The sequence below is a fragment of the Colius striatus genome, chromosome W, assembly GCF_028858725.1.
Source record: "Colius striatus isolate bColStr4 chromosome W, bColStr4.1.hap1, whole genome shotgun sequence".
Classification (NCBI taxonomy): domain Eukaryota; kingdom Metazoa; phylum Chordata; class Aves; order Coliiformes; family Coliidae; genus Colius; species Colius striatus.
In genome coordinates this window covers 7,617,207-7,879,229 of record NC_084789.1, presented here as the reverse complement: position 1 = coordinate 7,879,229, position 262,023 = coordinate 7,617,207, and the positions used below count along the sequence as shown (strand labels likewise).

The 262,023-nt window shown below is 43.4% G+C and overlaps 1 protein-coding gene across 4 annotated transcripts; it reads left to right on the top strand.

Annotated features, from left to right (window-relative positions):
- The first annotated feature begins 20,041 nt into the window (after window positions 1–20,041).
- On the top strand, window positions 20,042–173,078 carry LOC133628493 (transcription factor RFX3-like). 4 transcript variants are annotated; one of them, XM_062016725.1, is made up of 17 exons: window positions 20,042–20,339; window positions 20,431–20,501; window positions 74,027–74,151; window positions 82,485–82,582; window positions 118,024–118,279; window positions 138,201–138,382; window positions 140,366–140,485; window positions 146,104–146,225; window positions 147,467–147,579; window positions 150,428–150,543; window positions 151,024–151,178; window positions 164,848–164,945; window positions 165,255–165,404; window positions 167,290–167,498; window positions 169,204–169,357; window positions 172,206–172,248; window positions 172,726–173,078. In XM_062016725.1, exons 3-17 carry the CDS (start codon window positions 74,035–74,037, stop codon window positions 172,962–172,964), a joined length of 2,172 nt encoding a protein of 723 aa, XP_061872709.1. In that variant the 5' UTR covers window positions 20,042–20,339; window positions 20,431–20,501; window positions 74,027–74,034; the 3' UTR covers window positions 172,965–173,078. The 4 variants fall into 4 exon arrangements, 3 of the variants coding, with proteins under 3 accessions (XP_061872709.1, XP_061872710.1, XP_061872708.1); XM_062016726.1 differs by adding an exon at window positions 130,609–130,683 and having other exon boundaries at window positions 20,042–20,501; XM_062016724.1 differs by having other exon boundaries at window positions 20,042–20,501.
- Window positions 173,079–262,023: the final 88,945 nt, after the last annotated feature.

Genomic DNA, 262,023 nt, shown 5'->3' with positions numbered 1-262,023 from the left:
GGCCACACTCTTCTTGATGCATCCCAGAATGCATTGGCCTTCTTGGCCACTGTTACTGCTACCGGAAACATCACCAGGCTGCCCGCATGGATCACTCAGCCCACCGACCGCTGAGGGGACAAGATCACTGCATACTCAGTATGGATGATGCTTTAGTCCAACTAATTGCTTGCGCCATGCGCTTTTATCTGCTAACACAAGCACCTCCTTTCACTCCACCCTGTGCCCGCCTCTTCTGAACCCTCCACCTCTTGCATTATAATCCAAGATCTTCCGGGCGCCTACAACAGGCCACATTGCTGGCTCATGTTTAGTTTATTATCTACAACTCCCAGGTCCCTCTCTGCAGAGCTGCTCTCCAGCAGGTCAATCCCCAGCCTGTACTGGCGCATGGGGCTGTTCCTCCCCAGGTGCGGACTCTGCACTTGTCCTTGTTGAACCTCATGAAGTTCCTCTCTGCCCAACTCTCAAGCAGGTCAAGATCTCGCTAAAAGGCAGTGCAGGCACAGAAGCACTACTACAGTAAAAAAGGGGGCAGGCTTTAATACATTCTGCAGAAACGCTAAGCAGATGTCAACTGAGCACACAGATTATTCCTAAATTATCTAAAAAAAATAGCTTAGAAACTTCCTCAGATTCTCCTACTTGACAAAAAGGCAAATTCCTCCACGTGATTATTTTCACAGGAGGTTTTAAGAAGCTTAGACCAATCTTCAGGTTGCTGCTGTGAAAAATAGATCCTGAACTGCCGATTAAGTGTTCTTTCTAGTCATTTGCAATTGGCCAAAGAAGTCTTCTTCAAAATAAATTTTAAATGACAATTTCGTGTATATTGAGATGAAGTAGATAGTGTTTACACTCCAAAATAAAATGTATTAACAAAAGAGTAACTGTAGGCTATCCCTGCAACTCAGAGATGTCTGACATACAATCCTTCCCAGCCTTGCCACATCCCACTACCTCAAGTAAACTGTGAAACATTAAACCATGTGGAAGCAAAGTAAAACAAGTAAAAGAAAGAACAGTGGATAGGAAACAATTCAGCAAAAAGTAACCACATTGAAGAGATTAATAAAGACTGAAACCAAATGCCAGCAAATACAGAAAACAATTATAAAATGTACATGAACAAACACAATCATCAGCAATAACAAAAAAACAAAGTAGGACTAAAACATAAATTGAAAAAGCAAAGAAAATGTTAACACAAGAAAAAGATTTAAAGACTGACATTTAGTTTAACTTCTTATCTAGAAACAAAATGAGCAAAATAATCCAAAGTTCTTTAGCTTCCCCCATTATCTGAATTCCAAATATCCCCTTAAAAATCTAGCATTTTGCCTTTCATTTCACAGGCTTGTATCTGTATGTTAGCTAACAGTAATTCTAAAAAGTGAATAATTATTTCCCTAATACAATATTACTTTATAGGTAGCTCAAAATTAGGTTTCATTCAAAAGGACCGATAATGTATAAAACAAAAAGGAATCACTGAAGATAAAAATAATCCTAGTTTGTGCCATATAAGTATGGGTGTAAGAGGCAACTAAACATTTCATCATAGCACTAAGAGAAACCAGAATAAAAGCAAGTAAAGCAATCATACAGGAAATACACATGGGATATATGTTAAGAATGAAAAAAAACCCACTGGCTAAGGGGTTGTGAAGAACAGATAGTCACACATTATGAATGTTTTTCTTTTAATTTTAAAAGAGGTTAAAACACACAATGAATATGTTCTGTCATTGTTTTTCTACATATCACTTTCATTAGGTAGCAGAAAGACATTATGTTGATAAGAAAGATAGTGTGTATGCTTTTGTAAGAAGAAGTGCACTTCCTAACACAGTATAAGCTAGGGTTAATAGACTATGAAACTATTTTAGAACATCTACTGAGATAATACTACTTGATACAGAAACTGAATGACACCAGGAAACTATTTGGATCAACAACATGGCATGATTGGACCACCTTAATTAAGAAAGCATACCCAGGTAGATGGTTCTTATTCCTATGGAACTAGATATTAAAAACTTCTTTAGCTCTTCAGAAACGAATGTGTTTCTAAGAAAGTAAGATAAACACACGGTGTCATGTGCTCTAAATATGCATAACTCCTTTGAGTTTATGGAAAACACTGGTTTCTATACTAGCAGGTTAAATTCTACAAGTTATTTGAGTTGAAGAATTCAAAAAGGCTCTGAATCAGTGCATGAAAAATACTACAATCAAATATCCCATGTAAAGCAAGTATGGTTTTAAAATAAAATTAAAATGTTAGTTGATGAGAACAGAAAGTTGGGAATTCAGAAGTACAGCCATAACATTAAACCTACAACATTAAACTGAACTTACAACCAGATAGCTTGGTTTATGGAACCAACAGCTAATTGCACGGAAGGATTTTATATACTACCAATTGGCCCTTCCATCTCTGCTATTAACTACTAATCACACCTTCAAGACAATTTTAAAGGATCTTTAATCCTCTGCTATGTAACCCACCGGCCTTCCCTATCGATATACAAGATACTTTAGAATATTACAAGTACTGCAGCATGTCAAATAACTTCCAATTAAAAAAAAAAAAAATCTTCATAATAAACAACCACAGGGCAATTTACATCATATTTTTCCCCTTTGGAAATTATGTCTCTTCCCATATTGTAAAATGGGAGGGAAGAAAAGGCTAAGGAACAGAAAGCGCTCGAGGCTTCTCCCTCTCCCCTCCCCTTCAATCAATAATGAAGCTCAAAAAGAGCAGTTCCAGCCCAGATACTGCAAGGAGGGAGAAGGTAAGGGGGGTAGAGGGGGAGGGGGGGGGAGGAGGAGGAGGAGGAGGAGGAGGAGGAGGAGGAGGAGGAGAAGAAGAAAGGGATAGAAAGGCGGGATTGCAAGATCGTACAGAACAGTTATATTCACCTGAACCGTGGAAAGCTCTGTTGTTCTTGATGGCGGTGGCTATTGTAAGTGATGATGAAGGAGATGGAAAGCTGCGGCAGAGCAATTGTTGATGAGTAACGGTCACCAGGACTACGGTGACTATGGCGCTTAATTCACAAGGCAACAGTTGCTATAACTCACAAAAGAGAGAGAGCAAGCGAGAGAGGAGGAAGCAGTGTCTCAGCCGAAGAGACCCGGAAGAGGCAGGGCCTTCTGTATGACGGGCAGCTGCTCTGGGCCGGAGAGGAGGGGGGTCTGTTTTCGCAAGGGGGAAAGAAAAGAAAAGAAGGTTGGGAGGGACGTATTAACTCCTCGTTAAAGGCGTGCGAGGGTGCACCCGGTCTCCAACAAAGTGGCAGGAGTATGGCAATGGACTATCCATGGATGTAAAATCACTCTACATCGGAGCGAGCAGAGAAAGAGAACCTGTAGCGGTGGCTGATTGTTCTAATGGATAATAACCGCCAGGCCGAAACCCGAGTGAGAGGGAGGAGAGAAGAGGGGGTGTGGTCACATCAGCATATCTGTTTCCCGTGGGCATCGTGCTCACCGATATCCTGACGTCACATCCTATTAGCGATTAAAGATTAAGGGGGGAGGGGGAATCTCTCTTCAGTGGTTTGCTTTGCTCTTCCACCGTCCTTGCTTCCTGCTACTTGGAGGCAATTTAGAGTAAACAGGAAGTTATGCGTTGTCCTCAGTGCTTGTTATCTTTTCCACTCCTTTTTCCATCGGAAAATAGCAGTGAAGAGCTGCTGATGGATATGGTATTTGTTAACTGCCGCCAATTAAAGTAGGTGAGATGGTGGCAGCAGCTGTACTGCTCTTATTGGCAAAGCTAAACATTTTCTGTAATGGCTGTATGTACTTGGCCTGCTGGACCGGACCAGCATGTGAGTTACCAGCTGACTTGTGCCAGCCTTTCCCTCCAGTGATGTTCCTCATAGACCCCTACCCTTCCCCACATATGCCTCTCCTTAGAATGCAACCTGCTTCACTTCTGTTTCTTCCATGAACACACGTCATTCTGCATGCTGCTACCAGGGCAATGCTCTTTAATTTCCTTTCCCCATCCTGTTTCCCCTTAATCTCCCATATCACCAGTGATTCTCTGCTCCTCTAGGGTCATGGGGCTACAAGGTGTTGAGGATGACTGCTTGTTTTAAGGATATAAGAGATGTTGTGTATTGGAGGCAATATACAATGTGAGAATTTTCACAGCATCATACCTATTTTTCTGCAATACATCCACATCTAATGGCCACAATGATCCCATGTATTTCTGTAACCCAAATACATACAAACTTGAAGCTCTTTTGCACCTTTTGTAACCTATGACATTACTGTATAGCTGTATGCAGCCCATTCTACCATCTACATAACCAGTAATATTTGGCTGTAATACATATATTACCCATAGTCAACATGGGTTCACAAAGGGAAAGTCCTGCTTAACCGACGTAATTTCCTTTTATGACAAGGCCACCCATTTAGCTGACCAAGGGAAGCCAGTAGAGCTTTTTTATTATTATTTTAGCAAAGCTTTTGATACAGTCTCTCACAGTATTTTTCTAGACAAAATGTCCAGCATACAGCTAGAAAAGTCCATAATACATTAAGGTGAACAATTGGCTGGTGGGTCGGGCTCAAAGAGTTACAGTAAATGGGGGTTCATCAGGCTGGTGGCCAGCCACCACTGGGGTTCCCTAGGGGTCAATTTTAGGGCCAGTGCACTTTAAGGCTTTTATAAATGATCTGGACGCAGGAATCAAATGTACATGAAGTAAGTTTGTTGATGATACAAAACTAGGAGGAGCTGTGGACTCCCTCAAGGGTAGAGAGGCCTTACAGAGAGATCTGGATAGACTAGGGAGCTGGGCAATCACCAGCCATATGAAACTTAATAAGAGCAAATGCCAGATTGTCCTCCTGGGATGGGGTAATCATGGTTATACATACAAATTGGGGAACGAAAGGCTGGAGAGCAGCCCCACGGAAAGAGATATGGGGGTTTTGGGTTGATGACAAGTTGAATATAAGTCAACAGTGTGCCCTGGCAGCCAAAAGGGCCAACCATGTCCTGGGGTGCATCCAGCACAGCATAGCTAGCCGGTTGAGGGAAGTGATTGTCCCACTCTGCGTTGCACTGGTGTGGCCCCACCCACTTCAAGTACTGTGTGCAGTTTTGGGTGTCTCAATATAAGAAGAATATCAGACTATTAGAGTGTGTCCAGAGGGAGGCAAGACCAAGATGGTGAAATGTCTCGAGGGCAAGACTTATGAGAAGCGGCTGAGGTCACTTGGCTTGTTCAGCTGTGTTGGGTTTGTGTGGAGCTCTTTCTGGTAACAGGGGAGGGGCTGCAGTGGTGGCCCCTGTAAGAAGTTGCTGGAAACTTCCCCAGCTCTAAGTTGGACCCACCTCTGGGGCCGAGCCAATTGGGCACCTCTGTGAACATTTTTTAAAGAGGGAGAAGCTGGAAGAGGAGGGTTGGAGGTGGCGGTGGAGTGGGGTGAGAAGTGACCATGAAGACCGCAAGGTCAGGGAGGGAAGAGAGGAAGAGGTGGGCTGGATCAGAGACTCCCCTGCATCCCATGGTGAGATTGCAGGCTGTCACCCTGCAACCCATGGAGAGCAGTGGTGGAGCTGAGATCTCCTGACAGCTCATGAAGGACCCTGTAGCAATGTACCTGAAGGAAAATGGACATGTGGCCCACCCAGACTTTGGTTATATGAAACCGTAAGCTGCATTAGGCTCAGACACAGGCCCCAGATGCAGGCTCAGACTTTAACTATATCAGACAGTGAACAGTGGGCCTGAAGAATAGTCAAGGACGAGTTGCTTATTAGAATGTAGATACGAAGGCAGCTGTGCGTGTGGGAAAGAAACTGTGTAAGCTTAGAATAGAAATTAGATAGAGAAGGAATTAGGTAAAAAAAAATGTAGAAACCGCTACTATCAAAATACTAACATAGTTAAGCTTAACAAATCATATTCTGCTATTAGGTGCATGAACAGAGCATGATAGACTGAGCTATCCAATCATAATAGAATACATCATGTATTTAAAAAAAGGAATAGCATGTATAATGTGATTGAATGCTAAAACGGCTTCTGCATTGATCATATTGGTCTGATGCGTGGTCCATGAATCCCGTCCCGCAAGGTGGTCCCTGCAGGACCCCACGCCAGAGAGTGGTTGTGCCCAGAGGAGGTCATGACTCTGTGGGAAGGTGGTTTTTCAGCAGAACGTGCCTGAAGTTCTGCTGGCCGTGGAGGAGACCCACTCTGGAGGAGTTTGTGAGGAGCTGCAGCCCTTGGGAAGGACTCACGCCAGAGAGATTCATTAAGGACTGTGTCCTGTGGGAGGGACCTCACATTGGAACAGGGGAAGAATGTGAGGAGTCCTCCTCATCTGAGGAGGAAGAAGCAGCAAACTATCTGTGAGGGACTGACCATAACCCCCATACCCTGCTGCCCTGCGCTGTTGATGGGGGGAGGAGGTATTGATATCAGAAGCAGGTAGCTGAGCTCAGGAAGAAGGGAGGGGTGGGGGGAAGGAGATCTTAAAGGGTTGGTTGTATTTTTTCTCATCATCCTGCTCTGTTTTTGCTTTCTATCTGTTCTGTTTCTAGTTGGTAGTGGATTAAACCAATCTTGTTTTCTTCCTTAAGTCAAGTAGTTGAGTCTGTTTTGCCTATAGCCATGGTCGGTGAGTGAGCCTTCCCTGTCCTTGTCTAAATCCACAAGGCCCTTGGTTATCTTCTCTCCTCTCATCTCACTGAGTCCTTTACTACCTCACTGTGGGGGGGGGGGGGGAGTGAGTGAGCAGCTGCCTGGTGCTTCATTGCTGGCTGGGCTTAAACCATAACATCAGCTTAGAGAAGAGAAGGCTGAGAGGAGACCTCATCACAGTCTACAACTTCCTCAAGGAGGGCAGCAGAGGGGGAGGTGCTGATCTCTCTCTGATGACCAGTGATAGGACACAACAAAATGGAATGAAGCTGCATCAGGGGAATTTCAGATTGGACATTAGGAAAAGGTTCTTCACTGAGAGGGTGGTTGATCACTGGAACAGGCACCCCAGGGAAGTTGTCACAGCACCAAGCCTGTCAGAGTTCAAGGAGCATCTGGACAACACTCTTAGTTATATGATTTAGTTTTATGTGGTTCTGCGAGGAGCGGGAAGTTGGACTCAATGATCCTTATGTCAACCAGCAGGGAATGGTCTTCCATTCAGCTGTTGACTGTCAGAATGAGCTGCATGTATTCTCTAACATAGCCATTCTCAAAATCAGGCTGCAGCAGTTTCACTGTCATTTGTTCACCATCCACAGAGGGCCGCAAAATTTATATCATAATGTCTAAAGTTGAAAAGGTTCTTAGCATTATTGCTGCTAAAAGCAAGACAGTCCTTTGAAGAAGGACTGTGAAGGAAGAAATCAAACCTCTTTCAGGCTTTGACAGAAATAAAATGAAATGGCCCAAGTTCTTTCCCTGACTCTACATATTTGTAGAATGTTTTAGAAACATCTTCAGCTGTTATAGGTAGGAGGATTGTAGCTACCAGCGTTACAAGGAAATTATCAAATCAGTTTAAAGTTGTAATCCTTTCTTCTATGTAGTTAATTTGCAAAGATATCCACCTAGATCCATAAAGGCCTAATAGGCCTATTAGAAATTAGAATAGGAAATTCTACTTCAAATAATTTCAAATATATAATTTTTTATCTCAAAATAAACTTTTAAAACTTCAATAATTCTCAAAAAAAAGGTATGTCTTAATTTTTTAATAGATCATTATTTTTTTCTGAATTTTACAGCAATTACTCATTGCTATTGCGGAAGTAGAAATGCTAAGGCCTGAGTGGGCCTCTTGACTCAGCTCTCATCCTGTCTCATGGGCCCGATGATTTGAACGCTCACCCTGTCTCCTGAAACGAGAATCACTGTGTAACCTCCATGATAAATCAGCCCCTGTGTTAAAGAAAGCAGACTCCAGACTGGCCTTGAGCAGTTCTGTGGCTTTATGTATATAACAGATATGAATAACTCACATCCTAATATCTGTCTTTTGCGTAGCATCTCCAAGTGTATAAAACTCGTATCCACTTTACTGTACGTAACGCTTACCTTAGGACTAAACCATGATAGAACTGTGCTCTATCCTTCTGAACACAGAACATGGGCACGAATGGTGTATGGGAAGTGGCAAACTGTAAATTTGGAGCCTTGCATTATTTGAAAGCAACGAGGACTCATTTGTGAAAATAGTACACTCGATGCCCAAGACAACTGCCTCGACACCGAGCAAAGCATCTGTCACTTTGAGATCCATCCGGATGCTAACCGGAAGACTGTACTTGTATGTATTGGCCAAGGTTGTGTGTGTTTAAGGACTGCTTGCACCTCTATAGAGTAATAGATAAGTTAATCATGGATAGTAAGAATCATTCTAATTTCTGTATTTGTAACTTTTTTGAGATTGTTGGGTGTGACTTTTCTTATTTGGCACCAGTCGTATCTGACCAACTGATAAAATCCAATTATACAACGCTTCACAAATTATCACCTGTACCTATTGGAATGAAACAATTACAGAAACATCGAGATTTGATCAAAATTTTAAACGAGGTCCAAGAAAATGGGAAAAAGACCCCGATAACAGTCCACTATGACGCCGGGGGAATAAACAGGGTACTGAAACGAGTAAAAGAAGACGCAAACAAGCATTGGTGGGACGTGCTGTTTGGATGGTCCCCTACTGCGACTGGCATCCTAAATAAGATGTGTCACCCCATTATAGTCCTTTTGATACTAGTTTCAGTTAGCTTTGTTTCCTCTGCTGTGCTGTTTATTTGGAATTGGAGAATGCAACGAGAACTAACAATTTTGTCTTCCATGTCTACTGCCCATGAAAATGCATTAAAAAGTAAATAAGTGAATTGTTTTCCAGAGGTAGAAATGCATTTGGCAAATGAATTTGCCCATATTAAAAGACAGGGGGGAATTGATGGGCAAAAGCAGACATACAGAAGGGAAAGGCCTGAGAAAGTTAGAAAGACACAATTCACTGTAAACTAACACCATGATAAGAAAACTCAGCTCATTGGAATCCGAACCGCTGGTTAGTAAAAGGCCTTGAAGACCCTGAATGCTGATAACTAAGAAACCGGTGTGCAGACAGCTGCAGATAAGAAGGACTTGGAATGTGGAAAACGGAATCGTTTGCATCCTTCTCTGTGGCATGGAAATCTACCAGAGACACTGTACAAGTGTAAGCTCGAAGAGGACTTATTGCAATACAAAGCGGGGATAGGTCATGAATATGTAGTAGGCGCTTATGCATCCCCCTACCTGTACCCTATAAGTAGCCCTTTGTTAGACAAATAGGGTGTGCCAGTTGGGCAGAATTATCTCCCTCGCACCCGCCGGCGCAATACATACCTGCTTTATAACCCTTAACCGTGTTATAGAGTTTGTTCCGCACGTCAATTGGCGAGCCAGCCAGGAGACCCTCTCTGCCCGGCTGCTGGACCGGGTGGGGTGTGGGACATTCTAGGCGCGCCACCGGACTGTTTCTCCGGAGAGTCTCCCATCCCCATCCGATCGCTGCAGGGGAAGAGACGGATCGGCCAGCGGACCAGGTATGTAAATTGGGGAAGCCTGCAGGGGTATAGGGGACGAGTCCGTAAGCCGTGTATGGGACGCCTCACGCTGTGACGAGGAGTAGTGGAGCTCACCAAGACCCTGTAAGTCGTAAGGGGGGGTATAAGCACCCCTTGCACCTGGTGAGGGAGTGATACTGCTCGCCCCTGGGGAATTAGCGAATTCGCTGGTATGGTAACTTGGGCGCTCCTCGCTGGGATAGCGGGAGCACTGTGTGTGGTAGCTATCATCGTATATATTTGCTGCAAAATTTCCGTACCGGTACCGTGCATATTTTAACATCGCTAAGAGCTCATTTTAAGCCTAACTTGTGTTGCGGAGTGCTTGTGTGTGAGTGTGTGGTAGCGTGAGACTCGCAGCATGACTGCGGAATTCTGATCCGCGTTTCCGTTCTCCCGAGAGGGAAGCAGCCGGAGACAAACGGAGCCGAGAGGTCGTTGTTGTATGTTGGAAATTTGTTCTGTGTTTTGTAAGTAGTTTGGTGTATGGCAGAGTGCTGGAGTTTGGTAGAAATCTAAAACTTTGGATTCCGGCGGGGAGAGAGCGGAGACGGGGGAAGAAGGCGCGCGGACGGGGAAAGACTCGAGCCGCCGACCTTCGGGTTGCCGGCCGGGTGCGCGGGCCCGTCGCGCCACCAGGTGCTTTCAAGCGCTACGCGAATAGAACTAGGCAGGACAGCCTGATCACTCTGAAAAGGGAGGGGCGTCGTGTTCCTCCGCAGACGGGGGGGGGGGGTCGGGTCAGGTTTCTGCAGATTGCGGGAACGGATCAGGTTTCGGTGTTGGGATTACTATAAGGCTTTGTTGTGTTATTCGGTTAAGCCTTAACACTTTATTGCCCTCAGTGCTTATAATCCCTGGACAGGAGTTGTTGTTGTCACTAGTTGTAGGTTGGTAAAAACGGTTTCTGTGGAAGTCAGAGAAAGGTAGGATCGGAGGTATAATGGGAGCAAAACCGAGAAAGGAATTTCCCCAAGCAAGCCCCCTAGGAAGCATATTGAGACACTGGAAGGAATTGGCTGGGGGTCCAGGGGAACAACAACAAGGGGTTGAATTTCTAGTGGATACTGGTGCTACGTTTTCGGTATTGAATCAAGCTTTGACGCCTGTAGATGGTGATTTTGTAACGGTAAAGAGAGCTACTGGCCAAAGTGAAAAGGCATATTTTCTCCAACCTTTAAAGTTTGAATTGGAAAACAATTGGGGATCCATAAGTTTCTTTATATGCCAAACTCCCCAAGCCACTATTGGGGTGGGATTTATTAGGAAAATTGGAAGCAGAAGTAAAATTTGGAAAAGATAGAATAGAAATTAAAGTGGGAGGTGACCACTTAATTGAACTTTTAAATTTAGCCCTGATAAGTCCCTCTGAAGAGATGAGAGTGCCAAAGGAGTGGTGAACCAGGCATTCCCTGGGGTATGGGCCACTGAAATGCCTGGCAAAGCAAAAACGGCCTTGCCCATAACAGTTAAAATTAAACCAGGAGCCAAAACGGTAAGAGTGAGACAATATCCCTTGAGGTTAGAGGATAGGAAAGGGATCTACCCAATCATAGAACGATTTTTGGGATATGGATTAGTAGTAGAATGCGAATCTGAATACAACACTCCCATATTACCAGTAAAGAAGCCGGATGGGAATTACAGAATAGTTCAGGACCTTAGGGTCATAAACAAAATAACTGAGGATTTATACCCTGTGGTGGCCAACCCATATACTTTGCTGACAAAACGGAAACCTGAATTGGCCTGGTTTACTGTACTGGATTTAAAGGATGCTTTCTTCTGCCTACCTTTGAGCCCTGAGAGACAACTGCTGTTTGCCTTTGAGTGGGAGAATCCAGAGACAGGGAGAAGGACACAACTTACATGGACTGTACTCCCACAGGGCTTTAAAAACAGCCCAACTCTCTTTGGCAACCAGCTGGCTAAAGACTTAGAGCAGTCTTTACTAACCAGCGGTTCGGATTCCAATGAGCTGAGTTTTCTTATCATGGTGTTAGTTTACAGTGAATTGGAAATCATGTAGGACAGCACTGAAACTGTAACCTGACCCATCTCCTTTGCCTCAGTAGTTGTCTTGTTAAGGGCAGGATCTTTTAAGTATCCCTAGAAGGGTTACAGCTCCCTAGGGGAGGAAAAAGTCAAAAATCACATATCTCCTTGGATCAGGGACTTCACAATTCACTGTAAACTAACACCATGATAAGAAAACTCAGCTCATTGGAATCCGAACCGCTGGTTAGTAAAGACTGCTCTAAGTCTTTAGCCAGCTGGTTGCCAAAGAGAGTTGGGCTGTTTTTAAAGCCCTGTGGGAGTACAGTCCATGTAAGTTGTGTCCTTCTCCCTGTCTCTGGATTCTCCCACTCAAAGGCAAACAGCAGTTGTCTCTCAGGGCTCAAAGGTAGGCAGAAGAAAGCATCCTTTAAATCCAGTACAGTAAACCAGGCCAATTCAGGTTTCCGTTTTGTCAGCAAAGTATATGGGTTGGCCACCACAGGGTATAAATCCTCAGTTATTTTGTTTATGACCCTAAGGTCCTGAACTATTCTGTAATTCCCATCCGGCTTCTTTACTGGTAATATGGGAGTGTTGTATTCAGATTCGCATTCTACTACTAATCCATATCCCAAAAATCGTTCTATGATTGGGTAGATCCCTTTCCTATCCTCTAACCTCAAGGGATATTGTCTCACTCTTACCGTTTTGGCTCCTGGTTTAATTTTAACTGTTATGGGCAAGGCCGTTTTTGCTTTGCCAGGCATTTCAGTGGCCCATACCCCAGGGAATGCCTGGTTCACCACTCCTTTGGCACTCTCATCTCTTCAGAGGGACTTATCAGGGCTAAATTTAAAAGTTCAATTAAGTGGTCACCTCCCACTTTAATTTCTATTCTATCTTTTCCAAATTTTACTTCTGCTTCCAATTTTCCTAATAAATCCCACCCCAATAGTGGCTTGGGGAGTTTGGCATATAAAGAAACTTATGGATCCCCAATTGTTTTCCAATTCAAACTTTAAAGGTTGGAGAAAATATGCCTTTTCACTTTGGCCAGTAGCTCTCTTTACCGTTACAAAATCACCATCTACAGGCGTCAAAGCTTGATTCAATACCGAAAACGTAGCACCAGTATCCACTAGAAATTCAACCCCTTGTTGTTGTTCCCCTGGACCCCCAGCCAATTCCTTCCAGTGTCTCAATATGCTTCCTAGGGGGCTTGCTTGGGGAAATTCCTTTCTCGGTTTTGCTCCCATTATACCTCCGATCCTACCTTTCTCTGACTTCCACAGAAACCGTTTTTACCAACCTACAACTAGTGACAACAACAACTCCTGTCCAGGGATTATAAGCACTGAGGGCAATAAAGTGTTAAGGCTTAACCGAATAACACAACAAAGCCTTATAGTAATCCCAACACCGAAACCTGATCCGTTCCCGCAATCTGCAGAAACCTGACCCGACCCCCCCCCCCCCGTCTGCGGAGGAACACGACGCCCCTCCCTTTTCAGAGTGATCAGGCTGTCCTGCCTAGTTCTATTCGCGTAGCGCTTGAAAGCACCTGGTGGCGCGACGGGCCCGCGCACCCGGCCGGCAACCCGAAGGTCGGCGGCTCGAGTCTTTCCCCGTCCGCGCGCCTTCTTCCCCCGTCTCCGCTCTCTCCCCGCCGGAATCCAAAGTTTTAGATTTCTACCAAACTCCAGCACTCTGCCATACACCAAACTACTTACAAAACACAGAACAAATTTCCAACATACAACAACGACCTCTCGGCTCCGTTTGTCTCCGGCTGCTTCCCTCTCGGGAGAACGGAAACGCGGATCAGAATTCCGCAGTCATGCTGCGAGTCTCACGCTACCACACACTCACACACAAGCACTCCGCAACACAAGTTAGGCTTAAAATGAGCTCTTAGCGATGTTAAAATATGCACGGTACCGGTACGGAAATTTTGCAGCAAATATATACGATGATAGCTACCACACACAGTGCTCCCGCTATCCCAGCGAGGAGCGCCCAAGTTACCATACCAGCGAATTCGCTAATTCCCCAGGGGCGAGCAGTATCACTCCCTCACCAGGTGCAAGGGGTGCTTATACCCCCCCTTACGACTTACAGGGTCTTGGTGAGCTCCACTACTCCTCGTCACAGCGTGAGGCGTCCCATACACGGCTTACGGACTCGTCCCCTATACCCCTGCAGGCTTCCCCAATTTACATACCTGGTCCGCTGGCCGATCCGTCTCTTCCCCTGCAGCGATCGGATGGGGATGGGAGACTCTCCGGAGAAACAGTCCGGTGGCGCGCCTAGAATGTCCCACACCCCACCCGGTCCAGCAGCCGGGCAGAGAGGGTCTCCTGGCTGGCTCGCCAATTGACGTGCGGAACAAACTCTATAACACGGTTAAGGGTTATAAAGCAGGTATGTATTGCGCCGGCGGGTGCGAGGGAGATAATTCTGCCCAACTGGCACACCCTATTTGTCTAACAAAGGGCTACTTATAGGGTACAGGTAGGGGGATGCATAAGCGCCTACTACATATTCATGACCTATCCCCGCTTTGTATTGCAATAAGTCCTCTTCGAGCTTACACTTGTACAGTGTCTCTGGTAGATTTCCATGCCACAGAGAAGGATGCAAACGATTCCGTTTTCCACATTCCAAGTCCTTCTTATCTGCAGCTGTCTGCACACCGGTTTCTTAGTTATCAGCATTCAGGGTCTTCAAGGCCTTTTACTAACCAGCGGTTCGGATTCCAATGAGCTGAGTTTTCTTATCATGGTGTTAGTTTACAGTGAATTGTGTCTTTCTAACTTTCTCAGGCCTTTCCCTTCTGTATGTCTGCTTTTGCCCATCAATTCCCCCCTGTCTTTTAATATGGGCAAATTCATTTGCCAAATGCATTTCTACCTCTGGAAAACAATTCACTTATTTACTTTTTAATGCATTTTCATGGGCAGTAGACATGGAAGACAAAATTGTTAGTTCTCGTTGCATTCTCCAATTCCAAATAAACAGCACAGCAGAGGAAACAAAGCTAACTGAAACTAGTATCAAAAGGACTATAATGGGGTGACACATCTTATTTAGGATGCCAGTCGCAGTAGGGGACCATCCAAACAGCACGTCCCACCAATGCTTGTTTGCGTCTTCTTTTACTCGTTTCAGTACCCTGTTTATTCCCCCGGCGTCATAGTGGACTGTTATCGGGGTCTTTTTCCCATTTTCTTGGACCTCGTTTAAAATTTTGATCAAATCTCGATGTTTCTGTAATTGTTTCATTCCAATAGGTACAGGTGATAATTTGTGAAGCGTTGTATAATTGGATTTTATCAGTTGGTCAGATACGACTGGTGCCAAATAAGAAAAGTCACACCCAACAATCTCAAAAAAGTTACAAATACAGAAATTAGAATGATTCTTACTATCCATGATTAACTTATCTATTACTCTATAGAGGTGCAAGCAGTCCTTAAACACACACAACCTTGGCCAATACATACAAGTACAGTCTTCCGGTTAGCATCCGGATGGATCTCAAAGTGACAGATGCTTTGCTCGGTGTCGAGGCAGTTGTCTTGGGCATCGAGTGTACTATTTTCACAAATGAGTCCTCGTTGCTTTCAAATAATGCAAGGCTCCAAATTTACAGTTTGCCACTTCCCATACACCATTCGTGCCCATGTTCTGTGTTCAGAAGGATAGAGCACAGTTCTATCATGGTTTAGTCCTAAGGTAAGCGTTACGTACAGTAAAGTGGATACGAGTTTTATACACTTGGAGATGCTACGCAAAAGACAGATATTAGGATGTGAGTTATTCATATCTGTTATATACATAAAGCCACAGAACTGCTCAAGGCCAGTCTGGAGTCTGCTTTCTTTAACACAGGGGCTGATTTATCATGGAGGTTACACAGTGATTCTCGTTTCAGGAGACAGGGTGAGCGTTCAAATCATCGGGCCCATGAGACAGGATGAGAGCTGAGTCAAGAGGCCCACTCAGGCCTTAGCATTTCTACTTCCGCAATAGCAATGAGTAATTGCTGTAAAATTCAGAAAAAAATAATGATCTATTAAAAAATTAAGACATACCTTTTTTTTGAGAATTATTGAAGTTTTAAAAGTTTATTTTGAGATAAAAAATTATATATTTGAAATTATTTGAAGTAGAATTTCCTATTCTAATTTCTAATAGGCCTATTAGGCCTTTATGGATCTAGGTGGATATCTTTGCAAATTAACTACATAGAAGAAAGGATTACAACTTTAAACTGATTTGATAATTTCCTTGTAACGCTGGTAGCTACAATCCTCCTACCTATAACAGCTGAAGATGTTTCTAAAACATTCTACAAATATGTAGAGTCAGGGAAAGAACTTGGGCCATTTCATTTTATTTCTGTCAAAGCCTGAAAGAGGTTTGATTTCTTCCTTCACAGTCCTTCTTCAAAGGACTGTCTTGCTTTTAGCAGCAATAATGCTAAGAACCTTTTCAACTTTAGACATTATGATATAAATTTTGCGGCCCTCTGTGGATGGTGAACAAATGACAGTGAAACTGCTGCAGCCTGATTTTGAGAATGGCTATGTTAGAGAATACATGCAGCTCATTCTGACAGTCAACAGCTGAATGGAAGACCATTCCCTGCTGGTTGACATAAGGATCATTGAGTCCAACTTCCCGCTCCTCGCAGAACCACATAAAACTAAATCATATAACTAAGAGTGTTGTCCAGATGCTCCTTGAACTCTGACAGGCTTGGTGCTGTGACAACTTCCCTGGGGTGCCTGTTCCAGTGATCAACCACCCTCTCAGTGAAGAACCTTTTCCTAATGTCCAATCTGAAATTCCCCTGATGCAGCTTCATTCCATTTTGTTGTGTCCTATCACTGGTCATCAGAGAGAGATCAGCACCTCCCCCTCTGCTGCCCTCCTTGAGGAAGTTGTAGACTGTGATGAGGTCTCCTCTCAGCCTTCTCTTCTCTAAGCTGATGTTATGGTTTAAGCCCAGCCAGCAATGAAGCACCAGGCAGCTGCTCACTCACTCCCCCCCCCCCCCCACAGTGAGGTAGTAAAGGACTCAGTGAGATGAGAGGAGAGAAGATAACCAAGGGCCTTGTGGATTTAGACAAGGACAGGGAAGGCTCACTCACCGACCATGGCTATAGGCAAAACAGACTCAACTACTTGACTTAAGGAAGAAAACAAGATTGGTTTAATCCACTACCAACTAGAAACAGAACAGATAGAAAGCAAAAACAGAGCAGGATGATGAGAAAAAATACAACCAACCCTTTAAGATCTCCTTCCCCCCACCCCTCCCTTCTTCCTGAGCTCAGCTACCTGCTTCTGATATCAATACCTCCTCCCCCCATCAACAGCGCAGGGCAGCAGGGTATGGGGGTTATGGTCAGTCCCTCACAGATAGTTTGCTGCTTCTTCCTCCTCAGATGAGGAGGACTCCTCACATTCTTCCCCTGTTCCAATGTGAGGTCCCTCCCACAGGACACAGTCCTTAATGAATCTCTCTGGCGTGAGTCCTTCCCAAGGGCTGCAGCTCCTCACAAACTCCTCCAGAGTGGGTCTCCTCCACGGCCAGCAGAACTTCAGGCACGTTCTGCTGAAAAACCACCTTCCCACAGAGTCATGACCTCCTCTGGGCACAACCACTCTCTGGCGTGGGGTCCTGCAGGGACCACCTTGCGGGACGGGATTCATGGACCACGCATCAGACCAATATGATCAATGCAGAAGCCGTTTTAGCATTCAATCACATTATACATGCTATTCCTTTTTTTAAATACATGATGTATTCTATTATGATTGGATAGCTCAGTCTATCATGCTCTGTTCATGCACCTAATAGCAGAATATGATTTGTTAAGCTTAACTATGTTAGTATTTTGATAGTAGCGGTTTCTACATTTTTTTTTACCTAATTCCTTCTCTATCTAATTTCTATTCTAAGCTTACACAGTTTCTTTCCCACACGCACAGCTGCCTTCGTATCTACATTCTAATAAGCAACTCGTCCTTGACTATTCTTCAGGCCCACTGTTCACTGTCTGATATAGTTAAAGTCTGAGCCTGCATCTGGGGCCTGTGTCTGAGCCTAATGCAGCTTACGGTTTCATATAACCAAAGTCTGGGTGGGCCACATGTCCATTTTCCTTCAGGTACATTGCTACAGGGTCCTTCATGAGCTGTCAGGAGATCTCAGCTCCACCACTGCTCTCCATGGGTTGCAGGGTGACAGCCTGCAATCTCACCATGGGATGCAGGGGAGTCTCTGATCCAGCCCACCTCTTCCTCTCTTCCCTCCCTGACCTTGCGGTCTTCATGGTCACTTCTCACCCCACTCCACCGCCACCTCCAACCCTCCTCTTCCAGCTTCTCCTCTTTAAAAAATGTTCACAGAGGTGCCCAATTGGCTCGGCCCCAGAGGTGGGTCCAACTTAGAGCTGGGGAAGTTTCCAGCAACTTCTTACAGGGGCCACCACTGCAGCCCCTCCCCTGTTACCAGAAAGAGCTCCACACAAACCCAACACAGCTGAACAAGCCAAGTGACCTCAGCCGCTTCTCATAAGTCTTGCCCTCGAGACATTTCACCATCTTGGTCTTGCCTCCCTCTGGACACACTCTAATAGTCTGATATTCTTCTTATATTGAGACACCCAAAACTGCACACAGTACTTGAAGTGGGTGGGGCCACACCAGTGCAACGCAGAGTGGGACAATCACTTCCCTCAACCGGCTAGCTATGCTGTGCTGGATGCACCCCAGGACATGGTTGGCCCTTTTGGCTGCCAGGGCACACTGTTGACTTATATTCAACTTGTCATCAACCCAAAACCCCCATATCTCTTTCCGTGGGGCTGCTCTCCAGCCTTTCGTTCCCCAATTTGTATGTATAACCATGATTACCCCATCCCAGGAGGACAATCTGGCATTTGCTCTTATTAAGTTTCATATGGCTGGTGATTGCCCAGCTCCCTAGTCTATCCAGATCTCTCTGTAAGGCCTCTCTACCCTTGAGGGAGTCCACAGCTCCTCCTAGTTTTGTATCATCAACAAACTTACTTCATGTACATTTGATTCCTGCGTCCAGATCATTTATAAAAGCCTTAAAGTGCACTGGCCCTAAAATTGACCCCTAGGGAACCCCAGTGGTGGCTGGCCACCAGCCTGATGAACCCCCATTTACTGTAACTCTTTGAGCCCGACCCACCAGCCAATTGTTCACCTTAATGTATTATGGACTTTTCTAGCTGTATGCTGGACATTTTGTCTAGAAAAATACTGTGAGAGACTGTATCAAAAGCTTTGCTAAAATAATAATAAAAAAGCTCTACTGGCTTCCCTTGGTCAGCTAAATGGGTGGCCTTGTCATAAAAGGAAATTACGTCGGTTAAGCAGGACTTTCCCTTTGTGAACCCATGTTGACTATGGGTAATATATGTATTACAGCCAAATATTACTGGTTATGTAGATGGTAGAATGGGCTGCATACAGCTATACAGTAATGTCATAGGTTACAAAAGGTGCAAAAGAGCTTCAAGTTTGTATGTATTTGGGTTACAGAAATACATGGGATCATTGTGGCCATTAGATGTGGATGTATTGCAGAAAAATAGGTATGATGCTGTGAAAATTCTCACATTGTATATTGCCTCCAATACACAACATCTCTTATATCCTTAAAACAAGCAGTCATCCTCAACACCTTGTAGCCCCATGACCCTAGAGGAGCAGAGAATCACTGGTGATATGGGAGATTAAGGGGAAACAGGATGGGGAAAGGAAATTAAAGAGCATTGCCCTGGTAGCAGCATGCAGAATGACGTGTGTTCATGGAAGAAACAGAAGTGAAGCAGGTTGCATTCTAAGGAGAGGCATATGTGGGGAAGGGTAGGGGTCTATGAGGAACATCACTGGAGGGAAAGGCTGGCACAAGTCAGCTGGTAACTCACATGCTGGTCCGGTCCAGCAGGCCAAGTACATACAGCCATTACAGAAAATGTTTAGCTTTGCCAATAAGAGCAGTACAGCTGCTGCCACCATCTCACCTACTTTAATTGGCGGCAGTTAACAAATACCATATCCATCAGCAGCTCTTCACTGCTATTTTCCGATGGAAAAAGGAGTGGAAAAGATAACAAGCACTGAGGACAACGCATAACTTCCTGTTTACTCTAAATTGCCTCCAAGTAGCAGGAAGCAAGGACGGTGGAAGAGCAAAGCAAACCACTGAAGAGAGATTCCCCCTCCCCCCTTAATCTTTAATCGCTAATAGGATGTGACGTCAGGATATCGGTGAGCACGATGCCCACGGGAAACAGATATGCTGATGTGACCACACCCCCTCTTCTCTCCTCCCTCTCACTCGGGTTTCGGCCTGGCGGTTATTATCCATTAGAACAATCAGCCACCGCTACAGGTTCTCTTTCTCTGCTCGCTCCGATGTAGAGTGATTTTACATCCATGGATAGTCCATTGCCATACTCCTGCCACTTTGTTGGAGACCGGGTGCACCCTCGCACGCCTTTAACGAGGAGTTAATACGTCCCTCCCAACCTTCTTTTCTTTTCTTTCCCCCTTGCGAAAACAGACCCCCCTCCTCTCCGGCCCAGAGCAGCTGCCCGTCATACAGAAGGCCCTGCCTCTTCCGGGTCTCTTCGGCTGAGACACTGCTTCCTCCTCTCTCGCTTGCTCTCTCTCTTTTGTGAGTTATAGCAACTGTTGCCTTGTGAATTAAGCGCCATAGTCACCGTAGTCCTGGTGACCGTTACTCATCAACAATTGCTCTGCCGCAGCTTTCCATCTCCTTCATCATCACTTACAATAGCCACCGCCATCAAGAACAACAGAGCTTTCCACGGTTCAGGTGAATATAACTGTTCTGTACGATCTTGCAATCCCGCCTTTCTATCCCTTTCTTCTTCTCCTCCTCCTCCTCCTCCTCCTCCTCCTCCTCCTCCTCCTCCTCCCCCCCCCTCCCCCTCTACCCCCTTACCTTCTCCCTCCTTGCAGTATCTGGGCTGGAACTGCTCTTTTTGAGCTTCATTATTGATTGAAGGGGAGGGGAGAGGGAGAAGCCTCGAGCGCTTTCTGTTCCTTAGCCTTTTCTTCCCTCCCATTTTACAATATGGGAAGAGACATAATTTCCAAAGGGGAAAAATATGATGTAAATTGCCCTGTGGTTGTTTATTATGAAGATTTTTTTTTTTTTTTAATTGGAAGTTATTTGACATGCTGCAGTACTTGTAATATTCTAAAGTATCTTGTATATCGATAGGGAAGGCCGGTGGGTTACATAGCAGAGGGATTAAAGATCCTTTAAAATTGTCTTGAAGGTGTGATTAGTAGTTAATAGCAGAGATGGAAGGGCCAATTGGTAGTATATAAAATCCTTCCGTGCAATTAGCTGTTGGTTCCATAAACCAAGCTATCTGGTTGTAAGTTCAGTTTAATGTTGTAGGTTTAATGTTATGGCTGTACTTCTGAATTCCCAACTTTCTGTTCTCATCAACTAACATTTTAATTTTATTTTAAAACCATACTTGCTTTACATGGGATATTTGATTGTAGTATTTTTCATGCACTGATTCAGAGCCTTTTTGAATTCTTCAACTCAAATAACTTGTAGAATTTAACCTGCTAGTATAGAAACCAGTGTTTTCCATAAACTCAAAGGAGTTATGCATATTTAGAGCACATGACACCGTGTGTTTATCTTACTTTCTTAGAAACACATTCGTTTCTGAAGAGCTAAAGAAGTTTTTAATATCTAGTTCCATAGGAATAAGAACCATCTACCTGGGTATGCTTTCTTAATTAAGGTGGTCCAATCATGCCATGTTGTTGATCCAAATAGTTTCCTGGTGTCATTCAGTTTCTGTATCAAGTAGTATTATCTCAGTAGATGTTCTAAAATAGTTTCATAGTCTATTAACCCTAGCTTATACTGTGTTAGGAAGTGCACTTCTTCTTACAAAAGCATACACACTATCTTTCTTATCAACATAATGTCTTTCTGCTACCTAATGAAAGTGATATGTAGAAAAACAATGACAGAACATATTCATTGTGTGTTTTAACCTCTTTTAAAATTAAAAGAAAAACATTCATAATGTGTGACTATCTGGTTCTTCACAACCCCTTAGCCAGTGGGTTTTTTTTCATTCTTAACATATATCCCATGTGTATTTCCTGTATGATTGCTTTACTTGCTTTTATTCTGGTTTCTCTTAGTGCTATGATGAAATGTTTAGTTGCCTCTTACACCCATACTTATATGGCACAAACTAGGATTATTTTTATCTTCAGTGATTCCTTTTTGTTTTATTACATTATCGGTCCTTTTGAATGAAACCTAATTTTGAGCTACCTATAAAGTAATATTGTATTAGGGAAATAATTATTCACTTTTTAGAATTACTGTTAGCTAACATACAGATACAAGCCTGTGAAATGAAAGGCAAAATGCTAGATTTTTAAGGGGATATTTGGAATTCAGATAATGGGGGAAGCTAAAGAACTTTGGATTATTTTGCTCATTTTGTTTCTAGATAAGAAGTTAAACTAAATGTCAGTCTTTAAATCTTTTTCTTGTGTTAACATTTTCTTTGCTTTTTCAATTTATGTTTTAGTCCTACTTTGTTTTTTTGTTATTGCTGATGATTGTGTTTGTTCATGTACATTTTATAATTGTTTTCTGTATTTGCTGGCATTTGGTTTCAGTCTTTATTAATCTCTTCAATGTGGTTACTTTTTGCTGAATTGTTTCCTATCCACTATTCTTTTCTTTTACTTGTTTTACTTTGCTTCCACATGGTTTAATGTTTCACAGTTTACTTGAGGTAGTGGGATGTGGCAAGGCTGGGAAGGATTGTATGTCAGACATCTCTGAGTTGCAGGGATAGCCTACAGTTACTCTTTTGTTAATACATTTTATTTTGGAGTGTAAACACTATCTACTTCATCTCAATATACACGAAATTGTCATTTAAAATTTATTTTGAAGAAGACTTCTTTGGCCAATTGCAAATGACTAGAAAGAACACTTAATCGGCAGTTCAGGATCTATTTTTCACAGCAGCAACCTGAAGATTGGTCTAAGCTTCTTAAAACCTCCTGTGAAAATAATCACGTGGAGGAATTTGCCTTTTTGTCAAGTAGGAGAATCTGAGGAAGTTTCTAAGCTATTTTTTTTAGATAATTTAGGAATAATCTGTGTGCTCAGTTGACATCTGCTTAGGTTTCTGCAGAATGTATTAAAGCCTGCCCCCTTTTTTACTGTAGTAGTGCTTCTGTGCCTGCACTGCCTTTTAGCGAGATCTTGACCTGCTTGAGAGTTGGGCAGAGAGGAACTTCATGAGGTTCAACAAGGACAAGTGCAGAGTCCGGCACCTGGGGAGGAACAGCCCCATGCGCCAGTACAGGCTGGGGATTGACCTGCTGGAGAGCAGCTCTGCAGAGAGGGACCTGGGAGTTGTAGATAATAAACTAAACATGAGCCAGCAATGTGGCCTGTTGTAGGCGCCCGGAAGATCTTGGATTATAATGCAAGAGGTGGAGGGTTCAGAAGAGGCGGGCACAGGGTGGAGTGAAAGGAGGTGCTTGTGTTAGCAGATAAAAGCGCATGGCGCAAGCAATTAGTTGGACTAAAGCATCATCCATACTGAGTATGCAGTGATCTTGTCCCCTCAGCGGTCGGTGGGCTGAGTGATCCATGCGGGCAGCCTGGTGATGTTTCCGGTAGCAGTAACAGTGGCCAAGAAGGCCAATGGCATTCTGGGATGCATCAAGAAGAGTGTGGCCAGCAAGTCGAGGGAGGTTCTCCTCCCCCTCTCCTCTGCCCTGATGAGACCTCATCTGGAGTACTGTGTCCAGTGTTGGGCTCCCCAGCTCAAGAGGGACAGGGAACTTCTGGAGACAGTCCAGCGCAGGGCCACCAAGATGATCAGAGGACAGGAGCATCTTTCTTATGGGGAAAGGCTGTGGGGTCTTGGACTGTTCAGCCTGGAGAAGAGGAGACTGATGGGGGACCTCATTAATACTTACAAATTTTTGAAAGGCGTGTGTCAAGAGGATGGGGCAACACTTTTTTCTGTAGTTTCCAGTGAAACGGCTAAGGGTAATGGAGAAAAGCTGGAACACAAAAAGTTCCTCTTAAACATAAGGAAAAACTTCTTTACTGGAAGGGTAAGGGAGCACTGGAAGAGGCTGCCCAGGGAAGTTGTGGAGTCTTCTTCTCTGGAGGTTTTCAAAACCCGCCTGGACGCATTCCTGTGTGACCTGATCTAGGTGGATCTGCTTGAGCAGGAGAGTTGGCCTAGGTGATCTTTAGAGGTCCCTTCCAACCCCTACCGTTCTATGGAAAGTGCAGGAGATCATAGAATGGTTTGGGTTGGAAGGGACCTGAAAGATCATCTAGTTCCAACCACCCTGCAGGGATACTTTCCACTAGACTAGGTTGCTCAAAGCCACATCCAACCTGGCCTTGAACACTTCCAGGGATGGGACATCCATGGCTTCTCTGGGTAACCTATTCCAGTGCCTCAGCCACCCTGATAAAGCAACTTCTCTTTATGTTTTGTCTTATCCTAATGTGGGGGGGGGAGGAAGTTTTGATTTTGCTTTAGAGAAGATACTGCAAACTTATGAGTTCTGGAGAAAAACCAAAGTACCAGTCAGAAAACAGTTCTCCTTCATGAATGCTCTTTTAGGAAGAAATTTGTTCCCCTCCCCCGGACTTCTTGCCTTCAAAACAGTCTTCATTTTATTACTCTTTTTTGAGATCCACGTAGAAAACCTCAACTAAGTAGTAGGAAATGTTTTGAGGTGCACAAACTGGTTATTGTATAGACTATCTCTCTTAGCCTTTCCAATAACTTTCAAGGCATCTTTTTATTCTTGTGTTCCTAAGGAAATAGTTTCTGTGATACTGCCCTCCATCTTATTTGAAAGAGGGGTGGGGGTTTCAAAAACACAGGTTTCATGGGAATAATTATATGAGGAAAGGTAAGACTAAATTTATGCTACTGTTGAAGAAAATGCAGTCAGTGCTCAGGTGTGTTATATTCCATTTGGCAATAGACATCTGGCCAAGCAGCAAGTATCCGCACCTTATACTCTGTTGTAATATGGGATATATTTAAAGAGCGAGAGGCATAAGCCAGATTTCTTACAGATGTCTTTAATCATACTACTATAGAACAACTTACAGGAGAAAAGCCGTGTTGTTCTCTTCTGTGTGTTGTTTCTTATCCCTTCTCCAGTGGATTCGCTAAAATGTTATTGAAAACACTGATCCTGTAGAGGTACTTGTAGAATTGTAGAATCATAGAATAGTTTTGGTTGGAAAAGATCTTTAAGATCGTCAAGTCCAACCACTGTCCTAACACTGCCAAGCCTTCCACTAAACCATCTCCCTAGAGATCTAATTTGGTTTGCAGCATCTTTATGATTGTGTTTGCCTGGTTTTACTCATTATTTTCAATTAAAAAAAAAAGTCTTAAAATCAACTTGCAAATCCATTGGGTGTATATAAATATAAAAAGTAAATATGAAGCATCATGCTGGCATTTTTAAGATGTTTTCTTAGGTGGTTAATTTATGGTCCAAAATATAGAGCTTGATATACTGTTCTTTGGGACAGTAAAATAAAGCATCTCTACAGAGCATGTTGTGCAGCTGTTTCAGCTGTTGTAATATTAACTTTGTGTTTTCTTGGTGTTTAGTATTTTTAATTGTCCTTCTAAATGACAAATCAGAGGAAAACTTTCTTGTTTGCTTTCAGTTAGAATACAGTGAAGCAAATTGGTCAGAAATGTATAAGGAGGCCTACAGGTTTATTAATGCTTCTTAACCTGAAAGCACCACATACCTTTTAGGTTGCTCAGCAACTGATGCCTGGCAGCAGTAGTAGATTGAATTTTGAAGAGCGACCATGGTGGATGTAATAATAAAGCAAGAGTACAAACAGTTGTCATGTTTTTCTTTTCATAATAAACTACTTTGAATTTAAGGAACTTTTTGTCCCTCAAAAATTAGAAGCCCCTTGTAAAACAAAAGCAATTCAGAATGCTTCTGGTACCAAAAGTAGTAAAGCTGTTTGTTTAGAATGAGAGTGGCTGTTGTGTGGGGTTGGTTTTTTTTGATTGGTTTATCTGTTTCTAATTTCCTTTTTTTTTTTTTTTTTTTCTTTTTAGCATAGTACTATGAGACAAGACAGAAAATAATGAATCATTAAATGGAGCAAAGTTAGACATATGATGCTTGCTTAAAGTGATTTGTAAATTTTAACTTCTCTTGTAAATTAATCCGTTCTAAGACTTCCTAAAAGTCACCAGCTAAACAGGTAAACAAATAAATGGTTTTGAAGGAATACAAATTATTTTACTTTGGGATATAAGTCAAACTAATGGATTTAGAAAGAGATCTCCCCTGAAGAGGTTATTCCATAACTGCCTGTTGTAGGGGTTTTTGTATCTACGTGAGTCATAGAATCATTTTGGTTGGAAAAGACCTTTAAGATCATCAAGTCCAAGCTTGCAGTATCAACTAATCTCACTTAGTCAATTTTTGTGTTTCAGTGTATACATGGTCAGTGGTTTATTATTTTGTTGTTGTTGTCTTCTCTTGGTTCAGCTAGCAAATAGTCTAACTAATATTATTTCCAACTTTTTTGGAGATGAATGTTGGATATAAAATCCTATATTGATAGTCATTTTCCCCATGTTTAGCAAATAAAATAAAAATAAAATCTTCTTGTAAAGATTTGTATAGAACTGGCTGATGGACAAATTTACTCTTTCATACCAGTCTGTCAGTGTTTTACCTTTTCAAATCCTTTGTGTTAAAGGTATGAAAAAGGTAGGAAATATGTAGGCAGGTAGGTGATGTGGAGATGGAATGAAACACAGGGATTATCTCACAAATAGTAAAATGCATTACTTAGTACAACTACATTCAAGCTGAAAATTTCTCACCTGGCTGACTTAATAACTAGAACACTGAGCTTTATTTAAAAAAAAAACCAAACCACTAGTAAAATCTGAATCTAAATTTGATTAATACCTCTGTTCATTTATTGTGTCTACTTTTAGAACAGTGTAGTTCAGCTAAAGGTCAAAAACGAAAATAAAAAGCCCAATTTAGTTCTTTGTGAAGTATTATATTTCATTAAAATAGCACTATTTTTCCTGAACAGCAGAGATCTGTCTAACAGTTTAATACATACAGTTTCAATTAATAAAAGCAGTAGTTCTACCTTCATAGCGTAGAACAAGAACGTTGTATGGCAATATAATCTACTTTAATGTTACTCGTTTGACTTGGGATGTTTTAGTGTTGCATTCTGAAAAAAAATCTTTGTTAAATGGGTCTCTTGAGTCAGACTATATGGATAGTACCTTCCAGCTCAAGTAGTCCGTTTCAGAATGTGTTCTTCTGTGACATCACTAACATTAGAATTCTCACTGCAAAGCATATTAGTAGGTGAATATAATCAGTAAAACAAATGCTTATATTGTAATAATACTATTTATGTGGCATGTTTTTCTAAACTGGGGACTTAAAAAGCAATTGAAAAGCATATTTTAAGCACATATTTAGGTTTTTCTATCTTTAGGGAAGTTGTTAAGCAAGAACTTAGTTTAAAGTATGCAAAGTCAGTTAATTTATGGAGAGTTAAACACTTTGTATGAACAACCTTCTGAATTAGTATGATTTTTGGTGGGAGATATAGGACAAAACATGGCTTTGAGATGGGACCCTTGCTCCTTGATTGAAGGTGCTCATCTGCAGGGCAGAGGTTTTTTTTCTTTTTCTCTCAATTGATCATGGATATCGTATATAGAATATATAATATATTGGGGCAGCACTTTTTTCTGTTATCTCCAGTGACAGGACAAGGGGTAATGGACATAAGCTGGAACACAAAAAGTTCCATATAAACATAAGGAAAAACCCCTTACTGTAAGGGTGACAGAGCACTGGAACAGGCTGCCCAGGGAGGGTGTTGAGTCTCCTTCTATGGAGATTTTCAAAATCTGCCTATACGCATTTGTGTGTGACCTGATCTAGGTGGATCTGCTTTAACAGGGGCAGTTGGACTAGATGATCTCTAGAGGTCCCTTCCGACCCCTATCATTCTACGATTCTATGGATATAGCTACAAGCTAAAGACCACTGCTGAGAACACAGAACAACTCAAATGAGGGAAATACACAGCATGATTCTAATGCTTTTGTGAATAGCAACAATAATTTATGATCATTTATACAATTAAAACCCAACAAGTTTAACAAAAAAAAAAAAAAGGAACAATATTGTAACTTGAAGGAAACTGGCTAAAGCTACATTTTTCCACTCTATAGAGTTTGTAAACTAACTTCTGGACTTGAAGCTTGCATTCAAATGATCACTCAGCCCACCGACCGCTGAGGGGACAAGATCACTGCATACTCAGTATGGATGATGCTTTAGTCCAACTAATTGCTTGCGCCATGCGCTTTTATCTGCTAACACAAGCACCTCCTTTCACTCCACCCTGTGCCCGCCTCTTCTGTACCCTCCACCTCTTGCATTATAACCCAAGATCTTCTGGGCGCCTACAACAGGCCACATTGCTGGCTCATGTTTAGTTTATTATCTACAACTCCCAGGTCCCTCTCTGCAGAGCTGCTCTCCAGCAGGTCAACCCCCAGCCTGTACTGGTGCATGGGGTTATTCCTCCCCAGGTGCCGGACTCTGCACTTGTCCTTGTTGAACCTCATGAGGGTTCCTCTCTGCCCAACTCTCAGGCCGGTCGAGGTCTTGCTGAATGGCAGCACAGCCTTCTGGTGAATCAGCCAGTCCTCCCAGTTTGGTGTCATCAGCGAACTTGCTGAGGGTACACTCTGTCCCCTCATCCAGGTCGTTGATGAAGATGTTGATCAAGACCGGCCCCAGAGCTGATCCCTGTGGAACTCCGCTGGCCACAAGCCTCCAACTCGATTCTGTGCCGTTGATCACCACCCTCTGGGTTCCGTCATTCAGGCAGTTCTCAATCCTCTCAATCCACCTCACCGTCCACTCATCCGATCCACACTGGCTGAGCTTTCTGATGAGGATGTTATGGGAGACGGTGTCAAAAGCCTTGCTGAAGCCAAGGTAGGTTACATCCACTGCTCTCCCCTCATCTAGGCAGCTGGATTATGCCCTCATAGAAGGCTATCAGGTTGGTCAAATGGGATTTCCCCTCGGTGAATCCATGTTGATTCCCCCTGATAACCATCTTTTCCTTCACATGTTTAGTGACTGCGTTCAGGATGAGTTGTTCCATCACCTTTCCAGGGATAGAGCTGAGACTGTGTGGTGGTTTAGCCCGGTGTCCACCAAGTCATAATATCACTCCCCCTCCTAAACTGATCAGGAGAGAGAAAGAAATTTAACCAACGGCTTGTGAGCGGAGATAAGGATGGAGAGCATCACGGGCAAAACAGACTCAACTCGGGGAGAAAAAGGTTTGATTTATTAAAGGAATAATAAGAGCAGGGAGATGAGAAATTAAACCGCGTCTTAAAACACCTCCCCCCACCCCTCCCTCTTCCTGGGCCGCCCCTTCCTTGCCCCCCAGCGGCGCAGGGGATGGGGGTTGCGGTCAGTTCATTACAGATGGACTTTGGCGCTGCTTCTTCTCAGAGGGAGGCCTCATCACACTTTGCACTGCTACAGTGTGGGGTCCCTTCCCCACAGGAGACAGTCCCTCACAAACTTCTCCAGCGTGGGTCCTTCCCATGGGCCTACAGTTCCTCACAAACTGCTCCGGCATGGGGCCTCCCACGGGGGCAGCTCCTCACACGCTGCCCCAACGTGGGTCATCCACAGGGAGAACAATCCTTCGGGTACCAACTGCTCCAGCACGAGTTCCCTCACAGGATCACAAGTCCTGAGAGCAAACCTGCTCTGGCGTGGGCTCCTCTCCATGGTCCTTGCTACAGGTCACAGGGGAGTCTTTCTTTCAGGGCCTAAGCTCCCTCCTCCCCCTCCTTCTCCACTGACCTAGGTGTCTGTGGAGATGTTTTCACGTTCTCACTCCCTGTTGTTGCTGCAGTTTTGCAGCTGTGCGACATCTTCTTCCATTTCTCAAATTCGTTATTCACAGCGGTGAATCGATCACTAATTGACTGGGCCTGTGTCAGATGTGGGGTCCAGCTTAGAACTGACTGGTCCTAACCCTATGAGCTACAGGCTCATATGAGCTACAAGCTTCTGACAAGTCTTTGTTTAAAGAAGCCACCCCTGTAGCCCCCCTGCTACCAAAAAACCTGGCCCAGGCAAAACCACTACAGGCTGGCAGGCCTGTAGTTTCCCGGGTTGTCCTTCTTGCCCTTTTTGAAGACTGGAGTGACATTGGCCTTTCCCCAGTCCTCGGGAACCTTGCCTGTCCTCCATGATTGTTCAAAAATGATGTAGTTGCTAAGCCGCTCTCCATCAGCCAGTTCCCTCAGCACTCTCAGATGCATCCCATCCAGATTCATTAACTTATGAGTGTTGAGCTTGGGCAACAAGTCTTTAACCTCTTCCTCTTCCACCCAGGGCAAGTCCTCTGTTGTCCAGGCCATCCTACTATCCTTGCTGGACTGGGCTTCCCGAGGGCCAACCTTGGCTGTAAAGACTGAAGCAAAGAAAGCATTCAGTACTTCGGCCTTCTCTGCATCCTCCGTCACCAGGACACCCTCTGTGTTCAGCAGCGGGCCCACATTCCCCCTAATCTTCCTTTTGCTGCTGACGTACCTAAAAAACCCCTTCTTAGTTTTGTTAACTTTCCTGGCTAGGTTTAATTCTAAAAGGGCTTTAGCTGTCCTGGTTGCACCCCTGCATGCTCTGGCAAAGTTCCCAAGAAATCAGGCCCTGTTCCCACCTCTCATAGATGGCTGCTTTCTCCCTGAGTTGTCCCAGAAGATCTTTGCTCATCCATGGAGGCCTCCTGCCTCCTTTTCCTGCTTTCCTACATGTGGGGACACACTGATACTGGGCTTCAAGGAAGTGGCGCTTAAAGATCAACCAGCTCTCTTGGGCACTTCTGCCATCTAGGATCATATCCCATGAGATCTGTCCAAGCAGGTCTTTGAAGAGGCCAAAGTCAGCTCGCCTGCTTTGTGTCCTGCCTCTTCCACACAGGATCTTGAACTCTATCATCTCATGGTTGCTGCAGCCGAGGTTGCCTCCAACCTTCACATCCCCAACCAGACCCTCCTTAATTGTTAGCACAAGGTCCATCAGCACACCCCTCCTCGTTGGTTCCTCAATCGCTTGTGACAGGAAGTTGTCATCTGTAGGAACCTCCTGGACTGTGTGTGCTTGGCTGTGTGGCTTTGCCAGCAAATATCGGGGAGGTTGAAGTCCCGCGTGAGAACCAGGGATTGTGACTGTGAGGCAGCTCTCAACTGTTCGTAAAAGGCCTCATCCACTTCCTCCTCCTGATCAGGTGGCCCGTAGCAAACTCCTACAAGAGTATCACCTACCTTACCCTGCCCCTTACTTTTCACCCACAAGCACTCCACATGCCCCTCATCCCCACCCAGGCAGAGCTCAATGCACATTCATTGCTCCCTCACATGGAGAGCAACTCCACCTCCTCACCTTGTTAGCCTGTCTTTCCTGAACAATCCATAGCCCTCCATGGCCGTGTTTCAGTCATGAGAGCTGTCCCACCACGTCTCTGTGACCGCAGTGAGGTCGTAGCCCCACATCCGCACCCACATCTCCAGTTCCTCCTGCTTATTCCAGGCTGCGTGCATTGGTGTAGAGGCAACGCAGGGGCTTACTCAAACACACAGGTTTCCCTGGACAGATGCAGGAGGATCCTCCCCGGTTTGGCTCTCCCTCAGGGTGGACAGTCTTCTGCATCTCAACACGGTGTGCGGATGAGGGGCACTTATCATTGCATTCCCTGCCCTGCCCTCTTTCCCTGCTAGAGAGGATAGCTTGTTCTATGTTACTTCTTTCCCTCCACCCCCCAAGTCCTTCAGTTTAAAGTTGGCTAGCCTATTCCCAAATATTCTAGTGCCCTTATGGGAGAGATGAATTCCATCCTGTCCTATCAAGTTATAGTCCCCAAAGAAGAATCAGTTGTCATAAAAACCGAAACCTTCCTGCCGGCACCAGCCTCTTAGCCAGGAGTTAACTTGGCTGATTTTTTTCATTGATGACTTCCCTTTTACCTCTGGTGGACAGGATGGAAGAGAAAATAACCTGTGCCCCCCTACCCTTCACTTGCTCCCCCAAGGTTTTAAAATCCTTTTTGATTCTGGAGATATCGTGTCTCATTACATCATGGAAGAGGAGTAGGGGATAGTAGCCCACGTCCCTGACGAGACGTGGCACTCTCTGAAGCCACATCATGGATCTTGGCTCCCGGCAGGCAGCACACCTCTCGTTACTCCTTGTGTGAACGACAGATGGGTCTCTCGGTGCCTCTTATCAATGAGTCACCCACAACGAGCACCTGTCGTTTCTTTTTATGGCACCCATTACCTGTTGCTGGTGGAGCAGCTGATGGTGAATTGTTTGCTGGGATTTCCCCTTCTGGAGCTTGCTCGTCTAAGTCCCCCGTCGCCACTGCCTCATACTTATTTGTAATTGGCACTCTGAAAGAGGGGTTATGAAGACGAGCCCTACTTTTTTATGTTACCAGGGTCCAAGGCGTATCGGATTCACTGGAGGCCTGTACCTGATTGTGGAAGCCTCTGTCGATCTCCACCTCCATCCCTCTGATACTACAGAGCTACTAACGGTTTCATGCAGCTCTTTCACCTGACGCTGGAGCTCTTGAACTTGAGGGCACCTATGACACGTACTTACCTCAGCAGCATAGGTCCCTAAACATCCTAGACACCCCCTGCTCTCCACCTGGACTGAAGCATCCTTGCTGACCGACTCTGGGTGGATGCATCGATCTTCACCAGGGTATTCTCCATCTGAGTCTTGGCTTTAGCCCTCAGGCGAGTGCCCACCATCTTGTTAGCTTGGGGCAGGAGCACTTCTCCAACTTGCGGCTCTATGTGGGCTGAGGGATCGTTCCTTGCCCATCCTCCCTGCTCGCCCTGCCTGTGCAAACTGCCATGCCACACCTGGGTGCCGCGCCACGTCCTGCTTGCCGCGCTCCCTGGAGAATGTTTAAATCCCCCACGGCTGCTGCGGCTCTGCCTCCACGCAAGACCGTCCCCGTCGCGAGAGCTGCCGGCTCCTGGTGGGTCTCCTCGCTTCTCCTTCACTCCCCGTGCTCCAGGAACCCCCGGATTACCTCAATTGGCCGCCCAGCTGCAAATAAACGAGCTTTGCCACCGCTGTGTGTCCCAACGATTAAAAAGGATGGGAAGAGAGATGGTAGTTAATGAGGATTTATTAGATACTGTAGGACGTGAGCATGATGTAAATGGTATGGAATAAAGGTTGGAGATTGTGCTGGTTTTGGCTGGGATAGAATTATTTTTCTTCATAGTGGATTGTATGGTGCTATGTTTTGGATTTGTGCCCAAAACAGTGTTCACAACACGCTGTTTCAGTTATGTTCAGCAATAACTTCCATGGTGTGAAGGCCTAATCTGCTTCTCACACTGTTCTGCCAGCGATTAGGCTGGGGATGGACAAGAAGTTGGGAGAGGACACCACCAGGCCAGCTGACCCCAACTGACCAAAGGGATATTCCATACCATATGACATCATACTCAGTAATAAAAGCTAGGGGAAAGGAGGAGGGAGGGGGTGACGTTCTGAATGATGAAGTAAATGTTCTGTGTGATGAAGCCCTGCTTTGCTTAACATCTGCCTGCTGATGGAAAGTAGTGAATGAATTCCTTGTTTTGCTTTGCTTGTGAGTGCAGCTTTTGCTTGACCTATTAAACTGTCATTAAACCTGGGAGTGAGTGAGCGGCTATTTGGTGCTTAGCTGCCTACTGGGATTAAACCACGACAGTACGTTTGAACTTATTTCAAAATAAGTAATATTTCGAAATTTAGATCAGACTACTGTTTTTAGTATCTTTGAGAACTTCACTTGTTGTAAAAATATAATGCATCGGGTAATCATAGAATGGTAGGGGTTGGAAGGCACCTCTAGAGACCATCTAGTCCAAGACCCTTCTAAAGTAGGTCCACCTAGATCGGGTTGCACAGGAACGCAAGTTTTGAAAACCTCTAGAGAAGGAGACTCCACAACCTGCCTGAGCAGCATCTTCCAGTGCTTTGTCATCCTTACAGTAAAGAAGATTTCCTTGTTTAAGTGGAGCTTTTTGTGTTTCAGCTTTTGTCCATTACCCCTAGTCCCATCACTGAAAAAAGTGTGACGTACACCTATTAAATACTCGTAAGTATTAATGTGATTCCCCCCTCAGTCTCCTCTTCTCCAGACTGAACAGTCCCAGATCCCACAGCCTTTCCTCATAAGAAAGATGCTCCAGTCCCCTGATCATCTTGATATATATAATCATATATATATATGATACATATACATTATGTATGTACATTAAGGTACACAATATAGCTCAAGTAGAACAGAAAGTTAGCTTTTTTTAAAAAGATCTACAATCAATACTCAATATAGAGGAAGTCCATACAGCTTCTTAGCTAGTGCATTTAGACTCTTCTCTTTCACCGTGTGAAATGCTGGAATAGAAGGAATACTGAAAACAAATAGCAAAGACTGTTGTGTACAGCTTAGAATACAGAGAAATGGAAATTACAACTAAACAAAGGCCTGTAACAGATCCAGCGCTAGTGACCTTTGGCTCTTGTAGTGGTTTTGTGTGGCCAGCTTTTGGTAGCGGGGGGCTACAGGGGTGGCTTCTTTAAACAAAGAGCTGCCAGAAGCTTCCCCTGTATCTGATAGGGCCAATGCCAGTGGGCCCTAAGATGGACCCGCTGCTGACCAAGGCCTGGCCGATTAGTGATTGAGGTAACGCCTCTGTGAATAACGTATCTGAGAAGGGGAAGAAGTTGCTGCGCAGCAGCAGAAGGGAGTGAGAATGTGAAAACAACATCTCCACAGACACCAAGGTCAGTGGAGAAGGAGGGGGAGGAGGTGCCTCAACACTGCAAGAGAGATTCCTCTGTGACCTGTGATGAAGATCATGGTGAGGCAGGCTGTCCCCCTGCAGTCCATGGAGGTCTGCGGTGGAGCAGAGATCCACTCGCAGACTGTGGAGGATCCCGTGCCAGGGCAGGTAGATGGCCCAAAGGAGGCTGTGACTCCGTGGGAAGTCCACACTGGAGCATGCTCCTGGCAGGACCTGGGAGTCCATGCAGAGAGGAGCCCATTCTGGAGCAAATTTGCTGTCAGGACTTGTGATCCTGTGGGGAATCCATTCTGGAGCAGTCTCTTCCTGAAGGACACTTTTCCACGTTGGGCCAGTGTGTGTGAAGAGCTGCCCCCGTGGGAAGGACCCATGCTGGAGCAGTTCATGAAGAACTATCTCCTATGGGAGGTACTCCCCACTGTAGCAGTGGGAAGTGTGAGGAGGCCTCCCCCTGAGAAGAAGCAGCGCCAAAGTCCACCTGTGATGAACTGTTTGTTAACCCCCATCCCCTATGCCGCTGGCAGGGGAGGAGGGAGAGTCCTGGGAAGAAGGAGGGGTGAGGGGAGGTGTTTTAAGATTCGGTTTTATTTCTCATTTTCCCTGCTCTATTTTGAGTGTTCATTAATAAATCAACCCATTTCTCCCCAAGTTGAGTGTATTTTGCCTGTGACGCTAATTGCTGAGTGATCTCCCCGTCCTTATCTCGACGTGTGAGCCTCTTGTTATATTTCTCTCTCCCTTGTCCAGTTTAGGACGGGGAGTGATAGGACGATTTGGTGGGTACCTGGCACCTAGCCAGGGCTAAACCTCCACAGCTCCACAGAGAAGCCACGAGAATGCCTCCAATGGGGAATGCCAGGCTGTATATTGAATTACTTTCTTCTTTTCATGTTGGCGTGTGTTTAACTTGGCACATTTTTTTGTGTTTTTAGAAAGCTTTGGGCCTTTGAAAATTTTCTAGCATTCTCTGGCTTCAGTTCTTTTTAAAAAAGGGGTGGGGTTTCAAAAAAGTGCATTCTTAAATGATTCCAGCAATTCAGCTTGGTAGGATTAAATCCAGCATCAGTTTTCATATTAAGTATTTGCACTTATTTCAAGTTAAAGGAAGTCCAACAAACCCAAGCAACAGAACAGTAGAGTTGCTGTGTACAGGATCAAAAACGAAACACGTTGACACATTTTGACAAAGCTTTCTTTTTGCCAACGTTCTCTCCGTCCCTACCCTAGATGACTGTTTGATGAATGCCTGGAGACTGGCTGTTTTCTTCTCCAACATACGTGTCTATGCACATACACATACTTAGCAGTCTTATGGAGAGAAAGATTTATAGCATTCATCCTGAACATCAGAATGGAATTTGAGTACGAGTGACAGGTCCCAGTTGCAGTCACGGTTGAAACAGAGATGTCGGATATTTCTAGTCTGCAACAATCATTTATCTGTAATACCAGAATGAGTTGAAAAAGCTTGATGGAAAACATCAAACCCTGTCTAGCCCACCGATGTGGGGAATCAAGCCATCGTTGAAAGGAGGGACTATATTACAAGAACCGCCATGCTGTATGCTCTTCACAGAATCACAGAATGGTAGGGGTTGGAAGGGACCTCTAGAGATCATCTAAGTCCAACCCCCCCTGCTAAAGCAGGTTCACCTAGATGAGGTCGTGCAGGAACGTGTCCAGGCAGGTTTTGAAAACCTCCAGAGAAGGAGACTCCACAACTTCCCTGGGCAACCTCTTCCAGTGCTCCCTCACCCTTACCGTAAAGGAGTTTTTCCTTCTGTTTAAGTGGAACATTTTGTGTTCCATCTTAGGCCTATTGCCCCTAGTCCTGTCACTGGAGACAGCAAATAAAAGTTCCTCCCTATCTTCTTAACATACATCTTTTAAATACTGTGGTAGTTTGAGCCTGGCTGGATGCCAGGTGCCCACCACACCGCTCTATCCCCCACCTCCTCAGCAAGCCAGGGAAGGGGAGAAAAATAAGATGGGAGTCCTGTGGGTTGAGATAAAAGCAGTTTAATAAAGAAGCAGCAAAGCCGCGTGCGCGGGCGGGAAGCAAAGCAAAAGCAGATAAAGCCGTTACTCTCTACTTCCCATCAGCGGCGATGTCCGGCCACCTCCTGAGAAGCAGGGCTTCGGTACGCGTAGCGGTTGCTTTTGGAAGGCCAGAAATGAATCTTGCCTCCCCTTCCTGCTCCTCTCCCCCAGTTTATATTACTGAGCTGACGTCATATGGTATGGAATATCTCCTTGGTCAGCCTGGGTCAGCTGTCCTGACCATGGTCCCTCCCAAGATCGTGCCCACCCACAGCTATTGGTGAAGGTGGGGGAAGGAATGCTGGAGGGACAGCCCTGATGCTGTGTGAGCAGTAGTCATAATATTGATATCCACAGTAAGCACAGCACTGCAAGAGCTGCTGTGGAAAATCACTACCATCCCCGACCCACTACAGTCTCCACCCCTTATTCCATACCATTTATGTCATGCTCAGACAAACTGTCTTAACAACCCATATACATTCTTATATACTCTCATTAACCAGTACCCCCACTCTTCAACAGACAAACATCATTCTTGTATTCCCTCTTGCATCTTGCATCAAACAAACAAACAACATTCTTATATCTTTCGTCCTCTGTAGATGTTCACTGGAGCAGGCCATAACTTCTGTCTTATCCATCAAGATGGGTATCCAGGCCAGGGGAAACAGTATGTTCAGTGTTGGGCACCAGCACCGTCTTGGTTTGTCCAGTTGTCCGGTTTTTCTTGCGAAGTTCATCTACAACAGATAACTCACATAACAGGTTCTTTTTCCCCCAAGGTTAAGTCTCCTTGAGGTACACATCGAGTTTCCCCATCCTTTCTCATCACCCACCAAGTACACCCAGGCCCCTGAGCAAAGACAATCCCACAAATGGGTTTGCCCTTTCCCATGGGAGGTGCAACCCATACTGCCTTCCCCAGCCATTTCCCTGCGTGCACTACAGGGACCTTATCTCCTCCCACAGTATGTAGTGGTTTTGTTTGGGCAGGACCAGGACGGTTAGTTGAACCTCTGCTGTTAACCAGCCAAGTGGCTTCTGCTAAATTTTTATCCCACTGCTTCCATGCCCCATTGCCCAGTGCTCTCAACATGGTCTTTAGTAATCCGTTATATCTTTCAATCTTTCCAGAGGCTTGTGCGTGATAGGGGATGTGGTATATCCACTCAATGCCATGTTTCTTTGCCCAGGAGTTTATGAGATTATTTAAAAAATTAGTTCCATTATCTGATTCAATTCTTTCTGGAGTGCCGTGCCACCACAAAACTTGCCTTTTAAGACCCAAGACAGTATTTCGGGCAGTGGCATGGTTTACAGGGCATGTTTCCAACCAACCGGTAGTTGCTTCCACCATGGTGAGTATATAACGCTTGCCTTGGTGTGTTCGTGGTAGCGGTCCAACATAGTCAATTTGCCAGGCCTCACCATATTGAAAACCCAGCCATCGGCCTCTGTTCCAGGGAGACTTGATTTGTGTGGCTCGCTTGATTGCAGCACGTTTCACATTCGTGGGTGACCTGTGTAATGGCTTCCATGGTCAAGTCCACCCCTCGATCACGAGCCCATCTATATGTTGCATCTCTTCCCAGATGTCCTGATGTTTCATGGGTCCATCGAGCTATAAATAGCTCACTTTTACGCTCCCAGTCTAGGTCTACCTGAGCTACTTCAATTTTGGCAGCTTTGTTTACCTGTTGGTTGTTCCATTGTTCTTCATTGGCACGGCTTTTTGGCACGTGAGCATCTACATGACGTACTTTCAGAGTCATGTTTTCCACCCGAGCAGCAATGTCTTGCCATAATGCAGCAGCCCAGATGGGTTTACCCTTGCGCTGCTAGTTGGTCTTCTTCCATTGCTGTAGCCATCCCCATAGAGCATTAGCCACCATCCAGGAGTCAGTATAAAGATAGAGTACTGGCCACTTCTCTCGTTCTGCAATCTTTAGAGCTAGTTGGATGGCTTTCAGTTCAGCAAACTGACTTGACTCGCCTTCTCCTTCAGTGGCCTCAACAACTCGTCGTGTGGGACTCCACACAGCAGCTTTCCACTTACGATGATTTCCTACCACGCGGCAGGATCCATCAGTAAACAAAGCATAATGCCTCTCATCTTCTGATAGTTCATTATATGGTGGTGCCTCTTGGGCACGAGCTACTTCCTCAGGCAATGCTCCAAAATCTCTGCCTTCTGGCCAGTCCATGATCTTTTCCAGGATTCCTGGGTGATTAGATTTCCCCAGCCGAGATCGTTGTGTAATCAGCGCCAGCCACTTACTCCATGTAGCACTGGTTTTCCCTTTGAACATCCAGTGTAACACAGGCAGACGTGGTGCCAAGAGGAGATGAGCTTCTGTGCCAATGACTTCTGAAGCAGCTCGAAGTCCCTCATATGCTGCTAGTATTTCTTTTTCAGTTGGGGTGTAGTGGGCTTCTGATCCTCGATATCCTCGGCTCCAAAACCCTAATGGTCGACCTCGGGTTTCTCCAGATGTTTTCTGCCAGAGGTGAGACCATGCTCTCCAGCGGCAGTGTAGAGGATGTTCTGCACATCTGGTCCTGTCCGGATGGGCCCAAGGGCGACTGCACGAGCTATTTCCTGTTTAATTTGTTGAAAAGCTTGTTGTTGCTCAAGGCCCCACTCAAAACAGTTCTTCTTTCTGGTTACTCTAAAGAGAGGGCTCACAAGCTGACTATAACCTGGGATATGCGTCCTCCAGAATCCCACAAGGCCCAGGAAAGCTTGTGTTTCTTTCTTATTAGTTGGTTGAGACATAGTCGCTATTTTGTTCACAACATCCATAGGCACATGCCGACGCCCATCTTGCCATTTTATGCCCCAAAACTGTCTCTCTTGTGCAGGTCCCTTTACTGTGTTTCTTTTTACAGCAAAACCAGCTTTTAGGAGAATCTGAATTATTCTTTTCCCTTTCTCAAACACTTCTTCTGCCTTGTTGCCCCATACAATTATGTCATCAATGTACTGTAAATGTACAGTAGGAGAGGGCAGAGGAGAGGGGGAGGAGAACCTCCCTCAACACACTGGACATACTCTTCTTGATGCATCCCAGGATGCCATTGGCCTTCTTGGCCACAAGGGCACAGTGCTGGCTCATGTTTAGTTTATTGTCAACCTGAACTCCCTGGTCCCTCTCTGCAGAGCTGCTCTCCGGCAGGTCAACCCCCAGTCTGTACTGGTGCATGGAGTTGTTCCTCCCGAGGTGCAGGACTCTGCACTTGCCCTTGTTGAACCTCATGAGGTTCCTCTCTGCCCAACTCTCAGGCTGGTTGAGATCCCGCTGAATGGCTCAGCGGGGCAGGGCATGGAAATTTCAGTCTTTTCCTGATGGCTTCTGCCGCTTGTCTCTCCTCAAGGCAGACAGAGTCCTCGCTGGTTCTCCCTGCTCCAGCACGGGGCCCCTCACGCTGGGGGACCTGCTGGGGGATGGGTCCTGCATGGATCCATCCGGCATGCATTCGTCCCTCCTGTGTGGGTCTGTGTGGCCCGCAGGCACTCCAGCATGGCCAGTGCCATGGCTGCCTCCCCACACAGTCTCCTGCCCATCCAGGCGCATTCAGCCATAGCTGCTGGTGGCTCTCAGTCCTATCATTGCCTTATGTGGGTTGCGTGGGTACCACCTGCATTCTCACCGTGGGTTGCAGAGGGGTCTCCAGTCTGACAGTCATCTTTCCTTCCTCCTTCTCTGGGGTCCACATGGTCACTTCCATCTTGTACCACTCCTCTATCTCTTCCAGCTGCAGATTTCCCTTCTTAAATAGTGATGGCAGAGGTGCCAGATTGGCCCAGCTGGGCTGGAGTTGAGTCCACCTCAGACCCTGGTGATGTTTCAAGAACTGCTAACTGGGACAGCACTGCAGCCTCCTCTTCCTGGTACCAATCAAAAATGTCTCCACATAAACCTGTGACTTAAGGGTAGGAGGAGGATATGAGAAATGTTGATTCTATATAATATAGAGGAATTATTTCCAAATATAGTCATTCTATGGTTTTGACTTCAAGCATTATCAAACAATGCAAGAAAAAAAGTTTTAAAATTCATTGTGAAAACATATTGGTTGTATCTTTTTTTTAGCACTGTGGCCTAGGTTTGTTGTGATATACTACACCTGTATTGCATTTTTAGTACAATTCACCTTTTCCCATTGTGGAGATTATGTCTCACTGTTCAATAGATAGAATTGTATCACCATGGAAAGGTAAATCCTAAATATAGTGCAAAAACATTATTTGGTATATTTTAACCCTATTTTCCTGTTCATATCCCTCCCTTATTTTTGGGATCTTTCTCATAAAAGCCTGCTTAAAAATACTTGCTTCCTCCTGTGGAAGACGGTTTTAAGAAGTTTAGAGGAATTAACTTGATTTTAGTTGTTTTCTGATCACAGAGAGGGATGGTGGACTGAGATGTACGCTTCCTAGTTAGAGAAGATGACAATTGCAGTACGTATTTGAGGGTTTGGATGAATGGGTCATAGAAGTTGCATGGCAGACATCCCTGACGTATTCAAACAATACTTTCGTTAAACTGGTTCTCATAATGAAATAGTCTTATCCCCCAGTGGCAGTTATAGAATATTAGTCAAAAAAAGCGCCCCAAACCAACAAAGTTCTGCACAACCATTAGAGGTTATAGCATGAAATACTTGAGGTTGATTTAGGTTTATTTCATAGAGTGGTTTGGGTTGGAAGGGACCTTTAAAGGTCATCTAGTCCAACCTTCCTGCAATGAGCATCTTCAACTAGATCAGATTGCTCAGAGCCTGGCCCAACCTGACCTTGAATGTTTCCAGGGATGGGGCATATACAACCTCTTCTGGGCAACCTGTTCCAGTGTTTCACCATCCTCATCGTAAACAAGTTCTTCCTTATGTCTAGTCTGAATCTACCCTCTTTTAGTTTAAAAACATTACCCCTTCTCCTGTTGCCACAGGCCCTGGTAAAAGCCTGTCCCCATCTCTCTTATAAGCCCCCTTTAAGTATTGAAAGAAAGAAGAAACATGTCAGCTGAAATGCCAAGAAATATGAGAGTCCTATTGGTATTCATGACCATTGTTTTCTGACCTATATCTGTGAAATCTCAAATACTATTGGAAATTGTTGTTGTTATTGATCTCTGAAATGTCACATCGATCTTTGTCCAAGCTCATTCTTATTCTGTTGCTCTCTGGCAGGTTCTCAAAAGCGCTTCTTGAACCAACTTTTTCCAGAGTTTTTCTTTTATCTATGTAACACTTGATTATATCATTACAATCAATACAATCTCTCTAAATAACCTTGGTGAAACATTTACTATCTTTACTAATGTATTGTGAGAGAACGTATTTTAAAAAAATACCTATTTTTCATTAATGATGGCTATGCTATTATATTTCAGTTCTCATATCAAGTTTTAGTAATTTAACCAAAGCAGTTCCCTTCCTTCTGTTCTTTTGTTCCAGATGCTTGATGATTGAATCCTTGATGTCAGTTACACAAATGTTGCATTTATTATCTCCATTTATTATCTCCATCCAGTTTTCCAGCCAGATTAGAGATAGTTCTTGGATTATCTGTAATTTTTCTGGCTTCTCAACAATAGTAATTCTTTACTCTCTATTATTTTTCATTCTATTCACCTCTTTACCTGATTTTATTTACTTAAAATCAGGAGTGGAGATTACAGGAATCTTTCCGAACCTTCTTTCCTCACCTCTTAGATTAGAGCTGTTAAGAATGTTAGACTAAATAATACAATGTTGTTTTTCACATCTTTGGTGAAAAGAGTCCACTCTCAATGAACTGATGGTAATGATCAAATGTCCTAGAAACTAGATCATAGAACCATTCCTGAAGCTATTAATTTACCAAGCTTTTGGCTTTCCTTTGTACAAATGAAAAAAATTCTGGGTTCACTTCTGTATCCACCTGTTAGCCTAGAACAGTGGCCTCCAAATTTTTGATCACACACTCCTATGAGTACAAAAGTTTTTGAGCATGCACCCCCACTATGCGTGTATTTATTTATTTAGAAATCATATAAATGTATTACTGTGCTAAAATATTATGTACAACATAAAACATACACAAAAAAGGATGAAAGATGACCAATATTTTTAAAATACTTTTATTTTATATATTAATGGTACAAAAAACCCTTTTTGTGCTTGCTAAAAAATATTATGAATTATTTTTAGTGAGAGCAATGTGATTGAATCTTCACTATTTTAAAAAAATCTTGGTTTAACACTTTGTGATACAGCAATTCAAGTTCTGTCTCTAAGATCAGTTTATGTCAATACTTGGTTTTAATGGCTGCCATAGCTGGAAAAGATGCCTCACAAAGATACATGGATCCATTCAAAATTGTGAAAAACTTTTATTATCGCCTGTAACATGCTCTTTATGGTTGAGAAAACTATATTAGGGTGGCTTGATCAATTTGACATTTCATTGTAAAAATTGTGTGTATATTTAAAAAGCTAATCGCATATGTTCTGAATAATCATAAGAAATCTTTTCAAAATCTAGAATACAGAAGAAAATGAATGTGCTTTTGTTCTGAGCTAATAAATAAAATAAATTCAAATCCAACATTTCTTGTAAGTTTTGGGTTTGGGTCAGGTTAAAAAATTCAAAATGCCTGAAATCTGAATCCGGTTTCAATATAGCTGATTGTGATTCAAGATCGGTAGAAATTTCAGGAGAAAAGATTATTTCACCAGGTGTTATCATATTAGAGACTTTTATCTTTGCATTATCTTCAAACTGCAGTCATCCTACAAATACATGCATCTGGGTTTACATACATACAGCAGAGAGTTTGGCTGCTCCCCAGGGTCAACCCACCATAGCCCTTTTTTGGTGCCTACTGTGGGGATCAAGTTAATGACAGTTTTAATCTGATCATGCTATAACTGTTGTAGTTGTTAATTGGCAGGCTTCTCTGCAGATGTAGTGGGTTTATGTGGCCAGGTTGTGGTACCAGGAGGCTGCAGGGGTGGCTTCTTTAAAAAAAAAAGAGCTGCTAGAATCATCTCCTGTATCTGATAGGGCCAGTGCCAGTTGGCTCTGAGATGGACCCGCTGCTGACTAAGGCTGAGCCAATTACCCCACATCAGGTTACTAAATCCAAACTAATATTAGATGAAGTAGCTGGAGCAACAGTGTATGTATTACTGAAAGATGATACTCCTGTTTTCCTCTTTTATCACAGACTGGCTTGTTGTGCTCTTTAGTCTGTGCTACAAACACATACACTGTATATATTTCTGCAAGATCAGTATGGCAATATTTAACTCTGTCTCCACTGTAACTAATTAATCTGCCATTTACGTTGATTCATTTTCTGGAATGATACATGGCACTGCAGCCTCTGGGGAAAAGCTTGTGTGTATACCAAGTCATGGTTGAGCTGTTTTGCAAACACGGAGGTGCTGAAATAAATTAAAACTGTTAATGGTCCTGGTTACACAGCTCAAAATATACAACTGTTTTTTTTTACAGCAATGGAGGATTTGACATAAGATGGGTATTCCGTATACTCCCACAGGATAGGCAATAGTCGAACGTGCACATGCTACATTGAAAACCCCGATTTTAGAACAAAGAAGGGGGAATTCTTTGGACACACCACATAATCAGCTAGCAATGGCTTTATATACTCTTAATTTTTTAAACATAAATAGTTTTGTCCTGACAGCTGTGCAACACCATTTCAGCACTACAACGGACTTTATTGCTAACTTGTGGGTTCTGTACAAGGATCCTGAAGGAGACTCAGCCTTGTAAAGAGACAGTAGATCTGTTGGTGTGGGGGAAGGGTATGCTTGTGTTTTATCGCTCACAGATCCTCAGTGGATACCAACAAGGAAAGTTAAGCCATATAATGAGCTGGAAGAATCAACCTTTCAACCCAAAAACACTGACGATACGGGAATCAATGCGCAGGCAACAGATTCCTAGGAACTCGGCAACTGTGCCTGTCACTTGGGGAAGTCTTGAAACAACTACAACAGAATGCAGAGAATACGATGGCATGGGTAGGAGCGATGCCAATGCTGGAAAATACCTTTTTCTTTTTTCTTTTTTCTTTTTTTTACCTATCTGGCCCTTATTTCAACCAACTCTGAAGTAAGCATAAGTTTGCTATTTTTATTTTGGCCAAAAGCAACTGGTCACATATATTGGGCACACGTCATCAACCCACCATTTTTGCCTTGGTGGGATCCCAAGATACCAGTAGCCAGTAATAACACACAGTAGACTGGAGGAGCTTGGCTTCCTCCTTGGGATGCAGAGAATCAGTCATATCATAGTATAACATTGTATGTGGAACCAATGATAGTACCATTGATCATGAGGTCACCATCTGTGCAACTCATCCTTATATTTTGTTGGCTAGAACTCGGGCACAATTAAGCAATAGTGTTGATCAATCTCAGATTACCATCACAGATAGAAATGCTGAGACCTGAGCAACAGACCCCGAACCAAAGTTGACCTATAGATTAACCTCCCAATCAAATGTTATATAAGTAGCTCATCATTAGTGAAATATGAATAAAGTTTCCAATTATTAGTGAAAGATATAGCTAAAATGTTTATAAGAATGTATTATTTGATGTGTCTATTTCTGTATGTACAGATTTTGGTGTTTGAGGCAGAGAAATCAGATGTTTAGCCTTGGTTGGTAGTACATGAAAAAGAACTAAATAGATAAGGAAACTCCCTTGGTTCCTCCTGGGGCCCTGGCCAAGTGATCACCAACTGACCAGAGGGCAAAGATTTTGAAATATCGCCAGAGAAGGAAGTAACACTGATGAGCAAAAGCAGACATACGGGGGGGAAAACCTAAGAAGTTAGGACTCGGTTCATTGTAAACTAACATCATAATAAGAAAAACTTAGCTCACTGGAATTCAAGTAAAGGCCTTGAAGACCCTGAATGCTGATAATGAAGGAGCTGGTGTGCAGACATTTACAGATAAGAAGAAGTTGGAATGTGGAAAAACAGAAGACTGGTTGCATCCTGCTCTGTAGCTTGGAAATCAACCAGGAGGCACTGCACAAGTACAAGCTCGAAGAGAACTCATTATAATACGAAGAAGGGATAGGTTATGAATATGTAGTAGGCGCTTATGCATACCCCTACTTGTATACTATAAGTAGCTGATTGTTAGACAATAGTGCGTTCAAGTTGGGCAGTTATCTCCCTCACACCCACCGGCGTAATACATACCTGCTTTATAACCCTTAACCGCGTTATAGAGTTTGTTCCGCATGTCAATTGGCGAGCCAGCCAGGAGAACCTCTCTGTCCAACTGCTTGGACTGGTTGGGTGTGGGACATTCTAGGCACGCCACTGGACTGTTTCTCCAGAGAGTCTCCCATCCCCATCCAATCGCTGTCGGGGAAAAGACAGACTGTTGGCCAGCAGAGCAGGTATGTAAATTGGGAATATCTACAGGAGGTACAGAGGATGAGTCTATAAGCCGTGATTGGGACACCTCATGTAGTGACGAGGGGTAGTAGAGCTTAACAAGACCCCATAAGTTGTAAGGGGGTTATAAATACCTCTTGCGTGTGGTGAGGGAGTGATACTGCTCACCCCTGGGAAATTAGCGAATTCGCTGGTATGATAACTTGGGACACTATGATTGGTGTGAGAATGATGACATCCTCAAACGAACTTGGACAAGTGTGCCTAGAGAGACTGAAGTGCTAGTTTAATTTGAACCTAACCAAACCAACCTTGGTCACATGCCTATGGCAAGGATCGGAAGGACAGGCACTGCACTATAAAGTCAAAATTGACCTAAGGCTAGAACCAAAGACCTTTGAAATCAGACCATATGTGATCAAAAATATAGGTCAACAACAAATGTTGTTCAACCCAGAATGGTCTCTTAAATGTGTTGAGATGCTGATGCAAATCAATGTTTCAGGTATTCAGCCAACATGCTCTCCCTTCCATTTTTTGAGAGCTGGACAACCTGGCTGCAAAAACAGGTGCCCTTTAGGGGTCGAACACAAAGAGACCTAACTGGCAGGGACACACCACATAGGGATGGGATTAGGGGTCCTAAATGAAATTGATTCAGAAATATTAATGGATAGATTGGCCACTGCAACTAGTGATCTGACAAGATTACAATAACCTTTGCAATATTCTCTATCAGCGTTAGGAACTAGCCAGTGGCTTTTATCAAAAGTGTTACCAAAGTGGGAAAAGGTGGAGGAGCAAGACCATGAATTGATAGTGAACACACTTGGTACGGTCCAAGCCAATGTTTCTTTGGCCCTCAGCTGTATACAGGCACAATTATGGATGCAATCGGTGGCCGCCTTAATTATATGAGAGGGTGGTGAAGGTACTTTCCCATCGAAATCCAGAAAGTGGTTTGGGACAGCGTCACCAACTTAGAGAAGGAGTTTCAATCCTGGTGGACTCTGGTGAATTTTACCTATGACCCCATCACTGATACTGCCACAGCCTTTGTGTTGACTATACGTAATGCTTCAATATATGTAATCCACTCCATTATTACATTAGGATTAAACCATGATAAAACTGCTCTATCCTTCCTAACACAGAACATGGGCATGAATGGTGCACGCTGTCCTGGTTTGACCCAGGATAGAGTTAATTCCCGTGAGGAACCAGGAAAGGGTACAGCCTGAACAGCTGACCCAGGCTGGCCAGCAGGTATTCGATACCATCCTAACATCATGCCCAGTATATGGGTGGAGGCTAGCCGGAAGAAGCTCTCTTCCGGGCTCGCGGGCTCTCGGTCGCCGGTCCGGAGCGGTCGCTTAGGTCGGGTCCCGGGTGGTGAGCAACTGCATCACTCACCAGGTTTCTTTGTAATATCCCCTTGTTTTTGTTATAGTTGATCCTCTTCCATTTTCCCCAGTAAATTGTTCTTATTTCAACTTACACAGACTCTTTTACTTTTTTTTCCTCCCTCTCCGATCCCCTCCGCGTTCCGTCGGGAGGGGGAGGGGGAGGAGTCGCATTTTTTTTTTCCCTTTGCTCCGGCTGGGAAAAAACACGACACATGGGAAGTGGCAAACTGTTCTCACGGTTTAGCAAGGAGCAGCTTTTGCTTGGTAACAGGGGGAGCGGGTTGCAGTGAAGAACCGGTAAAGAGTTTTTGGACATTCCCCCGGCTCCTGGGTTCACACCCACCTGCGGCACGGCTGGGCCAATCTGGCGCCTCTGCGATCACTATTTAGGGACGGGAATTTGGAGGTCCACGGTGGAGCAGAGATCCACCTGCAGCCCGTGGAGGACCCCACTCTGAGGAGGAGCTGGACTATATTTGTTGGCAGGACTTGTGACCCCTGCTGGAGCAGTTCATTCCTGAAGGACTGTTCTCATGGATGAGACCCACGTTGGAGCGGTTTGTGAGGAATTGTAGTTCCATGGGAAGGACCTGTATTGGAGAAGTTCATAGAGGATTATCTCCTGTGGGGGGGGGGGCACACTGTAGCAGTGGGAAGTGTGAGGAGTCCTCTCCCTGAGAGGAAGCAGTGGTAAAGACTATCAGTGATGAATTGACTGTAACCCCCATTCCCTGTTCTCATGCGCTGCTGAGGGGGAGGAGATAGAAACCTGGGAAGAAGAGAGGGGTTGGGAGAGGTGCTTTAAGATTCATTTTTTTATTTCTCATTTTCCTACTCTATTTTGATTGTTTGTTAATATATCAAACCATTTCTCCCCAAGTTCAGTCTGTTTTGCCGGTGACGCTAATTGCTGAGTGATCTCCCTGTCCTTATCTCGACTCGCGAGCACTTTGTTATATTTCTCTCTCCCCAGTCCAGTTTAGGAGGGGGAGTCATGGAACGACTTGATGGGCATCTGGTACCTAGCCAGGGTTTAACCACTACAGCAGAACATGGAGCTTGCTAGCTTTACTGTATAATGGAATCTAGGGCTTTTTAGTGACTGCTTTCAGCTACTTGCTGGTACTGCGCTGCAAGAAGCAAAAAAGACCTAAACTGTTCAGCAATAGCTAAAGGACCAGTGTATTATCAACACTGTTTTGGTCACAAATCCAAAACAAAGCCCCATACGAACTACTATGAAGAAAATCAATTCTGTCCTAGCCAAAACCAGTACATTCAGCTGTTAAATTTCCATCTTCCCTGATGTCAGTCTCTTCTTGCAAATTCATAGGAAGGTATTCCAGTTCTATAGTTTTAACAAATGGGTTCAAAACCTACTGAAACTCTTCATTTGGAAGATTTTTAACCTGGGTAGAAAATTATGTTTCCAAATTTTTAAAATGCATAAATATGAGAGTTTTTATGGGTGACACACTTTTTTTGTCAACAAGATCACATAATGATGGAAACATTACCAAACATCTGTTTTCAAAATAATCTCTGCATAACACAGGTTTCTTGTGAAAAGCTGTTACTTCCTCAGTCCTTGTTAAAGCATCACCTTTACCTTTAAAGGACAGATAGTGTGTTATTTTTTTAAAATATCTGCATAAGCAGTTAATAAGCAGCAAATATCTTTATGATAATTTATGTATATGCGGGCATGCATACATATATATATATATATTTATATAAGATTCAAAATAGTATCAGTACAATGCTCTCCAAACCAGCTTCCAGGAGTGAGGCCTTGAAATTGACAATGGGGCTAAGTCTCACTTTGAAGGTAACCTGTGTCATGGAGTCTGGAGTCAGCCAGGTGTCCCTTGTGAGCATCCAATAACTTCTCTAAGAGAACTTGTAGCAAAGTTTGTGTAGGGGGAGTTCTCAGAGAGGGAGGCTTCATTTTGAGTAAAAAGCAAGTAATTTTTATAATTGCTATATTGGGTTTTGTTTGGCAAGGTTTTGGTAGCAGGGGGTCCTACAGGGATGGCTTCTGTCAAAGGATGCCAGAAGCTTCCCTCATGTCTGACAGAGATAGTTCCAGCTGGCTTCAAGAGGGAGACTTGGGGGGCTTGGTGGACAGCAGGATGACCATGAGCCAGCAGTGTGCCCTCATGGCCAAGAAGACATCCTGGGATTTATTAGAAGAGCTGTGGTTAGTAGGTCAAGCAGAGTTCTCTTCCTCCTCTACTCTGCCCTTGTGAGACTACATCTGGAATATTGTGTCCAGTTCTGAGCCACTCACTTCAAGGAGGACAGGGAGCTGCTGGAGAGAGTTCAGCACAGGGCCACAAAGATGATTAAGGGCATCTCCCTTATGATGAAAGGCTGAGGGAGCTGGGGCTCTTTAGCTTGGAGAAGAGAGGATGGAGGGGTGACCTCATTAATGTTTACAAATATGTAAAAGGAAGGTGTCAGGAGGATGGAGCCAGGCACTTCTCAATGATATGCAATGATAGGACAAGGAGCAATGGGTATAAGCTGGAACACAAGAGATTCCAAAGAAATACAAGGAAGAATTTCTTCACTGTGAGAGTGATGGAGCACTGGAACGGGCTGCCCAGAGGGGTTGTTTAGTCTCCGTCTCTGGAGACATTCAAAACCCACCTGGACAAATTCCTGTGTGACCTACTCTAGGTGGTCCTGCTTTGTCAGGGAGGTTGGATTAGATGATCTTTCAAGGTTCCTTCCAACTCTTAAGATTCTGTGATTCTGTGAGACGCCACTGGCTAAAGCTGAGCCATCAGAGATATTAGTAGCACTGCTGTGATCATGTACTTGAGAAGGCGGAAAAACTGCTGAACAGTAGCAGCTGGGAGAGGAGTGAGAATATGTGAGAGAAGCAATCATGCAGACGCCAAGGTCAGGGAAGAAGGAGGAGGTGTCCAGGCACTGGAGCAGAGATTCCCTTTCAGCCCGTGGTGAAGACCATGGCGAAGCAGGCTGTCCCCCTGCAGCCCATGGAGGTATACAGTGGAGCAGATGTCCACCTGCAGCCCATGGAGGACCCCACGGTAGAGCAGGTGGATATGCCTCAGGGAGGCTGTGACCCCTTGGGGAGTGCATGCTGGAGCAGGACCTGTGGACCCATGGAGAGAGAGGAACCTACACTGGAGCAGGTTTTCTGGCAGGACTTGTTACCCCATGGGGGACTCATGCTGGAGCACTCTTCCTGAAGGACTGCACCCCATGGAAAGGACCTATGCTAGAGCAGTTCATGAAGAACCACAGCTCATGGGAAGGACCCATATTGGAGAGGTTTGTGGAGTATTGTATCCTGTGAGTGGGACCCCATGCTGGAGCAGGGGAAGTGTAAGGAGGAAGGAGAGGCAGAGACTAACTGTAATGAACTGACTGCAACCCCCATTCTCTATCCAGACTAAACAACCCCAGTTCTCTTAGCTGCTCCTCATAAGACTTTTTCTCTAGACCCTTCACCAGCTTTGTTGCCTTTCTCTGGACATGCTCCAGCACCTCAATGTTCCTATTGTAGTGAGCAGTCCAAAACTGAACACAGTGTTCAAGGTGCCACCTTGCCAGGACTGAGTACAGGGGGACAATCACTTCCTTCATCCTACTGGCCACATTATTTCTAATACAAGTCAGTATGCCATGGGTCTTCTTGGCCACCTGGGCACACTTCTGACTCATATTCAGCCAGCTATCAACAAACACCTCCAGGTCCTTTTCTGACAGATAGCTTTCCAGCCACTCTGCCCTAAGCCTGTAGCATTGCATGGGGTTGTTGTGGCCCAAGTGCAGGACCTGGAACTTGGCCTCATTGAACCTCATACAGTTGGCTTCAGCCCATCAATCCAGCCTGTCCAGATTCCTCTGAAGAACCGTCCTACCCTCAAGCAGATCTACACACCCACCCAACTTGGTGCGTGTGGTGGTTTGACCCTGACTGGATTCCAAGTGCCCACAACGCTATTCTATCACTCTCCTCCTCAGCAAGCCAGGGAGGGGAGTAAATAAGATGGAAGCCTCGTGGGTTGAGATAAAAGCAGATTAATTAAGAAATAGCAAAGCCACGTGTGTGAGAAGCAAAGATGTTACTCTCCACTTCCCATCAGCAGAGATGTCCTTCCACTTCCCGAGAAGCAGGGCTTCGATATGTGGAACGGTTGCTTTGGAAGGCAAAAGTGAATCACAAATGCCTCCTTCTTCTTACTTCTCTTCCCAAATTTATATTGCTTAGCCAATGTCAAATGGTATGGAATATCTCCTTGGTCAGCCTGGGACAACTGTCCAGGCTGTGACCCCTCCCAGGTTCATGTCCACTCACAGTCTACTGGTGAAGGTGGGGGAAGAAATGTTGGAGGGACAACCTTGAAGCTGTGCTAGCAGTAGCCAAAATATTGATGTGCTATCAATACATGTTTTTAGCTACCAACAGAAGGCACAGCACTACAAGGGCTACTGTGGAAAATCACCTCCACCCCAGACCCAATACATTTGTCTGCAAACTTATAAATGGTGCACTTGATCTCCTCATCCAGATCATTGATATTGAAAAGAACTGGCCCCAACACTGAGCCCCAGGGAACACCACTTGTCACCAGCTGCCAACTGGATTTAATTCCATTCATTACCACTCTGGGGTCATCCATCTAGCCAATTTTTTACCCATATGTCCTTCAAATTTGAATAGTTTTGGAGCAACAGCATGGAGGTGAATGATTACGCCTGTCACATAGGAACAGAAAGGTAAAACCTCATGGGTTGAGATAAGAACAATTTAATAGAACAATGCAAGGTGAGAATTAACAAACATAACAGTAATGAAAGAATATACAAAGTTAGGGGAATATACAAAGCTAGGGATGCACAAGGTAATGACTACTCAGAACTGGACACAGCAGCTCCCCAGATTGAAAATCAAGGTTTCCAAGAGAAACCACTGGGCATGACATCAGTATGGTATCAAATACCCATTGGCCAGCCTTGGTCAGCTGCCCTGTCTGTGCCCCTTCCTACCTTCCTGTAAAGGTAACCCTATCCCAGACAAATCCAGGATATTAGCTGTGCCCCATCCTAGCTCCTTGTAAAAATTAACCCTATCCCTGCCAAACCCAGGACACTTCTTGTCTGTCACTCTCCTCCTTCTCAGCCCTCACTCCTCCCATCCCTCTTGTCCCTCTCACTTTCTTGTCTCTTGGCTCTCACCCCTCACATTTCCCCCTCTCTTGGCCCTCTTGCTCCCTTCTCTCTGGGTACTCGCACTTCTCTTGGCTGTATGCTAATCTCTCTTGGCTTCTTGTTTCTTGTTGCACTCTCTCAATTCTTGCTCCCTGCTCTGGGGCTCTCACTCATGGTTCCTCACTTTCATCTCTTCTCTCTGCCACCCATTCCTCTCCCCTCCTCTCTCCTTGCTCTCTGCTCTTCTCAGTCCTTGCTCCTCTCATTCCCCTCTCTCAGCCCTTACTCTTTGCTCATGGACCTCAACCTCCGTCCTAGCTCTCTGCCCTTGGCAGAGCTGTCATTTCCTCTTGGCCATAGCTCCTCTCTTACGGCTCTGTGTTCTTCACTCTTGGCTGCTCACTCCTTTATCCTCTAACTTGGCTCTCACTCCTTGGCACTTAGTCATGTTTCCTTGCTCTTGGCTCTCCCTACACACCCAGTCTTCGTTTTCCTTTCTCACTCCTCACTTCACTTTGCTCCTCTCTTGGCTCTTGCCCTTGCTCCTTTGGTTCATCTTAGCTCATATCTCTCTTTTCTTGTGCCTCTCTTCTCTTCCCTCTCTCCCCTCCACTTGTCTCTTGCTCCTCTCTTCCCTTGGCTTGCCTTTCCCCTTGGCTCTTGCTCCTTGCTCTTCTCTCTTGGCCTTTGCTCTTGTCCCTCGCAGCTCTGCGTTCCACACTATTGTGGTTTGATGTAGCTAGCACAGAAGCATCACTATAGTCTCTCGCTCGGTGCCCCCCCTTCACCCTCACCCTCGTTAGGATGGTGGAGGCCCCAGCGAAATGGGAGGAAAAAAGATAACTAAGGTTGTTGTGGATTGAGACAAGGGCAGGGAGGGCTCACTGCCAATTACGGTTCCGGGCAAAACAGACTCCAGTACTCGAGTTAGAGAGGAAAGTAGGAAAGTTTATTCTAATACCTACAAGAAACAGAACAGAACAAAAAGCAAAAAGGGAGTAGGATGATGAGAAAATTACAACCAGCACTTTAAGATCTCCCTCCCCCATCCCTCCTTTCTTCCTGGGCCCAACTCACTGCTCCCAATAGATGGCCTCTGCCATCCTAACGAGGGTGGGGGTGGATGGGGGGCACCGAGCGAGAGACTGTCATGGTGCTTCTGTGCTAGCTGGGCCAAACCACGACACACACTCTCAGCCCTTTTTCCTCTCATTCCCCCTCTCTCTGCCCTCACTCCTCTGACACCCCTCTCTCACTCCCCACCACTTGGGCCCTCACTTCTTGCTCTTCTTGGTCCCCTCTCAGCCAGCGTTCTTTCCTCCTCTTGCTCTCCTCTTTCTCAGCCCTCACCGCTTGTTCTCTGTCTTGCCCTCTTGCTCCTTACTCCTCATGCACCCCTCTCAGCCCTCGCCCCTCTTGCTCTCCTCTCTCTTGGCCTGTGGTCCCATCATGCACACCTCTTGCTCCTTTTTCTCTCAGTCCCATCTCTTGCTTCTTCCTCCCTCAGCTCCTGCTTCCTTCTCTCTTGACCCTTGCTCCTTTCATACCCCCTTCTCTCTTGGCCCTCATGCCCCTCTCCTCTTGCTTCTCTCTGTCTTGACCCTCGCTCCTTTTGCTCATCTCTTTCTCAGCTCTCACACATTGCACTCCCCTCTTGCTCCAACCTTCAACTCTCACCCGTTTTGCTCTCCCCCTTTCTGGCTCTTGCTCCTGTCACTTCCCTCTCTCTTGCCCCACTCCAGCCTTTACTCCTCTCACTCTTCTCCCTCTTGCACCTCACCTCACTTCCCTTTAGCTCTACTCCCTCTCAGGTCTTGATCCTCTTGCTCTTCTATCTCATAGCCCTTGCTCTCCTCTCTCACTCCCCTCTCTATTGGTCTATTGGATCTAGTCTTGTTCCCCTCAGCCCTTGGTCACTTGGATCTCTTGCTCCTTGGTCTCATTGCATCAATCTCTTGCTTCTTTCTTTCTTGGTCCACACACCTCTTTCTGCCCTCTCTCTTGGCTCTCATACTTATTGCTTCATTCTTCCTTGCTCCTCGTTCATAGCACTCCTCTCAGCTGTTGCTTCTTGCTCCCCCTCTCTCGATCCTTGCATTTGCCTTTCTCTTGGCCCTTGCTTTTCTCACTTTCCTCTCACTTGGACTCCACTACTTTTGCTTTTCTCTTACCCCATGTTCTATCCTCCCTCTCAACCCTCATGACTCATGCTCGCCTCTCATCCCTTGCTCCTCTTGTCCCTTCCCCTTTTCCCCTCCTTGTTGCCCCCTCTGGGCTCTTCTCCTTGCTCCTGTCAAAGATGGTTATCAGGGGGACTCAACATGGATTCACCAAGGGAAAATCCTGGTTGACCAACCTGATAGCCTTCTATGAGGGTCTAACTGTCTAGCTAGATGAGGGGAGAGCAGTGGATGTCATCTACCTTGACTTCAGCAAGGCTTTTGACACTGTCTCCCAGAACATCCTCATCAGAAAGCTCAGACAGTGTGGATTGGATGAGTGGACGGTGAGGTGGATCGAGAACTGCCTGAATGACAAAGCCCAGAGGGTGGTGATCAATGGCACAGAATCGAGTTGGAGGCCTGTGGCCAGTGGGGTTCCACAGGGGACAGTTCTGGGGCCAGTCTTATTCAACATCTTTAATCAATGACCTGGATGAAGGGACTGAGGGTACCCTCAGCAAGTTCACTGATGACACCAAACTAGGAGGACTGGCTGATTCCCCAGAAGGCTATGCTGCCATTCAGCGGGATCTCAACCGGCTTGAGAGTTGGGCAGAGAGGAATCTCATGAGGTTCAACAAGGGCAAGTGCAGAGTCCTGCACCTGGGGAAGAACAACCCCATGCACCAGTACAGGATGAGAATTGACCTGCTGGAGAGCAGCAGAGAGGGACCGGGGAGTTCTGGTTGACAATAAACTAAACATAAGCCAGCACTGTGACCTTGTGTCCAAGAAGGCTAATGGTATCCTGGGATGCATCAAGAAGAATGTGGGCAGCAGGTCGAGGGAGGTTCTCCACCTCCTCTACTCTGCCCTGGTGAGGCCTCATCTGGAGTCCTGTGTCCAGTTCTGTGTTCTCCAGCTGGAATAGGGAACTTCTGGAGAGATTCCAGTGCAGGATTACAAAGATGATCAGGGGACTGATTCTGGTCCAAATTCCCACTTAGGACTTGTAACTGCTTAATTTTATAGACAGTACTCTGTGTACTGTTACACTTCCCTCTTCTGTGACAGGGTCGTCACTAGAACCTGATTGTCCAGATGCTTGGGACCTTCAAGGCTGGTAATAAGGGAAGAAGTTGTCCTGGTGCCCAGAAACTCTAAGGCTGAGAGGAAGGGGAAGAAGAAATCTGCCTGATCTGCAGGACCTTCAGGATCTGATGAGGGAAATGATGAGGACTGATATGTTACTAGCGTGATGACAGAGAATGACTGCTGTATAAAATGCCATTAGTAATGCTAGTCATATTATCACATTATTCTTCCCTTCAGCTTTTGCTGAGCATGATATCAAATAGTATGTGTCCTGGTTTTGACTAGGATGGAGTTAATTTTCTTCCTAGTAGCTGCTACAGGGCTATATTTTGGGTTTATGCTGAGGAGAATGTAGATAATACAGGGATGTTTTGGTTATTGCTGAGCAGTGCGAAGAAAAAAATTAACTCTATCCCAGCCAAAACCAGGACAATATGAAATATTCCTTTAGTCAGTTGGAGACAACTGTCCCAGCTCTTGTCCCCTCCCAACTTCTTAAACACTGCCAACTTGCTGTAGGGGCAGTATGAGAAACAGAAGGTCTTAACACTATTTTTATAGGCCAGTCATCCTCACCTTCATCCCTGGAAAGGCGATGGAATGGCTCCTTCTAGATTTCATCTCTAAGCACATGAAGGAAAAGAAGGTTATCAGGAGTAGTCAACATCGATTCACCAAGGGAAAATCATGCTTGACCAACCTGATAGCCTTCTACAATGGCATGAATGGCTGGCTGGATGAGGGGAGAACAGTAGATGTCATCTACCTTGAATTCAGCAAGGCCTTTGACACCATCTCACATTACATCCTTATAGGCAGTATGGATTGGATGAGTGGACAGTGAAGTGGATTGAGAACTGGCTGAATGACAGAGACCAGAGGGGGGTGATCAATGGCTCCAAGTGAAGGTGACGGAGCACCGGAACAGCCTGCCCAGAGAGATTGTGGAGTCTCCTTGTCTGGAGGTTTCCAAAACCTGCCTGGACAACTGTGCAACCTGATGTAGGTGGACCTGCTTTAGCAGGGGAGCTGGAGTAGATGATCTCTAGAGGTCCCTTCCAACCTCTACCATTCTGTGATTCTGTGGATGCATTCCTGTGTAACCTGATCGAGGTTAACCTGTTTTAGCAGGTGGTTGCACTAGATCATTTCTAGAGGTCCCTTGCAACTCCTACTGTTCTGTGATTCTTGAGCCTTTCTTCTCTCTGGGACTGTTTAGCCTGGAAGAGACTGAGGAGAGATCTCATTAATACTTTCAAGTATTTAAAAGGTGTATGTCAAGAGGATGCGGTGACACTTTTTTCTGTAGTGTCCAGTAATAGGACAAGTGGTAATGGACAAAAGCTGGAACACAAAAAGTTCCACTTAAACTGTTTAGTCTAGAAAAGAGGAGACTGAGGGGAGATCTTATTAACATTTACAAATATCTAAATGGTGGGTGTCAAGAGATTGGTACATCCTTTTTTTCTATTGTAGCTAGCAACAGGAAAAGGAGTAATGGGATGAAACTGGAACACAAAAAGTCCCACTTAAACATAAGAAAAAAACTATTTCACTGTGAGGGTGACAGAGCACTGGCACAGGCTGCCCAGAGGGGTTGTGGAGTCTATGTTGTAGTAGTGCAGGCAATATTCACTTGAAGACGTAGAGAGTCTAAGTAATGCACGTGCAGAGATGTACACAGGCAACGTAGCACAACCACCAGAGTTGACTCAAAGCCACCCTTCCTTTGCTAGCTACCTCCTTATATGCTGCTTCTGCCCATGAGATCACCCAGGGCCCAATTGATTAACTTGCAGCACCTGTTTCTGAAGTAGCATGCCAGCTGCATTAACTTATCCCTACCATCTTTATTCAAGCTGGCTGGTCCAAGCTACATTTGTGCCTACAATTCCCCCCTTTTTCTTTTTCGAACCAGCCAGCCTTTAGCAACACATTTCAAAATTAAAGGTACATGAAGAAAACAAAATATTTTTACCCATGGCCATGAGTTTACAACAAAAGGTCAATAACAGCTACATCGCTGAACAATACAATACAGAAATCCATAAAGTCAAAATAAACATAATCTGATATGTGTTGCTAGGAGTGACGCACACTGGCAGGAAGGGATGAGTTCTTGGTAGCTCCACTCATATTTCTTTTTCTGATGTAGTTCTGGACTTTTCTTCAGATCCTTTAGCATGCTGATCTGTGAGCATTATCTGTAAGATGGAAGTATCTCTTCAGCTGTAGAAAATACACCATTTTTGTTTTCAAGCTCCCAGTAGTCATCTTAAGTTCTTCAATTTTAATGCAATACAGATAGCTGGAGGAATTTACAGCAGCGTATGTAGTGCCACAGTTGCGAGGGTTTACATTTTAATAGAGTGATGGATTGAGGGTGGATCACTTGGTTCTTTCCTCAAGATTGGTTTTTTTTTTTTCCATTGGTCTTACAGTTAAGTCCTTTCTGTTGATGTGGCTTGATCCATTTTGCCGGAATCCATCAGGGACCCTGATCTGTAATGACACAAGCATAGCCTCTCCCCCACGTTAACAGATCTGCAGGTCCTTGCCACTCTCCAGTAGTGGGATTCTTATACCAAACTTTAGGTTTGTCAGTAAAATCCAAATCCCGACTCATTTGGGCAAAGTGTGTTAATGCCGGTGGTTCATTCCAGTTTGCCACAATTCTGAGATGATTCATTGTATAAAGCGCTTTCATTAGTCTGTCTTGAGGGCTTACCCCCCGCTTCCCCCGTTTTTTGTTTTTCTAGCAGGCCTTTTAAGGTTTGATGTGTACGTTCAATAATGGCTTGACCGGTGGAATTTCCTGGGATTCCAGTAGTATGTTCAACACCCCATAAGTTTAGAAACTTACGTGTTTTACTGGCTATGTATCCTGAGCCATTATCAATTTTTATCTCTCTTGGAACACCAAGGACTGCAAAGCAACTCCTCCACTGTCTTATGAAGTCTCGAGAACTGTCACTGGTGAAGGCTGTGGCCCAAACCATGGCTGAATAAGTATCAATAGTGACATGTATACGTTTAAATCGTCCAAAAGGAGCATAGACAGTGATATCTGATTGCCATATACCTAATGGTGCCAGACCCCTGGGATTGACTCCTACTCCTAGGCCGATTTGATTCTGGCATGCAGGGCACGTGGAAACAATACCCTGAGTGTCCAATATGGTCAGGTCAAACTGCTTCACCAGCATTTTCACACTTTGATGAAAAAGATCGTGTGATCTTCGGGCTTGAGAAAATTTGTCAATTATTGGCCCCGTAGGTATCAATAAAGGAGCTGCCACTATCTTGTCAACAATTTCATTGCCAACTGATAGGCCATCTTTTAAGCCCAAATGTCTTCATATATGTCCAATATAATAAGCGGTTTGACGTTCATTTATCTGATGCCAGAGCCGCAGAAATAAGTTATACAAATTCTGATTAGAGATTTCTTTCAACAACGCTCTCTCTAATCGAGTGACGGCATTGACCACATAGAGAGAATCAGAGATGATGTTTAATGGGACGTCTGGCCATTTCTCGAAAGTTTTAACTACAGCCATCAGTTCCAGCAGTTGAACTGAGCTGCCTGGGGAGTGAACAGTTAGATTTTGCCATTTTCCATTCTCCCACCAAACCACTCCTGCTTTGGCTTGGATCTTACTTGCGTCGGTAAAAACAGTCAGGCCTTTAACGGGTACTGCTGATCTCAACGGCCGGTCTTCCATTTGAAATTTAACAGAAAACAATTTATGGGCCGGATAATGATTATTTATAGCTCCTGGATATGACAATAAGGCCCACTGTAATTCATCAGATTGTTGCAGTGCCCAGTTCAAGAACTCATCTGCGAGAGGAACGAAAATGACGTCTGCCTCAATCCCTGCTATTTCCAGCAGACGTTTTCCGGTCTTAAATATTATTTTTGCAATTGCCTCTAGCCTCATGGTAATTGTTTTTTGCAAATTATATGGCAAAAATATCCACTCCAAGATCCTCAATGGGTCTTTCGCTACTGAATCCCATTGCATCAAGACTGCCATTACATGCTGGTTTTGACTTATCACAGCAATGTTAATTGACAGGTCAGGATCATATCAGTGACTGTAGTTATTGACTATCTTGTTTCCTATTTTTTCTATTGCTTGGATTTGCTGCTGAGACAGTTTTTGCACACTATCAACCTCTACTGAGCCCTTTAACAAAGGCATTAGTGGCGCAAGATCCTCATTCACGATACCACATATTGTTCGTACCCATTGGATATCACCTATTAGCTTTTGAACATCTGTTAAGTTAGCAATATCTGTTTTAATTGCCACCTTCTGAGGATAAATGCGTGCATCGGTGATGATATTACCTAATATTTCCAAGAGGCATGCATTTGTACCTTCAACCCGGAGATGCTTAACTGCCAGTTCACTTCTTGTAGAATGCGATGCTGGTCCAGGTCTTTTCCTGCAATCAAGATATCATGCATATAATGGTAAAATAAGACACGAGGGTATTTTTTGCGCAGAGGTGCCAGCACCCAGGCAACATAAGTTTGACAAATAGTTGGTGAGTTCTTCATTCCCTGAGGTAAAACAGTCCATTGGTATCGTTTTGCTGGCTCTTGTTTGTTAATAGATGGTACTGAAAAAGCAAACTTCTCACTGTCATCCTCATGTAGGGGAATTGTGAAAAAACAGTCCTTTCGGTCAATCACCAACAGGGGCCACTCTTTTGGAAGCATTGCAGGAGAGGGTAATCCTGGCTGTAAAGCACCCATGTCCTGCATCACTGCATTAACAGCTCTTAGATGGTGTAACAGCCTCCATTTCCCTGATTTTTTAGGGATAGTAAAAATTGGTGCATTCCATGGACTGGTGGATGGCTTAATATGACCTTTCTCTAATTGTTCATTTACTAATTCATGAATCTGGGTGAGCTTTTCTTTGCTTAGCGGCCATTGATCAATCCAAACTGGTTTATCTGTAAGCCAGGTTAACTTCAGGATTGGTTGCCCATCAATGGCCGCCATTAAAAATTTTCATTCGACAAACGAAAGCCCATTTGGCTTAAGGCGTCTCTACCTAAAAGCCAAACGGCAGTATTCATTACATAGGGCCTAATTTGCACACATCTATTCTCTTCACCCTGTATGCATACCGAAATTAGGTCTGTGCTAATTTTTGTCATCTGTATTCCTCCTACTCCAACAACAGGAGTGTCTAAATTCTCTAAAGGCCAGCTTTTTGGCCAATAGGATAATGGAACAATAGTAACATCTGCTCCCGTATCCAGTATTGTGTTGTACCCAACCATGTGTTCACCATTTGGCTGTTGGAATACAACCGTCTGAGCGGGCTTTCCCTGTGAAAGTGGCATTGCCAGTCTTACCTCAGGTACTCCAGTGGATCCAAAACCACCGTCTCGACGCTTACGACTTCCTGCGAAAGGAACTTTAGCTCTGAAAGGAACTAATTGAGCTATTTTAGTTCCTTTAGGTATATGAACTGGTGGCTGCCAAACTTTTACCATTATTCCAATGTTTCCTTCATAATCCGCATCAATAACACCAGGGAGCACAAAAATACCCTGTCGAGAGGCCGATGACCATCCTAAAAGCAAAGCACTTAATCCATAGCCAAGGGGTCTGTTAGCATTAGATGAGATAACTGTTACCTCCATGTCGTGGATGGTTACATCTACTGCTGTTTCCACATCCACTCCTGTGCTTCCTGCAGTGGCTGATCTGAGGCCATCCAGGCAGCTCTTGGTGTTGAAGGGTGTTTTTGTGTCATCGCGCTCGCCCTTTTTGCGCTTGTTAACCCATTTCCCTTAGGCATTGTATGTCTGGCCACTCGAGAACGGCACTCAGTGGCTCTATGGCCAAACTTGCCACATCTGTAACAATTGCCATGAAATCTGCCGTTGGACCCAGATGGCCTGGCGGAGCTGTTTGTCCATACCAATGGTCTGGACAGACATTGATTTTTCACGTGTCCTATTTTTCCACAATTAAAGCATTTTGGCCTCCGATTTCCTTTGTGAGGTTGAACTAAAGGTTTCAATGCTGTTGCCATAGCTTCAGCTAAATGTGCTGACGATACTACCCTACAGCAGGCTTCTATCATGTCGACCAAAGTTGCTGTCCACAGGAGAGCCTGCAGGATCTTTTTGCAGTCATGGTTAGCATTAGCAACTGCTAAGTGTAACCCTATTTCCACCTTTACTTCAGTTGACATGTTTGGTATACGATCCAGAGCTGCTCTTAGACGGTCTAAGAAGGTCATGAAAGGGTCATTAGGTTTCTGTATAATAGTTGTATATGAGGGAACTGGCACCCCCATGTCAGGAACAATCTTAAATGCTTGACGAGTCAGTGTCTGTGTTTGCTGCAAAATAGCTTAATGGGGTCGGGCTTGTACCTGAGGGTCAACAAACGGTCCTTTACCCAACATCATATCTGCTATGACGACTCGCCACGGATCTCCCTGTTGTAAGTCCATATTTTCTACTACTGCCAGATCAACTCTTTTTTCCCCATTCAGACTCCCATAGTAATACCTGAGTGGGCTTCAGGAAAGTTTCTGCTAGCTTCCAGCAGTCAAATGGAGTCATCAATCCACTGGTGAAAATATGATCCAATAACGTTTGAACGTATGGGTTGGACAAGACATATTGCATCACAGCTTTCTGGCCTTCCCTTACCAACTTCCAATCCAAAGGTGCCCATTGTCGTTTTCTTTGTGCTACTATTACTGGAAAGGCTTGTGGAATAAATTCTCCTTCGATTACCGCATCACGTATGAGGCCTCTCCATTTCTTAGCCAGATCATAGTCATCTAGCTGGGGGTCTCTGAGCACCTGTGGGGATGAAACTTTAATCTTTGGTTTGGTTAATTCATTAATTCGTTCCAACAGTTGATTAGCTGTTGCTTTTGGTTTTTCCATCAGTTCCTCCAAGTGGGCCAAAGTCTGTTTCATATCTTCTCCGTGTCGTATTAATTCTTCCTTTAATAATTGTCTTTGTTGATCTTCAACTTCACTAGATGTTGGGGGTGATGATGGAAGAGGAATGCACTCAGGGATTGATGAGCTCAGGGGCAATGGCAGATCCACATTGTCATTTGTAAAACGTACCTTTCGTTCTCTGCCAGGTACTCCTTCAGACATAGCAGAAGGATGGGATGGGGCAGGATGGTGAAGGGTGGGTGGGAGGGGAGGAGAAGCAATGCACGTATTCGGCTCCTGGAACGGTGCTCTAGGGGGTTCTGGGGGAGGTGGGCTCACATCCATGCTCTCCTCTTCTAGAGGTGGAGCCGAGGGTATTACGACATTATCCCCTCCGAAGAGTCTCTTAGTATTTTCTTCTAGAGGTGGAGCCGATGGTACTATAAAGTCACCACCTCCAAAGAACCTTTTAGCATCTACCGGGAACGCAGATGGTACAGCAGCTTCTGCTTTCCTGGCAGCAGCTACAGCACGCTCAGCTTCTAGCTGGTGTATAATGGATGATACCGATTTACACAAGCTGATAGCATCATTCAACATGTCTCCTAGGTTTTCCCAGTGTCCCTTTTCATATACTTCTTGGGGGGAAACAAAGAGACCTACTTCCTGTCCCCATCTTACAAGTCTTAGCAAATCCTCTCTTTCATAACTGAATCCTTTCTCAGCAAGGATATGCTGAAGGGTGTCAATAGGATTTTCCTCTTTGCTTATCATTTTTCCCATTATATCACTTTACTCAGATCACTTGCCTTTTCAAGCAGGAATCCAAGTGCTTTTCTGCCGAGGGTTCTTAATCCAACCAATTCGGCGTATCACATCGGGGTGACCAAATGTTGTAGTGGTGCAGGCAATATTCACTTGAAGACGTGGAGAGTCTAAGTAATGCACATGCAGAGATGTACAGGAGCAACATAGTACAACCAGCAGAGTTGACTCAAAGCCACCCTTCCTTTGCTAGCTACCTCCTTATATGCTGCTTCTGCCCATGAGATCACCCAGGGCCCAATTGATTAACTTGCAGCACCTGTTTCTGAAGTAGCATGCCAGCTGCATTAACTTATCCCTACCATCTTTATTCAAGCTGGCTGGTCCAAGCTACATCTGTGCCTACAAGTCTCCTTCCTTGGAGGTCTTCAAGACCCGCCTGGATATGTTCCTATGTGACCTGATCTAGGTGACCCTCCTTCTGCAGGGGGGTTGGACTAGATGATCTCTAAAGGTCTCTTCCAACCCCTACCATTCTAAAATTTTAAAAAAAAATCAGCAAAGCAAAACAACAAAAAAACTTGTTTACTGTAAGGGTGATGCAGCACTGGAAGAGGCTGTCCAGGGAGGTTATGGAGTTTCCTTCTCTGGAGGTTTTCAAAACCTGCCTGGACATGTTCCTTTGCAACCTCATCTAGGTGGATCTGCTTTAGCAAGGGGGTCGGACTAGATGATCTCTAAAGGTCTCTTCCAACCCCTACCATTCTGTGATTCTGTGAATTCCATAAGCAATTTTCTCTCTCATGTCTTGCAAGTAATTTCTCTTGTCATTCTATCGTATTTCCGTCATCTTTCCCACTTCTCAGTACTCTCCTTCTCACTCTATTTTGTTTATGCTCCATCTCTTTTCTTCCCCAGTCAGCTGAGACTTAATTTTTTTTTTTTTTATAATTATTTTGGCAGTATAAACTTGTCGTGCTTTAGGCCCAGTCAGGAACAAAGAACCATGAGCAGCCACTTGCTCACTCCTTCCCGTCCAAGCAGGAGGAGGAAAAGTAACTGAGGGCCTTTGGAAAATCCCTATGGACAGGGAAGGGTCACTTGCCACTTATAGTCCCAGGCAAAACAGACAAGACTACTTGACTTGGGGAAGAAAACAAAAATTAATTTAATCCACCAACAACCAAAAACATAACAAACAGAAAACAACCCAGAGTGGCATGATGATGAAGAGCACAACCAGCCCTTAAAAACCACCTTCCCCCTGCCCTTTCTCCCTTCCTGCACTCAGGCACCTGATTCCAGTATCTTTACCTCCTGCCCCCCTGAGTGGTGCAGCTGGGCAGGGAATAGGGATTTCAGTCAGTTATTCCCAATGACTTCTGCTGCTTGTCTCTCCTCAGGGCAGGAGGACTCCTCGCTGGTCCTCCCTGTTCCAGCATGGGGCCCCTCACATGCTGGGCAGTCCTGCATGGACTGCTCCAATGTACGTGTAGTGGGTTTGTGTGGTGAGGTTTTTATAGTGGGGGGGCTACAGGAGTGGCTTCTGTAAAAAAAAAATAGAACCAATGCCACTTGGCTCTGAGATGGACTCGCTGCTGAGCAAGGCCAAGACAATTAGCGATGGAGGTAACACCTCTGTGAATGATGTATTTGAGAAGTGGAAGAAGGTGCTGTGCAGATTCTAAACTGCAGCAGCAGCAGAAGAGAGTGAAAATGTGAGAACATTATCTTCACAGACACCAAGAAGGAGGGGGAGGAGGTGCCCAGGCAATGGAAGAAAGATTCCCCTGTGACCTGTTATGAAGGTCATGGTGAAGCAGGTTGTCCCCCTGCAGCCCATTGAGGACCATGGGGGAGCAGAGATCCACCTGCAGCCTGTGGAGGACTCAATGCCAGAGCAAGTGGATGCTCGAAGGAGACTGTAACCCCATGGGAAGCCCATGCTGGAGCAAGTTCCTGGCAGGATCGTAGAACCTGTGGAGACAGAAGCCCACACCAGACCAGGTTTGCTGACAGGACTTGTGACCCTGTGAGGGACTCACACTGGAGCAGTTAGTTCCTGAAGGACTGTTTTCCTGAGAGGAAGCAGCGACAAAGTCCCATCTGTAATGAATTGACCATAACCCCTATTTCCCACCCCCCTGCACCACTGAGGGGGAGGAGGTAGAAACCCAAGAAGAGAGGGATAGAGGGAGGTATTTTAAACATATTAAGGAGTTTGAGTTTCCTCAGATGTGACTGGCACAGAAACATAACCCTTCTTAAATGGAGTTGGCTAACCACTTCATCCACTGTTTGCCCCTTGCCTCCTTTCCAGGACATAACTGCCAATGAGTTGGCATAAGATGGTAGTGAACTTCATAGCCACATGCAGGGATGTGCACTATGGGTAACTGTATTATAAATCAACTCCAGCACAGCTAATTCCCATGATGCTTCTCTCCACGGTGGTCCACTTGTCTGGGTGACATGTAATATCTTCCTTGAAGGGGTACCTTTCCTTCACACCTGACAGAATTTTCCTTCAAAGGCTGAAGATTTGTGTCCTTCCAATTGCCTTGTCAATGCCTCCTTCCCTAGACAGGGACCCCAGGTGCTTGGTTTCCCAACCCTCTCGTTCCAGGCTACTGGCCCCATTATCCTAGCATGGGAGCAGCCAGGTGACAATGTGCTCCCCTGGATGACAGCTGAAATCCTTTCGCATATCTTGCAGCTTGCTCAGGGATAGGAATTGGGTGGTAACTGTCTCGTTCATGACTTCTGTCTCTTCCTCCTCTCATGATGGTCCTGCTTCTACTTCTTCCTCCTCCCCCTTTGTAATTGGAGTTTCTTCCCTTACTAAATGAGCTGACTTTTGCATCCAACATTTCTTCTTCTGTATAGGGGTGACTGATACTGGCACAGGTGGATTCTCTGATTCAGCTGCAGTACCTGCCACCAAGGTTAGAGTAGCCACAGTGCCTGTTGCTGGGGTTTGAGTGGCTACAGTGTGTGTCATTAGGGCTGGGGTAACTGCGGTGCTTGTCTGTCTATTTTTCTCCCCTTTCCCCTGAGAGTGCTGTTCAATATCAAGCAGTGTTTGGTAGATACTGGCCAGGGCCCAGCACAGTGCTGTCAGTTGTGCCTTTTTGGAATAGCCACAACATTTTCCTTTCAAATACTCTATCACTATATCAGGGTCATGTAGTTGTTCAGGGGTGAAGTTCCAAACCATTGGAGGTGAGAAATTCTCTAGATACCTGCCCATATTCTCCAACATGCCATTCCATCCATTACTATCCATCCTTAGGGCAGATCTTTGAGTGACACTCTTAACAAATTTTACAATCCTTAGCAAGATATGAAAGGGTATTCCAAATTCCATTAAGAGCGTTCCAAATCCTCAAAAGCTGTTGTAGTTAGCCAGAAGGAGAAAGGGGAGGTAAAAGCAAGGGAGAAAGTATCTCTCCCTACCCTCCCTATAGATTGGGTGAGATTACTAATCAATTCTGAGAGAAAAAGCCCAAGATAATATAAAACTGGGAGAACTGGCTGATGCAGCAGAAGGCTGTGCTGCCATTCAGCAAGATCTTGACTGGCCCGAGAGTTGAGCAGAGGAATCTCATGAGGTTCAACAAGGGCAAGTGCTGAGTCCTGCACCTGGGGAGGAACAACCCCATGCATCAATACAGACTGGGGGTTGACCTGCTGGAGACCAGCTCTGTGGAGAGAGACATGGGAGCCCTAAATAAACTAAACATGAGCCAGCAATGTGCCATTGTGGCCAAGAAAGCCAATGGCATCCTGGGACGTGAGCTGGTCCCAGCAAGGTTGTCTACAGTCCCTGTTAGCAGTGGGAGGTGGCCCAGGGGTGCTTTCTGACTCCTTTCCTCTTTCTACCTGAATTATTTAAAGAGGAGGTCTGTTTCCCTGCAGCTGGGGCCTCAGGGCACTGTCTATGTTAGTGAATTTGTATCTGAGGATTGATATAATTAGCAGAGCACTGAAACGTTGTGCAGCCAGTTGGGAAAATGAGAAACCTCATGGAGCAGGGTAACTTCTCTGGAAACTTTTGTGGTAGAGGGTTGCTGTCAAACATGGGAATGTGCTTGTAAAGGTCACGTGACTGATAGCTCTGAGCAACATCAGCAACACAAGCAAAGGAGATGTGAGGACTTCCTGAGGAGGAGAAAGCTCTCAAGGTGCTTATGTGAGGTTTCTCCTCTTTCCTTTGGCAAGTACAATGGAACAGGCTTTATGTAAAATGTGTGGCTTTTGAAAAAGTATATACACTATAAAATTCCTCTCTGCCTCCTCCAGGAGGCTTCTTACAGTACTCTGTACCAACAGATAAAGGCCTGTGAATTTTTCCTTCCTCACAGCGGCAAGGAGACATTTATGCTGCCTCTAAAGCCCATGTATCTTCCAGAGCAGAGGAAGAAGGAGGTGTTGATAGCATTGCACTTACCTCCTTTCTTAGAGACATGTTTCAAAATCAGTTCTCAGCAAGGATAGTTGTGCAGTTTGAACATTAATCTGAATGGGGACTTTCTGATCACGTTCGGTTCGATGTGGCACTGCTTTCAGTAATGGGATTTGTCTTTGCTAACTTTTTATAGGAGGCAAGAAATAAATAGGCATTGCAGAGTATGAAAGACACTGCCTCAGTCACGGTTGACCCAGTGACCAGAACCAGTAGATGTCTGTTGCCATGATTGGATTCAAGGGTAGATTAAGCTTTTTGACCCTTTACAGTGATATTATATATTAAGCTTTGTAATGTGCCAAATCCCAGCAGTTCTCTTGCCTCAAGGTACTGGGCTTCTGTAGAACTTCAGTAGAAAGAAAACCAAAAGCCATTCATAGTCTAACTTGTTCTTCAAAACAGCCTACTCAATTTTAACTGAAACTTGTAAAATCAGATTGGCTAGAGTTTGAATGTCAGCATGGAAAGCTGTTGTTTTGAACAGTGAGATCAGTGGCAGGCATTAGCAACAGAAGAGCTGAGGTCCTGGAATTGGAAAATGTCAGGACGCCCTGACCATTGGTGTCTAGTGTCATCTGCCGCCAGTTTTGCCAGACTAACCACTGTGAGTTCTTGTTTCTGAACATGCTCCCAGGTGGAAAATGCTATTGCTGTGTTTTTATGTTACCTGGCTTCACTCAGAAGGAGTGACAACTTAAACACCCTAGGAATGATCTCCTGGACTCTGTGGATAAATTGTGGATAAATTGGATAATTGATGGAGCCAGGCTCTTCTCAGTGATGTCCAATGACAGAGCAAGGGGCAACGGGTACAAGCTAGAACATAAGAGGTTCCAAAGAAACATAAGGAAAAACTTCACTTTGAGGGTGATGGAGCACTGGAATAGGCTGCCCAGATGGATTGTTGAGTCTCCTTCTCTGGAGACATTCAAAACCACCTGGACGAGTTCCTGTGTGAACTACTCTAGGTGATCCTTCTCTGGCGGGGGGTTGGACTAGATGATCTTTCGAGGTCCCTTCCAACCCTCAAGATTCTGTGATTCTGTGACTTAAGGAGTACTTATCCCAGGCACTAGTACAGGCTGCAGGCTGACTAGCTAGAAAGTAGCTTTGCATAGAAGGAAATGAAAATCCTGGGGGTCAAGAAGATGAAGATGAGTCCAGCAATGCATCCTTGTGGAAAAAAAACAAAACAAAACACAACAGTATCCCTGTCTGCATTAGGAAGAGCATTGTTAGGAGATTGAGGTAGATCCTTCCTCTATTCAGTGCTAGTGAGGTCACATCTAGAGTACCATATTCAGTTCTGGGCTCCCCAGTACAAGAGAAGTATGGACTTACTGGAGCAAATCCAGCAAAGGGCCACAAAGATGATTAAGGGCCTGGAGCATCTGTCATATGAGGAGATGCTGAGAGAGTTGAGACTATTTATCCCAGAGAAGGCTCAGGGAGGATCTTATAATTATATATAAATACCTGATGGGAGGGAGTGAAGATGAAGGAGCAAGACTCTTCTCAGCAGTGCTCATTGACAGGACGAGGCAATGAGTGCAAATGGGAAAAAAAAAGCAGGAAATTCCATCTGAATGCTCAAAGACACTTTTTTATTTTGAAGTCAGTCAAGGACTGTACCAGGTTGTCCATAGATGTTGTGGAGTATCTGTCCTTGGAGATATTAAGGACCCAAATGGACATGGCCCTCAGCAACTTGCTCTAGGTGACCTTGTTTTGAGCAAGGAGGTTGGACTAGATCTCAAGAGGTCCCTTCCAATCTAAACAATTCTGTGCAACATTGAGGAATTCTCTAATTCCTACTATGTATATGTCATCCTTGGTCTTCTTTCTGATACACTAAATAGGTTTTCTTTGTAAGAAAAGCTTTGTTCTTTCCTTCATTGTTGGACCATTTCTGTGCTCTATCCAGATTTTTATGATTATTCTTAAAAATGTCAGCACTCATGTACTTTTCTAGTGTGTGCCTCACTATTTTAATTGGGGTAAAATCCCTGTTTATAACTCCAGTGATTACATTAACACTTTCTGCTAAAGCAAGCTTACTTGAGTCACATTTTCACCATGACATTTAAAATGCTTTTCAGGGTCTTCTTTTCAGTTTGTAGCCTCTCATTCTGTCACCTGCTAGAGCTTTAACTTGGCATTTGTATATGAAGAATTTATAGTGCAACTCAGTAAACCAGAGGAAGGACAGCTTTGAAGAATGGGTAGTCATTTACCAGCTGATGGGAAGACTTTGACTTATTTCTGGTTTCTATGAGTTGTTCCTGAAGTCACATAAATAAGTGAGAAAAGTTTCTGTTCATTTACATTATTAAATGAGATATTTTGAATGCAAGTAAAGTAAGAATAAACTTTGAATATTTCAGTACATAAGGATTTAAACCATTTCAAGGAAGAAAACAAAGAAAGAAATTGCTTTCTGGTACTGCAAATTTTACCTATTGTGTTCTTACAGTGCATTTTATTCAGTGTATATTAGTTCTTTCTGAAAGCTGACAATATTGGAGATACTGTAATTTACTTGTGTTTACTAAAGAAATTACTCTTTTAGTTCTTTAGAATTGTGATGAGTTGGTATGAAATGTTTCCAGTGTTCAGTTTAATTGTAGTGATTATTTCAAGTCTTTTTGTGAAGGCTTGCTTAATTAAGAAGTAAACATTTATATGTGCAGCTTCTTGAATTAATTATTTTTGTGCATATAGGTAGCTTAAAGTGTGTTGTCTTAATATGGTATAAGGTTTTGAGTCTCCTCTCAAAATTTGACAATAGTTGCAGCTAACATTTACAAGTCACTCACTGCAATCAGCCTTCCAAGCTAAAGCCGACTGTCCCTGGGCAGTTGGTAGGGCGGCAGAACCTGCACTGAGGGTTTCGTTTTTCTCTAATTAGGCTACACGCAGCAAGTAGTCAAGTAGTGCTAGCCCCACCTCTCTTGCAAGGGAGGTGGGGTCAGCTGAGGGCGGAGCCGCAGCCACAATCGGGAGGAAGGGGCGGGGGGTTAGGGCGATTTAAACGCTTCAAGAGGGCAGGTTTGACCCCTGGCCATGGAGCAAACTCGAGCACAGGGGTGTGGTGGTGAGTCACCCCGGGGAGAGGAGTTGCTGTGAGCAGTTGGCAGTGCAGGCGGTTATGGTATCAACCCAGGTAAAACCTGTTTTTCAAAGAAATGTGGAGACCCAGACAGAGGTCCCATGTAACCATGCAGATGTCCAGGTCTCTGGCTGCAGGGCATGTTGGAACCTGGCACTCCTAAGGGATGACATAAAAGACTACAGCTGTGTTCAATGTGACCAGGTGAATTACCTGCTTAGTCTGGTGGTTGAACTGAAGGAGGAGGTGGAAAGGTTCAGGAGTATCAGGGAGTGTGAGAGAGAGATAGATTGGTGGACTGAGAATCTATGATCCCTGAGGTGTAAGCAACAAGGTGAGGCATCACAAGAAGTACAGGATCCCCTACCATCTTGTAGCCAAGTGAATAGAGGGGACCTAAGAATTAGAGGGGAACGAATACAGGTCCCTTCTCAGGGAGGCAGGTGAATCCCTTCCCTGCCTCCCCAGTTACCATTGTGTAACAGGTATGGGGCTTTGGAAGTTGAGGGCCAGGCAAAGGAAGATGAAGATGTAGGTCCACTTGAGGAGTTGCCCAGGGTGAGTCAGTCACCATCATGCCTTAAGGCTGCTTCAATTAAAAAAAAAAAAAAAAAAAAGAGGGTTTGAGTAGTAGATGATTCTCTTTTAAAGGGAACTGAAGGCCCCATATGTCAACTGGACCCATCCCACAGAGAGGTCTGCTGCCTCCCTGGGGCCCAGGTTAGAGATGTTATCAGGATCCTCCCTGGTCTGGTGCAGCCAGCTGACTACTACCTGCTGTTGGTAACGCAAGTTGGTACTGACGAGGTCACAGAGAGAAGTTCAAAGGCTATTAAAAAGGACTTCAGGGCACTGGGGAGAATGCTAGATGGCTTGGAAGCACTAATAGTGTTCTCCTCCATCCCTCTCATGGCAGGGAAGAATACTGAAGGAATAAGGAAAACCCACCTGATTAACAGGTGGCTCAGAGGTACCTGAGTACACAACTTCGTGGTTTTTGATCACAGTGAAATTTTCATGATGCCAGGTCTGGTAACAGATAGAGTTCATCTGTCTCAAAGAGGGAGAAGGATCCTTGCAAATGAATTAATGGGGCTTATAGAAAGGGCTTTAAACTAGTTTTGAAGGGGGAAGGGGATAAAACTGGGCCCACCAGAGCTGAGCTTAAGAGTGGCAAGCCAATGTCAGGGGTGAAACCTACATGATCGGCTTCCTTCTTGAAGATGCCTGTACACCAATGCACACAGCATGGGGAATAAACAGGAGGAGCTGGAAGTCTGTGTACAGGCAAGGGGCTATGATCTGGTGGCAGTTGCAGAGACATGGTGGGACAGCTCACATGACTGGAATGTGGTCATGGATGGTTATGTCCTTTTTAGGAAAGCCGGGCCAACAAGGTGAGGTGATGGAGTTGCTCTTTATGTAAGAGAGCAACTGGAATGTACTGAATTCTGTCCAAGTGAGGATGAGGGGCAAGTTGAGAGTTTGTGGGTTAGAATTAAGGGGCAGGCTAGCATGTGTGACACTGTTGTGGGTGTTTATTACAGGCAATGTGATCAGAATGGAAAGTTGATGAGGCCTTCTACAGGCAGCTGGTAGCAGCCTAAAATTATAGGCCCTGGTTCTCATGGGGGTTTTTAACTACCCAGACATTTTCTGGAAGGCCTACATGGGTAGCCACGTACAGTCCAGGAGGTTCCTTCTTGATGCAAATGGTGGATGTGCCAACTAGGAGAGAACTACTGGATCTTGTACTCAGAAACAAGCAGGGTCTGCTTGAAGTGGTGAAGGTTGAGAGTAGCCTTGGCTGCAGCGACCATGAGATGGTAAAGTTCAGGAACTTGTGCAGTAGGAACAGAATACCAAGAAGGATCATAACCCTGGACTTTAGCAGGGCAAACTTTGGCCTTTTCAAGCAATTGCTAGGGAACATCCCATGGGGCAGGGATGGTAAAGGGGCCCAAGATAGAGGAGACGGAGGGATGATCTCATTAATATTTACAAATACATAAAGGGCAGGTGTCAGGAGGATGGAGCCAGGTTATTCTCAGTGATGTGCAATGATAGGACAAGGGGCAGTGGGTACAAGCTAGAACATAAGAGGTTCCAAACAAACACAAGGGAAAACTTCACTGTGAGGGTGACAGAGCACTAGAATGGGCTGCCCAGATGAGTTCCTGTGTGACGTGCTTTAGGTGGTCCTGCTCTGGCAGGGGGTTGGACTAGATGATCTTTCAAGGTCCCTTCCAACCCTTAAGATTCTGTGAAGAGAAGAATCAGACCTGTGAATGGATTTTTTTCTAAAAGTTCTTTACCTCAAAGCAGTAAGTAGGCTTATGTGCATTTGGCTTCTGACTTGATGAATGTATTTGCTGTTACAAAGGAGACTGTAAACTGATAGAAAAAAAATAATGAAGTCCAAAGCTTATAGTATTCTCTTCCTTATAGTATTTCTCTTCTTTATGTTGCAAACTCTAAGTAGATCTTAGATTACACAAAACAATACTATATGACACGAATTTTCTAATATTTTAGGCCAAAGCAGCATTTGAAAAAAGGAATATTAAATGAAGTATCTCCATGTACTCATGTAATAGTATGTGAAAGGATCTTTAGCTAATCCCCAGATTGGATTTTGTGTGAATATTCTTCTTTTAAGATCTAAATAAGGATGTGACAAAAATCAAAGGAATTTGTGCTGAACTTTTAATTTTACATTTTAATTTTATTCAGAGACCACGATGCAGACATCAGAGACTGGGTCGGACACAGGTTCGACTGTGACTTTACAGGCATCTGTGGCTGGCCAGGCAGCAGTGCCCACACAGGTAGTACAGCAGGTACCGGTTCAGCAACAGGTAGGTGTCTGTTAATTTTGGGAAAACAAACAACCCTGGCAAGACAGAATGATGCATTTCAACAGATGTAGTGAAGAACTCATTTTGTACAAGACTGCAAAAGCAACTCTCTTTCATTGTTTTATTCAATTTTATTTTGCTGGAACTAAAAAAGCTACATAAGGAGACATGCAGTTTTCAGGATTTATTTCTTGAACATCTGGCAACCACCAGAAATACATATGCATGATTCTAAAAGTAGATTACTATGAAATGTGTCATAAAAAATTGCATTCATTTAAATTATGGAATGTTCACATTTATTCCTTTGAAAGATTGATAAGGAATATGGAGTTTTTGAAATAAATACAATATAGATGTAAAATACAAAAATAATGTCATTTTGTACTTCTAAGCTGGACTCCCTGCAGGTTCTTGTACAACCTGCCTGGACGAATTCCTGTGTGACCTACTCTAGGTGGTCCTGCTCTGGCAATGGGGTTGGACTAGATGATCTTTTGAGGTCCCTTTCAACCCTTAAGATTCTGTGATTCTGTGAACTGCAGAAAGGTATTCGAAGTAAAACCATATGTAATTTATAATTTGGATTTTCCAGAGGATTAAAAGGGCTTCTGAAGCAGCCAGCTCAGCACACGCTTCTGTGACACGATTAATCACCTATGCAGCTGCACCAACAGTAGAGAGAGTGGCGCACGAGGAGATTGAGGAGGGGAGTGGAGTTGGAAAACAGGAACTGAATGTGAAAAGCCATGACTTTTGTCCAAGACTCATTTAGTATGTGTAATTTAGCTTTTTTTAAAAAAATTATTTGTTCCAGTTGGAAGGGACCTACATTGACCATCTAGTCCAACTCTCTGACTACTTCAGGGCTGACCCAAAGCATATTGTTAAGGGCATTGTCCAAATACTGAGAGACATGGGGCATTAACCACCTCTCTAGGAAACCTGTTCCAGTGTTTGACCATCCTTTCAGCAAAGAAATGTTTCCTTATGTCTAGTATGAACCTCCTCCAATGCAGCTTTGAGCCTGTTTCCTAATATCTAGTATGAACTTCCCCTGATGTAGTTTTGAGCCATTCCCACTCATCCTGTCACAGGATATCAGGGAGGAGAGATCAGTACCTCCCTCTCCCCCTCCATTCAGCTGTCAGTGTTTTAGGTTCTTTGGGTGAAAAATGATATTGTTTTTCAATATAAGTTGGCTTTGCAGTTTCAAAATTAACAGTATTAAAACTGTGAATAGCTTGTTAAATGATGTAATTCTGTTTCTATACTAGTGATTCAGTTGTCTAAAGTAAAATTTCTAGCATTTTGTTAAGTTTAGTTTTAAAATTTAAGGTGATTAATTTTTCTGTATGTTCTTTGCAATGCTGTTTAACTGCCTCATACATTTCACTAATAATTTTTCCTGGTATATTGATGCAATTGATAATGTCTCATTAATATCACTTATATTAGAATGTACCTTGGAATACATTTGCTTTTTTTTTTTTAACCTCTGCCCCCTCACCCCCCTCAAAAACCAATATTTCAGCAAAACATTTAAGCATTGTGCATTTAACATGAATTAAAATGTTTACCTTTGTGTCCTTCATCCCTACTAAGTTAATAATTGTCTGAAATTACAGAATCACAAAATCACAGAATGATTGAGGTTGGAAGGGACCTCTGGAGGTCATCTAGTCCACACTCCCTCTGCTCAATCAGGGCCACCTAGAGCCAGTTTTCCAGGAAATGTCCAGATAGCTTTTGAATATCTCCAAGGAGGGAATTTCCTCATTATCTCTGGGTAACCTGCTCCAGTGCTCAGTCACTGTCACAGTAAAAAAGTATTTCCTGATGTTCAGCTGGAACATCTCGTGTTTCAGGTTGTGCCCATTGCTTCTTGTCCTGTTGCTGGGCACCACTGAAACAAGAACCTGACTCCGTCTTGTATACACTTTGTCTTCAGATATTTATATACATTGATGAGATTCCCCCTGAGCCTTCTCTAGGCTAAATAGTCCCACCTCTCTCAGCTGGGGAGCCCAGAACTGGACACAGGACTCCAGGTACACAGTACTTAACTGGTGCTGAATAAAGGGCAAAGAACACCTATCTGGACCTAATAACATATCAAGAGAGTTTCAAGGGGGGAGAGAATCCACAACCTCCCTGTGAAATCCATTCACACTCACAGTGAAAAAGTGTTTCCTGATCTTCAGATGGAACCTCCTGTGTTTCAGTTTGTGCCCATTTCATCTTGCACTTTCACTGGGCACCACTGAAAAGAGTCTGGCTCTGTTTTCTTTGCACCTTCCCTTCCAATATTTGTACACATAATGAGATTCCCCCCTGAACTTTGTGCCTAGTCTTTGAACTAGACTTTGTGCCACTGATCACCACTCTCTGGGCCTGGCCATTCAGCCAGGTTTCAGTCCACCTCACTATCTGGTCATCCAGCCCATATTTTAGTAGCCTCTCTATGAGGACCTTATGGGACTTTCTGGCCCTTCCTGAAGTCTAGGTAGTCTATCTACCAGGAGATATATCCACTGCTCTCCCCTAGTCTACCAGGCTGGTTATTTCATTGTAGAAGGTTTCTGTTTCATTTTGTAGAAGGTTATTAAGTTTGTCAAGCATGACTTTCCCTTGGTGAATCCATACTGACTAGTCCTGGTTATTTTCTAGTCATTCATGTGCCTGGAAATGGTTCCCAGGATTAGTTGCTCTATCACCTTACCAGGAATTGAGGTGAAGCTGACCAGCCTATAGCTCTCTGGGTCCTCCTTCTGGAAGACAGGAGTGATTTTTGCTTTCCTCCAGTCCTTGGGCACCTCTCCTAATCTCCATGATAATTCAAAGATTATTGAGAATGGTCTCCCAATGGCATCAGAGAACTCTCTCAGCACTCATAGCTGCATCCTATCAGGGCCCTTTAGGATAAGGTCTTCTTAATAGTATACTAACTTTGTAACTTTTTAAATGAAGCTTCTGTGATGCTTAGACTTAGTCAAGCTTTCTAGGACTCTTAGTGGATAACTCTTTTTTTAGCTTGGCTTAAAACTTTCCAAAACTAGAATTTATATCAGCATTGTCATAGTTTGACGACATCCATTTCTGGTAAGGGGGAAGGGGCTGTACAGATGGCTCTTATAAGAAATTGCTCAAAACTCCCCAGCTCTGAGCCAGACCTACTTCTGGGCCTGAGCCAATTAGACACCTCCACAATCACTTTTTAAAAAAGAAGGTGGAAGAGGAGGACTCTTCCTGTTCTTTCTTGCTCTGTCCTTCTTCTTTTCCAACTGGTGGTGGTGCAAGGAGTGGGAAGAGAGAGAAACGATCATGAGGACTCCAAGGTCAGTGAGGAAAGAGAGGAGGAGGTGTGCTGGAGCAGAGACTCCCCTGCATCCTGTGGAGAGGACTGGTGAAGCTGAGATTTGTTTGCATTTTGCTAAAGACCCCACATCAAGGGCAGAGACTCATTTTGCTGAAGAAGACCCCGAGCCAGGGGCAGTGGCTCATTTTGCTGAAGACTCCACATCAAGGGCAGAGACTCATTTTGCTAAAGAAGACCCCAAGCCAGGGGCAATGATTCTCTTCATTAAAGACCCTGTGCCAAGGGCAGTGATTATGGCCGGAGGAGGCCATGTCCTGTGAGAGGGACCCAATATTCACAGAAGCTGTGACTGTGGGGAAGAACCCACGCCAAAGCAGCTCATTAAAACTATGGCCAGAGGAGTCCATGTCCCGAGGGAGGGACCCTGTATCTGCAGAAACTGCAACCGTGGAGAAGAATCCACGCCAGAGAGATTCACCAAGGACTGTGTCCCATGTGAGGGACCCTCTATAGGCAGAAGCCGTAGCTGCTGGGAAGAATCCACACCAGAGAAGTTCGTTAAGGACTGTGTCCCGGGGGAGAGACCCCGTATAGGAGTAAGGAAAGAATGTGAGGAGTCGTCCTCATCTGAGAACAGAGAAACGGCAGAGCCCATCTGTAAGAGACTGACCATGTCCCCCATTCCCTGCCCCCCTGAGCCATTGAGGGGGGAGGAGGTAGAGATATCAAGAGCAGTGAGCTGGGCCCAGGAAGAAAGGAGGGATGAGGGAGGGAGATCTTAAAGTGCTGGTTGTAATTTTTCTCAATCATCCTGCTCCCTTTCTGCTTTTGTTCCATTCTGTTTCTTGTAGGCAGTAGAATAAACTTTCCTTACTTTCCTCTCTGAGTAGTGGAGCCTGTTTTGCCTGGAACCATAATTGGCAGTGAGCCCTCCCTGCCCTTGTCTTAATCCACAACGTTGGTTATCTTTTTTTCCTTCCATTTTGCTGGGGCCTCTGCCATCCTAACGAGGGTGGGGGATGGATGGGGGGCACTGAGCGAGAGACTGTCGTGGTGCTTCTGTGCTAGCTGGGCCAAACCATGACAAGCATATATTTTCATTAAGATATTACTTATATTTCATTGTTACTATTTCTAATAATTCAGTTTCACCAAATATTTCACCTGTATTTTGAGCTATTTTGTGATTATATTGGATTGTATTTTTTCTGTTGAGTCTTAGTTTGAAAGTAGAAGTCATGTAAGGTTTCAGAAAGAAAAGTTAAGGGATCAGCCTGGACAAGGAAGAGGAGTTTGCTGCAATATTTTGTATAGACTGAAGAGGTGATGCATATGTCATGAAAACCAACGCAGATGATTCTGCAGTGATTGAGACAGGATATGAAGGAGAAACTGTTTTACAGAGAAAAGGAGAGATGACGAAAGTATTGAGAAAACGTCAGGAATTTTAAAGGAAATGAATGTATAGGGTAAGGAAAAGAAAGAATTAATATATGAATCTCATATACTACTAGGAAGTGTGATGAATATGGGTAAGAGAGGTGTTTTTCCACTATAGGAAGAGAAAGAACTATCAAATATTAAAACAGTCTCTTTGGTGAAGAAAAATCATCTTTTCTCTGAAAAATTAATGATTTATATAACATCTTTGCTTAAATTTGAAATTTCAATTTTGTACATGGTCTTTAGGAGCAGACTACTTTAGGTAAAGATGAAAAATTCAGAAGAAATAAGTTATTTTTTTAAAATCCTATCCTGTAGTTATGAGGAAAAATAATTTCTCAATGTCTAAATTATTTTCTGCTAAAATAAATATTTTATTTGCACACTGATAATATAACTATGGTTTTCATGAAAGTCTGATATGATGCTCCAAATGAAGAAAACAAAAAATAAATGTCCTTAATTAATTAATTTTTAAAAAATGTCCTAACATTTTATTTGAGTGTAGTGGCAGTGGTTTCACAGGTGTTTTCAAGCAACACAGCAATTGACATTTTTGGCACCTTGAATGATGAAGGGAGAAATCATACATGTGCAAGTAAAAAGTATCAAAAGTGAAGCCAAAAGGAAGGAGTATAATGAAATGCCATTTAACATCCTGCAGAATTTGTCTTAAGCCTTGTGTTTCCTCAAATATAACTTTCCACTCATGTATTATTCCTATTTTAACATGCACTCTTAAGCACGAGGTAGAAAGCTTATAAGGATTTTAAATTCATCTCACTAACCTGATGGTTTGTGTCATGCAATATAGAAGAATTTGAAGAGTAAAATTTAAAATAAGTGTCTAATTGATTTTTAGAATGTATATCCATGCATCAAAAGTTACACAAAACAAATCTTCCTATTCAACATAGACTATGACCATTATCGAGAAATAATTGTATTATTAAACTGGACATACATACATTTGCTAAACAAAATTGGAGCTTAATGTAAAATCAGATTTAACATATGAAAAACAGCCATGAAATTATATTGGTCACTTATCTAAATATCAGCTTTACAGCATGTGCTGCTTTCCAAAAGTATTCCAGACTAATTAATGCATTAAGATGATTTTTTTTTCTCTGATAAGAGTTAGTTTTTCAAATTCAAATATTTTTCTGGCACTATACATGATTAGATTTTTTTCTTTAAATGGCACAGAATCGAGTTGGAGGCCTGTAGCCAGTGGAGTTCCACAGGGATCGGTTCTGAGGCCAGTCTTATTCAACATCTTCATCAACGACCTGGATGAGGGAACAGAATGTACCCTCAGCAGGTTCGCTGATGACACCAAACTGGGAGGACTGGCTGATTCACCAGAAGATTGTGCTGTCATTCAGCAGGATCTCAATCAGTTTCAGAGGTGGGCAGAGAGGAACCTCATGAGGTTCAACAAGGGCAAGTCCTGCAGTACAGGCTGGGGGTTGACCTGCTGGAGACCAGCTCTGCAGAGACAGACCTAGGAGTCCTGGTTGATAATAAACTGAACACGAGCCAGCACTGTGCCATTGTGGCCAAGAAGGCCAATGGCATCCTGGGATGCATCAAGAAGAGTGTAGCCAGCAGGTCATGGGAGATTCTTTTCCCTCTCTACTCTGCCCTGGTGAGGCCTCATCTGGAGTACTATGTCCAGTTCTGGGCTCCTCAGCTCAAGAGGGACAGGGAAGTGCTGGAGAGAGTCCAGCGCAGGGCCACCAAGATGATCAGGGGAACGGAACATCTTCCATACAAGGAAAGGCTGTGGGAACTGGGGCTGTTTAGTCTGGAGAAGAGGAGATTGAGGGGAGATCTTATTAACATTTATAAATATCTAAAGGGTGGGTGTCAGGAGGTTGGGACATCCCTTTTTTCTATAGTAGCTAGCAACAGGACAAGGGGTAATGGGATGAAGCTGGAACACAAAAAGTTCCATTTAAACATAAGAAAAATCTATTTCACTGTGAGGATGACGTAGCACTGGAACAGGCCTCCCAGGGAGGTTGTGGAGTCTCCTTCCTTGGAAGTCTTCAAGACCCGCCTGGACATGTTCCTGTGCAACCTGATCTAGGTAAACCTGCTTCTGCAGGGGGATTGGACTAGATGACCTCTAAAGGTCCCTTCCAACCCTACCATTCTATGATTCTATGATAAATCTGTACTTATTTTACCATGGTATTTTTCTCTTAAACTTATTAGTACTTTTAATGCAAACACTTTTATTTTAAATTAAAATTCTGTACATGTTTTTATCTTGCCTAAATAAGAAATGTATTTTTTTAGTTTGAGAAATTATAGTTTATGAACACTATGAAGGGATGTCAGGCCAGTGCCAATTTATATAATGCTTCACATGGGAAATTAGAAAAATAATTTTTCTATTTATTTAACCATCAAAAAAGTATATCTTGCTACTGCTGACTGACAGAAACATCTGTTTTTCTGTCACACTTGAACAGTCTTATTCAAAGTAATGTGAGTATTTTCAGAATTAGGGTTTTCATATAATTTTTTCCTTAGATGTTGGGTTTTAACCCCAGCCAGCAACTAAGCATCATACAGCTGCTCACTCACTCTACCCACCCTCAGTGAGATGGGAAAAAGAATTGGAAGGGCAAAAGTAAGAAAACTCGTGGGCTGAGATAGAAAAAGTTTGATAATCAAAAAGCAGTAATAATAATGTAAGAAAAAAAAAAGAGAGAAAAATAAAACCCAAGGAAGGCAAGTGATGTAAATTAAAACAATTGCTTATCATGTCTAGCCAGTCCCTGAGCAGCATTCTCCTCATCAGCGTCCCCCCTAGTTTTATTGCTGAGCATGATGTTATACGGTATAGAAAAATCTCTGGTCATTTGGGATCAGCTGTCCCAACTTTGTCCCCTTCCAACTTTTTGTGCACCCCTAGCCTATTTGGTGGCAGAGTAGTGTGAGAAGCAGAAAAGGCCTTGACACTGTGTAAGCACTGTTCAGCAGTAGCTAAAACATCCCTGTATTATCAGTGCTGTTTCCAACACAGATCTAAAACACAGCCCCATACCAGCTACTATAAAGAAATTTAACTCTATCCCAGCCAAAACCAGTATATTAGGTTAACAATGAAGTTTCGAATCTCGTTTTGAAGTATATGAGTTAATGGTGGAAAAGGAGGAATAGATTTTTTTTTTAATGTAGTGAGGATGATGGAAGTATTCTAAATAAAATGTTCTTAAAGAGGTCTTGTAGATTATGCATCATGTGCATGAGAACCAGACTCTTCTAGGATTACACTGAGTTTTTTTTAGGACTTACTCTGACAGGTTAAAGGTTGCCTGTTAACAGCACACATAAGTTGTGATTTAGAGGCTTGTATTGTATAGAATTAAATTGGAGTAAAAAACCCCAGAAAAGCAGCACAGATGACCAAAGTTTTCTTCCTTACTAAATATAGTTTCTAAACTTGGTATAAAGTATATAGTTCTTGTGTTTTCCGGATGTTTCTTTGACATTGAAAATTGTCATTCTTTTTATAAGGTAAACTATCCTACATTTCTGGTGTTCTTGTTTGCAGGTACAGCAAGTACAGACTGTGCAACAGGTACAGCATGTCTACCCAGCCCAGGTTCAGTATGTGGAGGGAACTGACACTATCTACACAAATGGAACAATGTAAGTTGGTTATTGATCAAAATTAGAATCTTTACTAAAATATGAAGTTAAAAGCACATTCTTTTAATGACATTATATGGTCTACTGTATTTTAGGTAGCAAAGAAAAATGTTTGAACAAAAACTTGATTGTTTTGTCATTTGAAATCATTATTTGGGTGAAAAGTTGAATTCACATTGCTTGAATTAATCTAAAATGAATTCAGGTAATTGATACAGTTGCACATAGTGTGAAGCTACATATGCAGCATTTTGTTTGGGGAAAAAACCTTAAGTTTATGGACAAGTTTTAAGTTATGCAGATAGGAAGGATTACCTAAATTTGTCATAATATGATAGATTGTCTGTGTAATAAAGAAGTATTAATTTGAGTCTCCTATTCTTCTAGTTGAAATTCTGCTATCAGTTTCCTAAATTGCTGGGGCAGCTGCAGTCAGTACAGAAAACAATTATGTAACCTTTTTACTGTGTTTAGTGCAATAAGATACATATTTTTTTCCAGAGGAAGGAAGGGAGCGGAACAAGAATATGTGCTCCAGATAGTCCTAAATGGGGCATCTCCTTGCAGCTACTGCTTATGCTATTAATGATATCAACTCTGGGTTCTAGTACCTAATCTATGAAGAAAGAGTCTATTCTATTCCGTATACAGGGCTGTCATGGCAATGAAACACCATGCAGCCACTCGTTTGCCCTCTCTGCAGTGGGATGGTGGACGCCCCAGCAAGATGGAAGGAGGAAAGATAACCAAGGGCCTTGTGAATTGAGACAAGGGCAGGGAGACCTCACTCATGAATTATGGTTTTGGGCAAAACAGACTTGACTAATCAAGGAAAAAAACAAGATCAGTTTAACCCACTGCCAACTAGAAACAGACAAAAAGTAAAAGAGAGCAGGATGATGAGAAAATTACAACCAGCTCTTTAAGATCTCCTTCCCCCAACCCCTCCCCTCTTCTTGGGCTCAGCCACCTGTTCCCAATATCTCTACCTCCTCTCCCTGTCAGCAGCATAGGGGGGCAGGGAATGCAGGTTGCAGTCAGTCCCTCACAGATGGTCTCTGCCACTCCTTCCTCCTTGTCATAGTTTTGCCCAGCCAGCAATGAAGCACCACAACAGTCTCTTGCTCACTGCCCCCCATCTACACCCCATCCTCATTAGGACGGTGGAGATCCCAGCGAAATGGGAGGAAAAAAAACCAACCAAGGATGTTGTGGATTGAGAGACAAGGGTAGGGAAGGCTCACTGCCAATTAGGGTTCTGAGCAAAACAGATGCCACTACTCAACTTAGAGAGGAAAGTAAGGAAAGTTTATTCTACTACCTACAAGAAACCGAACAGAACAAAAAGTAAAAAGAGAGCAGGATGATTGAGAAAATTACAACCAGCACGTTAAGATCTCCTTCCCCCATCCCTCCTTTCTTCCTGGGCTCAGCTCACTGCTCCTAATATCTCTACCTCCTTCCCCGTCAACAGCTCGGGGGGATAGAGAATCGAGGATGTGGTCAGTCTCTCACAGATGGTCTCTGCTGCTTCTCTCTTCTCAGAGGAGCACAACTCCTTGCTATCTTCCCCTGCTCCAATATGGGGTCCCTCCCCCAGGACACAGTCCTTAACGAACTTCTCTGGTGTGGATTCTTCCCAGCAGCTACGGCTTCTGCCTATAGAGGGTCCCTCACACGGGACGCAGTCCTTAATGAATATCTTTGCCGTAGGTTCTTCCCAACAGTTAAAGCTTCTGCAAATGCAGCGTCCCTCCCTCAGGACATGGACTCTTCTGGGCATAATTTTAATGAAGTTCTGTGGCATGGGTTCCTCCCCACAGTTACAGCTTCTGTGAATATGAGGTCCCTCACATGGGACACGGCCTCCTCTGGCCATAGTTTTAATGAGCTGCTTTGTTGTGGGTTCTTCCCCACAGACACAGCTTCTGTGAATATTGGGTCCCTCCCACGGGACATGGCCTCCTCCGGCCATAATCACTGCCCTTGGCACAGGGTCTTTAATGAAGAGAATCATTGCCCCTGGCTTGGGGTCTTCTTTAGCAAAATGAGTCTCTGCCCTTGATGTGAGGTCTTTAGCAAAATGCAAACAAATCTCAGCTTCACCAGTCCTCTCCACAGGATGCAGGGGAGTCTCTGCTCCAGCACACCATCTCCTCTCTTCCCTCACTGACCTTGGAGTCCACATGGTTGCTTTTCTCTCTTTTCCCACTCCTTGCACCACCACCAGCTGGAAAAGAAGGACAGAGAAAGAAGGAACAGGAAGACCTCTCCTCTTCCACCTTCTTTTTTAAAAAGTGATCGTGGAGTTGTCTAATTGACTCAGGCCCAGAAGTAGGTCTGGCTCAGAGCTGGGGAGAGTTTTGAGCAAATGCTTACAGGAGCCATCTTTACAGCCCCTTCCCTATTACCAGAAATGGCTCCATGCAAAACCATGACAAATAGGAAAATCATATAGGCATCATCATCTATATAGGGGCAACTTTTGAGGGTCCTGATGGACAGCAGGATGACCATGACCCAGCAATGTGCCCTTGTGGCCAAGAAGGCTAATAGCATCCTGGGGTATATTAGAAGGGATGTGATTAGTAGGTCAAGAGAGATTCTCCTCTCCCTCTACTCTGCCCTCGTGAGACTACATCTGGAATATTGTGTCCAGTTCTGGGCCCCTCACTTCAAGAACGACAGGGAGCTGCTGGAGAGAGTTCAGCGCAGGGCCACAAAGATGATTAAGGGAGTGGAGTATCTCCCTTATGATGAAAGTCTGAGGGAGCTGGAGCTCGTTAGCTTGGAGAAGAGGAGACAGAGGGATGATCTCATTAATATTTACAAATATGTAAAGGATGGGTGTCAGGAGGATCGAGCCAGGCTCTTCTCAGTGATGGGCAATGATAGGACAAGGGGCAATGGGTATAAGCTAGAACATAAGAGGTTCCAAAGAAATTCAAGGAAGAATTTCTTTACTGTGAGTGTGACAGAGCACTAGAACGGGCTGCCCAGATGGGTTGTGGAGTCTCCTTCTCTGGAGACATTCAAAACCCGCCTGGATGACTTCCTGTGTGACCTACTCTAGGTGGTCCTGTTCTGGCAGGGGAGCTGGACTAGATGATCATTTGAGGTCTCTTCCAGCCCTTCAGATTCTGTGATATAGTCTCACCTGTGCTAAAGAGAGAGTAAAGATCAGTTCCCTCAACCTGCTGGCTACACTCTTGGTAATACAGCCCAGGATGCATTTGTCCTTCTTTGCTGCAAGGACCAGTGGAGGGAAAGAAGAAAGTAAGCTGGTAGACACACAAACATAGCAAAGATTCAAAATTCTGCTGGCTCATATTCAACTTCCTTTTTAACAGAACCCTCAGCTTCTTCTCTGCAAAGTTGCTTTGTAGACAGAGCCCCAGTCCATATTGTTGCATGGGGTTATTCCATCCCAGATGCAAGATTTAGCATTTATCCATGTTAAACTTAATGAGGAGTCCATCAGTTTATCCATCTAGCCTTTCCAGATCCATCTGGACTCCAGCATATAAAATGCCTACCTTATCCCCCCCTTTGGTGTCATCTGCAAACTTGCCAAAAGCACACTCTGTCCTATCATCCATATCACAAATGAAGATCTTAAACGGCATTAGTTCCAATACTGATCCCTGAAAGACCCCACAAGCTACTAGCCCACAAGTGGACTTCACACCACAGATCCCAGCTCCTTGAACCCAGCAGTCTAGGTGTTTTTCTACTCACCTTGTTGTTCACTTATCCAGCCCATATCTCATCAATTTGGGGAGAGATTATGGGAGACTAGATCAAAGACCTTTCTTCAGTTAAGGTATACAACACCCACTACTCCCCTTGTCCACAGTGCCATGTCTTGATGCATCCCAGGATGCCATTGGCCTTCTTGGCCACGAGGGCACATTGCTGGCTCATATTTAGCTTATTATCAATCAGGACTCCCAGGTCTCTCTCTGCAGAGCTGCTCTTCAGCAGTTTGACCCCCAGCCTGTACTGGTGCGTGGAGTTGATCCTTCCCAGGTGCAAGACTCTCTTCCCAAATCTCAAGCCGGTTGAGATCCCGCTGAATGGCAGCACAGCCTTCTGGGGAATCAGCCACTCCTCCCAGTTTGGTGTCATCAGCAAATTTCCTGAGGGTACTCTCTGTCCCCTCATCCAGGTGGTTGATGAAGATGTTGAACAAGACTGGCCCCAGAACCGATCCCTGTGGAACTCCACAAACCACAGGCCTCCAACTCAATTCCATGCCATTGATCACCACCCTCTGGGCTCTGTCATTCGGCCAGCTCTCGATCCACCTCACTGTTCACTCATCCAAGCCACACTGCTTGAGCTTTCTGATGATGATGTTATGGGAGGCAGTGTCAAAAGCCTTGCTGAAGTCAAAGTAGATGACATCCGCTGCTCTACCGTCATCTAGGTTATACTTTCATAGAAGGCTATTGGGTTGGTCAAACAGGATTTCCCCTAGGTGAATCCATGTTGATTCCCCCTGATAACCACCTTTTCCTTCATATGTTTGGTGATGACATTCAGGATGAGTTGTTCCATCACCTTTCCAGGGATGGAGATGAGGCTGACCGGCCTGTATTTTCCTGGGTTGTCCTTCCTGCCCTTTTTGAAGACTCGCGTGACATTGGCCTTTCTCCAGTCCTCAGGCACCTCCCCTGTCCTCCATGATTGTTCAAAAATGATGTAGAGAGGCTTAACAATCACATCAGCCAGCTCCCTCAGCACTCTAGGATGCATCCCATCAGGACCCATTGACTTATGATCCTTAAGCTTGACCAACAAGTCTTTAACATTTTCCTCTTCCACCCAGGGCAAGTCCTCTGCTGTCCTGGCCATCCTGTTATCCTTGCCGGACTGGGCTTCCTGAGCGTCGGCCTTGGCCGTAAAGACTGAAGCAAAGAAAGCATTCGGTACTTTGACCTTTTCTGCATCATTTGAAACCAGGGCATCTTCAGCGTTTAGCAGCGTGCCCACATTCCCCCTCACCATCCTTCTGCTGCTGATGTACTTGAAAAATGCCTTATGACTGTCCTTAACTTCCCTGGCTAAATTTAATTCTAGAAGGGCCCTAGCCTTCCTGGTTGCACCCCTACATGCCCTGGCAATGTTCCTATACTCTTCCCAAAAAGCTATCCCCTTTTTCCACCTCTCATAGATGTCTGCTTTCTGCCTGAGTTGTCGCAGTAGATCCTTGCTTATCCATGGAGGCCTTCTACCTCCCTTTCCTCCTTTCTTGCGCATTGGGACACACTGATCCTGGGTTTGGAGGAAGTGGTGCTTGAAGATTGACCAGCTCTCATTGGCACTTCTGTCTTCTAGAATCATATCCCATGAGATCCGTCCAAGTAGATCTTTGAAGAGGCCAAAGTCGGCTCGCCTGAAATCCAGGGTCATGGTCCTGCTTTGTGTCCTGCCTCTTCCACACAGGATCTTGAACTCTACCATCTCATGGTCACTGCAGCCTAGGTTGCCTCCAACCTTCACATCCCCAACCAGGCCCTGCTTATTCGTTGGTACCAGGTCCAGCAGCACACCCCTCCTTGTTAGTTCCTCGATCATCTGCGACAGGAAGTTGTTGTCAACAATCTGTAGGAACCTCCTGGACTGTGTGTGCTTGGCTGTGTGGCTATCCTGGCAAATATCAGGGTGGTTGAAGTCCCCCATGAGGACCAGGGACTGTGATCGTGAGACAGCTCTCAGCTGTTCGTAGAAGGCCTCATCCACATCCTCCTCCTGATCAGGTGGCCTGTAGCGAACTCTCACACAATATCACCTGCCTTGCCCTTCCCATTGATTTTTACCCATAAGCACTCTACCTGCTCCTCATCCCCACCCAGGCACAGTTCGGTACACATGAATTGCCCCCTCACATAGAGAGCAACTCCACCTCCACGCTTTTGTCAGTCTGTCAAGATGCAGTTCTGCAGATCTCAGGCTGTAGGATGTTCCTGAGTTTTTGCTGATGCTGAGGCAGCAGAAGGTAGTCTTATAGTCTGCAACTAGTGTGTGTTTGTTGAGGATCTGTGTTACCAAGTAAAGGAACTATGGGAGGAGCTCAGCAGACTGCCTACATCAGAAAGAGTGAGAAAGAGATCAACCAGTTCTCCAAAATCCTGTAGCTTTGAGAGCCCAAACTCCTAACTGTACTGAAGGAGGAGCAGTTTGTGCTTATTGGATGGAGAAGTGGAGATTCCCACAATAGTGGAGGGTAGAAGCTTCTATGTACCTTCCCTTCAGGTATTTATATACACAGATAAGATTCCCCCTGCCCCAAGCCTTCTCCAGGCTAAATGATTCCAGCTTTCTCAGCCTTTCTTCATTGGAGAGATGCTCTACTCCCTTAATCATCTGTATGGCCATTAATTGGATTCTCTCCAGTATGTCCCCATCTTTCAGCTGGAGAGGCTAGAACTGGACACAGGACTCCAGGTACACAGTACTCAACTGGTGCTGAATAAAGGGGAAGGATCACCGACCTGGACCTGCTGGCAATACTTTACTTAATGCAGCCCAGGATACTGTTAGCCCTTTTTGTGTCAAGGGCACACTGCTGCCTCATGTTCAACTTGGTGTCCACCAGGACCTGCAGATCCTTATCTGCAAAGCTACTTTCCAGCTGACTGACCTCCCTTGGCATGTACTGTTGCACGGGGTTGTTCCTCCCCAGGGGCAGGACTTGGCACTTTTGTTCAACTGCATGAGGTTCCTGTTGGCTCATTTCCCCATATTGTCGAGGTCCCTCTGGGTGGTAGCACAACCCTGTGATGTATTGGCCACTCTTCCCAGCTTGGTGTCATCAGCCAACTTGCTGAGGATGTGCTCTGCTCCATCATCTGGAACACTAATGAAGATGTTGAACAGTATTGGACCTGATATTGACCCCTGGGGTACACTGCTATTTACTGAACTCCAACTAGACTTTGTGCCGCTATGACCATGGGACTGTCTTTGAGGATGGAGGCCTGCTAGGGAGAGACAGAATCCACATGATCAAGTGGCAGCTTTGCCAACAGGCTGGCCAACCTGGTAAAGAGAACTTTACACTGGGAATGATGGGGAAGGGATGACCAACAGTTGAGTGAGGAAGCCATAGACTGGATGGGCAAGCAAAGGATGTGGGGTAAACAGGAGAGACCTCATAGTCAACAAAACCAGATTGAAAGTGGGCCATTTCAAGCATATGCACGTAACTAAGGAAGTGTCAGGACATCAGCATTATTTAGGGAAATTGGTATGACTGGGTGTCTCTCTGAAGTGAAGCGTCTGCACGCCTATGCATGCAACATGGTAAAAGATAGGAGCAACTAGACATCTGCAGTGGGTTGTGTGGCCAGGTTTTGGTAGCTGGGGGGACTACAGGAGTGGATTCTTTAAAAAAAGCTGCTAGAAGCTTCCCCTGTATCTGATAGGGCCAATACTAGTCAGCTCTGAGATGGACTTGCCGCTGACCAAGGCTGAGCAATGTAAGTAATGCCTCTGTGAATAATGTATTTGAGAAGGGGAAGAAGTTGCTGTGCAGATGCTAAACTGCAACAGAAGAAGGGAGTGAGACTATGAGAACATCATCTCCGCAGACACCAAGGTCAGTGGAGAAGGAGGGGGAGGAGGTGCCCAGGCACCAGAGGAGAGATCCTCCTGCAATCTGTGGTGAAGATCATGGTGAGGCAGGCTGTTCGCCTGCAGCACATAGGGGCTCATGGTGGAGCAGAGATCCACCTGCAGACTGGGGAGGACTCCACGCCTGAGCAGGTGGATGGCTGAGGGAGGCCGTGACACTCGTGGGAAGGCCAAGCTGGAGCATGCTCCTGGCAGGACCTGAGAACACGTGGAGAGAGTAGCCCATGCTGGAGCAGGTTTGCTGGCAAGACTTGTGACCTCGTGGGGGACCCACGCTGAAGCAGTTTGTTCCTGAAGGACTGTTTCCCCATGGATGAGACCCAGACTAGGACAGTTTGTGAAGAGCTGTAGCCTGTGGGAAGGACCCATGTTGGAGAAGTTCTTGGAGGACTATCTCCAGTGGGAGGGACCCCACACTGTAGCAGTGGGAAGTGTGAGGAGTCCGCTCCCTGAGAGGAAGCAGCAGCAGAGACTATCTGTGATGAACTGACCATAACTCCCATTCCCTGTCCCCCTGTACTGCTAGGGGGGGAGGAGGTAGAAAGGTGTTTTAAGATTCAGTTTTTATTTTTCATTTCCCTACTCTTGTTTTGATTGATTGTTAATCTAGAACTTAAGCTGGCCACTATTGTAAAAGATAATAAGAAAAGTTTCTATATATATATCAGCAACAAAAGGAGGGCTAAAGGGAATCTTCACCCTCTAATGGTTGAAGGGGGAAACGGTGACCAAGGATAAGGAAAATGCTGAGGTACTTAATGCCTTCCTTGCCTCAGTCTTCAATAGTAAAACCATCTGTTCTCTGGGCACCCAGCCTCCTGAGCTGGAAGACAGGGACGGGAGATAGAATGAAGTCCAAGGGGAAATGGTGTGTGACGTGCTGCTCCATCTTGACTTACACAAGTCCATGGGGCCAGTTGCGATCCACCTAAGGGTGCTGAGGGAGCTGACAGAAGTGCTCGCTGAGCCACTCTCCATCAACTACCAGCAGTCCTGGCTCACCGGGGAGGCCCCAGCGGACTGGAGGATGGCAAATTTGACACCCATCTACAAGAAGGGCCAGAAGGAGGATCCTGGGAACTACAGGCCTGTCAGCCCGACCTCGGTGCCAGGGAAGGTTATGGAACAGATCATCTTGAGTGCCATCGTGAGGCACATACAGGACAACTAAGGGTTCATGCCCAGTCAACGTGGCTTTATGAAGGGCAGGCCCTGTTTGACCAATCTGATCTCCTATGACAAGATGGCTCGCTTAGTGGATGAGGGAAAGGCTGTGGATATGGTCTTCCTGGACTTTAGTAAAGCCTTTGACACAGTCTCCCACAGCAACCTCCTGGAGAAACTGACTGCCTGTGGCTTGGATGGATGTACTCTGAGATGTGTGTAAAACCGGCTGGATGGCTGGACCCAGAGAGTGGTGGTGAATGGAGTTAGGTCCAGTTGGAGGATGGTCACTAGTGGTGTTCCCCAGGGCTCAGTGTTGGGGCCTGTTTTGTTTAACATCTTTATCAATGATGTGGATGAGGGGATTGAGTGCACCCTTAGTAAATTTGCTGATGACACCAAGCTGGCGAGTGCGTAGACCTGCTTGAGGGTAGAAAGGCTCTTCAGAGGGACCTGGACAGGCTGGAGCAATGGGTCGAGGCCAATTGCATGAGGTTCAACAAGGCCAAGTGCCGGGTCCTGCACTTGGGCCACAACAACCCCATGTAACACTATAGGCTTGGGGCAGAGTGGCTGGAAAGCTGCCCGGAGGAAAAGGACCTGGAGATGTTAATCGACAGCCAGCTGAATATGAGCCAGCAGCGTGCTTCATTGGCCAAGAAGGCCAATGGCATCCTGGCTTGTGTCAGTAATAGTGGGACCAGCAGGACCAAGGAAGTGATTGTCCCCTTGTACTCAGTGCTGGTGAGGCCACAACTCGAATATTGTGTTCAGTTCTGGGCCACAAGAAGGACATTGAGGTGCTGGAGCGTGTCCAGAGACAGGTAACAAAGCTGGTGAAGGGTCTGGAGAACAAGTCTTATTAGGAGTGGCTGAGGGCGCTGGGAAAGTTTAGCCTGGAGAAGAGGAGGCTGAGAGGAGATATGATCACTCTCTATAGCTACCTGAAAGGGGGTTGTAGCGAGATGGGGGTTGATCTCTTCTCTCCAGTAATGAATGATAGGACAAGAGGAAATGGGTTAAAGTTGTGCCAGGGGAGGTTTAGATTGGACATTAGGAAGAACTTTTTCACCAAGAATTTTACGAAGCATTGGGACGGGCTGCACCTCCTCCCTTCTTAACTGACTTTGGTGTCTGCATAGTTGTTTCTCTCACATATTCTCATTCCTCTCTCCAAGCTGCTGTTGTACAGCAGTTTTTACCCTTTCACACATAATCCCAGAATGGTAGGGGTTGGAAGGGACCTTTAGAGATCATCTAGCCCACCCCGACTGCCAAAGCAGGTCCACCTAGATCAGGTTGCAAAGGAATGTGTCCAGGCAGGTTTAGAAAACCTCCAGAGAAGGAGACTCCACAGCCTCCCTGGGCAGTCTGTTCCAGTGCTCCGTCACTCTCACAGTAAAATAGTTTTTTCTTATGTTTAAATGGAACTTTTTGTGTTCCAGCTTCATGCCATTACCCCTTGTCCTGTCACTAGATACAACAGAGAAAAGTGATGTCCCAACCTCCTGACATCCACCTTTTAGATATTTGTAAATATTAATGAGATTCCCCCGCACTCTCCTCTTATCTAGACTAAACAGCCCCAGTTCCCACAGCCTTTCCTCATAAGAAAGATACTTCAGTCCCCTGATCATCCTGGTGGCCTTGCACTGGACTCTCTCCCTAAGTTCCCTGTCCCTTTTTCTTAAATATTTTATCACAGAGGTGCTACCAATGTCTCTGATTGGCTCAGACTTTGGACAGCAGTGGGTCCATCTTGGAGCAGGCTGAAATTAGTTCTTTCCAACATGGGGACAGCTTCTGGTGTCTTCTCATAGAAGCCATCCCTGCACCCTCCACCTCTACCAAGACCTTGCCACATAAAGCCAGTACAGGTCTTCTTCAGGCAGCTGGTATAAGCCTCATGTTCACAGACTCTGGCTTTCATGACAGACTCGAACAACCCGAATATCTGGTAGTTGGACAACAAAGCAGGGCACAAAACCCCGTGAGGACAGTTAAGTAGTGCAACTGGTTGCCCAGAGTCGTTTGTGTAGTTTCTGTCCTCAGATGTTTTCAAGACCCGACTAGTTAAAGCCCTAAGCAAACTGGTCTCAATTCAGCATTGATCATGCTTTCAGCAGGAGATTGGACTAGAGACCCTTCACCTAAAACCCTTTCAAGAAATTTATCATTAGCAGTGAAAATTAGTTTTTGGCATTCCTACAGGTACATCAGTAATTGAAACAATTGTTTCCCATCCCCTGAAAAATTCCATTATGAATTTTCTGCCTTCAAGTTTTGCCTAAGTGCTTTTGATTTTAAAGAGCAAAATCCTTCAGGAAATGGCAATTATTGCAATACTGCAGTTTACTCAATAAGCTCGAAGTACCCCAAACCATTGCCAACATGTTGTTTATTTTAGTTCTGAAGAACGAAATGCTGTTTGCAATGTTCAAAGACAGTATCAATAAGCAATATATAAGAATGTGGGTAACAGAAGGCTCTTACTGCTGTGAAATCTTGGTGGTGGAGAAGAAATGCTGCAACAGTGCTGAAGAAGAAAAAACTAGAAAAGAGAAATCATCTTTAAGTGATTTTTTTTTCCCGCTACATCTAAGAAGAAACAATCCAAGTAAAGACTGGATTTTGTTTATGAGGCAAAACATCGTGTTTGGTAGAGTAAGAATTAATGGTTAATGGAAGTCACCTAATATGAGAAATTCCCTTTTTCAACTTGGGTAATTGATGAATCCTGTAATTAAGAACTTCTACTAGCAAAGTTAGCCAATTTTCTTAAAAAGAAACAATTTTTTTCACAGCATTATTTTCTTCAAATTTGTAGTGATAACCAGTTTATGTAACTGCCCCCAAATGTGAATGCTCATTTGAAATTTCATTTGGATGTATAGAACTTCTGTATTGGATCTATGGAACAGTCTTGCCTTGTCTTGCCTTGCCTTGCTTTGCCTCGTGCAAAACAAATGGCCTAAGTTCATTCTAATAGTTTGTAAAGTGTTACTAAACACACATTAAATGATGTAGCAAAAAAGTTACGGGGAGAACATTTATTTTTGGATAAGCATTCAAAAAGCTTGAGTTCTCATCTGAAATCTTTCTCCTACACAAATCTCACAAATAACAAGATTTTGCAGTCTTTCTGGTACTTGTAATTGCTGAAACTGAGAAATAGAATGTGAAAAATACGCTGAACATAACTTCTCAGCCTGGAATAGGAACTCTCAAACAAGTTTGTTACTGTATGTCCTGTCACCTGTGAAGAGAGAAAAAGGCCATTCTCGGGGGAAAGGATATGTTGCCAGTAATACACAGTGGCTCTGGTCTTTTTCTAAAATCATTAGATAATAATCAACTTTACTCCTGACTCAAGTATAGAGTGTTTGACTTTTTTTTTTTTTGAGTGGCAAGGTGGACTCGACCTTAAAGGTCTTTTCCAATTGTTATGATTCTATGATTAATAAATCAAACCAGTTCTCCCCAAGTTGATTCTGTTTTGCCCGTGACACTAATTTCTGAGTTGTCTCCCTGTCCTTATCTTGAGTCGCGAGCCCTTTTTTATATTTCTCTTTCCCTTGTCCAGTTTAGGAGAGGGGGTAATAGAATGACTTGGTGGGCACCTGGCACCTAGCCAGGGTTAAACCACCACAGATCATTTGCAGGGCTATAATCTCATAGAGATATTGTGGGAGGGCTCATACAGCTGGAGTGCTGCAATGGATGGATACAGAATCTTTAGGGAAAACAAGAGGAGCTGGAATGCATGGAGCTTTGCCTAGGGATGGATGATAAGCCAGTTGAGAGCTTAAGGGTCCAGGTTAGATGACACTCAGAACATCATCCATATTGGTATATCTGATACAGACTGCTTGATCAGGAAGAAGTAGATTAAGTTTTGTGGTGAGTGGACTTCAGCTGGCTGTCAGATGCCCACCAAGCTGCTCTATCGCTCCCTCTTCTCAACAGGATGGGAGAGAAAAATGCAGTGAAAAGCCTTGTGGGTCGAGATCAGGACAGAGAGATCATTCAGTGACTACTGTCACAGGCAAAACAGACTTGACGAAGATTAATTTAATTTATTGTCAATAAAACAGAGTGGGATAATGAGGAATAAGAACACATCTATAAAACCACCTTCCTTCCAATCCTCCCTTCTTCCCAGGCTCAACTTCGCTCCCAGCTCTTTTACCTCCTCCCCCTAAGTGGTGCAGGGGGATGGGGAATGGCAGGGTGTGGTCAGTTCATCACAGATTGTCTCTGTCGCTCTTTCCTCCTTGTGCTCTTCCCCTGCTCCAACGTGAGGTCCCATTCATGGGAGACAGTCCTCTGTGAACTTCTCCAACATGGGTCCTTCCCATGGGCTGCAGTTCTTTGAAAACTGCTCTAGCATGGGTCCTTTCCATGGCGTGCAGTCCTACAAGAATGAACTGCTCCAGTAGAGGGTCTCCCGACTGGGTCACAGGTCCTTCTAGAAAACCTGCTCCAACATGTGCTCTTCTCCATGGGACCACCGTTCCTGCCAGAAGCCTGCTCTAGCATGGGCTCTCCATTGGCTGCAGCTTCCCTCAGGGCACACTCACCTGCTTTCATGTGGGGTCCTCCATGGGCTGCAGGGAGAACTAAAAAGTTCTCACAAAAATTTAAACTGAAAAAATTTTACTTGGAGCTTGTTTTTCAAGAAGTTTTTCCTCACTGGAATTTCTTTTATAGTAATATGTAATATGAAGTTATGTGACAGAGTAGGTTTTGGGGATTTCTCCCCTCCCCCGAAAATCAGGAAAAGAAAAAAAAAAAAGATGAAACTCATAGAAATAGAATTATCAATTTACATCCTTACTAAATTAAATACATTTTTTCCTTTTTTTTTTTTTTTTTCTTTTTGGCCAGATGCTATTGGTCCCTTTCTGGTTATCCAGAAAAAAAGAAACCTGCTTATGATGGGGTATTTCTACAAAGCAGTACTTGCAAATATTTTCCTGAGTTGCTTTTTACAGCATAGCTAACAGAGGCAGTCAACAGATGCAACACTTTGCTCAGAAGGGAGAGGCAGAAACTTTGCAGAGAGCAGCATCCATATCCTGAGCAATGATGTTGATGTGTCACAGGGCACCACCTCCAGCCATTGGAGCAACTACCCCTATAATGTGAGAGGCCTCAATCCAGAATGAAATCCTGAGGGAAGTCTCAGAGTACAGTGAGTGCCTGGGGCTTCTTGCTGAGGCAGAGTGAGACAGTTTCCTTGCATGCTGGTGGGCTGTGGTACAGGATCTGTGTTGCCAAGGAGGTGCAGGTAGAGGTCAGCAGACCGTGTGGTATCAGACATGATGAGAAAGAGATCAAACTGATCTTTTTCAAGAGCCTGCAGCTGGAATCCACAGCTGTATTGAAGGAGGATCAGATGGTCTGTGCTTATTGGGTTAGGAAATGTTGAAAGCTGGAAGCTTGTGACTTCTGGCAACAGGAAGAAGGCTCCAGCTCCACCTGCATATCTTCAATTAAAAACCAGGTTCAGTACCCTCACAGCAGAGGAGGGTCTGGGAACTCTGTCTAATGAAGCACCCGAGTTAACTAAACCTGAGCCACGCAACGGCACCTGAAGGAAGCGGCAAGTGATAATAGTGGGAAACTCCATGCTGTAGGGGATAGGGACTCACATCTGCTGACCTGACCTACTGTGTTGGGAGGTTTACCGCTTGCTAGGGTTTGAATTCGGGATGCTGTGGAGCTACTGCCAAGGTTTGTCTGACCCTTGGACTATTACTCCTTGCAAATCTTTTCGTGGGAACCGACAGTACTGCCAGAGTAGGTCTGACTGCATGCATCTGGAGGCAATGGTCAAGGGCAGGGGGGTCCAGGTAGTGTTCTCCTTGATATTTTCAGTGAGAAGCAAGGGCTTTAGGAGGAATAGAAGTATCCTGTGGGTCAACAGTTTGTTACCCTGCTGGCAATGACAATTGATATTTGTATTTCATGACTATGGGGACCGTTCTTTAAAGAATGGCATTCTGGGGTGTATTAGAAGGGATGTGGTTAGTAGGTCGAGAGAGGTTCTTCTCCCCCTCTGTTCTGCCCTTGTGAGACGGCATCTGGAATATTGTGTCCCGTTCTGGGCCCCTCACTTCAAGAACGACAGGGAGCTGCTGGAGAGAGTTCAGCGCAGGGCCACAAAGATGATTAAGGGAGCATCTCCCTTATGATGAAAGGCTGAGGGAGCTGGGGCTCTTTAGCTTGGAGAAGAGGAGACGGAGGGATGATTTCATTGATGTTTACAAATACATAAAGGGCAGGTGTCAGGAGGATGGAGCCAGGCTGTTCTCAATGATGTCCAATGATAGGACAAGGGGCAATGGGTACAAGCTAGAACATAAGAGGTTCCAAAGAAACACAAGGGAAAACTTCTTCACTATGAGGGTGATGGAGCACTGGAACGGGCTGCCCGGAGGGGTTGTGGAGTCTCCTTCTCTGGAGACATTCAAAACCCACCTGGATGAGTTCCTGTGTGACCTACTCTAGGTGGTCCTGCTCTGGCAGTGGGATTGGACTAGATGATCTTTCGAGGTCCCTTCCAACCCTTAAGATTCTGTGATTAAAAACTGATAGAGGGAGATGGGATGTAGAGACACTGTCCAAGTGTGCAGAGATGGGGTTGGGAAAGCCAAAGCCTACCTGGAGTTGAAACTGGCAAGCAATGTGAAGGGCAACATTAAGGCTTTCTGCAGGTACATCAGCAGCAAAATGAAGACCAGAGAAAATGTGGGCTTGCTGCTGAATGGGACAGGGAACCTGATGACAAAGGACACGGGAAAGGCCGAGGTACTGAATGCCTTCTACACCAGAGTCTTTACTGGTAAGGATTGTCTTCAGGAATCCCAAGCCTCTGAGACCAGAGGGAAAGTCTGCAGCAAGGAAGAATTCTCCTCAATAGAGGAAGACCTGGTTAGGGAAACATTTAAACAAAATTGGCAATGCACAAATCCATGGGACTTGATGGGATGCACCTATGAGTGCTGAGGGAGCTGGCTGATGTCATTGCGAGGCCACTCTCAATTATCTTCAAATGGTCATGGTGATCAGGGGAGGTTCCTGAGGACTGTAAGAAAGCAAATGACACTCCAGTCTTCAAGAAGGGCAAGAAGGAGGATCTGGGGAACTACAGGCTGGTCAGCCTTACCTCTGTTCCTGGGAAGATGATGGAGAAAATCCTGGAAGCCATTTCCAAAGAAGGTGCTTGGTAAGAATTAGTATGGATTTAGGAATGGGAAATCATGCCTGACCTATATGATAAGTCTTCTACAATGAGTCAACTAGCTTGTTGGAAAAGGGGAGAGCAGTGGATGCTGTTTATCTAGACTTTAGCAAGACATTTGACACTGTTTCCTGTAACATCCTCATAGACAAGTTGAGAAAGTAGAGGTTAGGTAAGTGGACAGTGAGGTGGACTGAAAAGTGAATGAACTGCCAGGCCCAGACAGTTGTGATCAGAAGCATAAAGTCTAGCTAGAGGCCAGTCTCTAGAGTGATGTTCCCCAGGGTTGATCCTTGGGCCAATACTGTGTTAACAACTTCATTAATGACCTGGACGATGTGACAGAGTGCATCCTCAGCAAGTTTTCAGATAATACAGAATTGGGAGGAGTGGTAGATAGACCAGATGGTTGTTGTGCCATTCAGAGGGATCTCAACAGGCTGGGGAAATGGGCAGACAGGAACCTCATGCAGTCCAACAAAGGGAAGTGCCAGGTCTTGCCCCTGATCTGCTCCTGTCTTGTTAGTCAGGGATAGGGGTGCAGGCAGAAGTCGATGCAACAAGGATATCAATACCTGGCTTCATGGCTAGTGTTGTCGACAGGGCTTTGGTTTATATGATCACAGGGCGTTCTTCAATGAATTCAGCCTATTGGAAAGAGATGGAATCCAGTGGTCTAGAAGAGGCAGGAGAATCTTCACCAGCATATTGACTGACTTAGTGAATCATGCTTTAAACTAACAAACTGGGGGGGTGGGGTAGGGTCCACAGCTGTGACACCTGTATATCCATAAGCAACAGGGTAGATGAGCATACCTTCCAGCCTAGTGGGGAATGCTCCCCAGCCCTTTACAGTCAGGAAGGCTAAGGCTCAGCTAGAACTGAAATTGGCCAAAGAACAACAAGAAAGGGTTCTTCAGGTACGTGAGCAGAAGCACAGGGAAGACATAGGCCCATTACAAAACAGAGCAGGGAAGACAGTAATAATGCTGACAAGACCAAGGTTCTCAATACCTTCTTTGTCTCTGTTTTTACTGATGTAGCTGGACTGCAGTTCACAGGATCAAGTAGTTACGACAATGTGTGTGTCAACATTCCTCTAGTAGTGGAAGAAGGGCTGGTCTGCAGCCTCTTGCAAGGGTTCAACCCACATAAATCTATGAGCTCAGATGGAATTCACCCCAGGGTGTTAGGAGAAGTGGCTGACATTGTTGCAAGGCCACTGTCTATCATCTTTGAGAAGTCATGGAGATCAGAGATGACAGATCCCTGATGACTGGAAAAGGACAAATGTCATACCCATCTACAAAGAAGGGTCCTGTTCTGTTTTTTTTCTGAGACAGAGTTAATTTTCTTCCTAGTAGCGCGTATAGTGTTGTGTATTGAAGTTAGTAAGAGAATAATGTTGGTAACACGCTGATGTTTTAGTTGTTGCTAAGCAGTGTTTACACTAAGCCAAGGACATTTTAGCTTCTCACACCACCCTACCAGCAAGAAGGCTGGAGGGTACAAGAAGCTGGGAGGGTACATAGCTGGGATAGCTGACCCAAACTGTCCAAATGGATATTCCATATCATATGACATCATGCTCAGCATATAAACTAGAGGGAAAGCTGGCTGAGGGCTGCTGCTTGGGAACTAGCCAGGCATCAGTCAGCGGGTGGTGAGCAATTGCATTGTGCATTGCTTGTTCTGTATATTCTCTTCTCATCATCATCATCATCATTATTACTTTCCCTTCCATTTCTGTCCTATTAAACTGTCTTTATCTCAACTCACAACTTTTACTCTTTTTTTCCCCAGTTCTCTCCCACGTCTCACTGGGTGGGAGGGAGGGAGGGAGCAAGCAGCTGTGTGGTGTTTAGCTGCCTGACAGGTTAAACCAAGACAGGCCCAAAAGAGGACCCAGGAAACTACATGCCCATTAGTCTTACTTCAGTTCCCAGGAAAGTAATGGAACAAGTTCTCCTAGAAACATCCACAAAGCAAATGAAGCGGGGGACTGGGAAAAGCCAGCATGGATTTTCCAAAGACAAACCATGCCAGACTAACCTGATCACTTTCTACAACAAAGTAACACTTTCTGTTGAAGTGGGGAGAGCAGTGAATGTTCTTTACCTGGATTTCAACACTGTTTCCCATTGCCTCCTCCTGGACAAACTGGCAAGACACAGTTTGGATGGGTGGTCTAGGAGATGGGTATGAAATTGGCCAACAGGCCACACTCAGAGTGTGGTGAACAATGTTTTTTACTCAGGCTGGCAGCCTGTCACAAGTGGGGTCCTCCGGAGATCAATACTGGCCCCCATGATGTTCAACATCTGGATGATAGGATTGAAAACACCTTTACCAAATTTGCAGATGACACCAAACTGAGGTGGACATGTCAGAAGGGAGAGCCATCGTACAGAGAGACCTGGACAGGCTGGAAGAGTGGTCTATTGAGAACAGTTTGATAGAATCATAGAATGGTTTGGGTTGGAAGAACCTTTAAAGGTCATCTAGGCCAAATCCCTGCAATGAGCAAGGGTATCTTCAACTAGATGAAGTTGCTCAGAGCCCTGTCTAACCTGAACTTGAATGTTTCCATGGATGGAGCATCTACCACCTCTCTGGGCAACCTGTTCCAGTGTTTCACCACCCTCACTGTTAAAAAATGTCTTCCTTTTATCTGTCGTAGGCGCCTGGAAGATCTTGGGCTTTAATGCGAGAGGTGGAGAGTACAGAAGAGGCGGGCACAGGGTGGAGTGAAAGGAGGTGCTTGTGTTAGCAGATAAAAACGCATGGCACAAGCAATAAGCTGGAATAAAGCATCATCCATACTGAGTATGCATCATCCATACTGAGTATGCAGTGATCTTGTCCTCTCAGCGGTGGTGGGCTGAGTGATCCGTGCGTGTGGCCTGGTTATGTTGCTGGTAGCGGCAACATATATCTAGTCTGAATCTAGTCTCTTTTAGTTTAGAATCATTATCCCTTGTCCTTTCACCACAGGCCACAGTAAAAAGTCTGTCCTCATCTTTCTTATAAGCCCCCTTTAAGTACTGAAAAGCTGCAATAAGGTCTTCCTGAAGCCTTCTCTCCTCCAGGCTAAACAACACCAATTCTCTCATCTTTTCTTCATAGAAGAGGTGTTCCAGCCCTCTGATCGTTTTTGTCCATGTCTTGTGCTAAGGATCCCAGAACTGGTTGCAGTACTCCAGGTGAGGTCTCATCAGAGGGGAGTAGAGGGGGAGAATCACTTCCCTCGACCTGCTAGCCACACTTCTTTTGATGCACCCCAGGGTGCACTGTCAATTATCTTTGAGAAGTCATGGAGATCAGGGGGTATCCCCGATGACTGGAAGGGGATAAAATTGGATGGAGACTCTCTCTTCACAAGGAGACACGTGGAGAAGACAAGGTACAATGGGTAAAAGTGGCACAGGGAAAAGTTTTATCTTGACATAACAGAGAAATTTTTTGCAGTGAGAACAATCACTCATTGGAACAACCTCCCCAGTGACATGGTGGAACCCCTTTGCTGGAAGTTTTCAAGGTGTGATTGGATAGGGTGCTAGATAATCTCATCTAGGCTCCCTTTCCCACAAAACTTTGGACCACATGATCTTTTGATATCTCTTCCAACCTAGGCTATTTTATAATTTGAGAGACTCATATGTTGATTGGACAAGGAGTCATGAAAGATGTGCTGTCTGCTAGGAGCCAATATCCGAGACGTGGCTGAGAAAGTGCCACATCTCATCAGGGACATATGCCCCTACTCCTCTTCTATGGGGGTATGAACGATGTAATGAGTCATGACATTACCAAAATCAAGGAGGATTATAAAAAGCTAGGGAAGCAAATGAAGGGTAGGGGGACTCAAGTTATCTTTTCATCCATCCTGCCTACCAGAGAAAAGGGCGCAGTCAATAATTGAAAAATCATGAATGTTAACTCCTGGCTAAGAGGTTGGTGCTGATGAGGTTTCGTTTTTTATGACAACAGAACCTTCTTCGATGACTGTAATTTGATAGGGCAGGATGGGATACATCTATCTCACAAGGACACTGGAATCTTTGGTATGGTGGTTTGACCCTGGCTGGATGCCAGGTGCCCACACTGCCACTCGATCACCGCCCTCCTCAGCAAGCCAGGGAGGGGAGAAAATAAGATAGGAATCTCGTGGGTTGACATAAAAGCAATTTAATAAAGTAATAGCAAGGCCACACGTGAGAAGCAAAGCAAAGCAAATAAAGATGTTGCTCTCTACTTCCCATCAGCAGCGATGTTTTGCCACTTTCCGAGAAGCAGGGCTTCGGTATGTGTAACAGTTGCTTTGGAAGGTCAAAATGAATCACACCTCCTACTTCCTGCTCCTCTCCCCGAGTTTATATTGCTGAGCTGACATCATATGGTATGGAATATCTCCTTGGTCAGCCTGGGACAACTGTCCTGGCCATGGCCCCTCCCAGGATCATGCCCACCCACAGCTACTGGTGAAGGTGGGGGAAGGAATGCGGGAGGGACAGCCTTGATGCTGCATGAGCAGTAGCCAAACGTGTGTTCGGATGCAGGACCACGACCTCATTGCAATTACAAAGATGAGATGACTGGAGCACAGCCATGAATAGCTGTGATGTGTGATGAATATGTTATTTAGGAAAGACAGGCCAATGAGGTGCAGGACTGGAGTTGCTCTCTATGTGAGAGAGCAATTAGAGTGCATTGAGCTCTGCCTGGGTGGGGATAAGGGGTGAGTTGAATGCTTACGGGTGAGAATTAAGGGGCATGGTAGCGTGGGTGACACTGTTGTGGGATTTTACTATGGGCCACCTGATCAGGAAGAGGAAGGGGATGAGGCCTTCTACAAACAGCTGAGAGCTGCCTCACAATCACAATCCCTGGTCTTCATGAGGGACTTCAACCACCCTGATATTTGCTGGCAAAGCCACTCAGCCAAGCACACGCAGTCCAGGAGGTTCCTCCAGAATGTTGATGACAACTTCCTGTCACAGGTGGTTGAGGAGCAACAAGGAGGGATATACTGCAGGACCTTGTGCTAACAAATAAAGAAGGTCTGGATGGGGATGTGAAGGTTGGAGGCAGACTTGACTGTAGTGGCTATGAGATGGTGCAGTTCAAGATCCTATGTGGAAGAGACAGGACACCAAGCCAGGTCATGACCCTAGACTTCAGGAGAGCTTTGGCCTCTTCAAAGACCTACTTGGATGATTCTCATGGGACAGAATTCTTGATGGCAGGAGTACCCAAGAAAGCTGATCAATCTTCAAGTGCCACTTCCTCCAAACCCAAGATCAGTGTGTTCCCACAAGTAGAAAATCAGAAAAAGGAGGCAAGAGGCCTACATGGATAAAAAAGAACTATTGGAACTACTAAAGGAGAAGAAAGAAATCCATGTAAAGTGGAAAAAGGACCTGATTGCTTGGGAAGAGTATAGGAACATCACCAGAGTATGCAGGGACAAAACAAGGAATGCTAATTCCCTCGTGGAATTAAACCTGACCTACTTTAGGTGGTCCTGCTCTGACAGAGGGATTAGACTAGATGATCTTCTGAGGCCCCTTCTAACCCTTAAGATTTTGTGATTCTGTGAAAACAAGAAGAGCTTTTTCAAATACATCAGCAGCAAAAGGAAAACCAGGGAGTATGTGAACCTGCTGATGACTAAGGAGAGTGTCCTTGTGATAGAGAAGGCAGAACTAGTAAATGTCTTCTTTGCCTCATTCTTCTATGCCAAGGCCAGCCCTGGGGAAGCCCAATCCCTGGAGGACAGTAGGATAGTCAGGAGAGCGGAAGACTTTCCCTTGGTGGATGAGGATGAGGTCAGAGACCTGTAGGGCAAACTGGACACCCACAAATCTATGGGACCTGATGGGATACACTCATGAGTGCTAAGGGAGCTGGCTGATGTTATTGCTAAGCCACTGTCCAGCATTTCTGAATGATCATGGGGGACTGGCGAGGTGCTTGAGGACTGGAGGAAGGCCAGTTTATTTATTTAGAATGGTAGGGGTTGGAAGGGACCTTTAGAGATCATCTGGTCCAACTCCCCTGCAGAAGCAGTTCCACCTAGATCAGGTCACGTGTCCAGGCGTGTCTTGAAGACCTCTAAGGAAGGAGACGCCACAACCTCCCTCGGCAGCCTGTTCTAGTGCTCCATCACCCTCAGAGTAAAATAGTTTTTTCTTATGTTTAAGTAGAACTTTTTGTGTTCCAGCTTCATCCCATTACCCCTTGTCCCGTTGCTAAATACAATAGAAAAAAAGGGATGTCCCAACCTCCTGACATCCACCATTTATATACTTATAAATATTAATGAGATCCCCTCAGTTATGTCTTCTCAAGACTAAATAGCCCCAATTCCTGCAGCCTTTCCACATAAGGAAGATGTTCCAGTCCCTTGATTATCTTGGTGGCCCTGTGCTGCACTCTCTCCAGCACTTCCCTGTCCCTCTTGAGCTGAGGAGCCCAGAACTAGACACAGTACTCCAGATGAGGCCTCACCAGGGCAGAGTAGAGAGGGAGCAGAACATCCCTCGACCTGCTGACTACACTCTTCTTGATGCATCCCAGAATACCATTGACCTTCTTGGCTATGATGACACATTGCTGGCTCATGTTCAGTTTATTATCAACCAGGACTCCCTGGTGTCTCTCTGCAGAGCTGTTCTCCATCAGGTCAATCCCCAGCCTGTACTGATGCATGGGGTTGTTCCTCCCAAGGTGCAGGACTCTGCACTTGCCCTTGTTGAACCTTATGAGGTTCCTCTCAGCCCATCTCTCAGGCTGGTTGTGAACCCGCTGAATGGCAGCACAGCCTTCTGGTGAATCAGCCAGTCCTCCCAGTTTGGTGTCATCAGCGAACTTGCTGAGGGTACACTCTGTCCCCTCATCCAGGTGGTTGATGAAGATGTTGAACAAGACTGGCCTCAGAACCCATCCCTATGGAACTCCAGAGGCCATAGGCCTCCAACTTGATTCCATGCCATTGATCACCACCCTCTGGGCTCTGTCATTCAGCCAACTGTCAAACCACCTCACCGTTCACTCATCCAAGCCACACTGCTTGAGCTTTCTGATGAGGATGTTATGGGAGATAGTGTCAAAAGCCTTGCTGAAGTCAAGGTAGACGACATCCACTGCTTTCCCCTCATCTAGCCAGCCGGTTATGCACTCATAGAAGACTATTAGGTTGGTCAAACAGGATTTCCCCTTGGTGAATCCATGTTGACTCCCCCTGATAACTATCTTTTCCTTCACATGTTTAGTGATAATATTTGAGATTAGTTGTTCCATCACTTTTCCAGGGATGGAGGTGAGGCTGATCGACCTTTATTTTCCTGGGTCATCCTTCCTGCCCTTTTTGAAGACTCGCGTGACATTGGCCTTTCTCCAGTCCTCAGGCACCTCACCTGTCCTCCATGATTATTCATAAATGATGGAGAGCGGCTTAGCAATCACATCAGCCAACTCCCTCAGCACTCTAGGATGCATCCCATCAGGACCCATTGACTTATGAACATTAAGCTTGGCCAACAACTCTTTAACCTCTTCCTCTTCCACCCAGGGCAAGTCCTCTGCTGTCCTGGCCATCCTGTTATCCTTGCCGGACTGGGCTTCCTGAGTGTCGGCTTTGGCTGTAAAGACTGAAGCAAAGAAAGCATTCAGTACTTCGGCCTTCTCTGCATCCTCAGACACCAGGGCACCTTATGTGTTTAGAAGCAGGCCCGCATCCCCCCTCATCTTCCTTTTGCTGCTGATGTACTCGAAAAACATCTTATTACTGTCCTTAACTTTCCTGGCTAAATTTAATTCCATAAGGCCTTTAGCCTTCCTATTTGCATCTCTGCATGCTCTGGCAAAGTTCCTATACTCTTCCCAAGAAGTCAACCCCTATTTCCACCTCTCATAGATGTCTGCTTTCTGCCTGAGTTGACTCAGCAGATCCTTGCTCATCCGTGGAGGCCTCCTACCTTGTTTTCCTCCTTTCTTGCACTTTGGGACACACTGATCCTGGGCTTGGAGGAAGTGGTGCTTGAAGATTGAGCAGCTCTCTTGGGCACTTCTGTCTTCTAGAATCTTATCCCATGAGATCTGTCCAACCAGGTCTTTGAAGAGGCCAAAGTCGAATTGCCTGAAATCCAGGGTCACGATCCTGCTTTGTGTCCTGTCTCTTCAACACAGAATGTTGAACTCTACCATCTCATGGTCTCTGCAGCCGAGATTGCCTCCAATCTTCACATCTCCAACCAGACTCTCCTTATTTGTCAGTACCAGGTCCAGCAGCACATCCCTCCTCGTATGTTCTTCAATCACTTGTGAGAGGAAGTTGTCGTCAACAATCTGTAGGAACCTCCTGGACTGTGTGTGGCTATCCCAGCAAATATCAGGGTGGTTGAAGTCCCCCATGAGGACCAGGGACTGAGACTGTGAGGCAACTCTCAGCTGTTTGTAGAAGGTCTCATCCACTTCCTCCTCCTGATCCCTTGTCCTGTAGCAAACTCCTACAACAATATCTCCTACCATGCCCTGCCCATTAATTTTCACCCATAAGCAGTCAACCTGCCCCTCATCTCCACCCAGGCAGAGTTTAGTACACTTTAATTACTCCCTCACATAGAGAGCAACTCCATCTCCTCGCCTTGTCAACCTGTGCTTCCTATACAATACATAGCGCTCCATGGCTGTGCTCCAGTCATGGCAGCTGTCCCACCAGGTCTCTGTGACTGCAGTGAGGTCATAGCCCCGCATCCACACCCACATCTCCAGTTCCTCCTGCTTATTCCCCACGCTGTGTGCTTTGGTGTGTAAGCAACGCAGGGGCTTACTCAAACACACAGGTTTCCCTGGACGGATGCAGGAGGACCCTCCTCAGTTTGGCTCTCCCTCAGGGTGATCAGCCTTCTGCATCTCAGCATGATGTGCGGATGAGGGGCACTTATCATGGCATTCCCTGCCCCGCCCTTTTTCCCTGCTAGAGAGAATACCTTGTTCTATGTTGCTTCTCCTCCCACCCTCCAAGTCCTTTATTTTAAAGCCTTCTTTATGAAGTTGGCTAGCCTATTCCCAAACATTCCATTGCCCTTATGGGAGAGATGAATTCCATCCTGTCCTATCCAGTTATAGTCCCCAAAGAAGGATCAGTTGTCATAAAAACCGAAACCTTCCTGCCGGCACCAGCCTCTTAGCCAGGAGTTAACTTGACTGATTTTTTCATTGGTGACTTCCCCTTTATCTCTGGTGAACAGGATGGAGGAGAAAATAACTTGAGCCCCCTTACCTTTCCCTTGCTCCCTCAAGGTTTTAAAATCCTTTTTGATTCTGGAGATGTCATGCCTTATGACATCATTCATACCTACATGGAAGAAGAGTAGGGGATAGTAGCCCTATCGGGGATAGTAGTCCCTGATGAGCCGTGGCACTCTCTCAGCCACATTGCAGACCTTGGTTCCTGGCAGGCAGCACACTTCTCGTGACTCCTTATCCGATCCACAGATGGGTCTCTCAGTGCCTCTTAGCAATGAGTCACCCACAACAAGCTTCTTTCTATGGTGCCCATTACCTGTTGCTGGTGAACTGTTTGCTGGGATTTCCCCTTCTGGAGCTTGCTCATCAAAGGCCCTTGTTACCAGTGCCTCATACTTATTTTTAGTTGGCACTCTGGAAGGAGAGTTTTGAAGACGAGCCCTTGTCCTTCTTTTTTTTTTTTTTTTTTTTTTTACCAGGGTCCAAGGCATATCAGATTCACTGGAGGCTTGTACCTGATCATGGAAGCCTCTGTCGATCTCCACCTCCATCCCTCTGATACTACAGAGCTATTAACGGTTTCATGCAGCTCTTTCACCTGACGCTGGAGCTCTTGAACTTGAGGGCACCTATGACACATGGTTACCTCAGAAGCATAGGTCCCTAAGCATCCTAAACACTCCCTGCACTCCAGCTGGACTGAAGCGTCTGTACTAACCGACTCTGTCTGGGTGGATGCATTGACCTTCACCAGGGTGTTGTCCACCTGAGCCTTGGCTTTAGCCCTCAGGCGAGTGTCCACCATCTTGCTAGATTAAAGCAGGGGCACTTCTCTGACTTCTTAGATGATCTCTAAAAGTCCCTTCCAACCCCTACCATTCTATGATTCTATGATTCCATCTCTCTATGTGGGCTGTGGGGTCATTCCCTGCCCGTCCTCCCTGCTTGCCCTGCCTGCACGAACTGCTGTGCGAACTGCCGTGCCACACCTGAGTGCCGTGCTCCACCCTGTTTACCAGCCCTGTTCACCACACTCCTGTTTGCTTGCACTCCCTGGGGGACGTTTAAATCCCCCGTGGTTGCTGCGTCTCCACCTCCCTGCAAGAACATCTCCCTCTTGAGAGCTACCTGCTCCTGGCGGCTCTCCTCACTTCTCCTCTACTCCAGGAACCCCTGGATTACCTCAATCGGCCTCACAGCCGCATATAAACAAGCCTTGTCTCCGCCATGTGTCCTGTCAATTAAAAAGGCCAGTGTCACTCCAGTCTTCAAAAAGGGCAAGAAGGAGGATCCAGGAAACTCCAGGCCAGTTAGCCTCATCTCCATCCCTGGAAAAGGATGGGGCAACACTTTTGTTCTGTAGTGTCCAGGGACAATGGGCAAAAGCTGGAACACAAAAAGTTCCACATAAACTTAAGGAAAAACTACTTTACTGTAAGGATGAGGGAGCACTGGAATAAGCTGCCCAGGGAGGTTGTGGAGTCTCTTTCTCTGGAGGTTTTCAAAACCCACCTGGATGGACTGATCTGATTGAGGCAGACCTGCTTGATGAGAGATGTTGGATTAGATGATTTTTAGAGATCCCTTCCAACCCCTTCCATTCTATGATTCTAGAATTTTATGCTTGCCTTTCTACTCATTGTATTGGACCATTTTTGTTTTCTGAGACTCTCCGCAAAGATCAGCTCGTTCTCTTGGGCTTCTTCTCTCCACAGAAGTTTCCCATGGAATCCTGCCAACCAGTGCCCTGAACATGCCAGAATCTGCTCTTAAGCCCAGGGCTGTAATTGTACTGTTTTAATTTACAAAAGTGATATAATTTTGATTTTCCTTTAAACAAATAAGCAGTTTTGATTTTATGTGGAGATTTTAAAAAAAAAATTATTAAGTTCTATGAATTCATCATTCCTGCATGTCATCATCAAACTGATTCAAAGCCAGAGCTTCCAAACCCCCTTGCTTTCTAACTCTCCTCATTAAGAGTGGAAGGTTAGGTGCAGCTGAGTAACAATTCCAGAATACAGACTCAATAGCAACAATGTTGTTATCAAGCAGATATTCTTTATTTCAGCGCTGGATGCATGGGGAATATCTCCAGCAAATGTGCATAACAACCCCATGTTTATTCCCCAAAAGCTACACAATTTCAAAAGTGATTATCATATTCCCTCTCCAACAGTCACAAATCATGTCATAATTTCAGTGATTTTAGTTTCTTCAGATTGCCACTTTCATAGTGACCTATTGCCATCCACTGTTCATTTAACGTCCTTGATTTTCACTTAGGTGGTCGTTTACTTCATCTAGAGGTCTTTCTTCATCTTCTTCAAAGTGTTCACCAAGTGACCCTTCATGGTCTGATTCCTCTATCATAGGGAGACAACCTTTATCAATGCATGTGATGTTTGGCAAACTATAAAACAGGTGGTTAATACAATAACTATTTTTACTTTAGTTTTTCTAGAACTATTTATTTATGTTTCATATAATCACAGTATACACTTATTTATCTTTAGTTTTCCTATAGCTATTCATTTATGTCTTCTTTGGTTTTCCTATAATTATTGAATTATGTCTTACAGTATATACTCATTTAGTAGCACCCCTTTCTTCAGACGAAGGATAATTTGGCATCTAATTATTTTATGAAATGCAAATATGTTTGGAAGAATAAATCATGGGATCTGGGAACATGAATAAAACTTAGAACTATCTTTAGAAGAGTTTGGAATCTAAGTATAGTCTGCATTCTCTGTCAGTTGGAGGAGTAACCTTTTCAGTATTGTTAGTTGTAGCCTATTGAAGAGAAGAAATGAATTGAAGAAATGAGGGTATGTGGTGGTTTAGCCCTGGCTGGGTGCCAGGTGGCCACCAAGTTGTAGTATCACTTACCCTCCTAAACTGGACAGGGGAGAAAGGAATATAACAAGAGATTTGTGAGTTGAGACAAGGACAGGGAGATCACTCAGCAATTAACGTCATGGGCAAAACAGACTCAACTTGGGGAGAAAAAGGTCTGATTAATTAAATGAACAATAAGAGCAGGGAGATGAGAAATAAAACCAAATCATAAAACATCTCCCCCCACCCCTCCTTCCTCCAGGACTCTCCATCCTTCCCCACCAGCAGCGCAGGGGATGGGAGTTGTGGTCAGTTAACAACAGATGGATTTTGCCACTGCTTCAACTCAGGGGGAGGCCTCATCACACTTCCCACTTCTACAGTGTGGAGTCCCTCCCATGGGAGACAGTCCCTCACAAACGTCTCCAACATGGGTCCATCCCATGGGCTACAATTTGTTATGAACTGCTCCAGCATTGGGCCTCTCATGGGCAGCTGTTCACACACTGCCCCAACGTGTTTCATCCACTGGGAGAACAGTCTTGTCAGCTACCAACTGCTCCAGTGTGGGTCCCTTACAGGATCACAAGTCTTGACAGCTAACCTTCTCCCTGGCATGGGCTCCTCTCTTCCCACGGGCTCCCAGGTTCTGCCAGGAACTTGCTCCAACAAGGGCTTCCCACAGAGTCACAGCCTCCTTCAGGCATCCATCTGCTCTGGCATGGGGTCCTCCACAGGCTGCAAGTGGATCTCTGCTCCCCAGTGGTCCTCCATGGACTGCAGTGGGACAGCCTGCTTCACCATGGTCCTCACCACAGGTCACAGGGGAGTCTTTCTTTCAAGGCCTAAGAACCCTCCTCCTCCTCCCCCTCCTTCTCCACTGACCTTGGTGTCACTTTTTCACTCCCTGAAGCTGCTGCAGTTTAGCCTTCTTCTCAAATATGTTATTCACAGAGGCGTTACCTCAGACACTTAATTGTCCAGGCCTGGATCAGCTGTGGAGTCCATCTTAGAATTGACTGGAATTAGCCCTATTAGCTACAAGGGAAGATTCTAGCAGCTCTTTGTTTAAAGAAGCCACCCTTGTAGCATCCCTGCTACCAAAAACCTGGCCCAAGCAAAACCACTACGGGGTATTCTCTAGGATTTGCATCAATCTTTTGGGCTTCTAAGACCCACCTGTTTAGGCACATCTAAGATCAAAGGACTATGATCAGTCATAAGTACCAAGGTTTCTTTGGAAGCCACTAAGGCCAGGGAGGGCTCAATTGCCATTTATGGTTCCAGGCAGAACAGACAAGGCTACTCAACTTGGGGAAGAAAATAGAAATGAATTTAATCCACTAGGAACAAAAAACATAAACCCCAAAAACATAACAAACAAAAAACCAACACAGAGTGGTACAATGACGAAGAGTACAACCAGCCCTTTAAGACCACCTGCCCCCCACTCCTTCCCTCTTCCCGGGCTCAGAGCCCTGATCCTGGTGTCCTTACCTCTTTTCCCCCTGAATGGCTCTGGGGGGCAGGGAATGAGGGTTCCATTCAGTCTTTTCCTGATGGTTCCTGCTGATTGTATCTCCTCAAGGTGCACGGACTCCTCACCAAGTCCCTCATGCTAGGCAGTTCTGAACAGACTGATCTGAAGGTTCATCCTGGGGGCTGCAGCTCCTCTCCTTCTCCTGTATGGATCTCTGCAGCCTGCAGGCACTCCAGCACAGCCTGTGCCATGGCCGCCTCCTCACATAGTCTCCTGCTTGTCCGGGCACACTCACCCAGAGCTGCTGGTGACTGTCAGTCCTATCATTGCCTTCCGTGGGTTGCATGGGAACAACTTGCATTCTCACCATGGGTTGCAGAGGGATCTGCAATCTGGTGCTCCTCCTTCCTTCCTCCTTCTAGCATTTCATTGTTGACAGTAAAAATAGCCCTGGGCAGAGGAAATGCTACTGTCCCTGTAAGCAGTTCTTGAAACATCCTCCTTTGTTCTTTTCCTTATCTTACTAATATCTAGGGGTTTTTTTCCCCTTTTGAGAGAAATTCCTGTGTTCCATGCTCCTGACAGACACTTGCTGAGCTATTTCCTCTAAGTTTCCATCATAAAGTTTTCCTTAACTACCCTTGATTAAATAGGGCTGTTTATTAAATTGCCTGGTTCTAAGAAAAAAATAACATCTGGTCTGGCAGCATATACTTGACTTACCATCCATTGAACACATTCAGTAAATGCCTTAGTTTAATAAAATTGTGGTCATTGTGCCCTGGCTGAGTGCCAGATGTCCACCAAGTCGGTCTATCACTCCCCCTCCTAAACTGGATGGGTGAGAAAGAAATATAATGAGAGGTTCAGGAGTTGCAATAAGTATAGGGAGATCACTCAGAAGCTAGCATCACAGGCAAAACAAACTCAAATTGGGAAGAAATGGTTTGACTTATTAATGAACAATCAGAACAGAGCAGGGAAATTGAGAAATAAAATCAAATATTAAAACATCTCCCCCCATCCTTCCTTCTTCCCAAGACTCTCCTTCCTTCCTCCTCAGTGGTGTAGGAGAATGGGGGATGGAGGTTATGATCAGTTCATTACAGATGGACTTTGCTGCTGCTTCTTCTCAGGGAGAGGCCTCCTCACACTTCTCACTGCTACAGTATGGGGTCCTTCCCATGGGAGATAGTCCTCCATGAACTTCTCCAACATGGATCCTTCCATGGACTACAGTTCTTCCCATGCTGCCCCAATGTGGATCATCCATGGAGATAACAGTCCTTCAGGAAAAGACTGCTCCAACGTGAGTCCCCCACAGGATCACAAGTCCTGCCAGCAAACCTGCTCTGATGTGGGCTTCTCAAACACTAATTGGCAGGGCCTTGGTCAGCAGCAGGTGCATCTTACAATTGACTGCCTTTAGCCCTATCAGATACAGGGGAAGCTTCTAACAGCTCTTTTGTTTAAAGAAGCCACTCATACAGCCCTCCACTACCAAAACCTGGCCACACAAAACCATTACAATAATCAAATATAACTAAGGAGATTTCTCCAAACCATCTTGCTTGCACACATTATTGTAATGTAAATGGTGCCTTGATTCTAGCTCTGAAAAAAAAGTGTTACTTGATGACTATACAGGTTCTGGAACATTTCTTCTCTCCCCCCAGCCTTTCATAGAATCATAGAATGGTAGGGTTGGAAGGGACCTTTTAAATCATTGAATCATAGAATCATAGAATGGTAGGGGTTGGAAGGGACCTTTAGAGATCATCTAGTCCAACCCCCCTGCCAAGGCAGTCCACCTAGATCAGATCACACAGGAAGCGGATCTTGAAGACCTCCAAGGAAGGAGACTCCACAACCTCCCTGGGCAGCCTGTTCCAGTGCTCCGTCACCCTCACAGTAAAATATTTTTTTCTTATGTTTAACTGGAACTTTTTGTGTTCCAGCTTCATCCCATTACCCCTTGTCCTATTGTTAGATACAATAGAAAAAAAGGGATGTCCCAAACTCCTGACATCCACTATTTAGATATTTGTAATGAGATCCCCCCTCAGTCACCTCTTCTCTAGACTAAATAGCCCCAGTTCCTGCAGCCTTTCCTTGTATGAAAGATGTTCCAGTCCCTGATCATCTTGATGGCCCTGCACTGGACTCTCTCCAGAAGTTTTCTGTCCCTCTTGAGCTGGGGAGCCCAAAACTGGACACAGTATTCCAGATGAGGCCTCACCAGGGCAGAGTAGAGGGGAAGCAGAACCTCCCTCAACCTGCTAGCCACACTCTTCTTGATGCATCCCAGAATGCCATTGGCCTTCTTGGCTATGAGGGCACATTGCTGCTTCATGTTTAGTTTATTGTCAACCAGGAATCCCACGTCTCTATCCGCACAGCTGCTCTCCAGCAGGTCAACTCCCAGCCTGTACTAGTGCATGGAGTTGTTCCTCCCAGATGCAGGACTCTACACTTGTCCTTGTTGGACCTCATGAGATCCTCTCTGCCCAACTCTCATTGCTTTCATTAGACTGCACTGTAGTCCTTCTAGATTAACTATTTTCTCACAGTTGGTCATAAATATTTTGAAATACCAAGAATAAAACAAAACCCCAAAATAGTGTAAGTATCAGTGAAAACAAGTAGTATAATACATAACTTGAAATACTTTAGGATGTAAAAATTAAGTATTAGTTTTTGATGTCTCTGAAGAACAAAGGAGACTCCATTATGGTCATAGTGCCATAGAAGTTCCGAATTTGTTGTTCTGATTGGAAATTATAGTGCCAGTTGATTTTAGCAAGCATTACAGAATCACAGAATCACAGAATGGTAGGGATTAGAAGGTACATTTAGTCCAAACCTGCTGCTGAAGCAGTTTTCCCTGACAAGTTGTCATGGTTTGGCCCAGCTAGCACAGCAGCACCATGACAGTCTCTCGCTTGGTGCATCCCATTCACCCCCACTCTCGTTAGGATGACAGAGGCCCCAGCGAAATGGGAGTAAAAAGATGAGCAAGGTTGTTGTGGATTAAGACAAGGGCAGGCAGGGCTTGCTGCCAATTACGGTTCCGGACAAAACAGACTCCAGTACTCAACTTAGAGAGGAAAGTAGGAAAGTTTATTCTACTGCCTACAAGAAATAGAACAGAATAAAAGCAAAAAGGGAGTAGGATGATGAGAAAATTACAACCAGCACTTTAAGATCTCCCTCCCCCATCCCTCCTTTCTTCCTGGGCCCAGCTCACTACTCCCAGTATTTCTAATTCCTCCCCATTCAACGACCCAGGGGGGCAGGGAATGGGGGATGTGATCAGTCTCTCACAGATGGTCTCTGCCGTTTCTTTCTTCTCAGAGGAGGACAACTCCTCACATTCTTCCCCTGCTCTGATATGGAGTCCCTCCCATGGGACACAGTCCTTAACGAACTTCTCTGGTGTGGGTTCTTCCCAGCAGCTACGGCTTCTGCCAATAGAGGATCCCTCACATAGGATGCAGTCCTTGGTGAATATCTCTGGCATGGATTCTTTGCCACGGTTGCAGCTCCTGCAGATACAGGGTCCCTCCCTCGGGGCATGACCTCTTCTGGGCATAATCTTAATGAGCTTCTGTGTCGTGGGTTTCTCCCCACAGTTACAGCTTCTGTGCATATTAGATCCCTCCCACAGGACAAAGCCTACTCTGGCCATAGTTGCTACCCCTGGCTCAGGATTCTCAGCAAAATGAGTCTCTGTCCCTGATTCGGGGTTTCTAGCAAAATGAGTCTCTGCCCCTGGTCCAGGGTCATTATCAAAATCAGTCTCTGTCCTTGATGTGGGGTCTTTAGCAAAATGCAAACAGATCTCAGCTTCACCAGTCCTCTCCGTAGAATGCAGCAGAGTCTCTGCTCCAGCACACCTCCTCCTCTCTTTCCTCACTGACCTTGGAGTCCGCATGGTTGTTTCTGTCACTCTTCCCACTCCTTGCACCACTAACAGCCAGAAAAGAAGAAGGGCCAGAAGAAGAAAGAAACAGGAAGAAGAAACAGGAAGAAGCCTCCTCTTCCAGCTTCTTCTTAAAAAATGATCGTGGAGGCATCTAATTGGCTCCGCCCCAGAAATGGATTTGGCTCAGAGCTGGGTCAAACCATGACACAAGTGACACAGGAATGTATCCAGACAGCTCTTGAAAATCTCCAGAGTAGACTCCAAAATCTCCCTGGGCAGCCTTTTCTAGTGCTTCGTTATAGGATATTATGATTAAATGTTAAAATTATCATCTGGGTATATAAACTCATTTTTATCATTTGATTGTTTTATTGTAACACATGCCATGGTATAAAGCTTGCTGGTCTTGAAACATTGTCTTTTTTTTTTTAATTACTGCAAAATCGAGATTCTTCATTTTAGAAAAGCTAATGAGTATTATTTACTTGTGTATTTTGAGCTATATCAATTTGAAAGTCCAAGTTATTACATAGGACCAAACATCCACTATGTTCAATGCCTAATAAAATATTATAACCCATAATAAGGGTAATGATCTAAGTCATTATAAACATGAAGGAAAGAATGACATAAGGTTCATAAATTAAGTGAAAAGTTTAATTTAAATGAAAAAATTAATTGGTTAATGAGGCCTGTATATTTTCTAAATGCAAATAGTTGAGTTAAATTAATGCTGTTCATTTGACTTTTTCTTAATCCCTTCACAAATTGTATTTTTTTTACTTTTATTACTTTTTCATCATAACACTCTACATATTGTTGTCCAATTATAAATTTCATGTCTTAAAATACAAACGAGCTCAGAATTTCAAGCTTCAGCCAGAGTTTCAGTGGATTTAAAATCAACACAAAACCTTTATAGGACTTTTGTGTATAGAACCACCTGGGCTGACATTTTTTTTGTCATGTTTAAAGTTTTGTAACATACATATACAGTTGTGATTTAACCCTAGCCAGCAACTAAGCACAGTTTGCTCACTCCTCCCCCCTTTCCAGTGAGATGGAGAATAGGGAAAAAAGTAAACCTTGTGAGTTGAGATAAAAACAGATTAACAGGACAGCAAAGGAAGAGAAAATAAAAATAACAACAACAATAATAATAAAAATAAAAGTAATTGCTCACCATCTGCTGACCAATGTCCAGCCTGTCCCTGATCAGTGATTCCCACCCCCTGACCATCTCCCACCAGTTTATATGTATGCATGGTATGGAATATCCTTTTGGCCAGTTTGGGTCAGCTATCCTGACTGTTCCCCCTCCCAACTTCTTGTGCACCTCCAGCCTACTCACTGACAGGACATGAGAAGCTGAAAAGTCCTTAAAAAAGCACTACTTGGTAACAACTAAACCATCAGTGTGTTATCAACATTATTCTCACACTAAATCCACAACACAGCACTGTACCAGCTACTAGGAAGAAAATTAATTCTATCCCAGCTGAAACCAGGACAACAGTATACAAAATAAATAGCTTCTAAATAAAAATCTAGCTTTGACTCTAGTATTTTAAAAGTTATGACAGTTTTTATAAATTACTATATAACAAATTAATACTTGAATGAGATCTTCCTCTCATCTCTTCTATTCTTTTCATACTTTTCTCCACCTCTCTCCAGATGGGACTGAAAACATTTTCCATGAAGTGAGTCAAAGTTAATTACTCATTTGTTTGACATAATGAAACATTATTTTGTGTTGAGGCAAAGGTTGTTTGCAAATCTTAAGTTTGGTTATAGCAACTATACACTCTTTTCTACAATGATGTTTCCCTCATCTAAACAATCCAAATAAATAACTGCTACTTCTTTTTTTTTTTTTTTTTTTTTTCCTGAAGTCGAACAACTTATCCTTACACAGAAACCCAGATGTATAGCCAAAACACTGGAGGAAATTACTTCGATACTCAAGGAAGTTCTGCACAGTCAACAACAGTGGTCTCCTCTCATAGTATGGTGGGCACTGGAGGGATTCAAATGGGTGTTGCAGGAGGACAGCTCATTAGCAGCTCAGGAGGGACCTATCTGATTGGTAATTCAATGGAAAATTCTGGTCATTCAGTGACTCATACAACACGGGCCTCCCCAGCTACAGTAAGTACTGCAGAACTATGTTAAATCTTTGGGGATAGTTTCTTAGTCATTATGATGTTCCTGTGTGCTGACATATTTCTGTAGCAAAAAGCATCTTATATTGACAGAATCAGTAATACATGGATTTGTCTTGCAAACATTTACATTTAGTTTAACTTTGTGCATGTGAACAATATTGAGTGTGTGCTGTAGTAGTTTAATCCCAGCCAAAAACTAAGCACCATGCAGCCACTGTCTCACTTCCCCCCAGTGGGATGGGGTAGAGAATTGGTAAAGTGAGAAAACTTGTGGGTTGAGATAAAAACAGTTTAATAATTTAAAAAAATAAATAACACCACCACCAATAATAACAATAGCAATAACAATAAAAATTTATAAAAAAGATAAAAAAATAACAGAGAGAAAAATAAAACCAAATAAAGACAAGGTGCATCTGCTCCAGCGTGGCCTTACCTACAACCACAATCCCTTCAGAAGTACCCTGCTCCAACACAGCCTTACCCATGGCTGCAGTCCCTCCAGGGGTGTACTTCCTCTGTTGTGGATTTATCAACGGCCACATGCTCTAATGTGCTCCAGCATGATCTCATGCACAGCCAGTGCTGCTTCAAGGTGTATCTACTGCAGCATGGACTTATCCTTGGGTCACAATCCCTTCAAAGGTATACCTGCTGTGGCATGGACATAACCACAGCTACAGATGCTTTGGAGTGTCCTGCTCCCATGTGGACTCATTCATAGGTCACAGTCCCTTTGACCCAAGTTCACACTGGAGTTCCAGCTTGTCCAGCACAGCAGCATAGAAAGAGCAGCAATGTCCTGGCCGTTTTCCAGCCCAGGCACATCACCATTGCTCTTATCAAAATCTTCCCAGCTCAATAGAGTAAGATGATCAGCAGTACAGTAAGGAGTGGAAGGAAAAGACAGTCACTAACAAGCCCTAGACTCTATTATACAGTGAGGCCAACAAGACCCATGGCAAGCACAGTTAATAGCTAAACCGTAATAACAGATATAAATTTAATCTAGCACATTCCAATAAAATCTGTTGCTATCTCAAACCCTTTGATCCCCATGTTGAGTGCCAGAAAGGACTGTCATGGTTTAACTCCATCCAGCAACTGAGCACCATGTAGCCACTTGTTTACTTTGTCCCCAAGTGATATGGGGTAGAGAATAGGGAGAAAAAGTAAAGACAGTTTAATAAGACAGCAAAGGAAGAGACGATAATAGCAATAACAATAATAATAATAATTCAGAGAACTCGTGAGTTCAGATAAAAAGTGTAATAATTTTTTAAAAGAAATTATAATAATAGTAATAATAATAAGGAAAACCTGCCTGGATGCGTTCCTGTGAGATATGATCTAGGTAGACCTGCTTTGACAGAGGGATTGGACCAGATGATCTCTAAAGGCACCTTCCAACCCCTACCATTCTATGATTCTATAAAAAGAAAAAAATAACAGAGACCAAAAAAAAATCCCAAGACAAATGATGCAAATGAAAACAATTGCTCACCACCAACCGATACCTAGATAGCGGCCCTCCCTGTTAACCTCCTCCTCTAATTTTATTGCTGAGCATGATGTCATATAGTATGGAATGGAATGGAATATACCTTTGATCAGTTGGGGTCAAGTGTCCCAAATGTGTCCCCTCCAACATTTTGTGCACCCCTAGTCTACTCACGGGTAGGATGGTGGGAAAAGGCATTGACTCTGGGGAAGCACTGCTCAACAGTAACTAAAACATCCCTGTGTTATCAACACTGTTTCCAGCACAAATCCAAAACTTCATACTAGCTACTATGAAGAAAATTAACTCTGTTGCAGCAAAAAACAGCACAGTGTACTAGGGATACTTGCATGAACAAGTATAAATTCATAGGACTGGGGCCTGAAATAGCTTCTTTAGGAGCTATTTTCTTTCTTTCTGAAAAACAAAAAAAATATTACTGAGACAATTTATATGTAATATAAACTTTAAATAAAATAGCTCATCATAGAGATGTTTGACTTCATTTATGTTTTGACTATATTATTGTTGGATTTGTATCTTATTTTGTGATATTTATTGCTTGGTCAGAATAAGAATATATTATCTTAGTTCATTGTCATTTACTGTAGTTCTCAATTACATTTCAAGATCAACTCATTGTAGAAATGTCTGAAGGCATGGAAAAATGCCTTCTGTTATAATCATGACACTTTATACCATAAAAACGTAACCATGAGGACAAATATGTTCCTTTCCCTCAAGGAATTACAGGGTTGTAAAGCGGTCTATACTAATTCTAGCTTTCCTGGATAGCCTTATTGAACACTTACCAAACCTTTGATGACATTCTGACCTAGTAGTATTTAAAAACAATGTGCAAGAGAGTTTTTGACACTCTCAGTAATAAGAATTGAAAATTGTCATGAATGGATTGATAGCAAGGTATAAGATGATTAAAGAGCATTTTTTTAAAATAGGATTTTTTAGTAGGGTTTTTTTTTTGTCCAAAAGTTTACAAAAATTAAAGAATTTTACTTTTGGAGAACAGTGTAATGAGTAAAGAATTATTAAAAAATATCAAAGAGGAAAAGCAACACTTCATCTTATTTCTTAACTGCATAATCAGGTAAAAATATTTACACCCATTTGAAAAACATTTCATGGAACATGATTACAAAGTGCAGACAGAATGAGAGTGGCTTTATCTATGCAAAAGCAACATATCTTCTAAAGTGGTAAAAATTTGAAAAGTAATGTTTCTTTAAAATATTTAAATGGCAAAAATATTCCTGTCATGTTAGTTATTATGAAATGTTTTATATTGAAATATCTCCTTTATCTCATCTTTTCATATTTTTTCTCCCCCTGTCCAGATGAGGAGGGGGAGTATTTGACAGGTTTAGTGGACACCTGGAGGCCAGCCAAGGTCAACCCACCATAATTTCACAGGCAAACCAGACTCTTGGGGAGATTATTGTAATTTGTTGCCAATTAAACAGAGTGGGATAATGAGGACTAAGAATACATCTAAAATCACCTTCCTACCACCTCTCCCTTCTTCCCAGGCTCAAATTCACTCTCAACTATTCTACCTCCTCCCCCTGAGCAGTGCAGGGGGATGGAGAATGGGGGATACTGTGAGTTCATAAGGCTTTCTCTCTGCCTCTTCTTCCTCCTCATGCTCTTCCCCAGCTTCAGTGTGGGGTCCCACTCACAGGAGACAATCTTTCACAACCTTCTGCAACAGGGCCTATCGGCCCTTATCCCATGGACTAATCTCATGGGATAAGATCCTAGGAGGTAGAAGTGCCCAAGAGAGCTGGTCAATCTTCAAGTACCACTTCCTCCAAGCCCAGAATCAGTGTGTCCCAATGCGCAAGAAAGGAGGAAAACAAGGTAGCAGGCCTCCATGGATGAGCAAGGATCTGCTGGGACAATTCAAGCAGAAAGCAGCCATCTATGAGAGGTGGAAACAGGGACTGACTTCTTGGGAAAAGTATAGGAACATTGCCAGAGCATGCAAGGGTGCAACTAGGAAGGCTAAAGCCCTTCTAGAAATAAATTTAGCCAGGAAAGTTAAGGAAAGTAATAAAGTGTTTTTCAACTACATCAGCAGTAAAAGGAAGATGAAGGGGAATGTGTGCCCACTACTAAACACAGAGGGTGCCCTGGTGACAGAGGATGCACAGAAGGCTGAACTAATGAATGTCTTCTTTGCTTCGGTCTTCTTGACCAAGGCCAACCCTCGGAAAGCTCAGTCCAGCAAGGATGGTAGAATGGCCTAGACAGCAGAGCTCTGGCCCTGGGTGGAAGAGGAAGAGGTTAAAGAGTTGTTGGCCAAGCTTAAAGTTCATAAGTCAATGGAACCTGATGGGATGCATCCGAGAGTGCTGAGGGAGCTGGCTGATATGATTACTAAGCTGTTCTCCATCAATGTTGATCAGACCAATTTCGCTCCAGTCTTCAAAAAGAGCAGGAAGTATGACCCAGGAAAATAAAGGTCGATCAGCCTCACCTCCATCCCTGGAAAGGTGATGGAACAACTCATCCTGAATGTCATCACAAAATATATGAAGGAAAAGATGGTTATCAGGGCGAGTCAACATGGATTCACCAAGAGGAAATCCTGTTTGACCAACCTGATAGTCTTCTATGAGTGCATAATCGGCTGGCAGAGAGGAGAGCAGCGGATGTCATCTACCTTGACTTCAGCAAGGCTTTTAACTCTGTCTCCCATAACATTCTCATCAGAAAGCTCAGACAGTGTGGCTTGGATGAGTGGACGGTGAGGTGGATCAAGAACTGGCTGAATGACAGACCCCAAAGAGTGGTGATCAATAGAGCTGAGTCGTTGGAGGCCTGTGGCCAGTGGGGTTCCACAGGGATCGGTTCTGAGGCCAGTCTTGTTCAACATCTTCATCAACAACCTTGATGAGAGGACAGAGTGTACCCTCAGCAAGTTCATTGATGACACCAAACCGGGAGGACTGGCCGATTCACCAGAAGGCTGTGCTGCCATTCAGTGGGAGCTTGACCGGCTTGAGAGATGGGCAGAGAGGAACCTCATTAGGTTCAACAAGTGCAGAGTCATGCACCTGGGAAGGAAAAGCCCCATACATCAGTACAGGCTGGGAGTTGACCTGCTGGAGAGCAGCTCTGCGGACAGAGACCTGGGAGTCCTGGTTGACAATAAACTAAAGATGAAGCAGCAATGTGCACTCATGGCCAAGAAGACCAATGGCATCTGGGATGCATCAAGAAGAGTATGACCAGCAGGTTGAGGGAGGTTCTGCTTCCCCTCTACTCTGCCCTGGCGAGGCCTCATCTGGAGACCTGTGTCCAGTTCTGGGATCCCCAGCTCAAGAGGGACAGAGAACTTCTGGAGAGCGTCCAGCACAGGGCCACCAAGATGATCTGGGGACTGGAACATCTTTCATACGAGGAAAGGCTGCGGAAACTGGGGCTGTTTAGTCTAGAGAAGTAGAGACTGAGAGTGGATCTTATTAATATTTACAAATATCTAAATGGTGGATGTCAGGAGGTTGGGACATCCCTTTTTTTCTATAGTATCTAGCAACGGGACAAGGGGAAATAAGATGAAGCTGGAATACAAAAAGTTCCATTTAAACATAAGAAAAAACAGTTTTACTGTGAGGATGACGGAGCACTGGAACAGACTGCCCAGGGAAGTTGTGGAGTCTCCTTCCTTGGAGGTCTTCAAGACCCACCTGGATGTGTTCCTATGAAACCTGATCTAGGTGGATTGCCTTGTCAGGGGGATTGGACTAGATGATCTCTAAAGGTCCCTTCCAACCCCTAACATTCTATTATTCTACGATTCTAGAGGTCCGTCCCACATGCTGTAATTCTTCAAGAACTGCTCCCACATGGATCTTTTCCATGGGGTTCAGTCCTTAGGAAACAGACTGATCCAGCATGGATCCCCCCCAAGGCCACAAGTCCTTTCAGAAAACCTGCTCCAGTATGGGCTCTTCTCCACAGACTTCATCTTCCTTCAGGGCACATCCACCTGTTCTGACTTGGGGTCCTTCACAGGCTGCAGGTAGATATCTGCTCCACCCTGCATCTCCACGGGTTGCAGGAGAACAACCTGCATCACCGTGATCGTCTCCACAGGCTGCAGGGGAATCTCTGCACCAACATGTGGAGCTCCTCCTCCCCCTCTTTTTTTACTGACCTTGATATCTTCAGGGCAGCTTCTCTCACATATTCTCAATCGGCTCTCCTAGTTGCCATTGTGCAGCATTTTTAACCCTTTCTTAAACATGTCGAGTTGGAGGCCTGTGGCCAGTGGAGTTCCACAGGGATCAATTCTGGGACCAGTCTTGTTCAACATCTTCATCAGCGACCTGGATGAGGGGACAGAGTGATTCTATGATTCTATGTCATCACAGAGTCACTAGCAACGTTGCTGATTGGCTCAGCTTTGACCAGTGTCGGGTCTATCTTGGAGCCAGCTGGAACTGGCTCTGTCTGACATGGGACAACTTCTGGTATGTCCTCTCAGAAGCCATCCCTGCACTCCCCATGTCTACTAAAACCTTGCCACATAAAGCTAATACACTCTTATGGAAATTTTCAGTAGAGAAATATAACAGAAATCAAGTTGAAATGTTGTTGGAATTAAAATACATTCAAGTGTATTATTTTCATTATTAAAAATTTGCTAAAGGAACACAATGACTTTTATGTTTCAGAGGTATTCAAAATTTGATATTTGAGACAGCTCTGAATCTGTCTGTTCCTTTTTTTTTCTGTGAAAATGTGTAAAGTAGGTCAAACATGACTAGCCACTGACTGCTATCATAGCAGTCCAATTCTCAGTGGCATGGTGTTAGCACTTTTCTAGAGGACTGGATTCCCATATGTCTAATAAAATAGCCAGTTTGTCCTAAAGGTGTCAGTTCATCTCTTGCCAACTCTGTTATCTGTTTTGTTTCTTAATCCTGTTTTCCTGATGGGTGTAACTCCTGTGGAAGTATTGATTCAAAGTCAGAGCTTCCAAACCCCCTTGCTTTCTAACATTCCTCACTGTGAGTTGGAAGTTAGGTGTGGCTAGGTAAGGATTCTGAAATAAAGACTCAATAACAATGGAGTTGTTATTAAGCAGATATTCTTTAATGCAGCACTGGATGCATGGGGGATCCTTCCACCAAACGTGCATACTGTATGGAACAAACTGAGAAGTATATATACAGAAGATATGTGATTATGCATTCTGTTCCTGAGAAGTAGTTTACATATTCATTTGTTTTCCAAGAAATAATTTACATTTGTGTCAGTCTAGTCCCGCATGCATGCTAAGCCTATTAGGGTCTTCTGGTGGTCCTTTACTTCATCCTTGAGTCTTCTTCACATTGTTCTTTGGTTGACTTCTGGTTCTTCTCTTCCTTATGTTTGCTGACAAAGAACTGTTTCTTGCAGGCTGATCTGCCATGTGGACATCTGGCTTCTTTAGTATTCAAGGATCCTTACATTTCACTCTCTAAAACTCCATCTAAGCTTATACATAAGGTTTCACTCTACAAGCAGACACAGTTTACAAGTTAACTAATTTGGATTAGAGTTTGGTTAATGCTTTCTTTCAGTATATGGGTCTTCCTATGTGTTTTTTTACAAGTGGAGTCTGCCTGTTCTAGAAATCCTTAGGAAACTTGACAAGGCTTTGGGGAGATAGAGTCTGTACCATATATGGCAGATCAACTACAGGGCAGCTCGATGGTTTAGAATCTCAAATGTATGAGAAAGATGAGGTATATACAAGCTACTACTTGCTTTATAAAAAGGGATTGGATCCAAGAGAAAGAGTGGAATTGATAATTTGACTAGCCATTTGAAACATCTATCAAGGATGTTGTGATTTTAAACCCAGACAACAACTAAGCATCACACAGTCACTTGCTCACCTTTCCACCCCTCCCAGTGGGATGGTGAGGAAAATTGGGGAAAAAAAAGTAAAATTTGTGAGTTGAGATAGGAACAGTTTATTAACCAAAAAAAAAAACCCCAATAACTATAACAATAATAAAAATAATAATAATAGTGATGAAAATAAATATAACACAAAGAGAAATAAAACCCAAGAGGAAAATAAAATCAAAACCAAGTAATGGGAGCAGTGATCTGCCCCTCCCATCCAACTATACCCAGTCTATATACTGAGCATGATGTCATATGATATGGAATATCTCTTTGGTCAGCTTGGATTGGCTGTTTCAGCTGTGTCCCCTCCCAGCTTCTTGTGCACCCCCAGCCTACTTGCTGGCAGGGCAGTGTGAGAAGCCTAAAAGGCCTGGATGCTGTGCAACTAAATTATCCCTGTATTATCAACATTCTGTGTAAAACCAAAACATAGCCCTGTCGCAGTTACTAGGAAGAAAATTAAGTATGTCCCAGTTGAAACTAGTGATGCCGTGAAGAAGTCAGTCAGGACTCAATAGCCAATGAGACTATTAAGCAGGTATTCTTTATTGCAGTGCTGGGGAACACAGGGGATTTCTCCACCAAATGTGCCCACCTCAGCCTTTTGATTTTCAGCTTATATTTACAGCAAACATGAATACTCATCACATTTCCAGGAAAGGGCCCACCCATAGTCCTGTCTTGGTCCACCCAAGTTACACCTCTGTCTTGTTTCTTTTGGTGTCTTCTTGCTTCCTTCAGTGGTCATTAGGGATCGCTGTTGGATTAAGATCCAAACTTTCCTTGTGATATATCTTTATTCCTGGGTCCTTGGACAGGATGAAAACTGGCCTAAAACCTCTGCCATCCCAGATAACAGTTTTGTTTAGGGCTAGACAGACCTTGTAATTATCAGTGGTGTACAATGTCCAAATGTTCAAGTGTAGAACTAACATAATAGCTTAGACTTAGGCAAGAGGAAGTAATCTAATATAAACTCCAAACTTTTTGAATTTTTACCAAGTCATGGATGTTATGTAGGCTTCTTTTCATTAGATCATCAGTGTTCTTACTGAAGTGACCAGCACTGTTCCAGTAATTCATTATTTCTCTCTTATTCCCCTTTGAATATCAACTACCTCCCACTGTTTGTGCATCTACTCCAATGCGAACACTTCTAAAGCTTTTCTGAGTTCTTTTAAAGTTGATATATAGAAAATATCAGGCATATTTTACATATTTTTATAATCTTTTTGTGTATATGTCCAAAACTTCTTTTTATTCCCCTCAAAATCTTAAAACTTTTTTTCTTCTATCTTTCAATTACTTTTTCATTCTCTTGAGCAAAATTCAATATAACCTAGTAAAAGCTCTACTACAGTTCCTTAGTCTGTGAGGACTTTTGAGAGAATCGCATTCTTCTGGCTGTAAATGTTGGAGCTGTGATATCTCTTTATATGGTCACTGATGATTCATTTTCAAATCATTGCTTCTAGGCAAATTTGTCTGCCAAATTCCACCCTCTGACACTAATACTTCTTCAGAGGACAGTAACATTTGTATAAATGCACTGTTTTGAACTATAAGTGGAAAGCACTCTGGAGTTCTTATCCATTTATCATATAACACAATTATTATAGTGATGTGTATAGACCTTGTTTTAAGATTGTCAATGAGAAAGTAACAATTGTTACAAGAAAAAGTTATAACAACAAAAAAAGTTATCACTAGTACTCAAGATTTAATTAGCTATGCTGAACTTATTTTTTTAAATATACATTTGATGAATTAGTAATTTCTTCTTTATGATGAAGAATTTCATCACTTGATGAAAACTTCTTTAGTATTTCACTTGGTTTAAAGCTACAACGGCAACATTTTTTACAGAGATAAAGTTAAAAGATGCTAAAGATATAGTAGATAAAAATAAAAGGAAACAGATAAAGTTAAAAATGTGTAGAGACATGGACTTCTTTTGGACATAAGGCCGCAAATGTCTTGAAGTTTATCACCAAAAGCAGCCTGTTTTACTGTCAGTGAAGAGGAGTTTAGAAATGCAAATAAATATAGATAATGAATTGGAGGATGTACATGTTACTTTCAGTACTTCAGAGATAAACTTCTGAGGATTTTTTTTTCTTTCTGTCCTGACCTCCTCAGAGCAACTTATTTTGTGTCAGTTACTTGAATCATGAAGGAAGTAGTATTTCTTTGCCATCGACTTTTAGGAAGGCAGTTTTTAAAAGTGAATTTTGTATTGTGTTGTGCTGTTGTATATACTGTAAAGGCATCTGAGACATTAATGTTTATATTAGTCTAATAAAATGACAATGGACAATAAGACTTAAACTAACAGGAACAGTTAATAAGATTACATAAAAAACTGAACATTGTAGGATTTAGTTGATATGTAATAATTACAGCTTTGAATTTATTATCCACATAAAATTTATACTCTTTTTAACCATTAATGACTATGGCAGCTAATAAATTAGTATCTTAGGTGGTAAACTGAGTGAATTGGTGTAGAAATCTAAAATCACAATTCCCATAATTATCATGCTGTAATTTCCCCCCATGTTTATATTGATATGTACACTGATAATTATATGCATTAGTCATTAGTAATGCAGATATATTTAACATGGTTTAGTTGGGATTGCTGTGAAAACAACTTTTATCAGTTATCAGTCAAAACATTTTAATAAATGATGTCTTTCCATATTGAATTAGCATTTTAAAAAGAAGAAATGCATGACTGATCACACATTCAAACAGATGTGGGAGGTTTTTTTTGTCATTTAGCACTCCAGTTGTAAATGTGCCTGTAACTTCTGACTTCTTGACCTTAGAAATAAAAGAAATGAAATTAATTAATCTCTATATGTGTATAATATAATTTTAAATGTTAAATTTATTTTCATAACTTTTCCCAAAGTGTCAAGACTACAATTTAAAAAAAAAAACAAAACACCACCACTAGTAAGGATAATCCCTATTTAATTTGGGATATATGCTTAAATGCTACTCTGAATAAAGGTGAACTTAAGATCATGCTCATTTTTTTCCAGAGGTAAAGTCTAAGTTCCTAGCCCTAACTTTGAACTTAAAAGACTGAAGGAACAGATTCTGCACTTGAATAACTTGCCATTTAAGTATCTGGCACATCCCGCACATGCAGGGGCCTGTTTCACATAGAACATTTTGAAAGCCTGAGGATCCAAACCTACCAGAAGCTTGAGATTTTAAAAAATAAAATACATTGGAATGAGAGAGAACCCAGAGGTAGCTGGGAATTTTCAAAATGAGCAAGACAAATGATTCACTGTCTGGAAAATCTACCTTGAAGTTAAGCCCAGAGAAGATTAATTGATGCTTTGCCGATGGCTAGGCGCCTGTATGGGGAAAAGTTTTCTGATAGTAAAGAGATATTTCGGTAACAGGTAAAGCTCAAAGTGCAACTCATTAAAATTTAGACAAAAAATACTGTACAATATGTTTAATATTGTAAATAATTATCGTTGGAGCTGTTTACACTAGAATATTTCTCATTTAATATTTTGACCTAAGAGTATTTTCCATTGCAGCAAGAAAATAATCTGAATTTAATATTATTTTTTTAATATTAAAGTATATTTTCTTACATACCAATCAAATATTTGTATGCTTTTATAAAAATGTAGGCTTATATTTCTAATATTAGACAGTTGTAAGAAAGATTTCTTTTTTCATTAAGTATTACTACAGTAAAAATACTATTTGATCATCTTAGAAAAAGGGGAAAACAAATTGTATTTATGCAGTATTTGAAATATAAGCTGAAATATTTTCTAGTTTTGCGCTGTATATTGAATGAACTCATTTTAGTAGTGTAATTTATCAGCATAAAATCTTTGGATAATTCTGTAATAATTAAAGAAGGATAGGGAACAATTATTTTGAAACTGTCTATAGAGGGAATAAGTGATTTTAAATATGCAGATGCTTTTCCATTGCTTTTGTGTTTTTTCCATTCAATGTGTCTAATTATATGCCTTCTTTTACTGTGTCTATCACTTTCAATGTTTTTGCTATTCTAGCTCTGCAACTAAACTTCAGCTAGATTGTAATTTTATTTTTAATGCTGTCATAGAGTTAATCAAAAGATATTTTAATATGGGGGAAGAATGGGAATGGATATGGTTTTCTTTGCACAATTGTATTAGGAGCAATACTGCTATATAATTAGTGCTATATAATACCTTTGAAAAGTATTAATCTCAATCCATCTGATTTTTTTTTCTTTTTTAAAAGATGGATCTTTCTGTCTGTGTAAACCTCCAATTTTCATTTACTTTGAGAGTTCTGGATATTCAAAGAATGCTCTGACAGGCTGTAGGGGTGATATCCTGTCCAATGAAACTAATTTGAGAAAACCAACTGAATGACTGAGATTTTACTCCATGGTTGCAGAGAGCAGAAATTTTATTTCTAATTGACATTCAGAGTGTTCACAAGTCTTTTTTAAATATTTGGAGGAAGAAACATTGAGACCTTTCTTAGTATTTTATTCTGAGATTTTTTTTTTTTCCCTTTATTGAAAACATTGTTCTTTCTGTAATTTTTACTGTTTGCAATGTAGCTTACTGCTAAATCCAATTCTCTGATTTCATGAACAGTGAGGAAGGTAAATTGGACTTTGAAAATGGGATCCTGCAGTACATACGCAAGTAAAATGCCTCCCTGACTTCACTGAGGAGGTTTGCCTTCATGGGGACTTCAGGATGAGGCCTTTAAGTAGATAATATCCCTTAGCTCTTACTGAACTAGATATTTCTGTTGAACTTTAGGCAATCTGTCAGAATTTTTCCAATCAGCCTTTTTTACTGTCTTGTCTTGAGTCATTTTTTAATGACATCTATTATCAGATTGAAATGGCGATTGAGACACTGCAAAAATCTGATGGTCTTTCTACTCACAGAAGCTCGCTTCTCAACAGCCATGTAAGTTGTCATTTCTTTCATGAAAGCTAATCTCTTGTTGGTTCTGCATGCTTAACCTGCCTCTAAATGTTTGGTTTATGTTATTGACGCTTTTTACTTTTAATCTTTCCATTTTACTTTCATGTAATCTACATCTTCTGTCACTATATTTTGTCAGATTAAGTGTCATGATATATTGTAGAGAGCCTTGCTTTTCTAGGTTCGGTATTGTGGTAACATTTGCCCGTTCTGCAGATCCTCATGTCGTGGTTTTGCCTAGCTAGCACAGAAGCACCATGGTGCCCCCCATTCACCCCCACTCTCCTTAGGATGGCGGAGGCCCCAGTAAAATGGGAGGAAAAAGATAACCAAGGTTGTTGTGGATTGAGGCAAGGGCAGGGAGGGCTCGATGCCAATTTACGGTTCTGGGCAAAACAGACTCCAGTACTCGACTTAGAGAGGAAAGTAGAAAAGTTTATTCTACTACCTACAAGAAACAGAACAGAATACAAGCAAAAAGGGAGTAGGATGATGAGAAAATTACAAAAAGCACTTTAAGATCTCCCTCCCCTATCCGTCCTTTCTTCCCCGGCCCAGCTCACTGCTCCCAATATCTCTACCTCCTCCCCATTCAACGGCTCAGGGGGGCAGGGAATGGGGGATGTGATCAGTCTCTCACAGATGGTCTCTGCTGCTGCTCTCTTCTCAGATGAGGACAACTCCTCACATTCTTCCCCTGCTCTGATATGGAGTCCCTCCCATGGGACACAGTCCTTAACGAACTTCTCTGGCGTGGGTTCTTCCCCACGGTTGCAGCTTCTGCAGATACAGAGTCCCTCTCTTGGGACACGGCCACCACTGGCCATAGTTTTAATGAGCTGCTTTGTTGTGGGTTCCTCCCCACAGTTACAGCTTCTGTGAATATGGAGTCCCTCACATGGGACACAGCCTCCTCTGGCCATAGTTACTGCCCCTGGCATGGGATCTTTAATTAAGAGAATCACTGCCCCTGATTCGGGATCTTTAGCAAAATGACTCTCTGCCCCTTGTGCGGAGTCTTCTTTAGCAAAATGCAAACAAATCACTGCTTCACCAGTCCTCTCCACAGGATGCAGGGGAGTCTCTGCTCATCTCCTCCTCTCTCCCCTCACTAACCTTGGAGTCCGCATGTTTGTTTCTCTCACTTTTCACACTCCTTGCACCACCACCGGCCGGAAAAGAAGTGCCTGAAGAAGAAAGAAACAGAAAGAAGCCTTCTCTTCTGGCTTCTTCTTAAAAAGTGGTTGTGGAGGCGTCTAATTGGCTCAGCCCCAGAAATGGGTCTGGCTCAGAGCTGGGGAGAGTTTCAAGCAACTTCTTACAGAAGCCGTCTTTACAGCCCCTTCCCCCTTACCAGAAATGGATGTCATGTCAAACCATGACACATGTAAATATAAAACTAATAATCAAATGATTCTCAAATAATCTGAGTTTGACATTTTAAAATAACTTTCTACTGTTTATGTACCTGATATAACAATGTAGGAGCAGGTGAAGGGGAAAAGAAGCAGCACACACTTTGAAAAAAAAATTCTTTAGATTTCTTTTAAAAGATTTCTATTATTCTGAACAAGTTTATTATAACATAAGGATTCTGAAGATCCATTTGATCAAATAAAAAAAATTAAAACAATCTGTTATCCTCTAATATGTTTTAATCTTCTGCCTCTTGTTTTGTTCTATCTTTGCAAATCTTGTAGTTAGGAATTTTCCATAAGAGAAAGCTGAAAATGTTTGCATATAAAGATAGTTGCAAATATAGTGGTAAAGCAATTAAATATAACCTTTACATAAAGGAGAAAGGCTCAAAGTTTAATCTTCAGTATGTTTTTAAACAGTGCTAGCCTTTCCTCACAGTGTTAGGACTTCTTCAACCCAGATTAGCAGGTGATCAGGGGAAATCTAAGAATTAATGAACACATTTAGGTACTGGTTTCTTCTGTTTAGGACCCTCCCTTCATCCTTTTCTGGGGAAAAAAAAATTCACTTCAGCTCCTCTCTTCCAAAGCCCCTGTGTTTCTAGGAAAGTACTTATTTCCTTGATTTCTCCTACCCTGAGCAACCTGAGGATCAATTTGCCCTGTGTGTGTAATTCCCTTTGATAAAAAAAATAAGATTATTAGTTTTAAAAAGCATCCTGAAGAGATGACAAGTACAAAATACATAGCAAAGGTCCCTAACCCTCAGTAGATTTTCATAGTAATAGGAATCTCTCTAAGGAGCAAGCCAGTCTGCCTTCACTTGGCTGTCATGGACCTGCTTGCAATGAAGATGATGTCACCAGACTCCTGAAGGGACAGACAGCTGTGTTAGTGCTGTCTGCCCAATCAAATAATGGAATGAAAAGCAAGGCAATAACTGTTTCACCTTTTCCCTCCACCTTGGATAGAGTGAGCAAAGTCCCAGCAGTACCTTCCTCTAAACCACACTGCTCCTCTGTTTGGCTCAGCTAAAAGGCTCTGGCTCTGAGCTAGTGTAAATCACTCCTGTGGCATTTTTTTTTTGATAAGAGGTGTGTATGATGGAGGTTGTTTTGTTTGGGGTTTTTTTTAAGAAAAAATTCCAACCTTCTCAATTCTAGTATTGGTGCAGAAATGGTGTGACACAACTGTCAGCAGAGGAATACCTCCTGTTGATACCCAGAGGTGACTGAGATGCTCAAGTTTGCCCTATATTGTACCTGCAACTTGCACGTGCATATGGTAAAGGGTTTCTCAGTAACTATTCTTGAGGATTCTATTTGAAGAGGAGATTGAGGGGTGATCTCATTAATGTTTACAAATATGTAAAGTGCGGGTGTCAGGAGGATGGAGCCAGGCTCTTCTCAATGATAGGATAAGTGGCAGTGGGTATAAACTGGAATATAAGAGGTTCCAAAGAAACACAAGGAAGATCTGTGAGGATGACGGGGCACTGGAATGGGCTGCCTAAGTGGGTTGTGGAGTCTTCTTCTCTGGGGACATTCAAAACCCACCTGGACAAGTTCCTATGTGACCTACTCTAGGTGGTCCTGCTCTGTCAGGACTAGATAATCTTTCGAGGTTCCTTCCAACCCTTAAGATTCTGTGATTTCCTGAAATGTTATGTAAATAAAATGGCTTTTTCTTCAGTTGGTATAAATAGTTTTGTGGGATTTAAGGTTGTTAAATTTCTATACACACTGCATCCTTTTTGCTTCTCAGCCTTACTAACAAACATAAATTTATATACTTTTTCAGATTCTTGTATTCCTTTACCACATAAATGTAAATATTGATTGTCATATGAATATATGAGTATATTGGGTGGAGGCTATATACATTTTGATTTGTTGACATCCTCTCCCTCTAAGAATGTAGTAATATGGAGGTGAAAACCAAAATTGTTTTGACAAAGTTTATCATCATGGTAGAAGAAAACAGCAGGAGCCAGTATAATTTCATGGAAAAGAATTTGCTTTGCTTAGAAAATGCTAAAATTGGGTGAGGGAAGTTGAATTCTGCAAAATGTGAAGAAAGACTTGTAGATTATTTTGGACATTTTGAAAATAACAGTTTCAATGTTAAGACAAGCTAGAAAACTAAATTTTTTTTAATATAATGAAATGGATGTTTTTCAAAATGCCAAAAATCTGTCTTAAAGTTTAGATATAGAAAGATATAAAAACTTATAAGTCTGCCTTGAATCTGACAATGAATTCAAGAATCTTCACACTGAAAACAATAAGAATCAAAGGACAAGCTTTTCTATATCAGAAAACTATATTCCCCTATTTCCTGTGCCATGCACTAGTTAAAAAATCATGGAGCAGATCCTCCTGGAAGATATATCGAAACATATGGAAGACAGGGAGTTGATTAGAGACAGCCAAAATGGCTTCACAAAGGGCAAATCATGCCTGAATTAATCTAGTGGCCTTCTAGGATGACGTGACTATATCAGTTGACAAGGGAAAAGCTACAAATGCTATCTACATGGACTTTTTTAAGGCCTTTGACACAATCCCCCACACCATTCTTGCTGCTAAATTGGAGAGAGATGGGTTTGATGGATGGACTGTGAGATGGATAAGGAATTGGCTGGATGGCTACAGTTGAAAGAATATCTGTCAAATACAGATCATTAGTAAAATGCACTTAAATAAATTCTAATAAATTATAATTAATCTGGAAAAAAAATTTAATGCTTTATTTACAAGTTAAGTGGGAAATCATAGAATCATAGAATGTTAGGAGTTGAAAGGGACCTTTAGAGATCATCTAGTCCAACCCCCCTGCCAAGACAGTCCACCTAGATCAGGTTGCATAGGAACGCATCCAGGCGGGTCTTGAAGACCTCCAAGGAAGGAGACTCCACAACCTCCCTGGGCAGTCTGTTCCAGTGCTCTGTCACCCTCACAGTAAAACAGTTTTTTCTTATGTTTAAATGGAACTTTTTGTGTTCCAGCTTCATCCCATTTCCCCTTGTCCTGTTGCTAGATACAATAGAAAAAAGGGATGCCCCAACCTCCTGACACCCACCATTTAGATATTTGTAAATATTGATAAGATCCACTCTCAGTCATCTCTTTTCTAGACTAAAAAGATCAAGATCCTGCAGCTTTTTCTCATATGAAAGATCTTCCAGTCCCCTGACCATCTTGATGGCCCTGCACTGGAGGGCACATTGCTGGCTCATGTTTAGTTCATTATCAACCAGGACTCCCAGGTCTCTCTCTGCAGAGCTGCTCTCCAGCCTGTACTGGTACATGGGATTGTTCCTGCCCAGGTGCAGGACTCTGCACTTGCCCTTCTTGAACCTCATGAGGTTCCTCTCTACTGAACTCTCAAGTCGGTCGAGATCCCACTGAATGGCAGCACAGCCTTCTTGGTGAATCAACCAGTCCAATTTGGTGTCATCAGCGAATTTGCTGAGGGTACACTCTGTCCCCTCATCCAGGTGGTTGATGATGTTGAACAAGATTGGCCCCAGAACTGATCCCTATGGAACTCCAATGGCCACAGGCCTCCAAGTCGATTCTGTGCCATTGATCACCACCCTCTGGGCTCTGTCATTCAGCCAGCTATCAAACCACTCATCCAAGCCACATTGTCTGAGCTTTCTGATGAGGATGTTATGGGACACCGTGTCAAAAGCCTTCCTGAAGTCAAGGTAGATGACATCCAGCTCTCCTAGACACTTCTACCTTCTAGAATCTTATCCCATGAGATCCATCCAAGCAGGTCTTTCAAGAGGCCAAAATCAGCTCTCCTGAAATCCAGGGTCACGATCCTGCTTTGTGTCCTGCCTCTTCCACACAGGATCTTGAACTCTACCATCTCATGATTAATGCAGCCGAGGTTGCCTCCAACCTTCACATCCCCAACCAGATCCTCCTTATTTGTCAGTACCAGGTCCAGCATCACACCCCTCCTCATTGGTTCCTCAATCACATGTGACAGGAAGTTGTTGTCAACAATCTGTAGGAACCTCCTGGACTGTGTGTGCTTGACTGTGTGGCTTTCCCAGCAAATATCAGGGAGGTTGAAGTCCCAATTTGGTCAATCATTTTTTTCTTTGTGAGGTAAAACAGAAGTAGCTCACATTCCATAATGTAATTTGTATAGAAAGCTTGAACAATATAATTAAGATATTCTTAGATAATTAGTAAAATGGTTTTGTTAATACAGTTAAGTAAAGGTAAAAGTTTACAATAATATTTTTCCTAGGTCTTGTTTCAGAATTGTAAATTCTCAAGGTAAAATACATTGTTAATGTTAAGATTTTTAATAATGCATTTATATCTACAAATTGATATAAGGACAATTAACTATATTGTTATGTTTATTTATTTAAAATGCAACACTATCTGCATCCATCTTGGAACCAGTTGTTTCTCCTGCATCTTTACATAGAGCTCTTGTTTAGAAACCTTAGTTTGATAGGTCTGATGATGTTTTCTGTAAGAAAGTAAACATGAAGATGGTTTTTGAAAGGTCTGGAATAAATGATTTACTTTTTTATTTTTATTTTTCATGTATTGTGCTCAGTAAATTGCACAGAACTGAATTAAACAGAACTATATGTCCAATATATTCATGATAATGTAAATTTTAGTAGTTTTCCATAAAGAAGTATCATAGTAGAAACATATTTCACAAGTAAAAAATATTAAAATATTGATATTTATGTTCTTTAAATGACAAGTTATATTGACCATTAGTACAACAGAATTTGTTCAGTGATCTATTAGTAAAAAACCCTGCAGAGTAGTGTATTAAATGTCACATAAATTTTGTATTTCTTTTACTGTATTTCAAACATATATCTTCATCAAATTATTTGCTTTGATGGACTAAATTGAAATGAATTATACAACTATGTGAGGGTCCAGCATATTGGAATAAAATTTTGTTCCAAATGCCATAACTAAATCCATGGCTTGGGGATTTATTGGATGCTCAAACTAAGCCCAGAGTTTTGGCAAGATTTGTGAACCTGGAAAATTTGCATGTTCATGCTGATTTGTTTTGGTATAATGACTTTCTTAAGTAATTAAGTAGCAAATGCAAGCAGAAAACAAAATTTTGGAATTATTCAAGCTTAATTTAAAGGGAACTTCAAAGGATATGAAACCATGTGGAAGGGGATGTAAGCTAAGTAAAATGTTAGCATCCCAAAAAAATTGAAACCACAGAATGTACATATGACTACTATGAAAATATTTCCATTTTATTCTGTTTTTTTCCTATACTACATCATTAAAGTGTGCATTTTACTTGGATTTTGTATATATGTTAGTATTTGTTCTATCCAAAGGTACAATGATGTATTAGAAACTATTTGCCTACATGCTTGCAAAATTACTCACCAAAATTGTACATTAAATTACACAAGAAAAAAAAAAGAATACTAATTATGTTCCTTTTTGAAGTCAAAGGCAAACAGGCTACAAGAGAAAGGGATTGAGCCCATAATGTTTTATAGATGTACCAGTTATTTTTCATGTCATCTAGATTGTTTGTTATCTTATATTTGATAGCTTCCTCTTTGTATTTGGAAGATAATAAATCCTATTCAGTTAAATGAATTACAGGGGTTTTTTTCATTTGCATTTTTAGGATAACATTCCAGAATTTAAAAATGTATTAACTTAGTTGTTTTAGTTTTTTCCTTCAATTAATATAAATTATATATTTCCTTGGAGTTCCAATAATTTGTCTCCAAAGCACAAATAACTTCATAAAATGTTAATATATAGTACTGAATCTGAAATATTTTTAGAAGTGGAACAATCTGAGGTCACAAGTGCAACGACTTTTGTTATTTCCTTGTAATTCTAACAGATTCTAAGGCATCATGGCATATCTAGCATTGAAAGAGATTTAAAGAGATTAAATTTGCTTGAAGAATAAGTCACTGTATTACAGGGTTTAAGAGTGGTCTATAAAATAACAGAGGTCAATGTTGTACAATTAAGATTGTTTTTTAATTGAGTAATACCAAATTTATTTATGTTCATTCTTTCATACTTAATATAGCTCCAATGGCTTTTAGACAACTATGAAACTGCAGAAGGAGTGAGTCTCCCCAGAAGTACACTTTACAACCATTACTTACGTCATTGTCAGGAGCACAAGTTAGATCCAGTTAATGCTGCCTCTTTTGGAAAACTCATACGATCAATCTTCATGGGATTACGGACCAGAAGACTGGGAACCAGGTTTGCATTAATGAAATCTTAAAGTATAATAGAAAATATCAATAATAATTCTGAATGCGAAGCTTGTATGTTAAAAACAAGCAAGTAAACAAATAAATAAAAAATATTTTAAACCTTACTGTTAAGGGAGTTGCCAAATTCAGTAGACTTCAGGACCCAGGGGAGTCCTGGTCTGTTATAACCAGATTCTGTGTACTGTTAAGACCCAGGTATCTTCCATCTCAGTCCAATGGATGCAGCTACTGCCATTCCCATTTGCAGATCCAGGTAGTAGTAAGACTGAATATGTGTTTCAAACATGCAGATAAACACAAACATGACAGTAACACAGCTAATCACATGAGTTAACACAGAACAATGCCTACACCAACACCTACATAGACACCAATAGTATTAACATAAATATGAATGCAGATAGCCCAATTCCATTCTTCCTCTCCAACTGATCAGGACTGAAGTTGACTATTGAAACATACACAAACCCTCACTCACCCACGAGCATACCTCATTGTTGTGGTTTGACCCCAGACAGCAACTAAGAACTATGCAGCCACTCATACTTTTCCCCCTCCCAGTGGAATGGGGAGGAGAATTGGGGAAAAAACCCAAAACTTGTGGGTTGAGAAAAGAACAGTTTAATAATTAAAACGAAATAAAATACAATAATAATGACAACAATAATAAGAGTAATGAAAATAAATATAACCGAGAGAAAAATAAAACCCAAGGAAAAAAACCCCAAAACCCAAACCAAATGATACATAATGCAATTGCTCACCACCCACTGACCAACACTCAAACACACCTCCCCACCAACTCCCTCTAGTTCATATACTGAGCATGACATTCTGTGGTTTGGAATATCCCTTTGGCTAGTTCAGGTCAGCTGTCCTGGCCATGCTCCCTCCCAGCTTCTTATGTCCCCCAGCCTACTTGCTGGCAGGGCAGGATGAGAAGCAGGATGAGAAGCAGAGAAGGCCTTGATGATGTGCAAGCACTGCTCAGCAATAACCTAAACGTTCCTGTGTTGCCAACATTCTTTTCAGCATTTCAGGCATCCTGGGATGCAGCAAGAAGAGTGTGGCCAGCAGGTCAAGGGAGGTTTTTCTCCCTCTCTACTCTGCCCTGGTGAGGCCTCATCTGGAGTAGTGTGTCCAGTTCTGGGCTCCTCAGCTCAAGAGGGACAGGGAAGTGCTGGAGAGAGTCCAGCGTAGGGCCACCAAGATGATCAGGGGAATGGAACATCTTTCATATGAGGAAAGGCTGTGGGAACTGGGGCTGTTTAGTGTGGAGAAGAGGAGACTGAGGGGTGATCTTATTAACATTTATAAATATCTAAAAGGTGGGTGTCAGGAGGTTGGGACATCACTTTTCTCTGTTGTATCTAGCAACAGGTCAAGGGGTAATGGGATGAAGCTGGAATACAAAAAGTTCCACTTAAACATAAGAAAAAACTATTTCACTGTGAGAGTGACGGAGCAGTGAAACAGGTTGCCCAGAGGGATTGTGGAGTCTCCTTCCTTGGAGGTCTTCAAGACCCGCCTGGACATGTTCCTATGCAAACTGATCTAGGTGAACCTGCTTCTGCAGGGGGCTTGGACTAGATGATCTCTAAAGGTCCCTTCCAACCCTTACCATTCTATGATTCTATAAATCCAAAATACAGTCCTGTATCTATTAGGAAGAAAATTAATTCTGTCCCAGATAAAACCAGGATGCCTATTTATGGAATTGTTTTATTCACCATGACTGCATAAGTAATTTATTTGGTTTTTACTTTCCTTATTCTATTTAAATGAAATCCAACAGTGAAATGCTATAAAATATAGTTTAGGTGAACTGATTTCCAGAAGCTGGTGGAGTTACACCAGTGAGAGGAAAGTCAAGCCTAACTTTTATGTACTGTTTTCTAGACAAGGGAAATTGTGAAGTGAGTATTATGTATATGCATAAAACTAATGTTATTTTTGTTCTTTCATAAAGGGGGAACTCTAAATACCATTATTATGGGATTCGTGTCAAACCAGATTCTCCCCTTAATCGGCTACAAGAGGACATGCAATATATGGCTATGAGACAGCAACCCATGCAGCAGAAACAGAGGTATGGTGTTAAATGAAACTGCTTTTTAGTTCTTAGAGACTTGCCTGTCTTCACTTATGTGAAAAAATCAAAACTCAAATGGAAATTGTTCAACTTCTTTTGCGAAAAATAAAGATTTGTCAGATCTGCAGTTGATATTACCAGATTCTGGTATCAGTAGATATGACAGAGCACATACTGAAAAACTCAGAATTTTTTTTAAAAGTTATAATAAGAATAAAATATTATGCAATTCTTCTGAACAGACACTTCTTGATAGTCTTAGGTTATTTTCCCACAGAGCAGAAAAAATAGCAATAGGAGCTTTGAATTTCAAATTGTGTTGTTCATTTTCATTACTTTAAGCGGGACATACATAAAATGATAGAATAGCTTGTGATAAGGTTCAATTTTCTGCTGATTGCCTCCTCCTGGCAAGAACTAATGTATCAAAACCCTGGACTAGGAGAGAAGACTTGGGCCCCTTCTGGGCTCTGCATGGAATAATCCCATGGGAGACAGTCCTACAGGGAAAAGGAATTCGGGAGAGCTGTTGGATTTTTCAAGGATCGTCTCTTAATAGCTAAAGAATGGTCCATTCTGACATACATGAAGTCAAGGAAAGGTGGCAGGAGGCCTGCATGGAGGAATAAGGAGCTAATCTAGCCCAACACTCCCTAGCTCAAGATCATATACAGTTGGGTTTTGAATAGCTCTAAAGATAGAGACTCCACGTTTCAGTGTTCAACCAGCCCTATAGTTAAGAAAAAAAAAGGATTTTCTTAGGTTCAAGTGGAATTTCCTGTATTTCAATTTGTAGTCATAGAATCATAGAATCATAGAATGGTAGGGGTTGGAAGGGACCTTTAGAGATCATCTAGTGCAACCCCCGTGCAGAAGCAGGTTCACTTAGATCAGGTCGCATAGGAACATGTCCAGGCGGGTCTTGAAGACCTCCAAGGAAGGAGACTCCACAACCCCTCTGGGCAGCCTGTTCCACTGCTCCGTCACTCTCACAGTGAAATAGTTTTTTCTTATGTTTAAGTGGAACTTTTTGTGTCCCAGCTTCATCCCATTACCCCTGTTACTATCCTGTTACTATCTACTATAGAAAAGAGGGATGTCCCAACCTCCTGACACTCACCCTTTAGATATTTATAAATGTTAATAAGATCACCCCTCAATCTCCTCTTCTCCAGACTAAACAGCCCCAGTTCCCACAGCCTTTCCTCATATGAAAGATGTTCCATTCCCCTGATCATCTTGGTGGCCCTGCGCTGGACTCTCTCCAGCACTTCCCTGTCCCTCTTGAGCTGGGGAGCCCAGAACTGGACACAGGACTCCAGATGAGGCCTCACCAGGGCAGAGTAGAGGGGGAGAAGAACCTCCCTTGACCTGCTGGCCAAACTCTTCTTGATGCATCCCAGAATGCCATTGACCTTCTTGGCTATGATGGCACATTGCTGACTCATATTTAGTTTATTATCAATCAGGATTCCCAGGTCTCTCTCTGCAGAGCTGCTCTTAAGCAGTTCGACCTTTGTCATTGCCTTTTGTTCTTTCATTGGATACTAATGAAAATAGTGTTGATCTGCTTTATTTATTCCATCCCAACCATATCTATTGAAGAACTTTGTTCAGCCTCTAAATCAGTTCAGATGTGCAAAGATTTAGTAAAATAAATTTCCAAATCCCAGGCATTCTAAATAGATGAAATGCACAAAGCAGGGAGCTAGATTGACTGTGTGATATTTACAAGGCGAAAAACTTAATACTATCTGTTTTCTGTGAAAAACCAGATATGACAATAATATATAAAATATATATGATAATATATAATAACAATGATATAAAAGAAAAAAAGACATTTTCATTGAAAATTTGGGAATGCATATACCAACTGTTATCTATGCAATGTTTTGTGTAAAAAACTGCCAACTTTGAAGATTTTTACTTATATTTTTATGTAAAACGATATTTTGAACGCAAGAATAGATGTTTTGATGATGTCTAAAGATCCCTTCCAACCCTTACCATTCTATGATTTTATGATTCTACGATTATCATAATAGCAATTTTAAACAGAAGTTTAAATATTTATTTAAACCTTCAGTGTTTCTTATTCTAGCACATTTAATACAATTTTGATGTTTTATAGCATGCAGAAATCTTTACTTTTTATTTCTGTTGATTTCCCTATTTTATGTTTTTAGGGTATAGTTTGGTGAGATTTTCTCCTGGAACATATATGGAGGGGGAAGCTTGAAAATATCCATGTATTTGCTTGCTCCTTTTAATGCAAATCAAGATTCTTATGTATGTACTAGACCTCAGAAGTTAGGGTTGGAGGGATAGGGGAGATGATGAGCCACATGTAAGAAAAATAAACAAATAAAAGCATTCATTAAAATGCATTCCATTTTTTTTAAACACTATATTTCTGAACTAAGACTTTTGCCACACTTATGAAGCATACTTAGTATATATTTGAGCAGTTTGGTATCAAATCTGTAAATTTGTATAAAATTTATCTTACAGTATTCAAAACTCTAGCATGTTTTAACATGAAATAAAAGACTTCATATTATAGTATCAATCAGTAGGAGTTATGCTATTTTCCAGTTTTATTAATGTTTCTAATTTTATTTAAAAACTTAAAAAAAGTTTTAACAATTGTATAATAATTCTATTATAAGAAGACATTCAGAGCAAAGAGAATCTTAAAAATCAGAAATGTTTCCTTCTCCCTTCTGACTACTCAAATTACGAAATGCTATTTATCTTCTGTCCTTTAGTATCAGCTTTAGTATCAGCTGTTAACTGTGTTCAGTTGTATGAATTTTACCCCTCTTCCATCAATCACATCTAATTGGATAGACACATTGAGTTCTTCTTGATAAAGAGTGTCAGCTGAATTTATGCTACAGATCATTTTTCTTCATTCTTACTTAATATGAAAGTTCATGCAACTTTCTTACTTGTGTCAAATCGTATTGGGTATATGTATCAAGATTTTGGTAGTGGGTAAGAGGCTGCCCTGTGCTGGACACAGATGATTCCAGTTGGCTTGGCAACAGACCCAATGCAGACTGAGCCAATCAATGAAGTTGATGATGCTTAAGACAGGGCAAAAAACAGCAAACATGCAAAGAAGGAGTAAGAAACAGCAGTATGAAGGAGAGGGAGGAGGTATTCCATGGCACCAGGAACAGTATTCACATAGCAGATTGTGGAACACACTATGCTGGAGCATTTTGATATTTCATAAAGAAACTGCATCTTGTGGAGAACCCATGCCAGAGCAGAGAAGTGTGAGAAGGAAGTGTTGGCAGATAGATACCCTCCTACCCACCTCCTTGAACTGTTCATTGCCTCACTTGAAGGGACTTCATGTAACCTGTGGCAGTAACAAGGAGGGAGAGGAGTCTAGAATGAAGGCAAGAAGCTGAGCCTGGGAAAGAAGGGAGAGTATTTTAATATTTGTCTTTTTATTTCCAATTACTTGAATTAGTAATTGCATTTTTATTTTAATTGGTGATGAATTAACTTAATTTTACCCAAGTTGAGTCTGTTTTTCCCACAATGGTAATTGGTAAGCAATCTTTACCCACAAGCTTTCTTGCTCCTGTTCTTTCTATTTTCTCCACAAACCCACTGAGGTGGGGAGATGTGAGTGGCTGAGTGGGAGTTTCACTGTTCGTCAAGGCTACCTCACCATAAACATGAATATATCCAAAGATCTGCCAGAGGTATGCTTGTGTTCAGTGTTTGACACAGGCCTGAATTCAGTATCTGAAATTTCAGGATTGAATTACAGAGTTACAGTCCCCTAATCATCTTTGTAGACCTCCGCTGAACTGTCTCCGTGAGTTCCCTATCTCTCCTGAACTGGAGAGCCCAAATCTGCACACAGTGCTCCATGTTTAATTTGCTGTCCACCAGAACAACCAGGTTCCTCTCTGCAGAGCTGCTCTCCAGCAGGTCAACCCCCAGCCTGTACTGGTGCATGGGGTTGTTCCTCCCCAGGTGCCAGACTCAGCACTTGCCCTTGTTGAACCTCATGAGGAACCTCCCTGCCCAACTCTCAAGCCAAGTAAAGATCCCGCTGAATGGCAGCACAGCCTTCTGGGGAATCAGCCACCCAGTTTGGTGTCATCAGTGAACTTCCTGAGGGTACACTCTGTCCCTTCATCCAGGTGATTGATGAAGTTGTTGAATAAGATTGGCCCCAGAACCAATCCCTGTGGAACTCCACAAACCACAGGCCTCCAACTTGACTCTGTGCCGTTGATCACCATCCTCTGGGCTCTGTCATTCAGCCAGTTCTCGATCCACCTCACTTTCCTGACCTTTCCATGAGGGTTTTTTGGGAGACAGTGTCAAAAGCCTTGCTGAAGTCAAGGTAGATGACATCCATTGCTCTCTCCAGCCAGTTATGTCCTCATAAAAGGCTATCAGGTTGGCTAAACAGAATTTCCCCTTGGTGCATCCATGTTGACTCTCCCTGATAACCATAATTTCCTTCATGTGTTTTGAGATAACAGCTGGTATGAGTTGTTCCATCACCTTTCCAGGGATGGAGGTGAGGCTGACTGACCTGTAGTTTCCCAGGTCCTCCTTCTTGCCCTTTTGAAGATTGGAGTGACATTGGCCTTCATCCAGTTCTCAAGCACCTCACCTGTGCTCCATCATCATTCAAAATGATGGAGAGCTGCTTAGCAATAATGTCAGCCAGCTCCCTCAGCACTCATGGATGCATTCCATCAGACCCATGGACTTGTGGGTGTCCAACCTGCCTAATAGATCTCTAACCAAATCCTTCTCAACCAAGGTTTTCTTTTCTCTGGCATTTCTCTCTATCCTTCAGGGATTGGGCTTCCTGACGGCCATCCTTGATGAAGAGTTTAGAATAGAATAGAATAGAATAGAATAGAATAGAATAGGAATAGAATAATTTCAGTTGGAAGGGAGTTAAAATTATCATCTAGTCCAACTGCCTGACCACTTCAGGCCTGACCAAATTTAAAGCATATTATTAAGAGCATTGTCCAAATGCCTCTTAAACACTGACAGGCATAGGGCATCAACCACATCTAGGAAGCCTGTTCCAGTGTTTGACTACTCTCTCTGTAAAGAAATGCTTCCTAGTATCAAGTGTGAACCTCCCCTGGTTCAGCTACTTTGTTTAAGTCTAAGTAACCTTTTCAGACCTTCTGACCTCATGAGAAGTGTGGTACATTTTAAAATTATTTAAATTCCTTTATCTCTAAACAGATGCATGACCCTTCTTAAGGTGATTAAACCTTATTTTTGTGATACTTCATTCCTGGGAAGGCAAGTCCTTTCGAAAAAGAAAGATTGTGTTTATGTTAAATATAAATGAGTTTTAGGTCTTAGAGGTATAGTTTTTAAACTAAATTACACAAGAAATTGGTAGTCATGCTGTGATATCAGCTTCATGAATTTTATAATGCATTGCCAGTGTTGTACCTTTGCTTACTACAACTATTCTCATGTTCCTTTTCTTTTGTATGTGAACTAGCAAAGCTGTATATTGAAACTGAGAAATCAGTCAGAATAGATTGCACTCAGAGAAAAAAAGAACATAAAGAATATTTTTGTGTTTGATAACTTTGTAGGTACAAGCCTGTGCAGAAAATGGATGGAGTTGCAGATAATTTCACAGGAAGTGGTCAACAGACAGGCACATCTGCTGAACAAACTATAATTGCCCAAAGTCAACATCATCAACAGTTTTTAGGTATGAAAAGATGTGTTATATTGTTAAATAAAATAAACTCCATTATCACCCTGAACATTGTCATACAAATACAATAATTATTTTAGTTATGATGCCCTGTTTAAAACTCTCAGTGATAACAGAACAGAAATATACTCATAGAAGCTGTATGTTCTATATTTTAAGACTTCTGCAATATTTAATATGCATCATGCAGATATAAAAGAAAAAATGTGCAAAATCTACTTGAATGGTAGATATAAACTATATTGTCATACAATTGTGATTAAGCATTTTATACAAAAATGCATACTGAAAATCTTTCCCTAAAAGCTCATTAATTTCCACTGGCTTACCAACTTTTTGAATATGCACATAAAATGGGATTATATTTTTTCACTGCAGTTGTGTTGACCATTGACAAGAAGGTGTATTGAGTTTGTGTTGCAACATTATAAATGGAAAGAGCCAAATAGTTAAAACCAGAAACCCAAGGTTCGTGTTTAAAAATGTGCATTTTGTGCATCCATTGATGTAGCTAAGCATATCAATTTCTCAGTTGTGGAAGCAAATGGTAATTTAGTAATTTGCTAATGTAAAAAAGCTTATTAAATGTATTACTGTAATAATGGTACACTTAGTTTTTAGTTCATATATTGGGATTTTGAAGCACCATATCCTTTGACCTAACTTTGCTGTTACTGAAATCATCAGTAACCTTAGGCTACAGTTCATGTATTTTTCAATTTCCACTTCCACTGACCCTTCCAGTAGACAGTGCATTTTTTTCCCAGCACACCAGTGTATATCTTGGAAAAAATACTGAAAAAAAGTAAAAGAATATGTTGGCTACAGTTGAAAGCCTTGTAAATTTAAAATAAATATATGCTGCTGAGTCTACTAAACCCTAACATGCATGACAATGCAACTATTCAGTTGATCAAAATAAACATTATTTAACATAGTTAATTAAATAAATTCAGAAAAATGTGCCTTAGCGTAGGTACAATATGTATGTGAAAGCATTTTTATCTGCGATCTGTCAAGAATAATTTAACATCTTTTGCTTAACAAAATAGATAGCTGATTTGTTCACAATTTTATTGCAACTTTAAAATATATTAAATATGAAAGACATCCCTCTTTGGGCATTATGACCTTCTAGACTTTATTTCTTTACATCATCCTTAAATGTTTTCTAATTGAACTGTAATTGACACCATTCACAATAGCTTTCTTCTGTTATGTTGTCATGGAAACAGATGCATCTCGAGTACTTCAAGAGTTTGGAGAAGTTGAAATATCTTCTCTGCCAGATGGTACTACCCTTGAGGACATAAAATCACTGCAAAGTCTTTATCGAGAGCACTGTGAGGTAAGAGAAAAGAGTCATTTCACATAATTATTCTTTGAAAATTCATGTCTTCTGGTGAGAATCAGTACAATAGGATGACTGACACAAAATACATTACAGCTAGTCTTATTGTATCTGATGTGCTCCTCAAATATTTTGCTTATTCCATTAGAAAGGATTTTTCAAAAAGACTTCTGGAAATTCTCTCTGCAGAGAAAGTAAATAACATATAATAGAATACCAATACAGGAATGTAATTGTGTAGGTTTTGAACATTTTAGATAAATTGAACTTTAGATAATATAAATACAGAGTTTTGCTATCGTTTATAGGAGTTGAAATCAAATTAAATTACTGTTTCTAATGTTTATGTTAAAAATAAACTCACTTTTTCTTCAATTTTTAAAGAATCACAGAATCACAGAATGGTAGGGGTTGGAAGGGACCTCTAGAGATCATCTAGTCCAACCCCCCTGCAGAAGCAGGGTCACCTAGATCAGGTCAAACAGGAATGCGTCCAGACAGGTATTGAAAACCTCCAGAGAAGGAGACTGCACAACCTCTCTGGGAAGTCTGTGCCAGGGCTCCCTCACCTTCACAGTTTCTCCTCATGTTCAAGTGGAACTTCCTGTGTTCCAGCTTGTGTCTGTTACCCTTTGTCCCATCACTGGGCACTACAGAAAAGACTCACCTCATCCTTTTGACACCTGCCCTTTAGGTATCTACCTTGACTTCAGCAAGGCTTTTGACACTGTCTCCCATAACATCCTCATCAGAAAGCTCAAGCGGTGTGGCTTGGATGAGTGCACAGTGAGGTGGATCGAGAGCTGGCTGAATGACAGAGCCCAGAGGGTAATGACACAGAATCGAGTTGGAGGCCTGTGGCCAGTGGAGTTCCACAGGGATGGGTTCTGGGGCCAGTCTTCTTCAACATCTTCATCAACAACCTGGATGAGGGGACAGAGTGTACCCTCAGCAAGTTCACTGATGACACCAAACTGGGAGGACTGGCTGATTCCCCAGAAGGCTGTGCTGCCATTCAGCGGGATCTCAACTGGCTTGAGAGTTGGGCAGAGAGGAACCTCATGAGATTCAACAAGGACAAGTGCAGAGTCCTGCATCTGGGAAGGAACAAACCCATGCATCAGTACAGGCTGGGGGTCGAACTGCTGAAGAGCGGCTCTGCAGAGAGAGACCTGGGAGTCCTGATTGATAATGAGCTAAATATGAGCCAGCAATGTGCACTCATGGCCACAAAGGCCAATGGCATTCTGGGATGCATCAAGAAGAGTGTGGCCAGCAGGTCAAGGGAGGTTCTTCTCCCCCTCTACTCTGCCCTGGTGAGGCCTCATCTGGAGTACTGTGTCCAGTTCTGGGCTCCTCAGCTCAAGAGGGACAGGGAAGTGCTGGAGAGAGTCCAGCGCAGGGCCACCAAGATGATCAGGGAATGGAACATCTTTCATATGAGGAAAGGCTGTGGGAACTGGGGCTGTTTAGTCTGGAGAAGAGGAGATTGAGGGGTGATCTTATTAACATTTATAAATATCTAAAGGGTGGGTGTCAGGAGGTTGGGACATCCCTTTTTTTTCTACTAGCTAGTAACAGGACAAGGGGTAATGGGATGAAGCTGGGACACAAAAAGTTCCACTTAAATATAAGAAAAAACTATTTCACTGTGAGAGTGACGGAGCAGTGAAAGAGGTTGCCCAGAGGGGTTGTGGAGTCTCCTTCCTTGGAGGTCTTCAAGACCCGCCTGGACATGTTCCTATGCGATCTGATCTAGGTGACCCTGCTTCTGCAGGGGAGTTGGACTAGATGATCTCTAAAGATCCCTTCCAACCCCTACCATTCTATGATTCTATGATTCTATTTATACACATTGATAAGGCCCTTCTCACTCAGTCTTCTCTTCTCCAGACTAAACAGCCTGAGTTCTTGCAGCCTTTCCTCATAAGAGAGATGTTACAGTCCCCTAATCATCTTTGTAGACCTCCAGTGAACTGTCTTCACGAGTTACCTATCTCTCTTGCACTGGAGAGCCCAAATCTGCACACAGTGCTCCATGTTTAATTTGCTGTCCACCAGAACAACCCGAGCTCCCCAGTCCCTCTCTGAAGAGCTGCTCTCCAGCAGGTCAACCCCCAGCCTGTACTGGTGCGTGGGGTTGTTCCTCCCCAGGTGCCAGACTCAGCACTTGCCCTTGTTGAACCTCATGAGGAACCTCCCTGCCCAACTCTCAAGCCAAGTCAAGATCCTGCTGAATGGCAGCATAGCCTTCTGGGGAATCAGCCAGTCCTCCCAGTTTGGTGTCATCAGTGAACTTCCTGAGGGTACACTCTGTCCCTTCATCCAGGTTGTTGATGAAGATGTTGAATAAGACTGGCAGGTTGCTTAAGAATAATATGTTAAGAATAACATTTAACAATAAGAAGCAGGTTGCTTAAGAACTTAAAGCCACATTTCATACCAAATAACGTGTTTTAAAAGTATTGATGAAGATGTTTTAAAATATGCAATGAAAGAACAAAATTAATGAAATAGCAGGTTTCCTTTGTATTTACAATAGTGTTAAAAGTTCTGTTTAGGTGAATTCACTGATAAATGTGCTGAAACTCTTTTCTGGAAGATTCCTTGTATTTGCACTTGGCCTGATCTAAATCTCTGTCCCCACTAGTATCTATACTTGGGAAATTTGTTGACAAAAAGTTATTAAAAAGGATATTATATGTTGATTTTTAAACATACATTTTTCTATTTTTTCTGCAAAATGACCAGAGGGGAGCTATACCCTTGGGATAATTTGGGGTGGTGGGGGTTGGGAGAGATGAAGTAGAAGACTATCTGCACTTGTTTTATATTTTATTTTTAGGCAATAGTGGATGTTGTTGTGAATCTTCAGTTTAGCCTGATAGAAAAATTGTGGCAAACTTTCTGGCGCTATTCTCCCTCTGCTCCAGCTGACGACACAACTATTATTGAACTGAGGTCAGTAAATGTGTCTTTTTCTTTACTGTTCACCATCATAATATAACAGCAGGAGTCAAACCAAAGAAAGTTTTAGTTTTACATGTAGGCTAAGAACATTTTTCAATATCAATAATTTTTCAGGTTAAATTTGTGTTGTCTGCTATTTGACATATAGGCTGTCGATATATGTCAAACTGCAGTCTTGAAATGATTGTACACATCAATTTTTTCCTTTGTTTGGATAAATAAAGTCAAAGTATCTTTTTCACAATATACTGTCCAGTACATTTAAATTGCAAGGATCGTTGGTATCATACATTTTATGGGCTGGAGCAGAACTTTGGAGGCTATTTTTCCTGTTTCATATGAAGAAGTTAAAGAGTTTCAACTGGATGTAAAAGAGAGATTTTAAAATATTTTATTAAATAATCAAAGTCTAGTGTACTTTTCTTATTTGTATGTAAATGCATTTTCATTTGTTACATTTATTCACACCAGCAATCTGAGTGAAATAGAAAGTCGACTTCCAAAAGGAAAACTAATTATTCTGTGCAAAAATGAGTCTATTATGAAATGGATGGGTAATTGTGACCATGTGATGTACCAGGCTTTGGTGGAGATTCTCATTCCTGATGTCCTTAGACCTATTCCTAGTAAGTTAAAAACAGATAACATCTCATAAGACTGTTTTGTTTAATTTTTTTTATGTGGTGATTTTTTTGGTGCCTCACGTGAAATTTCTGGGAATGATTTGGAAGAATGTACATGTAGTGTGTGTAATCTTTCCTTAATTCTGTTGAGTAGGAGGGTACTGGAGCTGGTCTAAGCATTGCATTTAAATAAAAGGAGAGTGGATATTTCACTACATTTAGGAAAGTCTCTAGAACCAAGCTGAGTGGTGCGGTTGACACCTGAGGGACAGGATGTCATCCAGAGGGACCTGGACAAGTTTGAGGAGTGGGCCCATGTAAATCTCATGAAGTTCAACAAGGACAAATTCAAGGTCCTGCACCTGAGCTGAGGCAACCCCTAGTATCGATATCAGCTAGAGGATGAAGGGATTGAGAGCAGCCCTGTGCAGAAGGACTTGGGGATACCAATGGATAAAAAGCTGGACAAGAGCTGGCAATATGTGCTCACAGCCCAGAAAGCCAACCATACTCTGGGATGCATCAAAAGAAGTGTGGCTAGCAGGTCGAGGGAAGTGATTCTCCCCCTCTACTCCCCTCTGATGAGACCTCACCTGGAGTACTGCAACCAGTTCTGGGATCCTTAGCACAAGACATGGACAAAAACGATCAGAGGGCTGGAACACCTCTTCTATGAAGAAAAGATGAGAGAATTGGTGTTGTTTAGCCTGGAGGAGAGAAGGCTTCAGGAAGACCTTATTGCAGCTTTTCAGTACTTAAAGGGGGCTTATAAGAAAGATGAGGACAGACTTTTTACTGTGGCCTGTGGTGAAAGGACAAGGGATAATGATTCTAAACTAAAAGAGACTAGATTCAGACTAGATATATGTTGCCGCTACCAGCAACATAACCAGGCCACACGCACGGATCACTCAGCCCACCACCGCTGAGAGGACAAGATCACTGCATACTCAGTATGGATGATGCATACTCAGTATGGATGATGCTTTATTCCAGCTTATTGCTTGTGCCATGCGTTTTTATCTGCTAACACAAGCACCTCCTTTCACTCCACCCTGTGCCCGCCTCTTCTGTACTCTCCACCTCTCGCATTAAAGCCCAAGATCTTCCAGGCGCCTACGACAGATAAAAGGAAGACATTTTTTAACAGTGAGGGTGGTGAAACACTGGAACAGGTTGCCCAGAGAGGTGGTAGATGCTCCATCCATGGAAACATTCAAGTTCAGGTTAGACAGGGCTCTGAGCAACTTCATCTAGTTGAAGATACCCTTGCTCATTGCAGGGATTTGGCCTAGATGACCTTTAAAGGTTCTTCCAACCCAAACCATTCTATGATTCTATCAAACTGTTCTCAATAGACCACTCTTCCAGCCTGTCCAGGTCTCTCTGTACGATGGCTCTCCCTTCTGACATGTCCACCTCAGTTTGGTGTCATCTGCAAATTTGGTAAAGGTGTTTTCAATCCTATCATCCAGATGTTGAACATCATGGGGGCCAGTATTGATCTCCGGAGGACCCCACTTGTGACAGGCTGCCAGCCTGAGTAAAAAACATTGTTCACCACACTCTGAGTGTGGCCTGTTGGCCAATTTCATACCCATCTCCTAGACCACCCATCCAAACTGTGTCTTGCCAGTTTGTCCAGGAGGAGGCAATGGGAAACAGTGTTGAAATCCAGGTAAAGAACATTCACTGCTCTCCCCACTTCAACAGAAAGTGTTACTTTGTTGTAGAAAGTGATCAGGTTAGTCTGGCATGGTTTGTCTTTGGAAAATCCATGCTGGCTTTTCCCAGTCCCCCGCTTCATTTGCTTTGTGGATGTTTCTAGGAGAACTTGTTCCATTACTTTCCTGGGAACTGAAGTAAGACTAATGGGCATGTAGTTTCCTGGGTCCTCTTTTGGGCCTGTCTTGGTTTAACCTGTCAGGCAGCTAAACACCACACAGCTGCTTGCTCCCTCCCTCCCTCCCACCCAGTGAGACGTGGGAGAGAACTGGGGAAAAAAAGAGTAAAAGTTGTGAGTTGAGATAAAGACAGTTTAATAGGACAGAAATGGAAGGGAAAGTAATAATGATGATGATGATGATGAGAAGAGAATATACAGAACAAGCAATGCACAATGCAATTGCTCACCACCCGCTGACTGATGCCTGGCTAGTTCCCAAGCAGCAGCCCTCAGCCAGCTTTCCCTCTAGTTTATATGCTGAGCATGATGTCATATGATATGGAATATCCATTTGGACAGTTTGGGTCAGCTATCCCAGCTATGTACCCTCCCAGCTTCTTGTACCCTCCAGCCTTCTTGCTGGTAGGGTGGTGTGAGAAGCTAAAATGTCCTTGGCTTAGTGTAAACACTGCTTAGCAACAACTAAAACATCAGCGTGTTACCAACATTATTCTCTTACTAACTTCAATACACAACACTATACGCGCTACTAGGAAGAAAATTAACTCTGTCTCAGAAAAAAAACAGAACAGGACCCTTCTTTGTAGATGGGTATGACATTTGTCCTTTTCCAGTCATCAGGGATCTGTCATCTCTGATCTCCATGACTTCTCAAAGATGATAGACAGTGGCCTTGCAACAATGTCAGCCACTTCTCCTAACACCCTGGGGTGAATTCCATCTGAGCTCATAGATTTATGTGGGTTGAACCCTTGCAAGAGGCTGCAGACCAGCCCTTCTTCCACTACTAGAGGAATGTTGACACACACATTGTCGTAACTACTTGATCCTGTGAACTGCAGTCCAGCTACATCAGTAAAAACAGAGACAAAGAAGGTATTGAGAACCTTGGTCTTGTCAGCATTATTACTGTCTTCCCTGCTCTGTTTTGTAATGGGCCTATGTCTTCCCTGTGCTTCTGCTCACGTACCTGAAGAACCCTTTCTTGTTGTTCTTTGGCCAATTTCAGTTCTAGCTGAGCCTTAGCCTTCCTGACTGTAAAGGGCTGGGGAGCATTCCCCACTAGGCTGGAAGGTATGCTCATCTACCCTGTTGCTTATGGATATACAGGTGTCACAGCTGTGGACCCTACCCCACCCCCCCAGTTTGTTAGTTTAAAGCATGATTCACTAAGTCAGTCAATATGCTGGTGAAGATTCTCCTGCCTCTTCTAGACCACTGGATTCCATCTCTTTCCAATAGGCTGAATTCATTGAAGAACGCCCTGTGATCATATAAACCAAAGCCCTGTCGACAACACTAGCCATGAAGCCAGGTATTGATATCCTTGTTGCATCGACTTCTGCCTGCACCCCTATCCCTGACTAACAAGACAGGAGCAGATCAGGGGCAAGACCTGGCACTTCCCTTTGTTGGACTGCATGAGGTTCCTGTCTGCCCATTTCCCCAGCCTGTTGAGATCCCTCTGAATGGCACAACAACCATCTGGTCTATCTACCACTCCTCCCAATTCTGTATTATCTGAAAACTTGCTGAGGATGCACTCTGTCACATCGTCCAGGTCATTAATGAAGTTGTTAACACAGTATTGGCCCAAGGATCAACCCTGGGGAACATCACTCTAGAGACTGGCCTCTAGCTAGACTTTATGCTTCTGATCACAACTGTCTGGGCCTGGCAGTTCATTCACTTTTCAGTCCACCTCACTGTCCACTTACCTAACCTCTACTTTCTCAACTTGTCTATGAGGATGTTACAGGAAACAGTGTCAAATGTCTTGCTAAAGTCTAGATAAACAGCATCCACTGCTCTCCCCTTTTCCAACAAGCTAGTTGACTCATTGTAGAAGACTTATCATATAGGTCAGGCATGATTTCCCATTCCTAAATCCATACTAATTCTTACCAAGCACCTTCTTTGGAAATGGCTTCCAGGATTTTCTCCATCATCTTCCCAGGAACAGAGGTAAGGCTGACCAGCCTGTAGTTCCCCAGATCCTCCTTCTTGCCCTTCTTGAAGACTGGAGTGTCATTTGCTTTCTTACAGTCCTCAGGAACCTCCCCTGATCACCATGACCATTTGAAGATAATTGAGAGTGGCCTCGCAATGACATCAGCCAGCTCCCTCAGCACTCATAGGTGCATCCCATCAAGTCCCATGGATTTGTGCATTGCCAATTTTGTTTAAATGTTTCCCTAACCAGGTCTTCCTCTATTGAGGAGAATTCTTCCTTGCTGCAGACTTTCCCTCTGGTCTCAGAGGCTTGGGATTCCTGAAGACAATCCTTACCAGTAAAGACTCTGGTGTAGAAGGCATTCAGTACCTCGGCCTTTCCCGTGTCCTTTGTCATCAGGTTCCCTGTCCCATTCAGCAGCAAGCCCACATTTTCTCTGGTCTTCATTTTGCTGCTGATGTACCTGCAGAAAGCCTTAATGTTGCCCTTCACATTGCTTGCCAGTTTCAACTCCAGGTAGGCTTTGGCTTTCCCAACCCCATCTCTGCACACTTGGACAGTGTCTCTACATCCCATCTCCCTCTATCAGTTTTTAATCACAGAATCTTAAGGGTTGGAAGGGACCTCGAAAGATCATCTAGTCCAATCCCACTGCCAGAGCAGGACCACCTAGAGTAGGTCACACAGGAACTCATCCAGGTGGGTTTTGAATGTCTCCAGAGAAGGAGACTCCACAACCCCTCCGGGCAGCCCGTTCCAGTGCTCCATCACCCTCATAGTGAAGAAGTTTTCCCTTGTGTTTCTTTGGAACCTCTTATGTTCTAGCTTGTACCCATTGCCCCTTGTCCTATCATTGGACATCATTGAGAACAGCCTGGCTCCATCCTCCTGACACCTGCCCTTTATGTATTTGTAAACATCAATGAAATCATCCCTCCGTCTCCTCTTCTCCAAGCTAAAGAGCCCCAGCTCCCTCAGCCTTTCATCATAAGGGAGATGCTCCCTTAATCATCTTTGTGGCCCTGCGCTGAACTCTCTCCAGCAGCTCCCTGTCGTTCTTGAAGTGAGGGGCCCAGAACGGGACACAATATTCCAGATGCCGTCTCACAAGGGCAGAACAGAGGGGGAGAAGAACCTCTCTCGACCTACTAACCACATCCCTTCTAATACACCCCAGAATGCCATTCTTTAAAGAACGGTCCCCATAGTCATGAAATACAAATATCAATTGTCATTGCCAGCAGGGTAACAAACTGTTGACCCACAGGATACTTCTATTCCTCCTAAAGCCCTTGCTTCTCACTGAAAATATCAAGGAGAACACTACCTGGACCCCCCTGCCCTTGACCATTGCCTCCAGATGCATGCAGTCAGACCTACTCTGGCAGTACTGTCGGTTCCCACGAAAAGATTTGCAAGGAGTAATAGTCCAAGGGTCAGACAAACCTTGGCAGTAGCTCCACAGCATCCCGAATTCAAACCCTAGCAAGCGGTAAACCTCCCAACACAGTAGGTCAGGTCAGCAGATGTGAGCCCCTATCCCCTACAGCATGGAGTTTCCCACTATTATCACTTGCCGCTTCCTTCAGGTGCCGTTGCGTGGCTCAGGTTTAGTTAACTCGGGTGCTTCATTAGACAGAGTTCCCAGACCCTCCTCTGCTGTGAGGGTACTGAACCTGGTTTTTAATTGAAGATATGCAGGTGGAGCTGGAGCCTTCTTCCTGTTGCCAGAAGTCACAAGCTTCCAGCTTTCACCATTTCCTAACCCAATAAGCACAGACCATCTGATCCTCCTTCAATACAGCTGTGGATTCCAGCTGCAGGCTCTTGAAAAAGATCAGTTTGATCTCTTTCTCATCATGTCTGATACCACACGGTCTGCTGACCTCTACCTGCACCTCCTTGGCAACACAGATCCTGTACCACAGCCCACCAGCATGCAAGGAAACTGTCTCACTCTGCCTCAGCAAGAAGCCCCAGGCACTCACTGTACTCTGAGACTTCCCTCAGGATTTCATTCTGGATTGAGGCCTCTCACATTATAGGGGTAGTTGCTCCAATGGCTGGAGGTGGTGCCCTGTGACACATCAACATCATTGCTCAGGATATGGATGCTGCTCTCTGCAAAGTTTCTGCCTCTCCCTTCTGAGCAAAGTGTTGCATCTGTTGACTGCCTCTGTTAGCTATGCTGTAAAAAGCAACTCAGGAAAATATTTGCAAGTACTGCTTTGTAGAAATACCCCATCATAAGCAGGTTTCTTTTTTTCTGGATAACCAGAAAGGGACCAATAGCATCTGGCCAAAAAGAAAAAAAAAAAAAAAAAGGAAAAAATGTATTTAATTTAGTAAGGATGTAAATTGATAATTCTATTTCTATGAGTTTCATCTTTTTTTTTTTTTCTTTTCCTGATTTTCGGGGGAGGGGAGAAATCCCCAAAACCTACTCTGTCACATAACTTCATATTACATATTACTATAAAAGAAATTCCAGTGAGGAAAAACTTCTTGAAAAACAAGCTCCAAGTAAAATTTTTTCAGTTTAAATTTTTGTGAGAACTTTTTAGTTCTCCCTGCAGCCCATGGAGGACCCCACATGAAAGCAGGTGAGTGTGCCCTGAGGGAAGCTGCAGCCAATGGAGAGCCCATGCTAGAGCAGGCTTCTGGCAGGAACGGTGGTCCCATGGAGAAGAGCACATGTTGGAGCAGGTTTTCTAGAAGGACCTGTGACCCAGTCGGGAGACCCTCTACTGGAGCAGTTCATTCTTGTAGGACTGCACGCCATGGAAAGGACCCATGCTAGAGCAGTTTTCAAAGAACTGCAGCCCATGGGAAGGACCCATGTTGGAGAAGTTCACAGAGGACTGTCTCCCATGAATGGGACCTCACGTTGGAGCAGGGGAAGAGCACAAGGAGGAAAGAGCGACAGAGACAATCTGTGATGAACTGACCACACCCTGCCATTCCCCATCCCCCTGCACCACTTAGGGGGAGGAGGTAAAAGAGCTGGGAGCGAAGTTGAGCCTGGGAAGAAGGGAGGATTGGAAGGAAGGTGGTTTTATAGATGTGTTCTTATTCCTCATTATCCCACTCTGTTTTATTGACAATAAATTAAATTAATCTTCGTCAAGTCTGTTTTGCCTGTGACAGTAGTCACTGAATGATCTCTCTGTCCTGATCTCGACCCACAAGGCTTTTCACTGCATTTTTCTCTCCCATCCTGTTGAGAAGAGGGAGCGATAGAGCAGCTTGGTGGGCATCTGACAGCCAGCTGAAGTCCACTCACCACAAAACTTAATCTACTTCTTCCTGATCAAGCAGTCTGTATCAGATATACCAATATGGATGATGTTCTGAGTGTCATCTAACCTGGACCCTTAAGCTCTCAACTGGCTTATCATCCATCCCTAGGCAAAGCTCCATGCATTCCAGCTCCTCTTGTTTTCCCTAAAGATTCTGTATCCATCCATTGCAGCACTCCAGCTGTATGAGCCCTCCCACAATATCTCTATGAGATTATAGCCCTGCAAATGATCTGTGGTGGTTTAACCCTGGCTAGGTGCCAGGTGCCCACCAAGTCATTCTATTACCCCCTCTCCTAAACTGGACAAGGGAAAGAGAAATATAAAAAAGGGCTCGCGACTCAAGATAAGGACAGGGAGACAACTCAGAAATTAGTGTCACGGGCAAAACAGAATCAACTTGGGGAGAACTGGTTTGATTTATTAATCATAGAATCATAACAATTGGAAAAGACCTTTAAGGTCGAGTCCACCTTGCCACTCAAAAAAAAAAAAAGTCAAACACTCTATACTTGAGTCAGGAGTAAAGTTGATTATTATCTAATGATTTTAGAAAAAGACCAGAGCCACTGTGTATTACTGGCAACATATCCTTTCCCCCGAGAATGGCCTTTTTCTCTCTTCACAGGTGACAGGACATACAGTAACAAACTTGTTTGAGAGTTCCTATTCCAGGCTGAGAAGTTATGTTCAGCGTATTTTTCACATTCTATTTCTCAGTTTCAGCAATTACAAGTACCAGAAAGACTGCAAAATCTTGTTATTTGTGAGATTTGTGTAGGAGAAAGATTTCAGATGAGAACTCAAGCTTTTTGAATGCTTATCCAAAAATAAATGTTCTCCCCGTAACTTTTTTGCTACATCATTTAATGTGTGTTTAGTAACACTTTACAAACTATTAGAATGAACTTAGGCCATTTGTTTTGCACGAGGCAAAGCAAGGCAAGGCAAGACAAGGCAAGACTGTTCCATAGATCCAATACAGAAGTTCTATACATCCAAATGAAATTTCAAATGAGCATTCACATTTGGGGGCAGTTACATAAACTGGTTATCACTACAAATTTGAAGAAAATAATGCTGTGAAAAAAATTGTTTCTTTTTAAGAAAATTGGCTAACTTTGCTAGTAGAAGTTCTTAATTACAGGATTCATCAATTACCCAAGTTGAAAAAGGGAATTTCTCATATTAGGTGACTTCCATTAACCATTAATTCTTACTCTACCAAACACGATGTTTTGCCTCATAAACAAAATCCAGTCTTTACTTGGATTGTTTCTTCTTAGATGTAGCGGGAAAAAAAAATCACTTAAAGATGATTTCTCTTTTCTAGTTTTTTCTTCTTCAGCACTGTTGCAGCATTTCTTCTCCACCACCAAGATTTCACAGCAGTAAGAGCCTTCTGTTACCCACATTCTTATATATTGCTTATTGATACTGTCTTTGAACATTGCAAACAGCATTTCGTTCTTCAGAACTAAAATAAACAACATGTTGGCAATGGTTTGGGGTACTTCGAGCTTATTGAGTAAACTGCAGTATTGCAATAATTGCCATTTCCTGAAGGATTTTGCTCTTTAAAATCAAAAGCACTTAGGCAAAACTTGAAGGCAGAAAATTCATAATGGAATTTTTCAGGGGATGGGAAACAATTGTTTCAATTACTGATGTACCTGTAGGAATGCCAAAAACTAATTTTCACTGCTAATGATAAATTTCTTGAAAGGGTTTTAGGTGAAGGGTCTCTAGTCCAATCTCCTGCTGAAAGCATGATCAATGCTGAATTGAGACCAGTTTGCTTAGGGCTTTAACTAGTCGGGTCTTGAAAACATCTGAGGACAGAAACTACACAAACGACTCTGGGCAACCAGTTGCACTACTTAACTGTCCTCACGGGGTTTTGTGCCCTGCTTTGTTGTCCAACTACCAGATATTCGGGTTGTTCGAGTCTGTCATGAAAGCCAGAGTCTGTGAACATGAGGCTTATACCAGCTGCCTGAAGAAGACCTGTACTGGCTTTATGTGGCAAGGTCTTGGTAGAGGTGGAGGGTGCAGGGATGGCTTCTATGAGAAGACACCAGAAGCTGTCCCCATGTTGGAAAGAACTAATTTCAGCCTGCTCCAAGATGGACCCACTGCTGTCCAAAGTCTGAGCCAATCAGAGACATTGGTAGCACCTCTGTGATAAAATATTTAAGAAAAAGGGACAGGGAACTTAGGGAGAGAGTCCAGTGCAAGGCCACCAGGATGATCAGGGGACTGAAGTATCTTTCTTATGAGGAAAGGCTGTGGGAACTGGGGCTGTTTAGTCTAGATAAGAGGAGAGTGCGGGGGAATCTCATTAATATTTACAAATATCTAAAAGGTGGATGTCAGGAGGTTGGGACATCACTTTTCTCTGTTGTATCTAGTGACAGGACAAGGGGTAATGGCATGAAGCTGGAACACAAAAAGTTCCATTTAAACATAAGAAAAAACTATTTTACTGTGAGGGTGACGGAGCACTGGAACAGACTGCCCAGGGAGGCTGTGGAGTCTCCTTCTCTGGAGGTTTTCTAAACCTGCCTGGACACATTCCTTTGCAACCTGATCTAGGTGGACCTGCTTTGGCAGTCGGGGTGGGCTAGATGATCTCTAAAGGTCCCTTCCAACCCCTACCATTCTGGGATTATGTGTGAAAGGGTAAAAACTGCTGTACAACAGCAGCTTGGAGAGAGGAATGAGAATATGTGAGAGAAACAACTATGCAGACACCAAAGTCAGTTAAGAAGGGAGGAGGTGCAGCCCGTCCCAATGCTTCGTAAAATTCTTGGTGAAAAAGTTCTTCCTAATGTCCAATCTAAACCTCCCCTGGCACAACTTTAACCCATTTCCTCTTGTCCTATCATTCATTACTGGAGAGAAGAGATCAACCCCCATCTCGCTACAACCCCCTTTCAGGTAGCTATAGAGAGTGATCATATCTCCTCTCAGCCTCCTCTTCTCCAGGCTAAACTTTCCCAGCGCCCTCAGCCACTCCTAATAAGACTTGTTCTCCAGACCCTTCACCAGCTTTGTTACCTGTCTCTGGACACGCTCCAGCACCTCAATGTCCTTCTTGTGGCCCAGAACTGAACACAATATTCGAGTTGTGGCCTCACCAGCACTGAGTACAAGGGGACAATCACTTCCTTGGTCCTGCTGGTCCCACTATTACTGACACAAGCCAGGATGCCATTGGCCTTCTTGGCCAATGAAGCACGCTGCTGGCTCATATTCAGCTGGCTGTCGATTAACATCTCCAGGTCCTTTTCCTCCGGGCAGCTTTCCAGCCACTCTGCCCCAAGCCTATAGTGTTACATGGGGTTGTTGTGGCCCAAGTGCAGGACCCGGCACTTGGCCTTGTTGAACCTCATGCAATTGGCCTCGACCCATTGCTCCAGCCTGTCCAGGTCCCTCTGAAGAGCCTTTCTACCCTCAAGCAGGTCTACGCACTCGCCAGCTTGGTGTCATCAGCAAATTTACTAAGGGTGCACTCAATCCCCTCATCCACATCATTGATAAAGATGTTAAACAAAACAGGCCCCAACACTGAGCCCTGGGGAACACCACTAGTGACCATCCTCCAACTGGACCTAACTCCATTCACCACCACTCTCTGGGTCCAGCCATCCAGCCGGTTTTACACACATCTCAGAGTACATCCATCCAAGCCACAGGCAGTCAGTTTCTCCAGGAGGTTGCTGTGGGAGACTGTGTCAAAGGCTTTACTAAAGTCCAGGAAGACCATATCCACAGCCTTTCCCTCATCCACTAAGCGAGCCATCTTGTCATAGGAGATCAGATTGGTCAAACAGGGCCTGCCCTTCATAAAGCCACGTTGACTGGGCATGAACCCTTAGTTGTCCTGTATGTGCCTCACGATGGCACTCAAGATGATCTGTTCCATAACCTTCCCTGGCACCGAGGTCGGGCTGACAGGCCTGTAGTTCCCAGGATCCTCCTTCTGGCCCTTCTTGTAGATGGGTGTCAAATTTGCCATCCTCCAGTCCGCTGGGGCCTCCCCGGTGAGCCAGGACTGCTGGTAGTTGATGGAGAGTGGCTCAGCGAGCACTTCTGTCAGCTCCCTCAGCACCCTTAGGTGGATCGCAACTGGCCCCATGGACTTGTGTAAGTCAAGATGGAGCAGCACGTCACACACCATTTCCCCTTGGACTTCATTCTATCTCCCGTCCCTGTCTTCCAGCTCAGGAGGCTGGGTGCCCAGAGAACAGATGGTTTTACTATTGAAGACTGAGGCAAGGAAGGCATTAAGTACCTCAGCATTTTCCTTATCCTTGGTCACCGTTTCCCCCTTCAACCATTAGAGGGTGAAGATTCCCTTTAGCCCTCCTTTTGTTGCTGATATATATATAGAAACTTTTCTTATTATCTTTTACAATAGTGGCCAGCTTAAGTTCTAGATTAACAATCAATCAAAACAAGAGTAGGGAAATGAAAAATAAAAACTGAATCTTAAAACACCTTTCTACCTCCTCCCCCCCTAGCAGTACAGGGGGACAGGGAATGGGAGTTATGGTCAGTTCATCACAGATAGTCTCTGCTGCTGCTTCCTCTCAGGGAGCGGACTCCTCACACTTCCCACTGCTACAGTGTGGGGTCCCTCCCACTGGAGATAGTCCTCCAAGAACTTCTCCAACATGGGTCCTTCCCACAGGCTACAGCTCTTCACAAACTGTCCTAGTCTGGGTCTCATCCATGGGGAAACAGTCCTTCAGGAACAAACTGCTTCAGCGTGGGTCCCCCACGAGGTCACAAGTCTTGCCAGCAAACCTGCTCCAGCATGGGCTACTCTCTCCACGTGTTCTCAGGTCCTGCCAGGAGCATGCTCCAGCTTGGCCTTCCCACGAGTGTCACGGCCTCCCTCAGCCATCCACCTGCTCAGGCGTGGAGTCCTCCCCAGTCTGCAGGTGGATCTCTGCTCCACCATGAGCCCCTATGTGCTGCAGGCGAACAGCCTGCCTCACCATGATCTTCACCACAGATTGCAGGAGGATCTCTCCTCTGGTGCCTGGGCACCTCCTCCCCCTCCTTCTCCACTGACCTTGGTGTCTGCGGAGATGATGTTCTCATAGTCTCACTCCCTTCTTCTGTTGCAGTTTAGCATCTGCACAGCAACTTCTTCCCCTTCTCAAATACATTATTCACAGAGGCATTACTTACATTGCTCAGCCTTGGTCAGCGGCAAGTCCATCTCAGAGCTGACTAGTATTGGCCCTATCAGATACAGGGGAAGCTTCTAGCAGCTTTTTTTAAAGAATCCACTCCTGTAGTCCCCCCAGCTACCAAAACCTGGCCACACAACCCACTGCAGATGTCTAGTTGCTCCTATCTTTTACCATGTTGCATGCATAGGCGTGCAGACGCTTCACTTCAGAGAGACACCCAGTCATACCAATTTCCCTAAATAATGCTGATGTCCTGACACTTCCTTAGTTACGTGCATATGCTTGAAATGGCCCACTTTCAATCTGGTTTTGTTGACTATGAGGTCTCTCCTGTTTACCCCACATCCTTTGCTTGCCCATCCAGTCTATGGCTTCCTCACTCAACTGTTGGTCATCCCTTCCCCATCATTCCCAGTGTAAAGTTCTCTTTACCAGGTTGGCCAGCCTGTTGGCAAAGCTGCCACTTGATCATGTGGATTCTGTCTCTCCCTAGCAGGCCTCCATCCTCAAAGACGGTCCCATGGTCATAGCGGCACAAAGTCTAGTTGGAGTCCAGTGGTCAATACCAGGTCCAATACTGTTCAACATCTTCATTAGTGCTCTAGATGATGGAGCAGAGTTGGCTGATGACACCAAGCTGGGAAGAGTGGCCAATACAATGTTTTGGTAGAGTTGGAGGGTGCAGGGATGACTTCTATGAGGTGATTGGAGCAGCCAAGAGGGATTTACTAAGGGCACATAGTGCCTGATCAAACTCATTGTGTTCTATGATGAGGCGCCTGGCACTGTGGACAAGTGGAGGTAATGGATGTTGTATAGCTTAACTGAAGAAAGGTCTAGTCTCCCACAATTTCTTTATGCCCAAATTGATGAGATGTGAGCTGGATAAGTGAACGATAAGGTGAGTAGAAAAACACCTAGACTGCTGAACTCAAGGTTTTGGGATCTCTGGTATGAAGTCCACCTGTGGACTGGTAGCTTGTGTGGTCTTTCAGGGATTAGTATTGGAACTAATGCTATTTAAGATCTTCATTAGTGATCTGGATGATGGGTCTGAGTGTGCTTTTGGCAAGTTTGCAGATGACACCAGATGTCAGTGGTTCTTTACTGGACTTGCTCTAGTTTATCAAGATCTTTCTTGTAGTGGGGGGGTCTGAACCTAAAATGGATAAGTCTCTGAGCGTATAAATGCAACAGGTCTCAGCGTGGAATATTTAAATACTGAGGATGCAAAATGTTTCATCCTCACTATTTAAGATGGCACCTTGCAATCTTTTTCATTTTATTTTTGTTCTTTAATATTTAGGTGCCTTGACCCAAGCCATTCGTAATTTTGCAAAAAGCCTTGAAGGTTGGCTTTCCAGTGCCATGAACAATATTCCACAGAGAATGATACAAACCAAGGTAAATTAAGTTTACTGCAGTTTTCTTCTCTTTATGCAATTGTACACTAGATGTCAATTAAGATTGAAAAGTAGTAGCATATCAACTTTTATGCTAAATATTATATCTAGCTTGTACTTCAAATATTAAACATGGGATTGGAAACAAATTTGCTTTGCTAAAAAAATTAATAGGAAAAATGTATTTGTTCCATTTTATGTGAACTGCAATATCTGAGGACTCATAAATCAATACAATTATGAAATTAAAATATATTAAATAGAAGACCTGTTGATAATACTATGTATTGAGTAATTGATTTCTTCATAGGTTGCTGCTGTAAGTGCCTTTGCCCAGACTTTGAGAAGATACACATCTCTTAATCATCTGGCTCAGGCAGCTCGAGCTGTGCTTCAGAACACTTCTCAGATCAACCAGATGCTCAGTGATCTCAACCGTGTTGATTTTGCCAATGTGCAGGTACCCGCAGCTTAAAGAAACCTTTAAAAAAATATATGTCCCTTCATTAAAAAAAAAATTATTCTTAGTTCTTATTATTCCATTTTTTCTTATGTTTAAACACAAAAAATTCCATTTAAATGTAAGAAAAATCTATTTCTCTGTGAAGGTGACAGAGCAATGGAACAGGCTGCCCAGGAAGGTTGTGGAGTCTCCTTCCTTGGAGGTCTTCAAGATTCGCCTGGACACATACTTATGCAACCTGATCTAGGTGGACCTGCTTCTGCAGGGGGGTTGGACTAGATGATCTCTAAAGGTCCCTTCTAACCCCTACCATTCTATGATTCTATGATTCTATGATTAAGATAGCAATGTGGGAGTATTTTGCTGATTTTTTATATATGCAGTGATTCCAGCTAACTCTTTAGGCATAAGGACAAAAAAATCTTTAGAATCATTATCTGTTTCCTTTTTCTCTGAAAGCTTCTTATGTTTAAACCCATGCATTCTGCTCTTTTTTATTTAATGAAGATTAAAGTGTAGAGTAAATGTGTTCTTTGAATGTACAGCATGAAAAATGCCCGAAGATGAAATCTTGGATAGTAGCATAGCTTCTGATCTTCCATAAAAAAAATATTGATCATACAGTACTATATATATTATAGATTGTTTCATTACTTTTATTTATATTTCAAAGACAATATCATTAGTATACTTTAATTGTTTATGTTTACATTTTCAACCTCTCCTAAGTAACTTGTTAGAACTAGTTTCCAGTTTTCTGTAAAACATCATTGTATTATTTTACATTAGATTTAGAGAAAGGTTTTCCTTTTACCTCTTTCTTCTCCTCAGAAGAAACATTTTTTTTCTCGTGTTACACAACTAACTGACATGGCCCAGATTACTCATAGTCTTCTTGCATTTCTTCATACATTTGTCTTCTTTCATGAACAAACATTTTAACACATTTTATCTTCAGAAGTTCACTAGCAACAGTTAAATTCCTTTTGCTTGTTGCAAAGAGCTTTGAATACAGATATAGTTATATTGCACAATGGTGTGTAAACTACCTAAGATTTAGTATGTGACCAAATATATGGTATATTAAATATTGTTCTGTGGTAAGATATAAGATCTATGAATGTTGAGATGTTAATTTGGTATGTGCTAGCTAGAGTTTAAGAATATGGCCTACATGAAATTAATGTTGTTTTTCTCTAAGACACAGAATCACAGTTCCTATTGGTCTTATTTAAACTTAATGTAATATAATCATGTTCCATAATAATATTGTGAATTTCTCATTATTGTACATGGATTGTGTTCATCCAATTTTGCGGTATCTATATTACTTATTAAGCAAAAAGTAATATATTTCAGACTATGGATAACCACAACAATCCTTTTTTGCCTATAAATAAAGTGAGGTGAATAAAAAATGTAATGGAAACTGTATTTGGTCTAACTCCTTCAAACAACAGGAACCATGATGCTTTGGTTTCTTGGTTTCCTCTTTATTTTTTACTCTCAACTTCCATTTGACTGCCCTTTCCACTCCTTGTTCCTGTAGTCCTGAGCCTTACAAATCCTGAATTTTTTTACTAGAAATATTATTAATAAGGGAATTTGAGAATTCTTTCTTGAAAATTAATATGGGACATTGCAATGTATTTGTAGCTTTCCCATTGTATTTGTGTGTGTGTGTGCTTTATTTTATGCCCCTTTTTATACTTTTAGCTCCTTACTCTTATTTTCTTCTAACAAAATTGAAAGAGACATGAAAATAAAAATGCTCATTAGTTTGTCTAATAAGTGTATTTAATATTTTTCATTTCATTGTTCAATTTTTAAGAATAACTTACTTTTTGTGTTTTACTTTCATGTTTGCCATGTGTTGTAACAGGAACAGGCTTCCTGGGTGTGTCAGTGTGATGACAATATGATTCAAAGACTAGAAACAGATTTCAAGATGGCTCTTCAGCAGCAGAGCACTCTGGAGCAGTGGGCTGCTTGGCTTGATAATGTCATGATGCAAGCATTGAAGCCATATGAAGGAAGACCCAGCTTTCCTAAAGCAGCACGGCAGTTTCTTTTAAAATGGTCTTTCTACAGGTAGTTCTTAATAGTCTTCTAAATTACTTCAGCTGTCTTATTATTTGCTGAACTGTATACTGTAATAATGTTGACAAAATTATTATCATAGAATCATAGAATGGTAGGGGTTGGAAGGGACCTTTAGAGATCATCTAGTCCAACCCCCCTGCAGAAACAGATTCAGCTAGATCAGGTCGCATAGGAACATGTCCAGGCAGGTCTTGAAGACCTTCAAGGAAGGAGACTCCACAATCTCCCTGGGCAGCCTGTTCCAGTGCTCCATCAGGACAAGGGGTAATGGGATGAAGCTGGAACACAAAAAGTTCCACTTAAATATAAGAAAAAACTATTTTACGGTGAGGGTGATGGAGCACTGGAACAGGCTGTCCAGAGGGGTTGTGGAGTCTCCCTTCCTTGGAGGTCATCAAGACCCGCCTGGACATGTTCCTATGCGACCTGATCTAGCTGAATCTGTTTCTGCAGGGGGGTTGGACTAGATGATCTCTAAAGGTCCCTTCCAACTCCTACCATTCTATGATTTGTGTTCCAGCTTCATGCCATTACCCCTTGACCTGTCACTAGATACAACAGAGAAAAGTGATGCCCCAACCTCCTGACATCCACCATTTATATACTTATGAATATTAATGATATCCCCCCTCAGTCTCCTCTTCTCTAGACTAAATAGCCCCAGTTCCTGCAGCCTTTCCTCTTAAGGAAGATGTTCCAGTCCCCTGATCATCTTGGTGGCCATGCACTGGGCTGCAACCACATCAGCCAGGTCCCTCAAAACTCAGACAATAGTTCCCAAGAAATGAAGCGCCTCCCTTCTCCCGAAAGATTAGTGTTATTAATATTAAACATAGGGCTATATGCAACTCAGTAGTAGATTAAATGGTTTTGTATATTATTTTAAAGGCCTTGGGCAAATGTAATGAGGTTAGATTTTTATCCCTATTTGGAAACATATTATGAAACATTTTGGACTGAATAGTAATACAATTTTAAAGCCAATGTTCTTAATATTACTTATTAAAATACTATGACTTTTATTTTTATTATGTAGGGAAAACAAAATATTTTTACATGTTTAAAAACCCCATCAGGACAAATATATAGCAGTAGATGACATGGAATCAGTTATCGTAATAAAGCTAGGGTTTTTTTTTAAATGGTACATTGTAGCATCTCCTTTCTGAGAGTATCAAATGGATGTTTTAATCCTCAAAGTCTGTTTTTTATAAGGTATACACAAATTTACTTAAATTTTACAGGTTTAAAAATCAGACCAATTAAAGCCTTTATACTTGGAATGTCAGCATAGCATGCAATATTTTGAAGGTTTACTCTGTTTCAAAAGAAATAATCTTAATACAATTTTATTATTTAAAATTTTAACAAAGAACTTCCTTCCACTAAGGTTTTAAAGTTTTTACATGCACTCATGTATTGCTAATTGTGCATATACCAAAACAAAACTCTTCTTCTCTTTTTCAAAATTTAGCTTCTAATTATGTAACATGATCTTTTACTATACTTTTTGAAAAAGGTACGAGGCAAATAATTGTCTTTCCTAGACATTTCTTTCTGAAGATACCATAAATCAACTGTTTGTGGATAGCATTACTTTTTAAAAATATTGCTTTTGAAGTGCATATTCCATATGAATAAATTATTAAAGAATTGTGATATTTATTTCCTTTTATCCCCTATATTTAAATAGCTCAATGGTGATTCGAGATTTAACCTTACGCAGTGCTGCTAGCTTTGGCTCTTTTCATCTGATCCGCTTGCTTTATGATGAGTACATGTTTTACTTAGTAGAACATCGTGTTGCTCAGGCAACAGGAGAGACACCTATCGCCATTATGGGAGAGGTAAGATAATATGCAAGACAATGGATTGGTGAATTTAGTGATTAATTTGGATATGCATCTACAATTTTTTTAAGTTTAGGTGGAACTATGGGATATTTTGTAATATAACTGTTGCAGACTGAGTTGCAAATATATTGGCATCTTCAAATTTGGGTTATTTACCTTAATCCAAGTTTCCTTGGCTGATTGTTTTTCAGAGTACCATTAGAACAGCATCTTCTAACATTGATTCTCTGCAAATGAGTTTGCTCTAAGAAAAAAAAAAGGGACATCAACCTATTAGTTAGAAATCTACTTTTTTGAGTTCTGGAAAACTACATAGTTTATATGAAAATAGTAAAGGAATGGAATAACACAAAACTTGCTTTCAGGGATCTATTTAAATATATACTTAAAATTTCAATACAAATATTTACACAAATGAGCAGTCCCTATGACTTCAGAAGAGTGGCTTATGTGCAGAAATTAGTTTTGCTTCAATGATACTGTTCATATGTATTGGTTGTATGTGCAAGGCTTGGAGGGGGCTGCAGAGTGGGGGCTGTGGGGTGGCCTCTGTGAGAAGAGGTAAGGGACTGCCCTGTGCTGGACATAGCCAGTTCTAGTTGGCTTGGCAATGGACCCACCACAGTTGAGTCAATCAGCAAAGTTTTGAATGCCTCTGTGAAAACTTAAGAAAGGGCAGCAGATAAGCACAAAAGGAGGGAATACAATGGTGAGAAAGAGCAGAGGGAATATCAGGTCATAGAATTATTTGGGATGGAAAAGACCTTAAGTTCAATCAGTAACCTAACACTGCCAAGCCCACCACTAAACCATGTCCCTCAGCACCTCATCTATGCGTCTTTTGAATGTCTCCAGGGATGGTGACTCCACCACCTCCCTGGGCAGACCATTCCAATGCTTAAGAACCCTGTCAGTGAAAAAGTTCTTCCTAATATCCAATCTAAACCTCCCCGGTGCAACTTAAACCCATTTCCTCTTGTCCCATCACTTGAGAGAAGAGACTGACCCCCATCTCGCTACAACCTCCTTTCAGGTAGCTTTAGAGAGCAATCGTGTCTTCCCTCAGCCTCCTCCAGAGTAAACAACCCCAGCTCCCTCAGCCACACATAAGACTTGTTTTCTAGACCCTTCACGAGCTTTGTTGCCCATCACAGCAGAGAGGAAACAGTCCAGGAGGTTCCTGGAGTATGCAGCTGGTGAGAGAGTCAATGATGTAAGATGCCTTGCTGGACTTGGTGTTTGTGAACAGAGAAAGTTTTGTGGGAGTTGTGATGGTTGGAGGCCATCTTGGGCATAGTGATCATGAAATTATTGAGTTTGTGATCCTCTGAGAAGCAGGGAGAGGGATCAGCAGAACTGCTGCCTTTGATTCTTGTAGGGCAGACTTTGATATGTTTAGGTCAGAACAGTAGGAGATGCTCCATAGTGGAGCAGATATCCCCTGCATCCTGTGGAGAATCCATGCTGGATCAGAAGAAAAGTGTGTGAAGGAAGCTCCCCTGCATTTCCCATTGCTTCACTGAAGGGACTGAGTGTAACTTGTGACAATAACACAGTGAGAAGAGAGGTGCTTGGAGTGAAATTGAGCCTGGGAAAGGGGAAAGAAAGAGGTTTTCCTGTTCTTTCCTTCTCTTGCTTCCCACTACTCAATTCAGTAATTAAATATTTATTTTTCTTGGCAATAAATTAAATTTCCCAAGCTGAGTCTGGTTTGCCCACAACAGTAACGGGTAAGTGATCTCCCTGTCCTTATCTTCATCCATGAGCTTTCTCATTGCAGTTCTTCCTATTTTCTTTCTTATTCCTGGAAGGATAGGGTTGCTGCTGTTGATGATCATAGAATCATAGAATGGTAGGAGTTGGAAGGGACCTTTAGAGATCGTCTAGTCCAGCCCCCCTGCAGAAGCAGATCCACCTAGATCAGGTCGCACAGGAATGTGTCCAGGCGGGTCTTGATGACCTCCAAGGAAGGAGACTCCACAACCTCTCTGGGCAGCCTGTTCCAGTGCTCTGTCACCCTCACAGTAAAATAATTTTTTTCTTATATTTAACTGGAACTTTTTGTGTTCCAGTGTCATCACATTACCCCTTGTCCTGTTGCTAGATACAATAGAAAAAAGGGATGCCCCAACCTCCTGACACCCACCATTTAGATATAAATATTAATAAGATCCCCCCTCAGTCTCCTCATATCTAGACTAAACAGCCCCAGTTCCCACAGTCTTTCCTCGTATGAAAGATGTTCCAGTCCCCTGATCATCTTGGTGATCCTGTGCTGGACTTTCTCCAGAAGTTCTCTGTCCCTCTTGAGTTGAGGAGCCCAGAACTGGACACAGTACTCCAGATGATGTTGGTTTAGTGTTCACTGAAGTTTTATTTTTCTGTATTTCTGAAAATAACTGAATTCGGTATAGCTAGAAATATATTTATCTAAATATTGTACTCATTTGAGATTCACTCATCAGGGGAACTTTTAAAGGACCTTTTGGTTAAAATATTGCAGTTTAAAAATGGACATCAGTCATATTTTCCAGCATTCCACATAAGAAATATCTTGCTCAAAGCAACAAAAATATTGACGTTACCAAAATGTATACGTAAGCTTGTATTCCATTGTTTCAATTGATGAGGATTTTTTGTCTTAGTGTTAGTTTCCTTAATATGAACGTGAATATGATGGAGTGGAAAATGAACAGGTTTACTATGGACATGACTGCAGCCACATGCATGCACTATCATACTAGCCACAAGCCATTGGAGCGTATTACTGGCTTCATCAAAGATAATCTAAGGTCATGTTTGTATAGGACCTTGTCCATACTTGTTATTGTTTATTTTGCAGTTTGGTGATTTAAATGCTATATCCCCTGGAAATATGGATAAAGGTAAGCAGTCAAATGTCTCAAATGTAGAAATAATGTGTTTCTTGGAGCAAAACAAATTCTTTTTTTTTGAAAGTATATTAAACCGGAATCTAAAGCTATATCATAAATTATGTGTATATTACTATGATATGGGTACAATATGCTACACATTATATATAGTATATCATAATGGATAGAATACTCTAGATTCTTATTGGGATAATGTTTTTTAAATGTTTATTAGTTACACAAGAAATTTTCAACATTTCACACAGAAATTAGCTGTATATCCTGGTGAGTCAGAGATGGATAGTATTGACTTTTCTTAATAAAATGTTGAGCTTTCAGTTTCTACTTTGTCAGGTTGCTACACCTCCCCGTGTTTTCATATTTCACATTATTTGCAAAATAAAATCCCTTGTATTTAGATTTTTTTCTCTTTGTGCTTTTTTTTTCTGTGTTGTTTTTTGTATGTTGTTTTTTTTTTTTTTTGTGCAGATGAGGGTAGCGAAGTTGAAAGCGAAATCGAAGAAGAGTTGGATGGAAATGGAGAGCCACAAGCCAAGAGGGAGAAAACAGAACTAAACCAGGCATTTCAGGTGGGCTGCATGCAGCAGCCGGTGCTTGACAGAGTAGAACAGGACCTCCTGAATCCACTTCATAATGAGCACATTGTTACAAATAGTCAAGCTATCAGACAATGTAGTGGTATTGGAAAAACATATACTCCAGTCTAATATTGAAGTGTCCCTCCCCATTAAGCCTGTTGATGCTGGACTCAGCATGTGGGTGGGAGAGAATAGGTCTCAAAGTTGACTTACATGTTTTAGCTGTGATGAACATTACCTTTTGTTGGAGTTGTGAAATGAAATAGGTGTATGGATTTTGTCAGATGTTTAAAAAAATATAAACAAAATCATTTTACATTGGTTACTTGATGTTATGAGTCTTCCTAGTTTCAAGTGTCAAGGAAGATTTTTTGCCAAGCTTTTAATGTTAATGCTTTTGTCCTCTTAAAATTAAAATAACTTATTTTTTTCATAGTTTAAAATATTTTAATGTTAGTTATTTGTAATAATTATTTCATATATATAAGTTTTTAATTAGATGCACTTCTGTGAAATATTAAAATACGTTCTTTGACATACTGGAGGGGTATTCATTTGACAGCAGATGCATCAAATTTGTTATAGAATGTGCTTTTCACTGAACAGAACTAGAAGACATTATTTTGATGAAATTGTGAGCATTTAGGGGGTATTTTTATCATAATGTTGGAGGATTGGGAAGAACTACATCTTGCTTTCTGTAAGGAAGAAGTGTTTTCACTGCATGTACAAATGCAAAATGAGCAATTGTAACAATGTGGCAATTAGGCATACCTAATTTTCTGATCACCATGTAAACAATTACAAGCTTCGTTTAAAATCAACAGCTTTAGATTTTATTTGCATGACAGTTCTTCTGGTTTTGGAGACTACTGATTTGATATTTGTGACCACTGCACAGATGCTTTTAATTGTTCAGTGGTACTGTAGTTGATAGAAATTGAACCAGAAAAGAAGTGACTTGATTTTTATTTTTTTTAAGTGTACATGCTTAAAACTGGACAAACAGGAAAACATTTCTTTTGGATGACTTTCTTCTATTCCAGGTCTTTTCCTACTGGAAAATGTTCAATCTGCTACTTTCATAAATGTTAACATAGAATGTAAGGAACATAGCAATCTGCAAAATTTTCTTTTCAAAATATATTTCATGATTATTAAAGTGAATTTAAATTTTCACAAAAATGTAATAAGGTAGTGTAACTGGCACACCTAATGTACTTATTCCCAATTGCATTGAATTTGAATAGGTGGCTAGATGGACCATTGCCATTTAAGAATGTGCATCAGGGATCATTGTACCTCGGCTATTACATGGTGCCTTAAACAGAACTGAAGCTAACATTTAGTATTTTTTGTTATTGTTAATAACTCTTAAAAATTATTCAACTAGTCATGCCTGTCACTTTCAAATTTCCTAAGTATTAAGGGCAAGTTAAATAGTCTTCAAATAAGTAAAAGGGATTTTATTAAGTGATTTTACTATACCTCTTAAAACCGATAAAACCCTTTTTTTCCTTGTTTCTAGTTGAATTTCACTTTATTACAAATAAAATTTCCTTGGGACCTTAAAAAGCAAAACTAGCTTTAATACCAACTTCAAATGCTGTTAACAAAGTAAGTGGACCCTAGAAATAAGCATGGTTATATATTTTTAAACCCTTGTCAGATTTTAATTTTAAGAAGTCAGACTAAAAAAATTAGCAGGTAGGTGATGCAGCATCTGATACTATGTTTTAATGAATACATCTTATAGTGATAGCTTATACAGTCTATATTAATTAACATTAAATATTTCTGATTTGTTTCTGATTAAGCTTTTTCATTATTTTCAAAACAGACACATGGATTTACTAAGTTAAAATAAAGAAAATAAATTAATAAAAGCAAAAAAAGTGAAGAAGAAAATAAAAATGTCAATTTTATAGAAAAGATGGTATAAAAAATTTAGGAGGTCTCTTGTGAAGTATGACCATATATTAATTTTTCTTTTTACAGTTATATATACATAATGGGTGAAAAGCATGTGAAATTATCAGTGTATTTTTAGCAAAGAAATTTGTTGCTAGAGCTTTCATATGCTCCAAGAACGGTTACAGAACCACCAAGATGTCCTAACATTTTTGGGGGTACAAACTTATTTGTAAATTGCTTAGCAAAATTTGGAGATCAACCCATCCTGCTCCATTCTATGTAGGCACAATTCCTGCTGATGTCAGGAGGTGTTTTATGTCTCTGCAAAAAGTGAAAATGAGGTTTTTGTTCATTTATCTCTAAATTCACCTGTGCACTGAATCCTCATAAATTTTATTCTTCCAAATATGACTGCATCCTGGTTTTTTTTCCCTTAGAAATCACCACCCTTCACCAAAAATCCTAAAGACTAACCTATGATAAATATTTGCTCTATTTTATTTTGCATTATAAGATTTTTAACAAATAAAATGAAATATTCAATATTTTTTATTTTTAACATAGGATGTTCCATGCTGTATTGATGGTCTGTATTGCCTGGTTTCAAATTTTGTGTTAACAAACCTTAAATGTTTTCTTATAATTGTTCTTTATTGGTAGAATGTTGGATTTGTTGTTGCTGAAAGTATGGTTGTAACATGTAAATCTAGATTGCTAAAAAGAGGTGAGATCTGAATATTTCTTGATATTTTGAACAGTTGATCGCTGTTCATATAGTGCAAAAAGAAAACAAAATATATGCATGTAGAATGTATATCATGGATTCTAATAGCAGTTATGAAAACAAATTGGAACTATCCCTGATTCAGATAAATGAATGGAATTTGTATGCCTATGTTTTTAACTGATTACTCTCTCAAATTTGTAAGTAATAATTTCCCCACATTAACAAATATTTAAAATAATTACATTGCTGTAAGCTACTGTGTATACTTAGAGGTTTGAGATTTTTGTGGTTTGTTTTTAAATTTACTGCAATTTTGAAATATATATACATATGAATCAATTTACACACTTTTGATATTTGTTATTAGATGGCTTTTGTTAATGATTTAAGAACAGAAATAGGGATACCTCTGTCCAAAGTATGCAGTGTGTAGCATGTGGGTAAATTGTCAATCTTAAGCCTGCTTCATTCTTTTAGAGCTCTAAAGAACTGTAGCAAGTATCTACTGGCTAGCATTATAAGATACTCATATGATCTCTAGATTTTATCCGTTCTTGATGTTAAATTCAAAATATTTTAGAGATGCTTCCCCTGTTAGCACAAATAACTTGATGAACACTGTGGTAGAATGAGTATTGTTGAGTTTTTCAAAACACAGCATAATTTTCACAAGTTTTATCTTTATGAAATGCTTTTGATACATTTTCATATTTCCCATTGTAAATAATTTTTTTAAAAAGCCTCTTTTCAGTTATCTATATCTATGTTTTATTATTGTACTGTAGCATGCTTTGTGCACCTTTTTTTGATGTTCCATTAAAAAACTTGGAGAATATTCTTTAAATCGTTTATTAGAAAATTATGATGTACAGCATTTCTACCTTTAGTTTGCAAATGTGTAAAAATAATGTGCTGGTGTACTGTCACTGTGGAATGTATAGGTCTATAAAACATTTTAACTGAAGCATTTTTAAATATCTGAAATACTGCTTCAGTTCAAAATATTTTCCACAGGGAAGACCTGATTTGTGGTTCTCACCAGGTGGTATCAGCATTGCTTAGAAAAACATTTATATTAGTTGGAGTTACAATGCAATCTAACTTAATTTATAGAGTGGTTTTACAAAATAAAATAATCTTTTATAGTTGTGAAAAAAAATTGTGAAAACTTAACTTTTTTAATAATGTAAGTATTTTTGGTACTTCTCATGACAGTGATTTCAGAGTTTAAAACATTCATTTGAGAGATCAGTATAAATTTCTGAAAATTTCATCCTTGTGTCTGTAGAATAGGAAAAACTATCATGTCTATGCTTTAAAAACAGGTCAATGAATGGTATTCTAATATCTTTGCTACTTTGGTGATAAGTAGTTTTTTTTAAAAAAATCCAATAGGAAAAGAAGCATAAGCGCTTAGCTTTAGCCTTAGAAAATTAATTTAATATAATGCCTTGCATTAACCCTTTGAGCATTGTAAGGATAAACTTTTTAGGTAATTTAATAAGACCACTGAAAATGTTCTATACATTTAAGTAACTGATTGTCTTGTAGAATTTTTTTTTAATTTATAAATTAAATATTTTCACACTAGATGGAAATCATTTTGTTCCAGAAAAATTTAATAAATTTAGGCTAAATCATTCATTGTAATCAACATGGGTTATACTGCTATTTTGTTTTCATAATTGCATAAATATCTGGAGAAATCAATAATTTGCCTCTACAGACATAAGTTATTTACTTAAAAATGCCTTTACAAGACAGAGGTTTAAAAAAAAAAATTGTAGTATTTTGAAAATGTCTTTAGGGTAATATTGAAATACTCTAATACTATAAAATAAATTCTCTAAAAATAAAACCAAAACTACTTAGTTAACAAGAGAATTAATTTTACAAAACTCTTAGTATGTTTGCAATCAAAGTTTCTGCAGTCTATTTGACATAGACAAAAAGGACATTGTTGTATTTATATTACATTCAGTCACTGTGATATGAACTAATGGAAAGACAGAGATACTAGATTCAGCTTCCTCTATAGGGCTCCAATTTGGATGATTCTTACTGAATGTCAGAATTTAGAAAGAAAAAAAACAACCTAGAAATTGTACCTACCTTCTGCTGTGCTGAAGTCCTTTGTCCCTTATCAGAATAAGGGAACAAATTCAGAAGTGAGTAGAGAGTTGTTGAAAATGATAGATCGAGATACCACCTTACTGGGCTTTTCTACTGGTTCCTTGCAGTAGCAATCAACAAGACTAGATGCAGATGTATTCAAAACTAACTGAGTGGGGGGAAAAAAAGTCTCATTGCATTGTTTAGTGGAATTAAATCAATAGTATAGTGCAGATAAATTGTAAAGATTTTTAGTCAGTTAATGCAAATTCATGCAATGCTCAAAGGATTTTAACTTAACATAATTTAATTTAATTTATTGTAAACACTTCCCAGTTTGCATGCCTTGAACATAGCTGATAGTGATTTTATATGCCAGCAGATCTGTGTTTAATGTAGCCATTTTACTTATGAAATAGTAAAAGCCACTTACAAAGTGACTGCCTAGTTTTTGTTTGAGGAAAATATGTATTAGTTTGTTCATTTCAACTCTCTTCATTTATTCTAATTTTTTTTTTTCAGAAAAAAGAAAGCCAACAATGAAAATGTTGGTATTAGAAGCCCTGAGTAAAAATTGTTCTTGTAAATTGAGCATTAAAACTAAAATTCATTGTAGAAAAGAAAGTCCATAACAAGACTATGACCATCAAAAATATCCTCACTTAAATCAGAATCAGGGAAATGCTCTTATTGATTGTGGTGCAAATATCATGCAATATTCAGCACTGTGTGAACTTTACACTAAAATAATAAATATTTTAAAATAATTAAGACTATAGAGGAATAACTTCACTGTGATTGGTGTTATCAGGGACCTAATCCAGTATCTTTTGACTCACTGATAACAACATGACATGTTTTTTTTCTTTTGATTTATGTATTTTCCCCACAAAGATTACTAAAGGGTTCCCAAATACATTATTAAAATGATTGTTTTGTATTTAATCATTAAATATCATATTAAAGTAACCCAATAGAGTAATTTAAAATGTCAGAAAAATATAATTTTGTACCAAAGCAAGTTTCTTATTTACAGTAATGACCAATGAGGCTATTGAATAAACTCTGAGTGCCTTTAAAACACTTTGGAAATTTTGCCTCAGGTGGTAGATTCTAATTAAGTTAATTCTAGAGCTTGCCAATCAATAATTCTGTCATCACTCAGGGCTTTCTTACCTTCTAGGAAACGTACTTGGTTCCATTTATTTTTCTACTGTATTTTTTTTTAAGTGCCATCATTTAAATTTCACTTAGTAAGTGGCAGGTTACAGGATTCAGTCCCATAGGCACAGAAATGTAATGACACTATGAGAAACTGAACATTTTTTTTCCTATTTACTGCATACATTATGTAATTAAAAATCAACATTTTTGTAGGCTGTACATGTGACAATGTAATGTTGTTTTGCAGTTTTTGAATTAGTTGAACATACTTTTTAATTATTTAAGGAAAACATCTTTACAGAAAAGCTTAATAGCTTTTTGTATAATGTATTTGATTTTGTAAATATGTATTTCCTGATGTGATTGAGGGTTTTTTTGTGAGAAATGCTAAATCTTTTAGTATCTAATGTCCTCTTAAAATTGGAAGGCGGTAATAATAGTTTGTGGGCGATTTGTATTGTGTACTGTACAATAACTAGGAAATTTTTATAATTCTAAAAATATATATTAACTTTTAGTGTGTTGTTTAAAAATAATGACTGGAACATACTAAAGACAGTAGGATTTTTTCTGAATATTTCAGACATGAACTCAGGCTAGTTTTCTTGTGTTTTTTTCAAAACAAAATTGTGTATTGTCTTCTGAAATAAATAAATTTGTTTTCTGTTACAAACATTTGACAATGGAATTGTTTTGGGGTTTATAGGCTCAGTGAACTGAGAGGTCTTAGGGCTGGTGAAAACTGAAGTAAAAAAAACCCGCAGTGAATAACTCAGCTTTTTCAAATCAGTCACTAGGTCTTCTGCCCTACTGAGTAAAAGGCCCAAATTTTCTTTAGCCTTCCCTTTGCTGTCATCATACTAATAGAAGATCTTCTTTTCGGCCTTCACATCTCTTGCTAGTTCCAACTCTAGTTGAGTTCTGCTTTTCCTAACTCTGTCCCTGCACACTTGGGCAATGTCTCATGTTTCTCCTGAGAATCTCATCCCTGCTTTGTCTGTTCATATCTTCCTCATCTGTTTACAAATAGATTGTGCAAATACTATGTAAGCATCTGGGCCCCCTCTATTAGAATGTGTTCTTTAGGTAGAATCTAGATCTGCTAATGGGTTGTACCTAACATTTCCAAGCACCTATTTATCAAAAATAAATTGTCTTTACTGAAAGCAGAGGAGTAACATACTCCTTATGTTCTTTCATGAAATACTGGTGACAGAAGCATTTTTATAACACTTGAGTTGTTAGAGAGGGCTACCAGTAAAATGGTTGTGAATGGGAACCGCTGAATATTAGAAGGGTTCATGAACTGAGTTCATTGCAGAAATTTTAATTTGAGGTAGCATTGGCTTTCATGGATGTTGAAAGTCTGCACAAGCAGCTGTTATAATACCCCATTGATTCAAATGACAGACACAAAGAAGGAGATATATTGTGGATTTTTGTTTTGACTACAACACAGGCAGTGAATTTATGTGGCCCATGTAAATAACGATATATATAACTTCACCACATGAGATTGTTAGCAACCACTTTGCCCAACTAATTCATTTGACTTTCAGCAGAATTTCTGAAGGTTTGGTGTTTTCTTTCTATAGTATTGACTTCCCTTCCTCCCCAGGTTTCAGTCAAGAGAATTAAACAGCCAAAACTAAGAGTTACATTGAACAACCTGCTAAGAGATAATTTATTGATTTGAGCCCTAGACTGGAGCCCCATATTTTATCACTGAAAAGGATTCAGAGCTACAATGACGTGGCCCGCTCTTCAGTATATCAGACATGGATCTCAACACCTTCATAATCACAGATAAGTGACTTTTACCAAATTAGTTTCAGGTTCATAGCAAGTGTGATGTCACTTATGTTAGGGGTTGCCAAATCTGGTAGCCCAATGGAGGCAAGGCTGCTACAGCTCCATGCACCTAGGTCCAACCAGTAGCAAGGCTGAGCATGTGGTCCTATTAGGCACACACACAAACACATGTATGCATTATATATATACACCAAGTGACTAAAATCAGTATGATTTTTCTTGTCTGGCTTTCATCAATTATAAATGTATTCCATTCACACAATACAACAAATGTTAAAAGGTATAAGATCATTCAGTTAGTGATAATGTCTGACTTCCTCTCTTGTACTTAAGTTCTTTCTTTAAAGCTATTTTCTTCTTAGATGTAGCCATCATAGCCTCTTCCTCTTACACAACTAGCACTGACCTGATAATGCAAATGAATTAATCTTAAAGAGGTATTATAATCTTGTTTTAGACCTTCATACCTGGTTTTGAAAAAAGTAATGACATTTAAAGGGTTTTTATGATGTTTTAAAAGTGGGGGAAAACATTTGAGGATTCAAGATTCAGCAGGAGGCTTCATTCAGACCATGATTTAACATCTGGATATCCCTTTCATCACAAGGAATTTGTAGGAGGCATCCCTCTATGCCATTTCATTTACGTTATCTGGAAGTTGATGACTCTATGGATTTAACAATACCTACTAAACTTTTAAATGTACTGATTACAGAGTTATATCTAGGATTTTGAGAAATTGTTACAAGGCATATATTTTTTAATCTCAGTGTCAATCTTGGAAGTGGACTAGATTTGCATTAAATGAGTGATTGGATAACTTGATCAGCTGAGAATGTTGTTGGTTGATTTTTTTAATTAATGTCTATTCAGTTGGGATAAGATAGCATCCTTCCTTTTTTTCCTCTACATTAGGTAAAAATAAACAGAACTGGTGCAGAGGGGTCTTCCGCACCATTTTGATTTTTACCAGATTCACCCCCATCTCTGGAACAGCACATGACAGAGGTTCTACAAATATAGTTTAAAAGTTAACCCCAACAAGCAGTCAAACACCCCCACTGCCTATTGCTCACTTCTCTCTCCTGACGTATGAGAAGAAAACAGAAGGAAAGCAAGAAGACTCATGGATCAAGATAATGACAGTTTAATATGGAAAGCAAAAGATGCATGTGACCAAAGATAAAAGACAAAATCCTTCACTACTCATTGGCAGGCAGATGTCCAGTCACTTCCTGGAAAGCAGGACCTCAGCATGCATAATGGTTGCTTAGGAAAACAAATATCATAACCATGAATGTTCCCCCTTCCTCTTGCTTTCCCTGATCATTTATTGCTGAGTATGGTATGGTATGGTATGGTATGGTATGGTATGGTATGGTATGGAATATCCATTTGGTCATTTTGGGTCCACCTGTCTTCACTGTGTCCCTTTCCAAACTCGTCCACCTAGCCTACTCAATGTGGGGAGGCAGGGAGGAAGAGAAAAAGCACTGATACAGTGCACAGTTAGCCACAAATGCAAAGCACAGCACCATACAGACTGCTATAAAGAAAGTTAACGTCATCCCAACTAGATCCAGTACAAAGGTACCTTAACCCTTCTCCTCATTCTGTGATTTCTGTGATGTTTATTTCAGAAGTGCAATGTGAGAAGTCTTCTTACATGCATTTCAGGGAATCAAGTCACATCAGTGCCTTAAAAGATGTATGTGGAGAAGGGAAGGCAGGCTGAGAAAGGGAGCAGAGTGAGATGAAATTTGAGCTATTAGCAAACATCAAGAACAGAAATGTTTAGTTGCACTTTGAATTTCTATCGGGCTTGTGTAATGGGACACTGAATTCTAGTATGCTCTAGCAGCTACTAACAAGATTTGCCACCTGTTCTTGATCAAAGGACAAGGGACTTGGGGGGTGTGGGGAGAAATGACAAAGAACAAGCCATCCTGTCTAACAGGGAAACAGGGCAGGGCAGGGAAGGCAATGATGAGTGCTCCTCAGCTGCACACCAAGATGAGATGCAGAAGACTGTCCACCCTGAGGGAGAGCCAAATCAGCGAGGATCCTCCTGCCTCCATCCAGGGAAGCCTGTGTGTTCAAATAAGCCCCTGCGTTGCCTCTACACCAATGCACACAGCCTGGGGAAAAACAGGAGGAATTAGAGATGGTGCGGATGCAGGGCTATGACCTCAGTGTGGTTACTGAGACATGCTGGGACAGCTCCCATGGCTGGAGCACAGCCATGGGTGGCTATGTGCTATTTAGGAAACACAGGCCAACGAAGCGAGGAGATGGAGTTGCTCTCTATGTGAGAGAGCAATTAGAGTGCATTGAGCTCTGCCTGAGTGGGGATGAGGGGCAGGTTGAGTGTTTATGGGTGAAAATTAAGGGTCATGGTAATGTAGGTGATGCTGTTGTAGGAGTTTGCTACAGGCCACCTGATCAGGAGGAGGAAGGGGATGAGGCCTTCTACAAACAGCTGAGAGCTGCCTCACTGATCCTCATGGGGGACTTCAACCACCCTGATATTTGCTGGCAAACTCACTCAGCCAAGCACACACAGTCCAGGAGGTTCCTCCAGAATGTTGATGACAAATTCCTGTCACAGGTGACTGAGGAACCAACAAGGAAGGGTGTGCTGCTGAACCTTGTGCTAACAAACAACGAAGAAGGTCTGATTGAGGATATGAAGGTTCAAGGCAACCTTGGCTGCAGTGACCATGAGATGGTAGAGTTCAAGATCCTGTGTGGAAGAAGCAGAGCACCAAGCAGGATTGTGACCCTGGATTTCAGGCAAGCTGACTTTGGCCTCTTCAAAGACCTGCTTGGAGGGATCTCATGGGATAGGATCCTAGATGGGAGAAGTACCCAGGAGAGCTGGTTGATCTTCAAGCACCACTTCCTTCAAGCCCAGGATCAGCGTGTCTCCACATTCAGAAAAGAGAGGCAGGAGGCCTCCATGGATGAACAAAGATCTGCTAGGACAACTCAGGGAGAAAGCAGGCATCTATGAGAGGTGGAAACAGGGTCTGATTTCTTGGGAAGAGTATAGGAACATTGCCAGAGCATGTAGGGGTGCAACCAGGAAGACTACAGCCCTTTTAGAATCAAACCTGGCAAGGAAAGTAAAGGAAAACAAGGAGTTTTTCAGGTACATCAGCAGCAAAAGGAAGATTAGGGACAATGTAGGCCCACTGCTGAACAAAGAGGGTGTCCTGGTGACAGAGGATGCATAGAAGGTTGTATTATTGAATGCCTTCTTTGCTTCCGTCTTTACGGCCAAAGACAGCCCTCAGGAAGCCCAGTCCAGCAAGGAGAGTAGGATGGTCTGGACAATAAAGGACATACCCTTGGTGGATGAGGAAGAGGTTAAAGACTTGTTGGCCAAGCTCTAATTCTCATAAGTCAATGGGGCCTGATGGGATGCATCCAAGAGTGCTGATGGAGTTTGCTGATGTGGTTGCTAAACCGCTCTCCATCATTTTTGAGCATTCATGGAGGACAGGCGTGGTGCCTCAGGACTGGAGAAAGGCCAATGTCACTCCAGTCTTCAAAAAGGGCAAGAAGGAGGACCTGGAAAACTACAAGCCTGTCAGCCTCACCTCCATCCCTGGAGAAGTGATGGAACAACTCATCCTGAATGTAGTCACTAAACATTTGAAGGAAAAGATGGTTATCAAGAGGAGTCAACATGGATTTCACCAAGGGGAAATCCTCTTTGACCAACCCAATAGCCTTCTACAAGGACATAACTGTCTGGCTAGATGAGGGGAGAGCAGTGATTGTCATCTACCTTGACTTCAGCAACGCCTTTGACACTGTCTCCCTTAATATCCTCATCAGAAAGCTCAGGCACTGTGGCTTGGATGAGTGGATGGTAAGTTACTGAATGACAGAACCCAGAGGGTGGTGATCAATGGCACAGAGTCGAGTTGGAGGCCTATGGCCATTGGGATTCCACAGGGATCGGTTCCGGGGCCAGTCTTGTTCAACATCTTCATCAATGCCCAGGAAGAGGAGACGGAGTGTACCCTCATCAGTTCTCTGATGACACCAAACTGGGAGGACTGGCTGATTCTCCAGAAGGCTGTGCTGCCATTCAGCGGGATCTTGACCGGCTTGAGAGTTGGGTAGAGAGGAACCTAATGAGGTTCAACAAGGACAAGTACGGAGCTGCAGCTTTTGGGATAAATGCATGTCAGAGCAGCTCGTGCAGGGCTGCCATGTGTGTGAGGTACCCCACGAACGTGCAGGGAGGACTGGTGCTGAGCACACCTGCCCTGAGGAGAGACAAATGGCAGAAGCTATCAGGAATAGACTGACTGAAACCCCCACTCCCTGCCCCCCTGGGCCGTTCAAGGGGGGAGGAGGTAAAAACACCAGGATCAGGACTCTGAGCACGGGAAGAGGGGAGGAGTGGGGAGAAGGTGTTCTTAAAGGACTGGTCAGACTCTTCATCATTGTACCACTCTGTGTTCTTTTATTTTGGTTATGTTTTGGGGTTTTATGGTTATGCTTTAGTTGGTATTGCATTAAATTATTTTCTGTTTTCTTCCCCAAGCCAAGTAGCCTGGTCTGTTTTGTCCTGGACCTTAAGTGGCAATTAAGTTCTCCCTGCTCTTTGGCAATCCTCAGGTCTTTGGTACTTGAGGCTAATCGCTAATCGTGGTCTTTTGTTCCCTGATGGGTCTAAACCATGACAGGACATAAGCTGGAAAGGGCTGCTCAGGGAGATTGAGGATTCTCCTTTTCTGGAGGTCTTCAAAACCTGCCTTGACGCATTCCTGTGTGACCTTTCTGACCCCTACCATTCTTTGATTCTATGAAAGGGTAATGTGCTGTGTTTGCATGACAAGGTTTTGGTAGTGGATGGGGGCTACAGGGGTGGCTTCTGTGAGAACCTGCTAGAAGGTTCCCCTGTATCCAATAGGACCAATGCCAACCATGTCCAAGGTTTACCCACCACTGACCAGGACCAAGCAAATTAGCGATGGTGGTAGCGCCTCTATGATTAACATCTTTGAGAAGAGGAAAAAGTTACTGCACAGGAGCAAACTGGAGTGGAAGACATGAGTGAGAATATGTGAGAGAAACAACTATGCAGGCACCGAGGTCAGGGAAGAAGGAAAGGGAGGAGGTGCTCCAGGCACCATAGCAGAGATTCCTCTGCAGCCTATGGTGCAGCTCATGATGAGGCAGACTGTCCCTCTGCAGCTCATAGAGCTCAGAGAGAGAGGAGCCCACACTGTAGCAGGTTTTCTGTCAGGACTCATGACCATGTGGGAGACCCATGTTGGAGCAATTTGTGGAGGACTGTGTCCTGTGAGAGGGACCTCACCCTGGAGCAGAGGAAGAGTGTAAGGAGTCTTCCCCCTGAGGAGGAAGGAGCGGCAAGAACAATATGTGAACTGTGCCACTGGGGAGGGAAGGAGGTAGAGAGCTTGGGAGTAAAGCCTGGAAAGAAGGGAGGAGTGGGGAGAAGGTGTTTGTCCTGGTTTTGGCTGGGTTATAGTTAGTGATGATTAGATTTGGATTTATTTTTCATTACTCTTCTCTTTTTTGATTGATAATAAATTAAACTAATTTCCCCAAGTTTAGTCTGTTTTGCCCATGATAGTAATTGCTGAGTGATGTCCCAGTCTCTATCTTGACTCATGAGCCTTTCATTATATTTCCTCTCCCCTGTCCAGCTGAGGAGGAGGGTGACAGAGCAGGTTTGGTGGGCACCTGGCATCTAGCCAGGGTCAACCCACCACACCTGGTTGGAGAGAAAGGGAGCCCCAGACATATGCCATGATGTGCATTATGATTCTTCCTGCATGACCAGGGGAAGACATGAGGAAGTAGGATAGTGAATCCAACTTTACACTGGAAGCCCATATACACAAACTGAGTGGGAATACAGCTGTTAAGAAAGGACCACCTGAGAAGGCAATCAACTTAGTTTCTGTAGAGACACAATAAGGCAATCAGCGATCTCCCAGACATAGAAGGACAGAGATCGCCTCCATTGATCCTAGTGAGGGGACTTCTGGTCTGGCAGTGCAAGGGTCAGACAGCAAATATTCCAACCAGGAACATGAATAGAGGGTCCATTTGACCAGGAGGAAGAAAGGGATGACCGGTTATATCAGACTGTGTGGATTCTATGGCCTGGCACATCAGGCCAACAGAAATATAAGGCTTTGGTAGACACTGGTGCACAGTGTATCCTGGTGCCATCAGTGTTACAGGTACAGTAACTAGTTAAGCACTTGTTAATCACTTGGTAATAGTTTAATCAATTAGCTAAGCACTTGCAAATAGCTCAATCATCTATTGATTAAGTAAGTATTCATTTGAAGCACATAAGGATCAAACATACCACACCTGATAAGGACCTGTTAAGACAAGACCCTGATATATGTATTTGTTAGGTTACCTTAGCTGTTACCTTAGTTCTTACCTTAGTTGTTACTAAAACAAAGAGACTGATATCAAGAAGATCAAGAAGACTGTATCAAGAAGAGTGTGGCCAGCAGGTCAAGGGAGGTTCTTCTCCCCATCTACTCTGCCCTGGTGAGGCCTCATCTGGAGTACTGTGTCCAGTTCTGGGCTCCTCAGCTCAAGAGGGACAGAGAACTGGAGAGAGTCCAACGCAGGGCCACCAAGATGATCAAGGGTATAGAACATCTTTCATACGAGGAAAGACTGTGGGAACTGGGGCTGTTTAGTCTGGAGGAGATTGAGGGGTGATCTTATTAACATTTATAAATATCTAAAGGGTGAGTGTGAGGAGGTTGGGACATCCCTCTTTTCTATAGTAGCTAGTAACAGGACAAGGGGTAATGGGATGAAGCTGGGACACAAAAATTTCTACTTAAACATAAGAAAAAACTATTTCACTGTGAGAGTGATGGAGCAGTAGAACAGGCTGCCCAGGGGGGTTATGGAGTCTCCTTCCTTGGAGGTCTTCAAGACCCGCCTGGACACGTTCCTATGCGACCTGATCTAGGTGAACCTGCTTCTGTGGGGGGATTGGACTAGATGATCTCTAAAGGTCCCTTCCAACCCCTACAATTCTATGATTCTATGGTATCTTTTTTTTAACCAATCATTATGATATTGGAAATTTTATAATAGTTAGGAACCAATCAAGGTAAAGGGCAAATTAAGAGATGGACATTTTATGCATGTTTTTGTTGGCAAATGTAGTTCTTTGTTTGAAGTGTATAAAAACCTTGAAAATTGTAACAAACACGGAAGCATGATTGGAGGAGCTTTCTCCGGTGTTTCTTAGCGCTGCATAATAAAAAAGTGCCTGCTTATCTGCATTCCTGTGTAGATAAGTTTTTCGAGATTGCATCATCATCAGGGTATAGGGACAGAGAACCCATCTGGATTTCTGGGGTGACAGAAGGATGCCAACAATTGTCTGAATTGGTGTCTGAGATTAACCAAATCGGAAAAGTGGTAAAAGCACTCCATTGTGACTGTCCCGGAGATCCCTTGTATCCTTGGCATAGACTAACTCAGGAGAGCATACTTCAAGGACCCAAAGGGATACTGATGGGTTTTTGGTGTAGCCTCCATGAACACAGAGAAGGTCAAACAGCTGTCTACCCTACCTGGCCTCTTGGAATATCCTTTCATTGTGGGATTGCTGTGAATTCAAGAACAGCAGGTGCAATTGCTACCAGGAAGGGGCACCAGCAGCAATATCACACAAATCATGACTTCCTGGCTCTCATCCAAGAGTTGATTCATTAGCAAGACTCACTCACTTTTTAATAGTCCCATATAGTCAGTGCAAAAGTCTGATGGAGGTTGGAGGTTAACAGTAGGCAGTAGGCAGTCAAAGGCAGCCAAATGGTATGCTATGATTGACATTGTCAATGTGTATTTTTCAATCTATTTGGCAGCAGAATTTTCGTGGTTTAAGCCCAGAGGGCAATGAAGCACCGTGCAGCTACTTGCTCACCTCCCGTCTCTCCCCCCACCCCCCTTCTTATAGGACAGTGGAGGACTCAGCAAGATGGGAGGAGAAAAGATAACCAAGGGCCTTGTGGATTGAGACAATGACAGAGAAAGCTCGCTCACCAACCATGGTTCTGGGCAAAACAGACTGTTTGACTGAGGGAGGAAAATAAGATCAGTTTAATCCACTACAAACTAGAAACAAAACAAACAAAGCAAAAACAGACCAGGATGGTGAGAAAAATACAATCAGCACTTTAAGACTTCCTTCCCCCCACCCCTCCCTTCTTCCTGGACTCAGCTGCCTGCTCCCAATATCTCTACCCTTCTCCCCCCTCAGTAGCACAGAGGGGCAGAGAATGGGAGTTGCAGTGTCTCACAGGTGGTCTCTGCTACTCCTTCCTCCTCAGAGGAGGAGGACTTCTCACATTGTTCCCCTGCTCCAACACAGGGTTCCTCCCACGGGATACATTCCTTAAAAAACAGTCTTTGCACTTAATTTCCACAAACAAGTAACTTCTGTCTCGTTCAAGCCTCCTTAAAACTCTAAACTCCTTAAAAATCACCTTTAATTCTGGCTTTCCACCCACATAAATCTATCTAGTTTAAAAAAAACCAGCATCAGGCAGCTCGCCAGACAACATTTGTAAATATAACAACAGATAATGATAACAACTACGGAAACTGTTACTCTGATTAATATTATAGTCCAATTTAAGGCCCACATCAATTTAATGTCACAGTCTTCGGTTAGATTGTAATTATTTTGGCAGCAGTTAAACCCCCTTGCTTTCCAACCAACCTCAGACAATTCTGGGTGGTTGGAGGCAGCTGGGCTTAACTCCTGAGTGATATCCAATTAAACAAATTATTGTATTTAGGAGTAGAATTTATACTCAAATGCTGTTTAGCTTAAAAGTCTTTGGGACAAACAATACAGGGTATTTCCCGACCACAATATTTCAGACTCAGCATTGCACATATAACAAGGATTATTATCAATATTAATAGTAATGCCAAGTGAATTGTTATCATCTCACAGACAACAAATAATTTATAGTATTATCAATTGCTTTGTCCTTCTCTGGCCGTATCCCTCGCAGAATATCGGAACCACAGATCAGGACTTCGCACTCGCTTCGTGCTTCGTTGCACGTCTCAGTTACACATGCACACTCACACACACACCATCATCAAAATTTATTAACATACTTCACAAAGATATTGGCAACCAAAAATAAGTAAAGGGATAGGCAAAGCTCAGAAATCCTTATTACAAGTTCCGAATCTATATTAGCCAGATTTAAGTGAGTTAACTAGACCGAGCAGTTACTGTGTAGCAGTAACTAGACTGCGAATCAGCCCAAAGACGACCAGCCCGTTTTGTTAACTCCCAGTTAAAGTTTTTTGCATGTGGACGTCCCCCACGACTTACAGGTACCACGCATGATGTCTTCCAATGAATTATGGACCCCCAATGCTGATGAACGGTCCCCTTCCCAAGTGGGACTAATCCACACAAAATAAAGAATACCTTTATTTCTGTGATCCTTGGGTATTGGGAGCCTAGACACCACCTGTAAGGTGAATGTGAAAGCAATCGCGGGGTTGATATTGGTATTGGCATTGGTATTGATATAAGTGGGCCCACATACACGTATATGGAAAGTTATCTACTGATTTGTATATTGGTTTGTGTATTAGTTTGTGTATATGTACATATTATTGTATATTGTGTTGTGATCTATCTGTCTATGTGTGAGTGATTGAGATATGCAATTGCGCATGAAGTGAGTGCAGAGCTTTGATCCGTGGTTCTGTTATCCTGTGAGGGATGCAGCCAGAGATAAGCGAAGCAAAAGGACAAAATGACTGTTGGGAAAATATTTGTGGTTCAAAGGATTTTGAAATGGCAAACAAGGTACCTGGGAATTCATCCCTTGGGTGTCTGTTAGCACACTAGAAAGAATTTAAAGGTGATTATCGTAAAGAACAACTTATAGAGTATTGTAATCATGTGTGATTATTATATGACTTGGATAGTGGAGAAAAGTGACCCTTAAATGGAACTTTGAATTATGATACAATCATAGAATCATAGAGTCATAAAATTTTAGGGATTGCAAGGGACCTTTAGAGATCATCTAGTCCAATTCCCCTGCAGAAGCAGGTTCACCTAGATCAGGTCGCATAGGAACATGTTCAGGTGGGTCTTGAAGACCTCCACGGAAGGAGACTCCACAACCCCTCTGGGCAGCCTGTTCCAGTGCTCCGTCACTCTCACAGTAAAATAGTTTTTTCTTATGTTTAAGTAGAACTTTTTGTGTTCCAGCTTCATCCCATTACCCCTTGTCCAGTTGCTAGATACAAAAGAAAAAAGGGATGTCCCAACAATTACAATTAAAGGCTACCTCCAGAATGGCATTGCAAAATAGAATGGCTCTGGACATGCTGCTGCTAAAAGAACATGGGGTGTATGGTTTCCTAAAAGACAGAATAGTTCATTGTTGTGTACACATTCCGAACATTACCGCAGATGTAGAACAGGATTTAGAACAGCTAGACGACATAGAAAAAGAAACAGAATCAATTAGAGAAGACATGAGCACAAGCTTGATAGATATAGATAAAATTTTTGAGGGACTGGGCCTGAACCTGGAATCCTGGATAAAGTCATTGATCGAAACACTGCTGCTATTGATTATAGTGTTTCTGATGACCTATCTGATATATCGTTGTATCAGAAGGGAAATAATACATAGGGTGCAATAGAATCGTAGAGTCTTGACAGCCTTGTTAAGACTAAATAATTGGCCTGAGTGTAGTCCATCACCATATGACAATCATGGTTTTGTCATGGAAACACAAGAGTGAAAGTTATGTTATTATCAATACTTTCAAAGGGGGGAAATGTTGCAGATACAAGATTATTTTAATCAATAAACTATCAAAATCTCCAAAATCTCTGCCTTCTGGCCAGTCTCTTCCAGGATTCCTGGGTGAGTGGATTTCCAGAGTCAAGATAATTGTCTGATCAGCACCACACACTTATTCCACATAGCACTGATTGTATGATGCGTAGAGAGGATATTTCCCAGAGAATGAACAACAAAGCATGTGATGGTTTAACCCTGACTAAATGCCAGGTACCCACCTAAGCTATTCCATCACTCCCCTTCCTAAACTGGACAGGGGAGACAGAAATATAATGAAAGGCTTGTGCATCAAGATAAGGACAGGGAGATAAATCAGCAATTAGCATCATGGACAAAATAGACTCAACTTGGGAAAAATGTTTTGATTTATTAGTGAACAATCAGAACCAAATGAGAAATAAATCTGAATCTTAAAACACCTCCCCTCAGTCCTCCTTCTGTTGAGTGAAGAGTGAGAGCTTGACTCTCCTGTCAGAGTCCCTCTGGGGGACTTTCATCAAAAGTAGTTTTGCAAAGTCAAGGATTAGAATTTGATTTATGAGAATTTATTAAGGCAACAGACATAACAGATTCAAGATTGCGCAATAGCACTAATATATTATGAAATGCTAGCAATACTTATCATAGGGATTCTTCATCACAGAGCGAAAAAGAAGCTCAATACTTACCAAGAAGGTGTCTCTGTCTTGGTGGAGGAAGAGGAGTACAGCCCATTAACTGTCTCATTTCGGTCTTCAGTCTTTCTCTCAGTCAGCTTTAGAAGAAGCTAAAAACGCTTAAAAGGCCTAAAAGACCAAAGCAGCCAAAAGGGCAAATAGCAAAAAACTAAAAAGCAAAAGCTCTGTCTCCCTCTCCCTGGGGACTTTTGTACCCCAAACTTCTCTGCCTCCTCCCTGGTGTGACATTTAACATGATTTGCCACTGTTCCAATCTGGGGCATTTTAACCAGCACAGGCTGTCCTACATAAAAGTCATTAGGGTGTTCCCCTGGTTTGGTATGTATTTTTTGAGCAATGGTTGTAGCTAACACACAGAAAGCTTTCATTTTGGGACAACTGTGCCCTCTCCATCTGTCATTTAATTGATAGATGTCATTGGGTAGTCACAGATGCCATCCACATTCATGGATTTTAGCAAATTGCTTGACCAATTAACTTGTTTGCTCAACAGTAACATTGGCTTGGGGGTAATATGGAGTATGAAATACGCACCAGTCTTGTACCATATTAAGCTGAAAAATGTGACCCATTGTCACTTTGAATCTCCTCAGGAAGGGGGAGTGCCAAACTGGAATTCTATTTACCTGCCAACCATTGGCAGCCCAGTGGCCTATCCACTCGGTGACCCCTTTGAAAACAGCATAGGAGTCAATATAAATATGGCTAGCACTATGTTGCACAGGTAATAGGACTGCCTTAAGCTCTCCTACTTGCCTGTTTCATGTAACTTTTCTCCTATAGCCAGTTCCAGTGCCACAGCCTTGTAATTCCACTCATTTTGTCTAAAGGATATTGTATTGATGAACCATACACTTTTAAGGACACTACCCTCTTTCAAAGGAGGTGCTTCTTGAATAGTAGATGGTTTATTTGGTGGGGTTTGGAATAGCAAATAGCAAAGTGCTGTCTATGTCTTTCTGCAACTTGGACACCTTAATGTGACTCTCAGTAATAGGCATAATTTCATTGATTCCTTCCAGATAGGCATACCATTTATGGACTGTAGGTTTCTGGGCAATGCCTGCAGGTGGTGGTATACCCTTGTGGACTGTATCTAGGAGACAGAAGGATTCCCGAATTATCACACTTTGGCTTTTTCTTATCTGCTCCACTCATTTTACTGCTCGCACTAGAGACAACAAACCCTTTTCGAGATTTGAATATCTCATTTCAGTGTCATTGAAGGAATGAGAGCTAAATTCTAGTGATCTTTCAGGACCTTCTGGTCCTCTTTGCCATATATTACAATGAGATCTATGTTCACTGAAGCCCCACTCTATGTGGATGGGATCAGCTAGGTGTATGGGACCTACCTATTGGAATATCCTCAGTTCTTTTATCAATAATTCTAGAGCATTTTCATTCTGTTTGGCCCATTTTCTTTTCCTGATTAAACTGTATAATGGGCGAGCAATAATGGAAAACCCAGGGATATGCTTGCACCAATAAAGTTCCCATAACTTGTTGTAGCTCTTTCTTCCTAGATGGATTTTGTCCATGCTCTATTTTTTCCAGAGTGTTGGGAGGAACAGAGGTAGCTCCTTTAATCCACCAAACGCCCAGGAATTTAACTACCTGTGCAGGCTCTTGACACTTGGATGAGGGAATGTCCTAATCTGAAGTTGCCAGCTTGTCCATTACATTATTCATTGGCTGCATTACCTCTCCAGGATCTTCACCACTGTCAAGGTTTTGCCCAGACAGCAATGAAGCACCACAACAGTCTATTATTTGGTGCCCCTCATCCACCTCCACCCTCTTTAGGATGGCGGAAGCCCCAGCGAGATGAGAGGAGAAAAGATAACCAAGGATGCTGTGGATTGGGATAAGGGCAGGGAGGGCTCACCACCAATTACAGTTCTGGGCAAAACAGACTCCACAACTCGACTTAGAGAGGAAAGTAGGAAAGTTTATTCTAATATCTACAAGAAACAGAACAGAACAAAAGCAAAAACGGAGTAGGAGGATGAGAAAATTACAACCAGTACTTTAAGATCTCCCTCCTTCATCCCTCCTTTCTTCCCGGGCTTTGCTCACTGCTCCTGATATCTCTGCCTCCTCCCCCTTCAACGACTTGCGGGGGTAGGGAATGGGGGATGTGGTCAGTCTCTCATAGATAGTCTCTGTCATTTCTCTCTTCTCAGAGGAGGAAGACTCCTTGCATTCTTTCCCTGCTCCCTCCCATGGGACACAATGGGTTCTTCCCAGCAGTTACAGCTTCTGCAAATGCAAGGTCCCTCCCATGGGACACGGCCTCCTCTGGCAATAGTCACTGTCCTTGGTGCAGGGTATTTTATGAAGTGTAAACAAATCTTTGCTTCACCAGTCCTCTCCATAGGATATAGAGGAATCTCTACTCCAGCACACCTCCTCTCTTAACTCACCTTGGAGTCCGCATGGTTGATTCTCTCTCTCTTCTAACTCCTTGCACCATCACCAGCCAGAAAAAAAGGAAAAACAGAAAAAGAAGGAATGGGAAGAACCCTCCTCTTCCAGCTGCTTCTTAAAAGTGAGGCATCTAATTGGCTCAGTCCCAGAAGTGTGTCTGACTCAGAGCGGAGAAGAGTTTCAAGCAACTTCTTACAGGAACACTACAAAAACCTGACCACACAAGCCCACTACACAGAGAATAGAGAGAAGGCAGAGTATTTGCATACTTTGCCTCAGTCTTTACTCCTAAAACCAACCCTCAGGAAGCCCAGTCCCTGGAGGACACAGAGAAAATCTAGAGGAAGAAAGGGTTTCTCATAGGTATAAGGAGGATGGAGATAAGGATCTACTAGGAAAGCTGGATACACACAAATCCATGGGTCCTAATGGGATGCATCCTAGAGTGCTGAGGGAGCTGACTGATGTGGTTGCTAAGCCACTCCCCAGCATTTTTGAACAATCATGGAGCATAGGCAAGATGCCTGAGGACTGGAGGAAGGTCAATGTCACTCCAGTCTTAAAAAAGGGCAAAAAGGATGACCTAGGAAACTACAGATCTGTCAGCCTCACCTGAATTCCTGGTAAGGTGATGGAACAGCTCATCCTGGATGTCATCTCTAAATAAATGAAGGAAAAGATGGTTATCAGTGGAAATCAACATGGATTCACCAAGGGGAAATCCTGCTTGACTACCTGATAGCCTTCTATGAGGGTATAACTGACTGGCTGAATGAGCGGAAAGCAGTGGATATTATCTACCTTGACTTCAGCAAGGTCTTTGACACAGTCCCTCATAAAATCCTCATAAGAAAAGCTCAGGCAGTGTGGATTGCATGAATGGAAGGTGAGGTGGATTGAGAACTGGTTGCATGACAGAGCCCAGAGGGTGGTGATCAACAGCACAGAACTGAGTTGGAGGCTTGTGGCCAGTGAGGTTCTACAGGAGTCAGTTCTGGGGCCAGTCTTATTCAACATCTTCGTCAATGACCTGGATGAGGGGACAGAGTGTACCCTCAGCAAGTTCCCTGATGGCATGAAACTGGGAGGACTGGCAGATTCATCACAAGGCTGTGTTGCCATTCAGCAAGATCTTGACAAGTTTGAGAGGAACCTCATGAGGCTGAACAAGAGCAAATGCAGAGTCCTGCACCTTAGGAGAAACAATCCCATGCACCAATACAAGCTGGGGATTGACCTGCTGGAGAGCAGCTCTGCAGAGAGACCTGGGAGTTTTGATTGATAACAAACTAAACATGAGCCAGCAATGTGCCCTCATGGCCATGAAGGCCAATGGCATTCTGGGATGCATTTAGAAGAGTGTGTCCAGCATGTCGAGGAAGATTCTCCTCCCCCTCTACTCTTCACTGATGAGGCCTCATCTGCATAACTGGGTCCAGTGTTAGGCTCTGCAGCTCAAGATGGACAGGGAACTTCTGGACAGGGCCATCAAGATGATCAGGGGGCTATAGCATATTCCTTATGAGGAAAGGCTGTGGGATCTGGGAATAGAGAAGAGAAGACTGAGGAGGGATCTCATTAATACTTGCAAGCATTTAAAAGGTGTATGTCAAAAGGATGGGGCGGCACTTTTTTCTGTTGTCTCGAGTGACAGGATAAAGGGTAACAGACACAAGTTGGACACAGGAAGTTCCACTTGAACATGAAGAGAAGTGTCTTTACTGTGAGGGAGCACTGGAACAGTCTGCCCAGAGAGATTATGGCGTCTCCTTCTCTGGTGGTTTTCAAAACTTGCCTGGACGTGTTCTTGTGTGACCTGTTCTAGGTGGACCTGCTTTAGTAGAGGAGGTTGGAGTACATGATTTCTAGAGGTCTCTTCCAATCCCTTCCATTCTGTGATTTTGGGATTCTGTAATCATGCTGCAATTCACTGGATTCTGAGAGTGGTAACATAGGTTTTGTATTTAATGTGGTAGATACTGAAAGGGTAACATCCTGATATTTAGTCAGTCTATTAGGAGAAATTTAATGGTGTCCTTTGTTTTCTGAGAGAGATATCACGGCATGGGGTACTGGAGTGGTGTTGCCTGGGCCAAGTTTTGGTAGCGGAGGGGCTACAGGGGTGGTTTCTTTAAACAAAGAGTTACCAGAAGCCTCCCCTGTAGCTGATAGGACTAATGCCAGTCAATTCTAAGAGGGACCCACCGCTGACTAAGGTCTGGCCAATTAGTGACTGAGATAACATCTGTTGAATACAATAGAATCGTTAGAAGATATATATGTATGAAATTATGTGGGACCTGAGAATGGCACAAATGGTATGGAATAAGGGGTGGAGATTGTATTGGGTCTGACTGAGATGGAGTTAATTTTCCCTATAGCAGCCCTCATAGTGCTGTGCTTTGTATTGGTAGCTAGAAAGGTGTTGATAACACCCCAGTGTTTTGAGTACTGATAAACAGTATTCACATAGCATCAAGGCTCTCTCTCCAACATTCCCCCCTCAGCAGTAGTAGACTGGGAGTGCACAAGATCTTGGGAAGGGATATAGTCAGGACAACTGACCCAAACTGACCAAAGGGATATTCCATATCATATGATGTCATGCTCAGCATATAAAGCTAAGATAAAGGGGGAAAGGGAGAGTATTTCTTATTTATGATGATTGTCTTCCAGAGTAACCACTTGTGGTAGTTTGAGCATGGCTGGATGCCAGGTGCCCACCACACCGCTCTATCCCCCATCTCCTCAGCAAGCCAGGGAAGGGGAGAAAATAAGATGGGAGTCTCGTGGGTTGAGATAAAAGCAGTTTAATAAAGAAACAGCAAAGCTGCGTGCGCGGGAAGCAAAGCAAAAGCAGATAAAGCTGTTACTCTCTACTTCCCATCAGCAGCAATATCCGGCCACCTCCCAAGAAGCAGGGCTTCAGTACGCGTAGTGGTTGCTTTGGAAGGCCAGAAATGAATCTTGCCTCCCCTTCCTGCTCCTCTCCCCCAGTTTATATTACTGAGCTGACGTCATATGGTATGGAATATCTCCTTGGTCAGCCTGGGTCAGCTGTCCTGGCCATGGTCCCTCCCAAGATCATGCCCACCCACAGCTATTGGTGAAGGTGGGGGAAGGAATGCTGGAGGGACAGCCCTGATGCTGTGCGAGCAGTAGTCATAATATTGATATCAACAGTAAGCACAGCACTGCAGGAGCTGCTGTGGAAAATCACTACCATCCCAGACCCACTACACCACTACACATACTGAAGTCCTTCTTCCTGGGAAGTGGCTGGACATCGCCTCTTGATGGGAAAAGGAGAATAATATCTTTGTATTCCTTTGCTTTCACACACAACCTTTGCTTTTGTTTTATTAAACTGTCTTTATCTTGACCCATGAGGGGCGTTTTACATTTTTCTCCCACTGTCCTGCTGAGGAGGGGAGCAACAGAAAAGCTTGGTGGGCACCTGGTGGTAAAACAAGGTCAACCCACCACACTAACTATATTTAACTATCTTCTTAGAATCTGTATTGTAAGGTATTTTCATTATGGGATAGTCCAAGTCTCTACCTCCTCCCCGCCAGAGGCATAGGGGGACAGAGAATGTGGGTTATGGTCAGTTCATCACAGATTTTTTCAGATGCTCCTTACTCTTCAGGAAGAGGACTCCTCACACTTCCCCTTACTTCCCAAACATTTCCCCCACACTTCCCATACTTCACTTATGTGATTTCCCTGTGTCATGGTGTAGTGGGTCTGGGACGATAGTGATTTTCCACAGCAGCTCTTGCAGTGTTGTGCTTACTGTTGATATCAATATTATGACTACCACTTGCACAACATCAGGGCTGTCCCTCCAGCATTCCTTCCCCCACCTTCACCAATAGCTGTGAGTGGGCATGATCTTGGGAGGGACTATGGCCAGGACAGCTGACCCAGGCTGACCAAGGAGATATTCCATACCATATGACGTCAGCTCAGTAATATAAACTGGGGGAGAGGAGCAGGAAGGGGAGGCGAGATTCATTTCTGGCCTTCCCAAAGCAACCGCTACGCGTACTGAAGCCCTGCTTCTCGGGAGGTGGCCGGACATCGCTGCTGATGGGAAGTAGAGAGTAACAGCTTATCTGCTTTTGCTTTGCTTCCCGCGCACGCGGCTTTGCTGCTTATTTATTAAACTGCTTTTATCTCAACCCACGAGACTCCCATCTTATTTTCTCCCCTTCCCTGGCTTGCTGAGGAGGTGGGGGATAAAGTGGTGTGGTGGGCACCTGGCATCCAGCCAGGCTCAAACTACCACAGCCCTTTTGGCGCCCAACGTGGGGTGAGATAATAGCAGTTTTACATTAGCTCCATTGCAATTACAGTAAGCACAATGAGTGCAAAGTTCCCGTGCTGGTCACGGAGCCTTGCTGTTATGCAGCTTGTCTTACACTTTCTAATGTTTGGGAACACGATGCTACTAACATTGACTATCTGCTGTGCTTTAACCTTAATAGCTTTGCTAAGCTGGCTATATAATTTTGTGAAAAGGATGAAAGGGTCTGGGAACATGATGGCCCAAATAATAATAGCAAGTCTCATTCTGTTACTGATGAATTTAGTGTGCTGTGGGAGCTATCTTGTGGAGGCCATGGGGCAAAGCACCTCTTTCTTCTCAGCTCGGACTGATCTAGACAATTTTGTTACACAGACTTCCCAGGTCCTTAGTCACCCTTATACGAGAGTTTTAATATTACTAATTAACATGGTTGGTATATTATATATCTTGTGGAATCTGGAGTCATCTGGGTATCAGAGAGTACAAATTTGCGATGGAAACATGTTAAAATGCCCCCTGAAGCGGCCAGTCCCTGGGTGGCAGGGTATGTGGATGAATTTAGGCAAATTCCTAGGACGGTTATCACCTCCTGTAACCTGGGATTTTACATCTGAACAGATAAAAAACCCTGCTTTACTGACACGCTACCTGATAGAAGGGTGTCTTACCTACCCTAATGAGGCCCATCAGGTTCAGGCACTATACTGGGGCCTAGCCTCTGCCTACCGAGCTGCATTCCAGTCCTCTCAGAGAACTATGATTGAAATGGAAACTCAAACGGTACCTGAGACCAACATAGTTGAGTCAGTCGCAGTCCAGCCCTCTCAGAGAACTATGATTGAAATGGAAACTCAAACGGTACCTGAGACCAACATAGTTGAGTCAGTCGCAGTCCAGCCCTCTCAGAGAACTATGATTGAAATGGAAACTCAAACGGTACCTGAGACCAACATAGTTGAGTCAGTCGCAGTCCAGCCCTCTCAGAGAACTATGGCCGAGGTGGAAATTCAAACTATACCTGAGACTACCATGGTTGAGACAGGGAACCAAACAACAACCACAGTGGTTGCCCCAGTAGTGAAAAAGAAGCAGTGGATAAGGAGGTCAAGTCCATATCATCGATTAGTAAGGGCAGAAGAGGAGGAAGAGGAAAGGCTAGAAGAAGAAACTGGTCCTTCGGTAAGGAGATCAGGAGAAGGAGTGAAAGAAATCGAAAAGGAAATGGAAACTACTCGGTCCCTGACCTCAACAGAACTTAGAGATATGCGAAAAGATTACAGTCGCCAGCCAGGTGAGCGGATTGGTGCCTGGCTGCTCCGATGTTGGGATAACGGGGCTGACAGTCAACAACTGGAAGGCAGAGAAGCCCAACAGCTAGGATCTCTTGCTAGGGACCGGGGAATTGACAGAGGCATTGGAAAGAAAACCTCAATTTGTAGTCTTTGGAAACGACTCCTCTCAAGTGTACGGGCAAGATACCCATTCAAGGAAGACCTTGTAAATGCCCGAGGAAAGTGGACTAGAGCTGATGAAGGGATCCAATATCTAAGGGAATTAGCTGTGTTGGAAGTCATCTATGGTGATCTGGATAATGTCGAGGCCTCCACAGATCCAGACGATGTCCAGTGTACACGGGCCATGTTGAGAAAAGTGATCCAGAGTGCCCCAGCTACATATTCTAATATCCTGGCAATGGTGTATCATCCAGACATGGACATACCGAAAGTGGAGAGGGTATCTTCTTGGTTACAGAACTATGAAGAGAGCCTCTGCACCTCCTCATCAGTGTGGGATGATGGCCTGACTTTCAGATCTGCCTCAAGAATTCAGTCATCCACTGCCCCAACCAGGGGAAAAGGAAGTCCCAGACGCAGGAGTACACCGCGAAATGAACTCTGGCTCTTTTTGCGTGGCCAAGGAGAGGATATGAGGAAGTGGGATGGTGAACCCACTTTTAAGCTGGAAGCGCGTGTACGTGAACTAAGGGGGAAGACAGCTGTTAGAAAAGGACCACCCAAGAGGACTGTCAGCAGAGTGGCTGCCAAAACAAAAGAGGACAATCAACAATCTCCAAGACATAGAAGAACTGCAACTACTTCCTTCGATGCCAATGAGGAGATTTCAGGTCTGCAATTGCAAGGATCAGATAGCGAATATTCTGATGAAGAACAGAAATAGAGGGTCCCTGCCTTCAGCCAGGAGGAGGAAAGGGATGACCGAATCTACTGGACTGTGTGGGTTCGATGGCCTGGCACTTCAAACCCACAAAGGTATAAAGCCTTAGTAGACACAGGGGCACAGTGTACATTGATGCCATCAAGGTATAGAGGCACAGATTCTGTCTGGATCTCTGGAGTGACAGGGGGATGTGAAGAATTATCTGTATTAGAGGCTGAAGTGAGCTTAACAGGGGACAAATGGAAAAAACACCCCATTGTGACTGGTCCAGAGGCCCCTTGTATTCTTGGCATAGATTACCTCAGGAGAGGGTACTTCAAAGACCCCAAGGGGTATCGATGGGCTTTTGGTATAGCCACTGTAGATACAGAGAAAATCAAACAACTCTCTAATTTACCTGGCCTCTCGGAAGATCCTTTTGTTGTGGGATTGCTGCAAGTTCAAGAGCAACAGGTACCAATTGCTACCAGGACAGTGCACCAGAGGCAATATCGCACGAACCGAGATTCCCTGACTCCCATCCGTGAATTGATTCATCAACTGGAGGCTCAAGGAGTAATTAGCAAAACTCATTCCCCATTTAATAGTCCCATATGGCCTGTGAAAAAATCTGATGGAGGGTGGAGGTTAACAGTAGACTATTGTGGCCTGAACGAAGTGACACCACCACTGAGTGCTGCTGTACCAGACATGTTAGAGCTCCAGTATGAACTGGAGTCAAAAGCAGCCAAGTGGTATGCTACGATTGACATCGCTAATGCATTCTTCTCAATTCCATTGGCAGCAGAGTGCAGGCCACAATTTGCCTTCACATGGAGAGGTGTCCAATATACCTGGAATCGATTGCCCCAGGGGTGGAAACATAGTCCTACTATTTGCCATGGTCTAATCCAAACTGTGCTGGAAACGGGTGATGCCCCTGAACATTTACAGTACATTGATGACATAATTGTATGGGGCAACAAGGCAGAAGAAGTGTTTGAGAAAGGGAAAAGAATAATACAGATTCTCCTGAAAGCTGGTTTTGCTATAAAAAGAAACAAAGTAAAGGGACCTGCACAAGAGATACAGTTTTTGGGCATAAAATGGCAAGATGGGCGTCGGCATGTGCCTATGGATGTTGTGAATAAAATAGCTACTATGTCTCAACCGACTAATAAGAAAGAAACACAAGCTTTCCTGGGCCTTGTGGGATTCTGGAGGATGCATATCCCAGGTTATAGTCAGCTTGTGAGCCCTCTCTTTAGAGTAACCAGAAAGAAGAACTGTTTTGAGTGGGGCCTTGAGCAACAACAAGCTTTTCAACAAATTAAACAGGAAATAGCTCGTGCAGTCGCCCTTGGGCCCATCCGTACAGGACCAGATGTGCAGAATATCCTCTACACTGCCACTGGAGAGCATGGTCTCACCTGGAGCCTCTGGCAGAAAACATCTGGAGAAACCCGAGGTCGACCATTAGGGTTTTGGAGCCGAGGATATCGAGGATCGGAAGCCCACTACACCCCAAATGAAAAAGAAATACTAGCAGCATATGAGGGACTTCGAGCTGCTTCAGAAGTCATTGGCACAGAAGCTCATCTCCTCTTGGCACCACGTCTGCCTGTGTTACACTGGATGTTCAAAGGGAAAACCCCTTCTATACATCATGCAACCAGCGCTACATGGAGTAAGTGGATGGCGTTGATTACACAACGATCTCGGCTGGGGAAATCTAATCGCCCAGGAATCCTGGAAGAAATCATGGACTGGCCAGAAGGCAGAGATTTTGGAGCATTGCCTGAGGAAGTAGCTCGTGCCCAAGAGGCACCACCATATAATGAACTATCAGAAGATGAGAGGCATTATGCTTTGTTTACTGATGGATCCTGCCGCGTGGTAGGAAATCATCGTAAGTGGAAAGCTGCTGTGTGGAGTCCCACACGACGAGTTGTTGAGGCCACTGAAGGAGAAGGTGAGTCAAGTCAGTTTGCTGAAGTGAAGGCTATCCAACTAGCTCTAAAGATTGCAGAACAAGAGAAGTGGCCAGTACTCTATCTTTACACTGACTCCTGGATGGTGGCTAATGCTCTATGGGGATGGCTACAGCAATGGAAGAAGACCAACTGGCAGCGCAAGGGTAAACCCATCTGGGCTGCTGCATTATGGCAAGACATTGCTGCTCGGGTGGAAAATATGACTCTGAAAGTACGTCATGTAGATGCTCATGTGCCAAAAAGCCGTGCCAATGAAGAACAATGGAATAACCAACAGGTAGATAAAGCTGCTAAAATTGAACTAGCTCAGGTAGATCTAGACTGGGAGCGTAAAGGTGAGCTATTTATAGCTCGATGGGCCCATGAAACATCAGGACATCTGGGAAGAGATGCAACATATAGATGGGCTCGTGATCGAGGGGTGGACTTGACCATGGAAGCCATCACACAGGTCACCCATGAATGTGAAACGTGTGCCGCAATCAAGCGAGCCACACGAATCAAGTCTCCCTGGAACAGAGGCCGATGGCTGGGTTTTCAGTATGGTGAGGCCTGGCAAATTGACTATGTTGGACCACTACCACGAACACATCAAGGCAAGCGGTATATACTCACCATGGTGGAAGCAACTACTGGTTGGTTGGAAACATACTCTGTAAACCACGCCACTGCCCGAAATACTGTCTTGGGTCTTGAAAGGCAAGTTTTGTGGCGACACGGCACTCCAGAAAGAATTGAATCAGATAATGGAACTCATTTTCAAAATAATCTCATAAACTCCTGGGCAAAGAAACATGGCATTGAGTGGATATACCACATCCCCTATCACCCACAAGCCTCTGGAAAGATTGAGAGATATAATGGGTTACTAAAGACCATGTTGAGAGCACTGGGCAATGGGGCATGGAAGCAGTGGGATAAAAATTTAGCAGAAGCCACTTGGCTGGTCAATAGCAGAGGTTCAACTAACCGTCCTGGTCCTGCCCAAACAAAACCACTACATACTGTGGGAGGAGACAAGGTCCCCGTAGTGCACCCAGGGAAATGGCTGGGGAAGGCAGTATGGGTTGCACCTCCCATGGGAAAAGGCAAACCCATTCGTGGGATTGTCTTTGCTCAAGGGCCTGGGTGTACTTGGTGGGTGATGAGAAAGGATGGGGAAACTCGATGTGTACCTCAAGGAGACTTAACCTTGGGGGAAAAATAACCTGTTATGTGAGTTATCTGTTGTAGATGAACTTTGCAAGAAAAACCGGACAAGTGGACAAACCAAGCCGATGCTGGTGCCCAACACTGAACATACTGTTTCCCCTGGCCTGGATATCCATCTTGATGGATGAGACAGAAGTTATGACCTGCTCCAGTGAACATCTACAGAGGATGAAAGATATAAGAATGTTGTTTGTTTGTTTGATGCAAGGTGCAAGAGGGAATATAAGAATGATGTTTGTCTGTTGAAGAGTGGGGGTACTGGTTAATGAGAGTATATAAGAATATATATGGATTGTTAAGATGGTTTGTCTGAGCATGACGTAAATGGTATGGAATAAGGGGTGGAGACTGTAGTGGGTCTGGGACGATAGTGATTTTCCACAGCAGCTCTTGCAGTGTTGTGCTTACTGTTGATATCAATATTATGACTACCGCTTGCACAACATCAGGGCTGTCCCTCCAGCATTCCTTCCCCCACCTTCACCAATAGCTGTGAGTGGGCATGATCTTGGGAGGGACTATGGCTAGGACAGCTGATCCAGGCTGACCAAGGAGATATTCCATACCATATGACGTCAGCTCAGTAATATAAACTGGGGGAGAGGAGCAGGAAGGGGAGGCGAGATTCATTTCTGGCCTTCCCAAAGCAACCGCTATGCGTACTGAAGCCCTGCTTCTCGGGAGGTGGCCGGACATCGCTGCTGATGGGAAGTAGAGAGTAACAGCTTATCTGCTTCTGCTTTGCTTCCCGTGCGCGCGGCTTTGCTGCTTATTTATTAAACTGCTTTTATCTCAACCCACGAGACTCCCATCTTATTTTCTCCCCTTCCCTGGCTTGCTGAGGAGGTGGGGGATAAAGCGGTGTGGTGGGCACCTGGCATCCAGCCAGGCTCAAACTACCACACATGGTTTGACATGATAGCCTTTTCTGGTAAGGGGGAAGGGGCTGTAAAGATGGCTCCTGTAAGAAGTTGCTCGCAACTCTCCCCAGCTCAGAGCCAGACCCACTTCTGGGGCTGAGCCAATTAGACGCCTCCACGATCACTTTTTTGAGAAGAAGCCAGAAGGGGAGGTTTCTTCCTCCATCTTCTTTCTTTCTTCTGCCCCTTCTTCCTTCTTCTGGCTGGTGGTGGTGCAAGGAGTAGGAACGGTGAGAGAAACAACCATGCGGACTGCAAGGTCAGTGATGAAAGAGAGGAGGAGGTGTGCTGGAACAGAGACTCCCCTGCATTCTATGGAGAGAACTGGTGAAGCTGAAATTTATTTTCATTTCTTTAAAGACCCCGCATCAGCGGTAGAGACTCATTTTGATAATGAGCCCACATCAGGGGCAGAGACTTATTTTGCTAAAGCTGACCCCGGACCGGGGGCAGCGATTCACTTCATTAAAGGCCCCGAGCCAGGGACAGTGACTATGGCCGGAGGAGGCCGTGTTCCGAAGGAGGGGCCCTTTATCACTATGGCCGGAGCAGGCCTTGTCCCGAGAGAGGGACCCTGCAAATGCAGAAACTGCAACCGCAGTGAAGAATCCAAGCCAGAGATATTCACCAAGGACTGTGTCCCGTGTGAGGGAACCTGTATCGGCAGAAGCCGCAGCTGCTGGGAACAACCCACACCAGAGAAGTTTGTTAAGGACTGTGTCCCGGGGGAGGAACCCCGTGTTGGAGCAGGGGAAGAATGCCAGGAGTCGTCCTCATCTGAGAAGACAGAAGCGGCAGAGCCCATCTGTGAGAGACTGACCACATTCCCCATTCCCTGTCCCCCTGAGCCGTTGTGGCGGAAGGAGGTAGAGATATCGGGAGCAGTGAGCTGGGCCCGGGAAGAAAGGAGGGATGGGGGAGGGAGATCTTAAAGTGCTGGTTGTAATTTTCTCATCATCCTACTCCCCTTTTTTTTTTTTTGCTTTTATTCTGTTCTGTTTCTTGTAGAATAAACTTTCCTACTTTCCTCTCTAAGTCGAGTACTAGAGTCTGTTTTGCCCAGAACCATAATTGGCAGTGAGCCCTCCCTGCCCTTGTCTCAATCCACAACAACCTTGCTTATCTTTTTTTTACTCCCATTTCGCTGGGGCCTCTGCCATCCTAACGAGGGTGGGGGTGAATGGGGGCACCGAGTGAGAGACTGCCGTGGTGCTGCTGTGCTAGCTGGGCCAAACCACGACACCCTGATAAATTCTTGATCATTTAAACTATATCTTAAGTTTGCTAAGAACCTTTATTTGTTATTTTCTTCACAAGCTGTGATGAAAACAAATGACATGTGCATTCCTAAAGTTGTTAGAAGAGGAAGGAAGAGAAAGGTAATAAAATATTTAACTAACTTGTTAGAATCAGGATTAGAAGATATTTTCTTATAGAATAGTTCAATTTCTTTAATAATAGATTGTGTCAGTTTATAGTGCTTTTACCTTCCCCTGTGTGCACCACTCCCATCCCGAATTTGAAAGGGTTGTAGTAACTTCTGTTTTCCCAGAAGCCATTTTGCCACTCACAATTCTGTGATTGAACTTGATGCAAAGTAGGGAGCTCCCATCTTTTCCTGGTTTAGTGTAAATAAGAAATGTTAAAGAATAGTTGTTTAAACCAGTAACAAAATAATCTCTTTTGACCCTCCCAACATTTCTGTAACGTGTTCATACTACTGAATCAAACACTTGAAATACTGTTCCTTTTCATGACGCTATGCTTATGTAGTCACATTGATCTCGCATAAATCTAGCCACCTTCTGAAAGCAGCTGTCCCAGCTATTTGCACTTCTTGTGCAAGAATTAATGCTCATGTAGCCACAAAGCAAGCCAGATTGGGGAGCTGATCTAGAATAAAGTGGGGTAAAGTCTAATTTAAAGTTTAAGCCATTTTTGATTGAACTTGCTTGCATTACCACTGGCAGAAGAAATGAGTAGGAAGGTACAACCATGGCTTTAGCAGGGTATGTCATGAATTATTAGCATACTGAATACCAGAAAGACAAAGATGCAGATTTGTATGTCCTTATGATAATTACTTCTCTCTTAAAAAATATCCCAGATAAATAACAACTTTAAATAATATCTTATTTAAATAATAATACCTTATTTAAATAATTCTTTATTAAAAATCCAGCCTCCAACCTGGGACACTGAAGAGCCAAAAGATTCTGTGGGTGTTTTGGCTTTTTTAACTTCCCAAAGGGACAAAACCCTCTCAGATGACACTCTGAAAGAGAGATCTCATTCTTGAACTTTTTAAACGCTCGAGCTTTCTGGTTCTTTGGCCTCAAAATGGCTTCCAGGCCCAAGATTATTTTTTCTGTCAGGCATGTGCAGCTCTGCTCCAGTGAAAAAGACATTTCAAAGCTTTTCTCATAAGTTCTTTAAAATTAAGATTTTAAAAAAATTATGGTTTTTAAGTCTGTTATAAGTTGCTGTGATAAAGTTCACAAGCCAATTTAAGTGACTCATAGATCAAATTTATTAAGCAAGTGGCAAATAAGCAAAACAACGCTGGGCGGCCAGGAGACTCTGCTCCACCAACGGCTCACGACCCCCCCCCCCCCCCCCATCGTAGCGGAGTCCTTTTATACAGTCCTTATTGGTCAGGTGCATCGCTCCCTGGTGTACTCTGCCCATGTGCCACTCTTGTTACTAGGGGGTCTTCTTCTGCCTCCTGGTGGTCGTAGGGTGGTCGCTGGGATGAAGTCAGTAGTCTTCCTCTAGTGGCCCGCTCATGAACTCTTCTCTTGGCTCTTATCAGCTCATGCGCAACCTATTGTACCTCCTATAAGCACCTTAGCCAACTGCACCTGTTCACATTGTAGAAACTTTATGGTTAAAGTTCTAAAGACTTTTACAATGACTTTAAATGGTTCTTTGCACAACTATTCTTTCATGATTTGATTAACGAACATGACCTTTTCCATTACAAGTCTGAGCCTGACCTTATTGATATAAAACTGGACTAATTGCATCCATTCCCATATCAGTGGTATGAGCTAGAACTACTTTTGGTACTTTTGATACTTTTGGTACTAACAAGACTACAAGTATATGTAGTGGACAAAGATGTCATGATGGGTTGACTCTGGCTGGATGCCAGGTGCCTTCCAAAACCACTCTATCACTCCCCATCCTCGACTGGACAGGGGAAAGAAAATATAACAAAAGGCTCATGGGTCAAGATAAGGACAGGGAGATCATTCAGCAATTACTGTCCCAGGTAAAACAGACTTGACTTGGGGAAATAAGTTTGATTTATTACCAATCAAAACAGAGAAGGGCAATGAGAAATAAAACCTAAATCTTAAAATACCTTCCCCACACTCCTCCCTTCTTCCCAGGTCTCTACCTCCTCCCTGCCAGAGGCATAAGGGGACAGGGAATGGGGGTTACGGTCAGTTCATCACAGATTGTTTCTGATGCTCCTTACTCTTCAGGAGGAGGACTCCTCACACTTCCCCTGCTCCAGTGTGGGGTCCTTCCAACAAGAGGCAGCTCCACCTGCTACCAAAACCTTGCCACCCAAACCCAATACAGATGTACAAAGGGGTATACCCTTGCAAAGACATGCAGCTAACTGCCCAGACCAAGTGCTCACAGCCAAGTTCTCTCATCAACTACACTTGCTGTTTGCAGCCCATTCTTGTGTTACAAGAGTTTTGACTACAAGACTTTTTACTTGTGACAAGAATGGGCTGCACAAGGGAAATGAAGACAGGTAGGAGAATTTGGCTGTGCATATTGTGTTGACATGGGCAGTGTCTGCAGGTCCTCACACAGTCAAGAGAATAGCTTGTTGGTAAAGATGTTTTTTTGGCTGGTGAGTGAGGATCGTGCCTAGAGCTTCAGTCAGACTGCAACAAGAATTGGCTGCAAAAGGCAGTTGTAGGCATATGTGTTGGGTTTGTGTGTAGTCGCTTTTTGCTTGCTAACAGGGGGAGGGGGCTGCAGCGTTGACCCTTGTAAGGAGTTCTTGAAATTTCCCCTGACTCTGAGCTGGACCCACCTTTCACCCTGGATGGGCCAATCTGGAGCCTCTGCGGTCACTATTTAAGAAGGAGTGAACTGCAGCAGAAGATGGAGGTGCTCATGAGGATCCTACAGTCAGTAAAGGACAAGGGGAGGAGGTGTGCCAGACCAGAGACCCTCCTGCAGCCCATGGAGGGCAATGGCGGAACTGAAACGCGCCAGCAGCTCTGGGAGGACCCCATGTCAGAAGGGGTGACCATGCCTGGAGGGGCAAGAGACTGTGGGGAGGTGGCCCTGGAGCAGGCTGAGCTGGACCAAGGGCTGGCTGCAGAGGAGATCCACATGGGAGGCAGTGAGGAGCTGCAGCCCTCAGGACGAATGCACGTCAGAGAGGTCAGTGCAGGACTGCCCAGGTGTGTGCTAGAGCAGGAAGGACTGTTGAGGAGTCCTTTTCCCCAGAGGTGAAACAAATGTCAGGAGCCATTTGCAAAGGACTGACTGCAACCCCCACTCCCTGTTCCCCTGCACCGCTGAGGAGGGGAGAAGGTAAAGATACCCGGATCAGGTGTCTGAACCTGGAAAGAGGGGAGAGGTGGGGGGGAATATGATCTAAAAGGGCTGGTTGTGCTCTTCACCATTGTCCCACTCTGTGTTGTTTTCTGTTTGTTATGTTTTTGGTTGATGGCAGATTACATTGATTTATTTGTTTTGTTTTGTTTGTTTTTTTGTTTTCTTCCTCAAGTAGAGTAGTCTTGTCTGCTTTGCCTAGGACCGTAAGTGGGGAGCGAGCCCTCCCTGTCCTTGGAGATTTCCATCAGGCCCTCTGTTCCTTTTCTCTTCCGAAGCTCGGAAATTCACTCTGGGCCAAAAGATGACAGTGATGGTCTCTCACACTGTATCTGCTGTTTTGGAGCAAAAAGGAGGCCACTGGCTTTCTGCATCCAAGTTTCTGAAATATCAAGCTACCCTTGTGGAGTCTGATGACGTTGTAATTGAAGTAACTAACATTGTGAATTCAGCTTCTTTTCCCAGTGAAACAACCACCGAACCATTGACCCGTGACTACTTAGAGACTATGGAATCTGTGTATTCCAGCAGGCCAGACTTGAAAGAAGAACCTTTGGAAGGTGCTCAGGACTCTTGGTTCACAGATGGGTAGCAGTTTTGTCCAGCAAGGTACCCATAAGGCCGGATATGCCATGACCATGCTAGCAGATAAAGGCACATGGTGTAAACAAGGGGTTGCTAGCACCAGCACCTCCTCTCCCTCTACTCCGTGCCCATCTCTTCTGTACCCTCCACCTCTCGCGTTACAACCCAAGATCTTCCGGATGCCTACTACACTTGTGCACAAAAGTGGGGTCTCCTATCTGATGAAATAACTGTAGATATCCCAAATCAGGGTATTATTTCATTTAGTAATACCTTAATTACTTCTCTTGCTTTGTTCGTTCTGCAAGGGAAAGCTTCTGGCCATCCAGAAAAGGAATCTGTCAATACCAAAAGGTACCCATAACCCCCTTTTCATGGGAGTTCAAAAAAATCGATTTGCCACCCATCTCCTGGAGCATTTCCTTTCCTGATTGTGCCCAATTCTGCCCGATTCCTTGTATTGGGAATATTCTTTAAGCATATTCTTTAAGCATAAGCAAGGATCTACTAGGACAACTCAGGCAGAAAGCAGACATCTATGAGAGGTGGAAACAGGGGCTGGCTTCTTGGGAAGAGTATAGGAACATTGCCAGGGCATGCAGGGGTACAACTAGGAAGACTAAAGTCCTTCTAGAATTAAATTTAGCCAGGGAAGTTAAAGACAGTAATAAGGCATTTTTCAAGTACATCAGCAGCAGAAGGATGGCGAGGCGGAATGTGTGCCCACTACTAAACACAGAGGGTGCCCTGGTGTCTGAGGATGCAGAGAAGGCTGAAGTACCAAATGCCTTCTTTTCTTCAGTCTTTACGGCCAAAGACAGCCCTCAGGAAGCCCAGTCCAGCAAGGATAATAGGATGGCCAGGACAGCAGAGGACTTTCCCTGGATGGAAGAGGAACAGGTTAAAGACTTGTTGGCCAAGCTTAAGGATCATAAGTCAATGGGTCCTGATGGGATGCATCCTAGAGTGCTGACGGAGCTGGCTGATGTGATTGCTAAGCCTCTCTCCATCATTTCTGAACAATCATGGAGGGCAGGCGAGGTGCCTGAGGACTGGAGAAAGACCAATGTCATGCCAGTCTTCAAAAAGGGCAGGAAGGACGACCCAGGAAAGTACAGGCCAGTCAACCTCACCTCCATCCATGGAAAGGTGATGGAACAACTCATCTTGAATACTATCACTAAACATATGAAGGAAAAGGTGGTTATCAGGGGGAGTCAACATGGATTCACCAAGGGTAAATCCTGTTTGACTAACCTGATAGTCTTCTATGAGTGCATGACCGGCTGGATAGATGAGGAGAGAGCAGTGGATGTCATCTACCTTGACTTCAGCAAGGCTTTTGACACTGTCTCCCAGAAAATCCTCATCAGAAAGCTCAAGCAGTGTGGCTTGGATGAGTGGACAGTGAGGTGGATCGAGAACTGACTGAATGACAGAGCCCAGAGGTTGGTGATCAATGGCACAGAATCAAGTTGGAGGCCTGTGGCCAGTGGAGTTCCACAGGGATCGGTTCTGGGGCCAGTCTTCTTCAACATCTTCATCAACCTGGATGAGGGGACAGAGTGTACCCTCAGCAAGTTCTCTGATGACACCAAACTGGGAGGACTGGCTGATTCCCCAGAGGCTGTGCTGCCATTCAGCAGGATCTCGACTGGCTTGAGAGTTGGGCAGAGAGGAACCTCATGAGGTTCAACAAGGACAAGTGCAGAGTCCTGCATCTGGGAAGGAACAACCCCATGCACCAGTACAGGCTGGGGGTGGAACTGCTGAAGAGCAGCTCTGCAGAGAGAGACCTGGGAGTCCTGATTGATAATAAGCTAAACATGAGCCAGCAATGTGCCCTTCGTGGCCAGGAAGGCCAATGGCATCCTGGGATGCATCAAGAAGAGTGTGGCCAGCAGGTCAAGGGAGGTTCTTCTCCCTCTCTACTCTGCCCTGGTGAGGCCTCATCTGGAGTACTGTGTCCAGTTCTGGGCTCCTCAGCACAAGAGGGACAGAGAACTGGAGAGAGTTCAACGCAGGGCCACGAAGATGATCAGGGGACTGGAACATCTTTCATACAAGGAAAGGGTGCAGGAAATAGGGCTGTTTAGTCTAGAAAAGAGGAGACTGCAGGGGCTTATTAATATTTTCAAATATCTAAAGGGTGGGTGTCAGGAGGTTGGGACATCCCTTTTTTCTATAGTATCTAGCAAATGGACAAGGGGTAATGGGATGAAACTGGAAAACAAAAAGTTCCACTTAAATATAAGAAAGAACTATTTTACTGTGAGGGTGACGGAGCAGTGGAACAGGCTGCCCAGAGGGGTTGTGGGATCTCCTTTTTTGGAGGTTTTCAAAATTGAGCTGGGCATGTTACTATGCGACCTGATCTAGGTGAACCAGCTTCTGCTGGCTTTAGATGATCTCTAAAGGTCCCTTCCAACTCCTACCATTCTATGATTCTATGAAAAGCATTATAAACTGACACAATCTATTATTAAAGAAATTGGACTATCCTATCAGAAAATATCTTCCAATTCTGATTCTAACAAGTTAGTTAAATATTTTATTACCTTTCTCTTCTTTCCTCTTCTAACAACTTTAGGAATGTCATTGGTTTTCATCACAGTCTGTGAAGAAAATAAAAAATAAAGGTTCTTAGCAAACTTAAGATATAGTTTAAATGGTCAAGAATTTATCAGGGTGTAGTGGGTCTGGGATGGTAGTGATTTTCTACAGCAGCTCTTGCAGTGCTGTGCTTACTGTTGATATCAATATTATGAGTACTGCTCGCACAGCATCAGGGCTGTCTCTCCAGCATTCCTTCCCCCACCTTCACCAATAGCTGTGGGTGGGCACGATCTTGGGAGGGACCATGGCCAGGACAGCTGACCCAGGCTGACCAAGGAGATATTCCATACCATATGATGTCAGCTCAGTAATATAAACTGGGGGAGAGCAGCAGGAAGGGGAGGCAAGATTCATTTCTGGCCTTCCAAAAGCAACCGCTACACGTACTGAAGCCCTGCTTCTCGGGAGGTGGCCGGACATCGCTGCTGATGGGAAGTAGAGAGTAACAGCTTTATCTGCTTTTGCTTTGCTTCCCGCGCACGCAGCTTTGCTGCTTCTTTATTAAACTGCTTTTACCTCAACCCACAAGACTCCCATCTTATTTTCTCCCCTTCCCTGGCTTGCTGAGGAGGTGGGGGATAGAGCGGTGTGGTGGGCACCTGGCATCCAGCCAGGCTCAAACTACCACAAAGGGAAATTACATAAGTGAAGCTTCTGATATGTGACTTAGGCAAAAAAAAAAAAAAAAAAAAAAAAAATCAAGATGCTTTCTGTTAGCAAATATATTTACATTAAAGTTTGCTCTCTAATTCCCATTAGCTTCAATGAGCAGCATAAATATATTTGAATACACATGAAACTTCAAATTTTAAACCATTCCTGAGACAGTCACAATGCTATCAACTGTAGCTTGTATGTATTTAAAAACACAATTGCAAGTCAAAATGCACAGTATTAAAGTTCTTTAGTTTAGAAATAATAACATTCCTCGTACTTTGCTGCTGCGATTTTCAAATGAGACATCATCTTCTTTGACAGTATCCATCTCTTTGACTTCTGTAGGAAAATTATTATCCTGTTTACTCAATCACTGAAAATCGAAAAGTCAACATGGAGTTAGTTAATTTATAGAAAAACAGAATTGAAAATCAGAACTCAGCTATCAGACTGTTTTATAATTTTGGTTTAAATATTTTATGGCTATAAATGCACATTGCTTTTTTAGATAGACATGAATGCCTCTAAATTAAGCATATTCATTTTCATATGTTTGCCTCTCCATTTCTTTCATATTTACAGACAGTTGGTAGAACAGTTCAAAAATATTGCAATATTGGACAGATAGGTAAGGAAGATGTGAGAGGGAAAGATAGAGAAGGAGAGAGAGAGAAGTGAGAGAAATGAGAGAAAGTAAAAGTAAAAAGGAGGGGAAGGGGGGCAGGGAGAGAATAGAAGGAAGGAGACAGGGAGGGAGATGGGGAGGACAAGAGAGATACAGAAGATGAAAAGAGAAAGTGAGAGAAAAAGAGATGAGAGAAACAGAGGAGGAAAGGTAGGCAGAGAGAGCAATGAGACAGATATGGAGAACTATGAAGAAGGAGAGAAGGATAACAGCAAAACTGTGGGATTAAATAGCCAAGGAGAGAGAGAGGATCAGAGTGAAAAGAGATAAGGGGAAAGGAAGGAGAAAGTTAGAGGAAAAAAAGAAGAAAAGAGGGGTGGGAAGAGAGATAGAAGAAGAAAAGAGGTGGGGGAGGGGAGAGGGGAGGAGGAAAGGAGAGGAGGAAGGGAGAGAAAGAAGAGAGAGAGAGAGAGAAGCAGGGAGGCAAAGAAAGTTCTCAAGACCAAAAAAAGTGTAGGGAGGTGGGGGGGAAATGGAGACAATGGGGAGAGAGATAGGTGGGATACCATAGAGAAGAAGGACGAGCTAAGCCCCACTAAGAAGGGGGAGATTGAGAGCATATGTGATTGTGAATGGGAGAGGGAGGGGGCAAGTCTGAGGGAGGGCTAGGGGTGGGGCAAAGGAGAGGGCTGAGTGTCACACATACACACAGATGGAGACAGAGAGTGATCAAGAGAAACAGAGATGCCGAGCACATGGGGGGTGGAGAGACAGAGACAGAGAGAGAGAAGAGAGAGAAAGGGGGCGGGGGGAAGGCACCAAGACAGACCCAGGCAACACTCAAAGAGAGTATGAGCGAGACTGAAAGCATGTGAGAGAGAGTAAGAGAAGGGGGGGGGGGGGGGGGGGGAGGGGCGTGTCCTGAGACTGAGGATGAGCAGAGAACTTCAGAGAAGGAGAGGGAGTAACACCAAGAGAGTGAGATGGGGAGAGATAATGTGGGAGAGAGACTAAACAAAGGAGAGATGTTGAGGGAGGCACTGAGAGAAAAAACAAGAGTGACTGAGCAGTGGGGTAGACCAAGAGACACTGGGAGGTGTGTACTGATAGAGAGAAAGGCAGAGAGATTGGGAGAGGGTGAAACCAAGATACACAGAAAGAGGCAGAGGGACTGAGAGTATGGGAGAGAGATGGAGAGATGGGGGGGGGGGGGGGGCTGGGAGGCGATGAGACAACAGAGATACAGACCGACATCTGAGATAGAAGAGAGACCAGAAGAAAGAGAATGAGTCTGAGGTGAGGGGAGTGTGTGCTGAGAGTCAGAGAGACAGAGAGTGTGAGACACGGTAAGATGAAGGCATCCAGTACCTAAGGGAATTAGCTGTGCTGGAAGTCATCTATGGTGATCTAGATAATGCTGAGGACTCCACAGATCCAGACGATGTCCAGTGTACATGGGCCATGTTGAGAAAAGTGATTCAGAGTGCCCCAGCTACATATTCTAATATCTTGGCAATGGTGTATCACCCAGACATGGATATATCAACAGTGGAGAGAATCTCTTCTTGATTGCAAAACTATGAAGAGAGCCTCTGCACCTCCTCACCAGTGTGGGATAATGGCCTGACTGTCAGAACTGCCCCAAGAATTCAGTCATCCACTGCCCCGACCAGGGGAAAAGGAAGTCCCAGACATACAAGCACGCCACAAAATGAACTCTGGCTCTTTTTGTGTGGCCAAGGAGAGGATATGAAGAAAAGGGTTGGTGAACTCACTTTTAAGCTGGAAGCTCGTGTACATGAACTAAGGGGGAAGACAGATGTTAGAAAAAGATCACCCAACAGGGCTGTCAGTGTAGTAGCTGCCAGTACAAAAGAAGACATAAAAGAACTGCAATCACCTGCTTCAATTCCAATGAAGAGACTTCAGGTCTAAAATTGCAAGGATCAGATAGCGAATACTCTGATGAAGAACAGAAATAGAGGGTCCCTGCCTCCAGCCAGGAGGAGGAAAGGAATGACCGAATCTACTGGACTGTGTGGGTTCGATGGCCTGGCACATCAAACCCACAAAGGTATAAAGCCTTAGTAGACACAGGGGCACAGTGTACATTGATGCCATCAAGGTATAGAGGCACAGATTCTGTCTGGATCTCTGGAGTGACAGGGGGATGTGAAGAATTATCTGTATTAGAGGCTGAAGTGAGCTTAACAGGACCAGACGCAGATGTGAAATGGCCCTTGCAAAGGCCCAATTGGAATAATCAGATGGCGGAGCACAGAGCCCATATGGCAGACCTCCGAGCCATCATTGTCCAGGGAATCAGAGAGTCTGTTCCCCGAGGACAGAATATTAACAAAGCATTCAATGAGAGACAGAGAAAAGACGAAACCCCAACTGATTGGCTTGAGAGATTATGTAAAAGCCTCCAACTGTACTCTGGAGTAGATCCAGCAGCTCCAGTGGGACAGGCATTATTAAAGACCCAGTTTGTGGCAAAATCATGGGTAGATATCCGAAAGAAACTAGAAAAATTAGAAAATTGGCAAGATAAAGGGCTAGAAAGGGAAACAAAAGCCTGGGAGACAGGTGCATTCATCAGAGAAAAAATGAATCAAAGGACGATGGAATGTTTTTATTGTAAACAGTAGGGACACCTAAAAGGGAATTGTAGAAGGAGATTCCAGTATGAACAGATGTTTAAGGAAGAATAGGGGGGTCAGGGGCTCTATTTACTGAGGACCACAGGAGGAACGGAGCCCTTGATAAAACTGAAGTTAGGTCCTCAGCGTCAGGAAGTAGAATTTTTAGGGGACTCTGGGGCTGAGACATCTACAATCCAGTGATTGCCCCAGGGGTGTAAGATATCTTCAGAGAAAATACAAGTAGTAGGGGCAAAAGGGGAACCATTTAAAGTACCTCTTGTGAAGGAGGTACTGATAGAATCTGAACAAAAATATGTTGTAGGATCCTTTTTGTTAGTTCAGGAGGTTGATTATAATTTATTAGGGAGAGACTTAATTATAGACTTAGGAAAAACCCAGGGATGCTGGTAAGGGCAAAGCAGTACCCCTTGTCACAAGAAGGTAGACAAGGATTAAAACCAGAAATGGAAAGACTAATATCTAAGGGACTACTTGAGCCCTGTATGTCCCCTTACAATACTCCCATATTGCCAGTAAAGAAATCTGATGGGACTTAAAGATTAGTACATGACTTCCGGGAGATAAACAAGAGAACTATTACTAGGTTCCCTGTGGTAGCTAACCCGCACACCTTATTGAGTCAATTGAGTCCAGAGTACCAGTGGTATAGTGTGATAGACCTTAAGGATGCCTTTTGGGCATGTCCCCTGAAAGAGGAGTGCAGGGATTATTTTGCTTTTGAATGGGAAGATCCTGACACCCATAGAAAACAACAGTTGAGATGGACTGTATTACCACAGGGATTTACAGAGTCCCCCAATCTTTTTGGACAAGCACTAGAACAGATCTTGACAAATTATGAGTTAGGCAAAGAAATTATTTTAAGCTGTTAGACAGGAAAGTATTAAATTGCTTAATTTCCCGAGTTTACAAGGGTTGAAAGTGTCTAAATCTAAATTACTGCTTACTGAAGAAAAGGTAAAATATTAGGGACACTGGCTTATAAAGGGAAGTAAGAAACTTGATCCAGATCGAGTAAATGGGATACTGTCCCTACAAGCTCAAAAAAGTAAGAGACAAGTTAGACAGCTTTTAGGTCTGTTGGGATATTGCAGACAATGGTTTGAAAATTTTAGTAAGAAGGTAAAATTTTTGTACCAGAAATTAACTCGAGATGGATTAGTTAAATGGCCTGAAGAGGAAAGAGACTTTGAGAATTTAAAAGTGGATTTGATTAATGCTCCTGTGCTTAGCCTGCTTGATGTTAGAAAACCTTTTATTTGTTACCTTTGGAGGGGAGTTCAAGGTGTTTTCTCCCCATAACATTCGGGGGAGGTATTACAACAAAAGGCAGAAAAATGGATAACTGATGCTAGGCTCTTAAAATATGAAGGTATATTAATCCACTCTCTGAAATTAGAAATAGAAACCACCAGTATGGGGAGCCAAATGATACCCTGAGGCATTGGCTCCAATGGGAACCAAATGGGAATACCATACCCCGCGGCATCCCCAAAGTTCCGGAAGAGTGGTGAGAATGAATGGAGAAATTAAGAAACAGCTGACAAAATTAATGTTAGAAACAAAAATGTCCTGGATTAAATGTTTACACTTAGCTTTGTTAAACATAAGGATGCAACCAAGGACAGACACAAGGGCTTCTCCGTTTGAAATGTTATATGGGATGCCTTATGATTTAGAGATCCCTCAGGAACACCCTAGGATAGAAGAAGGATATTTGCAGAAATATATTATTGAAATGTTGAAAAGACGGAATGAATTAAGGAAAAGGGAATGGTGGTACAGAGACCACCCTTAGATATTGCTATCCACACGGTTAATCCTGGGGACAAAGTCTTGATAAAAACCTGGAAAGAATCTTTAACCCCCCAATGGGAGGGTCTTTTTCTTGTCTTATTTAAGGACCAATTTCCTGGGATCAGTGGGAAGCTGCAGAGGTCCCAGGAGTACTGAAACTTAAGTTGCATAAAAGTGACATGTTAACTGAGGAGCAGAGTGGAGTGATTTCCTTTTTGTAAAATATTAGAGTTTAATGTTTAAATTGTGATCATCAGAAAGGTGTAAGATAATCGGTGGGGCTGTAATGCCTATTTTAAAGTAACAGATCATGGAATAGAAATAGCTTAGAAGTATAAAACAATCTGAGTTGAGTGGGGATTGTAATTTAAGTTTATAAAAGGGTGCTTTATACGCAGAAGGCACGTAGAACCGAGACCTGGATGTGAAAGCCAGTGTTTCAGGCACCCCGTGGGTGCTGGAGGAAAAGGCAAAAGGAAAGAGGCCTATAAGGAGACAGAGAATACCCCTGAAGATTACGACTGCTGCCGAGAAGATCATAAACCTCACTGCTCTAAGCAACAGAGTAGGTGAAGGAGGCAGAGGCGTACTAGTAGTGGGGTATAGAGTCTCTCAAAGCCTCAAATTGGGAATCCTAAGATCCCAAGCCTACCTCTAAGAAGGGCAAAAGTGTTGCACCTAAAAGAATGTGAGGTGAAAAAACTAAAAAGGAAAGTACCATTTTATTTGATAAAGGCCCCACCCATTATCCGGGGATGGTATGTTGTTATCTGGCTGATGGAGTGGTTAACTATCCTAGTCCAAATGTTACGGAGCGCTGCTGGCTATGTTATAGCATGAACCCCCCATTTTATGAGGCAATCGGAGTGAGCCAATCAGTCCTTTGAACAGCTCCAAGTGGGTTTGTTTGAAATTTGGTGTAACTCCATGCCTCTCTTTAAAGGTATTTAATGCCAGCAGTGAATATTGTATTCAGGTAACCATTGTTCCATGCATTTTACATCACCCTGAAGAGTTTGTCTATAATCATTGGAATACCAAGATGTACTGGCACAAGCCGGAGCCTTTCACAGTCCTAACTATAGCTACCTTGATGGCAATTGCGGCAGCAGGAGCAGGGACCGGGATTACATCTCTAGTGCAGCAGAACCAGAAATTTCAAGCTTTCAGAAGTAGCTTTACAAAACTGCCGGGGGTTGGATCTGCTATTTTTACAATAAGAGGGACTGTGTGCAGCCCTAGGGGAAGAATGCTGTTTTTATGCAGATCATCCCGGTATAGTGAGAGACACGATGACAAAATGACGGGAGAGCTTGGAGAAACGAAAACGAGAAAGGGAACAGCAACAAGCCTGGTATAAGTCATGGTTCAACTATTCCCCTTGGCTCACGACGTTATTGTCAGCTATAGCTGGGCCCGTCATTCTACTGGTATTAGCATTGACAATTGGGCCTTGTGTATTCAGTAAGGTAATTGAGATTGTAAAAACCAGGCTAGAAGCAACCCACTTAATGCTGGTTAGGAAGCAATACGAGCAGTTAGCCAATGGAGAGGATGAAATAAGTGAAACATCTATTTTAGAAATGGTTAAAGATGTCATTAGGAGATTTGATGAACGAAATGAGGAAAAGAAAAGGGGGGACTGTAATGGAAAAGATCATGTTTGTTAATCAAATCATGAAAGAATAGTTGTGCAAAGAACCATTTAAAGTCATTGTAAAAGTCTTGTAAAACTTTAACCGTAAAGTTTCTACAATGTGAACAGGTGCAGTTGGCTAAGGTGCTTATAAGAGGTACAATAGGTTGCACATGAGCTGATAAGAGCCAAGAGAAGAGTTCATGAGCGGGCCACTAGAGGAAGACTACTGACTTCATCCCAGCGACCACCCTACGACCACCAGGAGGCAGAAGAAGACCCCCTAGTAACAAGAGTGGCACATGGGCAGAGTACACCAGGGAGTGATGCACCTGACCGATAAGGACTGTGATATGGGGGGAGGGTTGCACGCCGTTGGTGGAGCAGAGTCTCCCGGCCACCCAGCACTGTTTTGCTTATTTGCCGCTTGCTTAATAAATTTGATCCATGAGTCACTTAAATTGGCTAGTGAACTTTATCACAGCAATCTATAACATTGTTGACGACAACTTCCTGTCACAGGTGACTGAGGAGCCAACGAAGAGGGGTGTGCTGCTGGACCTTGTGCTGACAAATAAGGGATTACGGATGTGAAGGCTGGAGGCTGGAGGCTGAAGGCTGGAGGAAACCTCGGCTGCAGTGACCATGAGCTGGTAGAGTTGAAGATCCTGTGTGGAAGAGGCAGGATACAAAGCAGGACCATGACCCTGAATCATAGTGAGCTGACTTTGGCCTCTTCAAAGACCTTCTTGGAGGGATCTCATGGGATAAGATCCTAGATGGCAGAAGTGCCCAAGAGAGCTGATTTTTCTTCAAGCACCACTTCCTCCATATTTATAAGTAGAAATGGTAGATGTCAAGAGGTTGGGACATCCCTTTTTTATATTATATCTAGCAACAGGACAAGAGGTAATGGGATGAAGTTGGAACACAAAAAGTTCCATTTAAACGTAAGATAAAACTATTTTACTGTGAGAGTGACGGAGCACTGGAACAGGTTTGCCCAGGGAGGTTGTGGAGTCTCCTTCCTTGGAGGTCAAGACCCGTCTGGACGCGTGCCTGTGCCATCTGATCGAGGTGGACCTGCTTCTGCAGGAGGGGTTGGACTAGATGATCTCTAAAGGTTCCTTCCAACCCTTATCATTCTATGATTTTATGATTGTATGACATTGAGGTGCTGGATTGGATATAGATATGGGCTACCAAGCTAGTAAAGGATTTGGAGCTCATCTCATTATGAGGAACAGTTGAGGGATCTGGGGCTGTTTAGCCTGGAGAAAAGAAGGCTCAGGGGACACCTTATCGCCCTCTAAAACTACCTGAAAGGAAGATGTAGCGAGGTGGCGGTCGTTCTGTTCTCCCTAGTAACAAGCAATCGAACAAAAGGAAATGACCTCAAGTTGTGCCAGGGGAGGTTCTGGCTGGATATTAGGAGGAATTTCTTTACTGTAAGTATTGTCAGGCATTGAAATGTCCTGCGTAGGTGGAATCACTGTCCCTGGAAGTGTTTAAGATATGATTGGATGTTGCACTTTGGGAAATGGTCTAGTGCTTGATAGGGCTAGGACAAAGGCTGAACTCGATTATCTTAAAGGTCTCTTCCAGTTGAAACAATTCTATGATTCTATGAATAGAATTTACCAGCAGAAGTGAAATATACCTTGTAGCTAAGTTGTTATTACAAAAGGTTTGAATTATTAAAGGAACAATAAGAGCAGGGAGATGAGAAATGAAACCGTCTTAAAAACACCTCCCCCCATCCTTCCTCTTCCTGGGACTTCCCTTCCTTCCCCCCTAGCAGCACAGGGAGTGGGGGTTGCAGTCAGTTCATTACAGATGGACTTTGTCACTGCTTCTTAGGGGGAAGCCTCCTCACACTTCCCACTGCTACAGTGTGGGGTCCCTCCCTATGGGAGACAGTCCCTCACAAACTTCTCTAGCATGGGTCTTTCCCGTGAGCTGCAGCTCCTCACAAACTGCTTCAGCACAGGACCTCCCACAGAGGCAGCTCCTCACACACTGCCCCAACATGGGTCATCCACTGGGAGAACAGTCCTTCAGGAACAAACTGATCCAGCATGAGTCTCTCACAGAATCACAAGTCCTGACAGCAAATCTGCTCTGGCATGGATTCCTCTCTCTCCACAGGCTCCCGGGTCCTGCCAGGAACTTGCTCCAGGGTAAGCTTCTCACAGAGTCACAACCTCCTTCAGGCATCCACCCGCTCGGGTGGGGGGTCCTCGATGGGCTGCGAGTGGGTGTCTGCTTCCCAGTGGTCCTCCATCGATTGCAGGGAGACAGTCTGCCTCACCGTGGTCTTCACCACAGGTCATAGGGGAGTCTTTCTTTCAGGACCTAAGCACCCTCCTCCCTCTCCTTCTCCACTGACCTGCGATGTTTTCACATTCTAACTCCCTGTTGCTGCTGCAGTTTTGCAACTGTGCAGCAACTTTTTCTCCTTCTCAAATACGTTATTCACAGAGGCGTTACCTCCATCACTAAATTGGCCAGACCTGGGTCAGGTGCAGGGTTCAGCTTAGAATTGACTGGACCTAACTCTATGAGCTACAGGGGAAGCTTCTGGCAACTCTTGTTTAAGGAAGCCACCTCTGTAGCCCCCCCCCCCGCTACCAAAAAACCTGGCCCAGGGAAAATCACTACATCAAGTAAAATGGTTTGGGTTTTGATAAGTTTGGAAACTGATGGATAGTAGTACTTGATCTTTTAGCCACCTGGAGTGTACTTGGTTATCTGAGTAAAAATTAGCAGCTGCCTGTTGGTGTCAGTGAACTGGCATAGTTCGCTTTCTGTAAGCTACATGCATGCTTCCTGACTCAATAATAACTAACGTCCCTCAGTATACTATCTCTGCAGCTGACTGATCAGTTATTGCGGAGGTTATAGCTGACCTAGAAAAATACAATTTGCTTTTGAAATACTTCCTCAGAGCTATAAGCATTTATAGGATCATAGAATCATTTAGATTGGAAAAGACCCTCAACTCATGCCATTCTATGATTCTGTGATCAGGGTCATTGAAGACACCCCATCCCCTCCCATCCCCGATAAGGACCAGGATCTCTGAACATGCAGCTGCTTCTAGCTGTCTGTAGAGGGCCTGATCCACTTGTTCTTCCTAGTCAGGTGACCTCTAGCAGACATTGACTAGAATCATAGAATGGTAGGGATTGGAAGGGACCTTTAGAGATCATCTAGTCCAATCCCCCTGCAGAAGCAGGTCCACCTAGATCAGGTCGCATAGGAACATATCCAGACGAGTCTTGAAGACTTCCAAGGAAGGAGACTCCACAACCCCTCTGGGCAGCCTGTTCCACTGCTCCGTCACCCTCACAGTAAAATAGTTTTTTCTTATATTTAAGTGGAACTTTTTCTGTTCCAGCTTCATCCCATTACCCCTTGTCCAGTTGCTAGCTACAATAGAAAAAAAAGGATGTCCCAACATCCTGACACCCACCATTTAGATATTTGTAAATGTTAATAAGATCTCCCTCCAGTCTCCTCTTCTCTAGACTAAAAGTAGTCTTTCCCGCAGCCTTTCCTTGTATGAAAGATGTTCCAGTCCTCTGATCATCTTGGTGGCCCTGTGCTGGACTCTCTCCAGTTCTCTGTCCCTCTTGAGCTGAGGAGCCCAGAACTGGACACAGTTGAAGGGAGGATACAAAAATGATGAAACCAGGCTTTTTTCAGTGGTGTCCAGTGACAGGACCAGAGGCAATGGGCGCAACCTGAAACACAGGAGGTTCCCTCTGAACATCAGGAAACACTTTTTCACTGTGAGGGTGACTGAGCACTAGAGGAGATTGCCATGGGAGATTGTGTAGTCTCCCTCCTTGGAGATATTCAAAAGTCATCTGCACGTGGTCTTGAACAACATGTTCTAGGTGGCCCTGCTAGAGCAGCGTTTTGGACCAGATGACTTCCAGAACTCCCTTCCAACCTCAGACATTCTCTGATTCTAAAAATAGGACATTTGTTGAATTTCAAGCTTTGTTTCATTTTAAGATAGTGGTGGGTTGACCTTGACTGTCCGTCAGGTGCCCATCAAGCCACTCTGTCATTCCCTCTCCTCAGCAGGACGGGGGGGGTGAAAATAAGATGGAGAAGAACTCAGGTCGAGATAAAGGCAGTTTAATAAAGAAAAAAGCAAAGGTCAAACATAGAAGCAAAGGAAAACAAAAGATTTATTCTCTACTTTCCATCAGTAGGTGAAACCCAGTAGCTTCCTGCAAAGGAGGACTTCAGTATGCATAGTGATTGTTCCAAAAGACAAAATTCATAATAACCACTGCCCTCTTCTCCTCCTTTCTCTTAGCTTTTATTACTGAGCACTATGTCATGTGGTATGGAATATCCCTTTGGTCTACTTGGGTCAGTTGTCTTGTCTGTGTCCCCTCCCAACCTCTTGCCCACCCACAGCCTACTGGCCTTTGGGAGTGTTGTGATTTGGCCCAGCTAGCACAGCAGCACCACGGCAGTTTCTCACTCGGTGCCCCCATTCACCTCCACCCTCGTTAGGATGGCAGAGGCCTCAGCGAAATGGGAGGAAAAAGATAAGAAAGGTTGTTGTGGATTGAGACAAGGGCAGGGAGGGCTCACTGCCAATTACAGATCTGGGCAAAACAGACACCAGTAATCGACTTAGAGAGGAAAGTAGGAAAGTTTATTCTACAAGAACGGAATAAAAGCAAAAAGGGAGTAGGATGATGAGAAAATTACAACCAGCACTTTAAGATCTCACTGCCACTCACTGCTCCTGATATCTCTACCTCCTCCCCCCTCAACGTCTCGGGGGGCAGGGAATGGGGGATGTGGTCAGTCTCTCACAGATGGGCTCTGCCGCTTCTGTCTTCTCAGATGAGGATGACTCCTGGCATTCTTCCCCTGCTCCAACACGGGGTCCCTCCCCCGGGACACAGTCCTTAACAAACTTCTCTGGTGTGGGTTGTTCCCAACAGCGGTGGCTTATGCCGATACAGGGTGCCTCACACGGGATGCAATCCTTGGTGAATATCTCAGGCATGGATTCTTCACCACAGTTGCAGTTTCTGCAGTTATAGGGTCCCTCTCTTGGGACAAGGCCTCTTCTGGTCATACATTTAATGAGCTGCTTTGTCATGGGTTCCTTCCCACAGTTACAGCTGTGGATATTGGGTCCCTTCCTCGGGACACAGTCTGCTCTGTTAAAAGTGATAAAAGGTCCCTCCTTCGGGACACAGCCTCTTCCGGCCATAGTTTTAATGAAGAATATCACTGCCCCTGGCTTGGGGTCTGTAGTGAAGTGATTGAGTCTCTGGTCCGGGGTCATTAGTAAAACGAGTCTCTACCGCTGATGTGGGATCTTTAAAGAAATGAAAATAAATCTCAGCTTCACCCGTCCTCTCCGTAGAATGCACGGGAGTCTCTGCTCCAGCACACCTCCTCCTCTCTTCCCTCACTGACCTTGGAGTCTGCATAGTTATTTCTCTCACTGTTCCTACTCCTTGCACCACCACCAGCCAGAAGAAGAAGAAGAAGGGACAGAAGAAGGAAGAAACAGGAAGAAGATGGAAGAAGAAGCCTCCTCTTCCGGCTTCTTCTTAAAAAGTGATCGTGGAGGCATCTAATTGGTTCATCCCCAGAAGTGGCTCTGGCTCAGAACTGGGGAGAGTTATGAGCAACTACTTACAGGAGCCATCTTTACAGTCTCTCCCCCCTTACCAGAAAAGGGAGTGAGGGGGTAATACTGGAGAGACAGTCTTGATGCTGTGCCAGCACTGCTCAGCCATAGTCAAAACATTGGTGTGTTATCAACATGCTTTTAGCTACCAATACAAAGTACAGCACTATGAGGGCTGATATGGGGAAATTTAACTCCATCTCTGCCAGATCCAATACAGTGCTGTTAATACTGGCTAACAGTGGTGGACTGTGATTCTATTGTGTTTTTCTGTGTGATGCTTATTTGAACAGAAATAAATTCATTTTAGGAAATGATTTACCAATTTGGATCACCCAAGTTAGGATCCCAAGGCACAATTAGATGCCTCTCTTTAATTGCTCTGGTTTCCAGAGGTGTTAACTCATGTCAGTTTCTGCTAAACTGAGTTGTGAGTAATATCTGTGTTGAAAATCATAGTTTCCATGTGGATACCAACTTGCTGATTGTGATTTCTAACTTCAGACACAAGTACCCTTTGATGCACTTGTACAAGCAAATGATATTTTTTAAATTTCCAGGTTGAAGAGTGATGGTTTTCTGTTTCAATAATTTGCTTTTTTTTAATGAATAAAAGAAAAATTAATACATTTTAAATTCTCTGAGAGAAGATATAGTTTTGCAGTACCTAGCTTGAGTCCCTGATTCTGACTGCAGTAGGTTTGTGTGGCCAGGTTTTGGTAGTGGGGGGCTACAGAGGTGGCTTCTTTAAAAAAAGAGCTGCTAGAAGCTTCCCCTATATCTGATAGGGCCAATGGCAGTCAGCTCTAAGATGGACCCGCTGCTGACCAAGGCTGAGCCATTTAATGATGGAGGTAACACCTCTGTGAATAATGTATTTGAGAAGTGAAAGAAGTTTCTGGACAGATGCTAAACTGCAGTGGAAGAAGGGAGTGAGAAGGTGAGAACAACATCTCCACAGACACCAAGGTCAGCAGAGAAGGAAGGGGAGGAGGTGCTTAGGCACCAGAGGAGAGATTCCCCTGTGATCTGTTGTGTGAAGACCATGCTGAGGCAGGCTGTGCCCTTGCAGCCCATGGAGATTCACAGTAGAGCAGAGATCCACTCACAGTCTGTGGAGGAACCTATGCTGGTGTGGGTAGATGCCCAAAGGCTATGACCCCTTGGGAAGCCCACACTGGAGCAAGTTCCTGGCAGGACCTGGGAACCCATGAAGATAGGAGCACATGCTGGACCAAATTTGCTGGCAGGATTTGTGACCCTGTGGGGGACCCACGCTGGAGCATTCTGTACCTGAAGGACTGTTTTCCCTGTGGATGACCCTCTCTGGAGCAGTTCGTGAAGAACTATCTCCCGTGGGAGAGACCTCCCACTGTAGCAGTGGGAAGTGTGAGGAGTCCTTCCCCTGAGAGGAAGTAGCGACAGAAACCATCTGTGATGAACTGACTGTAATCCCCATTCCCTGTACCCCTGCACTACTGCGGGAGGAGGAGGAGGGAGAAACCCAGGAAGGATGGGGGAGGGGGTTGTAGGATTTAATTTTTTATTTCTCCTTTCCGTACTCTGTTTTGATTGTTCATTAATAAATCAAACCATTTCTCCCCAAGTTAAGTCTTTTTTGCCTGTGATGGTAACTGCTGAGTTATTTCCCTGTCCTTATCTCAACTTGCGAGCCCTTTGTTATATTTCTCACTCCCCTGTCCATTTGAGGAGGGGGAGTGATAAAACGACTTGGTGGGTACCTGGCACCATGTCAGGGTGAAACCACCACACGGACTTCTATTACAGACAATAAATAAATGAAGAATGCCAATAATAAAGATGTAGGAATGACTTTCTGCTAGACAGCACTAATTGTGGAGTAGTGAAATGTGGAGGAATATCTATAATGAAACTGATATGCAAAAGTGTCTTTTTTACTTCTGTAATCATGATTTTGTTGCTTTTGTGTGCCTGAGTATCCAAATTTAGACATAGAAAAGTTTTAATTCATAGTGCTTCTGTTTCCATTTTAAGTTTACTGCAGATGACAGCGTTTCTGCAGGAGTTGCTGATAACTGGTAATGAACAAACACGTGGGATGTCTTTCTCACTATAAAACTTATGTGAATGTCTATTCTCTAGGAAGCTTTTTTAGGTATCAAAGCTAAGATTTAGATTTCATTTAGTTTGACTATGTTAACTATGAAACTGCTTTTTAAGTAAAAACTATCTTATAGTTGTCCAACTAGCGTACCAGTATGTGCAAATAGTTACAGATTAAGGCAGAAGTCTATTTACAGTTACAGTGTAACTACATAGATACAGAGGCTTCTAACTAATGACAGGCAGCTTGGAGAATGAGAACCAGGCCTCCATGACTAATGCACAGATTCATGTATTAGGCAATATCCTTCCCAGAGTATGGAAATATCCATTATGTGATTTTGTGATCTTACCAAGGAGCCTACGAGAGAAGAACGAGACATTTCAAATGAACAAAACAAATCAGAAAATTGGGCAGTGAGATGACTATAATCCTCCAAAAAGAGAAGTCTAGGGTAAACCCAAATATATTTACATTAGGTTTGTTTGTTTGTTTGTTTTTTTCTGTATGTAAACTGAGAGTGCTAATATCGCCATGTGAACAGGACATTATCTATAGTCATCACAGCATGATGTTATGAAATACACACACTGAGTCTGAAATCCTGGCCTTACTCCTATTGATGGTCAGTTTCTTTTTTTATTTTAACACAGAGAAGCCTCTCTAACTCAGAGCCTGTGGAAGCTTCTCAGATGTGTTACACAACTGCTTCTTTTTGTTATATCAAGGGGTTATTTCTCTGTCTACGGTGCTTGCATAATGTATTTGTTATTGTGAAATTGTTAGCTATTAATGCTTCCTTTCTATGGAAGAATTTAGCCTTTATTTAAAACAGTTGACCCAGAGAAGTAATTTCTGAATATAGACTAATATCAGTCAATAAGCACTCTGTTAAGAGAAAATATTCTTCCCTGGAAGGCTGACACATAAGGCTTAATTTTTAATTTTTCTTTAATTTTTAATCAGGGAAGCTGTTACACAAGCAAAATTCTCTCAGAGTTGTGCACCTGTTACAGGTATAATTGCTGTAATTACATACATTGAGTTTAGTTTATATTGGTAGAATTTCCAACTCCTTGATTAACCCAGGGTTGGTAGGGCAAAAATCATGCCTTAAAGCCACCATACTCCATGTTCTCCATCATATGCAAGTTTAGTGACTCAACATTGACTCCCATCTTGCATTGTCCATAAGAAGGTATATAGTAATCCATTTTCTTAAAAGAACAGTATTCTAGATCCACATTTATATCCATGTATCAAATCTTGTTCCCCCTTGGAATTTGTGATGGTATTGCCACTGACTCCAGAGATGATGTGATTTGCCTATTTGTTGCATAAACTCAGTTAGTCACCACTATCTCAGGTCAGGAAAGCATTTAAATGGGTTGAACTTACTCCAAGTTTGTATAAAGACACTTCCATGAACCCAGAGGTAAGACCTTTCATTTTCCAAACTCATACACATGCACAAGTATGGAGCTTCAGTGGAATAATCATGACCTTCAGATAAGCAAGTGTTAAGTGACTGCAGAATCAGGAAGGATCAGGACACCTTTGATGAGAATGAAAGTGCCTTGAGAGTATCGTACAAAAACATTCTGATTGAATATCTACTCTGCCCTCTGTTATCTTTTTAATTATTTTATATAGACATTGTAAGTAAATAAATGTAAGCTTTCCTTGCAAACTACACTATGAACCTAGTGAAATGTATGTGCTCTATATATTGCAGTAGCACTATTGTATTCACTTTCAGAGGAAAATATACGATGAACCTTTCTGAATGACATAGTGGTGTTTGTGCATGATATGACATAGACACAATGACCGGTGAGAACTCAGCACAACCTTCTGAGTGGCACATTTCCCCAAAGGTGGATCAGTTGGTTTCCTGGGAGTAGTGAAGCAGGATTTGTTCATTCATAAATTGTCTTAGACTAGAACCACCATAGTTGAAATTGTTTATTCTGGAATGAATTCAACTGAGGCCCTTTTCTTTACATCCTTCTGTGGAAACTGCTGCATTTGTTGGATGACTTTGTTAGCTGTGCTTTTGTGAGTCTTGAAGGGAGCAAGGAGAACAGGAAAGAGGACTGGAAGACTTACTACATACGTGCTCCTTCAATCTACTCTACAGAAAGAGGAATAGCTAACTTGAATAGTCAAGAGTACTCCTATCAAAACTTAAGATTTTTGGAGCATGTTTTTATCACAGAGGATCAGCTCTTTGGCAGTAGTATTTCTGTACCATTTGGTTCTTCTACAATCTAAGAATTTGTTATGCTGACAGTATAGCAGTTTATTTATAAAAATAAACTTACATTATAACAAAACTCAAGCTCTTTTGTTGATTTATCACAAAAAAAGTATCAAATTGTCTATTTGAAAATATCTACATGTCACAAAAAGACATTGTACTGAATCTGGCTGAAAGCTTTCTTCATAGCAGCCCGTATGGTGCTATGGTTTAGATCTATGACTAAAACAGTGTTGATAACTCACCAATGTTTTGGCTATCACTGTACAGTGTTTGCACAGTGTGGAGGCTTTCTCTCTTTTTCCCCACTCTGCCCCCTACTCCAGGAATAGATTAGGCATGGGCAAGTATTTGGGAAGACACACAGCTGGGACAGTTAACCCAAACTGATCAAAGGGATATTCCGTGCCATATGACATTATTCTCAGCAATAAAAAATGGGGGTTCGGTCTTTCCAAAGTAACTGTTGCTTGGAGACTGCCTGGGTGTCAATCTGCTGGTGAGAAGGGGTGAGTGATTGTTTCTCCATCACTTCTGGTTTCTTTTTTTCCCTCTCTTTCCTTCAGTTAATAAACTGTCTTTCTCTTAACCCACGTGTTTTTCCTTGCTTTTTCTCTAGAAGAAAAGAATATAGAAGAGGGAGTGTCTTACCCTGGCTGGTCAGTGAAGATAACCTTTCATCTTACCAAAGATCAAATGTCCAGGTTTGAAACCTCAGTTCATGTTTTCACATCAATGTGACACCTGTTGCTACCAGATGAAGAAGGTCAGAGGAGGGATCTGCACCTCCTTTTCCCACCACCAAGGTGCTTTCAGTGCTTCAAGATCACACTGCCAGAGATAAAACACCAGGGGACAAGAAGAGTATGCAAATAGAACACTCCACCGAGAGTAGCACTCAGCCCATGTCATTACTCTCTCTGCTCACCTTTTGCCTACAAGAAGAATACTGAAACCAACCTGACAAATACATTTAAATCTGCACACATCCCCTCCTAGAACAGACACCTCCAATCTCATCTCTGACCTCCAGAGACCTCCTCTCTGCCCATACACAGCACCCTACAATCTCATCCCAACCTGCTTACATTCACACATAATTTTCCCCCTTCTGCTCTTCATCTCTCACTCTCCTTCCCCACGCAATCAACACCACACACATGCATATGTGTCATGGTATGGCCCAGCCAACACAGCAGCACCACGACAGTCTCTCGCTCAGTGCCCCCATTCACCCCCACCCTCGTTAGGATGGCGGAGGACCCAGCGAAATGGGAGTAAAAAGATAAGCAAGGTTGTTGTGGATTGAGACAAGGGCAGGGAGGGCTCACTGCCAATTACGGTTCTGGGCAAAACAGACTCCAGTACTCGACTGAGAGAGGAAAGTAGGAAAGTTTATTCTACAAGAAACAGAATGGAATAAAAGCAAATTACAACCAGCACTTTAAGATCTCCCTCCCCCATCCCTCCTTTCTTCCCAGGCCCAGCTCACTGCTCCCAATATCTCTACCTCCTCCCCCCTCAACGACTCAGGGGGGCAGGGAATGGGGGTTGTGGTCAGCCTCTCACAGATGGGCTCTGTCGCTTCTCTCTTCACAGATGAGGACGACTGCTAGCATTCTTCCCCTGCTCCAACATGGGGTTCCTCCCCCGGAACACAGTCCTTAATGAACTTCTCTGGTGTGAGTTGTTCCCAACAGCTGCGACTTCTGCCGATACAGGTTCCCTCACACGGGACACAGTCCTTGGTGAATATCTCTGGCGTGGATTCTTCACTGCGGTTGCAGTTTCTGCAGTTATAGGGTCCTTCTCTCGGGACACAGCATCTTCTGGGCATAAGTTTAATGAGCTGCTTTGTCGTGGGTTCCTCCCCACAGTTACAGCTGTGGATATTGGGTCCTTTCCTCAGGACATGTCCTGCTCCGGACATAGTGATAAAGGGTCCCCCCCACGGGACACGGCCTCCTCTGGCCATAGTCACTGTCCCTGGCTCAAGGCCTTTAATGAAGTGAATCGCTGCTCCTGGTCCGGGCTCATTATCAAAATGAGTCTCTACCACTGATGCGAGGTCTTTAAAGAAATGAAAATAAATCTCAGCTTCACCAGTTCTCTCCATAGAATGCAGGGGAGTCTCTGCTCCAGCACACCTCCTCCTCTCATTCCTCACTGACCTTGGAGTCTGCATGGTTGTTTCTCTCACTGTTCCTACTCCTTGCACCACCACCAGCCAGAAGAGAAAGAAGGGGCAGAAAAAGGAAAGAAGATGGAGGAAGAAGGAGGAAGAAACCTCCTCTTCCGGCTTCTTCTTCAAAAGTGATCATGGAGGTGTCTAAAACCATGAAAATATGATACAGGCTTTAAATAATATACATACATAAATATGAAATATATATGATATATTCATATACACCCCTCCACTAAAGCTTCCCCAAAGTCAACAGTGCTCCTGCTGTACTATCTGCCCCCACTCCACATATATGTATGCGCATGTCATGGTTTGACATGACAGCCTTTTCTGGTAAGGGGAAAGGGGCTGTAAAGATGGTTCCTGTAAGAAGTTGCTCGAAACTCTCCCCAGCTCTGAGCCACACCCACTTATGCGACTGAGCCAATTAGATGCCTCCACTATCACTTTTTAAGAAGAAGCCGGAAGAAGGAGCTTCTTCCTGTTTCTTCTTTCTTCTGTCCCTTCTTCTTTTCCATCTGGTGGTGGCGCAAGAAGTGAGAAGAAAGAGAGAAGCAACCATGCAGACTCAAAGGTCAATGAGGGAAGAGAGGAGGAGGTGTGCTGTAGCAGAGACTCCCCTGCATCCTGTGGAGAGGACTGGTGAAGCAGTGATTTGTTTGCATTTCGTTAAAGACCCTGCATGAGGGGCAGAGACTCATTTTGCTAAAGATCCCACATCAGGGGCAGTGATTCTATTAATTAATAAGAGCAGTTTACTAGAAGGAAATTCAAAACAAGTTAGAGACCCCGTAGGGGCAGTGACTCACTTCATTAAAGACGCCATGCCAGGGCAGTGACTATGGCTGGAAGAGGCTGTCCCCCGTATGAGGGACCCCATATTCACAGAAGCTGTAACTACGGGGAAGAACCCACCCCAAAGAAGCTCATTAAAATTATGCCCAGAGGAGGCCATGTCTTGTGGGAGGGACCCTGTATCTGCAGAAGCTGCAATTGTGGGGAAGAATCCATGCCAGAGATGTTCATTAAGGACTGCATCCCATCTGAGGGAACCTGTATCGGCAGAAGCCGTAGCTGCTGGGAAGGACCCACACCAGAGAAGTTTGTTAAGGACTGCGTCACATGGGAGACATCCCGTGTTGGAGCAGGGGAAGAATGCAAGGAGTTGTCCTCATCTGAAAAGAAAGAAGTGTCAGAGGCCATCTGTGAGAGGCTGACCACATCCCCCATTCCCTCCCTCCTGAGACGTTGAAGGGGGAGGAGGTAGAGATATTGGGAGCAGTGAGCTGGGCCCGGGAAGAAAGGAGGGATGGGGGAGGGAGATCTTAAAGTGCTGGTTGTAATTTTATCATCATCCTACTCCATTCACTGCTTCAACAGTCCTCTCTGCAGGATGCAGGGGAGTCTCTGCTCCAGCACACCTCCTCCTCTCTTTCCTCACTGACCTTGAAGTTCGCATGGTTGCTTCTCTCACCCTTCTTACTCCTTGCACCACCACCAGCCGGAGAAGAAGAAGGGACAGAAAAAGAAAGAAATCGGAAGAAGCCTCCTCTTCCAGCTTGTTCTTAAAAGGTGATCGTGGAGGCGTCTAATTGGGTCATCACCAGAAGTGGGTCTGGCTCAGAGCTGGGGAGAGTTTCAAGCAACTTCTTACAGGAACCATCTTTACAGTCCCTTTCCCCTTACCAGAAAAGGCTGTCATGTCAAACCATGACAACGCACCAGCATAGGAAGAAGGGCGGAAGAACAATATTTTACTTGCCCTTCCCCCATAGCTTCAACCATATCAGTCTAGTCTCTACCCATTCATGTCCAATCTCATAATTCACTTCAGCTTGTGGTAGAAAATGCCACTGTGCTCCTTCTCTCCCTCTAGAAAGCTTCTTGATACTAACTGGAGCGAATAGAAGACAAAAAAACCCAAACAAACAAACAAAAAAACCCAAAAAGCACTCAGAAAAAAAAAAAAAGAAAGAAAAAAATAAACCAAACCCTACTGAACGAAGTTTAATCCCTTCCAATGTGGGCGTGTAAAAGGCTAAATGGTAAAAGAAAGAAGTGATATTGTCTTCCTGCCTTAGAGAAGGGTAAGAGACTCTAATTTGTGATCGTCTCCTGTAGGGCAGATGAAACAGCTCTTTCTTTCTTTCGAGGCTGCTGCTTGAGGAGGAGGGGGATGTGGTATCTGTCACAGTTGGGAATAGGGACAGAGAAGCACTTCAGTAGAGGAGGCAGTGTTGGATGTGTTCAGGCAAGGCATAAGGAAGAGATGATCAGTATGTACTAAGTACTGCAATGATTGTCTAGTAATTTCTCCATTCCAGACAGTGGTTGTAACATTCTGGCTTTAGCAAGTTTGACCTGCTTGTCCAGGCAGTAACCTGGGACGGAGTTGCCCCCGACAGAAGTCTGCAGTCAGCTCCTAGTGACAGTGATTCATAGGTAGACAGATAAGTTTAGGTTGTGAATGTTTTCTTACTAAGGCTTACAACTTTATCTAGAAAATCATAAGCATAGTTTTATGAAATTGCTAATCTTGAAGACCCTCAGAAACTTTATGAATGGACAGAGCTATTGCTTACTTAGGTTGACAAAGCTATTGCTTGTGACATAACTATTGCTTAGCGCTGATAACCTCAAGGTTCATGTGGTCCTAAATGGAACTGTTATACTGTTATCTAGGGATGACAGAGCTATTGCTTAGCACTGATAACCACAAGGCCATTTTGTCCTTTAGTTGTAAACAGAACTACTATCTAGGGATGACAGAACTAGTGCTTAGGATGACAGATCATTAGGTCAGTTCTACAGTTTGGACATTGCTTAACGCTGATAACTATAAGGCCGGCTTAGCCCTAAATGGAACTACTATCTGAGGATGACAGAGCTTTTACCTAGGATAACAAACCGTTAGGCCGGTTTCGTCCTGTCCTGCCCTTTGGACAAATGTCAAAGATCCAAAGGTGAGAAGTACGCTGCAAAGACTCGGATCTTAATTCAACAGTGACCCCCGATGACCACCGAAGGAAGCGAGAAGACACCAAAAGAGGCATGATGGAGGCCTAACTTGGCTGGACCAAGACAGGACTATGGGCGAGCCCTTTCTTGGAAATGTAATGAATATTCATGTTTATTGTAAATATAAGCTGAAAATTCAGAGACATGGGGGGACACATTTGGTGGAGAAATCTCCCATGTTCCCCAGAGCTGCAATAAAGAACACCTGCTTAATAGTCACATTGGCTATTGAGTCCTGACTGGCTTCTTCACAGCATCAACAGCTCCTGGCATGACTGTGCAGAAAGAGAAAAGTTTGCTGAGAAGCACTTATTCTGGACTGCCCGGGGTGGGGGAAAGATTTGTTCTGGCTGAGGTGGCTCCATCTTGGCTTCAGGAGTCTGTGTCATTGTGGTAGTTTGACTCTGGCTGTATGTCAGCTGCCCACCACACCGCTCTATACTCCACCTCCTCAGCAAGCCAGGGAAGGGGAGAAAATAAGATGGGAGTCTCGTGGGTTGAGATAAAAGCAGTTTAATAAAGAAGCAGCAAAGCCATGCGCGCAGGAAGCGAAGCAAAAGCAGATAAAATTGTTACTCTCTACTTCCCATCAGCAGCGATGTCCGGCCACCTCCCGAGAAGCAGGACTTTGGTACACGTAGCGGTTGCTTTTGGAAGGCCAGAAATGAATCTTGCCTCCCCTTCCTGCTCCTCTCCCCCAGTTTATATGATATTCCATATCATATGATGTCATGCTCAGCATATAAAGCTAAGATAAAGGGGGAAAGGGAGAGTATTTCTTATTTATGATGATTGTCTTCCAGAGTAACCACTTGTGGCAGTTTGAGCCTGGCTGGATGCCAGGTGCCCACCACACCGCTCTATCCCCCACCTCCTCAGCAAGCCAGGGAAGGGGAGAAAATAAGATGGGAGTCTCGTGGGTTGAGATAAAAGCAGTTTAATAAAGAAACAGCAAAGCTGCGTGCGCGGGAAGCAAAGCAAAAGCAGATAAAGCTGTTACTCTCTACTTCCCATCAGCAGCGATATCCGGCCACCTCCCGAGAAGCAGGGCTTCAGTATGCGTAGTGGTTGCTTTTGGAAGGCCAGAAATGAATCTCGCCTCCCCTTCCTGCTCCTCTCCCCCAGTTTATATTACTGAGCTGACGTCATATGTTATGGAATATCTCCTTGCTCAGCCTGGGTCAGCTGTTCTGGCCGTGGTCCCTCCCAAGATTGTGCTGATGTAGAGCTTTATACTAACATGTACTAATAAACCTTATACTAACTTATCGCAATTGTATAAAGTTTATTTTTCAGACAGGACTAAATTCACACACAAACTGTAAAAAGGTCATGCTTCTTTCTTACACAATACCTCCGGTGTCCTCCAACTTCCTTGAAGGCAGAAACCGGTTCTGCAAGGGGCCAAGTTATATCTATAGTTGTGCAAAGATCAGGGGTTAGAAAGCCTCAGGACTTATCAGCCTTCATCTCCCAAGGGCCCAAAGACCATCACTGACTATCACCTGGAGACACCATGCAAACGAAAGGAAGAAAAGACCTAGTTTACATGCGAAATTGGGGACAGGTTGTGTCTTTGTCTAGGCGGATAATGTCATCATATTATTTTGTAACTTTGTAACAAATATAAGTCAAGCAAGTTGCCGAGTCCGGTGGGCACGTTTGTGGTGGAGCGACCCCCCCCCCCCTCCGTGCACCCAGCGCCGAATAAACTTGCCTTCTTTATAACTCTTTGAGTTATAGAGTCTGTTTCCGCAAATCAGAAGATTTATAAAAAGTGATTTGTGTTTTGGACTCATTGGTAAGGGTAATGGCAAAGTTGACAACTGGGATTTGATCATTTCATGGTTACCAACAATGACAACAGAGCCACAGGAGTTAGAATTATTGGGATCTATAAAGACGGATTTTTGTGTTATGTTTAATTTTACTGGTAACACAAAAAAATTTTAGACAGAATGTGGATCCCATCCTGGTCATGTATAAGCATCTGCTTTAGTAACTCAGCTATGTAAATTAGCATGCTGGCTTAGCAAACAAACTAATCAAGCCCCAATAACATTAGAAAGCTTGATTAGTGATGTAGGTAGTATTAGACATGCAACCTTGCAAAATAGAGCTGCTATAGATTTTCCCTTTTAGCACAAGTGTAATAATTTTGTTTGTCAGCTATGCTTTTTTTTTCAGTGTATAAAAAGAAGCTTACCAGGCATGGGTTGCTCAAAAAGAAAAAGGGGGAATTGTGGAGGAATTTCTGTGTGAAAGAGGCCATGGCCTAGTAACAGTGAACAACCCATGCTTTGAGAACTAATGTGCGGATTGTCCTTGAGCAACTCTTTGAGAAAAGAAAAAGAATGCCTACATGACAACAAGCTCCAGCAAGGAGGAGGCTGAAGCAGTATGTGAAACTGCAAGGCTTATGGCAGAAAGTGCAGCTGGCTTTTAGAGAAAGGACCAATTAGAAGCAGTATAAACATGCTAGCTTTGCTGCTGATTATAAAACTCTGATGCTTGTTAGTAAAATTTGAGTTATGATCTTAAAAAACAAAACAAAACAAAACAAAACAAAAAAAACCCAAAAAACCCCAAACCGAACTGTTTTACTATGAGGGTGATGGAGCAGTGGAGCAGGCTGCCCGGGGGGATGTTGTGGAGCCTGCTCCCTTGGAGGTCATCAGGACAGTTCAGTCATCTTAGGGAGGGGGAGAGCATGGGACATAGAACTCCCCCCGATAGGCAACATGATATTTTAATGCGCTGTCTGTACGTCCTTAACCACTTTGTTCGAGGGTCAGGACCCATACCTGCGCAAGCACACTTTAGGGAGCAAGAACCAGTAGCAGTAGATAAATTCCCAGCAGTCAAATTACGGTAAATTGACACTGGGGAGTGGGAATCAGGGTGGAAGCTCAGATGCCTGGGCCGAGGGTATGCTTGTGTAGAAAAGGAGGGAACCCAGCAGTGGGTCCCAGCAAAACGATTATGACCAGAGATATGAGTCTAACGGTATACTGAGTCTCTTTTGCAGATTGACGTGTTCCTCAGAGTGCTCGCCATGACACAGATCCAGCTGGGGTCACTCAACTATTGGCGAGATTGGGCAGTGAAGTGGAACATGACCAACACCTGTTTATATCTTCCTGCAATTGGCTCAGCTAGCACGTGTGCTGGGCAGACACGTTATGTATTAGCCCATGCCACAGGATGCTGGAGTCATCGAGAATAGGGAGGGGGAGATGTTGTAGACGTCTGGAAGATCTTGGGTTGTAACGCGAGAGGTGGAGGGTACAGAAGAGGTGGGCATGGGGTGGAGTGAAAGGAGGTGCTTGTGTTAGCGGATAAAAGTACATGGTGTAAATAATTAGTTGGAATATAGCATCATCCATATTGTGTATGTAGTGATCTTGTCCCCTCAGTGGGGTTGGGCTGAGTGATCCGTACGGGCGGCCTGTTGGTGTTGCCGGTAGCGGCAACACTGTACGTATCCAGCAGTTGGATATGTTTACGGCCTGCCCAGCTGCCTGCGTAATCTGCACATATGTATTGTCTTTCCAGGCAGCAAGGGTCCCTAAGAAAAGCACTATTAAACAAATTGAATGAATACAGTTACTCCTCATTCTGCTGTCTCCCAAGTTTCAGTTTCAACGGTCCTTGAGATTCAGATATCCATTGTCCTCCTGGAATTTTTCTTTACCCGAGAATGATGAATCCATGCGTTCTGCTCCTTAACTGCGGTGTATGTTATGAGGATAACTTGGAACGGATCTTCCCACTGCGGCTTCAAAGATTTATCTGTAAGAGAATTAACATAGATATAATCTCCAGGTTGAATGTTATGCACTGGTGCATCAAGTCCCCTACTCCTGGTTCCAGCTACATATTTTCCAATTTTGTTTAGTTGTTTGCTCAATGCTATCATGTAGCAAGCCATGATTTAATCTCCTGCCTGTGCAGATATCCCTCTCTGGATCATATAGGGTCGCCCGTATAGGATTTCGAAAGTGCTGAGTCCTTCCGTGGCTCTTGGTTTAGTTCGAATATGTAACAGAGCCAAAGGTAGGGCCTGAGGCCATGTTAAGTTGGCCTCTTGTCCCAATTTCACAATCTGTTGCTTAATCAAACGATTCATTTTTAAGACCTGTCCACTTGATTGAGGTCAATACGGGGTATGGAGCTGCCAATCTATACCCCAAACATCGACTAATTTGCTGCACTATTTTTGAGATAAAATGTGGCCCCCTATCCGAGGACATGGTTGCTGGTACTCCAAAATGTGGTATTATTTCTTGTGTTAATACTCTTGTTACTTCCCGCACTTTCGTTGTCCTCGTGGGAAATGTCTCTGGCCAACCTGAAAAGGTGTCAGCTAACACCTCCTTGGGAGTTCTGAAAAATCAATTTGCCATTGCTGTCCAGGCCCATTTCCCCTTGCCAATTTGGCCCAACTCCAATTTAGGAGTGTTCTTTGGATTAGTTTGGAGGCAAAGATCGCATTGTCGAGTTACTTGTTTTACAGTTCTATATAAATTCCTGACTATAATTTGCCTGATTAGATGTCTGTGCAGAGCCTCGGCCCTCCAGTGTCCCTTTTTGTGTTCTTCTCTCACTAAAGGCCATAGTAAGTAAGTGGGAATGACTAATTTTCCTTGTGGGGTAATGGCCCATCCTTCCTCATTATATGTGCCCTCTAGATCTGTGATCAATTTCTTATCCTGTTTAGTATAATTTGGCTTACCTTCAAGGGAGATTTGTCCATCTGGAATCAAGGCGCCCTCAAACCTTACCTCTCCTTTTGCAGCTTGTTTTGCCTCTCTCTCTGCCAGCTCATTTCCTCTTTCCAACTCTGAGCTTACTTTTTGGTGCGCCCTCATATGCATAATAGCCACCTTCTCAGGGAGTTGAATGGCATCAAGTAGTTTTAAAATTTCTTCAGCATGTTTTGAGAGGTTAAAAGACCTCTTTCCTTCCAAATTGCTCCATGAGCATGGACAACTCCAAAGGCATACTTTGAGTCTGTTTAAATGTTAATAGCTCTGCCTGGTGCTAACTCCAAAGCACGAGTGAGGACAATTATTTCTGCTTTTTGTGCGGAGGTTCCTGTAGGTAGTGATCCCGATTCTATTACCTCTTGACTGATCGTAACTGCATACCCAGTTCTCCCTTGCAGAACATAGCTGCTCCCATCTCTAAACCATTTTTCCACATTGTCCAGAGAGGTCTCCTTCAGGTCCAGGCGACTTGAATATACTGCTTCGATGGTCTCTAAGCAATCATGCTTCGATGGTCTCTAAGCAATCATACTGCACATGTTCCCCATGACCACAATTTCCACATCATCCTGTTCCACTATTATGGCTTGATATTTTAGGAACCTTTGGGGAGAGAGCCAATGTCCCTCTTTTGCTTCTAAAACTGCCAATAGCGTGTGAGACACCAGCACTGTCATCTTCTGACCCAGAGTAAATTTCCAGGCTTCTTGAATGTTTATCACAACAGCTGCAACTGCCCGTAAACATCGAGACCAGTCTTTTGGTGTTGCATCCAGTTGTTTGGAAAAAAAAGCAACCGTCCGACGATATGGGCCCAAATCCTGAGCCAATATTTCCAAGGCAATCCCCTGTTTTTCATGTGAGAACAGTAAAAATTATTTACTCACACATGGAAGTCCTAGGGCTGGGGCAGACATCAGAGCCTTCTTTAGCTGATCAAAGGTCTGTGCAGAATCCTTATTCCATTGCAGATGTTTTTGCTCTGTGTTCACCATCGCCTATAAAGGCTTAACCAACAGTCCATAATTATAGATCCACAATCGACATCACCCAGTCATTCCCAAAAAGGTTCACAGTTGCTTTACTGTTTGTGGCCCGAATGTTTGACAGATGGCTTCTTTCCTAGTTTGTCCCAATGTTCTTTGTCCTGCACTAATTTCATGGCTCAAATAGGTCACTTTGTGTTGCATTGTCTTGGCCTTTTTCTTGGATACTTGATACCCCTGGAGCCCCAAAAAATTTAAAAGACTCACCATTCAGGTTAGACAGGCATCCTTTGTTGTGGTAGCGATTAATATATCGTCCACATATTGCAGGAGTTTTCCTTCTTCAGGTGGGGCTTCCCATGATTCGAGATCTTTGGCTAACTGGTTGCCAAATATGGTGGGGATATTTTTGAATCCTTGAGGCAGCACCGTCCAAGTAAGTTGAGTTTTACGTCCACTTTTAGAACGTTCCCATTCGAATGCAAATACTTTCTGGCTGGCTTCATGGAGAGGGAGGCAAAAGAAGGCATCCTTTAAATCTAGAACAGCAAACCAAGTTCAGTTGGGTATTACCACGGGATAGAGGTCCTCAGTTATTCTATTGACTGCCCACAAATATTGGACTATCCAATAAGACCCATCCAGCTTCTGGACTGGCAATATGGGAGTGTTAAAGCTGGGCTCACAATCTCTTAACAGTCCAAATTGCAAGAATTTTTCTATTATCAGTTTAATCCCCTCCCTGTCCTCCCTCCTCAAGGGATACTGTTTAATCCTTACCAGCTGTTGTCCTTCTTTAAGTTTTACCTCCACTGGTAGGGCATTTTTTGTCCTCCCGAGTACATCTGTAGCCCATATTCCCGGATATACTTGGTTCATAGAATCATAGAATCACAGAATCATAGAATCACAGAATGGTAGGGGTTGGAAGGGATGGTTGCCTTTAGAGATAATCTAGTCCAACCTCCCTGCAGAAGCAGGTCCACCTAGATCAGGTCACATAGGAACATGTCCAGGCGGGTCTTGAAGACCTCCAAGGAAGGAGACTCCACATCCCCTCTGGGCAGCCTGTTCCACTGCTCCATCACCCTCATAGTATAATACTTTTTTCTTATGTTTAAGTGGAACTTAACTTCCAGGTTAATCCCATTACCCCTTGTCCAGTTGCTAGCTAATATAGAAAAAAGGGATGTCCCAGCCTCTTGACACCCACCATTTAGATATTTGTAAATTTTAATAATGATTTTAATCCCCGCAGTCTACTCTTTTCCAGACTAAACAGCCCCAGTTCCCACAGCCTTTCCTCGTATGAAAGAAGTTCCATATCCCTGATCATCTTGGTGGCCCTGCACTGGACTCTCTCCAGCACTTCCCTGTCCCTCTTGAGCTGAGGAGTCCAGAACTGGACACAGTACTCCAGATGAGGCCTCACCAGGGCAGAGTAGAGAGGGAGAAGAACCTCCCTTGACCTGCTGGCCACACTCTTCTTGATGCATCCCAGAATGCCATTGGCCTTCTTGGTCACGAAGGGCACATTGCTGGCTCATGTTTAGTTTATTATCAATCAGGACTCCCAGGTCTCTCTCTGCAGAGCTGCTCTCCAGCAGTTCGACCCCCAGCCTGTACTGGTGCATGGAGTTGTTCCTTCCCAGATGCAGGACTCTGCACTTGTCCTTGTTGAACCTTATGAGGTTCCTCTCTGCCCAACTCTCAAGCCGGTCGAGATCCCACTGAATGGCAGCACAGCCTTCTGGGGAATCAGCCCAGAAGGTTGGTGTCATTAGAAAACTTGCTGAGGGTACACTCTGTCCCCTCATCCAGGTTGTTGATGAAGATGTCGAACAAGACTGGCCCCAGAACTGATCCCTGTGGAACTCCACAAACCACAGGCCTCCAACTCAATTCTGTGCCATTGATCACCAACCTCTGGGCTCTGTCATGCAGCCAGCTCTTGATCCACCTCAGTGTCCACTCATCCAAGCCACACTACTTGAGCTTTCTGATGAGGATGTTATGGGAGACAGTGTCAAAAGCCTTGCTGAAGTCAAGGAAGATGACATCCCCTGCTCTCCCCTCATGTAGCCAGCTGGTTATGCACTCATAGGAGGCTATCAGGTTGGTCAAACAGGATTTCCCCTTGGTGAATCCATGTTGACTCCCCCCGATAACCACCTTTTCCTTCATATGTTTAGTGATGACATTCAGGATTTGTTCCATCACCTTTCCATGGATGGAAGTGAGGCTGACTGGCCTGTACTTTCCTGGGTCGTCCTTCCTGCCCTTTTTGAAGACTGGCATGACATTGGTCTTTCTCCAGTCCTCAGGCACCTCGTCTGTCCTCCATGATTGTTCAAAAATGATGGAGAGAGGCTTAGCAATCACATCAGCCAGCTCCATCAGCACTCTAGGATGCATCCCATCAGGACCCATTGACTTATGATCCTTAAGCTTGGCCAACAAGTCTTTAACCTGTTCCTCTTCCATCCAGGGAAAGTCCTCTGCTGTCCTGGCCATCCTATTATCCTTGCTGGACTGGGCTTCCTGAGGGCTGTCTTTGGCCGTAAAGACTGAAGAAAAGAAGGCATTTGGTACTTCAGCCTTCTCTGCATCCTCAGACACCAGGGCACCCTCTGTGTTTAGTAGTGGGCACACATTTCCCCTCATCATCCTTCTGCTGCTGATTTACTTGAAAAATTCCTTATTACTCTCCTTAACATCCCTAGCTAAATTTAATTCTAGAAGGGCTCTAGCCTTCCTAGTTGCACCCCTGCATGCCCTGGCAATGTTCCTATACTCTTCCCAAGAAGCCAGCCCCTGTTTCCACCTCTCATAGATGGCTGCTTTCTGCCTGAGTTGTCCCAGCAGATCCTTGCTCATTCATGGAGGCCTCCTATCTCTTTTTCCTCCTTTCATGCGTGTTGGGACATACTGATTCTGGGCTTGGAAGAAGTGGTGCTTGAAGATTGACCATCTCTCATGGGCACTTCTGTCTTCTAGAATCATATCCCTTGAGATCCGTCCAAGTAGATCTTTGAAGAGGAAGTTGTTGTCAACTATCTTTCGGAACCTACTAGACTGCGTGTGCTTGGCTGTGTGGCTATCCCAGCAAATATCAGGGTGGTTGAAGTCCCCCATGAGGACCGGGGATTGTGATCGTGAGGCAGCTCTCAGCTGTCCGTAGAAGGCCTCATCCACTTCCTCCTCCTGATCAGGTGGCCTGTAGCAAACTCCTACAACAATATCACCTGCCTTGCCCTGCCCATTAATTTTTACCCATAAGCACTTTACCCAGTCCTCATCCCCACCCAGGCACAGTTCGGTACACATTAATTGCTCCCTCACATAGAGAGCAACTCCACCTCCACACCTTGTCAGTCTGTCTTTCCTGAACAATACATAACCCTCCATGCCTGTGCTCCAGTCACGGTAGCTGTCCTACCACATCTCTGTGACCGCAATGAGGCCATAGCCCCGTATCTGCACCCACATCTCCAGTTTCTCCTGCTTATTCCCCAGGCTGCGTGCATTGGTGTAGATGCAGCGCAGGGGCTTACTCGAACACACAGGTTTCCCTGGATGGGTGCAGGAGGTTCCTCTCCAATTTGGCTCTTATTCAGGGTGATCAGCCATACATATCTCAGCCCAGTGTGCAGATGAAGGGCACTTATCATTGCATTCCCTGTCCTGCCCTGTTTCCCATCTAGAGGGGACAGCTTGTTCTATTTTGCTTCTCCTCCCACCCCTCATGATGTCCTTGCTAGTGTTTCCCTCTGTATCGATATTAGTTAATAAGAGGCTCATAATTTGTATATAATTTTGATCATTCACCTCCAAGCTAATGTGATCTTTTCCAAATTTAATTGTAGCTTGTAACTATTCCAGCAAATCTCTTCCCAAAAGTGCTTTTGGGGGGTTAAGCATATACAATAACCTGTGAATTCCTACTTGATTTTAATTGTGGTTTGGCCCAGGTAGCACAGCAGCACCACGACAGTCTCTCGCTCGGTGCCTCCATTCACCCCCACCCTCATTAGGATGGCAGAGGCCTCAGCAAAATGGGAGGAAAAAGATAAGCAAGGTTGTTAAATTAAGACAAGGGCAGGGAGGGCTCACTGCCAATTACAGATCTGGGCAAAACAGACACCAGTAATCAACTTAGAGAGGAAAGTAGGAAAGTTTATTCCACAAGAAACAGAATGGAATAAAAGCAAAAGGGGAGTAGGATGATGAGAAAATTACAACCAGCACTTTAAGATCTCCCTCCCCCATCCCTCCTTTCTTCCCGGGTGCCACTCACTGCTCCTGATATCTCTACCTCCTCCCCCCTCAACGGCTCAGGGGGTCAGGGAATGGGAGATGTGGTCAGTTTCTTACAGATGGACTCTGCCGCTTCTTTCTTCTCAGATGAGGACAACTCCTGGCATTCTTCCCCTGCTCCAACATGGCGTTTCTCCCCCGGGGACACATTCCTTAACGAACTTCTCTGGTGTGAGTTGTTCCCAACCGCTGTGGCTTCTGCTGATACAGGGTCCCTCACACTGGACACAGTCCTTGGTGAATATCTCAGATATGTATTGTTTGTCACAGTTGCAGTTTCTGCAGTTATAGGGTCCCTCCTTCGGGACACGGTCTCTTCCGGCCATAGTTTTAAAGAAGAAAATCACTGCCCCCTGGCTTGGGGTCTGCAGTGAAGTGGTTGGGTCCCCCCCACGGGACACGGCCTCCTTCAACCATAGTCATTGTCCCTGGCACGGGGCCTTTAATGAAGTGAATCACCGCCCCTGGTCTGGGGCCAGCTTTAGCAACATGAGTATTTGTCCCTGATACGGGGTCATTATCAAAATGAGCCTCTACCGCTGATGTGGGGTCTTTAAAGAAATGAAAATAAATCTCAGTTTCACCAGTCCTCTCCGTAGAATGCACGGGAGTCTCTGCTCCAGCACACCTCCTCCTCTCTTCCCTCACTGACCTTAGAGTCTGCATGGTTGTTTCTCTCACTGTTCCTTCTCCTTGCACAAACACATAGAGCTAGCTTCCGGCAGTCAAATGAAGTCATTAATCCGCTGGCAAAAATATGATCTAATAAGGTTTAAACGTATGGGTTTGTCAAGCCATATTGCATCACAGCTTTCTGGCCTTCCCTTACCAACTTCCAATCCAAAGGTGCCCATTGTCATCGTGTAGGATTATTATGTGCTGTTATTACTGGAAAGGCTTGAGGAATGAACTCAGATGGTCTGGTGAAGCTCTTTGTCCATATCAATGGTCTGGATCAACATTGATTTTTCACGTGTCCTATTTTTCCACAGTTAAAGCATTTTGGCCTCCAATTTCCTTTCTGCTGTTGAACTAATGGTTTTAATGCTGTTGCCATAGCTTCAGCTAAATGTGCTGATGATTCTACCCGAGAGCAGGCTTCTATCATGTTGACCAAAGTTGCTGTCTGCGGGAGAGCTTGCAGGATCTTTTTGCAGTCATGGTTAGCATTAGAAACTGCTAAGTGTAACCCTATTTCCGCCTTTACTTCAGTTGACATGTTTGGTATACGATCCAGAGCTGCTCTTAGATGGTCTAAAAAGGTCATAAAAGGCTCATTAGGTTTCTGTATAATAGTTGTATATGAGGGAACTGGCACACCCATGTCAGGGACGATCTTGAATGCTTGACGAGGCAGCGTTTGTGTTTGCTGCAAAATAGCTTCATGCAGTGGGTCTTGTACCTGAGGGTCAGGAAACGGTCTTTTACCCAACATCATATCTGCTATGACGACTCGCCACAGATCTCCCTGTTGTAAGTCCATATTTTCTACTACTGCCACATGAACTCTTTTTTCCCATTCAGACTCCCATAGTAACACCTGAGTGGGCTTCAGGAAGGTTTCTGCTAGCTTCCAGCAGTCAAATGGAGTCATTAATCCACTGGCAAAAATATGATCCAATAACGTTTGAACGTATGGGTTGGACAAGCCATATTGCATTACAGATTTCTGGCCTTCCCTTACCAACTTCCAATCCAAAGGTGCCCATTGTCGTTTTCTTTGTGCTACTATTACTGGAAAGGCTTGTGGAATAAATTCTCCTTCAATTACTGCATCACGTATGAGGCCTCTCCATTTCTTAGCCGGATCATAGTCATCTGGCCGGGGGTCTCTGATCTCCTGTGGGGATGAAACTTTAATCTCTGGTTTGGTTAATTCATTAATCCGTTCCAACAGTTGATTAGCTGTTGCTTTTGGCTTTTCCATCAGTTCATCTAAATGGGCAAAAGTCTGTTGCATATCTTCTCCGTGTCGTATTAATTCTTCCTTTAACAATTGTCTTTGTTGATCTTCCCCTTCACTAGATGTTGGGGGTGATGATGGAAGAGGAATACACTCAGGGGTTGATGAGCTCAGGGGCAATGGCAGATCCACAGTGTCATTTGTAAAACATACGTTTCATTCTCTGCCAGGTACTCCTTCAGGCATAGCAGAAGGATGGGACAGGGCAGGATGGTGAAGGGTGGATGGGAGGGGAGGAGAAGCAATGCACGCATTCGGCTCCTGGAATGGAGCTCTAGGGGGCTCTGGGGGAGGTGGGCTCACATCCATGCTCTCCTCTTCTAGAGGTGGAGCCGAGGGTATTACGACATTATCCCCTCCGAAGAGTCTCTTAGTATTTTTTTCTAGAGGTGGAGCCGATGGTACTATAAAGTCACCACCTCCAAAGAACCTTTTAGCATCTACTGGGAACGCAGGTGGTACAGCATTTTCTGCTTTCATGGCAGCAGCTGTAGCACGCTCAGCTTCTAATTTGGTGTATAATGGATGATACCAATTTACACAAGCCAATAGCATTCAACATGTCTCCTAGATTTTCCCAATGTCCGTCTTCATATACTTCTTGGGGGGAAGACAAAGAGACCTACTTCCTGTCCCCATCTTACAAGTCTTAGCAAATCCTCTCTTTCATAGTTGAATCCTGTCTCAGCAAGGATATGCTGGAGGGTGTCAATTGGAGTTTTCCTCTTTGCTTATCATTTTTCCCATTATATCGGTTTACTCGGATCATTTGCCTTTTCAAGCAGGAATCCAGTTGCTTTTCTGCTGATGGTTCTTAATCCAAACAATTCAGCGAATCACATCAGGGTCACCAAATGTTGTAGTAGTGCAAGCAATAATCACTCGAAGACATAGAATGTCTAGGCAATGCACGTGCAGAGACATACACAGGCAACATAGTACAACCACCAGAGTTGACTCAAAGCCACCCTTCCTTTGCTACCTACCTCCTTATATGCTGCTTCTGCCCATGAGATCACCCAGGGCCCAATTGATTAACTTGCAGCACCTGTTTCTGAAGTAGCTTGCCAGCTGCATTAACTTATCCCTACCATCTTTATTCAAGCTGGCTGGTCCAAAGCTACATTTGTGCCTACAAACATGTATATACAAATTTTGTTTCTTAAAAAGGCCAGATCTCATGATTTAAGAGAGAGAGAGACAGAGAGTGGCGGATGGACCTGGGTTGGTGACGGGGGGGACGTGGGGGAACGGTCAGTGTTGGTAAGTTATAGGTTATTCCTAGGACTTTGCTTCTTTCCTGCACCACAGCTGCTATAAAATGTGGGCCTGTATTTGATGATATTTTGAGAGGCACTCCGAACCTCGAAATTATTTCTTATAACAGCCACTTAGCTGTTTCTTTAGCTTGATTGGTACAACAGGGAAAGACTTCTGGCCACCCAGTAAAGGTATCAACCCCTACCAGAATGTATTGATATTTTTTACATCTGTATAGTGTGGTCCATATAGAAATATAATTTAGCTAAGACTATAGAATATTAGTTAGCTTTGATCTTTAGGCCTTGTTGTGCTAGCATGGAAAAATGCTGAGGGTAGTGAAAAGCACAGTATGTAGAAGTACGTGCAAAAGAACAGGAATTTGGCGGGGAGACAGAAAACTTGAGATAGGGACATGGTGCTTAGTAACAGACTGCTATGAGACTGCTAAGAAAACCTTGAAACTTATCTAATCTTGGGAAACAATAAGCCCTTTGGAGAAATCGTGTGCCTTTTTGTCAGCCTATTAGGAGCTTAGCTTTTGCAATATGTATGAGCTAATTAAGTGAATGGTTCAATCAGCATGTAACGCGTTGACTCCAAAAAGATATAAAAATGTTGCTTGTATTCAATAAAGCGGACACTTTGCTTGTATCAAGTTGCGTCTCCGTCTCTCAATCGCGGCAAATGGTGACCCCGACGTGATCTTTTGTGAAGAGTCCGTCGGAGACAGATAATCACCTATCTGGTGGCGTGCTGCGAGTCCCGCAGATCTGAAGGAATTGCTGAAACGAAGCAGGAAAAGGCCGGCCAATCACCCCCGTCCGGAACGAGAGGTGAGCTGCGGGAAACTGAAAAATGGGAAATCAGACTAGTTCTTCTGAGAGAGACGTTTATGAATTAATGGAAGCTTTGCTTGAAAAGCATGGAAAAAAGACCCTCTCGGGTCAGGATCTTAAGTTGATCCTTAAATGGGTCCAGGCTAAAATCCCCACGGTCACTGCCTCTTCAATTTTCACTCGCGAAGTTTGGGATGATGTGGGGGTAAAATTATGGGATGCAGCTACTTCTGGAAATGAGGAGGCACAACGAATGCTCCCACGGTGGAGATCGATTTATGAAACGATAAAAGCGCAGGAGCAAAGCCAGCGAGACTCAGAGGGGGAAGTGCAGCCCTCAGCACCACCATTTCCCGCTGTTTCGTCACCCCCCCCATTAGCTTGTGCTGCAGGTTACCCACCAGAGGATGATCCTTTTGATCCGGGACCCATTGACTCTGAAGGGGAGCCTGATCTTTTCCCTCCTGACCCCCATGATGTTTGGGGAGAGATTAAGCGCCAAGCGCTGAAGGAAGGGGAACTAGAAATAGCAAAAACCATAGTGGCTCCTGTGATCTATAAAGGGAAGCGGGGGGCGGCTCAATGGGAATCGCTATCTTTCTCAGTGATTAAGGAATTGCGTCGTACGGTTACTGAGCACGGACTGTCCTCTCCTTATTTTGCGAGTCTTTTGTCTTCTGTATTCGATACATATGTCATGACGCCGCATGATTTAAAATCTCTTGTGCGATTGTTGTTAACCCCGACTCAATATACAATGTGGGAATCTCAATGGAGGTCGGGATTACAGAAAGTTTTATTGGGGTATGCAGGGCACGCTAATGCCGCTTTAGCAGCTTTAACTATAGAACATCTTTCTGGGACAGGGCAATACGCAGACCCAGCCGCTCAAGCTAGAGATATCCCCCGAGACGCTTTAGAAGCGGTCCGGGAGGAAGCGAGAAGAGCCTTAATGAAAGTTCCTGATTCCCAAAAGCCTCAAAAAGTCTTCACTAATATCACTCAAGAGCCTCGGGAACCATATATGCAATTTATAGATAGGCTGAAACAGGCTCTAGATCGGCAAATAGATAATGCCGAAGCTCGGGAGATCCTATTGCTGAAATTAGCGGTAGAAAATGCTAACGCCGATTGTAAAAAACTTTTAAAATCGCTCCCGAATCAAAACCCCACGATAACTGAGATGATTGAGGCTTGTAACAGGATTGGCACGATGGATCATAAATATGAAGCAATGGCCGCCGCTTTTGCAGCTATGCAGGGGCCCGTGGGAGGTGATGAAAGGCAGAAATGCTTTGGTTGTGGGAAACCAGGGCATATTAAAAGAGATTGTCGTAACATTGGACTTGGAAGGAGACCCTTAGTACCTAACGTTTGCCCTAAATGTCAAAAGGGACGGCATTTTGCGAACCAATGCAAATCTAGATTTGATGTGAATGGGCGTCCCATACCGGGAAACCGGCAGCTGAACGCGAATCCGCGGCGCGTGCAGACACAAATTCCGCGACCGGCCCCGGTGCCTCTGCGTACGCAGGGGGGGGGGGCAGGAAACCGGAGGGTTTCTGACCTCTGCCCAGCAACCACAGGAAGCGCCGGCTTGGACCTGGCAACCTCCCACACAGTAACTTTACTTGATTCCTCTGTCCACCTGTTGTCTACTGAAGTTACTGGCCCTTTACCACCACAGACTCAAGCATTATTGATAGAGAGGTCGTCTGCTACCCTGTCGGGTCTTTTTGTATTGCCAGGAGTAATTGATTCTGATAGTGAACTGGAAATTAAAATCATGGCTTGGACTCCGTTTCCGCCTTGTACCGTACCAAGGGATAGTAAAATAGCGCAATTGATTTTAATCCCTAAGGCAACTAGCCTCCAGTCTGGTGGCCAGCCGAAACAAAGACAGGGAGCTTTTGGCTCTACAGGAGTGCCTGAGATCTTATGGGTCCAATCTATCACCCAAAAGCGCCCCGTGTGCCGCTGTACTTTAGTTCGCGGGGATCACCGAGTGGTTTTAAGTGGAATCATTGATACAGGGGCAGATGTTACAGTTATTTCCCAAGCTAAGTGGCCCCCACAATGGCCACTGGCAAATGTTTCTCAGGCGCTGGCTGGGATAGGGGGCTATGGAACTAGCCGACAAAGCTCTGATTTGATTCAGATTCAGGATTCGAATGGTCAAACAGCTTCTGTTAAACCGTTTGTTTTACCTGTCCCTATGGTTTTATGGGGACGTGACGTATTATCTCAGTGGGGTATCTCTATTCAAACCATTGAAAAGCCTTTTTAGGTGGGGCCATTGCAGGGCGTGAAACCCTGAAATTAACCTGGAAGACTAATTCTTTTATTTGGGTCGATCAATGGCCCCTACCTATAGAAAAACTTCACGCCCTCCAGGAGTTAGTTGCAGAACAGCTCTCTGAGGGACATATTGTTCCCTCTACAAGTCCCTGGAATTCGCCAATTTTTGTTATCCGAAAACAGACTGGCAAGTGGCGCTTGCTCCATGACTTGAGAAAAATTAATGATGCTATGGAGGACATGGGAGCCCTACAGCCCGGGCTACCATCACCAACCATGATTCCTCGTGATTGGCATTTAACTGTCATTGATCTTAAAGATTGTTTTTTTAATATCCCATTGCATCCAGACGATGCCCCTAAATTTGCCTTTTCAGTCCCTAGCATCAATATGCAAGCTCCTTTGCAGAGATATCATTGGGTTGTGTTGCCACAAGGAATGAAAAATAGCCCCACAATATGTCAGTGGTTTGTAGCTAAAATACTTAGCCCTGTTAGGGTTGCAGCACCTAGAGTACTGATATATCATTACATGGATGACATTCTAGTGGCAGCTCAGCGCCAAGAAGTCATGGAGGAAGCCGTAGCCCTTGTTATGGCTGCTGTAAAATCAGCAGACCTCTGTATCGCACCAGAAAAAGTACAGAGATTACCGCCTTGGAAATATCTAGGATGGCGTATTAGAGCTCAGACTGTTGTTCCCCAACCTTTACAGATTCATGCTAATGTAAGAAATTTACATGACATACAAAAGCTGTTGGGAACAATTAACTGGGTGCGGTCTTTACTTGGTATTACAAATACAGACTTAAGTCCCTTATTTCAAATGCTTAAAGGGGATACAGACCTATGCGCCCCACGGAGCCTTGACAATGCGGCTATGAGTGCGTTACAAAAGGTTGCCACAGCGATTACCCGTAGACAAGCGCAACGATGTGCACCTGAATTGCCTTTTCAACTCATCATCTTAAACCCTGTGCGGCAACCTCATGCGTTGATCTTTCAGTGGGACAACCAGAAACCGGACCCTTTGTTAATTATTGAGTGGATTTTTCTATCCAACCAAGCTACAAAAACTATTTCGACACAGCATGAAATGTTTGCATCCCTTGTCATCAAGGCTCGACAGAGACTGTTGACTTTAGCAGGAACAGATTTTACCCTTATTTGTTTGCCAGTAACAGCAGTTTATTTGCAATGGTTGTTGCAACAATCGGATGCTTTGGGGACAGCTTTAGTCAACTATGCAGGTCAACTTACCTCGCATCCACCTTCTCATAAACTGTTACACGCTGATTTTCATTTATTGCCGATGCCAAAAAGAAGTGATCAGCCTCTGCAGGCCTTTACTGTTTTTACAGATGGATCGGGAAAAACCCACAAGTCTGTTATTCTTTGGTGGGATGATAAGTCTGGACATTGGGACTCTGATGTAGAAACTGTACAAGGTTCTCCTCAAATAACAGAATTGTCGGCCGTGGTTCGTGCCTTTCGAAAATGGTCTATTCCTCTTAATGTAATTACTGATTCTGCTTATGTTGCAGGAATTGTTCAACGAGCAGAAGCCTCGGTACTCCGTGATGTCTCTCATGTCACCTTATTCACTCTGTTACAAGAACTTATCTTTCTTTTAAACTCTCGCCATCATCCTTATTTTATTATGCATGTTAGATCCCATACTTCGTTGCCTGGGTTTATTGCTGAAGGAAACCGACAGGCGGATATGCTTACGTTACCTGTACAGGTGTTACCTGACCGTTTAGCGCAAGCTCGACTTAGCCATTCTTTTTTTCACCAAAATGCCGGAGGCTTGAAACGACAGTTTAATCTTACGCCTCAGCAGGCTAATAGTATCATTGCTACTTGTCCCGACTGTCAAAGACATTCTTTTCCTTCGATAGCAGGAGGGGTTAATCCCAGAGGTTTGCAAAGCCTTCAATTATGGCAAACAGATGTTACCCATTTTGCTGAATTTGGGCGTTTGAAGTATATTCACTGTTCGATTGATACATTTTCTGGAATGTTATTTGCTTCTTGTCATGCCGGAGAGAAGGCACGAGATGTACGTAAACATCTAATGTGTGCTTTTGCCACTCTGGGAGTGCCCTCCCAGATAAAAACAGACAATGGTCCTGCATATATCTCTAAATCTTTAACTGACTTTTTTGTATCCTGGGGAATTTTACATACCACTGGCATTCCTCACTCCCCCACGGGTCAAGCTCTGATAGAGCGTTCTCATCAAACCCTCAAGCGGCTATTACAGAAACAAAAAGGAGGAGTAGGAACTGACACACCAGGAGAGAGATTACAGAAAGCCTTATATGTTTTTAATTTTTTGAATTGTTCTTTGTTAGATAACAATCCCCCGGTAGTTCGACATTTTAGCTCAAACAATCTTTTTGAGCCCAGGATGAAACCTCCAGTTTTGGTTCGAGATCCAGAATCAGGTAAGATAATGGGACCCTATCCCCTTATTACGTGGGGCAGAGGTTATGCTTGTGTCTCCACAGAAAGAGGTCCTCGTTGGATTCCAGCAAAGAGTGTGAGACCCTTTAGAGAAACATTACAGCAGCGGTCAGCCGACGACACCTCGGAATCGGTGAACGAAGATGAGAATACTGCTCCTGAATGACATCAATTTCAGAAATTAATAAGTGGGTACTTTAGTGTCCCCATTGTGGACTGTAACTTTTGGCACAGTGTACAAGAGGGAGTGGATGGATTTGATGGATGGTTAGCATCTTGGGGAATTACGGGATGGTTAAAAGACTTGTTTAAGCAAGGAGTTTTGATCCTTTTAGTAGTTTGTATATTGTTAGTAATAATTTCATGTATTTTGTAGTGCTTGCAAAAATCTATATCAGCTTCTATTAATAAGATTCTTGTTGTGCAACAACCGGACCTGTTGAAAATTCCCAGTACTGAAGAGCTAGTAAAGCGAAATGTCCTTGAGTTAGTTGGACGCAAACCTTGGGAAGCGGATGTTGCTTAAAAACAAAAAGGGGGAAATGTGGTCCATATAGAAATATAATTTAGCTAAGACTATAGAATATTAGTTAGCTTTGATCTTTAGGCCTTGTTGTGCTAGCATGGAAAAATGCTGAGGGTAGTGAAAAGCACAGTATGTAGAAGTACGTGCAAAAGAACAGGAATTTGGCGGGGAGACAGAAAACTTGAGATAGGGACATGGTGCTTAGTAACAGACTGCTATGAGACTGCTAAGAAAACCTTGAAACTTATCTAATCTTGGGAAACAATAAGCCCTTTGGAGAAATCGTGTGCCTTTTTGTCAGCCTATTAGGAGCTTAGCTTTTGCAATATGTATGAGCTAATTAAGTGAATGGTTCAATCAGCATGTAACGCGTTGACTCCAAAAAGATATAAAAATGTTGCTTGTATTCAATAAAGCGGACACTTTGCTTGTATCAAGTTGCGTCTCCGTCTCTCAATCGCGGCAGTATAGTTCTGTAAAATCAATTTGACAGTAATCACCAAGTTTTAATCTGGTTCTTAGTTGCCCATTTAAACTTGTTTTGCACAACTGGATTATTCTAATATTTTCTTATAATTATTGTAGGCAGGACAACCTGACCTTCAAGGTTGTCTACTATTTATCAGAATTTTCTTTGCATTCAATAAATTAATCTATTTATTCTTTTCTGCTACTTTATATTTTCTTGTTTGATGTGTTTTACAGTGCATGATTGCTATTAGGGCTGGCTTTTTAATCGCCATCATTAATTAAAATTTTGTTTATTTATGCTTAATATTTGTCACCTGGGAGGATAATAATCCTCACTCTTTCCACAGGGCTCTATGGACATGGACTACTCCAAAAGTGTACTTTGAGTCTGTCCATATGGTTTTTCATTTGTTTGGTTTTTTTTACTTGATTCCAAAGCTCGTATCAAAGCAATTAATTTTGCCTTTTGTGCTGATGTCACATTGGGCAATGCATTCACCTGTATTACTGTATTTACGGTTGTTATCGCATATCCAGCACATCTGGTTCCTCTCTGCACAAAATTGTTGCCATCTGTAAACAGCTCCCATTCAGGATCTTCCAGAGGGACGTTTTTCAGATATTCTCCACAGGAGTACACATGTTCGTTGGTTGCTATGCAGTCATGTTCTGGTCGTTCTTCCTCCTGAGGGACACTTAAGAAAACTGCAGGATCCATAAGATTGGTAGTTTTCAGGACCACATGGTTCTGTTCTGTAAAAATTACCTGATATTTTCATCATTTTGCTGGGAGAGAGCCAATGCCTCTCTTTCTGTTGTAATACTGCAGTAACTATGTCATGACTCACTCCAAAGTAAATGTACAGGCTTCTTGTATCAGGATCATTATTGCTGCTACTGTTCACAAACAGCAAGGCCATCCTTTACATACTGTCTCCAGTTGCTTGGAAAAGTATCCCACTGGTCTCTTCCAACTTCCCGTTTCTGGATCAGGACTCCCAAGGCAAGGTGTTGCCTTTCATGGACAAATAACTGAAAGTCTTTAGTTAGATCAAGTAATGCTAAAGTTGTTGTTGACATTAGAGCTTGCTTAAGCTTTCAAAAGGCATTTCAAAAGGGTGACCCCATAAAAAAGGAGTAGATTTTTGGACTTTATATAGCAGTTTGCCTATATCAGGCCATAGTTCATGATTCAAAGATGACACCACCCAGCTATTTTCAGGAATTCCCTTAATTCATGCACGGTCCGTGGTTCAGGAATGGCACACATTGTTTTATTTTGGTTGGTTCTTAGGTTTCTTTCCACTTTTTCAAAGCCCAAATATATTACAGTTTGATTGCTATCTGAGCTTTCTTCTCGGACACCTTATGTTCATTAAGTTGCAAAAGTTTAAAAGTTCAATGGTTACCTGAATACAGGCCAACTTTTCTTCGGTGGTTATTCAAATGTCATCCACGTACTGCAGGCTCAGTATTTTGGCTTTTCTGCTCCAGGGGTAAGAAAGCATCTTCTAAATCAAGCACTGTAAACCACTGATATGTTTCTTTAAGAGCAGTTAACAATGTGTACAGATTTGCCACCACTGGGTGGATGTACTCACCCATGGGCTTCCGTACTGGCAAAACAGGAGTATTACTCTGATTCACACTCCTCTAGGATTTATCTTCCTTTAACTCAACCTTCACAGGTTAGGCCAATTTAAATTTTTTCAGAATATCACTTTCCCATATTGTGGGAATTATTGCATGATCCACCTCTGGGGGAATTTCTTGTAAACTTCCCCTGACTTTGATTTGGGTATTTTTAAGAATTCCCAACCTTCAAAAACAATTTGTGCATTTAATTTAGATAAAAGCTTTCTTCCCATTAAGGTCATCAGACATTCTAAAATATATAAAAATTCATATGTTATAATTTTGTTTCCAAATTTCAGATCTAGGCGTTGCAAAAATGACCAGTTTTTTCTTTTCCCTGTGACAATATTTGCTATTTTGGTGTCTATTGTTCCTTTATGTGTGTTTAAAATTGAGAATGTTGCTTCTGTGTGTAGTGGGTACGGGATGGTAGTGATTTTCCACAGCAGCTCCTGCAGTGCTGTGCTTACTGTTGATATCAATATTATGAGTACTGCTCGCACAGCATCAGGGCTGTCTCTCCAGCATTCCTTCCCCCACCTTCACCAATAGCTGTGGGTGGGCATGATCTTGGGAGGGACTATGGCCAGGACAGCTGACCCAGGCTGACCAAGGAGATATTCCATACCATATGACGTCAGCTCAGTAATATAAACTGGGGGAGAGGAGCAGGAAGGAGAGGCGAGATTCATTTCTGGCCTTCCAAAAGCAACAGCTACGCGTACTGAAGCCCTGCTTCTCGGGAGGTGGCCGGACATCGCTGCTGATGGGAAGTAGAGAGTAACAGCTTTATCTGCTTTTGCTTTGCTTCCCGTGCGCGCAGCTTTGCTGCTCTTTATTAAACTGCTTTTATCTCAACCCACGAGACTCCCATCTTATTTTCTCCCCTTCCCTGGCTTGCTGAGGAGGTGGGGGATAAAGCAGTGTGGTGGGCACCTGGCATCCAGCCAGGCTCAAACTACCACACTGTGTTTATCAAAAAATAATTTCCTTTTCTCCCAGCTTAATTGTAACCAGAGACTCATATGGGTTTGTCTTCAGTCCCCATCAATATGTATATTTTTCCAAAGTTATTAGTTTTGCTGTTGCTCATTGATTATTTAGTATTTTTGGGTAATTTTGTTTTCAGTGTCCCTCTTCTTCTACAAAAGGCACACAGATTTGTTTCACGAGGGGTTCTATTCTCTGTTTTTTTCTTTCTCACTTTATCTGAGTCCTTATAGGAGTCAGTTGATTTTTCTCAGAGAATTAAATCGGAAAGTGAGAAAGGCACTTTCATGTATACTGGTTCACTCTGCCTAACCCCTTGCCTTAATGGGGCAAGTATATGCTGTTTGACTTTAGATTTTAAGGGCATCCTCATGGTGGTTATTAAATGAGTACGGCATTGAGTTCTCTTGGACACTGATGGAGAGGATTCCATGTCAAATTCCTCATTTTCCACATTACTACTATCTGGACAGGGCTGGGAGCCTTCCCTTGAACCAGCATACTGTGATGTATCCCTGTCAGGTTACTGGATCCCTGTTCAGGTTCATGTTGGGGAGCAGGTAAGTGGGAGAGGGGGGATATATAGGAACAGAATTGTCGGGGCACTCAGGACCACGCCTAATTCAGGACCCGTATCAGTTCGCCCTACCCCCTTAAGGGCCAAATGTTTAAGACACACTTTGGCTGCAGTACATATAGAGCAACAGTTTTCAACCTTCTGTTTTTCTACTGTGAGCGACATTACCCGAGTTGTTAATTCAAATTCTTTCTGCCATTCAGATTTCTCTCAAATAAAAGAACAAATTTATGTATGGGACTTCATCTCACTTCCTCTTGCTCTTATAAAACAACATAATAATTTAACGTTCCATTCAGGGGCCACACTTCCTCATCATCCAGAGCATACATTGGCCACGTGTGATTGCAATATTCAATAAGCTGCTTTTTACGCAATTCATTATGTATTTCTTTCCAGTGAGCCAAAAGGCAGCTCAGAAGAGAGGGTTTTGGCACAAGGCCCTTGTTGTTAGAATTTCCTCTCCTAAATAGATTTGACTACTTAAATGCTATAGCCAAAAATTATGGTGTCCTTCAAACACATAGACTTAGAAGCACAGTTCAACATTTCCACACGTTTCGTCCTTTCGCTTCGCTTTACTCCAGCTGCACCCCTCATGGGGTTACAGAACCATGGATCAAAGATCCCTCTCGCTTCACAAGGAATTGTGTGTCTCAAGCACATTCACTCATACTTCACAACTTTGCAAATATAAGTTTCAGTTGCAATATAGTACTATATACATATATATATACAACAGATTCAGCAGAGTACTCCAATTATAAGGCAGAAAGTTTCAGATGTATGCACACAATTAATTCAGCAGAATACGCTATCAGACAGAAATTCTGTAAGTTAAATTCTGCAGAGTACTCTATCAGACAGAAATTCCACCTAAAGTCATGAAGAAGCCAGTCAGAACTCAATAGCTAATGTTAATGTTAATAGCCACTATTAAGCAGGTATTCTTTATTGCAGCGCTGGGGAACACAGGGGATTTCTCCACCAAACATGCCCACCTCAGCCTTTGGATTTTCAGCTTATATTTACAGCAAACATGAATATTCATCACATTTCCAGGAAAGGATCCACCCGTAGTCCTGTCTAGGTCCACTCCAGTTACACCTCCGTCTCGCTTCTTTTGATGTCCTCTTGCTTCCTTCAGTGGTCATTAGGGATTGCTGTTGGATTAAGATCCAAACTTTCCTTGTGATGTATCTTTACTCCTGGGTCCTTGGACAGGATGAAAACTGGCCTAAAAGCTCTGCCATCCCAGAAAACAGTTTTGTTTAGGGCTAGACAGGCCTTGTAATTATTAGTGGAATACAATGTCCAAATATTCAAGTGTAGAACTAACGTAATAGCTTCACCATAATAATTTTGGTTAGGTACATACCAGCCTTGAAACTATCAGTGCTAAGCAATAGTTATGGTACAAAAAATAGCTGTATCTTTCTAATTGCTCTGTTTGTGGGCTTACAAGACTAGCAGTTTCATAAAACTATATATGCGATTTTCTTACTAATATTGTAAGTTTTAATAAGCAAGCTTCAATAACCTGAACTTATCTATCTACCTGTGAATCACACCCTGTGCCGCTTTCATGTGTAGCTTGCGGAATGGAGACCTAGGCTTACACAGACAGGGATCCCCTAGCCCATCTATGCGAGGCTCACCGCTGCCTCCTCCATGTAGAGATTTTACTCAGACTCACAGACAGGCTTACCACAAATTATACATGGAAAGGGGAGAAGAAAAAAAGAAAAATATGACCCATCTGATTTCTTACCCTTCCCAGCAGAGTATTGCGAGGAACCTTAGGGGCAAGATGGATGTTTCTCCCCGAGAATCCCTCGGTGCTGGCTGGAGTCTAATCTGCTCTTGATCCCGTTCGGTCTCCTTGCAAGGCTCCTGGCTGGCTCGCCAAAACTGTTGCAAATCTGCTGGGGAAGAAAAATTTATCTACACAAAAGCAGAGACATCCTTTATTTGATGATGCATCGGGGACACGGGATCATTCCCAAATAACAAATATTTATACCCAACATTCTTTTGTTCTTTATTACTATGCATAAACACCTACTTATAATTGTTCATTAAATTTACCCTTTACCTTGATTGGTTATTTGTTACTTTTACCTATTACATCACTCTAATTGATTGGTCCCTTATTACACAAGTAATACATATTCATATATATTTCAAAATCACTTGGCCAACTGATTTAAGCTATGGATTATTTGGTGCTCTGGGCCAGAATGTTACTAATTATCTGGTGCTCTGAACGAGAATGTTACCTGGTGCTCAGGACCAGAAAGTTACACGGGTTGAGGACAGTGAACAGCCTAATGGTTAATATAAAACAAACTCTTTTCTTCCTTTGAAGCAATCACTACCAACATTGTTTTTAGATGTTTTGTGTCTTACAGGTGTATGGATCTAAACAGTCCCCCTCTTTATCACTCTTATTTTCATTGTGCCTGATTTCTCATGCATGTTCTTCTCTTTGGGAGCAGCTTCACCAAGGAGGCCTATTTTTGCTTAGTTATGCTAACTTACTTATACATTTTACTAAAAGATAACTATTCAATAAAATCACTTGAATTTTTATACCTTCTGTAACAAATTGAGTGCTATTATCATTATTGAGTTCTGGGAGGAAGTGTGGAAGTGACAACAAAGCCATGTACAAGTACCAACCCAATTTTATAACCAGTGATACAGCCATATCATAAGCTAATGCCACCCAGTATATCATAACGATGGCTTTAATCCCTTTTCCACAGATGATAAACAATATCATAGGGAATATATGATGCATATAAGAAAGCATATAATATCACCATATAAGCATATAAACCAATAGTGTGACCAGCAGTTATTTAACTGGTATCAGAAATGTACACAAGAAGTTTGTTTAAGTCCACTCTGTTCTACTTCAACCTCATGGGCCCCATGTTGGGCGCCAATTAATTTCATGGTTTTGCCCAGCTGGGAAAAAAAGAAACAAAAACCACACAACTCCTCCCCTCCCAACAGAACGAGGAGGGGATCAGAGAAAAGAGAAAAGAGCCGGTGTAGTTTGAAATAAGAACAGTTTAATAGAACAAAATTCAAAACAAGTCGAGAAGGAATAGTTATAACAATAAATGAGGGAATTATGCAAAGAGGACTGGTGCATGATGCAGTTGCTCACCACCTGGGACCCAGCCCAACCGACCGCTCCAGACCAGCAGCCAAAAACTGCGACCCCGGAAGAGAGCTCCTTCCGCCTAGCTCCCCACCTATATACTGGGCATGATGTCAGTATGGTATGGAATACCTGCTGGCCAGCCTGGGTCAGCTGCCCAGGCTGTATCCCTTCCTGGTTCCTCATAGGAATTAAC

Coding starts and splice junctions, on each gene's coding strand:
- LOC133628493 (XM_062016726.1), top strand. CDS start 74,035: ATGCAGACATCAGAGACTGGGTCGGACACAGGTTCGACTGTGACTTTA. Junction 140,486..146,103: donor CCCATGCAGCAGAAACAGAG/GTATGGTGTTAA, acceptor ATAACTTTGTAG/GTACAAGCCTGTGCAGAAAA. Junction 167,499..169,203: donor TTAAAATGGTCTTTCTACAG/GTAGTTCTTAAT, acceptor ATATTTAAATAG/CTCAATGGTGATTCGAGATT.